General features: G+C 43.1%; 1 protein-coding gene, 1 non-coding gene and 1 pseudogene across 2 annotated transcripts; 2 read left to right on the top strand and 1 right to left on the bottom strand.

The window, feature by feature from the left end:
- Positions 1–100,342: 100,342 nt before the first annotated feature.
- On the bottom strand, positions 100,343–281,720 carry LOC126204261 (cilia- and flagella-associated protein 251-like). The gene is made up of 8 exons (XM_049938651.1): positions 281,687–281,720; positions 248,895–249,186; positions 216,990–217,129; positions 201,568–201,662; positions 184,978–185,211; positions 145,563–145,649; positions 135,216–135,380; positions 100,343–100,720 (listed from the first exon to the last, which is right to left on the bottom strand). The coding sequence occupies exons 1-8, from the start codon at positions 281,718–281,720 to the stop codon at positions 100,343–100,345; spliced, it is 1,425 nt and encodes a 474-aa protein (XP_049794608.1).
- LOC126204526 (5S ribosomal RNA) lies at positions 124,776–124,893 on the top strand (annotated as a pseudogene).
- On the top strand, positions 252,305–252,377 carry Trnaa-cgc (transfer RNA alanine (anticodon CGC)). Its single transcript has one exon. It is a non-coding gene; the product is annotated as a tRNA-Ala (tRNA).
- Positions 281,721–288,358: the final 6,638 nt, after the last annotated feature.

The raw sequence follows: 288,358 nt of genomic DNA, 5'->3' as shown, positions 1-288,358 counted from the left end.
ACGAGTATATACAAAGAAGTGATGTCACAGCAGTAGGGAGCAAGAGGGGGTGAGCCGTGATTTACTGGCGTTACACATGTGCTTACTGGTTTGTCACTGCACTGCACGACAATCGCTTCGTCACTGCTAACTGTACACACGGGCAGTCTACTGTTAGACCGCCAAAGTTGGCAGCGGACTGACAGAAAAGACTGGTGAGCCGAAGTCGACCGACTTTCACACACTCCTGCCAACCTGCGAGGGCGGACTGAAACGTAATGCCACAGAACGAGATGCTGCAGTGATTAGCACACTGGACCCACATTCGGGAGGACAACGATTCAAACCGACCATCCTGATTTAGGTTTTCCGTGATTTCCTTAAATCGCTTCAGGCAAATACCGGGATGGTTTCTTTGAAAGATCCCTCCCTAATCCGACGAGATCGATGACCTCGCTTTCTGGTCCCCTCCCACAAATCAAGCAAACGTGAACCCCTCCAAATTTTTATGCGACAACTTTTAAAGCTTTTAAGGATCTTTATTGACATTTTAAATCTTTATTCTTCGCGTCTACACATTTATTTCTCAACATAGGCACCCTGGTGATGATGATGATAATTAGTGTTTTAGGGCGCACAACAACGAGGTTGTCAGCGCCCGTTCCCAAAAGAAATGTTGACGTGTGCAGCCAAATCTGTTAAACAACGATCAATTCAGAGCCGATCTTTGTGAGAATTGTAAATGTTCAAATTTCAAGATTGGACACAGCACATCAAAACAGGTAGATAAAACTAAAAATAAAATACTAGTACAAAACAGGTAAAAATAATTAACTGTGGCTGAGTGACCACTTACAAATAATGGGTGACCAAACCACTTTGCAGCACATTAAAATCTCAATCCCAATATTTTGGGAAGAAGTCCAGACATCACACAAAAACGTAAAACTCTAGCCACACTCGCCTCATTATTAGTTAAAATAGAGGGCAGGTCTGGTGGGAAACTTAAATCTTCTCTCAAACCCGCATATAAAACACACTCAGTTAAAATATGTCGTATCGACAGCTGTGTCCCACATGTCTGACACGTTGGTGGCTCCTCACGACGTAACAGAAAACTATGTGTCAATGGACAATGTCCTATTCTAAGCCGTGTGAGGGCTGCTTCCTCAGCTCGTCATTGTCGGAAGGAGGTGAGCCACGGTCGGACAGAATCCTTCACCGCTCGCAACTTATTATCCCCCACTTCCAGCCACTGACCCTCCCACCTACGATTCCAAACGACCATCCTGATTTAGGTTTTCCGTGATTTCCTTAAATCGCTTCAGGCAAATAACGGGATGGTTTCTTTGAAAGACCCCTCCCTAATCCGACGAGATCGATGATCTCGCTTTGTGGTCCCCTCCCACAAATCAACCAAACGTAAACCCCCCCCAAATTTTTATGTGACGACTCTTAAAGCTTTTAAGAATCCTTATTGACATTTTAAATCTTTATTCTTCGCGTCTACTCATTTATTTCTCAACATAGGCACGCTGACAACGAACACATCTCTCTCAACGAGAGACTATTTGGTACCGCCACTGTAGAATCTTTAACTTTGTTGACAGAGACACAACCTCAACTCTCCATGTCATCATAACCAAAATGAAGTCCTCGAAAGTGTTCTTTAAAATTTCGAAACACATGAAAATCGAACGGGATCAAGTGGGAAGGGAGGATGATGGACGTCAATGAAACCAAGGCCTCGGATTGTTGCGGGTGTCTCAGCGCTCGTGTGTCGTCCGGAACAGTCATGGTCAAGGGAAAGGTGCTCCTTGTGTAGATGAACTCTTCAGATGCGTGAATCTCGATTACAGCACGCTGTTTCTCACGCACCAGCATGGTAACGCTACACACCGCCATGTTACACGTGACAATTAGGAGCCCTCTAGCGGTAGAGGGTTCCAAATACGTAGATGTGAAGAATAAAGATGTAGGATGTTAAGAACGTTGGTTTATTTAAAAATCTTTGAGAGTTCGCACGTAAAATTTCGGAAGTGTTGCTTATCCTCGTGCTCTCGTAGAAACAGGAAGCCTTGGTTAGGGAACTCTGAACAAATGGTCAAATTACGTTCTACAAACGATGGTGTAACGTTTCCACTGCATTGTCAAAATACCTGAAAATGTTCAAAACCACGGTTTGTACTTCCATTTGCATTGTCAGTGCAAGAATATAAGGATGAGTCAGTAACTATTGCCACCTAGAATAACTCCGAAAGTATGATAGTAGCTGAAAGTTTATGGGACAAAGGTTGCATGGGACAACGGTGCCCTAATATGACGTTGGTGTTTTGTTGCTAGGTGGGGTCGCGTCAGAGATGTAAAGGTGAACATTGTTTTTTAAATGGGATGCTATTGTTTGGTACTTATTTTCTGATAGCGTCTATCGAGACGAATAATCCCATGACGTGTAACAGTAAGGTCTTTGAAGATCAACGAATGTCAAAGAGTTGGCATGAAGGTTCATTTACAGAAGGTGATCTAAGTGATGACCATTGGTATCAATGCAGTGCTGCAATCTTCCTATCATGGATTGAGTGGTATTACTTATCGCTTCGGCAGTTATCAAAGCACATGCTCTGACAATTCCCTCTCGTGTATCGTGCAAACAGTAAATATTCGCCGAATACGGCATATCCGTCTAACGTACCATTGACATGTAAACACCATTCGATGAAACTTCCTGGCAGATTAAAACTGTGTGCCGGACCGAGACTCGAACTCGGGACCTTTGCCTTTCGCGGGCAAGTGCTCTACCAAGGTAGGAGACGCGGTACTGGTAGAAGTAAAGCTGTGAGGACGGGTCGTGAGTCGTATTTGGGTAGCTCTGCTGGTAGAGCACTTGCCCGCGAAAGGCAAAGGTCCCGAGTTCGAGTCTCCGTCCGGCACACAGTTTTAATCTGCCAGGAAGTTTCATATCAGCGCACACTCCGCTGCAGAGTGAAAACCTCATTCTGGAAACATCCCCCAGGCTGTCGCTAAGCCATGTCTCCGCAATATCCTTTCTTTGCGGTGTGCTAGTTCTGCAAGGTTCGCAGGAGAGCTTCTGAAAAGTTTGGAAGGTAGGAGACGAGATACTGGCAGAAGTAAAGTTGTGAGGACGGGGCGTGAGTCGTACTTGGGTAGCTCTGTTGGTAGAGCACTTGCCCGCGAAAGGCAAAGGTCCCGAGTTCGAGTCTCGGTCGGGCACACAGTTTTAATCTGCCAGGAAGTTTCATATCAGCGCACACTCCGCTGCAGAGTGAAAACCTCATTCTGGAAACATACCCCAGGGTGTGGCTAAGCCATGTCTCCGCAATATCCTTTCTTTGCGGTGTGCTAGTTCTGCAAGGTTCGCAGGAGAGCTTCTGAAAAGTTTGGAAGGTAGGAGACGAGGTACTGGAAGAAGTAAAGTTGTGAGGACGGGGCGTGAGTCGTACTTGGGTAGCTCTGTTGGTAGAGCACTTGCCCGCGAAAGGCAAAGGTCCCGAGTTCGAGTCTCGGTCCGGCACACAGTTTTAATCTGCCAGGAAGAGTGAAAATCTCATTCTGGAACCATTCGATGGTTTCGCAATTCAACAATAACAGGAACAGTAAGACTAGTATCGTCGAATCAAGCGAATGTGGATTATGTATTCCTTAGAAGAACAAGTCGATATGCTTCTCTTATACTGAGAATGCTAACGAAATTCAGTGAGAGCTAGAGACTTATACACTCAAAGATATCCTCAATGTACTCACCCCAGACGTCATACATTTAAATATGTGTATGATAAATTGAGAACAACTGGATGTTTAACGCATCGGGAACATATCTGACAAAGTAAAGTTACTAATGAGGCAACGGAAATTGGTACCCTTGCCACAGTGTTTCTAGATCCTTGTGTTAGTTCGGGTCAAATAGCAAGGGAATCTGGCATGAGCCAGAGTAGTGTTTTTCGTGTTCTGCATCCCCATAAATATCGTCCTTACCGTATCAGTATCCAGCAAGAATTAACTGGTACGGATTGTATGCGTCGCATAGAATTCTGCCGATGGGCTCCAGATTCAGAGGGATGACATATTTATTAATTTGATGTTATTTACTGATGAGGCTACATTCACGAACCATGGAAATGTTAATTTGCATAAAATACTTTATTGGGCAAATGAAAATCCATATTGGCTGCGGCAAGTTGCACATGAAAAACTGTGTCGGTGAATGTATGGTGTGGGATACTGGAGGACAGAATAATAGGCCCCTATTTCATCGAAGGAAATTCCTACAAGAAACATTCGATCTGTTATTGGAAGAAATACCTTTAGGAACAAGGAACAGAATGTGGTATCAACACGATGGGTGTCCCGCACATTTTTCGAAAAAATGGTTCAAATGGCTCTGAGCACTATGGGACTCAACTGCTGAGGTCATTAGTCCCCTAGAACTTAGAACTACTTAAACCTAACTAACCTAAGGACATCACAAACATCCATGCCCGAGGCAGGATTCGAACCTGCGACCGCACATTTTTCGCTGATGGATAGAAATGAGTTGCAGAGATAATTCCCAAATCGTTGGATCGGACGCGCAGATGTGTCGTGGCGTGCTAGTTCGCCAGACTTGACGCCTCTGTATTTTTCTTGTTTATAAAGACGTTCCAACTAAACTGAAGATATGCGAAAGAGCATGTGCTTCGATAAGTGCCGATGTGATAAGGAATACGAATCAATCCACGATAAGAAGATTGCAGCACAGCATTGATGCCAATGGTTATCACTTCACACCTTCTGTAAATGGACGTTCATGTCACCTTTTTGACCTCCGTTGACCTTCAAAGACCTTACGGTTACACATCATTGGATTCGTCTCGATAGCCGCTATCAGAAAATAAATACCAAAATATAGCATCCCCTTTAAAAAAACAAAGTTGACATTCATATCTCTGACACGACCCCACCTAGTAACAAAAAACCAACGTCATATTATGGTCCCCATTGTCCCATACAACTTTTGTCCCACAAACTTCTCAACTCCTATCGTGGTTTCGGAGTTATTCTAGGTGGCAATAGTTAGTGACTCACTCTGTATTCGTTGACAACTCAAATTCACTTTTATATCGCAACTTTCAGCGTGAGAATTTAGACAGATAATGAACTCTCGCCGGTCTGAACGGGTTACTGCACTGTGAAACGACTTTTTGATAGTCGATTGTTACCATAAGAATGTAATAGTCAACTCAGTCAGTATTAAAATGTGCTATTAGAACCCTAGTTAAATAAAAATTAATTAAGTAACTCACGTAAGTGTTGCCGACTGATCATTTACGAAAACAAACAACACATTCAAACTTTCTCCCTAGTAGTTTAGGGAGCAAGTAAATCACTTCACAAAACCTCAAAAGTCATTCTACATTCGTCTCGTCGTGTACCAAAATAAGGGCAAATCAGTTGTTGAATTTACGTTTGTGCTCTTGTCCAGTTTTCAAAACAAATGAATTCTTTGCTTGATCCCCACTAAGCCTTTTATGATATGTATCACGTATATGAATAGGCGGCTCACCCAAGATCACCTTCCGCCCGCGGCGCTGGTTCCTCTCCCTTCTTGGTTGATGCTTCATCCTCAGGTTTGACGCTGCCCTCTCGAACTCTTGCTGTTAGTGTTTCTTCGAGGACCTGCTTGACCTCTGTTGAAACAGACAAGAACATGTTCTATGAACAAATTTCATGTGTAAAGAGAGTAGCACGCCCTGGAGTTATCTTACTGCTCTTATTCTCAATATTGTCATAGCCCCCGATAAATTTATTTATTTTTATAACAGCTTTTCAGTCAGCTGTATAGCATCACGGTAGGAAGTAGGCGATCTTATTCCGTTCATGCGTGATTTGACGTGAGTATCGTAAACATGTACGTATAGGGCGTCCCAGGAGAAATGGTCGTTATTCGGGGATATGATGGGAACGAGCATTTGAAGCAATAAACTTCATATGGACAAACGTATACACTACTCCTAATGGTTTCCGAAACAGAATACAGTTAATGTATATTGTTATTTATTTTCTGTATTGTTCAATACACTGCCATGTTTACACAATTCGTAAACAATGCAAAATATGTCTTACAAAAGTCGTTTTTTTTAGCATATTCACCTCTAAGCATTGTCGTACACGTCACACTACAGCAGTTGTACAATTCACAAGTGTTCGAATTTCCCACCGTCAGTTTCAGTGCATTTGTGCACTCCTGGAAGAACGTATCATGTTGCTTGTCTGAGTGCCTCTGATCCTTCCCTGATGCGAGCAGCAACGTCCATGATGCCACCAAGCAGCTTATTTCACGTATTCACCTTTCCGCCCCGGGGTCTCGGGCGCCTTGTCACGGCCCTCGTGGCTCCCCCTCCCCCCTCCCCCCTCCGTCGGAGATTCAAGTCTTCCCTCGGCCATGTGTGTGTGTGTGTGTGTGTGTGTGTGTGTGTGTGTGTACTCCTTTGTGTAAGATAGTTTAAATTAGATGAAGTAGTGCGTAAGCTTAGGGACCTATGACCTCAGCAGTTTGGTCACATAAGACCTCACCACAAATTTCCAATTTTTTCACCTTTCGTTTATACACCTCAGACTTCGTCCAACCCCATAAACAGAAATGTAACGGGGTAAGGGCTCGCGATCTTGATGGCCAGCTGGGTGGTCAATTCTTAACGCAACCGTCGCGGTTTTTTCTTTCCTTTTTTTTTTGCAATTTCCTCTCCGCTGAGAGGCCTTTGTTTGTGTAGATTATTGTTGTGCAGATAGCACGTGTCTGTTGGGCGACGGAATACGATGTGTTGACTGAAAGTGTTTCAGGTGAAATACAAGTATCACTGAGCGAAGTGACGCAGTGGTTAGCAAACTGGACTTGCTTTCAGGAGGACGACAGTTCAAACCCATGTTCGGCCATCCCGATTTAGGTTTTTCGTGATTTCTCTAAATCGCTTCAGGCAAATTCCGGGATGGTTTCTTTGATGGGGCACGGTCGACTTTCTTTCGCATCCTTCCCTAATCCGAAGGGACCGATGATCTCGCTCTTTGATCCTCTCCCCCGATCAACCAACCAACCAAGTACTGTATTCGCCAAGAGTATTCATGTATACAGAACTAACGCATGACCTGAGGAGAGTATTTCAAGAGGAATTTCCTGAAGTTCAGGTTCCCAGTCGAAAAACGATTCATCGATTCTTTGATAAATTTCGTGAAATGGGAAGTCTTCTTGACAGGAAAGGTAGACGACTGCATACAGTACTTGTTCCGGCGTTAAGTCAAGCGCCGGCAAGCCTTTTGGGAACGTGAGAGCTGAGAGGGCTGTGAAGAAGACATCAGTCAACTGCACGCGGCCCAAATCCGCTCTAGGACGACAACACAACGGCAGCGCCCTCGACAAGGAGAGGATATAAGCGCCACGCCGCCTGGCCGCGGCCCAGTTGAAGACTAGCACTTCTACAACTTCCACAGTGGCATCTAGAATAGGCACTCGTATAGCAGCGAGTTAGGAACTGTATTACTTCTCTCAAAGTTAAGTATTGTCATTTATTTTCTGTAAATAAAATTCATTAATACGATTTGCTTGAATTGTTGTCTAGCGATCTGAGAAAGCATGCTTCCTAGGCACCCCACATTTGATGAGTAGGCAGACTACAACAGTACTCGTAGAAGAAAGTACAGATAACAATGGGCAAGCTCTGGTAAGGTCTACTAGAAAATAAGTTCGACGTCTTTCTCAGCAAATGGAAATTACCTATGGCTCTCTTCAAGCGACTAAAAAGTTACTGAACTCCCAGTCATATAAAATAACTGCAATGCTAGAACTTAAACCGGATGACCCTGCAGAAAGGCTGGAGGTTGCCGTTTTGTGACTGGATTCTGAATAGGGGTGCATGACGGAGAAACTGACCCTCACCTAATTTTCCTTTTGGACAAATCATGGTTCCACCGAAGTGGATACGTTAATTCACAAAATAGCCGTCACGGGAGTTCTGAAAAGTCTAACGTAATACACGAGCCACCCTTGCATTATCAAAAAATAAGAGTGTGGTGCCCTCTTAGCGGTGACAGAATGATAGGCTCTGTTTTTTCCAAATAATAATTATCAGTGGGAGATATGTGGAAAAAATTTTACAGCCATTCTTTGGCCAATTAACTGAAAGAGAATGTGCTTTCGCAACCTCTCAGTAGGACTCTGCGATGGCACAGACATCGAGCATCTCATTACAGGAAATTCATGACTTGTTTCAAGACAGAGTTATTAGTAACAACACATGGCCTCCTTTTACCCCCGTTTTAACCCCAGCGATTTTAAAAGAGAATGTGTACAAATCAAATCCACACACTTTAGATGAACTTAAAACTGACATTCTTCAAGCAATTGCCGGCATTTCTCAGGGGGAACTGCAGTGTGTAATGAAGAATTTCCCAAGCAGGTGTCAGAAATCAGTTACTATTGGTTATCCGTGTTGAGCTTGCTGCAATTTAATTAAAGGGATGTACACCAGATGCGTTTCGCTTTTATTTATTAAGCATCTTCCGTGGTTATTCTGCGAACTAGATACATACGTTTGTAAATTTTTGCTTATTCTAGGTTAAAAACAAGGTTTTGTTTATAAAGTTGGTGTGCAAGCTGCTTACGATGTTTCTTTACATCTTCTGCTACTGCCCTCCTTGCTAGCAGCGATTGATGTCGAAATACTTCGTTTCACATATACAGTTTTTTTCCATTCTGCAGTATTTCTTGCTTTGCATTATCTTTAAACTGGTTGACCACTTAATAAAACATTAAATATACATTTACGTTTAGGACTACACTCCTCCCGGATTCTGCCCTTTAATCACCATTCAGGCCCATTCCTTCTCCCCCCCCCCCCTCTCACCCGAAAAAAGTTTGCAACCAAACCCTTCCCCCCCATCTCCTCTCACATCTCTACCTAACATACAACACAGTTTCACTAATTTACACTAACTGTCCCTCTGAAAGGTCGAGTGGCTAGGGCCTCCCGTCGGGTAGACCGTTCGCCTGGTGCAGGTCTTTCGAGTTGACGCCACTTAGGCGACCTGCGCGTCGATGGGGATCAAATGATGATGATTAGGACAACACAACACCCAGTCCCTGAGCGGAGAAAATCTCTGACTCAGCCGGGAATCGAACCCAGGACCTTAGGATTGACATTCCGTCACACTGACCACTCAGCTACCGGGGCCGGCAACTGTCCCTCTATCCCCCCCCCCCCCCTCTCTCTCTTGCTCTCTCTCTCTCTCTCTCTCTCTAGGGTTATTAAAAATGATTGAAGCGATTTCACAGCTCTACAATAATTTTATTATTTGAGATATTTTCACAATGCTTTGCATACACATAAAAAAAACTCAAAAAAATTTTTTAGGCATTCACAAATGTTCGATATGTGCCCCTTTAGTGATTCGGCAGACATCAAGCCGATAATCAAGTTCCTCCCACACTCAGCGCAGCATGTCCCCATCAATGAATTCGAAAGCATCGTTGATGCGAGCTCGCAGTTCTGGCACGTTTCTTGGTAGAGGAGGTTTAAACACTGAATCTTTCACATAACCCCACAGAAAGAAATCACATGGGGTTAAGTCGGGAGAGCGTGGAGGCCATGACATGAATTGCTGATCATGATCTCCACCATGACCGATCCATCGGTTTTCCAATCTCCTGTTTAAGAAATGCCTAACACCATGATGGAAGTGCGGTGGAGCACCATCCTGTTGAAAGATGAAGTCGGCGCTGTCGGTCTCCAGTTGTGGCATGAGCCAATTTTCCAGCATGTCCAGATACACGTGTCCTGTAACGTTTTTTTCGCAGAAGAAAAAGGGGCCGTAAACTTTAAACCGTGAGATTGCACAAAACACGTTAACTTTTGGTGAATTGCTAATTTGCTGCACGAATGCGTGAGGATTCTCTACCGCCCAGATTCGCACATTGTGTCTGTTCACTTCACCATTAAGAACGCACTGAACACATCCTCTTCCATGAGCTGTTGCAACCGCGCCGAAAATTCAAAGCGTTTGACTTTGTCATCGGGTGTCAGGGCTTGTAGCAATTGTAAACGGTAAGGCTTCTGCTTTAGCCTTTTCCGTAAGATTTTCCAAACCGTCGGCTGTGGTACGTTTAGCTCCCTGCTTGCTTTATTCGTCGACTTCCGCGGGCTACGCGTGAAACTTGCCCGCACGCGTTCAACCGTTTCTTCGCTCGCTGCAGGCCGACCCGTTGATTTCCCCTTACAGAGGCATCCAGAAGCTTTAAACTGCGCATACCATCGCCGAATGGAGTTAGCAGTTGGTGGATGTTTGTTGAACTTCGTCCTGAAGTGTCGTTGCACTGTTATGACTGACTGATGTGAGTGCATTTCAAGCACGACATACGCTTTCTCGGCTCCTGTCGCCATTTTGTCTCACTGTGCTCTCGAGCGCTCTGGCGGCAGAAACCTGAAGTGCGGCTTCAGCCGAACAAAACTTTATGAGTTTTTCTACGTATCTGTAGTGTGTCGTGACCATATGTCAATGAATGGAGCTACAGTGAATTTATGAAATCGCTTCAATCATTTGTAATAGCCCTATATATATATATGTGTGTGTGTGTGTTTATGTTATGCAGTTAGAAATAACTTACACGGCGAGCCTACTGTGCGTAACTGCGGACCTTATCATCCCCACCGAGCGCCAGTAGTTCTCGCCGGCGGGTTGCACATCACGAAAACTGTTGCGGTAACAATTGATCACCTTATGCTACCACGACAAATCCAGCGATTGGGGTGAATGCGGTTGAGATACCCTGTCAGACGACTGGTAAACATGTGTAGGGGATCCGTCATGTTGGAAGTACACTGAAATTTGTGTGGTCAAAAGAGCGTCCTCAGGCTGTTCAACAAACGAATTTTTCAATAATGCAAGTAATTATTTTCCACAATTCGGTCTTCTGGAATAGCTATCGATCATTCACCGCATTCGTGTTACTGGTCACGCCGCACCAAACACTGATAAAAAAAAATGTGTTGTCGCTTCCGTTCCCTGCAAACGTGGCTTCTTCATTGAGTAACATTAAGGGAAGCAAATGACGATTTGCATTTAAAATTCAAGTTGTAATGCTGCACTTTTTCAGCAATGTGTTACTGTTCATCCACAAGCTATTGAACTTTTATACACGTGGACTTGGAAGAAAACCTGTTTCACGCAGTGTACTGAAAACTCTGGCAAACAATTCAATTCACGATCAGGAATTCGACATGCCGGAAAGAGACAGAGGTATTCTTCGACAGCATCAGGTGCAGTCTCATCGCAGAAGCCATAGACATTTACAATATCCGTATATCCCTCATTAGTGTAGATGTTTGGCATTTTAGCCAGGGCATATATAAACGTATGCTTCACTCTGATGCAGTCTCAATCTCTCGCACTACGTCACACAATACACCATGGAAAACTGCATGTTCATGGGGCTAGTTGACAGCAACGGGGTAGGTAAGGGTAGAAGAAAATACCAAAGGGTAGAGTGGGTAAGAGACATACGTGCACGCAACTAGCCCAGAGACAGATATGCATTAAATGTGTTCTATCTCTGTAGCCATTCTGAATACGTTACATGCCAATATGATTTTTTGTCTTTAGGTGTTCGTTTCTGTCATATGCCGGAATATTGAGCATTCATCTACATCTACATATACATACACACTCCGCAATCCACCATACGGTACGTGGCGGAGGGTACCTTGTACCACAACTAGCATCTTCTCTCCCTGTTCCACTCCCAAACAGAACGAGGGAAAAATGACTGCCTAGATGCCTCTGTACGAGCCCTAATCTCTCTTATCTTTGTGCTCTTTCCGCGAATTGTAAGTTGGCGGCAGTAAAATTGTACTGCAGTCCGCCTCAAATGCTGGTTCTCTAAATTTCCTCAGTAGCGATTCACGAAAAGAATGCCTCCTTTCCTCTACAGACTCCTACCCGAGTTACTGAAGCATTTCCGTACCACTCGCGTGATGATCAAACCTACCAGTAACAAATCTAGCAGCCCGCCTCTGAATTGCTTCTATGTCCTCCCTCAATCCGACCTGATAGGGATCCCAAACGCTCGAGCAGTACTCAAGAATAGGTCGTATTAGTGTTTTATAAGCGGTCTCCTTCACAGATCAACCACATCTTCTCAAAATTCTACCAATGAACCGAAGACGACTATCCGCCTTCCCCACAACTGCCATTACATGCTTGTCCCACTTCTTTCGCTGAGCAGTGTTACACCCAAATATTTAATCGACGTGACTGTGTCAAGCGCTACACTACTAATGGAGTATTCAAACATTACAGGATTCTTTTTCCTATTCATCTGCATTAATTTACATTTATCTATATTTAGAGTTAGCTGCCATTCTTTACACCAATCAAAAATCCTGTCCAAGTCATCTTGTATCCTCCTACAGTCACTTCCCGTACACCAAAGCATCATCAGCAAACAGCCGCACATTGCTATCCACTCTATCCAAAATATCATTTATGTAGACAGAAAACAACAGTGGACATACCACACTTCCCTGGGGCACTCCAGATGATACCCTCACCTCCGATGAACACTCACCATCGAGGACAACGTACTGGGTTCCTCCTGGGACGTCCTGTATACTCACTGAGGCAGATAAGACAGGTCATTTCGAATATTTTATGTATGTAATTATTTAACCCGGCACGAACAGAGCCATCAGACCCTCCCTTATATGTAACTAGCATTCTACATATTTTGCTTTGCATTCATTATGATAAACATGTTATATGTTTTATCTAATATACAACAGTATAAAATATTTCGTAATTACTACAGTACAGAAAGAAGAAAAGGTAAACACAATTGACATTCGTTCATGAGTAGAATAGCGAAAATTTAAACAAATAGGGAGAGAAGCAGGAATGCAGTAAATACTACTGATGAATATAGTGGGAAATAAAGGGAATTACGACATGAAAAGAGCAAGAAGCGTAAACCAGAGAAGGTTAAATCATTTACTGTTTGATAGAGAGAAAAACAAGTCATTTACGTTAACGTATGGGGAAATGTTATGAGTGTGACAGAACGAGCAGTCTATGGATATGGAAGTTCAGTTTCCGCCGAGTTATAGTGGACATCGTGGAAAATTTTCTGAGGTATGCTAGTAATTTGTAACATTCATAGCTGCTGAATTATGACAGCAACTTTGTGTTTTTATGAACTATATTTTTCTTTCTTTGGCACTGGAAACGCCCTTCGAAGAGGTTTCAGCGAAATATAATGTCTGTTCAAAAAAATAACTGGCTAAATTGCATAAAAATACAAAACTTCGACAAAGTTTGTGATTCTTTGTTACTTTTTGGTTGTCGTAGAACTGATATCAGACGTGGTTGGCGTGCCTGCCTCGCTAATGGGATGCTGGGGATCAGTGAAACAAGATGGTCACATCCTTGTAGGTTCGCACCAATGTGGAGCAGTAGAATGTCATTAGATTACAGTTAGCCGAAGAGTTGAGACCAGTCGAAAATCACCACTGGATGGTAGTGAAATATTGTGACAGTAGTTTGGGTGGAACACCGGTAAACTGGTGTGGGGTGTACTACGTGTTCCAAGATTCGACACATCCAGGACGCTCTCACTGTGCAGTCACGGAGAACAACATTGTGAGAAGTGATACGGGGAAACAAGTGTATGATGGGAACGATGAACATTAGTGTCGGATCAGCCCCATCATACTTTTCACGACGTACTGATGTTCAAGATAGTATGTGCGAGGTGGGTTCCAAAACATTTGACATCAGAAAAGGAAGAAAGCCACATGGATGTGTGCAGGGAGATCTGAAGTTCATCGTCTTGGTCCATCCCCGGTATTCTCCGAATGTGGCACCTTCAGATCATCACTTCTTTAATCCCTGAAAGAAGCTCACTAATGGTGAGGAAGTCCAGGCAGCTGTGCATGGCTGGTAAGACACACGTCTCCAAGAATACCTTGCACGTGGAACTGAGAAGCTTGTCCAGCGCTAGCGTAAGGGCATAAAACCTGAGGAGTATTACATTGAAAAACATTCTCACAACTGATTCTCTAAAAAAATTCCAAATTTTTACTACTGACCTTTGTAACATGTACGGAACATGGTGAAATAGTACACAGATAACAACAACGCAAACCACAGAAGAAGTTCCACAAAGATTGGCCTAACGTAGCAATTGTAGACAAAGACGTGACTCTGGTACCGTCCTTATGATTATGAGTGTGCCTGAAATGTATCACTCTGCCCCCTGATGTAACGATAATGAACTAGTTCAGTGAAGGTATTCACTCTTTCACAATGTGCCTAACAGTTGGAAAAGTCAATGTGGGTTTTCATTTAGGGTGAAAATCGTCAGAACTCACACAGCAATGGTGTACTTGTATGCTGAAATGTATCCGGGCTCTGCCCAAACCTTCACGAGGTGCCGTTGCGAACATTATACAAAAACATTTCAAGATACTGGAAGTTTGGGAAAACAAACAAGCCAGTGACATAAAGTAACAGATGAGAGAAGAGGTACTACAGTTTTAGCAGTAGTAGTAGAAGAGCCAGCTTGGATGTCTGACCGGTCTGCGAATATTACATAACAACGCATTTAATCTTTTGCATGTTTCACGCCATCAGCTCCTTCTTGACAATGATTTTCAAAACGGGTATAGTTTTCCGAATAGTGTTTGCAAAACTGTAAAATGATGCTGCGTTTCTATGAAGATTTGTTTTTTACTTAAGGGCATTGTTTAGAAACCAGGACAAGTCAATTGTGGCAGTTTGCTCTATAGGTTAACCGAAAATCCACCCTGGTTAAGAAAAATATGTAAACAACGACTTTGGTATGTTTACGTGAGGTGCGGATTTTCCAAGAATCATTATAGGGTGTATAATAACTGCTATCAGTCATAGTAGTTGATTTTAAGCAACGACCCGTTTCAGGTAATTTACATTAAATTACATATTTCCATGTCAGATTAACAAATACAAATAATGTGATGACGATTAAATGATTAAACAGACATAACTGAAACAACTGGAAGTTGATAAGTGGTGCGTGTTATAAAATATTGAAGCACTTAACATACAGCTGAAGTATCCATGTCGCTACCACATTAGATTTACCACGTTATTCACAAAAATCTCTGTTTTCTTAGAGCAGCTATTAAGGATAACATTCATTTAATAGTGTCATTATTACCTTTATATTGTTGTGACCATATGCGTCCGCTGAGGTGCGTGCGGGAGGGAGGGGGGGCACGAGGATGCACATGCCCCCTCCTAGTATCTGGGTACAGTCTATTTATTCATTAGTGGATCCTCTCAAATTTCTAGCAGTCTGCGACTCTATTAAACTATGTATTTGTTAAATACCAACCGCTCCGTTATGTAGGCTGCTGCAGCTGTTGCCGTCGCTACACAAGCTGTAAACGATAATTGTTTACTACTTACCATAGTGGTGTAGGTGAAGCCGAGACGAAAAAATTCATACAGGACACTTGTTGTCCATCAAACCGGGAAAGAGTCCCACATTGGCTTTCTAAATCCACCTAACCTACACAGCAGGCGCACCGCGCAAGATTTTGGCTAAAGTAGTCGTAGTATCTTAAAAACCCGTTTCTCTTACCCCTACAAAATATTTTGTTGACGTATGTGTAAATTCTGCCTCAAAATATTGTGAATTTTAACAGCAAAAAATTAACGATTGAATCGTTTTGTTTCTCTTGCATTCTTATCTTTTTTCTTTCATTACGCTCCGCGGTAAAGTCAACTGCACTTTTTATAAGTACAAGAACAAGGGGTTTCTTAATATTCAAGGATGATTTTAGCCAAACTATCACGCGGCGCTCATTCGCTGTAGCTTGGGTAATTTTTGTAGGTTGATCTGAAGCTGTTGCCCGGCGTGTAGAACACAAGTGTCCTGTGTCAGTTTGCTGGTCTCGGCTTCCTCAACACCACTGTATTACGTTGTAAACACTTATCGTTTCCACCATGTATTTCTTGGGTTTTCTCAGGTGTCATTCTGGAAACAAAGCCGATTGCTTGATGCGGCTGCATATCAGCGTCGACGTGCATTCGAGACGAATACGAACCTTTACAGAACCCTGCCAAAATAGTCTCTTCAACACTTTCTCGATCAGCCCTTACAGAATTATAGACGGGAGCCGATCTAAAGACCTTGGTGCATGGATTCGGCCGCCGAATCACAACACATGAACAAGGCAGCGTTATACGTGCTACTCATCCATTCCCAATTCCCATAAGGACGTTCACTCCCTATAATGCGCACAATCACAACAATAGTTTACCATCTGTCTATGGGAAAAGAAAATCGATGGCGGCTTCCTAATACTGCAAGTTTTACACGACAGAGCTATTGTAATACACTGGGAAGAACAGAGCTGTGCGATATTGTAGAAGTGTGCGTCTATACTTACTCCCAAGCACATTACTCGAAAGAAGATAATACCATTTTCTCTGGTAGAGGAGAGAGACAAAAATGTGAAATTCCAAGGTCAAAAAAATGTGCTGTCCGTGATTGGGACCTTCTCAAAGTCTACGAGGGCAAAACAGTGCCACATACAATTAGAGAGGCACGAATTCTGTACGCATGCTGCACAACAATGTGACAAACTGGAGAGACGACGATTATCATGGTACAGTTACAGGCTACAAAGTTGATTCTACCGACCACTTCGAGATGGTTTTCGGAGGTTTCCCAAATTCATCTGTTCGTACATTAACTCTGGCCTACACTTTCCGAACCAACACAAACAGTAGCTTTCAAAATATATTTTGTTCACCTTCAGTTATGTCAGTCGACACTAAAAACAGAATTAATGGAAGCAATGAAATAAATGCTTTAACGTGAGCAGATGAGAAGTTTAATAAACAAACATAGTGTTATAGATGCCATCAAAGTTGAATAAATATCTTTTAAAGTTTATTTCCTATGTATTAATGTAATGTAGCATTTTTGTTGATATCCGGCAGGAGTTGTGGAATCATTCGCTTTCTTCGTCTTCTGATTTTTAATTTTCGGTTCCAATGTAATATTATGAGACTATGAATAAATTATTTTCGTGAATATTTTCTAGGTGCATTTCACAATTCGTTGGCTACCCTGTGTTTAATCATATGAGGATGTAGTGTCAGATAGTTAAATGCAAAACATGGTATTCATATTAACGTTAATAACATAAAAGGTGTGCTTTGCAATACTATTGAAATACGATTGACGTTTAGGCACCGAAGTTATCTACCTTAAAAATACCAAGTAGTTAACAATCACTATCTTGAGATACAATGCAAGTATGCTTCCACAGCTATTGGAAGAACTCCCCGCCCCCCCCCCCCCCTCCCCCCGTATAGCAGGGGCCACGTTGAGTGAAGTCCAGATGAAATTTAACGTGCGGTATTGTCTATGTCTCAATGCTCAAAGTCAACATTCTGAGCACTTCAGAGGATAATAATAGCCTAATATTAAGTACACAAATTGCTGAATAATGTCTGTTGATTTCAAAAAAGCCTTTGATTCCATTCACAGAGAAAATATAGATCTCCTAATCCGAGAATTTGCTGAAAAGAATACATTAGCAAATCTAATTCGTGAAACACAGACACTGTATCTAAAGTGAAATATATGGGAGAAATGTCTCAGCCCTTCGAAATAAACACTGATGTATGGCAAGGTGAAAGCCTCTCACCAATTCTTTTTAATTCTGTTCTAGAAAAAATCGTGAGAATTTGTAACGAAAAACTGTATGAATATAAGCTTTCACCAGTAAGTCTGGGAAGAGGAAACACAAATATTGTAATAAATTGTCTCGTACTTGCAGGTGACTTGCTATACTTCTTGAAAATGTAACATCTACTGCAACACAAATTAATCTTTTAGAAGAAACAGCAAGTAGCGTCGGTTTAACACTTTCTACAGAAAAAGTTTTTAAAAATATTGAAAATATACCACAATATCCGTAAACAGAAAATGACCAGATACAAAACGTTAAAAAATTGAAATATCTTGGGGAGGTAAGGCAAGAAGATGGTTTGCGGAAAGCTGCTATAGAGAAGAGGGTACATCATATGAAAAGGGCATATGTTATAACCAAATACTTCTACCATACAAAATACGTGTGTACAAGTGCAATAGTGGAGCCAGAATGTCTATATGCAAGTGTTAGCTAACATTAAACTGTACTTTAGATAAATTAGAAATCCTAGAAGGGCGAATCATTAGGAAGATATTAGCCTTACGCAAAACAATGGAATGTTGGAAATTAGGTAGTACCGGTAATGATGAAATGTATTCAAAGATAGAAAACATAACAGATGTAATGACAAAAAGAATAATACTATTTTTTGGACATTTAGGTATATCGAATGCAAGACAGATTACCCGAAGAGATTTCCTAGTATTTGTGGCATAAGACGTCAACAACAAGTTGGGTCTGTGCAGTAAACATGCCGTCAGAAAAAAATAATGTAAAAGTTGAAGAGAAGTGTTTGAGAAATAGTATTGGATTTAGAAGGGTTCCGAGGTAGAGGACTGAAAAATAATTGGTGTGAAGTGGATAGAAGACAGGAAGAAAAAACATAGTGAACAGATGAAAAGAATACTGGAACAAAAGAGGAGAACAACGAATTAGGAATTGAAATTGTTACTTGCTCCTTAGGTGGCCCATCTGAGAAGAGAAAAAAAAATACAGGAACCCTACCTCAGTACTTTCGACTGGTACAGAAGGGTAGACTTCCTTCGGACCTCTTCCCCTGACACCGGGATTGCGGTACAAATATTATTAAGTCAAGTAGCACACTTATTATGGCTTTGAACATCTCTTCCATTGGCTCTTCCAATGGCATAGAAAAGTTTATAGTATCATTTAAAAAAGGTAGGTATTATTATTATGCTGGTACAAGTGTTAAATTACCTTCGTACGTCAGTAATTCGTCATTTTATCCGCTATATCTCTGAGGAAATCTCACCTCGATATATTTTTCGTTCTGCATATATCTGGGGCTGACTGCCTTAACTTCCTCAACCTAATACCACACGACTGACATAGTAGTAAATTGTTGTCAAAAACCTCAGTATGTGGCTAAAATATGACGATAAGCTGATAGAAGAGGTTTACACTTAAATTCTTGGGTATAGCTTCATAACAAATTCAACTGGGAGAAGAATACCTCAGAACTGCTGAAGCACCTAAACAAATCATTCTTTGTAAGTTGCTTATTTCCAGATATAGGTGAAATAAAAATACAAGGTGGGCGTACTTCTCTTACTTCCATTTCATAATGTCATATGGAATCATTCTCCGGAGTAATTCATCAAGCCATGCTAAAGTTTTCCGAGTGAATTATTTGCCGCGTGATCTCCAGAACGTATTTGAGAGGCCACTTCAAGGCCCTGGAGACTCTGAATACTGTCCCCATTATACTTTTCCTTAATGAAATTTTTATTAAATATTATATCTCTTTTTCAGACCAACAAACAGTTCACGGAAAAATGGCTTGAAATAGGAACAATCTGCACCAATATTTAAAGTCTCTTCCGTTGGTCCAGAAAGGTGTCAATTATTCATGAACACACGTTTTCAATAACCTGCCAGCAATCATAAAAGGTTGAACTACTAAAATTTAGCTAAAGAGGAGGCTAAAAGCTTTATTGGTAGTAAACACATTGTATTCCATTGACGAATTTCTTGGAAGAACCTACTGATGCGTATTACCTACCACTATTAACAGTATCAAATAATGTAGGCCTATTACCAAAAATTTGACATCTGTATGTCTCCAGTGCAGAAAACCGACCAATGTAAATAACTGTTGAAAACTTATATTCTCTTTGATCATGCGTGGCTACAATAGCCTAACAACTATCGCATGTTCATTTACGTGTTTTGTGACTAGTTTGTCATTACTTCTTAAATGAAAACTGTGTAAGATATTTTTAATCATTCCACATCCAAGAGGACCATATCACTTAGCATTTTCGGCAGGTATACTGTAACATGTCTTTTTCTTTGTAATTACGTATTACGTAATCTTGCTTCTGACGTGTGCTACGTCCTTGCGGATCTCTTCGCCATGCACCTACGGAACAAAAATATATATCTGATCTATACAATTTTAAATGATTCTGTGAAAATTCTGTCTCCGAAGGCCGCGAATTTTAATTTAATGAGAATGCCATTACGAACTGTGAAACGGAGTGAGGCGCAGAGCAGTCATGCACTTCTGCGAAGACTTACAGATACCCAATCCTGAGACTGTATCTAGTTGATACCTTTGTTAGAGATCCAGTCTGTTGGAAATGTCTGCAGTGCTCGTGTCGACTTCTACAATAGTGTAGACGATAGTGGGAAAAAATCTACGCGTTGTAATTGGCCCTGTTAGTGGTAATACCGGCTTTTTTGTGAAGTGGAGCGGCATGCTGAATTGATGAGACGGATTTTAGTTGAGTATGAGATGACTCTGGATTAGCAATTCTGGTATTCTGTGGATGTAGAACGTACAAACTGTGGGTAATGATGAAATGGCATGATTCTGGACTGAAGAATCACGCACGCCCGTAAAACATAGCTTACCGGTTGCTGCTCCTTCAAGTGCTTCTTCTGCCATTCCGTCCAGTGCTCCTCACAAATTTTAAAACCCAAAGACCAAAAAGATGGCGTAAGAAGCTCCGCTCACAAAGAGAAAAAAAAATGAAAAGGAACACGTCTGATCTAGGGCTCTTTCATCTGCGCTAGAGAGCTATATCCTCTCTAGTCTGTAGTCTGCACTAGCTCCCTAAGCCCGCAAGACTAGTATCAATAACAATGATGTTGTTTTGTTTTCTGTTAATCACGTGACGGTTTGTAGAACTCTATTCTTTGGCGTCAAGCTACTGTTTACACTTTTTCATGCTTCAGTTCGAGCCTGATATACCCAAAAATTTATTTTTCGCTCTAATAATCTAACCAAAATTTGAATTCATTATACAATTTTGTTTCTTTTCGTTACCATCCATTCACACAAAATGAGATGCACCTTGTGTGTATTATATCTTTGGTACATTCCGTCGATTGCTTAAATCTTACCGGAAGTCATCAGGCAAGCGAATGTACCGGATTATTAGCACAACAGACAAATTCAAAGGCACCTCATATCTCACTACGACTTGAAAAAACGCATGCACTATATAAGTTGGAAAGAATATGATGGCTGAATTTCGTAGGAACTTACGGTCTCAGAATTTTACTACCGCAAGACACAGCTACCCTCCACGCCTCTTGTGAATCGTTTGCCAACGGAGATGGACAAGAATTTCTCTCCTGCTTTTGCGCTTACCTAACGGTCCCGTGACCAAACACGCTGCTCTTCTTTGGGCCGCATCAATTTCTCCTATCAGTCTTACGCGGTAAGGGCACACAGAGAAGCAATATTGAATGATCGGTCGAACGAATGTTTTGTAAGCTGTGTCCTACTACACTTCTTGAGAATTCTTTCAAAGAATTCAGTCTGGCATCTGCCTTTCCTGCGATTAGTTTAATATGGTTAATATCGAGATGCTGTATTCTGTTTCTTAGGATGTCTTCAGATCAATCACAGAGCTAGTCTGATTTTCCAGACGCACGACAGAGCGGACTTCCACGCTTGAAGGTATTTCCACAGCTTGTCTATTGTTGGGAACAAGCCCAGCAGATTGCTAAACTAATTTTCAAAACTTGTCGTAATAACAACCGGCTGATTCGCCTCTTAGAATTTAATGGAGTCGTCTGGATCATTTTACCTTCTTGTCGTCTGAGAGAACACTATGTTGCAATAGAATTGAAAATTAATCATAAAGAGAAGTCTGTATGCTTATGAGAACGTAAAAAAAAACCGATGGAATTCGTAATTATCTGCTAAATACTACGGTTGCTCTTTCTTTCTGCATTTCTTTGTCCATGTTACATCCCCCTCCCACCCCCCCACCCCCAACTTCTGTGTGACCCAAGTTCTGTCAAGTGCTTCTCCTCTTGGGAAGAAATTGGTGTCGCCTTTCCATGACACTGGTTAAGGCTATTCGGGTCTACAGGAATGTTCGATACTAGCTGTTGGCTTTGACCGGGTAGCATTCATCTCACGCTAGGTGAGGAGAACCCTACGTCATAGTGACGTAACGCTACGTCATCGTGACGTAAATAAACCTAAATAGACTTTATTTTCTTCTTCTTCATGCGTTACGGCCTCCGTAGGACCACGGGGTAGCCCCTTCATGGGCTGCATTTTCCTCTTCTTCTCCCAGAACCTCTTCATTCTTTCCCTTCTTCTCTCCCGCTCTTCTTCCGAGATCTTCAGTGTCCGTTTTTCCTGTCGGCTCCACTGGTGACACTCCATAATCTTTTCCTGTATTCTTCTCTGTCGTTGATCTCCGGCATTTTGGTCAGTGTATATTTGTTCCTCCAATTTCCTTTCCTTCGACCTTGATCCCCAATTCCAACCAGTCCTTCCGCAATTCAGCAACCCACTTGATTTCTCTTTTTCCCCTTTTCGACTTTATGAGTACGTATAGCGAGCTTTGCAGTTGTACCACAGAGGTTGCACGGTAACGTGAAAGCTAAATGTAAATACATGCGAAGAAACGAAGTTACAGCAGTTGTGTGGTATGTTCAGCCCAGTTGAATTAATTAAGCTGGAATCCTAACAATTTTGGATGTTATTATGTTATTGTGTGTTTCTTGAACATAATGATTGTCTGAACGAAGAAACGATAACCACGACGAAAGTAAAAAAAAAAGGGTAGTCATTTTTTCAAAAAAATCCGATTAATTGGTTCATAGAGAAAGTAATTTATTAATCTTTGCCCGGGATTTGAAACTGCTTTTCAAGTATTAGTGGTGTCGCGAAATATGGAGGCAAGTCCGGGGACAAGTTCTGCTCCAGATTTTGAAGACGTGGAAAATAGTTGAAATGAGGAAAAACGTATTCCTCATATTCTTTCCATTATTATGAAATTGGTTGACGAACTGAGGTAACCAATTAATTTCATCAGTTTTTCCAAACAGTACAATTTAATTTCTTGCTATTGCAAGTGTAGTGTATGTAGCAACGACATGTTATCGACCAAGGTTTCGAAGAAACGGACGAACTATTTGTTTATGTGGCGCTGTGCAAAAGATCTTGTGTGGTGGTATTTTCGTAGACTAACGCGGTTTTGGAAATAAAGGCTTCCTATCATAAGTATTTTATTGCTCTCTTACTTTTTTTTGTTTCAAATCTCCGTTTTGGCTTGTTGCTCACGACACAGAAACACATCGTAAAACTGCCAGTTCCAAAAAAAGAAAAAAAGGGTGAGAGAGGGCATGATGTTGTTGGACCAAGGGTGTGGGGGGGGGGGGGCAGTTGTTTCAGGGAATAACTCTTCTCGAGAGATGATTTTTAAAGTAATTAAAGATAGGACAGCTTGTACTATGTTTCAGTACGTAAAATGTTGTGTAGCAGATAGGTCGATCGTAATGTCAGACGGGTGGGCTAGTTGTAAGGGATTAGACGTAATTGGGTACATGCATTAGACTGTGAATCATTCCGCTGAATTTAGGAACAAAAAAAAAAGGCGCGTGTATAAACACAATTGAAGTGTATTGGGGAGCAATAAAACGTATAACTGGGTGAGGGGAAAGGAGAATTTCAGAATTACAGAGCCATTTACATGAGTATGTCTGGAGCCAGAGCCATTTAGATGAGGATGTCTGGAGCAAGAATGTTCTACAAAATTGCTGCTTGTTTGAGCGTTTCTTGGAAGGTGAGTGGAAGATATATGTGCCAAAAAAAGAGGGTTAAGTTTCTGTTTCGGAATGGTGGTGCATTTTCGTTTTTTTATTTTAATTTTTGCAGTTACCTTTGTTTCGTTAATTTTCTTTTATGTTTGGTGTTGAAGTGTTGGTACGTTTTCTTTAATAGTTCATACATAGCCTTGACTTCTTGGACGTCAATCAATACTAATCTGCTATCGGTAAGTAGTGGTGCGTGCCCTATTAGCGTAATTTTCATTTCTATACTAGTTTTATCTAACAGTGACTTGCTGTGTGGTGGTCCTTGCACTGTGCTGATGTTGGTAATTGTGTGACGTTGGCGTTATTGACTTCGTTGATAGCAATTGAATACACGTCGAGGTGGAGGTAGAGTGAATAGAGCGATGTACTTTTAGGAATTACTGAAGAAGTTCCGAATTTCCGAGAGAGTGGTTCCTCGTGAGTCAATAGGACAGCTTAAAGTCATTATAATGAGTTAGTTTAGCCAGAGGTCTAGTTAAGGATGGAATGTGACGATTCGGGCGCGAGTTGGCAAAGCCAACGAATCTTACAGTGGTAAAGGCGTCTGTAGTACACCCTGATCTGCAACGTGGCCTGCGGTCTAGGTTAGGTTTTGGTTTTGGTTTTGAGTCGGCGCAGCCAATGAATCTGATAGCGGAAAAGATTTCTGTGCTGACACATTGATCGGTGACAGACTGGTAGGTAGCTTAGCCCGACGTCTAGTTTAGGTTAGAATGCAAGAATTTGGTTGTGAGTTGGCGAAGCCAACGAACGTGACAGCGAAGAAGGTTCCTGTGGTGAAATGATAGTTTCCACATTTACCAGAATCATTTGTTTTCACTTCATATTTTACGTTCTGACGTCCTTTATAAGCGGTAGAATGTGTTTTTGCGACAGAGCATACTCAATTCCTTTTTCGTTCTAAAAACTATTTCATGCATTACGATATTCGTAATCCGAAGTGTTTGTTTTGCGAAGTTTTCAATATTTTTTTACTCACTGCTTCTGTCTATTACGTTGAAGAAATCCGCAATGATATGACGTGTCGCATGTTTTTCACATCACTCGCCAAAGCCAACGACTCGTATCGAAGACCCCTCTTTATCCGGATATTTAAAGCCAAGAACGTTATAGAACAAAGACATTTCGAGCTCCTAACAATCTAGGAAACGCCTCCTGATTCAATGGCAGCCTGGGATGCTTACAGGAATGGGAAATCCCGAGAAGATTTACGACAGCTGTTGTTGAGACCATGTGAGGTATGGGTGGCATGCGAAAGTAAGGTACGTAATGAATCAGATTACCAAAGATACAACATAGTGGCCGATTTTCTGGGAGTTATGACTTGAACCGCTCTTACGTGACACCGAAGCAAGTTGCTACGAGGGCGTACTGAAAAGTAATTCCTCCGAACTTTTTATGTGAAAATTCTAAACACTTTTTAAATAAAACAAACGTTATTAACATTTGTGTCCTTATTTTTCAGGATTTCATATTCGCGGTCCTCTGCCGCTAGAGGGCTCCGACCTGTAGCGTGTAACATGGCGGTGTATAACTTAACTATGACAGCGCGTCAGAAACCGCGTACTGTAATCGAGTTTCGAATTCGAAGAGTTCATCGACACATGAAGCACGCTCTCCTCCAGCATGACAATGACAGTCTCCACTCGAGCGCTGCGACATATGCAACAATTCGACCCTTGGGTTCGCTATCATCAACCATCCTTCATACGCTCCGGACTTCGCCCCATGCGATTTTCATCGGTTTCCAGAGAGTAAAGAACACCTTCGAGGACTTCACTTTGGTAGTGACGAAGCGGTGCAAGCAAAGGTGAGGTTGTGGCTCTGTCAACAATATCAAACATTCTACAGTGACGGTATCAACAAGCTGGCCCATCGTTGGGAGGAATGTCTTCGTCGCCTGGTTCAAATGGCTCTGAGCACTATGGGACTCAACTGCTGTGGTCATAAGTCCCCTAGAACTTAGAACTACTTAAACCTAACTAACCTAAGGACATCACACACATCCATGCCCGAGGCAGGATTCGAACCTGCGACCGTAGCGGTCGTGCGGTTCCAGACTGTAGCGCCTTTAACCGCTCGGCCACTCCGGCCGGCCTCGTCGCCTGGGTGACTATGCTGAGAAATAAATATGTAGACATGAACAATAAAGATATAGAATGTTAATAACGTTTGTTTTCTTTTGAAAGCTTTGGGAGTTTTCACATAATAAATTCTGTGGCAATACTTTTCAGCACCTACTCAAAATCAGACGCATCACTGCAATTGAAGATAATCTACTGGTAGTTTTAAGTGGATCCTTTATGTTCTGACTGGCGAACAAATCATTCATGAATTGATGGCGGTGGTCCAGAACACTTCCAACATAATCATGAAAGGCAATGTATTATTGATCTTGGCTGTTCTGAACCGCAGGAGACATCTAGATGTGAGATGGAGTTGACGTCAAACATATTTAAAAACATACTTCGTGTAAAAATTGTAGCCGACTTCTGGTGCCGACCGGGTCTGGGCGCTTCAGTCCGGAACCGCGCGACTACTACGGTTGCAGGTTCGAATCCTGCCTCGGGCATGGATGTGTGTAGTCCTTACGTTAGTTAGGTTTACGTGGTTCTAAGTTCTAGGGTCTGATGACCTCATATGTTAAGTCCCATAGTGCTCAGAACCATTTGAATAAAATTGTACACATTGTCCTTGCTACATTCAGACTACCCTTGTACACATTTATGGGTACACCGTAGGTCCTTACTCAGTAGACTGTGCCCGAGTGCAGAGGGATGTGTGGTGAGGGTTCAAAGAAGCTTCAGATCCACGCTAGAGACGTCACTAAGGATATTCCTCGCAGATATTATATTAGGGCGCCATTCTAGAGATATTATATGTATTTAAATACGTTGTTTATGGTGGGGTGTGTTTCAAATACACAATGTTCAGCTATGACTCTGATGCAGGACAAGTAATATCGTTACACGCTGTCACTGCACCGAGCTACAATACACCAAATACAGCAATGCATAATACTGTTACTTGTGGTGTCTTTCTGCTCCATAAGAGCTGAACATAATTATTTTTTTGTAAAGCTGCTATCGGTGCCAGAGGAGGTAAGGGAGAACTGCGAGCAGAATCAAACTCTTGTCTTCGAGAGACTGGAGGTGAACGTCCCACACTGCACATCATGATGCGAATAATCGTCATTTTTTTGCAGTGTAATTTCTTTAGACTCACTACATAGTTTACACGTACGGAATTTCTTCACTCCTTTGATCGTCAGTTGCTTTCCTGACAAGACAACAATGGATCTAACGCTCCGCATTCACCGATAACACTTTGTACCACGAATCCGTTGCAAAAAGCTTCCTATTTGCCCCATATATTTCTATGAGACGATTCTTGAAAGATAAGCAATACGCAGATTAGGAAGTTTCTACTAGTCTTTTGATCATTCAGTCATTTACACATCATGTTCCATTTTTCTTCTTCTTCCGTGTCCGGATGCACCAATTATATCTTCCCTTCCCAGAAATTAGCAACGTAGATTGCTTTGTCATTGACTTTCAAAATATCATCTTTAGTGCATGTCATAGACATATCTGGGCAGATCAGTAGGTGGTCCAAGTCCTGTATTGCTCCGCATTCACACCTGTCGCCATCACTGTAACCCCATTTAAATAGGTTTGATTTGCACCCAGTTACTCCAGTGCGCAGCCGGTTTAATGACCTCCAAGTTGTAAAGGGTAGTTGAAATCCTGCAGATCCCTCCTCAAGTAGTTCCATTGTGGAGTGTGGCACCATTTCTTCCCAAAGAGATAGCCGCCTTGCGGCGGGCTTGGTGGCGAGGTCTTCAGTAGTTTCAATGAAACCCCTGCGGGATTTCAGCCGGACACGTTGTTTTCGGTGCATATGCATCGGGTGTCGAGGATCATTCTTTTGTTTTGATCTTTCGATCTCGGCGGCTACTTGTCTGCGGATAGTGGGTGGTGCTATGCCTATGATGGGGTAAATGATGTCTGTGGGAGTTGGTTTGAGGCATCCTGTGGCAATACGTACAGTTTCGTTTACGGCGACGTCAACTTGCTTAGTGTGAGCAGAGTTCCTCCAAACTGGCGCCGCATATTCCGCTGCTGAGATACTCAGCACCAGACCCGTGGTGCGCAAAACATGTGGTTGAGCTCCCCATGATGAACCTGTTAGCTTCCGCAGTATGTTGTTCCTGGCACAGACCTTTTTTTTAGTGTTGTGGCAGTGCTGCTTAAAAGTAAGTGCTCTGTCCAATGTTACTCCCAGGTATTTTGGGCTGTTTGTATGTTTCAGCTCTTCCCCTTGCCACATGACTCGGAGTTTCCGTTTGGCTTGTTTGTTCCTAAGATGGAAGGCGGATACTTGAGATTTACTAGGGTTTGGTTTGAGATTATCGCCGTCGTAATAGGTAGTAAGTTCTGTTAAGGCTCGTGTGAGATTCTCCTCTACTTGTTCAAAGGTTTTATCCTGAGTGGCCACTGCTGCATCATCAGCATATATGAACATTCGTGTATGGTGGCTGATGGGAAGATCATTGGTATAGATGTTAAATAATATTGGAGCCAAGACACTGCCCTGTGCAAGTCCATTTTTCTGTGTCCTCCATCGGCTGTTTTTAGATTGTAAGGTTACATAGTAGCGTCTGTTCTGTAGCATACATTGCACGAACATAGAAAGGGTGTAGTCCTTAGTGACATTATCCACTTTCTGCGTAAGCAACTTATGGTTAACTGTGTCATATGCAGCACTGAGATCCAGGAATGTGACCCCAGTTACTTCTCCTCTCTGATAGCCGTCTTCGATGTACTGTGTGAGATTAAGAATTTGGCCACAGCATGATTTTCCTGGTCGGAATCCAGCTTGTTCGTTAATGAGGGCTTTGTCCACATAATCAGCTATGCGTTTGAGGACCATTCGCTCCAGCACTTTAAATAAATGACAAAGCAGTGATACAGGCCGGAAATTTTTAGCTTCAGCTGGGTCTTTCCCTGGTTTTAGTAACGCAATAACCCGAGCTTTCCTCCACAGTTTAGGAATTTGCATTGTTGTAATACAGTTATTCATTAGCTCTAGGATCCATGCTTGTACTCCCGGTCCAAAATGTTTAATTTGCTCAGATCTCAGATCGTCGAGGCCAGCGGCCTTATTGTTTTTCAAATCATTGATGGCATCTTGTAGCTCCTGAATGAAGAACGGGCGAGCTAGGAAGCTAATCTCCTCGTTCAATTTTCTTTTAATTTTGCCATTCCTGATCTTCCTTTTAGTTTTTCCGTTCATGAGTAGTTGGTGAGCTATCTGATCGGGTGTAACTTCACTGTAATTTGGTTGTGGTTCTGTTGGGTCGTTGTTGAGACTTTTGACCAGTTTCCATGCCTTCCTACTGCTGTGCTTCATGTCCGTCTCTTGAAGGAGGTTGCACCACTTTTCCTTTCTCGCTTCGGAGATACCAGACATCAGTGCCTCACCTGCCTGGATCGTTTCCTCTGAGAAGGGGTCCTTATTGTATAGTTCTTCATACTTTTTCAGAGCTTCCTTGCTGCTACCATTTAATCCAGCGATATACTGGGTGCGGCACCCTCTAGGTATGCGCCGTCGAGAGATTTTCTTGACGAGGTCTATAAAAGTTTCATATGATTGTATCTCTGGTTTAATTGCCAAGATCTCCTTATCAAGGTCCTCTGTAAAAAGTTCCCAATGAGCTTTTTTGAAATTGAAGCGTCTCTTAAAGGGCGTTACATCTGATTTGATTACTGCAGTAATGCAGCAAGTTATTGCTCTGTGTTGCGATCTTGGAATTGGGTCCTCGATTTGCTTTACAGTTTGCAGGGATACCTTTTCGGAGACAAAGATGTTATCTGGATTAAATCCTCGTTTCCATCTTCCGCTGTTAAATGATGCAGGTAACTTTGGGTCATGTATCAATTTCAGTTTAGCCTGGTCTGCCCAGGTCTCCAGCATTTCGCCATCGTCATTTGTCTCTTTATAACCCCATGCGAGACCGTGACAGTTAAAATCTCCTAGTACAACTTTAATGTTTTTTGAATGGAAATTTCTAGGCTCCGTAAATTTGAACCTCGCACTGGGTGGTTTGTACACGGATGTTACAGTACATGAATGTAGCTCAATAGTTAAAGTTTCTATATTTTTTTCGCAGGTCAGAGCACAGGAGCATACGTCTAATTTCGGTTTCACAAATATAGCACTTCCGTACCTTTCGTGTGGTCTCTCGAGGACTAATTTCATGCCCTGTATTTTTGGTCTATGGCTAGTTGGTGCTCTGTGTGTTTCTTGTAACACTAAAACATCACAGTTGTTTCGTTTGCACATGTCAGATAGTAAAATTTCTTTATTTACAGATAAGCCTTCAATATTGCAGGAAGTTGTCACTAGTGATGGTCTTGATAAAGGCCTTTTTTGAGTCTCTTCGGAGAGTTTTGTCATCTTTGGTTTTGGTGCTCCGGTGTTTGCAGGATTGGCCGACTAGGTCGTTTCCAGGGGACGCCCGATTGCTTGTTGTTCGAGTGGTGTTCCATAAATTCCATCGTAAAGGACACAATGTAACTAACTGTTTCACAAATTGAGTATCTAATCTACCCAAATTCAGATACGCTGGGCTTAATCGTGATAACTAGTATGGGCGGAGCACAGCATAAACTCTCGCATGAGTCACGGAAGTCTGTAGGTGATGGCCATAAACAGTTGCTTTTGAGCTATATGTTAACGGAAGTATAAACCAAATCATTTAATACTAGAATAACAATTTACTCAAATTATGAAACAAATAAACAAAAGAAAAGTGCAACAACTAAATAAAGTCCATTAGGATAGTAGCGTGAGTGACATGGATAAATTAAAGATCCAGCTAAGTGTTTATTTCAGTTATGATGATGGTGACCTTTCAATGACCAAATTTATAAATAATTTGAATAATGTGATTCTTGAGTTTCTCCCGGCGTATTTGATAATCAAAATATCCACGGGTGTGCTGCCGGTCTATAGTGTCCAACGGGCACAATATTTCGGCCATCATACATGTCGCCATCATCAGGTGAACTGACGGACGGAGCTCTTGTGAACGTGCCGGCACGGAGATCCGTACGCTATGGCTGCTCAGAGGGAACTTGGTTCGGTCGCGGCGGCGGCCGATTTAAATACCCTCCGCCCGCGGCGCGCTCCCTCCGCCGTCCGCGCCCCGCGCCACGGTCGCGCGGTGGAACAGATTGCGACGGCGTCTGAGATAACGCAAGGCTTGGGAACCAGCGATTGGGTTAATCAAGAGTAAATCGAGCAAACGTATAGTTGTGACGACCACGGCGGACAGAGCCATCACACCGACGTCATCTCAGACGCCGTCGCAATCTGTTCCACCGCGCGACCGTGGCGCGGGGCGAGGAACGGCGGAGGGAGCGCGCCGCGGGCGGAGGGTATTTAAATCGGCCGCCGCCGCGACCGAACCCAGTTCCCTCTGAGCAGCCATAGCGTATGGATCTCCGTGCCGGCACGTTCACAGGAGCTCAGTCCGTCAGTTCACCTGATGATGGCGACATGTATGATCGCCGAAATATTGTGCCCGTTGGACACTATAGACCGGCAGCACACCCGTGGATATTTTGATAATGTGAATAATATTCAAATCAGTAACATATGTCGTTACGTATGGCAGGCAGAGAATTTACAGGCAATAGCATATGTAGAACAAGAACATAGGACCGCGCATTAATTTACGTAGAATCAGTAGCAAAAATCAAAAGTTTGTTGACTCAACATACGCCATGTTATTTGACCTTCATAATCACCAAGACGTTCGCGATTAATGCACAACAAGTTCGTCACCCAATCTGAAATCATAAATTGTGGTAAGATTATTACAGATCACAGCTGCTTATAAACATTTACACAACAATAAAGTTTGCATGGAGACAAAAGTTAGTCACTCAAAGCAACTTGAAGCAAAGTCCACAGCTCACTCACAGCAAATTATTCAAAGATCCTTCATGAGTACTGACGAAAGGACTTCAAGTTCTGCTGTGTTTGCTGCTTTAAAGATTAGGTCGCATACCACTGCTCTATTCAAGATGAATTTAAAAAAAAATTATCTCCATTATCAACATTCATTCCATACAGATTAAATGTGCATGGTCCGTTTGTTAACTTGTAATAAAAGAATGGCACATTACTTTAATCACTACTAGTAAACACAATTGCCTCGCCACATCTGGCACTTCAACATGTTCCTAGTCAATTCACGAACTTTAAATAAAATAAACACCGAATTATATTCATCTCAACATAGGATTTGTTGCATCGTGCTGGTAGTATGAAGCGTTTGTGGTTTATGTGGTGGAATACGCAGTGACGGCAGCATAAGCGTATAACTAAGTAGAGTGTTTATAACATTTAAATTTTTTGCAGTAAAATAAACTTCTTGTAATTTCTGGTGTCATCAGCCTTAATTTGACGTATCTTAAGTGTTTACTACATGATGGGTTCAAATGTCATAACATCATAAATCATAATAATTATTAATGATAATCACTTATTAAATAACATGTTCACAGAGAATGTTTTATAAGCAGTTGGCTTATCTCATCGCTGACATTCATAATCCTGTATGTAGTTTTCTTGTAGATGAATACACTAAGCAGATTCAGAAGGATGTAGGCTGCAGTAGGTACTGGGAGATGAAGAAGCTTGCGCTGGATAGAGTAGCATGGAGAGCTGCATCAAACCAGTCTCAGGACTGAAGACCACAACAACAACAAGTTTTCTTGTAGCATATCTGTAAGGTATTTTATGTATTTTTTACCGGATATTACAATTTGTCTCCCTACTGCATGCACAGCCTTCATTTTTCCGTGTGGTCAGCAAGCACGCTGCACATTTCTCGCACGTCATTCTACCGCCTGGAAAATTCCCTGTCCGTCGCGCCTGCGCTCATTCAGTCGATCAGCCAGCCCTCCCCGTCGTGTTAGTCGCTACTATATTTTCTTACAGCCTGGCAGCCAGCCCATCAAATGTACTCAGCATTATTGTAACTTTTGACGAGGTATTCGCTCATATTGTCACAAACAACCATTTCATACTACACTTACCTCACGAATTGCAATATGAAGTAGCTCCAGATATCATTATCATAATAATAATTTTACAGACATGTTTATTTGTTCCAGAACTTTTCTAAAGGAACATATAGTAAGAATCCTATCAGAATACACATTTCCATAAAAACATAATCTAATCTAAATATTCTGTAAAGTAAAAGTTTTTTTTTCTGGGCTAGCAAAATAAAGTTTTAAAGTCGACAAATATACCTATGTCAGTTTTCATAATCGTAGCACATTAATTTACAGCACGTTAACCATTGCTGTACATAGTCCTTCTGAACGCTTTCGTAGTGCACGTGACTGTACCGCACGTCAGCAACAAATTTCTAGGATCCAGGCCTCATTAGTGCGACTGCAGTCCTTCTCCCTTTCGTCTGTGTGTACAGCAGATAATGCAGTGCAGCCTCTCGCCAGCCAAGCTAATTTTCTATTTTCCAATCCATTATATCACACAACATGAATAAGACATACTATTTACACACAGAAATATAATGAATGCCCTAAAATACTTATAACTAGACACAAATAAACAATATAAACTTCCTCAACAAAATTTTTACACTTGTTTTCACTCACTTTTCAATACATCACTCCAACTCAGTTACACTCCACAGACAACAAGGGTTCCTAGATACTGGGTACAGAAGTCTGTGGTCATTGGACCGTGCGCACTCATCTATCACAGATGGCCCATTATACATCCAGCGGAAAAATACTCCCACCAGATATGACAGAAAAGCTGTGTAGTTAAGCTTTCATACTTAACAGCACACTCTCACTGTAACTGTCTTTATATTTATCTCTCTCACGGTCTCCTTTTTCTCCCGTTGATTAACAGTATATCTTACTGTCACCGTCTCCTCTATCATTTACACTGTCTCCGTTTGTTTTTCCTTCCCGCTGCCACTGTTTCGACCATACTTCCGCAGCTCAAAAATTTTAGGGTCTCCAGCTTTTTAATTCGGTCAATTTTTATTTCGGACCAAAATGCACCCTCTGTTATACCTACGTATTAAAGTTTGCTGGTTTGGGAGAGTTTATATGCCGGAAGCCTATGCGTGGTCTCCATTCCCTGTGTTTTTTCATGTCCACTGTCTTCTCTCTCTTTTGCTCCCACTGTTTCTCTCTCCATCCACCTCTCTTTCTCTACTAGTCACTGCCTTTCGCTGATCGTCAGTATCTCCTCTCTCTTTGGTTCTCATTGCTATTGACCTGATACATCTCCCTTTCTCTTTCACTGCCACTTTCTCGCCTACCATAACTGTGCCCTCTCTCTTTCTCTCACACTGGCACTATCTCCTCGCTCTTCCACCGTCATATACCATATACTCAAACAGTAGTAAGGAAAAAGGGCTGTACCCACACAAAGATTTACTTGAATTTGTGTACTAAACAGAATCTCACACAGATCAGGCACGGCTTGGAGCTCAAACGGTTCAAATGGCTGTAAGCACTTTGGGACTTAACATCTGAGGTTATCAGTCCCCTAGACTTAGAACTACTTAAATCTAATCAACATAAGGACAACACACACATCCATACCCGAGGAAAGATTCGAACCTGCGACCGTAGCAGCAGCGCGATTCCGGAATGAAGCGCCTAGAACCGCTCGGCCACTCCGGCCGGCACGGCTTGGAGCAATGTATACAGGGTGTTTCAAAAATGACCGGTATATTTGAAACGGTAATAAAAACTAAACGAGCAGCGATAGAAATACACCGTTTGTTGCAATATGCTTGGGACAACAATACATTTTCAGGCAGACAAACTTTCGAAATTACAGTAGTTACAATTTTCAACAACAGATGGCGCTGCGGTCTGGGAAACTCTATAGTACGATATTTTCCACATATCCACCATGTGTAGCAATAATATGGCGTAGTCTCTGAATGAAATTACCCGAAACCTTTGACAACGTGTCTGGCGGAATGGCTTCACATGCAGATGAGATGTACTGCTTCAGCTGTTCAATTGTTTCTGGATTCTGGCGGTACACCTGGTATTTCAAGTGTCCCCACAGAAAGAAGTCACAGGGGTTCATGTCTGGCGAATAGGGAGGCCAATCCACGCCGCCTCCTGTATGTTTCGGATAGCCCAAAGCAATCACACGATCATCGAAATATTCATTCAGGAAATTAAAGACGTCGGCCGTGCGATGTGGCCGGGCACCATCTTGCATAAACCACGAGGTGTTCGCAGTGTCGTCTAAGGCAGTTTGTACCGCCACAAATTCACGAAGAATGTCCAGATAGCGTGATGCAGTAATCGCTTCGGATCTGAAAAATGGGCCAATGATTCCTTTGGAAGAAATGGCGGCCCAGACCAGTACTTTTTGAGGATGCAGGGACGATGGGACTGCAACATGGGGCTTTTCGGTTCCCCATATGCGCCAGTTCTGTTTATTGACGAAGCCGTCCAGGTAAAAATAAGCTTCGTCAGTAAACCAAATGCTGCCCACATGCATATCGCCGTCATCAATCCTGTGCACTATATCGTTAGCGAATGTCTCTCGTGCAGCAATGGTAGCGGCGCTGAGGGGTTGCCGCGTTTGAATTTTGTGTGGATAGAGGTGTAAACTCTGGCGCATGAGACGATACGTGGACGTTGGCGTCATTTGGACCGCAGCTGCAACACGGCGAACGGAAACCCGAGGCCGCTGTTGGATCACCTGCTGCACTAGCTGCGCGTTGCCCTCTGTGGTTGCCGTACGCGGTCGCCCTACCTTTCCTGCACGTTCATCCGTCACGTTCCCAGTCCGTTGAAATTTTTCAAACAGATCCTTTATTGTATCGCTTTTTGGTCCTTTGGTTACATTAAACCTCCGTTGAAAACTTCGTCTTGTTGCAACAACACTGTGTTCTAGGCGGTGGCATTCCAACACCAGAAAAATCCTCTGTTCTAAGGAATAAACCATGTTGTCTACAGCACACTTGCACGTTGTGAACAGCACACGCTTACAGCAGAAAGACGACGTACAGAATGGCGCACCCACAGACTGCGTTGTCTTCTATATCTTTCACATCACTTGCAGCGCCATCTGTTGTTGAAAATTGTAACTACTGTAATTTTGAAAGTTTGTCCGCCTGAAAATGTACTGTTGTCCCAAGCATATTGCAACAAACGGTGTATTTCTATCGCTGCTCGTTTAGTTTTTATTGCCGTTTCAAATATACCGGTCATTTTTGAAACACCCTGTATATAAGTGTGTATAAGAGATGACATACTGTCCACCTGAAATAATTATTACGATTCATGTTTAGTATTATGCCTGAGATTTCATTTTGCCTATTTCAAGTGTGTTCCCTTATTAGGATGTAAGTTTTAGTTAAGCCTACGTAAGATTTTCATTGTATGTTTACAATCCAGAGAAGCTCAGAAAACATTGCTCTCGCCGAGCGCGGGAAATTATTTGACACTGTACTTTTTAACACAGTAGGCGTGCGATTGAAACGCGGCACATGGAAGTTGCCAAGTGGAGTGAGGACAGAGCCGCGAACTCGCAGTAGGTAGCTTTAAGGTTGACAACTTGCGCACATGTGCATAGCACGGCGTAAGCCGACGGATAGCTGCCAGGCGACGATCGTAGCTTAGCAAAGAAACGCCAAGCAATTTACATTTAGAGAACATTTTATGAGTTGACTACTAACGAAAGAAAACGTTTGCGCTACAGACCTAAGATTAAGAAATTAGGAAGAACTAAGCTAAGAAATATACGTAGAGAGGACAAAGTAAACACAGTCTACAGAAAACTAGCTACACACTATGATACTACGTACAAGCTGCTTACATTTATACAAATTACCACATGAAAAGGGATATCTACATGAAGAATGAAGTAATATAAAATAAGTATTGAACATAGTGCGAGAGATAGAATTGTGCCCCGCCTACGACAACACTTTTCTTTCCATGCGCAAAAGGGAAGTCAAAACGAGAATCGCAGTACGAACATGTGCCCTACAACTCATAAAAAACTGATATAGAATGTAATGTGTAGTTATAGAAATTAAATATATGAATATTGAAAGTGTGATGCATTAGTAGCCAGCGAGCAATTATGCACTTAGTTTTAAGTTAGTATTTAAGTGTCCTTCCAGTGAAGGATGCAGATTCATGTCCTGGATAAAACAGGGAGCAAATAGATAGGTGTTTGGTGCCAAAGCATAAGGGCTGCACCGAAAGTAAATATGTATGAGCGTGATGGTGTGAATGTATGTATGAAAAAGCTACGGTACGCTAGATGTATAAAATGATTGAACTTAGATCTTGTGCTACCAAATGAAAAGGGGTCAGACCAAGCATTAAAAGTCCATGCAACTGAGAAGAGCCCCGAGCAAGAGTTATTAAATACATTTACAAAATATCACAGGTTGTCTTAACATTGTTTTATACCTGTTCATTGACACAATTTTCGTAGAGACGTATTCATGCACAACAGAATACTGAAGAATGATATCATGTATCAAAAAGAAGTATAAGTCCGCGACACTGAGTCGATGATGACACTAGTGTAACACAGTACTGAACTGTCAAAATCTATTAGTAGATAGTAAACACGAAGTAACTGGGATAACACGAGTTGATAGTCATGAAATCATGTACCATACTCAATAATTCTCTCGTGATGAAGGAAGGATTGCAGTAGTAGAGTAAAAATGAATGCTTCTTCCTGTACATAACATTTCCTGTAGATCAGAAGACACATCGTAGAAAACTTGTCAGTGTAGTAGTTAAACGTAGTTTTCAGGCTTATCACGATTTCATGTTATGTAGCTATTTTTCCACAACGTCTGGAACTATGGATACCTGCGTCAGGTACGATGCATGAAAACAAAACTCATGTACCTTATGTGATAATACTGTATGCAAATATTTTGTCAATACTAGAAAATGAAGCCGGTCGCAGGGTCGAATCCTGCCTCGGGCATGGATGTGTGTGATGTCCTTAGGTTTAAGTAGTTCTAAGTTCTAGGGGACTGATGACCTCAGAAGTTAAGTCCCATAGTGCTCAGAGCCATTTGAACTAGAAAATGAGACTGAAAAAACAACAACCTGTCTAATGTTAAAGCAAGATGAGACTATGAATAGAGACTGTTCACAAATGAACATTCAAAAGGGTAATGCCCGAGAGTGAATTGTGATAAAAATGATAATGTAAAAACCGAAAAATGTTAAGTGACGTAAAATCACAAGAAATGTACGTAATATCAACTGTCTTGTACGCATAATTTCTGTACAATGTTTATGTAAATTTTTGTACAATTTTATGTAAAGAAATGTAAATGGCATATGAAAATATATACGTACGGAGTAAGAAATACGAAAACCTGGCGTGTCAATATATTTTAAGATGTAACTTCTTAGGTTATCGTAACAATTAAGAAATGTGAAAACTATGAATATGGCCCACTGCATTTGTGGACTAACAACTGTAAATGTGCTACGAACATTTTGTGAAGCTTTGAAACCCGTAATTCCGTTTGTTTCCGTACCAGTTCTGGGTAGTAACAAACATTTATATCCTCTATGGATTCGGGTATCGACAAGATATTCTACCACAGAAAGGGCATGGAAACGAATAAAGGCATTGAAGACTTACCTTGCACTCATTCAAGTGTCTTCGGGATACTGATAGAGTGAGCCTGGTTCAATGACTGAAACATGTGGATTACAACAGGAACAAATGTATGGGTCATAAACGATGAGTCCCCTCGTCACAGTATCGATAGTTCCACTATGCACAAGCCTCAGCACACCACGTTGGAGCAATGAGATGAACACTTTTATTGAGTTTGGGTAAATAATTAAAATCGTAGCACACTCATGGACAGCTTAACTACAGCGTTAACAATCTCAAGTGCGCACACACCATACATCACGTGATGTGCGCGTGCTGGACAATGCTGCAGTAGCAGCGGTTTGATTCCAATAACCAAACTACAAATTCTGAATTCAAATGCGTCTGTTGACGCAACCCTTAAAAATTTTGTAAATAGAAGAATAGTAATAACTTATATAGTGTATGGTAAACAAAACGAGATAAATATGTTATGTAATAACACGTTCCGGGAGTAAACGAGATACACTTGGTCTGGAATAAAGTTCTCAGATCCTGACAGACCAAGGATTCAAAGTACAAAAAAAGTGCAAATGTAATGCACCACCACTGCATACGTCCACTGATATAGATCACGCCAGTAAACAGTGCGTGTGGGGAGGTGGTTGGGGGGGGGGGCTGTTGTGTATGGTCTTCAAATTACCTACACATATAAATAAATGTGAATATATATGATTCTTAGACGTGCCGTCCACGTTGGGCAAAGATATCGCAGGGAGGTGTGATAATATCTGAGTGAGCTGATAGAATATTGAAAGTTATAATATCAATTTTTTTAAACCTCAGTTGCTTTTCTCACTGATCTCGGTATCTGTCGATCCTTTGAGTTGGTGCGATAAAGACGTATGTACTTCCACTTTCCCAATATTGTGTCAATTAAAAGTTATAATACATGGAAATCGCAAGTTCCATTCGCCTACCTAGCTACGTCCTAATCTCCACATCATGATTCGTCGAGAACTTACATTTTCAAACGGACTTTTTCGGAGAAAAATTCAACACGAAGAGAGAATAGCCGACGAAGCCACATCGCCATTGTTGTACATCGCTGGGGAGACAAGGTAAATATCAAGCAGTACACCAAAACTCAAAGAAATTAATCTTCAATCAATGTTCTAGAACTGCCACCACGTTTCTTAACCCGCATGCATCCGTGCGTGCACTGTGTGCGTTTATGGACTTAACAATTCCTGGTGCGCCTAAGCGTGCTTTAGCATAACTGAGGCAGCTCTGTACAATTCACATTATCTCTCTCCCTAACCACTATACACTGTTAGATCAGTGGAAGTTCCCTGTCGGAAGGAACAGACACCACACGTTCGTACAATTGATTCCTCTCGACGGGCAATGAATTCACTACCTTTAGTGTGGATGCATAACTACACTTGACCTCCTGTGGGAATATCAATGGAGCGAGCATGGAGGGCATGGACGGGGACTATGGGTAGGAGGCGCTAGGTGAGAATGTGGGTCAGCCAGGAGGGGTGTCGAGATAGTGCACACAATCGTGATAAAGAAGCTGTATGGGTTTCACAGTGATTAACGCAACAGACTGGTAAGCAGGAGATCCCATGTTCGAATCCTCATGGGCACATATTTTCGCTTTTTGCCACTGATTCCGCATAAGTCCCAATGCAGCTAACATCAATAGCTCCCTTCCTTTCCTTTCCTCCACCCCCCCCTCCACTTCCAGTTTACAATGGAGCTGACGAAAGTGGATTCCCATCATTTTCTTTACATGGGTCACACATATAAGCTTTGTAATAGGTTCGTCACAGGATTTGCTTTTTAAAACAGTGTTGAAGGATTTATAGTCTCCATCCCCCAGAAATTTTCTGTTTCCCTCACATTGTGAGCGATGAAAAACAGCCATAGCTGCAGCCTCCATACTATCACTTGACTCCTCATAGTTCCTTGTTCACAAGGGCAATGGGCACTCTTTTTCTCTTCATTATCACCTACTACTAAGCTGCATCCTTGGCGATATTTAGTGAGAACTTCAAAGTGCTACACTTTATGTATCAACACTCGTTGCAGTGAGAAATACATTTGCAGAAGTGTGACCTGTTTTGTGTCATGACCCATCAAATGCCACACCAATATCTATCTGTTACACTGACTGCTTCTAATGTTGCAGTTTCCATGGATTGTTCCGCAACAGAGTCTACGCAGTTGCCAATAATTTCAGTACACCTCCCATATTGTGTGGGTGAGTTTGGTAGATTCTGGAGAACATGATGCAGTCTTCCACCACTACCACCTTTCCTAATACACCTAAGTCCATAAAATCACCTCACATTGGCTACATATAGTTCATTATTTGAGCATTTGGCAGAAGTTAGAAATCATCTGTCAGCACTACAATTTGTGTACGTAATTTTAAGTTTATGGACTTATCTATTTCTGGCAGTCACATCTTTGGAAAGTACTATGTCTCCACCACATAATTTGTATCTACAGTTTCTTTCAACACTGACGTTAAAACACTCAGATATATAATTGTATTTACTGTATTTCCTTCATGGGTAGGTAATGTCTCTCCTACACAGTGAGTTTGCAGTTTTTTTTTGTACACTGAGAGGAGTGTCACCAGTCTTCTCACAACTACAACTATTATTTTGCTTATTTTGCACTATTTCAATTCTATCCACAACTTGTGTAGTTCTATAGTACCTGTTTCCTTTGTTCTGGCGTCTCTTGAGGTTACCTCCTGGATTAGTAATTTTAAATAAGAGCAATAACACTCAAAACTCTTCTATATACACAGCTAGTGACCAAATATCGAAATATTTGTTTTGTTTTCAAATATTTACAAGCATATGAGCAAAGAATATTTAATAATCAGTGCAACCACTCTGCAGTAAACAAACCCAAAGAGAACTTAAGCCACAGCCTTCTGGAGCATGTAGTTTCTGAGATTTGCATACAGATTTGGAAGGATGTTAAGATCAATGTGGACAAAGTAACGTCTGAAGTAAGATTTTAAAAAAATACATATTTACAAGGATTTTTTACAAAAATTATGCACCAATTTTTTCAGGAAAGTCCAAACATGTATAAATTGGAAAGATACCGATGACATAATAAAGTCTGAACTAAAACAAAAACAAGATGAAACACAATGCACTCCTCCAATCTTGCTCTGTTACATGTTTTTCTTATTTTCATAATTCTTCAGTAAAAATGTCATCTTTTCTATATGTTTCGTCAGTGAATAATAACAGGAAAATGGTTTCTCAAAACATGTTTCAGGAAGAAGATGCCAAATTTTAAGACTTCAAAGCTGTATTAAAACTGACTGGTATTGTTCTAAAGTAAAAGAAATCACTATTTAGTGACTAATATATTGCAGGTTTTATTTGTTATCCAAGTAGAAATGAAACTACTGTGTATATGCAGTGTATGATGTTTTAATGTGTCAGCATTGGAATTCTTATTATCTGTGCTCACACTCTAACTTATCTCTTTGTGATAAGTGTAGTGTAGTGTAGTAATGTGAATTTGTTGTATTATATTTCTCCCAGAATGTGTGCCACCAACTGTCAGTTTCCATGTAGTTGGCCATAATTCGGATTATCATCCCTTCTCTATGTAAATTTCTTCCAACAATCAGCAAAGAAAAAGTTCAACTAAAAAAATCATCCTGTTTGTGTTCATAATTAATTGGTCGTGGACATATTTTATTAGATTTTGAATGTATACTAAGTGAAATAGTGGCAGTGCGTGAATCTGGTGTTCTGTCCTGGAGATCATGTTAAGTACAAAAGGCTTGGAGTAGAAATGTCAATTTTCTTCTGCAATCTTTTCTAGATGAAATATTTTAGAGTAAGTGTTCTGAGGTTAAACATGTGTTTATATTTCAGCAGTTAAAACAGAACCAGATATGGTTAACTCATAAGGTATTTTATATATATCCAAACCAGTTCATTTACGATGTAATGTAATATTATCTAAATAATGCACACTGTATTATACTTTGCAATTGAGATTGACACTTTAAGAAAGTTTTGTGTTTTCTTTACATCAAAACTTTACACTTTTATTGACAGAAAAACAGTTTAATTAATTCTGCAATAATTGTTTCTAATGCAACATAAGTTCCACTTAGTACATGGAAATCAAATCAGAAAACATGATGTTTGAATTACTTTACATCTAAAGGGCCCTTCTTCTCTTATATATCTTGGTTGATTGTGGAAGAAATTTGCTTTCATCATTCAGAGTTGCAGATCAATGGTTACAAAATTACTCTACAAGTAAGTTCTTGTTCTAAAGTTATTGTTACTCGAAATGTAAGTAGTATTCTTAAGTTACTTTTTTTAATAAATCAGAATTCCTTATAATCGGACAGGATGGGAGAAAGATGATCAGGAAAGATGTAGAAGAGATGGATTAAGTTTATTCATCTAGAAACCCTTAACATAATGCATGTTGCATTATAGGGTTACAAGTGCACATTAAATGTGTGCAGTTAACTAATGACACAACAATGGATATTTCCTAGAAGATGTAGATATAGAGTAGTACTATCCATCTACATAAGTGGAGATAAGTAAAATCTAATTATCACACTCATGCCATTTTTTCCTGTTTTTCAAGAATTTTGGGAAACTAACATTTGTCAGAAGATGGTCTGCAGATAATCTGTAAACCACCTCCTTAATTTGCAATTAAAAAATAGTTCTGACAAGTAACAAAAATTATCCTGTTACGGTTTTCTACGATCTGGTATTGTAGATAAAAAGATTACCTGGAAAACTACAATGGTAGTAACAGATCTCTTACATTACTATCCATTTGGCCAACCAGATTTATTTTTTCTGCGATTTCGCTAAATAATGGAATGCAAATACCGCAGTGGTTCCTTTGAAAGGGCACAGATACTTTCTTTCTTACTTCGTCCCTAATCTGAACTTGTGCTCCATCTCTAATGACCTTGCTGACGATGGAACATTAAACATTAATCTTCCTTCCTTCCTTCTTGCACTAATAGACGTCTAATCTCTAATCACACTAAGCATGTCTAAGAAAATATTGGAACTGGCACACTGGGAACAGCTCTGAACTTGAATCGACACAACTTATTCAAAAATAATGACTCAACATCAGGCATAAGAGAAATGATACATTCTTCCCTTCCTGCATATGTCCTGAATGTACATGAAGAGGCAAAATTCCTGATAGTTTGATTTTCAGTTCCAAAAGAACAGACAACTGATTGTTGGACACCCCATTTTATTGCTGAGACAGAGCAGCATCTGTAGTTTTTGTGGACACTGTTGAACGTAGTCCCTAATGGGGCAGATAAAATTTCGAATGTTTATCAATTTGTTTTCTTTTGGATGGTACAGCGAAAGTACTGTGACAGTTCATGCCTGGTTACATTTACTTTCAGTGCTACAAGTGTATGTAGACTAAATAATTACTTCATAATACCGGAGGATTGTGGTTTATGGTGTAGGCTCCTGTAGTCATGTCCCAGTTCATGAACCACGGGCAACTTATGAGTGGCCAAGTAAGTGGTCCCGACAGTCGGAATACCAGTTACTTTGGAATAAGGCTGAGCGTCTCAGACATATTCTGAGTCGTGGTCACCTTTGTGCTCATACGGCAAAGACTACCAAATCCACCGGTTAGTCCCTCAACCGGTAGGGGTAAAACTCAATGGGACTCGGGGCAAGTAAGGCTAGCAACATGCTTCCCTGGTACTTTAAATATGATGCTGACAACAATCAGAGCAAAATGCCTCGGACCTTTGGAGGTGACAGAGTCCACCTCTAAGTGACAAACCAGGGACTCCTAAGATACGACTTGTCAAACAAATGGTAATGAGATGGGGAGCTTTTAATATCAATGGGGGCTATTCTGGGAAGAAGGTAGAGCTGACACAGGCTGTAAGTAAGATGGGGCTGCACGTTTTAGCTATTAGCAACATTCGGGTAAGGGGTGAGAAAGAAGAGGAAGTGGGAGAATACAAGGTCTACCTGTCGGGAGTCAAAGCAGGAATAGCACAATGGGGTGTAGGGCATTACATCAGGAAAGAAATGGAACCCAGCGTAGTTGCAATAAGGTATGTAAACGAACGACTGATGTGGATAGATCTGACAGTGTCTAGCAAGAAAATTAGGATTGTGTCAGTATATTCGCATTGTGAAGGGACAGATCAAGATAAGATGGATAGTTTTTATGAGGCACTCAGTGATGTAGTTGTTAGAGTAAAGGACAAGGACAGTGTTCTGCTCATGGGTGATTTTAATGCCAGGATTGGAAATCGAACAGAAGGGTATGAAAAGGTTATGGGTAAATTTGGAGAGGATATGGAGGCCAACAGGAACGGGAAACAACTCTTGAATTTCTGTGCCAGTATGGGCTTAGTAATCACAAACTCCTTTTTTAAACATAAGAACATTCACCGATATACCTGGGAAGGCAGGGGAACCAGATCTGTCATTGACTATATATTAAAAGATCAGGAATTCAGGAAGGCTGTGAGGGACACACGTGTATTCAGGGGATTCTTTGATGACACTGATCATTATTTAATCTGCAGTGAAATTGGGATTGTGAGGCTGAAAGTGCAGGAGGTCAGGTCCATACGTAGGAGGATAAGAGTGGAGGAACTTCAGGATAATGAAATCAAACACAAGTACATGACAGTGATCTCAGAAAGGTACCAGTTAGTTGAATGTAGTCAATTACAGTCATTGGAAAAGGAATGGACAAGGTACAGGGACACAATACTAGAAGTGGCTAAAGAATGTCTTGGAACAGTAGCGTGTAAAAGTAGGATGAAGCAAACAGCTTGGTTGAATGACACAGTCATGGCAGCCTGTAAAAGGAAAAAGAAGGCGTATCAAAAATGGCTACATACTAGAACTCAGGTAGACAGAGAAAGTTATGTTGAAGAAAGAAACAAAGTCAAACAGATAATTGCAGCATCCAAGAAGAAATCTTGGGAAGACTTTGGAAACAGGTTGGAGACTATGGGTCAAGCTGCTGGAAAACCATTCTGGAGTGTAATTAGCAGTCTTCGAAAGGGAGGTAAGAAGGAAATGACAAGTATTTTGGACAGGTCAGGAAAACTGCTGGTGAATCCTGTGGATTCCTTGGGCAGATGGAGGGAATATTTTGAAGAGTTGCTCAATGTAGGTGAAAATACGATCAGTAATGTTTCAGATTTCGAGGTACAATGGGATAGGAATGATGATGGAAATAGGATCACATTTGAGGAAGTGGAGAAAATGGTCAATAGATTGCAGTGCAATAAAGCAGCTGGGGTGGATGAAATTAAGTCGGAGCTCGTCAAATACAGTGGAATGTCAGGTCTTAAATGGCTACACAGGATAATTGAAATGGCCTGGAAGTCGGGACAGGTTCCATCAGACTGGAAAAAAGCAGTAATCACACCAATCTTTAAACATGGAAACAGAAAAGATTGTAACAACTAGAGAGGTATCCCTTTAATCAACGTTGTGGGTAAAATATTCTCAGGTATTGTTGAAAGGAAAGTGCGAGTATTAGTTGAGGACCAATTGGATGAGAATCAGTGTGGGTTTAGGCCTCTTAGAGGTTGTCAGGACCAGATCTTTAGCTTACGGCAAATAATGGAGAAGTGTTATGAGTGGAACAGGGAATTGTATCTATGCTTTATAGATCTAGAAAAGGCATATGACCGGGTTCCTAGGAGGAAGTTATTGTCTGTTCTACGAGATTAGGGAATAGGAGGCAAACTTTTGCAAGCAGTTAAAGGTCTTTACATGGATAGTCAGGCAGCAGTTAGAGTTGACGGTAAATTGAGTTCATGTTTCAGAGTAGTTTCAGGGGTAAGACAAGGCTGCAACCTGTCTCCACCGTTGTTCATATTATTTATGGATCATATGTTGAAAACAATAGACTGGCTGGGTGAGATTAAGACATGTGAACACAAAATAAGCAGTCTTGCATATGCGTACGACTTAGTTGTGATGGCAGATTCGATTGAAAGTTTGCAAAGTAATATTTCAGAGCTAGATCAGAAATGTAAGGACTATGGTATGAAGATTAGCATCTCCAAAACGAAAGTAATGTCAGTGGGAAAGAAATATAAACGGATTGAGTGCCAAATAGGAGGAACAAAGTTAGAACAGGTGGACGGTTTCAAGTACTTAGGATGCCTATTCTCACAGGATGGCAACATAGTGAAAGAACTGGAAGCGAGGTGTAGCAAAACTAATGTAGTGAGCGTTCAGCTACGATCTACTCTCTTCTGCAAGAAGGAAGTCAGTACCAAGACTAAGTTATCTGTGCACCGTTCAATCTTTCGACCAACTTTGTTGTATGGGAGCGAAAGCTGGTTGGATTCAGGTTACCTTATCAACAAGGTTGAGGTTACGGATATGAAAGTAGCTAGGATGATTGCAGGTACTAGTAGATGGGAACAATGGCAGGAGGGTGTCCACAATGAGGAAATCAAAGAAAAACTGGGAATGAACTCTATAGATGTAGCAGTCAGGGCGAACAGGCTTAGATGGTGGGGTCATGTTACACATATGGGAGAAGCAAGGTTACCCAAGAGACTCATGGGTTCAGTAGTAGAGGGTAGGAGGAGTCAGGGCAGACCAAGGAGAAGGTACCTGGATTCGGTTAAGAATGATTTTGAAGTAATAGGTTTAACATCAGAAGAGGCACCAATTTTAGCACTGAATAGGGGATCATGGAGGAATTTTATAAGGGGCTATGCTCCAGACTGAACGCTGAAAGGCATAATCAGTCTTAAATGATGATGATGATGATACTGGAGGATTTTTTTAATACTATTGTTAGGTGTAAAATTCTATGCACATAAAAATAGCATCAGTTGGCAACCTTGTACAGGACTTTTTTTTAATATTTTCATCCAAGAGTCCATCTTCTGAGATGTGGTGAGGTGAGTGTTGAAGAGTATTGTAACCAATGGTATGGAGTAGGTTCGATCGTTTCTTACATCAGTCGCATTGAATCATTTCCCTGAATATAAATCTTCTTTATTTTGCAGCCATGAAGCCAAGTGTCTACAAATATTCCACTATATAATACACTTTTTAGTACACAGTACCAAGCCCTGTACAGCTGTTTATAGTGGGTTTATGTGATGTCTGCGATATATACAGACCAACTGTTGTAAAGGTGTTGCGTCACAATGTTCTCATTAGTTTAAATGTAGACGTTCATGATGATGACATAAGTGGCTGTCCATATACATCTACAGCTTCATTTACATCCATACTCTACAAATCATCGAAATTCCTTAGAGTTGGTACCTCCCACTGTACCTTGTAATGAATGAGACAGAAACCTAAAAAAACGATTGATGGAATCTTGTGCTTCATGGTATCTCAGCTATTAGATAACTTTTCACAGATTTCTTAGTGTGTTTTGCTTGAGATCATGGCTAAACAACTATAGTACCCTAATTTCTGTTCTCAGTAGGTTCAAAAACATCTCCAGCTCTATGGACTGTCTTCAATTGTTAGAGGGCAAATTCCTTATTGTGCACTGCAAACAGCTCAAAAAGCCTTCTGCTACATTTCTGAGGTTGATCACCAATCTACTAATCATAGCTGAATGATTTACTTGTTTTTGACAACTTTTTGTGGAGCCCGTGGAAGGTCCACGGAATTGGAATTTACAGTACCAAATGTAATGTCAGCACCTGGCAGACAAGTGATAATTTCAAGTGAATTGTGATATCGGTAGGCAAAATTTATCTATAAATAATTTTTGTCATACAGAGTGGCATTAGCCACTACATCTGAAAAATTCTGGATACCTGATTTCTACATTTACAGATCCATTTCAGTAATGTTGCAAGGTAGGAAGCAATGTTCATCAGAAAAGCTTCCTGCACAGGGCACATGGAGATACTGAAATGTTGTGTATTTTTCAGTAGCCCTGTTATGTTAATGTTGCAACAAACTTGTTTCTTTCTGGCATGGTCTAAAATTCCCTACGGCACATTAATTATGCAATTTTTACATAAATTTCATTAGCAGGTGGACAGATGTTCTTGTACTCAAGTTGCAGCAAGTTATACTGAGATTGGCAGAGTTATTTAAGGTAAGGGATTTAAGCAACTGGTGATCTTGCATTCTTACATACGTTCTGGTTCTGAATAATGTACAGCCTAGTTCAATGTAATGTATCACAGTTATCATGAGATAGCATAGTATTAGTAGAAGAGTATAAAGCTCATGAGTACATGTAGTAATCTCAGTTTTACATTCTGGTAACCCCAAACATAAACAGCAAAGCAAAAAACTGTGGAATACATCAAACTCAAGGAAATGACACAGAATTAAGATTTATATCTAAAAATTTGAGAGCTATGTCAAATATATTTGGAAATTTCGAGTAACAAACATTTATTGTTGTGCCTGTCTGAAGATTTTTGACATAAGCAAACCACAACTTTTACTATATTTTCTAACAATTACAGGCCATCACTGTTAAGACAGTATTTGACGTTAAGAATTTTCCGAAAACACTCATTTTTGTAGTAGAAGTAATGGACTTATTAAATTCAACATTACTCTAAAAACTTGTATATAAAATAATTGTGTCTCGTTTTGTCTCTGCAGCTAAAACGGACTATCTCCAAACCAGGTTAGTGCTCAGAAAGAAAAATATTCACCATAAAATGGCTGCAGGAAAAGCTGTTTCATGTAAACCCAATACTGATGTTAATGTTAGTGAGAAACAAATGATCTGGCAGCAGATAGTCAATGGAAAAAAACGCAAGCAATACACACTCTATAGTGAAGTGTTCTCAAATCATTAGTAACGGGCATGTTTCCGCATTCATCAATAATGGTGACACAATAAAGGATTTTTTTTTTTGCTATCTCCTCTTTATTTAACAGCTTTAATGCATCATGCACTATTACTTAGAGTTATGTCGCCAATAAATTGGAACTTCATATTAATACCATATCCCATTATAAATAGACAATTTCCACATACAACAAGTATGAACACACATTGGTTTATCAATAAAGATATTAGCAGATGTGTCAGTAAATGTTCTACTTATGTTGCAATAAAGTGATATGTACGATGAACACATTGGCGAGGCACTTTGGCGAATGGGTAACTCATGAATCTGTAATTACTTATATAACAATGTGGAACCAGGATAATATGAGTGAATGATAATGAGGTTAAAATAATTACAGTTATACAAAGTTATGTCACCAACAGTAGAGAAGCATACCAAGAAAAATCCTTTGTCTCATGGTTAGTTATGCTCCCAATCTACCGCACTTATTGTTCATTTGAGTACACTCCACTGATCATTCGCAGTGTGTATGTAATAGTTCGTTTTGATTGTTTAAGCTGCAGCAACTCTCTGCGTCTGCTGTGATAGCGCCAACCACTTCGGCGACTATGCGCACTTCTGGGAATTACACTTCTCACGGTGGATGAAATCATTCTGTTATCAGTCACTGATGTCAGTCTGTTTCAGTGTTATATATCACAGAGTCACGAATCACTCGCTCAGATGTCTCACTGACATGTTGACCATCCATATCACTGGTGGTTTACTTGGTTTAAACACGGCATCACCGAAAAATCTTCTGTTTACCTTCTGTTATATAATTGTTTGGAAAAATGTAGAAATGAAATGTAACTCATGAGAAAATATTCGTCTCTGCTACAAAGTGAACAAAGAAACTAATTTTTTTCCTTGTTCTTTTTACCCTTCACTTTCGACTATCAATGTTCCTAAATACTAATTTTAATGACATAACTGTTTTGTTGATTAGTACTACTTTTTTTAAATATGTTGGTTGTTGTTGTTGTTTTGGCTTTTGTCTGAGGACTGATTTAATGAAGCTCGCCACAATATTCGATTTTGTGCAAGGCTCTAATTCCTGCATAGTTACTGAAAACTACATCAATCTCAAACTGTTTAATGTAATCAAGCATTGACCTCCCTCTACAATTTTTGCCCCCAACACTTCTGCCAATTACCAAATCAATGATTCCTCAAAGTCTTGGACCATGTTCTGTCAACTGATCCCTTCTTTTTGTTTTTTTTCTTTAAGTCAATACAGTACCTCCTCCTTATGTACTCAATCTGGCCACGTATTTACAACATTCTACTGAAGAACCATCTTTCCAAAGGTTCTGTTTTCTTTTTGTCTGAACTGTTTATCATTGATGTTTCACTTCCATACAAGACAAATGCATTAAGAAAAGACTTCGAAACATTTAAATTCAGGTTGAGGATTTCTCTTCTTAGAAATAATTTTCTTGCCAGTGCAATGTGCATTGTGTATCATCTCCGTTTCGGCCATGGTCACTATTTTTGTTGCCTAAAAAAAATCTTTAACTTCATTTAGTGGCTCATTTCCAAATCTAAATCCTCAGCATCACTGAGTTAATTCGACTGAGTTCCATTACTCCAGTTTTGCTTTTGTCAATGTTCGTCTTGTATTCTCTTTACAAGACACTTTACATTCCATTCCGCTAAACATCCAAGTCATTTGCCTCCTCTGACAGAATCATGTTGTCATTTGAAAATACCAGTTTAATTTCTTCTCTTTAAACATTAATTCCTTTTTCATATGTCTCCTTGAGCTCCTTTACTACTTGTTTTATGTACAGCTTGAATGGCATGGGGTACTGGCTGCGATCCTGTCTCACTCGCTGTCTCCCTGTGACATTTCTTGACTATCAGAGCTGCAGTTTGGTTTCTGTACAAGTTGTAGCTCCCTCTCACTCCCTGTACTTTATTCCTGCTACCTTCTCAATTTCTGGTCATTTAATCAAATCAATATTTTCGAAAGTTTTCTTTAAATCTACAAAAGCTATAAACTGAAGTTTCCCTTTCTCTGCTCTATCTTCTAAGTAAATAATAAGTTCATTATCATCGGATGTGTTCCTCCATGTCTTTGGAACTCAAACCATCTTCCTCAAGATTGGTTTTGACGAGTCTGTCTATTTTTCATGTCAGCATTTTGCAATAATGTCTTATTAAAGTGGTAGTAGCACAATACACCTGTCAGCATCTGTCAACTTCGGTATCTGAATTATTACATTCTTTCTGAAGTGTGGGTTTTTTTTCCTGTCTCATATATCTTGCATGTCAAATACAATAGTTTTGTCCTGGCTGGCGCTCACAAATATCTGACTAATTCTGAAGGAATGTCGTAAGAGCGTCCATAGGAGCAGAAATAACCACAGATCACTATGTGCTAACAGCAAATTATGTGGCAGCAGCAAACATTAAAGTCATATTGGTGAAAATAAAGTAAGATAAAAGTAATCACAAAAGCACTATAAAACCTACCTGCTCAAAGAAACATCAGTCAGAAATTTATATAAGGATAGACTGAATAAATATAATTACGAAATAAAAGTGAGTGGAGACTTGCAACAAGAATAGGAGAACATCAAAACTGTAATAAGAAAAGCCACCCAAAAAGGTGTACTATACTGAAGGTAAATGGCTGCAAAACAACAGAAATTGAAGGTGAAGACATGAGACTTACAACAGAAATGTAGCAACTCTGTGGGAGAGCTGGGATAGATTCAGTTCAAAATCTGAAAACGATATTCATGGAAGACATGAATGTGGTACAAAATGTTGAAGCACTTGAATAAGATAATATCAACATCGAAGTGATAAGTAATATACAATAGTTGCATTACTATAAGAAAATTTGGGCTAAAGATTATGAATCAAATGGAAACTTACAATAACAAGTTGTAATACCCAAAAAGAAGGAAGAAATGTAGACAGAACTGAAATGTCAGAATTAGAGGATCTTCCACAAAATATTGAGAAGAGGGAAACAGATATTGTGAAATCTAGGTGCCTTCTATTCATTACCAAATGCTGGACAAGAAAAATTCAGAACATCAGGAAATTAGTCATAGCAACAGCTGTACTTACAAAAGGAGCTAGGAAAGATTGAGAATTATAGGCATAACACCATTTGCTAAGAGTACGGTAATCTAACAAATGTACCAACACTCCAGAGTTACCACTAATTCAAAGATGCAGTTTGTCTCCAGTACGTCTAGATATCTATGTTGATGATATGTTGAGACAATGGCTAAAAGAAATAGTTTTACACTCAGTATGTTAACCAACGAAATTATCCAGTGACAACAATCTTTACTGACAACTAATGTCTTATAGCTGAAGTGAGAAACACTGTTCATTTATAGATTAAGTATTACTGAAAAGAATTAGAACTTAACATTTTCGACCTAAAAACAAAAATTATAGCATTTATGATCAGTAACCAGTCCCAAGAAAAATTGTAATAAATGACCAGAAAACAGAGAGTGAATACGTGTAACTTGGTAAATATCATGTATGTCACAAGTAAACGACATATTAAAAAATATTTAAGGTTAAACTATACTGATGGGGCTATATACAGAACACAATAAAAATACGAAGAAAAATGCCGTAATGAAGTTCCACAACCCAACGGCAATGCCATCTACACTCTATGGCAATGACATCTGAGCAGTAAAATCTGGAAAGGATATGAGCCACGGAAATGATGTTGTTAAGAAGAGCAGCTGTTATGATAAGGAATATATCGACCAGACAAGAACTAGGACTTAAAAGCATGTATTGCAAGATCAAGGATTATACAAATAAATGGAGAGTGATCATGTCACAAGAATGGATGAAAATATAATGTCCTCTAAACATGCCTGTGTTTGATAATAAGTAAGTGTAATGTTTGCATTGTGTGCACTGTTCCACTTAGTGCGCATAGTGCAGTTTGAAACCGACCTGTAAGGAAACGTGCTATTACTCACCTTCAGAAGAACACCTGCCATCAATGTTCCTAAAATATTCCAATGAGGCAGGAAGGGGATCTCTATCTTAGAATAGACATGAACTATTCCCTCTAATTGTATTTATTGGAATCACTTTTGCACATGTTGGGTCATTACAATACACAAGAGCAACCTCACCTGTTCAAATAAAGGGAACCCGGTATTAAATTTCTCAAATAACATAGAATATAAAAGATCAATAATACCACAAAATTAAGGATAATTAATTATTTTATCTGAAAGAAAGACTCTCTGGTGGAAGACTATCCTAAGGCCGAGCTGAACAATGTTACTGGCTCTAACAAATTTTATTCTTTCCCCACAAATGTTATCGAAACGTGGCCATCGAGTGCACAAAGGAAATACGTTAATTTCTGGAAATACTACAAGGAGGACAGGTCTTCCTACTTTGAGCTTTGTATCACTGGCGTAAAAATGGCTTGTGACACGTCATTTACATTTAATGCCGTGCTGCATTCTTTACCTTATGTCGCACAGCGTCGTCAGCTTGGCTGCTGTCATGTGTTGTCAGATCTGTAAATCTATCAAAATCCTACACTGAGCCTGGCTGATTCTATATCAGAAAACTTGCCCTACGTTTCCGTGAAGCGAAAAACGTTAACTTCACCCTAATGTGCTTTTAATGGCTAAGCACACGCGCAAGGCTGGAGCGCCATGTGTTACTCTGCTGTCGCTGTTCTTCCAATAATTTAACTATATTGACACTTTTCGTTCTCCACTCAGGAGATTTGTGAAAAGAATTCAGCCAGCTCTTGACTGAATTTTGAAGCCGGATGGACAAAGTGTTCACACTAATATATGTCCTTTCCCTGTCGTCAAGTCTGAGAGGGATGCCCTCCGGCCACACTCGACAACGTCTCATGGGAATGTGTCTGTCGCGTTGGGCAGTTGCGCATCTCTTCAGCCCCTTCCCCCTACAGTGGGGTTAGACACTGGGTGGAACAGCCAATGGCGATCTTTTTTTCATTTCTAGTAGCCATGGCCGCCCAAACAGCAAATGGCTTAGTAAGTACAGTGTCGTATAATTGGCTGGCTTTCAAGTGAACAACCACGTCTGTTACCCTCCTTATTAACGCTCCATCATCCACAAGAATGGTAAGTTATGTCCTCACGCGCCGCTCACGTGATACACTGTTCTTCCCCCAGTTCTCTGCCGTGCCTGTCACTTGCACTTGACCTTGACTAGGCTGCAGCTCTGCAGGCCGTTGTGTCACAGCCTAGCTCACTAAAATTGTTTTCCCCTCCAGTGATGCTTCCACCCTGTTTCTGTCTAACTTAAACATGCAAATTTACGTAAGGAAGTTATTCTCGTCACTCTCGATGCCACGTGTATTAAATCTCAAACAAATGAAGTGTACACACAGAAATCCGTCCGATGTTGCAAAACCACTGTCTTGCAACACTATAAAGGACACGTAAAACTGAGGCACCCGACATGTAAGGTGTCCAAACTCCCGACACCTAACAGTCTAAAATAATAAAAAATTATCGGCCAATAGACCAATAGGGAAAACGTCAATAAGGTAGCAAGATATGGTCAGAGAGATCAAACAGAAACTAAAAACATACAATAGAGGCACTGAAAAACAGGGCTTAACACTTGATGAAAGAACAAGAAGAAGATCAAACTTAATTTCCAGTCACCGAAATTTACATAACCATCTCTATGTGGTGGAATTCCCAGACTGTTTGGTACATCTGTGAGTTTAAACCAACAGTCGCAAGTGACTCAGCACTTAGAGAAGCAAGAGCGTCTAGCAACAGAGAGTTCGTGAGTTCCCCACGACGTATAAAACGTTGATTTAACTTACGGAGAAGCAGCATGGAGATGCTTCGATCCGCCGATATTTTCAAGGTACAGATGCAACGAGAAAGCGCTGAACAAGGAAAACTAACACCCACACCCACACTGTAAACACTTGTGTCTCCGCACAACCAAAGCTTATTTTCATAAAACGCATCTCTGACTTCAGATCACTTTGAATTATCTTGTCAACAGCACATGTGGCTCTTCTGTGATCATCTTGGCGTTCTTTCATGAGGGCAGTACAATTTATCATTCAAACGATCAATTACCTATATTTTCTGGATAACGAGCTTTCAGCGATATTAGAAGAGGTTTCTTTGTCTACAAGGGTGGGTATGTTCTTCCACTACGATGGAGTCCATGAGCATTCCAGTCGTCAGGTGACAGATTACAGATCGCCATGACGAGCTCAGATGAGAATTCGGAAGTGCGTTGAAGTCGGAAGTGGAATTTACGATATTCAACTTGGAACTTAATGGTTTGCCTTTCCGTAACACCTTGTGTGAGTATTTGTTTCAGTTACATTCTAACAGCTATATCTCTGTTATAAATGAACACTAGACCTCCTAAAATACATTTCTCCTGAAACGCTCTTGTGGCCTCTAAGGTTATCATCAGGTCAATCGTAACTTACAGATGTAAAACATAAGACATTAATGAGGGCGTATGCACGTTTGAACACTGGGTCAGAGTATACGAACTTAGGATCCTGCACAAGGTTTACGAGCCAGTTCATAAAAATAATAATAATAATGGTATATGGAGGCTTGAACCGCTCTGAGACTGTAAGTTTTATAAAAAGCAGCAGGATAGACTGCGGTGGACGTATTCTTAGCTGGATGCGGGAAGAAAGACCAAAAAGGTTTTTGGACAGATACCGAATGGAAAACGAGACACGAAATCAATGAATGGAAAATATGGAGAAGAGTATAAGAAGTTTTATATGTAAGAGGATGGAAAAGAACAGCACCGGAGTGGCCAGAAAGCAGGACGCTTATTGAAGGGGCTGAAACCCGTACAGGATTTCATTGCCAAGAGGTCAATAAGGAGGAGGAGTACTTTTAGAAGAATGTGTGATATTTCTGCTGCCATTGTAATCACTCGTAAAATATGTGATCAGACATAAGAGAGAATACGGCGCATACAGAGACATAACTGATAGTCACTTTTTCTTCGCTGAATACTCGAATGGAATTAAACAAAACATTGCAAATACGGATACAACATACGCTCTGCCGTGGATTGTGCAATAGCTTGCGATGTAGACAAAAATAAAAGCAGCGCTAGCTTTATAGTTTGCTCTATAAATATATAAAATTTATTACCAATGACGACATGTCAGGTCGCGCAAGACAGCTAGGAATGTGAGAGTGGGACTTTGTACAATGGGGTGCCAGCTGTCGTTGCACGAACTTTACATTTTGCCCAATAAATATGTAAAATTTGTTACCGATGATGACACATCACGACGCGACAGTAAATAAGTTAGGGGAGTGGGCCTTTTTACAGACAGTGCCCTAACGTTCGCGTTTGGTGTCAAGGAGCGAGGGCCCGCACATCGCGTCCATGTGCAACAAAACGAAGGACTGACGTGGCGACAGGCCGTGCACGCCCTCGCGAAGGCTCTGCTCCCTCTGCTGCAACAGCCTGCGGGCCGCCGCTATGCGCTTCTCTTGGCTGACGTACGCTGTACGTAGCTTCTCCAGGTCCACCTGCGCCAACCGTAGTCGCCGACGCACCTCCTGTAAACAAGTACAGCAAAAAATGGTTCAATGGCTCTGAGTGCTATGGGACTTAACTTCTGAGGTCATCAGTCCCCTTGAACTTAGAACTGCTTAAACCTAACTAACCTAAGGACACCACACACATCCATGCCCGAGGCAGGATTCGAACCTGCGACCGTGGCGGTTGCGCGGTTCCAAACTGTAGCGCCTAGAACCATTCGGCCACCGAGGCCGGCACAAGTACAACAGCTATGTGACTTATCATTACCAGCCATGCCACAGTATCGTGCATCCAGAGTAGTAAGGGGCTTTTGTACAGTCTGTGTGAGTACTGCAGGCGCGTGGCTGTAGTGTGCCAGAGAGAGGGTGAATAAACTTTATGTAGATTGGAGGCAGCTGCCAAGGATGGCACATACCAAGTGGCCTAATACACAGCCTCATGTCCAGCATGTAGACTATCTCATGACAAGTATCTGGATGCTCTATGTAATCCAGAATTGGCCATTAGATATCACCAGACGCCGACTCGCAACTATAGAAGGATGGTGGGCGGGTGGGGGTCAGTAGAGAAACATAAGCAGGACCTTGAGGATCAAGTGATCAAGAAAAGCTTCGAAAGCGACTTCACAGTACAACTCAGAACAGAAAAAACGGGAAGCGAACCCTGAGGTTGTAAGTAGGCTGTTTAGGTTCTTATATTGGTAACGCCACCGCCACGTAGCGCTCTGTATGAAAATCACTAGCTGTGCTGTGTGCAGTCTGTGGCTGGTTTGCATTGTTGTTTGCTATTGTAGTGTTGGGCAACTGGATGTTAACAGCGCGTAGCGTTGCGCAGTTGGAGGTGAGCCGCCAGCAGTGGTGGATGTGGGGAGAGAGATGGCGGAGTTTTGAGAGCGGATGATCTGGACGTGTGTCCATCAGAGACAGTAAATTTCTAAGACTGGATGTCATGAACTGATATATATATATATATATATATATATATATATATATATATATATATATATATATATATATATATTTTATGACTTTTGAACACTATTAAGGTAAATACATTGTTTGTTCTCTATCAAAATCTTTCATTTGCTAACTATGCCTATCAGTAGTTAGTGCAAAATTGTTGAGGCTTTCGTGGCCACTTGTTGACAAACTGCCTATTGGCTTCTGTCTCGGGTTCTTCGGCCGACGTTCATCTACTGATTTTTCTGACGTTTCGCCAGCACGAGTGGCTGGCATTGTCAAAGCTTCACCCTCCATTGCCAGTTCACCACCGGCAATGGAGGGTGAAGCTTTGACAATGCCAGCCACTCGTGCTGGCGAAACGTCAGAAAAATCAGTAGATGAACGTCGGCCGAAGAACCCGAGACAGAAGCCAATAGGCAGTTTGTCAGTAGTTAGTGCCTTCAGTAGTTAGAGTCTTTTATCTAGCTGGCAGTATTGGCGCTCGCTGTATTGCAGTAGTTCGAGTAACGAAGATTTTTGTGAGGTAAGAATTCATGAAAGGTATAGGTTATTGTTAGTCAGGGCCATTTTTTTGTAGGGATTACTGAAAGTCAGATTGCGTGCGCTAAAATATTGTGTTTCACTTTAGTGAATGTCTGAGTACGTTCACTTTTGCTCAGCTGTTTGAAAAGCTAATAATGTAAGAGGTTTATCAGCACAGTCATTCATTAATTTTTGTAAGGGGACGTTACAAGGTTACAAAAGCATGGGACTACAGAAGAGAAATCCCTGATTGTCTAGTACTTGTCCATAACCCCTAATGAATATAAAAATAGGACGGCTTAGCCCCTATAAGAACTGACAGCCAGCCGGCCGTGGTGGCCAAGCGGTTAAAGGCGCTACAGTCTGGAACCGCGCGGCCGCTACGGTCGCAGGTTCGAATCCTGCCTCGGGCATGGATGTGTGTGATGTCCTTAGGTTAGTTAGGTTTAATTAGTTCTAAGTTCTAGGCGACTCATGACCGCAGAAGTTAAGTCGCATAGTGCTCAGAGCCATTTGAACCAGCCAACTGACAGCCTATTGCGTAGGTGGAAAAAAGGATGAAGATTTGAAGTCAGACGTACCGTGTCTCCAGGAACCGTATACTAAGAGGGAAATAGCTCCAGTGAGCCAATAACCACCCTAACAATCACCCGAGAGCGACGTCATAAGGCAGAAATGGTAGCATTCAACAAGGCCATTACACTGACGTTATCACACAAAATCTGTGAGGATATGTTAACCACAAAGGAGAGTTACATCCTGTGTTCCATGTTTTTACAAATTAATGATGAGATCGAGAATACCTACTAAGGCTAAAAGATATTAATCACCTTGGGTAACGTAAGCCTCTTGTGCACGCCTTCGATGGAGACGAGACGACAGTGGAAAGCGAGTAGAAGAAACCAGCATGAACCTCAACCTACAGGTATTGAATACATCTCACCATCCATGACACGGCGAAGGGAGAGTCGGGGAAACTTCAGACACAGACGTCACCTACCAAAGACAGCAGCGGCGCTCCGTGTGAAAGGCTGGAATGAGGTCGAGTGATCACAACATTACATGCTGTATCACCACCGGAAGGGAAACCCAAGACACGACAGGAAACGTGTGCATATGGGCAAACTACATCAAGAGAGCTAGCTTGGAGTAAATGAGAATGGAGTTTCAGCGACAGGATAGCCCATCGCTGCGTGATGATGTCGACTTTGAACTGCAAGAACTGACAGAGCCTATTACATAGAGTAGTGGAACCGTCGATGTCTCTTGTGAAAGATTCTAAATGAGGAGTACCTTGCGTGTAGACCGAGGTACAGTAGAAATTAAGATATGAAACAAGGAGCCAGAAAGCGCTACCAGAACAGCATTACCCGCGAAGAAAGAATACCATGGCTGCATGAAAAAGTTTTTAAGAAACAGTTATGCATAACAAAAATTGAGCTATGTAGATCATTCGTGGAAACTAACTTAGAAACTGTTTAATAATTTACACAAGAAAAAAAATTTCACAACTGAATACCAGAAAAACAATAACATTAACCTAGATTTGTGCATAGAAAATCACAAAAGCCAAAATTTCAAGATCTGTAGCCTGGAGATACTAATAGGTATCAGATAGATTATATAATGGTAAGAAAGAAATTTAGGAACCAGGTTTTAAATTGTAAGACATTTCCAGGGGCAGATGTGGATTCTGACCACAATCTATTGGTTATGAACTGCAGATTGAAACTGAAGAAACTGCAAAAAGGTGGGAATTTAAGGAGATGGGACCTGGATAAACTGAAAGAACCAGAGGTTGTAGAGAGTTTCAGGGAGAGCATAAGGGAACAATTGACAGGAATGGGGGAAAGAAATACAGTAGAAGAAGAATGGGTAGCTCTGAGGGATGAAGTAGTGAAGGCAGCAGAGGATCAAGTAGGTAAAAGGACGAGGGCTAATAGAAATCATTGGGTAACTGAAGAAATATTGAATTTAATTGATGAAAGGAGAAAATATAAAAATGCAGTAAATGAAGCAGGCAAAATGGAATACAAACGTCTCAAAAACGAGATCGACAGGAAGTGCAAAATGGCTAAGCAGGGATGGCTAGAGGACAACTGTAAGGATGCAGAGGCTTGTCTCACTAGGGGTAAGATAGATACTGCCTACAGGAAAATTAAAGAGACCTTTGGAGAGAAGAGAACCACTTGTATGAATATCAAGAGCTCAGATGGCAACCCAGTTCTGAGCAAAGAAGGGAAGGCAGAAAGGTGGAAGGAGTATATAGAGGGTTTATATAAGGGCGATGTACTTGAGGACAGTATTATGGAAATGGAAGAGGATGTAGATGAAGATGAAATGGGAGATAAGATACTGCGTGAAGAGTTTGACAGAGCACTGAAAGACCTGAGTCGAAACAAGGCCCCCGGAGTAGACAACATTCCATTAGAACTACTGTTGGCCTTGGGAGAGCCAGTCACGACAAAACTCTACCATCTGGTGAACAAGATGTATGAGACAGGCGAAATACCCACAGACTTCAAGAAGAATATAATAATTCCAATACCAAAGAAAGCAGGTGTTGACAGATGTGAAAATTACCGAACTATCAGTTTAATAAGTCACAGCTGCAAAATACTAACGCGAATTCTTTACAGACGAATGGAAAAACTGGTAGAAGCGGACCTCGGGGAAGATCAGTTTGGATTCCGTAGAAATGTTGGAACACGTGAGGCAATACTGACATTACGACTTATCTTAGAAGAAAGATTAAGAAAAGGCAAACCTACGTTTCTAGCATTTGTAGACTTAGAGAAAGCTTTTGACAACGTTAACTGGAATACTCTCTTTCAAATTCTGAAGGTGGCAGGGGTAAAATACAGGGAGCGAAAGGCTATTTACAATTTGTACAGAAACCATATGGCAGTTATAAGGGTCGAGGGACATGAAAGGGTAGCAGTGATTGGGAAGGGAGCAAGACAGGGTTGTAGCCTCTCCCCGATGTTATTCAATCTGTATATTGAGCAAGCAGTAAAGGAAACAAAAGAAAAATTCGGAGTAGGTATTAAAATTCATGGAGAAGAAGTAAAAACTTTGAGGTTCGCCGATGACATTGTAATTCTGTCAGAGACAGCAAAGGACTTGGAAGAGCAGTTGAACGGAATGGACAGCGTCTTGAAAGGAGGATATAAGATGAACATCAACAAAATCAAAACGAGGATAATGGAATGTAGTCAAATTAAATCGGGTGATGCTGAGGGGATTAGATTAGGAAATGAGACACTTAAAGTAGTAAAGGAGTTTTGCTATTTAGGGAGTAAAATAACTGATGATGGTCGAAGTAGAGAGGATATAAAATGTAGACTGGCAATGGCAAGGAAATCGTTTCTGAAGAAGAGAAATTTGTTAACATCGAGTATAGATTTAAGTGTCAGGATGTCGTTTCTGAAAGTATTTGTATGGAGTGTAGCCATGTATGGAAGTGAAACATGGACGATAACCAGTTTGGACAAGAAGAGAATAGAAGCTTTCGAAATGTGGTGCTACAGAAGAATGCTGAAGATAAGGTGGGTAGATCACGTAACTAATGAGGAGGTATTGAATAGGATTGGGGAGAAGAGAAGTTTGTGGCACAACTTGACTAGAAGAAGGGATCGGTTGGTAGGACATGTTTTGAGGCATCAAGGGATCACAAATTTAGCATTGGAGGGCAGCGTGGAGGGTAAAAATCGTAGAGGGAGACCAAGAGGTGAATACACTAAGCAGATTCAGAAGGATGTAGGTTGCAGTAGGTACTGGGAGATGAAGAAGCTTGCACAGGATAGAGTAGCATGGAGAGCTGCATCAAACCAGTCTCAGGACTGAAGACCACAACAACAACATAAAACGATGTTACACAGAGTAAACAAAATACGATGGAACAAATAGGGCATGATTACTCTGCAATTCACAATGTAATGCCAGGGTTCATCGAGCCACCTTCAAGCTGTTTTTCTACCGTTCCACTCACGTACAGCTCCTGGGTAAAACAAAACGTTAACTTTTTCTGTAAGAACTGTGATTTCTCTTATTTTACTGCCATGATCATTTCTCCCAAGGTAGGTTGGCGACAAAATACATTCGCACTCTGAGGTGAAAGTTTGTGATTGAAATGTTGTGACAATATCTCGTCGTAACGAAACACTGCTTTGTCTTAACCCACATATCATATTCGCGACACTCTCTCTGCTATTTCGCGAAAATGTAAAGCGAACTTCACATCTTTGGACTATTTCTATGTGCCGTGTTGTCTTGTCTGATGCGGATCCCACACTAGGCAGCAATACTCCAGAAGAGGACAGAGAAGCTAGCGAAGGCATCCCCTTTAGTAGACTCGTTGCAATTTCTAAGTGTTCTGCCAAAAAATCTCAGTCTTTAGTTCACTTTCCCCACAACATTATCTAAGTGATCGTTCCAGTATAAGTTATTTGCAATTGTAATTCCTCAGTATTTAGATGAATAGACACCAATAAGCAAACAATCGTGACTAATGACTTCCCTATCTCAGTGATAGGTAAAAATGCAAAAACAAATAGCCAAAAAAAGAAAAATTCTTGGCTCTTTAGAGGTAACAAATAATGCAATCGCATGTATGGCCAACACACCTTATGTAGGTAACATTTGATAAAAAAGAGAAAGCCCACTTAGGTCACATAAAGTAAAAGTACGAGGGACGTTCAATAAGTTATGCAACTTTTTTTGTCCAGCATTTTCGATTGAAACAATGCGGAATTTGTTGTCAGACATCGTGGAATGTAGTTTCACGAAGTTCTGGTAGGTGGCGACCCTATACGTAGCCTTCAAAATGGTATCTGTAAGGGAAGTGCGTTCCAAACTGAGAGCTGCCACAGATTTTCTTTTCATGGAAAACCAGAGCATCGCAGATATCCATAGTTGCTTGAAGAATGTCTATGGAGACCTGGGAGTGAACAAAAGCACAATGAGCCGTTGGGCAAGGCATCTGTCACCATTGCAACAAGGTCGCGCAAACTTGTCCAAGCTCCCGCCAACCTGCCGGCTGTCCAAATCTGCGATTCCTGCAATGTAGGAACGTGCAGACATTCTCATTCGCTTTGATCGACGGATCGCAGTCAAAAACATCGTTGACCTACTGAACGTTTCCACAAACAACAAACAACAACAGGAATTATGGTTCAAATGGCTCTGAGCACTATGGGACTCAACTGCTGAGGTCATTAGTCCCCTAGAACTTAGAACTAGTTAAACCTAACTAACCTAAGGACATCACAAATATCCATGCCCGAGGCAGGATTCGAACCTGCGACCGTAGCGGTCTTGCGGTTCCAGACTGCAGCGCCTTTAACCGCACGGCCACCAACAGGAATTAGTGCACACCTTAAACAATAAAAAAAGCTACATTGTCATAGTCAGGAACATACAAAATAGCACGTAAAATTTGCTGAAGCTAGTACATGGAGGGGATCCAGTGTTTGACTTCCCGTCGACAAAGAGGTCTTTAGAGGCAGAACACAAGCTCAGATTAGGGAAGGATGGAGAAGAAAATACGCCCTGTCCTTTCAAAGGACCCAACCTGGCATTTACCTGAAGCGATTTGGAGAAATCAGGAAAAACCAAATTCAGGTTGGTCGGACGCGGGTTTGAACTGACGTCCATTCTAATGCGAGTCCAGCGTGATAACCACTGCAGCACCTGGCTCGGTTGCAACCCAATTGTGTGGCATCACGCCACCTGTCCTCCGAAGATGAAGTTTAAAACCCGACTCTCACCGGTAAACTCATGGTGACAGTCTTCTGGGACCGTGAAGGGGTCATTCTGTTCGATGTTCTCCCTCATGGTGCAACGGTCAACTCTGGAGAGTATTGTGCTACCCTAAGGAAACTGAACAAACGGCTTCAGCGTGTTCGTCACCACAGAAATGTAAACGAAATACCCCCTCACCATGAGAATGCAAGACTCCACATAAGTCTGCGCAACCGAGAGGAGCTCACAAAACACCGTTGAACTGTTCTTGCTCATCCACCGAACAGGACAGGTCTCGCACCTCCGGTTAGCATCTGTTTGGCCCAATGAAGGATGCACTCCACGGGAAGCAGTACATAGATGATGGGGAGATGATGATGCAGCAACACTTTGCGTCGGACGTCGACCAGTACAGCTGTACCATGCGGACATACAGGCTCTCCCAGTAAGGTGGCGTAAGGCTGTCACACTGAACGGAGATTATGTTCAAAAATAGGGTTTTGTATCCCAAAGAGTGCAGAATAATATGGTGTACTGGAATCCTGAATAAGACCAAACTACTTTCAGAAAAATTATGTTCCTTTACTTATTGAAAACCTCTTGTAGCTTTCTCCACAAACAACAAACAACAACAGGAATTAGTGCACACCTTAAACAATAAAAAAGCTAAATTTTCATAGTCAGGAACATACAAAATTGCACGTAAAATTTGCTAAAGCTAGTACATAGGACAGACTGAGCACATGAACTGTTACACACATAACCTATTGATAAAATCAGCGGTAGCAACATAATCAAAAAGGGGGGACAGTCATTCAAAAACACGGAAGAACACTTTAAGAAACTCACCCCACTTCCAGAATCGCATACAATGGATTTAATGGAGGAGCTGGAGATTTTTGTACCTCACAAAAAATAGGGGAAAAAATTCTCACTGACAGAATAGCAATCGGCTGTCTTTTCTTTACCCCGGCGTTGAAAGCATCCGAAAATTGACGGAGAACGCTTGTGACACTCGTTGGCATTGTTCTTCGGTCCAGCCAAATCCTACTCGCATTTCCTTCTCTGCTTTGTCTGTAGTGGTAGCGGTGCATGACTTCCAGTCGATGGCGTTAACCCTTTCGAATAATTTTTTTCCGAAAAAAATCATGGCTTTGCTACCCAGCTCTTCGAATTAAATTATGATTCTTCAGATGTATAAAATATTGCGTGGTGCCTCCCAAGGGCGGATACAATGCGTCCCCAAATGAGGACATTGTGTTCAAGTGGGTGCAGTGTAAGTCTAAAAGTGAGAGTACTTTGATTTTATTTCCCCAAAGGCATAAATTACACAAAGCTTACTAAATGAATATGTACATAAACGATGGTTTTACACTTGTGAATAATGATAATCAAAGAAACAATTGTCTTCTATCGACACATAAGTGTGACTTTTACACAATAAAATTTGGTTTTGCCTTTGCAACCCGGTTTCTTCCACCTGTGAAACGATTTTTTGTCACTGATCACTGGAAGATGCCCAACGTTGGCCAAACGAACATCAGATTCTGGACGAACTTCCACATTGGCTCGTTTTGAAGTACTTGGAGTCGTCATTGGACTCACGCTAGTGGGACGCCCCCTTTTCCTGACAGCTGGCTTATCTATTTTTGTCAGTCCTTTGGTCACACTTGTCCTAAAGCTAAGCAAATCAAGGGTCTTATTTTTAGTAACCCGTAATTCTGACGCGTTTTTCTTGTACTCAACCCATGCATTTACACATGCAACATCAATTGCAAGAGCAAACATGCGAAGGGCCCACTTTAGCGATATGATGATGTGCTACAAATTGCGATCAGAAAATCCATCTTGTCAACCCCTCCAATATGTGTATGTAAACTTGAATAACTTCTACCGTTCGATTTCAACACATTTCTTTTCAGTTTTATCCCATCTTTTACACACATCTTTGTTTCCAATTCCCACAAAATTCGACGCCATTACCATTGGCTTATTGTCATACCATATTGTTACTATAACTTCTCCACCTTCACTTATCAGTTCCTCAGCAGAGCCTCTACCACTTTCCTTCATATCTTTGTAGCTCGAAAGTAGTTGGTTCTTGAAGCGATTTTGGCGCACCGTACATATTGCGTAGACATTCTTATTTCTCAGGTACTGCAGGAGACTATAATTTGAGAAATAATTATCGAAAATGAGAAGTACATTTGTTTCATTGTTTGTTTCTGCTAATTTCACCACTACTGATACACCAAGACCAAAACATTTTGACATTGCTGGATCAAGTTCTGTCACCGCAACTTGATATATTGTAAAATCAAACATTTGACCGCTTGTTACACAGAGTGCAAATATTTTTATTCCTCATGCTTTCGGTTTACCCTTCACATACTGTTTTACATTCAATGATCCCTTGAAAGGCACCATTTGCTCATCGATGCTCAGAAGTTCTTCTATTGGTAAACTCAGGAACCGTTCTCTTATGGAATTTTATATTGGTCTGACTTTCCAAAATCGATCATTTTTGTCAGGATCACACCTTATGTCAACACAGTGGAAGTTCTGGCTCAATTTTAGGAAACGGTTAACTGATATAGTATCTGCTACGTAGTGCGGCGCCCAGTAGCGTCTAATCCCGGGGTATTTCAGATTTCCCATCAGAATATAAATTCCTATAAGTGAAAGTTTTCCTTTATCTGTCGTGGGAAAAAAATTACCTATCTTTCTGTGAACTGCATAAATATTTGTGCATTCCACACATTTCTACACAAGAAAATCAGTGAAATATTTTTTTAAAAAATTGTTAGGGTCTCTCACGGTTATCCACTGGCTCAGAGTACGTTTTGTACCATTCCATAAAAGGGAGTCCTCTTTTCCTCCACCCTCCACCGTATATTTTTTTTGTCCCTATTATGATGCCACTCTAGATCAACAACGTCCATGACATCAGTTTCAGGCACAGTATCTATTTCAGGTTGGTCTTGTTCATTGTCATCATTATTTTGTGCTCCGATGATAAGAGGATCTCCAGAACCTATAATAAAAAATGCGATTACAAAAAGGAAAACTCATAAAAAACGTACATCTGAGTAGTCCAGATGAAAAAGCCGCTAAATTCATTTTATGTCGATTTTAAGGTGCGCAGACGGCCGTATAGATTTTTTCAGCGCCTAGAAGATGGAATATGTTTCAGGTTGCAAAACCATCGAAAATGGCTGTCAAAAATCGTGTTCCGTTTCAAAAGCAGCTAACTGCATGTTGTCTTCGGGTGCCAAGCCCGCCAAATGGCCAGTAGACGTGTCTATCTCCCTGCCATGTCCGGATGCAAAGCACGTGAACAGACTTACCAATGTGGACATTCAAAGCTACCTTTCAGTCTGTTACGATTAGAATGGATACTTTTCATATTCAGCTTTAGGTTGGCCCCATTCAAACGACAATGCATTGGGAGCGAGAATGAGAGTGAGGAGACTGTTAGACAGCAAGATAGTAAGGGAACGGAAGAGAGAAAATTTTTCTAGGTTCCTACAACTTGGCGCTGCTCAAGCACATGGAATTATCATTAACCAGCCACTAGATGAAAATATTTCGATGTCGTTAGTCGGTCGCCAAGAGTGCGACATCAACACTTCTGTGTGTGAGTGCAAACGACCTCAGAGGAAAAGAGTAAGACAAGTCCAGACCAACCTGCATTCATTATTCTCGTAACATTATGTAAGAAGCAATAGGTAGGACACAATAACACCTATCAGAGGTTTGACGAGGCAGGTATAATACTGAATCAAATTGACTAAGCTAATACAGCGAAACTGAAGATCGCTGACGAATCGTAAAAAGTGGGACCAATTCGTTCATTATAAATTACGTCATACAGCAACGTTTCCCCTCAGCAGCACAAATACTCTAGACCGACGGTCTTGAGTCAGTCGATCAGTAGGATCGATGGCATTCGTGTAGTTCACATTCCATTCTCTGCTTATTACAGTATAACATTTTTTGTGAGACTGTTGCAGAATTGGTCATACTCTTGCTGCCTGCTGTGATGACCATCGAACCTTAGCCATCGATAACTATTAACCAGCATCGAGTACTGAAGCCGCCACTGATGGGTAGTCCACGAGGCAGCTAACACCAACAACTGCCCCTGCTCTGAAATCAGCATCTTTTGGGTTAGACAACCTTCTGAACTGGTGGGCGAAGGTCAGCATTCAGCACAATATCACGGCTTCAGACATCACGTTTCACCTGAGTGGAGAGCGTGGGCAGTGACCTAAGGTGGACAGAGTACTCTCAGGACAGTGTATGAGCCAAAGACACACATGCCGCAGTCACGGCCTCATCCGTAGCAGACTAGCCGACAGAAAGTGCTTACGGAACCAATTGGTGGACAACTGCCAGACTCTGAGCCACCGGCCTGTGTTTGCGACTGATGCAGTGATCTTTGGTCGCCCTGAGTCTGCCTTTGCATTCAGCAGATTCTACTCTGGCTTACAAAGCCACCATCCAACGCGGAAGACATGGCGACAAGATTTATTCTGAAGAATAAAATAAGCAATATTTAATCTTGTTTTATTACCACACAGGTTCGTCAGCCTACAACCTTATGAAACTGTAGAGCTTTCCAGCCTGGGAGTGGGCGACCCATACAGAATTGTCACACAAAATGGCCGTTGTCGAGCTGTTTACTCTCTCAAGAGCTTCACGCGTTAGAAGGCAAATTTCTCCAGGCCCATGAACACGTAGAACATCAACAACATTATTTGCAACTTAATGTCCACCCACATCGGTAGTTTAATCTAATGAAACTCAGACCTTACGGCCAACAACGCTAATTCGTATTGTGTTGAGCACCCCTTTGTAGCACATGTGTAAATACACTCCTGGAAATTGAAAGAAGAACACCGTGAATTCATTGTCCCAGGAAGGGGAAACTTTATTGACACATTCCTGGGGTCAGATACATCACATGATCACACTGACAGGACCACAGGCACATAGACACAGGCAACAGAGCATGCACAATGTCGGCACTAGTACAGTGTATATCCACCTTTCGCAGCAATGCAGGCTGCTATTCTCCCATGGAGACGATCGTAGAGATGCAGGATGTAGTCATGTGGAACGGCTTGCCATGCCATTTCCACCTGGCGCCTCAGTTGGACCAGCGTTCGTGCTGGACGTGCAGACCGCGTGAGACGACGCTTCATCCAGTCCCAAACATGCTCAATGGGGGACAGATCCGGAGATCTTGCTGGCCAGGGTAGTTGACTTACACCTTCTAGAGCACGTTGGGTGCCACGGGATACATGCGGACGTGCATTGTCCTGTTGGAACAGCAAGTTCCCTTGCCGGTCTAGGAATGGTAGAACGATGGGTTCGATGACGGTTTGGATGTACCGTGCACAATACAGTGTCCCCTCGACGATCACCAGTGGTGTACGGCCAGTGTAGGAGATCGCTCCCCACACCATGATGCCGGGTGTTGGCCCTGTGTGCCTCGGTCGTATGCAGTCCTGATTGTGGCGCTCACCTGCACGGCGCCAAACACGCATACGACCATCATTGGCACCAAGGCAGAAGCGACTCTCATCGCTGAAGACGACACGTCTCCACTCGTCCCTCCATTCACGCCTGTCGCGACACCACTGGAGGCGGGCTGCACGATGTTGGGGCGTGAGCGGAAGACGGCCTAACGGTGTGCGGGACCGTAGCCCAGCTTCATGGAGACGGTTGCGAATGGTCCTCGCCGATACCCCAGGAGCAACAGTGTCCCTAATTTGCTGGGAAGTGGCGGTGCGGTCCCCTACGGCACTGCGTAGGATCCTACGGTCTTGGCGTGCATCCGTGAGTCGCTGCGGTCCGGTCCCAGGTCGACGGGCACGTGCACCTTCCGCCGACCACTGGCGACAACATCGATGTACTGTGGAGACCTCACGCCCCACGTGTTGAGCAATTCGGCGGTACGTCCACCCGGCCTCCCGCATGCCCACTATACGCCCTCGCTCAAAGTCCGTCAACTGCACATACGGTTCGCGTCCACGCTGTCGCGGCATGCTACCAGTGTTAAAGACTGCGATGGAGCTCCGTATGCTACGGCAAACTGTCTGACACTGACGGCGGCGGTGCACAAATGCTGCGCAGCTAGCGCCATTCGACGGCCAACACCGCGGTTCCCGGTGTGTCCGCTGTGCCGTGCGTGTGATCATTGGTTGTACAGCCCTCTCGCAGTGTCCGGAGCAAGTATGGTGGGTCTGACACACCGGTGTCAATGTGTTCTTTTTTCCATTTCCAGGAGTGTAGTTCTTTCTTTATGTAGGTTCATCTGGAACTGAATGAGTTGTGTGCTTGTCCAAAAACTGTCAGAGGTGTGGTTTCTTCAGCTTCTTCAATGGGATGTTGCAAGAAATCATCCTCTCAAACAAGTCCTTAAAAAGCTATCGCACATTTAAAGATGGACCAGTCTACTCAAATAGCAGCGTTTGTGTCCTCTCATTTTCAGCACTTGTCTCCACAAAGTGCTGTATTTGGCGGTATGGCACTGTTGTTGCACATTGAAATGCTAACTTCATATAGTTTACAAAAAGTAATATTATCAGCCCTGAAGAGCTTCTCTCCAAAACCACGAACAAAACCTCGCAACTTCACGTTGCTGCTGCACTTCACTCTCGGCATGTTGAACCAGACTGAGTTTGTGTTCAAAATGAATAGTGTGAACAGGTATGCGATATTTCTTACATTCGAAGGCACCTTTGTTGGCTTCATGAGTATTTTGTCGACCCGCACCACAATCTCTTACTTCGGCGAACTGACTAACGTGATATTCTCCGTGTCTATTAAATCTTTGTACAAATAGTTGCATATTTTGTAACAACATCACCTGAAACAGTTTTTATTTTTGTATCCTTAAATATGTGACAAATATAAGCATTTTGGAAAAAGTTGGTCGAAATATGATTTATTATGGCAAAATGTGACGAAATATGACCCATTACTAAGACGGTATAAATATGACTTTATATGAAAAGTTTTGTGAACGAAATGCCATTTGTCATATAACAATTGCTCTGTTTCACCCCCAGTCCTATGGAGAAGTAGAATGCCTCGTACCCACTTTCTAGCGACCTTTGCGGCCTCCTGCTGGTGCCACCAGCACATCCCAGGAGGAACGGATGGATGATGCACACTCGCTCCCGCCTTCCCTGGTCGCCGACCCAATGGACCTGGACCCGCCATCCCCATGGCCGTTGCTGTCGCCTTCATTGTCCCAGGACATGCCCTCAAGCCTGGACATGTGCCCTGGCAGCAGATTTCCCGAGGATGTTTCTATTGCCTCGTAAGCCAAATGGCGGGATATGGTCGGGAGTCATGGTCCTCAGTCATGGCTCGGCTCATCTCAATGTCAAGCGTCCTGCCTCTCTCCCCACTGTCATTCGCATATTCCTTATACGACAATGGTGCGGCATTTCAGGGGGAAGGAATGTGCTGGCACAAACTGTCGCCAGCACTCCGGTCGGGAAAGATGTAGCAAGAAGATCGATAGTAGGCTCTGGATCAAACGCGCCTTTCAGGAGAGAGGCCAAAGACATACTCGCAAGCAACACGCCGCCAACGCCCTCTCGACCACAAGTATTAAGATCGCCGCCGCTGACTGGAGTGCCTGTCTCAATCAGTTAGTCTCAGTGACTAGCTCAGTCTCAGCCTCAGACACAAGCTCAGTCACTATCCTAGTTACCGTCTGCCAGTTCACATCACTGGCTACAAGAATGTATAGCGACTGGAGTAGTGTTTATACAAGGGCTTGTCATCACCTCTGTCTCTATGCTGTTCATTTTTGGAACTCAACCTACGACCAGCTTAGATACAGAAGTGATGACACTTTCTGCAGGACCTTACCATTATTTTGCAGGACAATGCTCAAGCACGTACAGTGCAAGCTGTTACTGATTTGTTTGACTGATGGTGTTGCTAAGTGCTACACCACCTACTGCACTCCTGTGACTTAAGCCTTCCTGAGTTCAACTCGATTTCTAAACTGAAGGAAACACTTCATGGCATTCGCTTCAGAACTGCTACAAGTTCATCGGGCAATAGACCGCGCCGCTCGAACTGTCGACACAACTGGCACTGCTAAGAGTATCCTACGACCTCCACATCGCTGGCAACGGGTTATACACAATGCTGGTGACTACTTTGAAGGTCAGTAAACTTTTGAATCACGTATCTTTTTTGTACGAGCTGTAGATAAATAGTTGCCACTATTAATGTTCCAACCCTCGCAGTAACTGAGCTATCTGTAATGGAAATACTCGTAATAGGCACTCACTGTTAACGCCGATTCAAACACAACGATGAAAGCTGCAATTTTCCACACAGTTACAATAAATGCTAACAACTATCCAAACACAAATGTGGTGGCAGGTATCAACCGTGTAGAGGGCCAGCAGCTTGTGAGTTGTCTTTCTCTCACCTCGTGGTCATGGAGTAACTCCGGGTACGCCAGGAGTTCCAACTGCTGCGTGAGTTTGCTGTTCTCCTTGTACAAATCGTCACGCCGCTTCTTCGTATTCAGCACTTGCTGTCGAGCCTGTGGGCAGAGACATATTTCCATAATTACTATTTCTAACTTTTCCATTAATATTCGCAAGTCAGGAAATATGTAACCTGCCGATACCAACTGTCTGATTTCAGCGATGATGATCTCAAAATGGTGGACGTAAATCACCATTACAAAATTCAGGATGCTTAAAATACACGCCATAAAACAGTTGTAATTCTTCTGAGAACATCACACTCATTGACATTGCCAACTCAAAACCATACTACCAATTTTTAAAATTAACTTGTCTTGGTTCATCTTATGGTCCAGTATATAACCAGAACTGACATTTCGCATTCACATTCGTTGGCTTCACCAAGTCACTGTTGAAGTACACCCTTTCAACACAATTTAGACCTTGGATTATGTAAGGATTAGCCTCGCATACACAGTACACAACACACATTCCGAAAAATGAGACAGAAGCAAAATAAATGTGGTCAGTCATCTGAGCTCTCACCTCCCCCCCTCCTCCCCCCCCCCTTGCGCACGTATGTAGTCATACACAACTACTTTACGTCGAGTGTCAAAGCCAAGAAGGTGCTACACACTTGTAAATAAAGGGATCTTCATTGCGGACTATATAAACAATGCGTCGAGACAATACTGTGGGAACTACTACACTGAGACCTAACAGCACAGACATATGTGACATGCATGGTAAGTCACTACGACATTGTTCAGTGTGCACGTCGTGTGGACTCAGTTCTTGGGTATAGAGGTCTTAATAAGTACTGTGAGCATTTGACGTATTTCTAGTCTAGTCTAGTTCTAGGGAAGAAAAATGTTCAGAAGCCTCGACCAGATCACTAGAATATACAGGATATTTGAAAAAGAAACATTTGATTCACATGTATTCTACATGAACCTTTTCAAGTCTCAAATATCTACAACGTGAATGGAAATTTGGACTGAGTAGGGAGGGAGGCTAGACTAGTCTGAGCAGTTGTGCAATACCACTGTGAGAGGCTGGCGAAGTGATTAGTGCATCTGCCTGGTTAGCAGGAAACCCGTGCTCGAGTCCCAGCCTTGATACAAATTTACATTTTCAGTGTGCATATATACCTCATAGGGCCGGCCGAAGTGGCCGTGCGGTTAAAGGCGTTGCAGCCTGGAACCGCAAGACCGCTACGGTCGCAGGTTCGAATCCTGCCTCGGGCATGGATGTTTGTGATGTCCTTAGGTTAGTTAGGTTTAACTAGTTCTAAGTTCTAGGGGACTAATGACCTCAGCAGTTGAGTCCCATAGTGCTCAGAGCCATTTGAACCATTATACCTCATAGATGTTTGCTGCCGTGGCTCAAACATTCAGTCGAATTGGTCTTTTTAGTGTTTTTGATTTACTTTCAATACGAGCTTTCCTGACTTGTGTTTTGAATCATTGCGAGCATATTTACTAGTCGTGTGAGACAATATCTTTCATTATTTTCAGTTTAATACCGTTCTGCACTTGCGTTTCGACGAATATTCTTATTGACTCACTTAGCAACACAGTAGTGCTCCACAAGCTACTCACAGTGAGATCTGAGTCAATGCCCTAACTAAAAGATTTCCCCTCTACAGCAATTTATGTTGTATGGGGACAGATCTGGCGATCTCACCATCAAGCAGATTGTTCACAGATAGAAGTGCCACGTATGGACGAACACTGTCCAGCTGACAAATAGCTCCAACATACACTCACATGAGAGCTAATACATGAGGACGCAGGATGTCGGTGGTGTACCAATCAGAGTTCCCTCAGCCACTACGAGACGTGACCTGAAGTGATACCGATGGCTCCCTACACGATGACACCAACACTAACAGCCCGTGCCTCGCCGGGTCGCCACCGTACTCGCCGACAATGGTCATCTGAGTTGGTACCGAATGGAGACTCACCGCTGAATACAATGCAACGTCATTCATCATCAGTCCATGATTTCGGATTATGGTGGCACTTTATACGCAGCTGTCTGTGTTGTGGTGTTAATGGCAGCCTATGCATGGGACGGTAATTGTCTTGTCTCCTACCAATGGTGTACAATGACGCAAGATGTTCCAGCGGGTCCATTACTTGTTCTGGAACGATAGCCTCAGATGTGAAGGGCTTATGATTGGCTTGGTGAATAACAAGGTGCGATCCACATTTGTGGCGGTCAGGAGTGGTTGACCAGAATGTTGACGGGGAGTCTGCCGACATTCGTATTCAGTCCAACATAGGGGAAAATGTCACATCCAAATGGCCCACAAATCTGAATGGTGCGGAATTCTGGCAGTCGACCAAATGGACACCGAAAATGAAGCACCTTTGAAACCCTGTCAACTAACGATAACACTATCTCACTTGGGTACGTGGCATCTCTGTGTTCTTGACAGTGATCAACAAGCATCTAACGCCATTCACGCACCTTATACACTGAAGCGTCAAACAAACTGGTATAGGCGTGCGTATTCAAATACAGAGGAATGTTAACAGGCAGAATACGGCGCTGCGGTCGGCAACGCATGTATAAGACAACAAGTGTCTGGTGTAGCTCTTAGATCGGTTAAAAAATGGTTCAAATGGCTCTGAGCACTATGGGACTTGACAGCCATGGTCATCAGTCCCCTAGAACTTAGAACTACTTAAACCTAACTAACCTACGGACATCACACAACACCCAGTCATCACGAGGCAGAAAAAATCCCTGATCCTGCCGGGAATCGAACCCGGGAACCCGGGCGTGGGAAGCGAGAACGCTACCGCACGGCCACGAGCTGTGGACTTAAATCGGTTACTGCTGCTACAATGGCAGGTTACCAAAATTGGTGTTATAGTTGGCGCATGGGCGATGGGATTCAGCATCTCCGAGTTAGCGATGAAGCGGGGATTTTCCCGTACGACCATTTCACGATTGTTCCGTGAACATCAGGAATCTGGTAAAACATCAAATCTCCGACACTGCTGCGTCAGAAAAAAGATCCTGCAAGAACGGCAGGAACGACGACTGAAGAGAATCGTTCAACGTGACATAAGTGCAACCTTTTCAGAAATAGCTGCAGATTTCAATGCTGGGCCACCAACAACTGTCGGCGTGCGAACCATTGCACGAAACAACATCGATATTGGCTTTCGGAACCGAATGCTCACTCGTGTACCCTTGATGACTGCACGACACAAAGCTTTACGCCTCGACTGGGTCCGTCAAAACCGACTTTGGACTGTTGACGATTGGAAACATGTTGCCTGGTCGGACGAGTCTCGTTTCAAATAGTATCGAGCCGAAGGGCGTGTACGTGTATGGGGACAACCTCATGAAGCCATGGACCCTACATGTCAACAGGAGACTGTTCAAGCTGGTGAAAGCTTTGTAAAATTGTGGGGCATGTACAGTCGGAGTGATACGGGATCCCTGATACGTCTATATAAGACATGTACGTAAGCGTCCTATCTGATCACCTGTATCCATTCATGTCCATTGTGCATTCCAATGGACTTGGGAAATTCGAGCAGGACAATGAGACAACTCATACGTCCAGAGTTGCTACAGAGTGGCTGCAGGAACACTCTTCTGAGTTCAAACACGTCCAATGCCCACCGAACTGCACAGACACGAACATTATTAAGCATATCTGGGATGTGTTTGCAACATGCTGTTCAGAAGAGATCTTCGCCCCCTCGCAGTCTTACGATTCATTGACAGCCCTGCGGGATTCATGGTATCAGCTCCCTCCAACATTACTTCAGACATCAGTCGAGTCCATTCCATGCCGTGTTGTGGCACTTCTGTGTGCTCGCGGGGGCCCTACACGATATCAGGCAGGTGTGCCAGTTTCTTTCGCTCTTCAGTGTATATCCTACCAGGACTGGTACCAAAACTAATGCACATTGTTGACCATCCTGTCACAAAGAACTGCAGCACTAATTACTTGCGTAACAGATGATTGCGTGCGCGTGTATGAAGATACACTAACATCTGGTCACGTCCTCTGTGTGCTTCACATTTTCGGTAGGCTGTATAATTTCTGACCACTTTAGAGCTTCACAAATACTAACACATGAAAAGCAGTGGCCTGGAGTTCATTTGTGCCTGTACATAACAGAAAACCGCAAATTCGAAAATTAAGATGGCTGAAGGTGACCGGAGAGAGGGGAAAGTTAAGCATGCCACGCACCTAGTGCAAGAAACTGGGCTCTTGTAATCTAATGCATTACCACAAGCTATGCCAATTAATATGTATAACTACTCAGATTAAAGAAAATGAAATACTTCAGGCTAAAAAATAATTTAAAGATTTCAGTAATTACAGAATGTTCCAACTGACGTACCAGTTTCTTGTGTGATGTGATAACGGCACAAAGATGATAAATAGATAATGTGAAATTTGCACAGAGTTATTTTCCTCTGATTTTTGTTCAAAAGTGGTTCAGATGGCTCTGAGCACTATGGAACTTAACATCTGAGGTCATCAGTCCCCTAGAACATAGAACTATTTAAACCTAACTAACCTAAGGACATCACACACATCCATGCCCAAGGCAGGATTCGAACCTGCGACCGTAGCGGTCGCGCGGTTTCTCTGATTTTTGTGATTCGATACACAGTTGCATTGAAAATTACTAATAATTATAAATATGACGACTTTCGTTAAACCAAATCTTTGCGTGAATTTGAACGCTTTCACGTGCAGGGATGCATCTCCATGGTGAAGTTGACCATTGGACAGAATGACTACGAGTGTTCCTTCCAGAACTACTGCAAATGACACATTTAAATCGGGCATAAAATATAGTGTCACTATGGCCTGTCGGATGTTTTCTTTGGGAGCCGAGCCCTTAGGGAACCTTCAAAGTGAGCAGAGCCTATCACTTGCTTACATTTTGAACCTCTTTAGACTAGTCAACGCACGTTTCCGCCGTTAAGTACGGTCAGCCCCTACGTCACATGGACAAACAGTTTAGGTTCCGTCTGTAGCAGTGTTCCTGAGTATTGAAGATTCAGTCGTTAAGGGAAGCCTACTGGACTTCGACGAGCAAATCATTTATGCACCTTCTTCCCCGCTAGTCATGACAATTCGATTAATATATATTACGATAATAGTTCAAAAGTACATCTAAATGTGAACGACGAAGTCACACTGCTGCTCTAAATGTTTTGCTACCATCATAGGATTATTTGACGTAATCTCTCCATCTCTCTCTCTCTGTCTCTCTTTCTCTCTCTCTCTCGCTCACTCGCACACATTTATTTTCCTGTGTACTTCCACGAATCTTGTGTGTGGTTTGCTCTTCTTGACCGATAAGTGGCTGAGGGTCAAATAACCAGTGAAAGTGGAAGCATGCTTTGCCACACATTTCAGTACTGTCTCATTAACTGATTAAGTGAGTGGCTTGTATCTGTAACTGAGGCTTTTATGCAATATACACTAATAAGCCAAAACATTATGATCATTGGAAGTTGGCTATGTTGCCTGTGTGATCAACAGATCAATAACGAACATTAATTTTCTCAACTATCGGCCAACGAAGTACTCGATGAAACAGAGACAAGTGTTAGTATATATACTGCTGAAGCAGGAAACTCTTTGTACACTAGAAACACGATAATATATGTTAGTCTGGATAACGAAGACTTCCGATGGCAAGAAAAGGGGTGCACAACTTTAGTGTGAACACTTTCTTTTCGTGTGACCGTGATGCCTAAATTTTCTGATATCCAGTCCCAATGCCTCTCTGTAATTATAATCAGTGTAAGATTTCACAAAACTTTCATTTTGTTAACATGTGTTCACGATTTGTGTGATTTAATTTTCGCCCATGTGCATGCTTATCTAGTAGTTGGAAACCCGCTGTTTTTATGTTCCTCTCCATATAACCTAATTTGAAATTGTGTTTAATGATTATCCACAAACACTTCATAATTCTATAATACTCGGACTATGTTTTCCCACAGTTACGATTCCCATTTCGTAATACATTCAGCTGCTGATATGTACATTTGCACACACCGGGTACATCAACGTTCTTCCTTTCAGCATAATACGCAAGTTTGTCGCTACAAGAGTTTGCTAGATGCTAAACACGAGTTGATTCATTTCAGAGCTATGATGTTTTGTTAATGAATATAAGTTATGGGTCTCTATCAGTAGAGGACATAATGTCGCTTCCCAGTAAACGCGTGAAAGTACGAAAGTTTCATTTGGTGACCCTAACATGATTTGATTTTCTCTGCATGTTCTAATTAGTAGTGAGATTAAGTTAGTGAGACCAGTGAAACAGCTTAGGTAAATGCTCTGAGCCTGTTCTGCATATATTTCAATGTGTGCCTTCAGTGCATTGTTATTCATTTTTGTATCTTATGTTTATAAGCATTTGTTGGATGATCTAATGATTCAGGTGCAATTAAAATTTTGTCTTTTGGAAAAGGAACTAATATGCAGAGTTTCACATATTGTAACCGTGTAAGTGTTAAAATTGTTACTTATTTTCTCACAATGGTTTGTCTAATGCTTTTGTCTCTGAAGAAGGATCTGTGAATGATGATACTTCCCAGTTAGCAGATTGATCTTCCTGTAATAATTTACCATTCCATGTGTCTAGAAAATATTCACTGAACTTTCTATAGTAGAGTAAATGCATAATTCTTTTAATAAGTTTTTAGAGATTGCATAACTTTTTGTTCTTTGTACTTTGTCTTGCAATGTTTTTTTCCCAGTGAGCATAACAACCTCAGGATATTTCTTGTGCGTTTCGTGTTAATATGTAAGCTTCATTTACTAAAAATTACGATGTAATTTACTATGCTAATAAAAGTGATATTGTGTGATTTTTCGAGTGATTAGGTGGTACCCGGCTGAAGTATCATGCTGTACTAACTGATATTACTTTGGTTATTTTCAGTGCAATATTGGTATCCGCTCTTATGTTGATGTCTTTGCTGGAGTCCTTAATGTTGCTATTTGCTTGCAGCCACGAAAATGAGGAATTGGTGCTCAGGAAGTGAGTGCAGCTTTGGGAAATTCAGTTTAAGGAATGGATGTGTTCGTGTAACTTCTTCACTGAATTATTTTGTACGATTTATTGAAGAATTTGCACCATGTAAAATTTTGAGTGAATGTGTGGAAATATGATTCAGTTGTTGGAAATTTACAGTCAAACGCCCCTTTTTTATTTCTTTAACTTGTGCTAATTATCCAGTGAAGTTACGTTGTGGTGTTCTCTGACCTAAATGGTAATAATTCCACACAAGGTTGGTACCCTGTTGTGTAGCTGTGTAACCTGTGTGTAAACCGTTATTAAAACAAGAATATAATGCAAGGAAATGGCGCAAAGGCTTAAGCTAAGAATCAGTTGCGTTCGAGATGAACTCTCGATTAAAACCGAAAATATGCCCATGCAAATTAGACTAGAAGTATGTGAGTATTTCGATCCTGATGTAAGTAAAATAAAGGCCAGGCTTGAAAGTATAGAGGAAGAATAATTTAGGTAAAGTGCAGGAGCCATTGATGGAAATAGAAATATGGAAGAAACTTTCACGAAGATGAGAGATAAGTTGATATTAGCGAAAATATTGTGCTGGCAGTTCCTAACGTCATTCGCTTTAAATAACAAGGAGATAAATGTGATTCACTTGAATGTGAATTAGAATATCGAGGCTTGTTCTGAAAGTTCATTACTGAATAACAAAGAAAAATTAAGCAAGTTCGAAGACCTAGCAGCAACATTAATTCTGGAAGAAATCCTGACACCACGCTGCTGATTGATACTGAAAGTAGTTCAGTCGTTGCAACGGATTAAAGAAGGCCAACAAACTATGAATCGCCAACATAAACGAGCTGTCAACGAACTATATGAATACCTTTGCCGTGTGGAGAATAAATTAGAGCACTGAACAGCGTTAAATATCTTTGTGGTTCCATTAGTAGCAACCAATGACGAGCAGCTTGGTTTGGAGTGAAGATGAGCATGCTTGCGGGCACGATTTTCTTGCAGGTCACATGCGTTAATTCGACATGGAGGACAGAGGAAAATTTGTATTCACATGGAGTTAATTGTTTCGATTAGAAGAAATCTTTATTTCCTTTAGGAAATTTAATGTATTGCAAAAAGCCGGAAACGATATGCATCTTTTAGCTTAGATTGAACAGTTCGATAATTCACTACCACCAAAATGGATATTTTGCCACAAACTTGGGGGAAAATGAAAGTATCTTGAAGGGCATCCAGAATGTATCCTCTAACTCGTAAATTTCATACATACAGAGATTTTTGCGACATTTTCCTGTCTGCTTGTTGGTTACAAGTGTCGCAAAGTACAAAAGGCCATCTGAAGTACATCAGTATATTATGAAGCATTAAGCAATTTAACCTTCCGGAATCTGCACGTTATTTTGAGCACATGGTTCGAAAGAAACAATTTCTCTGTAATGCTAACAGCCCTGCAGAGCTCATTTGGAAACGTGTAACTCAATTATTAGTTAAACTGACACAGATTATGTTCAAAGGAATTAGAGACATTGGCTGCGAGTGTACATTGATTTAAATCAATGGGGAAAGTTGAAAATTTGTGCCAAACTGGGATTTGAACTCGCGCCTCCTGCTTACTAGGCAGATTCTGTGACCACTTAGTCACGTAGACACAGTGGCCTCCCACCAGGCCCAAATTCTCAACATATCCACATACTACTAATGTAGTGCCCCTTGCCCATTAGCCTCATTACACGTTGCATTTCACAAATTCGAGCCTAGTTCGCATCCTCATTGAAGATGTCATATACCACCTTCGACTTACTTATATACAACGTGAGTGTGTCTGTTCTTTCGAACCCATCTCGACACCGTGGTCATCGCACATGTACGGACCTAGTAAGCAGGAGACCGGGTTCGACTCCCGGGCAGACACAAATTTTCAACTTTCCCCACTGATTTAAATCAATGCCCACTCGCAGCCCATGTCTGTAAATCTTTTTTGTCTTAATTCATAGTGGCTGCTGGATCAAAATGGTGTCTGTTCTTTCTGACATTACGTTAGTGGGCTGTTGCAAGGATGACACTGAAGCATTGAAAAGTCGGCTTCTAGTTTTCAAATTTGACAGTAGAAGCCACCCTCCATAGAATAACAATAAGGAGAATAACAGACAAGAATTCCCACCTAAACGCTATCGGCCACGTCGCTGGCAGTCAAGGAGCTAATTTAACAACCAGGTCCAATGCAGGAACAAGAAACAAGAAGGTTGCCCTTCGGATTTGAGGAGACTCCACAGAAATAATAACTACCATAGTGGTTACAGGAATAGAATCGGGCCAAGCTGCTGTAATCAGGATAGTTTTGTCTCGCAGAGAGCAGTAAACATAGTCGTGGCCAGGTTGTTGACCCACAAAATAATCAGATAGTACGCAGTTCCCCGCAAAATGGCGTATAACAACTAACTGCTTTCTCTGCGCGATAGCAATGGAGATACTATCGAAGACAGTGCTGCCAAAGCAGAGTTACTAAACACAGCCTTCGAAATGCCTTCACAAAAGAGGACGAAGAAAATATTCCAGAATTCGAAGCGAGAACAGCTGCCAACATGAGTAACGTAGAAGTAAATATCCTCGGAGTAGTGAAGCAACTTAAATCAAGTCTTCTGGTCCAGACTGTATACCAATTAGGTTCCTTTCGGAGTATGCTGATGCATTAGCTCCATACTTAACAATCATGTACAAGCGTTCGCTCGACGAAAGATCCGTACCAAAAGACTGGAAAGTTGCACAGGTGACACCAATATTTAAGAAAGGTAGTAGGAGTAACCCATTAAATTACAGGCCCATATCATTAACGTCAATATGCAGCAGGATTTTGGAACATATATTGTGTTCAAACATTATGAATTACATGGAAGAAAACTGTCTATTGACACAGAGTCAGCATGGGCTTAGAAAACATCGTTCCTGTGAAACACAACTAGCTGTTTATCACATGAAGTGTTGAGTGCTGTTGACAAGGGATTTCAGATCGATTCCGTATTTCTTGTTTTCTGGAAGGGTTTTGACACTGTACCACACAAGTGGCTTGTAGTGAAATTGCGTGCTTATGGAATATCGTCTCAGTTATGTGACTGGATTTGTGATTTCCTCTCAGAGAGGTCACAGTTCGTAATAACTGACGGAAAGTCATCGAGTAAAACGGAAGTGATTTCTGGCGTTCCCCAAGGTAGTGTGATTGGCCCTTTGCTGTTCCTTATCTATATAAACGGTTTGGGAGACAATCTGAGCAGCCGTCTTCTGTTGTTTGCAGATGGCGCTGTCGTTTATCGACTAATGAAGTCATCACAAGATCAAAACAAACGGCAAAAGATTCAGAAAAGATATCTGAATGGTGCGAAAAGTGGCAGTTAATCCTAAATAACGAAAAGTGTAAGGTCATCCACATGAGTGCTGAAAGGGATTCGTTAAACTTCCGTTACACGATAAATCAGTCAAATCTAAAGGCCGTAAATTCAACTGTATACCTAGGGATTACGATTACAAACAACTTAAATTGAAAGGAACACATAGAAAATGTTGTGGGGTAGGCTAACCAAAGACTGCGTTTTATTGGCAGGACACTTAGAAAATGTAACAGATCTACTAAAGAGACTGCCTACACTACGGTTGTCCGTCCTCTTTTAGAATACTGCTGCGCGGTGTGGAATCCTTACCAAATAGGACTGACGGTGTACACTGAAAAAAGTGCAAAGAACGGCAGCACGTTTTGTATTATCGCGAAATATGGGAGAGAGTATCACAGAAATGATACAGGATTTGGGTTGGACATCATCACAACGTTTTTCGTTGTGACGGAATCTTCTCACGAAATTCCAATCACCAACTTTTTCCTCCGAATGCGAAAATATTTTATTGACACCGACTTACATAGGGAGGAACGATCACCAAGACAAAATAAGGGAAATCAGAGCTCGTACGGAAAGATATAGGTGTTCATACTTTCCGCGCGCTATACGAGATTGGAATAATAGAGAATTGTGAAGGTGGTGCGATGAACCCTCTGCCACGCACTTGAATGTGATTTGCAGAGTATCAATGTAGATGTAGAAAATTAAGCATTTGATAGTATGCAAGAGAGTGCAACTAACATTATTATTATGGTACAACTATAGGCTATAAAGGATTTACTATTTGACGAGAATGTGGCCTTCCAAAATTCTGTGGCTCAGTCTGTTGTTACTATTTCGATTGATAAAGTCAATCTGTCCAATGTTCTAGATTCCGGGAGGAGTTTCTCTATAGTCAATAAACAGCATTTGATTAGCGTGAGAAGATATCAATGTGGCTAGTCTTTCCCTACAGGGGACGAAAGTTATGGAAGCGATTCTGGAGAAAAGTGTGGGAGTTCTACAGAAAATTAGGGGGCACAAATTATCAGCAAAATTTTTGACAGTGCCGTTCCTTAAGACAGATGTAGTCCTTAGGGGTAAGTTTTCACATGAGCACCAGACAGTGTTGAATTTTGGTGATAAAATGATAGAATTAATCTCTTATCTGTCATAATGATCGAAGCAGACGATCCTTGTCGTAGATAATAAAAAGATACTTAAATGCCTCAGGGAAACATTTAATTATAAGATCTTATCTGTTAGGCTGAAGCTTGAGGATCGTATATTGAAGTGAGAGATTGAAATAAGTTGCCTAAAATTTCTCTCTCCATCCAGGCTGCGTACCAACCTGGAGCTTTTCGAAACCAGTATGAGATTCTTTGAAATGTTATACTGTGAGTACAACCAATATGCCGACGCACCGAAAACGGTACGTGGTAAGCTGAAGTTTGGTAAAGCAGGAGAGACTCCTAATGCAGACAGGCACAAACTGACGCGATCTCTGCAGCCTCGGTCTAAAATTTCTGCTGACATGCCAGGGACGAACAAATATTTCCAGCATGAGTTCAGAGTGAAAGAACACAGAAAATAATTGGTAAAACATTATTTTGTTTTGCTAGTACATAAAGAAAATGGAATTCTCTCAGTGACTGTGCCATGTCTCCGCAATATCCTTTTTTCCAGGAGCGCCAGTTCCACAAGTTTCGTGGGAGAACTTCTATTAAATTTCAAAGATAGAAGACGAGGTACTCCGGAAACAAACTGTGAGGAGGTGTTGTGAGACGTGATTGCGTAGCTCAGTACAGTCAGTCTTTAGCGGCGCAGCGGTAAAAAGAAAATGTCATGTGACTAGGGCCTCCCGCCGGGTAGACCATTCGCCGGTTGCAAGTCTTTGGATTTGACGCCACTTTGACGACTTGCGCGTCGATGGGAATCAAATTATGATGATTAGGACAACACAACACCCAGTCCCTGAGCGGAGAAAATCTCCAACCCAGGCGGGAATCGACCGCGTGCCCTTTGGACTGACATTCCGTCGCGCTGACCACTCAAACTACCGGACGGCGCAACGGTTCGGAAGGTATTTACGACCCTGACGCACGCGTGAGCGAGAGGTGTTTACGTTGTGTAGCGGTGTGCCGCGGTAATACATAGAACGAATCATGGCGTTGTCGTTCCGCATATCGACACTGAAATTTAGTTTTGTTAACGAATATGCTCGACCGAAGGCTTACGAGGTAGAACTTTATCTACGGGACGAGGTAAAAATCGAACTGACGTTATAGTTGGAATACACTTACATATAGTCAGCAGCGTCGTCTATGTCAAGCTCATGAAGCGGCATGTGACGAACTACTACTCCGGTACCGACAAACACTTCGTTTCTGTCATTCGGACGGGAATGTTGGAGTGGTTACAAATGAACAACGCCGGCATGGGACTACGAACGATCTGCGTCTTTGAGTTTCCATTCGAAGTGTCAGAAGAATTGGTGACAGACGCCCTGCGTTGTTACGGAACGGTCCTATCCCAGGTTGCTGAACAATGGACGAGTTTCAAAACGTATCCTGTCCTCAATGACGTCAGACAAATACGGATAGAATTCAGGACAACATGTTCGGTCATACTTGTACATCGCTGGTTGTACGGCGATTGTCATCTGCGACGGACAACCAAGGACGTGCTCTGGGTGCAGGAACGAGGGACACGTACGTTCTGAGTGTACTCAAGGAAGGTTGTTACAGCTGCCACGGGATGATCCACCACTCACACCGCATCCGACTGTGCTCCGCATGACCTATGTCGCCGCATTCCGCCATGACGTAGGCCGCGAGACAGAAACGTACGGGGACGTACAGGCAGAAGCATATCGTGGCGATGCACGGAAGGACGACGTTGCGCTGGACCGCCAAGAGCAATCACAGGACGCCCTGTCTTCGGTGTCGCTTGCGGCCCCTTCAGGTAAGACACTTACAGACGTCGATAATTCGACGGCGCACGATTTCGACGTCCCCCACGACCAGCCAGAGGCCATGCTGACCTCTGATTCCGAGTCTCAGCAACGAGAACAGCGATCACCAAAACGACGGAAGAAGCGCCGCCTCGTGGTGAAGAACGACCAATCTGATCCAGCAGGCAACTCTAAGGCGTTTTCGGGTACAGAGCAGACGACTATTGACACAGAAGAATTGCCTAGCGTGGATGCAAGGGTGGCCAGCGGGACGGCGACAGGACCTACCGCTGACGATGCTCCAGACACAGCGAAAGAGTTAGATCGACGGCAACAGGCTACTGAGGAGGCTACGGCACTTGCAACGCACGACAACGATGGGACCCCAGGGGACTGGTCAGAAGACCCATCCCCGTGGGGAACAGATGATGCTGGAGGAAATGCTCCCACACACTCTCCCGGTGTAAGACCGGAAGAGTGCACGGAATAACAGTTCAAATGGCTCGGAGCACTATGGGACTTAACTTCTAAGGTCATCAGTCCCCTAGAACTTACAACTACTTAAACCTAATTAACCTAAGGACATCACACACATCCATGACCGAGGCAGGATACGAACCTGCGACCGTAGCGGTCGCGCGGTTCCAGACTGCAGCGCCTAGAACCGCACGGCCACCCCGGCCGGCCTGCACGGAATAACGGCAGACCATATGAGGGGATGGCGGGAGACATTAGTACGAAAGCAGCCTGCGTACGGAAGAATTAGCGACCGTATGGTGCCCTGTCTACCTTGAAATGCATTCTATAACCTTATCGGGTATGGTCTGTTAACATCAATAGTATTGGGACACCGGTAAAAACAAAGATGCCCAGTAACATGATAAAGTCTACAGATTTAAACATAGCGCTATTACAGGAAGTTCGGGTGCTTCCCCCCTCGGACTTTTACGGTTACGATATTTACTGTTCCCAGTCTTATGAGAGAGGCGTTGGCACTGCGATACTATTGAAGGAAGTGATACGTGCAGACGAAGTAGAGTATTTGCCTTCTGACCGTGGTACGGCCGTGACCATAGGTGGAATACGTTTGATCAACATATACGCACCGGCATGCTCGGATAAGAGGAGGGACGGAGCTGATTTTTACGCCCATGAGGTTACACCGTTGTTCCGGGGACGATACGATGCTTGCATACTCGGCGGAGATTTTATTGTGTGCTCGACAGAAAGTACCAACATCCTAACCATACCCCTAGCCAAGAACTTAGGGAGCTGGTCAAAAAATGGTTCAAATGGCTCTGAGCACTATGGGACTTAACATCTATGGTCATCAGTCCCCTAGAACTTAGAACTACTTAAACCTAACTAACCTAAGGACAGCACACAACACCCAGCCATCACGAGGCAGAGAAAATCCCTGACCCCGCCGGGAGCTGGTCAACGGGATGGTTCAAATGGCTCTAAGCACTATGGGACTTAATATCTGAGGTCATTAGTCCCCTAGACTGAGAACTACGTTAACCTAACTAACCTAAGGACATCACACACATCCATGCCGGAGGCAGGATTCGAACCTGCGACAGCAGCAGCAGCGTGGTTCCGGACTGAAGCGCCTAGAAGCACTCGGCCACTCAACGGGATGGAATTGGTCGATACATGGGACGGAAGTATAGCAAACAACAAGGATATACATTTTTTACGAGCCATTTGGATCGGATCTACGTTTCTCAGGCGTTAGCGATGTCGACGGTGGACGCAGAAATCTGGCCGACCGCGTTTACAGACCATGAGTCATATATTTGTACGGTTAACCTTGATAGAGAGCAGGTATGGAGACGGGGGGATAATTGTAAGATGAACGTTTCCCACCTGCGTGATGCACAATGCTGACGCTTGGTGGAGAACGCGTGGCATGGTAGCCTCCGTCTACGAAATTCTTGCGGTTCTGTACTACAGTGGTGGATGGAGTGTGCGAAGCCAGCTTTACAGAGGACGTTAATAGGTTATGGGAAGGTGGCTTCTCAATGGCAGCACACGACCACTGACTTTTACTTTACAGCCCTCCGGGAACTGTTCGCTCAACCACCTACACCAGAACGCCAGACGGCCGTCCACCGAGACAAAGCGATGCTGGTACAACTTGCGACGCTAATGACGGCGGGAACGACGATACGCGCGAGCTCACAGGATTGCCTGCCCAACGAGGTTACCTCGATGCATTATGTGATAAAGGAAAGAAGAAGAAGACGAAGGACTTTAATTCATGTGATCGATCTCGGTGATGGCCGTCGCTTTCCAACACAAAGGGGAATAGCACCGGCGATCACGGATTATTTTAGCAGATTCTATGCGAACGACGGGGAGGGCCAGAGGGAGCTGGAGTACCTCCTGGAAGAAATCTCGGACGTGACGAGTGTGAACGGGAAAGCGGACGTGTTATCTGAAATTACGTCTGAGGAGCTGGAGGAAGCGATTTCACGAGGTGCCAGCAACAAGTCCCCAGGTCCACGCGGATTCCCTTTGGAATTTGACCGTGCCTTTGTGAGCATTATGACACTGATGTGGTTATGCATGTTTAATGAGCTTCTGCGGCAAGAAGTGCCGGTTCCCAATAAATACACGGAAGGGCTCATGAGCCCGATACCCAAGCCCCTTGGTGACAAACGGCCTTGTGATTATCGCCCCTTGACCCTTCCTCCTTAATAGTGACCACAAGATCTTTATGCGCTTACTGGGCAGCCGTATCAAAACGTCACTGCCGGATCAAATACATGTCGATCAGACTTGTCTTGGCGGCATCAGTAATCTCCGCACAGCCTTGGGAGACTACCGTGACGTCGTCGCCATCGCGGCTGCATGCCACCTCCGGAGGGCACTGGTTGCTGTAGATTGTTATCATGCTTTTGATCGAGTGGATCATGTGTACCTCGCGGCGATGATGAATAGGATGGGTGTCTCGCCATTATTGAGCACTGCAGTGATGCGGCTATTGCACGGCGCCAGATCAGCACCTGTGGTGCAAATTCTCCGATGTTTGGGTATCACCTTTCATAAGGAGATGGTGGAAACGGCTGCGGACAACTACCGACGGCTGTTGCTCAGAGTCCGCACGTCAGTCCGCAGCTCGTGGTCGTGCGGTAGCGTTCTCGCTTCCCGCTCCCGGGTTCCCGGGTTCGATTCCCGCCGGGGTCAGGGATTTTCTCTGCCTCGTGATGACTGGGTGTTGTGTGATGTCCTTAGGTTAGTTAGATTTAAGTAGTTCTAAGTTCTAGGGGACTGATGACCATAGATGTTAAGTCCCATAGTGCTCAGAGCCATTTGAACCAACCAGTCCGCACGTCAGCACGACTAAACGCCCTACAATCGATTGATATGCTGAGGGAGTGTCACTCGCCAACCTTTATCTCGCTCCCATGATGTGCCACCTGACACACCTTCTCCCCTTGACGCGCACGATGTCTGTGAGGATTCAGGCTGCTTCTGGATACTATGTAAGCCTGAGACAGCTCTTTAAGGTAGAGTACAAAACGCTTACTCTCCCAGCGCGAGAAGGGGGCTTGGTTTAGTGAACGTGCACGAGAAGGCGCGTGCCATGTATATTAATACTATGGCGCAACAGGAATCACTCGCTTACGGGGACGATCATCGAAGAACTAGTACCACGTCGCATCTTCGCCCCCGTTAACATACGTGCGCACGTTCATCGTTGAACTACGTGCGCACGTTCATCGCTGAACACGCCTTTACCGACGTCCCGACAGTCGACATCGAAGGACGTGCACCATCTGCTTCTTCAACAGATGCCCGGAACAGGGCAGAACGGAAACATCCAGCCGTTAATATACTAACATTCTTGCGGCGCACTATAAATATAGCAATATCTTTCGATGTAGTATTTTTTCCAGAGGAAATGTATTTTCCCCGTCAGAAGGAGAACGCAGTGGCTTGTATCACAGGTACGACGGTCCATTACAAATATAGAGACACACGTCTGAACGTACTGCATTACTGGCAATACTTGCAAGATGGATACACAAGTACAAGGACTGGTATGCCAATTTCCCAGGAACGATTTTTGCAGATCTGTCATATACTTGGGACGTACCGGGTACGCAAAGATGAGCGGTGGTGCTGTCATTGCGAAACCGACCACATTACGTGAATAGCTAAGGAAAACTAACGCGAGTATGCAACCCAGGAAGAACTAAAACTTGCACTGTTAGCAATGGGATGTTTTTTCGAACTTTGTTTTAATATCTATAAATACTTTTTTTAAAGAGTGCCGGAGGTGGTCCCACTTTGACTTTGTTATTATTTCATGCTGCATGGTAGGATGGCAGTGAGGTTCCTACCAGGAAAGTTATGATTTATAAGGACGTACTATGGTTTTGTGAACAATAAAGGTTTGTGATTCTCCTACCTTCCTTTAAAAAAAAAGTTGGTAGAGCAGTTGCTCATGAAAAGCAAAGCTCCTGCGTTCGAATGTCCATATGGCACACAGTTTTAATCTGGCAGTAACTTTCAGTTATCTCAGTATTGGACCAAGCAATAATTGAACCAGCAGAGAGTTCTTGTAACAGCCCATTGCTAGTAGTTCCAAAGAACAATGATTCAGTGAGGACGGTACTTGATTCAAGGCAGATCAAGATTATTATTATGCCAGTGATGGATAAACTTCAGAGCTTAGATGACTTATTACTAAAGTTTCATGGTGTGAAACTGTATTCCTCGGTAGATTTAGGAAATAGATACTGGCAAATGTAGCTCCACTTCCGTGTGTTGATTGTATATAATTCCCTTTGTGTTACCAGTGTTACCAGTTTTGCACTCTCACTTGCACGGAATATTTCCCCACCAACTATCAAGACTATTCTACCTAACAATTTGAAGAAAATAGCCTCACTCTTTGCTCATGATTTATTAATTGCTGAACAGAGGAGGAGGAGGAAATTAGTGTTTAACGTCCCGTCGACAACGAGGTCATTAGAGACGGAGCGCAAGCTCGGGTGAGGGAAGGATGGGGAAGGAAACCGGCCGTGCCCTTTCAAAGGAACCATCCCGGCATTTGCCTGAAGCGATTTAGGGAAATCACGGAAAATCTAAATCAGGATGGCCGGAGACGGGATTGAACCGTCGTCCTCCCGAATGCGAGTCCAGTGTGCTAACCACTGCGCCACCTCGCTCGGTAAATTGCTGAACAGTCATCGTCTACCCATAGTCGTATTGTGTGCACTCTGTTGCAGTAGTTTCCTGATTCTGGCTTTACTGCAAATTTAGAAAAATCAGAGTTTGGGAAATTAATTATCAAATTTCTTGGATATAGTATTTCTGCTAAAGGTATCCAGAAAAGCCAAAATCCATAGAAGAGTTTGTTATTGCCACACGCAAAAGCCAAGTGAGGGCATTCTTGAGCCTTGCTAATTTCTGCTAGCAATTTGTCAATCTTACTGTCATGTCTGCTCCTAGGCTATGTGAGCTGACAGGAGACAATATGATATGCAATTGGGATAACAAGACACAAGCCAAATATCAAAGTGTTAAGTATGCTCTTGTTGCTGCTCCACTGTTGTCAAATCTCAATTTCTCTAATGCTTTCAGTATCTATACTGTCAGTTGAAAAATTGCTTTGGGTAGCTATCTATTCCAATAAGTAGAAGAAAATATTGTAGTACGTCCGAAAATGATGGTGTTTGCCAGCAGAGTGTTGTCAAAGGGTGAACACATTATCCTGTCAAAGAGGCGTAGATTCTACCAAAAGTTCGTTCCTTCATGGAGCGAGTGCTCATCAGAGGCAAGGGTGTCGTCAGGATTGCCCCAGGGCAGTGGGCTAGTGACCTGTGTCGGGTCACTGGTCACCCTCATGCTGCATTTCGATGACGTTTGCATTTGGTACAGCTCCCACTCTGCAGCCTTGGCCGAAAGCCATTTCCTAAGTGCCATCTGAAGGACCTCTGTTTCGACTCTTCCCATGGTTTCCAGTCCTCTCCTGCAAACGCAGGGACGGCCGATATGGCCGAGCGGTTCTAGGTGCTTCAGTCCGGAACCGCACTGCAGTTACGGTCGCAGGTTCGAATCCTGCCTCGGGCATGGATGTGTGTGATGTCCTTAGGTTAGTTAGGTTTAAGTAGTTCTAAGTCTAGGTGACTGATGACCTCAGATGTTAAGTCCCACAGTGCTTAGAGCCATTTGAATCATTTTTTTGCAAACGCAGGTCATGCGTTTCTGGCGTCATACAATAGTCCATCCTGACCGAGAACTCTGCTTGTCTAACCAGCACTTAATGGTTGTTGCATCGTCCCAATTTAAGAGAATCTTCTTTGATAATTGGCTGACCCATACTCGTAAACTAAAGACTAGCCGCCTGCGGAAGCGTAACGCTCTCTGCTTCCTTAACCGCATTTCTTGAGGGGTGGATAACGCAACTGTTCTTCCCTGTCTGTCAAATCGTTTATGCCGAGCGGTTCTAGGCGCTACAGTCTGGAACCGCGCGACCGCTACGGTCGCAGGTTCGAATCCTACCTCGGGCATGGATGTGTGTGATGTCCTTAGGTTAGTTAGGTTTAAGTAGTTCTAAGTCTAGGGGACTGATGACCTCAGATGTTAAATCCCATAGTGCTCAGAGCCATTTGAACCATTTGGAACCATTTGAACCAAATCGTTTATGTGTATAGAGAATAATAGCGGTTCTATCACTGGCCCATCGCTGGCAGCCGTTCTCTTGGTCATGTGGACAGATGAGTGAAATACGAAATCTAAACTGGAATAAAAACTGACGAATAAAAATCGATAGGAAGGCTCTGAAGCCCCAGTCATGGAGCGTAACTAAAATGTGATGGAGCGAAACAGTGTTGTATGTCTTATCGAGGTAGAGAAAGACGGTAATGAGTTCCTGGTGGTTAGAAAAAGCCTGCCTGATTGCCGTTTTCAACCTTCCCAGCAGCGTCGGCTCATTCTTAACGGCCAGGCAGCCTGGTCGCACCTGAAATTTTGGGACATAACTTTATTCTGTGCATTTTTTCAGTATTATATCAAGTAGTTTGAGTATGACATGATCTCGTAAGTGACAGAGACCAGAGGTAATTAGGTCCAGTTTCCAATGATCCATTGCAAGAACCCATGACGTTACTACGAGCTGTTAGTAGTGGGTCGACATGGCCCAGTCGCCGTCACTCCTCTCTCATTCCCCCTCAGCGCTTCCATCCACAGTGGCGAACCTGTTTTCTTTCCCCTACCCACCTCGAGGGCCAGCGCCAGGTGGTCCGTACTCCCTCCACACCCCTGGCTCCAAAAACTGCAGTCGTTGTGACGTGACCAAGGTGCTCCCTTTTTCCACCTCACCCCTCGCTGCAGCATAGTTTGAGGCTATCTCGGGTGGACCTAGTGAATGGGCCAGTTCACGCAACCCCTCTTTCCCGGCACCGCAGATAAGCCTGCCGTCACTGTCACGTTACGACTCTCTCATCTGTCCGCCTGTCTACACAATGTTGGGTGCTAACTGACTTGCGCTTGTAGCCAGAATTTTCAGTCGCATCACTTAATGCACTCTCTTGTAGCCGTTGTAACGCGCCTTTCTGCATTCCTCCCCCCCCCCCCCCGCCACCCCCTCCCCTTGCACTATACTCCCACTGCTATTGCAAGCGGGCCAATCTCTCAGTAGTGTGTGGTATCCTGGAACTATGTGGTTTAAACTCCGGTATTCTTGCAGTGATTTTAAATTAATAGACTGTTTGCTAAAAACGTCCATTAATTTACTAATTATGGAAGAGAAGCCTAGAAATCAAGTGGATGGATACATATAAACCAAAAGATTTCTTAATGTCTCAACTCAGTGAAGAGAACAACAGAACTTTCAGTAATACATGGTTCTGCATATGTGGTTAACCATGAGCGAAGAGAAAGTTTGAGTTGGCTGTAAGGATCTAAAGCATGTAAGTGGTCGAATTAATACACATCACGAAAGTGGACTACATTTAGAAAATGCTCGTAAATACAAAATGTTTGGTACCATTAACACTGCTGTTCAGATTGATTCAGCTAATGAAATGTCAATTCAGGAAAGTTATGCATTCCTTATGAAGAATAGACATATATTAAACAAAATAGTGGAGTGCTGCAAAGTTTATGGAACTAATGAATTTGCACTAAGGGCCACCAATAAAAAGCAGGAGTCAGCTTACAATGGCAATTTCTTAGAAGGATGGAAAATTTGGGTTTAACATGCTGTCGACATGGAGCACAAGCTGGCATTGTTTCAAGGATGCGGAAGAAAATCGGCCTTGCTCTTTCAAAGCAATAATCTTGCCATTCGCTGAAGCGATTTAGGGAAAGCATAGGAAACCTAAATCTGAATAGTCAGTCGCGAATTTGAACCATAGTCTTCTCAAATGCGAGTTCAGTGTGGTAACCGTTGCACCATATAGCTCAGTGCAATTTCTTGGGTTTCTTGTCTCTTCTAGAAAAACTTGACAGTGTGTTACACGACTACTTAAACAGCTCTAGTATTTCCATCTGTAAATATACGTCACACTTCATACAAAATTAACTTTTAGGCTGTATGTATCAAGTTTACATTGGAGAACTGATAAATGATATTAGTGCTGCTATTTCTGATTCTGTGTTGATATATGAAACAACAGATATTACATACAAAAATCAGTCTGTCATTATTCTGCGATATATGACAGAATAGAAACCTATTCAAAGATTCCTTTCCTCTGACATAAATGACAAAAAATGAAGGTTACATAACAACGGTTCTGAACAATTCCACCTTGCAGTTCATTGAAATTTTATTTGAGCACCACCGACGAAAATGAACATGAGCTACAACTATTATCCATATGGCCGGTTGTGAATCATCCCTCATGTAAGCCACACTGGCAAGGATACAAAAAGCACCGGGAAATTAGAACCGAGCACAATAAGAGGGCTACCATTCTTCTAAGCAGTTTGCAGAGAATGTTGTTGACCCTAATAGGCCTGTAGCTGCTGGTGGATGTTGGGCAAGATTTATATTACCCCTGAGAAGGAAAGACACCTTCAAGTCAAATACAGGTTGAATATCCTGACTAGAGCTTTGAGTAACATTCAGATGTTGGATCATCTGATTATTATTTGAGTCGGGGCCTAGGGCCCTAGAGTGAGATGAGGCAACAACGTGAAGCAGTTGCCAGTCAGTGAGAGGCCCATTACACAATTCGACAAGGCTGCGGGTGAAGGAGAGGAAGAAGTCAACTTCTTATTTTTTGGAAGGCAGCAGGGTAAGAAATGACGCCGACGCTGTCGCAAAGTGCGTTGGAATCTAAGAGTCATTACAAAGACCAACCCAAAGGAAGAGATGCATACAGTTGTTGATTTTTCGGGGCCCAGAAAACTACAGAGCTTGGTCTACACCTGTGACAAAGAGGCATATGTTTGCAGCAAGGAGACATAGGACTCCCAGGTTTCCTTCTCACTGTGCTCCATTAGATGGTGAGCCTTATAGCGAGGAGAGTGATCTGTGAACGATTTCGTTAGAGTCTCTTCAATGATCTTTGATGATCCTTAATGGCTGCTGCATTCTCTTTTGTCCACCATGACACCAGCTGATGGCGAAAGAAGTGATTGGAAAGATATATAGTGATTCCAATGGTGTGGATAATCATATTGGAGACATATTCGACAACCTTGCTTATGCAATCTGATGAAGAGGGTGCAAAGCTGACAGGAAATGAATAAAACTTCTAGTTGGCTCCTCAAAGCGGCCAACATGGTCATTGGCCCAACAGGTGGTACCAAGGAAGCGACAGGATCATCAGACAATGGTCTTTGTCAAAATGCTAGCTAACATCTACATGTACATCTACATCTACATGGTTACTCTGCAATTCACACATGTGCCTGGCAGAGGGTTCATCGAACCATTTTCATATTACTTCTCTACCATTCCACTCTCGAATGGCGCGTGGGAAAAAGGAACACCTAAATCTTTCCGTTCGTGCTCTGATTTCTATTATTTTATTTTGATTATCATTTCTCAATACATAGGTGGGTGTCAACAAAATACTTACGCATTCAGAAGAGAAAGTTGGTGATTGAAATTTCGTAAATGTATCTCGCCACAAAGAAAACTTCCTGTGTTTCAGTGACTGCCACCCCAACTCGCGTATCATACCAGTGACACTCTCACCGCTATTGCGCGATACCACGAAACGAGCTGCCCTTCTTTGCACTTTTTCGATGTCCTCCGTCAATCCTACCTGGTAAGGATCCCATATCGCGCAGCAATATTCCAGCAGCGGTCGTCTCTCTTTATTGGGTTTGTCGCATCTTCTAAGTGTTCTGACAAGAAAGCGCAGTCATTGTAGGAGGCCCATGAGACTGGGTGAAGAGATTGTAAGGTCGATGGCTGAAAGATGTTATGGACAGCAATGAAGTTTATATAGTGCCGTCATAGAGGGAAAACAGGTCAAGATCAGAAAGAAGCTGGACTCCTATCAGAAGAAGTCACACTCCCCCACACGGACTCGCATGCATTGAAATCATCAAGTGGGAGAAAAGTCGAGGAAAGTAGTAGGATTAAGGTGTTCATCTCAAAGCAAACAAGTGGTCTGTCTGTAGATAAATAAACGTTACAAATGATAATCCATGGGGTCATTTGCACTCTCACCGCTACTGCTTCCAATGACATACAAAGGGGAATCCACTCGCTGATGATATCTGTGTGAACGAATCTGCAGATACCTCCAGACGCCTTCTTGGCATCTGTATCGCTCCGACAGAATACATGGCAACCTTGGAGCTTTGGCGGATGGTCATCAGTGAAGCACGTCTCTTGGAGAGCAATACAGAGCACAGAAGAAGAGGAAATAAGTCATCGTAGTTCTGGCACATAACAGAAATATCCACTGCATCACCTAGTAGCCACTGTCCTGGTTAGCTGTGAACAGAATAAGACAACCGGTCATGTTCTAGGGTCACTTCTACTAGCCAGTGGGTTTACCTCACAAATTAAAACTGCTTCAGAATCTGATGGCGTGCAGGTATCTGGCACCTCTGGGGCACCAGAGTGACCTTCTCCCAAAATTTCTTTTTCTTCTCTTTGACTTTTGGCAGTCGGTATTCTTGGGAAGGCTTGTGCTTTGTTGCTGTAGGAACAAACGAAGAGTGGGCAGCCCTCAGATCCACAGGCTGTGATTCCTTCAGCCACTGGTTGGTATCATACTTCTTATCAATAGGTTTCAGCAAAGAGAGTCGTAAGAGGGAGCTCTCTCAGTGGAAAATGGTAGATGAGGGAGCTGCTTCTCCATGTGGGTATGGGGTTCCAAAAAATGGTGCTGCAGGTATCACAAGAGGGAAAGGGCTGTGGTATATTTAGTTTTGAAAAAATCAAGGTAGAAGGGGTAACAGCTGTGAATTTTGCATAATTTGTCAACATGTAAACTGGATGCATGCTTTCATATTTTTTCCTTGCTTCAGAATATGACAGGTGGTCAACTGATTTATATTCCTGCAGTTTTTTTTTTTTTTTTTTTTTTTTTTGAGCACTGAGCAATCAGGTCAAAGTGGAGGATGGCGATCCATACAGTCTACACAAAAAGGAGGTTGTTTCCAAGGATGACCTTCATGAAGGAATGTCCTTGTATCTGCATTTTAGGTCTATTGCGCAGTAGGATGACATGATGTACCTGTAAAAGCATGAGCACCAGAAATAGCTCATGGACAGTGGGATGAAAGGTTTCACATCACATCTCTATGTCATAGCTTTAACATTCTCTGGGATGGAGGAGGGAGGGCTGAGCAGATATTTCCTTTAATAATTAAGATAAAAACACCTGTACCCATTTGGATATCTTTTGGAGATTTTTGTATTTGATAAGCAAAATGTGTACCTTTCTGTTCTAGATTAGCTTTTAGTCTGCTGGTTTGAAAGGTCTCTGTGAAAGGTAACTCCCTGTACCACAATCAAAGTTTTATGTGGAGTAATAATCACAAGTAACTAATGAGTCCACTTCAAATTTGTCTTCTATTTGTACCATCATAAATAATGGTTTCTTCACTGTAAAATTAAATTCTTCTGTTCTATTACACACCAAGTATAGATTTAAGTGTTTCATTACCATTCTTATGGTTTGTTTCTCTTGCCAAGGGGTAGATGGTGTAGGGTTGGTTGGTTAGTTTGGAGATTAAAGGCACTAAACCGCAAGGTTATCAGCCTCACCAGTGTAGGAAAATCAGCTGCATTAAGTGCCCACATTGAAATGTCAATACCTGTCTGTTTAGACAGGTGGATCAGTAAGGCCATTACGACAATATAATCTCATGCGTTTCATGTGCGAAACATCCTCTCTGATGCCACACACTCCAATCCAGGGCAATCTCCACAGGCACCACCCAGCTGCAGCAACTGTCATTTGGCATGACAGCCATTGTCAGGAGTAGTGAAGCTCCAACAGAATGGGCATCTACTCCTTGACAGTGCAGGAAGTTAGTAGCTCAAGTACCAGTAGTATGATCCCTGTGTTGCGACTCTTTTGGAAGGGAACCTGACGACCCTACCATGTCAGATTATGTACAACATGGGTTTTGAAGCACGTAAAGAAGCCTAAATTGTTATTGTGTACACCGGAACTTTAATTCTGTAGGCAGGTGGCACTATTGAAGGTGTTCATCCCGAGTCAGATCATACTATAGAAAAAAAGATGTAAATGGATGTTAAACTCCAAAGGGGGTTTAACCAGAAAGCTGATGTAAAAAATGGATGAAGAGGAAAACAAACCACAACATACGAGAGACATAGCCAGATCAATATCATGTCACCATGAGGAGGATAGAAAAAGTAGTAAGGATAGTCAGAGATGAGGGATTATAGCACAAGAAAGGAGGTAGGTGCTGCAACAGCATGGGGACCTCTGCTTGACATGCACCTCGTGACAAAAGAGTCATGATCTCCTTCATGGGAACATCAAAGCTAACCAACTCATGCTGCATTCACTCTTGTATTAATTTATTCATGTCTTCTCAATTATTATTTTATTGTTTACTTTGTTTGCATGATGCACTGTGTAGGTTGTGTGATGGTTTGATATTTCCCTGCCGGCCAGAGTGGCCGTGCGGTTCTAGGCGCTAAAGTCTGGAGCCGAGCGACCGCTATGGTCGCAGGTTCGAATCCTGCCTCGGGCATGGATGTGTGTGATGTCCTTAGATTAGTTAGGTTTAATTAGTTCTAAGTTCTAGGCGACTGATGACCTCAGAAGTTAAGTCGCATAGTGCTCAGAGCCATTTTGATATTTTCCATGCAAGTGTTCTGGCACAAGAGACCCCAAATTTCTGGAAGTAATGTAACTGTCAATAGTTTACAAACCTCGACATAGAAAAAACCTACACAGTGTGCAGATATGAATGTAAACAAATAAAAGTATTTTATGAAAGCTGTTTCAACAATCCAAAAGGCAGTTCTGCTGAAAAATAGTTTCAGATATCATTTTGGACTTAGAAAGAAAACAAGTCACGAAGTATGAACTAAAAATGAGCCTTGTACTGCTTTCTAAATATTGTTTCAAGTGGTTTTTTTTAGTTTCTTGTTTCCAGGTAAATAAGTGATGATCTTTTATAATTGTTGGACGATAGTTTCCCAATCTTTCAGTTTACATCAGTGTGGAAGATTTACCACACCCATTTAAGAATATTTATTGCAAATTTAGCTTTGATTACAAATAAACTATGCAATTTTGTTAATTGCTTAATGATGTTAATGATTTTTTTATAATTTTTGGATGACATTTTTCAAAACTTTTCAGTTTTACAGTGTGGAAGAATTACTGTACACCTTTGTCATGAACATGCATTATGAATTTGGCTTTGATTATAAATAAATTTTGCTACTGAAGTTATTACAGAAATAAGGGTGGCATGGCATAAGCCCACATTCACAGCAATCAGTGTTCATAATACATGTAACTTTGGGGTCAACAACTAAAGAAAATTGACAATTTGTGGTAAGAGTGTCTCAGTACATGTATAATACCAAGGGAACTTCAGTACTCACTTGCCATTTGTACTCGATTGAAATGAGAGAGTCACTCACGTAACATGGACTTGAGTATGTACTACAGTCGTGCGAACAATGAGCAGTATCAGTTATTGGTTGGGTGTATGCTTCCCTTGTAAACTGTATTGGCATGGAGAGATGGGCATAAATGTAGCACCACCTGCTCTGCTACTGATAAGGCATAAGTAAACTCCATGAAGTGCTGGGCACAGCTGTAGATCGAGTTGCTGTACTACTGGTGTGGTATACGGAAGCTCTTGGCTGACACTTAAGCTGGTATAGTAGTGCAAGCTGCTATGCTACTGATATGTGTGTACGCACCATCTGCAGGAATATGGAGGCGCGCAAATCGCTGCGGCGCGTGTCAGCAACGCCCTGGTGAGCACCCTGGAGTGACTCACGCAGGTGCGCCGCCTGCTGCAGGTCCCGCTCGGCATCGCTGCGCAGTGCAGCGAGCTGTTCCGTGCGCTCCTGTACACGTTCCGCCAGCTTCACGCCATCGGCAGACAGCTGTTCGTACGCCGCTACTGTGCGATTCCGCCCAAACACCTCCAGTTCGCCCACCTGCTTTCTGGCACTTTCCAGCTCATGTGTGGCGCGCGTGTGCAATATCCGCTCCTTGCGCAGTCGCAGCAGCTGTGGCCATACGCGCTTCAGCATCTGCTCCGCTTCCTACGACATAATGTGTTGGGAAAGTTCACAGCCTGCTACTAGCAGTGAGTGAGTGTTAATTACACTTAACTCATTCACTTACTTTTTTACTCTGTTGGTCATAATATTGAAACACCAGAAGATTAAAAACAACGATATTTTACTTATTTTGCATCTAACAAGAACGTATGATTACATTTGGAGGTAATTTCAAGGTGCAATAGAACTGCTACTTATTGGCAGCAACAATGATTCCAACATGGCTCAGCATCGAGTCAAACTGATCTTGGCTGACAGATACGTGTATATTGTTACATGCTGCTTTATGTTGGAGCTTGTGTGTGTTTGCAGTTTACAGGCACTCAACAGCTCATTTATCAGCACCCACGCGAAAATTAGTAGCAATAAATTTGGTTAAAATGGCTAAAAATGTCAGAGGAAGAGGCGTAAGCCTATAGAATTACGCTCACTCACTCCCAACATCACTAGCGGTCATCCCCCGCAATTACACTTTCTCACATCCCTTACAGTAACATAAAATCACTAAAATGTTCTAAAACTTTAATAAAAACGCCAGTAATACAAGAGAAGAGCTCAGATAACTACCAAGGGAGATGTGACTGGCTGATCACTTACATGAAACATGGGTTAGCCAGCGACCCAGATAATTTCTGCCCAAAATTTTAGGCAAAAAGTAGGACAATTCACAAACATAAAAAATCATACCACCTACGTTTAATTGTCAAGTAACTAGAGCCTAAATCTGTCTGGTTCAGATGGTTCAAATGGCTCTGAGCACTATGGGACTTAACTGCTAAGGTCATGAGTCCCCTAGAACTTAGAACTACTTAAACCTAACTAACCTAAGGACATCACACACATCCATGCCCGAGGCAGGATTCGAACCTGCGACCGAAGCGGTCGCGCGGTTCCACACTGAAGCGCCTAGAACCGCTCGGCCACTCTGGCCGGCAAATCTGTCTGCAAACATCTGTTGCCCTCTGGTCTGAAAATAAAACAGTCTAATAAAACGTGGCGCACTGTGATTTGTATGCCATAAGTACCACACAGTGGAGGGTCCTCTAGCTGGGGCAAGACGCCATGCGACATAGCACTGTGTTCTATGTGAAGACGGGTAAGGAGGACCACATCCTCCCTTTGTGGATGGAAGATTGTATGCCCTAGCCACGAGGATTTTACCAGATACAGCTTAATGACATCTACACCGCATCAATCATAGTTGCTATCCATGGCTGCAGTGCCTCTTTCTCGGCAACCCATGAACAGATCATTTCTGAGGCTGAGTAATCTGGAGAACGTGTTGCCCAGTGCAACAGGCGAATATCCTCTCTGTCAAGATGGGTCAGTACAACACAGACATCAGTCTTGGGTTATGTTGTTGAAAGATAGCGTCGTGGATACCTTGAAGATATGGCACAACCACTAGCTTCAAAACATCACAAATATTGGCTACATCTACATAAGTATTATGCAAGTCAGCACACGATGCATGGCGTGTACCTTGTAGTACTGCTAATGTTTGCCTTTCTTGTTCCACTCGCAACTGTAGCAAGCGAAAAGTCACTGTCTATATACGTACATATGAGACCTAATTCCTCCTATCTTGTCTTCAGGAACCTTGCGCAAAAAGTACGTTGGTGGTAACAGAACTGCTCTTCAGTCAGCAGCAACTGCCAGTTCTCTAAATTCTCTCAATAATGTTTCAAAAAAAGATCGTTGTCTTCACTCCATGTATTCCCATTTGAGTTCAGGAAGCATCTCTGTGAGTTTCGCGTGTTGTTGGAAGACATTGGTAACAAATCTAGCAGCATGCCTCTCCATTGCTTCGATGTCTTTCTTTAATGTGACCAGTGGTGATCCCAAACACTCGAGAAGTACTCAAGAATGGGTAGCAATAGTATTTTCCCTTATAGACGAGCCACAAGTTCTTAGAATTCTCAAAATGACTCAAAGTCGACCATTCAGCTATGTTACAGCGGTAGCCTGTGCTACCACGGCAGATGCTGAGCCCTAATGAGGATGACAATGAAATCTGGAAATGTCCATTCTCGTGGACCCTCCACTCATAGATATGTCCATTACACTGCTGCACAAGGAACTGGGAGACAGTTGGAAAGAGCATGTGGTGCCATTTCTGTGTCCAGTGTTGCTGTCAGGTGGAAATTGGGCACACACCACTGTCTGTGTTACATTCTGAGTATAGAGCAATTAGTGAAAGAAAATGAGGAGAAATTTAGAAAAACTATTAAAGATAAGGGAGAAAACTAAAAATTTTAAATTCTTCTGATGACGTAATTCTGTCGAGGATAAAAAAAATCGAATGGATAAGCTCTTAAAAACAGGTCATTCTGAGAGAATTAGATTAGAAAATGAGACGCTGAAAGTAGCAGGAGGCTTTTACTATTTAGCGACCACTGATGCTGGCAGAAGAAAAAATATATTACCAGATAGAATTCACGGAAGACTTCAAAAAAGTTCAAAGTAGGTCAGCTCGTTTTGTATTATCCCGTAAAACGGGAGTGAGTATCACGGAAGACGTTTTTCGTTGCAGTTAAGTCTTGCCACGAAATTTCAATCGCCAATTTCGCCTTCTGAAGGGAAGATATTTTGTTGATTCGCGCCTATATAAGGAAGGATGACTGTAGTGATAAAATGAGAGAAATGAGAGCTCACACGAAAGATTTAGGTATTACTTTTAGCCACGTGCTATTCGAGAGCTGAACGAACGACAAAAACATGACAGGTATTCGCAGTTGCGAATACGGATAATCATCAGGTATATATGACAGAATGACGACAATGAAAATTTATGATGGACCAGGACTCGAACGTGATTTCCTGCTTATAGCTAGCGGTCGCCTTATCATTTGGCTGCCCCAGCACGCCTCACGGCCAGATCTAAGCATCAAAATGTCGGCAATCATGTGTCTACAACCTGCAGTAGTACATCTCTCATGTAATTCACATACAGCACAGATATTTTAATTGAAAGTCACTTGCTCGTTATCTGGGGATAAACACGATACTGCAGTGCATGAGTCGTTCAGAAGTATGATGCAGCATTCCTTCGGACAGACATGAATGTCCGAAGTAACAAATACCGCAGCGACAACAGCCCTTATGAAATACATTACATATCTTTGCAGTTGCGAATATGGGCAACAATTGGCTGTATAATGCAATGACGACATTGAAAATTTTTGCCGAACAGGGCCTCGAATCCGGAATTTTCGATTATCGCTAGCAGTTGTCTGACCATTTTTTTAGATGCTACCCATTTTTGAACGTTAACCACCTTTTTTAAAAAATTTCTGCATTTTTACAACCATTGTACAAAAACAAAATAGTTTAAACAATCAATATACATTCTGTGTATTTCTTCTAAATGAAGAATAAAAAATTATAAATAACCTATAAAAAATAATGTAATAATAAATCCCTTAAAATAAATGTCAGTCTCATATGAAAAACATAGAATTAAGAAAATAATCAATATATCACATTAACCTGTAGAGACAGTAACGTAGCCTTTTTTCTTTTTTTTTTTTTTTTACACAAATGGATAAAGGCCTCTCCGGCGACATAACCAGAATAATAAAAGTAGTCCCGTTACGGCTTAAGGATGCTCCATGCTATAGCCCGCTGCGGATTTTTCGATGACTGTCGTCTCGTCGTTGTGTTGTCTCCGTTGTTTGTTCAGTCTCCTTAAAAAACGAAAACTGGAAAGAGGTTCGAAGGTTATCTTCTCATGTCATGGATAATCCAGCTGCGAGGCGGGTTATGGAATTAGCTCCAAAGAAAATTAGAAAAATATTGTCTGTATTTAGGGTTCTTGGCGATCGCATAATGTCGTTCGTTGAGATAATACCAAAAATCGAGTACTGTCTTGTCGCCACAGGTAGCGAACAGCGTGGCCGCTAATACACGTCACAGAGTTCGTTTTTGCTCTTGGGAATTACACCCCATCTGGGAAAAGAAGTGAGCATGTAGTTATCCTGTCGGCAGTCGTGCGTGTGAGAAAAGCCAATATCTGACACACCAAATACCAAATGTCCTTTGCCGACCCGCATTCGAAACGATGTTCATCCGTGTCAGTCACTTGGCATGTGGCACACAAGGGTGAGTCGGCGAGGTGCATGTGATGTAGGCAGGACTGGCACAACTGTTTCCCATTAACAGTTATGTACCATGCAGATTGCACGTCAGTAGCAACGGTGGTGGCATAAATTGCCTGCCACACAGCACGCTACTTTGTAGTGGCGTGCTTGCTTTCAATCATATTCGGCGTCCTGTTCAGTTGCATGGCAGTGTACATCGCCCTCGCCGATATCAAGCATGTGGGTAGTAGTGCGGTGTTGATGTAGCTTAATTCAAGGAAGAATTGGCTAATGTAGAAGAAAGGTGCTGGGATGTCTGATATCATCACAGGGGGTGTGAGTGAGGTTGGTCTAAGGTCTCCAGTAATAGACTTGAGAGACACGTCGGGCTTCGTCGCCACATGTTCAGGTGACAGCTGACGAACAGGCCCTTCGCTCTATTTTGAACATGAGCTAATGTAGAAGAAAGGTGCTGGGATGTCTGATATCATCACAGGGGGTGTGAGTGAGGTTGGTCTAAGGTCTCCAGTAATAGACTTGAGAGACACGTCGGGCTTCGTCGCCACATGTTCAGGTGACAGCTGACGAACAGGCCCTTCGCTCTATTTTGAACATGACAAAGGCCTCTAATGCCACTTCTCCGGACGAAAAATGAAAAAAGAAAAAGTAGAAACCAATACCCCAAAAATTTCCCTAAAACAAGTTCCAAATTCCATGAAAAGTGAACAAGTAACCAAAGTTCCATTTAATACTATTATTTGGATAATAACCAGTAATTGAAACAAGAACCTTATACTTAGTAATTTATCAACTTACAAAAGAAAGACAGAATCTCAGTAAACTCAAACTCAGAATCATAGTAAATCGCAAAATCATTATACTTAAAATTAACAAAGTAGAACCAACGATATCAAAGAATACTTCGTGTGAGTAATCTTTGAGAATCGTGAGTAATGGCTAAAGAAAATTTGATCCATTGTCATTACGTTACGAGAGTTGGCCGAAGCTGGTCAGACTTGTTTGAATACTCGGATATGTAGGTGCGGGTAGATTGTTTTTCGAGGATTGATAATTGCGATCTACTTTGACGCAGTGAAACAAAGCGTTGACTTCAACTACAACATCGTTTAGAATTCAGATAGAGGACATCATTATATTACATTGAAGTGAACGTTTTGTGATGTCACCGCCAGACACCACACTTGCTAGGTGGTAGCCTTTAAATCGGCCGCGGTCCGTTAGTATACGTCGGACCCGCGTGTCGCCAATATAAGTGATTGCAGACCGAGCGCCGCCACACGGCAGGTCTAGAGACTTCCTAGCACTCGCCCCAGTTGTACAGCCGACTTTGCTAGCGATGGTTCACTGACAAATTACGCTCTCATTTGCCGAGACGATAGTTAGCATAGCCTTCAGCTACGTCATTTGCTACGACCTAGCAAGGCGCCATTACCAGTTACTATTGATGCTGTAAAACATGTACCGTCAAGAGCGATGTTCACCAATTATGGATTAATGTTAATTATTCCTGCAGCTACGTACGTTCTTTGTTACTATAACTTCCTTGTCCTGTTCCAGACCTCACGCCAGCCTGCGTGAGCTTAAACGCGTGCCTTTCGGCTTCTTCGTAGTGGCTTGGCTGTCTTGCCAAGCCTCAACAGTTTGGCGACGAGCCCAAATCTCGTTCGTAACTATACTGCCCTGATTTACTTGTGTAATGGCTTTGCCACAATCTCCAGATGTACTGTCCGAATTTTATCGCTTACAGAACCAGCAGACGCAGGCCTTACTGGATGCCCTTGGACAGCTCGTCCAGGGTCAACGTGCAATGCAACACGATGCGGCAGCCGCCGCTCCATCGCTACCGCAGCCACAACAAGCAGTTGCACCACCTTTTCGTCCTTTCGATGCTGCACTGGAAAGCTGGATGGAGTGCTCACGCCAATTTGGATTCCATCTCGCCGCCTACAGAATTCAAGGTAACGAGCGGCAGCCTTTCTTATTATCGTGCGTCGGAGTGTCCACATACCATGTGATAGTCAAATTGTTTCCCCGACGCGACGTAGCAACTCTGTCCTACGACGAAGTTTTGTCTGCATTAGATGCATATTTCAAAGAATCAGTTAATGTAGTTGCGAAACGGTATACCTTCTTTCGTACAAAACATACGGCCGGTCAGACTAATAGGGAGTGGGTTGCAACCTTGCAAGGCCTTACTAGGGATTGTGCTTTTGAGTGTGAATGTGGACTCCCTTATTCAGATACTATGGTACGTGATGCAATTGTATAGAACGTTTCTGATGTTCATATACGGGAACAGATTTTAAAACTAATCAATCCCTCCCTTCAACAAGTGATGGACATATTGGATCGGCAGGACACACTTGACTTTGCTCAGGCATCATTTGAAACTTTGCCACCCGTGTGTCAGGTTAACTGGCCCGCTGGGCGAGCTGCACGGAACAGTAAACAGTCCTCACGCCCGGCCGCGCCAAAGCCGCCTGGCTCTCAGCCACGTGTACCGCGGCAGCAAGCAAATTCAGTGAAATCATGCCCGCGGTGTGCTACTAGACATTCACATGAGAATTGCCCGTCACGCCAAGCTATTTGCTTTTTCTGTAATAAAAAAGGGCATGTTCAAAGTGTTTGCCAGAACAAGCTCCGATCGAACGCTCAAAACCATTCCAGGCCCTTTGCTTCGCGCCGGAATCGAAATCGAACCAAGGATACTCAGGCTCGCGACACTTCGCCTATGGAAATTCATGTAGTTCATTCCACTCCGCCCAGTGCCACTCTCTCTAACAGTGACTGTGTTCGTCCCACCAACAGTGTGAGTCGACGTCGCCGGAAATCACGTCAAGTCGCAAGTGATTCTGTACCAGTGTCAGTTCCTGTTGCACGAGACAGTCGCTCTTGTCGTCAGCAGGACAATAAACTTTTTGTAGATTTGGACATAAACGGCAAAGTGATAGCATTCCAGCTCGATACTGGAGCTGCAGTTTCACTGATCAATCAAGACACGTACAAACAGCTGGGCACACCTCCGTTGCGTGCCACAAATGTTAAGCTAACTACATATTCAGGTCACGGGCTCCCTGTGGTAGGACAGTGCAGCCTTCTTGCAACATACAAGGGACAAACAAACAAAGATGGTTCGCACGATCGCCCTATTGCCTTTGCATCCAAATTGCTCTCGTCTGCACAAAGAAATTATTCACAGATCGAGAAAGAAGCATTGGCTTTCGTATTTGGTGTTACTAAGTTTCATGATTTCTTGTATGGTCGTCACTTTACCATCATCACAGACCACAAACCTTTGACATTGCTTTTTCATCCGAACAAGCCTGTACCTCCACGTATGGCACAGAAATTCATTCGCAGGTCTATTTTCCTCTCGCAGTACCGCTACGATATCTTGTATCGGTCCACTGCTAAGCACGGAAACGCCGATGCGTTGTCTGGTTTGCCTGTTGCTGAGGATAGAGCATTCGATTCCTCCGAACTTGCTTGCATGTTCATTGATTCGGAAACCGATGACGTGGTCGACTCGTTTCCGATTGATTTTCGTCGTGTAGCTACAGCGACAGCTGCCGACCCTGTCCTTGCTACCGTTCTGCGTTTTGTTGCTACGCAGTGGCCCTTGTCAAAGTCACGGATCGAGGATCCGTTGGTTCGCCGATTTTTTGCTCACAAGGAGAGACTTTTTGTACGACGTGGTGTTTTGCTGTTGCGTTCTGAAATTGATCAGTCCAGGGTCGTGGTCCCACGTTAGTTACAGTCCTCTGTCTTACAGCTTCTCCACCAAGGACATTGGGGTATAGTGAGAACGAAACAACTTGCTCGTCAGCACTGTACTTGGTTCGGAATCGATGCCGCGATTACGTATATGTGCTCTTCTTGTATGGCGTGTCCCGAACACTGATCCGCACCACCGCGGAAATTCTTTGCATGGGCAAAAGCCACTTCCCCTTGGCAACGCTTACACATCGATTTTGCTGGTCCATTCTGGAATGCTCGATGGTTAGTTGTGGTAGATTCATTCAGTAATTTTCCATTTGTTGTCCGGATGTCTTCCATGACGTCTTCTGCCACCATCCAAGCGTTATCGGCTATCTTTTGCATTGAAGGTCTTCCACAGACTATTGTTTCCGACAATGGCCCACAATTCATGTCCGCAGAATTTCAGTCATTCTGCAAGGCCAATGGTATTCAACATCTAACGTCCGCGCCGTTTTCGCCACAGTCAAACGGTGCCGCTAAACGATTGGTCCGGACTTTCAAGTCACAGATGTTGAAGTTGAAAGAGTCGCATTCTCGGGAGGACGCGTTATTGCTCTTTTTGTCCTCGTATCGCTCTCAGCCTCGAGATGGTCGCTCGCCAGCTGAGTTGCTTCACGGTCGCCCTCATCGAACCTTGATGTCTTTGCTACATCCGCCGCATCAGGTTCCTGTGCAGCGGCAGACACCTGCTTTTGCCCCAGGCGACGTTGTATACTATCGCAACTATCGACGTTCACGGCGTTGGCTCGCAGGGCGCATTCTTCGCTGCCTCGGCCGCGCTATGTATCTGGTTTTGGGGGCCTCTGGTGAGGTGCGTCGGCGTCTCAATCAGCTGCGCCTCTGTCGTCGCCCGGGATCTGCCGCTCCCCGTCTGCTTTCAGCGACGGTGCCGTCCGGTCAGCGCTCTGGGGACCCATCTACTGGCTCGCCTCAGCCCTAGGTGTTACCGACGCTGCCTTCCGTTTTGCCCCTTGGCGATGCGCCGCCGCCGCCGCCGCCGCCGCCTGTTCTCCCGCCGGCGACGCCCGCAGTGGACGCGTCGCTGTATATGGCGGGCGCCTCCATTGGTCACGCGCCGCCGATCGCTTCCCGTGACCAGTTGTCCTCCGCCATGGAACTCTTGCCCGCTCCGGACCATATGTGGTCTTCGCCCGTCGGGTGCCCCGGCTCGATGGAGGTCGACCCTTCCGCCCCTCCTGTCTCTCTGCGGGCGCATACACCGCATGTTGGCGTGCACCCTGGACTAGGTTTTCAGGCGTTTCCTACCTCCACTCGAACCGAATGGCAGGGTGCGGGTGGCACAGCCTCGCCTGTTGTTAGGCTCCCCACCTCGTCGCATACGTCAACATGGGGTCCTCTCCACGGCGGGCGGAAGCCTTACGCCACAACCGTCCGCCGATTTGCGTGGGAGGAATGTGGTGTCACCGCCAGACACCACACTTGCTAGGTGGTAGCCTTTAAATCGGCCGCGGTCCGTTAGTATACGTCGGACCCGCGTGTCGCCAATATAAGTGATTGCAGACCGAGCGCCGCCACACGGCAGGTCTAGAGACTTCCTAGCACTCGCCCCAGTTGTACAGCCGACTTTGCTAGCGATGGTTCACTGACAAATTACGCTCTCATTTGCCGAGACGATAGTTAGCATAGCCTTCAGCTACGTCATTTGCTACGACCTAGCAAGGCGCCATTACCAGTTACTATTGATGCTGTAAAACATGTACCGTCAAGAGCGATGTTCACCAATTAAAGTTAAGTATTCCTGCAGCTACGTACGTTCTTTGATACTATAACTTCCTTGTCCTGTTCCAGACCTCACGCCAGCCTGCGTGAGCTTAAACGCGTGCCTTTCGGCTTCCTCATAGTGGCTTGGCTGTCTTGCCAAGCCACAACACTTTTTAATTAGATAACTCGGACTCAACTCTAATTAGGCACTGAACAGTGATAGACAGTTCACTTCATTCGTAATTGCAAATGGACTCTGGAATTTGGCAATAGTTTTAAAGCACATAATTTATAAAATCCCCCCCCCCCCCCGCACCACCTGGGAAAGCTTCTTCCTCACGGCCTTGTTAAGAAGTGATTCTTATTGTGAAATAAACCACCCTTTCCTGCCAATTTACGCATTTGCGATTACAAATTACAAAATTGTTTGGACATGACTATGACCTGTTGCGTGCAGCGATAATATTGACTGAAGCGCTCGGCGCATATATAGAAGCTCTTTGACGTTGGGAAGCAATCGCAATGTTACGACTTATTAGAGATTTGAAATTACAACCAAACTATGGGGAGGTTGGTGTCGGTGGAACTAAATTGAACTTATCATTAATATTTTTATAGCAACTGTTAGACCATCTTATATAAACGAGTTAATTACGACGAGTAGCGTAATATTGGTCACAATCGGTGAAGTAAATATCACGTACACGTCGAGAGTTGAGTTCAGCACTGTTTTTTGTAACGTCGGCTTTACCTAATAACAGTATCATCGCTCTACCGACTTTGCCGAGTTTTAGCCAGAGCCGATCAATACTAATCTATCAACTGCCAACTAGAAACACCGGTGACGTTACAGGCCTAAACCCCTCTGCTCCTCGGGAGGGTTAGGGACTCGTAAAGAATCTTATTTAACATGCCTGTACTAACAAAGAATCCCAAAACCGCCAACATGCGGTGGGCCAGAGTAGGTGGTATCGGGAGTATCTGGGCAAAATGGGGGATGCGTGACACCAAATAGACGTTAGCATATCGCGTCCGTTGCAGGAGGTCTAAATTTCTAAGATGGTGGTCACTCATTCCTGCTTTCATCTGATTTAATAACTGACTGTAGTTAAGGGCTGTCGAGCGCTTCATGTCAGATGTGAAATCAATGCCAAGACAGCGGATTGTGTCACTGATTCGAAGCGGTGCGACGCTTTCGTCGGATAGACCACGGCCTGTAGACAGGGCGTGCGGTTTGTGGACATCGAGACAGCTCCCCGATGCCGTGCCGTAGGTCGCCACCCACGCCAGTGTTGCACGAACATCGTCTTTGCTGTGAAGAAGGAGTACCAGATCATCAGCATAGGCAGTGCAGAAAAAAGTGTGTCCACCAAGGGACTTCCCAGTCAGACGTTGCCGGAGTGTGTGTGGTGTGTGTGTGTGTGTGTGTCCAGAAGGCAAATCGGTGGGGGAGATATTTTTTCTTCTTTTTGTGTGAGAGTGACGATTTTTATCTTATCATCTCTTTTATTAAGTGTAGCAGGGAGCCAGTGCTGATGTGTGTTTCTTCATTTATCACATATTTGTTTTCAGCGATGGCTGTCTGAATGTGGAAGTTTCCTTGCATTTGTATAAGATGTTTGTCATGGTTACTTATTCTCAATTCCGTAGAAACACTGGAACACGTGAGGCAATACTGACCTTACGACCTATCTTAGAAGAAAGATTAAGGAAAGGCAAACCTACGTTTCTAGCATTTGTAGACTTAGAGAAGGCTTTTGGCAATGTTGACTGGAATACTCTCTTTCAAATTCTAAAGGTGGCAGGGGCAAAATACAGGGAACGAAAGGCTATTTACAATTTGTACAGAAACCAGGTGGCAGTTATAAGAGTCGAGGGACATGAAAGGGAAGCAGTGGTTGGGAAGGGAGTAAGACAGGGTTGTAGCCTCTCCCCGATGTTGTTCAATCTGTATATTGAGCAAGCAGTAAAGGAAACAAAAGAAAAATTCGGAGTAGGTATTAAAATTCATGGAGAAGAAATAAAAACTTTGAGGTTCGCCGATGACATTGTAATTCTGTCAGAGACAGCAAAGGACTTGGAAGAGCAGTTGAACGGAATAGACAGTGTCTTGAAAGGAGGATATAAGATGAACATCAACAAAAGCAAAACGAGGATAATGGAATGTAGTCTAATTAAGTCGGGTGATGCTGAAGGAATTAGATTAGGAAATGAGACACTTAAAGTAGTAAAGGAGTTTTGCTATTTGGGGAGCAAAATAACTGATGATGGTCGAAGTAGAGAGGATATAAAAAGTAGACTGGCAATGCCAAGGAAAGCGTTTCTGAAGAAGAGAAATTTGTTAACATCGAGTATAGATTTAAGTGTCAGGAAGTCATTTCTGAAAGTATTTGTATGGAGTGTAGCCATGTATGGAAGTGAAACATGGACGATAAATAGTTTGGACAAGAAGAGAGAAGAATCTTTCGAAATGTGGTGCTACAGAAGAATGCCGAAGATTAGATGGGTAGATCACATACCTAATGAGGAAGTATTGAATAGGATTGGGGAGAAGAGAAGTTTGTGGCACAACTTGACCAGAAGAAGGGATCGGTTGGTAGGACATGTTCTGAGGCATCAAGGGATCACCAATTTAGTATTGGAGGGCAGCGTGGAGGGTAAAAATCGTAGAGGGAGACCAAGAGATGAATACACTAAGCAGATCCAGAAGGATGTAGGTTGCAGTAGGTACTGGGAGATGAAAAACCTTGCACAGGATAGAGTAGCATGGAGAGCTGCATCAAACCAGTCTCAGGACTGAAGACCACAACAACAACAACAACAACTTATTCTCATTATTTTCATTTCTTGTTCCATGTTTGTAGGATGGTGGTTATGGTGTTTTAAATGTTCTGCAGATATGAATGGTTTATTAATAACATGAGCAGTCAAGGGAAATGTAACAGTACTCATGGACAAAGGGCAATACATCACAAAAACCAAGGAGTACATAAACACCAACGTCATACAAAAACTGAAGTCAGATCCAACTACACGATTCCAGGCAAACTCGAAACTGACATTGAAAAACATTGAACACACACTACACTCACAAACAGAAATACTACATAAGACAGAAAAAAACCCACAAGCACCAACACTCTGCAGCCAACCAAAGGTGTATAAAGTTGTAATGGAGAGCCATTATTGACTTGAAGAACCATTTCACATTTGCAGAACATTTAAAATACCATAACCACCATCCTACAAACATGAAACAAGAAATGAAAATAATGAGAATAAGCAACTATGACAAACATCTTATACAAATGCAAGAAAACTTCCACATTCAGAAAGTCATTACTGAAAACGAACGTGATAAATGAACAAACACACATCAGTACAGGTTCCCTACTACACTAAATAAAAGAAATGGTAAGATAAAAATCGATCGATCCTCTCAAACAAACAGAAAAAAAGAAATAATCTCCCCCCCCCCTTTGTCTTCTTGTCTTCTGGACACACACACACACACACACACACACACACACACACACACACACACACACAAAGCCTCAAAAAAGATTAAAAAAATAAATAACATAAAGTAAAAACATATTATAACACACCAAAACACACACACACAAACACACACACACACACTCACGCACGCACGCACACACAAATGCATGCACAAACAGATCACAGATACTTCAAAAATTACACTCGGAAGTTGGCAATAGCACTCGATCTTGGGCAATAACATCCGACAGTCGGCAACACAAACAAAAACATTGCATGAAATCAAGTGTTCAGTTTCTAGTGCTGTGAAATGTGGGGAAAACACCGCAAGAGGAACGACAGCAAAAATGGAACAGCAGCGTAATATGTAGAAAATTGTCCACGCAACCTGTAAGTACAGTTCAAAATATTACTACATAATAGCAAATACCAACCACCAGATTGTTTATAACGTGTAGGTACATTGCCCAAAATATAAACTAAATAGTAAAAATATGTACATATTCCAGGCCACTGAAGATGCCTTGCAGAGAATAAAGGCGAAACTCACATGGCACGAAAAGCATATTTCATTCAGATGCAGTCAGACGATCCAGGTAGGTGGTTAGTGTTTAACGTCCCGTCGACAACGACGGAGCGCAAGCTCGGGTTAGGGAAGGATTGGGAAGGAAATCGGCCGGCATTTGCCTGAAACGATTTAGGGAAATCACGGAAAACCTAAATCAGGATGGTTGGAGACGGGATTGAACCGTCGTCTTCCCGAATGCGAGTCCAGTGTGCCAGACGATCCAGAAAGTAAAAATTATCAATATACCGTAATATTACACGCAACCGAAGAAAACAGGACTAAAAAAGTTTAAGATATCCATTGATACGACTAGCTTGAATTTTTGTCTAGTGGTCCGAGAAAACAGCTGCTTAGGCACCCTATATTAGACGAGTGAGCAGGATACTACAGAGGATATGCCACAAGGCGTTAAAATATAGTCAATTTGATAATGAAGTGAATTATGTGTGTATGTGGGGCGTGAGGGGGTTACAGCAAGAACTGTATAGGAACACCAAAGCCTAAATTTAGAAAAAAGGATCGTGTGGATGTTGGGTGTAGTAGTTAGACTATTATAGAAGTAACTTAAAGTGGAGGCTTGAGTCAAAATAGTTGTCAGACTGGTGACTAAAACAAAAGAAAAATCCTTATTCGTTTGTTCACTGTCCTTCCGTTTTTTCCAATTTGTGGCAGTTCACGTCAACTCCAAAAATGGTTCAAATGGCTCTAAGCACTATGGGACTTAACATCTGAGGTCATCAGTCCCCTACACGTAGAGCTACTTAAACCTAACTAACCTAAGGACAGCACGCACATCCATGCCCGAGACAGGATTCGAACCTCTGACCGTAGCAGCAGCGCGGCTCCGGACTGAAGCGCCTAGAACCGCTCGGGCACAGCGGCCGGCCATGTCAACTCCCTTTTTGACAGTCTCATGCATTCAACACTGTCATCGATGTTATCACTTAGTTCGTGCCGGCCGGCCGGAGTGGTCGAGCGGTTCTAGGCACTACAGTCTGGAACTGCGCGACCTCTACGGTCGCAGGTTCGAATCCTGTTTAGGGCAAGGATGTGTGTGATGTCCTTAGGTTAGTTAGGTTTAATTAGTTCTAAGTTCTAGGGGACTGATGACCTCAGAAGTTAGGTCCCATAGTGCTCAGAGGCATTTGAACCATTTTGAACTTAGTTCGTAGTCTTTCTCATCTCCTGTTGTCATCCACCGCTCCTGCGAATGTCTCTAAGAATATTTTGCCTTCTTACATCCTCACTGCATGTCTTAACCAATAGTCTTCTTTGTTTAATTTTACTGATGTATTGATATGGAACAATCAGGTCTCGGTTTTATAATATACTCTTATGTTTTCACGTTTCTCAGATGGCCAAAAGAATTTTCTTGTAGGTTTTCATTAAAAACATATCCATTGCTGTTCATGCAACGTCCTGTCCCTCACTAACTATTGACTTTCCGAAGTGGGATGGCTGGAATGGCTCAACAAGGTAGATAGTTGTACCATAGGTGCAACCAAAACAGAGGGATATCTTTTGAGGTTACAGACAAACGCGTCGTTCCTAAAGAGGGGACGGAGCCTTTCCAACAGTTGTGGGGCAAAAGTCTGGATGACTGGTCGATCTGGCCTCGTAACGTTAGGCAAAATGGCGTTGCTGTGCTGGTACTGCGAACAGAGCATGTAGCTCTTCTGTACAGTTAAATGATCATGGCATCCTCTTGAGCAAAATATTCCAGAAGTGAAACAGTTTCCCATTCGGAGCTCTGGGGAAGGACTACACAGGAGGATATCATCATCAGGAGAATCAAAACTGGAACTCTTATGGATGGAGTGTGGACCGTTATGCTGCGTACAGGCATGGATTTGGGGAATTCTCGTAAATTTCGTGCAGCAATGGCTGGAAGGCAGTAGTGAAGGAGCCAACTGTCACATCGGATGGCAGGTGCGGGCGAGGTTGATATTTTACAAACGATTCTGCAAGGCAGGTTTACGATACCGCTCGGAGGCGCTGTACACAATGTGAAGTAATCAGGGCAGCACAGGGCACCGATGTGCTGAGAAGAACTCATACGTTGCACTTACAAAAGCGCCTAGTGACCTGTGTGTAGGGACCGAAGCGGCTGAGGAAAGCTGACGTTGTGATTATCAAAGAGCACTCCACTTTTCCACTGCAGAGCAACTACGTCAGAGGCGTAGGGAAAATACGTATAAATAAGCGAACATGGAGGCTCAAAGCAGGTAGTCAAGTCGCCCTTTTGTCTGTGTCTAGAACCGGAGAGAATAAAGGTTGTTCAAGATGCAGGCCATCCAGTGATGGATACCGGCAGCCAACTGGACCGCTGAAGCTACCTCCAACCTCCGTTGCGCGGACGCGTCATCGTTGTGGCGGGCCTCGTCGCACCTTAGGCAAGGCGCAAATTGAGACGCGTATAGCGCGTGTGACGCGACGCAGCGCAGCGCGTGTTTTTGTAACATCACAGGTTCAAATGGGACCGCGCAAATTGCGACGCGACGCGACTGGGACGCGACACGCGCCTGCGCCAGGTCGCGCGGCGTTGTGGTTGAGGCACAGTTTGTCGCGCGTCGCGCTTGCCTTGCTAGCACCGTGGGAAATTTGAGGCGGGAAGCGGAAAAGTAGCCCTGCCATATGCTCACATCGGAACGGCGCATATCAGCGGTGGTAGTATTGCCAATACGATAAATTTTGCCTTACTGTGTACTGAATTTTATTGCCTTTGGGTAGTGTTTCGTTTTTCGCCCTTTAAACGCTCTAGCTTTCTTCGTTAGCACGTTATACTTTTCTGTTATTTATATCTGCGTAGTTTTGTTTTGTTTTTCTTCTGTCAAGAAAAATGTATACTTCAGTAACTGATGAGCCATTGGCCGCTGGAATTGCACCATATGCCTCCGCGATTTTTTCATATCGCAAGAAGGGACAGAGGGTAGTGAATAAGGAAGCAAGGAATATTATAAAATCATGTGATTAAGAATCAAGGCAGGCAAGTAAGGCAAGGTTATATTCTCGCTGCCTAGTAAGCTAGCGTATCTGTACGATCTGTTACAAAAATTTAGAAAGGGATAATCTCCACAGGTGTGATCCCTTTATGCTTGTGGTAAAAAGCGTCCAAGATCTGAAGTATAGAAGTTTCACTGTGATTACTCTGATATGGATGTAATAATGTAATACGACACACTGTACTACATGCATGTGAGCAACATATTTCCAATGCAAGCTAGAAACAGTCGCAAAGCAGTCACAAATAACAATGTTTTAATTGCTTCGTCTTGATGAGAAAGAGCATTTCAATTGTTGCATGGACATTACCAGCATTAATAAACTAATTATACAACAACAGGCTACATAAATGAAGAAAATGGTCGGTATTATTACGAAAGTAGGAATATCCTAAAAGAGTGTTATGATTAGATATATTTAATTTGTTGAAATGTGCTGCTGACAAAGGCAGATCTACTTTCATGACAATGTTTTTCGAACTCCATCTCACAAGGCACACATGGCTAGCTTGTGCATTCCTGTCGCGCACATTATCCTTCGCTGCTGACAATACACTGACCATTGTGTTGTGCGACAGACCAATTGTTTATTTTTCTCAATAACAACTATTTTATTCGCGATCACGCGTCAGTTTGGCAAGCCCTAGGTGAGTAAACAGTATCTGGCATGTGCCTATCATTCCGCCTGAAGGAATGCTCGTCATTATTTTAATACTGCTCAGATCAAGAGAAGAAATAAAATCCTTTGGTAAATTTCAATTCCAGTCGCTCAGTGTTAAAAATACGATGGGTTACGGGGATTCCACCAAAATTCCAACAGAACTGCCAATCTGTTTTTGTGTGAGTTGTTAACCTTTCCTCATTCGAAGAAGCATCACCATTTATGAGTAAAGGCCACATTTCTGTTGGTGACTGGTTTAATTGTACTTCCTTTGTCACAATGTAATTTGCCCAACTCATCTCACAGCAGCTATTGAGACAGAATTCCGAAACGGAGGGCCTCATTAAACAAGTAATTGGCAATCACAGAGTTCAATAGCCTACGAAAAACTTCATAGTATCGGTTTGCAGTAACATAAAAGAAGAAATTTCATGTTTATTTTCATACTAGTAAACACTTGTTTCGCTAGCTGTCGATAACTCTTAAAAAATTACAGTCACTGGAGTGAAATAAATAAAAAAAGAAGTATAAGTAGTGATATATCGCCATAGACAAGAAAGTTCCGTGTGTTTAATAATTGGCAAAACACTCTCCTCCTTGTGTGCTATCATTCACCAAACTTTCGTTTCGATGTCTCGAGCGGTTTACGAGATACGAGAGATGTTGCGAGTATTTTATTCTCGCGGACGTGAGATCGGAAGTGAGCGCGCTATATGGGATCCATTTTCAAATGGTTCAAATGGCTCTGAGCACTATGGGACTCAACTTCTGAGGTCATTAGTCCCCTAGAACTTAGAACTAGTTAAACCTAACTAACCTAAGGACATCACAAACATCCATGCCCGAGGCAGGATTCGAACCTGCGACCGTAGCGGTCTTGCGGTTCCAGACTGCAGCGCCTTTAACCGCACGGCCACTTCGGCCGGCTGGGATCCATTTTCTCGAGAATGGAGGCAGATAGAGATCTCCTCCCAAATCTAAACAAAAATTCAGCATGTTAGCTAAATTTCATACGCAGCAACATATAGTGTAATACGCAACAAACGCAAAATCATAGCGACCCCTAATTTTCGTTGCAACCTTTTTGAGTTTTGCGTAGTGTCTTACTAAAATGTGTACATCACAATAAGAATGGTCATTAGTGAGGTGATCAGCACTTCGTCACGAAGCTGACATATAACGCTACAAGTAAGCCAAAAATCATATATTTTCAGAGAATATTTTCTGTAAAATCGTTTGAGAAAGATAAGAGGTTGCGCGCGCTTCGGTTCAGCCAGCGCAGAGCGTCGCCAGTCGGCGCGTGCGAAGTATGGTGTACGCGTGGCAATATGCGCTGGACCCGCGCGACCCGTGCGGCACGTGCGTGTCGCGCTGTAGTGTCGTGTCACGTCACACGTGCTATACGCTTCTCAATTTGCGCCTAGCCGAGTTACACCGGCGTGAGGAGCGAGAGGGCTGCTAGCCTCCGCTCTCTGGGTGACATCGTCAGGTGGACTGCAAGCTGCCGTCCGCAGGGGCAGGGCCGCGGCGCCAATCCGCAGAGCTGCCTGTCGGCACTGAATGAGCTGCCCCTGGATGACGGCTGGAGCTGCTATGGCTACCTACAACTACGTTGGTCAGCCGCTTTCCTTCGGCGCTCTACATGTGGTGCACGAGTCGCACTTGTCGGAGAAATGGTTCACATGGCTCTGAGCACTATGCGACTTAACTTCTGAGGTCCTCAGTCGCCTAGAACTTAGAACCAATTAAACGTAACTAACTTAAGGACGTCACACACATTCATGCCCGAGGCAGGATTCGAACCTGCGGCTTGACGGAGAAGTCAGCCGTGTTCCGGGCCATAGGCATAGTTACCGTACGCATCAGCCACTTAGCCATGGCGCGAGTAGCATTGCTACTTATGCAAGGCCGGGCAACTGGACGCCGACATTGCAAATTCTGGCGTTCGCATTGGCGCTGACTCACGCTCGCTGTGCGGTGCCATCACTGAATTCATCGCAGGTCCGGCTGTATACCTTCGATGAAATACACTGAATTCATCGCAGGTCCGGCTGTGTACCTACGATGAAATAAAGTCACTGACACACTTGTGTTTCTCTGTGTTGTGTTGGCAGAAGAGCCAACACCGTGTTACTAGTGGAGGCCGAAAAGCACGCGTTTTAGCTCAAGCAGGCTGGCGTGAGGAGGGAAAGACTACTGACGTTAGGTCTGGAATATGACAAGGAATTAGAATTCAGAAAACGGACGTAATTAGTTTGATACTTAACTTTAATCCATTAATGATGAACGTCGCTCTTGACGGTACATGATTCACAATATTATCTGTTCCGAATAGTAACTGAATATAGCGCCTTGCTAGGTCGTAGCAAATGACGTAGCTGAAGGCTATGCTAAACTGTCGTCTTGGCAAATGAAAGCGTATGTAGACAGTGAACCATCTCTAGCAACGTCGGCTGTACAACTGGGGCGAGTGCTAGGGAGTCTCTCTAGACTAGACCTGCCGTGTGGCGGCGCTCGGTCTGAAATCACTGATAGTGGCGACACGCGGGTCCGACGTATACTAACGGACCGCGGCCGATTTAAAGGCTACCACCTAGCAAGTGTGGTGTCTGGCGGTGACACCACACTCTGCACGCTTTGGAGTGAATCATCCCCCTCACCTAAACCATATCTCTTGATCGTTCTGCCATACTACAGTCCCTGAGCTCGGGTGTTGTAATAGTTAGATCCCTTATCAGTTAGGGAGATTAGAGAATTTAAGAAGAGAAATGGATAATTTGGAGTTAGATATAGTGAGAATTAGGGAAGTGTGGTGGTAAAAAGAATAGGATTTCTGCCTGGGTGAGAACATGGTTTTAAATACAAAATCAAATAATGAAAACGCAGGAATAGGTCTAATAGTGAATAAGAATACAGGACTAATCGTAAGCTATTATGAATGCGTTATCATAGACAAGATAGACACAAAACCAACATTAACCACAGGAATACTAATGTATATCCCAACTAGCTCCGCAGATGATGAAGAGACTGAAGCAGTGTATGATGAGATAAAAGGAATTGTTCAGTTAGTTATGGGAGAGAAAATTTAATTGTGATGGGGAACTGGAATTCGATGTAGGAAAAGGGAGAGAAGGAAAAATATGTAGTGTAGCACACCCCACCTGCCCAGAACACTATCACAACTGTTCAGTCAATAGCCAACAATATTACTGCAACCTGGGACATTTTGCGCTGTTGTGCTTAGCGGGGCGCGCTCTAGTGGGAAAGTTGTGTACGCGCTGACTACGCGGAACTATGTACACAACAGAAGGAAACGGAACAGGCAAAAAGGAATAGTCGTCTAAAAGAAGGCACTGAAAGAAAGAACTAAATGACTCAGCAGGTATGCTATAGGCCAATGCATTGCTGTATAAATGTGCAGAACTACCCGAAAAGTGAATACTGCCTGTAGGAAGATTAAAGAGACCTTTGGAGAAAGGGTAAGCAACTAGAGACCTCAGATGGCTAGGCTATACTAAGCAAAGAACGGAAAGCTGAAAGGTGAAAGAAATACACTAAGATGACGAAAGTCATAGGATACCCCCTTTTGTCCAGCATAGTGCAGCAGGTCGAAGTGACAAAGACTCAACAAGTCTTTGGAACTCCTCTGCAGAAATATTGAGTCATGCTACGTCCATAGCCGTCCACACTGCGAAAGTGTCACCGGTGCAGGATTTTGTGTGCGAACTGGCCTTTTGATTATATCCCAAAAATGTTCAATGGGACTCGAGTCGGGAGATCCAGGTGGCCAAATAATTCGCTCGAATTGTCCAGAATGTTTTTCAAACCAGTCACGAACAACTATGGTCTGGTGACATGGCGCATAGTCGTCTTTAAAAATTCCAGCGATGTCTGAGAGCCGGCCGCGGTGGTCTAGCGGTTCTAGGCGCTCAGTCGGGAACCGCGCGACTGCTACGGTCGCAGGTTCGAATCCTGCCTCTGGAATGGATGTGTATGATGTCCTTAGGTTAGTTAGGTTTAAGTAGTTCTAAGTTCTAGGGGACTGATGACCACCGAAGTTAAGTCCCATAGTGCTCAGAGCCATTTGAACCATTTTTTTGATGTCTGAGAATGTCGCTGAAAATGGTCTACAGGTAGCAGAACATAAACATTTCCAGTAAGTGATAGTCTCAGTTCTACCAGAGGTCCAGTCCATATCATGTAAACACAGCTCACACCATTATGGAGCCACCACAAGCTTGCACAGTGCCTTGTTGACAACTTGGGTCCATGGTTTCATGGGGTCTGCCCCACGCTCTAACACTACCATCACCTCATACCAACTGAAACAGAGACTTATCTGACTAGGTCACGGTTTCCCAGTCGTCTAGGGTCCAAAGCATGCGGTCACGAGCCCAGGAGAAGCGCTGCAGACGATGACGTACTGTTAGCAAAGGCACTTGCGTCAGTTTTCTACTGCCAAAGCCCATTAACCTCATATTTCGTCGTGCTGACCTAACAGATACGTTCGTCTTATTTCCCACATTAATTTCTGCGGTTATTTCACGCTGTGTTGGGTTGTATGTTACTACGGACAACTCTACGCAAACGCTCTGCTCTGAGTCGTTACGTGAAGGCCGTCGGCTACTGCGTTCTCTGTTGTGGGAGGTAATGCCTGAAATGTGGTATTCTCTGCACTCTTTTGACACTGTGGGTCTGGGAATACTGAATTTCGTAACGACTTTCCCACGCGTCTAGCTCCAATTACCAATCGATGCTCAAAGTGTTACTTCCCGCCGTGCAGTCATAATCACGTCAGAAAGCTTTTCATATGAATCATCTGAGTATAACTGACTTTTTGACAATACACTGCCCTTTTATACCTCGTGTACCCGGTATTACCGGCAGCTGTATACGTACGCTTTACATCCCCGTGACTTTTGTCACTCCAGAGTATATAGCCTTTCTTTAGAATATTCAGAGAGCGCACATTACAAAACGAGTGAAGAATTGTACTGCCTCCTGTAACGAACACGTCCCATAATGACCAAGATGGTACAGTTAGATATACACTCCTGGAAATTGAAATAAGAACACCGTGAATTCATTGTCCCAGGAAGGGGAAACTTTATTGACACATTCCTGGGGTCAGATACATCACATGATCACACTGACAGAACCACAGGCACATAGACACAGGCAACAGAGCATGCACAATGTCGGCACTAGTACAGTGTATATCCACCTTTCGCAGCAATGCAGGCTGCTATTCTCCCATGGAGACGATCGTAGAGATGCTGGATGTAGTCCTGTGGAACGGCTTGCCATGCCATTTCCACCTGGCGCCTCAGTTGGACCAGCGTTCGTGCTGGACGTGCAGACCGCGTGAGACGACGCTTCATCCAGTCCCAAACATGCTCAATGGGGGACAGATCCGGAGATCTTGCTGGCCAGGGTAGTTGACTTACACCTTCTAGAGCACGTTGGGTGGCACGGGATACATGCGGACGTGCATTGTCCTGTTGGAACAGCAAGTTCCCTTGCCGGTCTAGGAATGGTAGAACGATGGGTTCGATGACGGTTTGGATGTACCGTGCACTATTCAGTGTCCCCTCGACGATCACCAGTGGTGTACGGCCAGTGTAGGAGTTCGCTCCCCACACCATGATGCCGGGTGTTGGCCCTGTGTGCCTCGGTCGTATGCAGTCCTGATTGTGGCGCTCACCTGCACGGCGCCAAACACGCATACGACCATCATTGGCACCAAGGCAGAAGCGACTCTCATCGCTGAAGACGACACGTCTCCATTCGTCCCTCCATTCACGCCTGTCGCGACACCACTGGAGGCGGGCTGCACGATGTTGGGGCGTGAGCGGAAGACGGCCTAACGGTGTGCGGGACCGTAGCCCAGCTTCATGGAGACGGTTGCGAATGGTCCTCGCCGATACCCCAGGAGCAACAGTGTCCCTAATTTGCTGGGAAGTGGCGGTGCGGTCCCCTACGGCACTGCGTAGGATCCTACGGTCTTGGCGTGCATCCGTGCGTCGCTGCGGTCCGGTCCCAGGTCGACGGGCACGTGCACCTTCCGCCGACCACTGGCGACAACATCGATGTACTGTGGAGACCTCACGCCCCACGTGTTGAGCAATTCGGCGGTACGTCCACCCGGCCTCCCGCATGCCCACTATACGCCCTCGCTCAAAGTCCGTCAACTGCACATACGGTTCACGTCCACGCTGTCGCGGCATGCTACCAGCGTTAAAGACTGCGATGGAGCTCCGTATGCCACGGCAAACTGGCTGACACTGACGGCGGCGGTGCACAAATGCTGCGCAGCTAGCGCCATTCGACGGCCAACACCGCGGTTCCTGGTGTGTCCGCTGTGCCGTGCGTGTGATCATTGCTTGTACAGCCCTCTCGCAGTGTCCGGAGCAAGTATGGTGGGTCTGACACACCGGTGTCAATGTGTTCTTTTTTCCATTTCCAGGAGTGTATTTGGCCCTTTAGACCGGGTTCGAAGTGATGAGGTGTTTTTAAAAGCCGCGTAGCTGTATGAAGATGCTTTATTTGCAACTACTAGTTTCACGTGATTATAGACTATCTTCAGGCTTGTGTTCCAAGATGTTAGTTACTATTTCTGGTAGTTACTAGGATGTTTTTAGATTAATTTAGCAACTGTATAATTCTCGAATACTACTCCTTTGATAATTTTATAATAATGACGTACCAATGCAATGTAGACGCCAACGGCCTTGCCGCAGTGGTAACACCGGTTCCCGTCAGATCACCGAAGTTAAGCACTGTCGGGCTGGGCTAACACTTGGATGGGTGACCATCCGGTCTGCCGAGCGATGTTGGCAAACGGGGTGCACTCAACCCTTGTGAGGCAAACTGAGGAACTACTTGATTGAGAAGTAGCGGTTCTGGTCTCGGAAACTGACATACGGCCGGAGAGAGCGGTGTGCTGACCACAAGCCCTCCATATCCGCATCCACTGACGCCTGTGGGCTGAGGATGACACGGCGGCCGGTCGGTACCTCTGGGCCTTCATGGCCTGTTAGGGAGTGGTTTAGTTTAGTTTAGTTCTTAATGCAATTCCGACTATGTTTTACCTTTTTTTATATCTACAATAAACTACGGATTGTTGAGAGCTGTGTAATGCGGTTACCAGCCTAAGGTAGTTTTCCTCGTTATGATTTCCTCCTTGCAGCTGTTCATGTGTCTAATTTGTTTTACTCTTCGGCACCGTGGCATTCCGCTTTCCAGTGTATTGCTAGCCCCCAGGGGTTGCTAGCAATACGTTGGACGTATGCACATCATTCAGGATCTTAAGTTTCACATACATCAGTTTTATATGGCTAATGAACACAGAACCCAGTAATATACCCTACAGGGTGTTATCCGATAAGTTGTCTTTCATATTTCTTCCATTCTCAACAATTTGGTTCCATACCATAGTACTGGTTTTTAAATTACATCTTCCCATGTACATATAGCACTTTCCATGGACTTTAGGTAATGTTTAGACATTTTATCCCCGTTCACGTTGCTCTCCCCTTCATTATTTGTTCTTCTTCGCTTTTTTCTAGGCCTGGCTCATTAACAGTCATAATTTGTATACTTTTGGGGAAAAATCTTCTGGGTGTACTTAATTTTAATTATGACAACCCAACAACGTGGTCTGACTCTTAACGTGGAAAACTTCACTAATGCTGACCTCCGTAATTGACCATCTACACAACGGAAATATAATCATAGTGAGTACTTGTCACTGTTTTTGCTCCAACACTATCTATGTTACTGTATTTCACACATTTCATATTTTATAAACTTCACACAGTGATTTGTATCATCGGCAGATAAATTTGAATATGAGTCTATACTTCACCTTCATACAGCTATTCGGCTTTTGGAAACACTTCATCATTCTTGCCTTTTTTTAATTGAGACAATTTTATGATAATGGTTATTGAGTGTTGGTGGTTTTTTTTTCACAGCGTCTCTGAGCTGCAGTCACCTCCCTCCCCTCCCTCCCGAAAATTGTTTGTAGAATAAACAAGAACTTGAAGCTTTGTCGATTACGTAATTCTAGCAGAGACAGCAAAAGACTTGGAATTGCATTTGGACGGAATGAGCAGTGTTTTTAAAAGAGGATGTAAATTGAACATCAACAAAAGCAAAACACGGGCAATGAAATTTAATCGAATTAATACAATTAATGCTGAAGAGATTAGATATAGAAATGAGTTGCAGAAAGTAGTAGGCAAGTTTAGCTAGTTGGACAACAAACTTATTGGTGGTGGCCGAAGTACAGATGATGTATAACGAACACCAGCTATAGCAAGGAAGGTATTTCTGAAAAACAGGAATTTTTCAACACTAAATACATATTTAAGTCACAGGAAGTCTATTCTGAATGTATTTGTCTAGAGTGTAGCCTTATTTGCAAACGAAATGCGAATGATAAGCAGCCCAGACAAGAAGGGAGTAGAATCTTTTGAAACGTAATGCTTCAAATGAATGCTGAATATTAAATAGGAAGATCGTGTGACTAATGAGGAGATACTGAAACAATTGGGAACAAAGAAATTTACGACAGTTATGATTAATAGGAGGGACCGATTGATAAGACACAAGCTGTGGCATCAAGGAATTGTCAATTCAGTAAGGAATGTGTGAGGGGGGGGGGGGGGGGGGACTAAGATGGAGACTAAGGCCTGAACGCATAAAATGGGTTGAGGGATATAGGGTGATAGACTAGTGTGGAAAAGTCGAGCAAACCAGTTTTCAGACAGAAGACCACACACAACAAGACCACCATCAAGATTACTGGTTGAGAAGAGAACTGGTACAGTTTTGATCGCTCGGGCTAATGATTTGTCTGTTAGAATATGTGATACACTAAAATATGCTCAATTGGTTGCTGACTTTGATACTTTACTTTCAGTCCCACGTCTGTGACAGTTATTGAAAATGCATCCCTCATAATTAAAGCTGTCTGTCCTTCTGAATGAGGCAGAACGTCATCCGTCTCCATGACTAATTTACAGTCCTTCGTTTAGTGTCATGTAGCTGTATGTACCGCCATGTAAGTGAGATTTGCTTTGCTTTTAATATTTATGACCATGTCATCTGTAACTTACACAATCCAGAAACTTTTATTTTTTTTCCATATCCTTCGTGGAAACAACTAATGGTTGTTAGGACGTATGTTTAACTCTAGTTTGTGAGATATTTCTATTTTTCAAAATGTTTCTTAAAGAAAATGGGTACATTTATTTCACTGTACTCTCATAGAGGAAAATAACTAAACTTTCATGAGTCACAAGAGCTATTGATTCTCTGCTGAATTCCTAGCAGTAATTGCCCAACATTGATACACTCCACAGACAGTAGTATTTTGTCACAGCACTGTAGACGGGACTGCTAAATAACGTTATTCTCTGTGTCGCAGCTAAGTGGAGGAACAGCGGTTCATTGTTCACTTAAAGAAAAAGCTCGTATGGTTTCCATCTACGGCAAGTTACGTGGGAACGTTCGTATTCACCGAGCTACTTACGCTGATAGCACTTCCAATACATAAAAACTGAACATCCCTTTGGTCGTTTCAGAGAGGTAACCAACCTGGGCGGGAGCGGGATGTTCGTACACTAGTTCCGGACCGACAGGGAACGACGGGTACGATAATCAAGAGGTAACAGTACGAATGGAAGAGCAAGAACGAAGTAGTCGGATTAAGAAAGGCGTAAAAGGCTGTACACGCCAGTGGCCATCTGTCGGATAGAGCATAAAACGTGATTCATCGGAAAAGATGTTCTGTCGCCACTGTTCAGTTGCTCAATAGTCGCATGTCTATTCGCCTGTACACAAGTCCACAGTAGTTTTTCACCCCTGTCATCTACGGATCATGGTACGCCACAGTTACTTCGGTGCCGGTTTTGGATAGCGCCAGTTTGCCACACATGGTTTATGTTACAACGACGACACGGTAACAGTTTACAAACTTAGTCGTTTCGGAAATGCTACCATACCTGGCCCGATAGACAATAATTATGCCCTTTTGGACGTCAGAAAAATCGCTCCGTTTCCGCAGTACAACAACGACTCCACTGTCTTCCGTATCCCCTGACATGCTTTGAACATCGGTCGTGGTCACATTAAGGGGAGTATCAATGCCCTATCCAGATAACGTGAAATTTAACATATTTATATGCCGTTTTCTCAGGAACTATCCAAAGTAATAAAACAATACTTTGCCAAGATATGAATTTTTTAACGAAGGCGTTCTAAAATTATTTAAGTTTTTAATAAATATTTGTAAGCTCAAACTATGACTGCTATCTTTACCACTGCAAATTCACAAAAGCGTGATAATATTGTCAATAAGAGATAAAAATTCAGAGCTATAGCTTAACTAGTTTCTGAGGTAATGGAAAACATTTGCAAAGAAAGTAGTTTTTCAGAAATCGCACATGACAGTTGAAGTAAAGGAAAATACACTACTGAATGAAGATACAGACTTAAACTCTCCGACTTTATAATCTTTATCTTCTTGAGAATCAACCAGATGCAGTCTCTTTCTCCGTCTGAGCGACCTTGCAGCTTCTGATGTATTTCTGACCATAATTTATGTCTTTGAGACTTGCTGTCTATTCAGTTCTTGTACGATTGCTTCTGTACTTTGGCTAGAAATAATTCTAAGTTGCTTCAGAACATTTATTCTTCCTGCACTTCCATCGCTGAAGGTGACCACAGTATCGTTGAGCCCAGTGTTTTCAAGCCCACAAATACGTTTTTGGGCAACCTGGTCCATACAACATTCTTGAAAGACTCATTTATATTTTTAGCTTTCCTGTGAGGTATTTTACAGGAGATATGGATGTGTTAGATATCTATATACTGGCTTATTATTGTTCCACGAGTTTTAGGTATGGAGTTTTATGGGTATATTCGGTTCCTGCTGCTCAGCTTGCCGTGTTTACGCCAATCAATTGGACTTGAAGTTTTGTAGAAAAACATTGCCAATCCTGCTCTCCTGATTCCTTCCAGGTTGTTTGTTTCCTTTCTAAGGGCTTGGTCATAGTATTCATTTAGCTGCTTGATGGTTTTGTAAGTCATAAGTCCTGTAATAGTCTCGCCGTCTTCAGGCTTTTGACTAGAAAAATTCTGCCTGATTTCCGCAGTCGGGTACCAATTCGTTTCTGCACATGACAGACACATTCTAACTTTTGTAGTGTTAGGTCATCATAGGGCATGCTATCAACTTTTGATTTTAATGGACTGGAATCACCGTCACCCAGCTGAGGAGTTGCGGCACTTACTATTCCTCAACTAAATCCCTCATATTTTTTATGACAGTTGTGTTCATTCATTTGTTTCTTTTCACTGTTGATACTCACTTTGGAGCATCAGTTGCAATGTTTTGGCAACGATTCAGTATCAAGCATCTACCCAGTATCAATACTTATTGCAGCTGTACAAGAAGTTTTATATTGATGGCCGCTTTTCTGCTATGATCCGCCAAATGCAATAGAAGTGTCGTAACTACCGTTACTTTCTTCAACTGCTTGAGCTGTTGCAAATGTCATTGATTCTTCTGAAGTTACTTTTACTGTTTCCCACAAAGCATCAGTATATTTCGAAACATTAGTAGGGGAGAATGACAGATTCATAACAGCACACAAACTTTTTCCAGGCCTGGGGCCTTTACCGATGTATCTCAGCCCATATAAATAAGTGAAGTTCGTCTCAAAATATAGTACTGTTTCTTGATTTTTCAGATATTCAAAATTCTTCCTTACTCTTACAACTCGAACAAGAGACTTCCAAACTAAGAACTAAATAGTTTCTCTTGAAGACTTCCTCAGAAATTCTTATCTCTTCAAGCACACAAATTACAGCATGCAGTATGCTCAAACATTGCATTTAGTACACTTAAACCTAATATGAAAATAGCACTGGCACGGGTTTCACTGTAACTTCATTACTGTTCAAAAGCTTCTTCCTGGAAGCACTTAATGGTGAAGTACTCTGTTCAGAGTTGCTCGTCCTAACCTCATTCTCTGGCTGAAAACTTCTAACAAGACATGTTCTCTACAATCTATTTCCCTTCCTTCTTTTCTTCTTAATATTCACTTGATGGAGTCAGGAGTCATATTAAAAAGAGAAACACAACTCTATGAGCAGCAAGTCCAAATATACACAACGAAAGGTGTAAAGCGCGTTACAAAAGTGTGGATGATACCATGCATTATACTACAAACAGGAAGTGATATCACAGCAACGAGTGAAGCCAGCCTATACAGTAGGATGTTTACTATAAATCAACATACATAACCGCCTTCTACAGTAAACAGTCCCTCAGTTCCTGAGATATCTTGTAACTGAACCAGTGCTCATTGAACCTGTAGAAATCACTTGTACAATAAATTATTTCAAAATATTTAGTTATCCAAAATCAACGAATCATACATCAAATTAGAGAGAAAAACCCAAACACAGTTTGCCATTAGAAAAAGAAATAAAAATTCATATTTTATACCCACAGCACTTTTTGTGCTCCCATTAGTGTGACAGGACCATGTATAACATAGTTAAACTGGTAATGCTCACTCTTATGATTAAGTTTGTTAAAGAATGACACCAGATATATTAAATTACATGTTAAAAGTAGTGAATGACTATTAATAGTGACAGAATGTACTGCATTTTTTTGTGTTTAGACTGTTACTATACATTAGAAAGTCTGGCGATTACAATTTTACATTAACGTACATTTACTGAGTCCATGTCAACTGTTCTAAGCATTCTTTAACGTATGAAAGAATATATGTATCTAATATCTCGTACAACACATTTTAGCCTATATAAATAAGGCTTAAAAAAAGAAAATTCAATGTTTAAAATATCTTATTTGTGGGAAACAAACACTGAAATTCAGAGAAAAGTTCCAATGTTTTTAATACTGCTGACACTTTATTCTGCAGTTTCATATTAGGCATTGTCTTATAAAATTATAAATGCAATTATTCTGGCTATCTAAAAAGTTTCTAGCACTTTTCTGACATTGGTTGTTTTTGTACTGAAATAGTTTCAGTGACTTTTATCATATTGGGTGTTGTCTTTATGAGATTTATTAAGTATGAAATATGCCTATTTTTGCTGTTTTAGACATCACAACAAAATCAGATACTTCTATAATTGCAACTTGTGAATGTTCTACATTTCACTCTTTCCGCCATATGTTAATATGAAGAGAGACAATGTTAGATAATACTATTTTTTACATTATATGAAACCATTCCCATATAAAATCGTGACTATATTTATTAGTCCATATTAGAGGAAGACGAAATAACTCTTTAACACTCAAATAAAAAGTTTTTTCTCACTCTGTAACTTTCTGCATCATCACTTTCATGTAATAAGTACTTGGTTTTTTTTTGGGGGGGGGGGGAAGGAGACCAGACAGCGAGGTCATCGGTCTCATCGGATTAGGGAAGGAAGTCGGCCGTGCCCTTTCAAAGGAACTATCCTGGTATTGGCCTGGAGCGATTTAGGGAAATCACAGAAAATCTAAATCAGGATGGCCGGACGCGGGATTGAACCGTAGTTCTCCCGAATGCGAGTCCAGTGTCTAACCACTGCGCCACCTCGCTCGGTGTAATAAGTACTCTACCCAGTCTAATGAATGGCCTGGTAACAGATTATGATAAAATACTCTACTCGATGGATGTATAAAATGCATTAACAACTGTTGGTATTTGACCTTTCTTGAAGATAATAAAATATGTCTTCTAAAAATGGGTTGCAAGTCATGATTCACCATACGTTTACCTCTTATTGTTAGACTTAATATCCTGAACACCTTGTGGACTGAAGGAAAATTTATAGTACACATTCCCTGTCATTTACAGCTGTATCACAAGTATTTTATCTTTAATGAAGGAACTGACTCTCCCAAATTGTTTTGTTGTCTATGAACATAACATCGACAAAGATCACTGAAATTAAGAAAATCGTTCTGCTAAAGTTCGACTACATTTATCGTTGGTTTTATAAGAACTAATCTGATCGAATTAGCCCATTCCCTAGATGTAAAAATTTTGCAGATGTATTCCTTTTTTTTTCAGCTGCATGGATGGAGTCAGCTGACATGTAGTCATGACCAAGTTCAAGGAATTTATGTGTGTAATAACCTAATGCCTCCTATTATACCTTTTTCCCTCATGAAATATATTCATGGGAATGAGTGAAGCTAATATTCCCATTTCATCAACATGTGGACCTCAACGACTTTGTCTATTCTATATGTGAAAAACATGGAAGATCTTTCACCAATGTCTACACTGATTATTTTTACATGAAGATCTCATGTGTTTATGATACAACATAAGTTTTCCAGAAGACATGTCCTGTAGTCCCAGTTACTGTTAAACTTTAATTATATGTTTTCTTATTTATTTATTTATCTGTTGCTCCAGTTACAGTTACACTTGGTTATGTATTTATTTATCATGTAGCAATGACAGCAAATATTAAGAAATTAATATACTTAGCAATTATACATTTAAGGATTTAGATGCAAAGCCTATAGATTAGAATTTTGAAATTTATAATCTAATAACTATATCAAGGAGAACATTTAAACAACAAAATTAAGATTGTTAATTAATATAGATACATTTAATGAGAGTTCATTACCTAGTGAATGCCAGTTGATAGCAGAGGGAGCAACATTAATAAAGCCACTGAATCACTGAATGGTCCTGGACTTTTCTCACAGGGTAGTCTCTGATAATATGTTATACATTTTGTTCTTGTGGCCGACAGTCGCAAGCTGAAAAGCTTCGGAGTTCACAATTGTGCACTGTGCAGCTGCGCACCTGGTGTGACCAGTTCTTATCCTGCTCAGTCTTGTCCACTCACTTCTGTTTAAATCACACACTGCTAGACTGGCAGATGGAGCTTTAAAACCTTGATGTTTTGTTGTTGCAGCATTCCATCTCCTGCATCACTCTTCTTTAATGTCAAACTACTTCTTGTTTCTTCCATTACACCACAATAGAAAGCGTGATCTTTAATGGTGTGGAGGAGGGTAATTTAAGGCTGTATGAAATGGAACATCTTTGGTATAGTCAGGGTGAAACAGCTTCCTCTGTTCTTAACTGGTTGCTTCTTGGCGTTGCATTTCAGGTGGTGGAATGTTACCAATTCTGTGCAGCCATGGTATCTGTGTGGATTTTAGTGCACCCTTAATAATTCTCATTGATTGATTCAAACGGATGCCTAACTTCATTGTATAAGCACTGTCTTGCCATACCCGGGCACAGTATTCAGCTACTGGTTATACTAGTGTCAAAGGTGCAGCGCCTGGAGTGGATGCATGAACAGTTGTCTCGTTATGATGTTATTTCGGATCTTTAGCTTTCAGCTACTTTTTTCCAAGTGTATGTTATACATTAAAGACAGATCCAGTGGGGCATGAAGGTATTTAGGATTGAAATTGTGTCTAATCCTTTGTTGACAAAAGTTTGCATAGTGCAAATGGTTTGCAGTTCTGTTGTTTAGGTCGAATGTGCAGATTTCTGTCTTGGGTGCATTTGGCTGGAGTTTCCATGATTTTTAATATGTGTTGAGAGTTTCTCAACTCTCTAGACAATACATTTTCTATTTCCTGTTGTGCACTGGCTTGTATTGCTATGGCTAGGTCATCGGCAAGCGTTTAGTGTGTCATTGGTGTACAGGTTGAAGAGTGAGGGTGCTAGAACTGATCCTTGGGGAAGCCCATTTTTACAGTAAATGGCTTACTTGGGTTTTTTCCAAAGCCAACATTGAAGTGACGATTGGTTAACGTATTTCCCACAAATATCATCAGTTTCTTACTCGAGACATGCTTTTGTAGGTTCAGCAGTAGGCCACATAGCCATATCATTAGACTTTCGTTATGTTATACATAAAACTACTAAACCTACGTAGCTGATTGCGCAGTGTACCTAAAATTCCATGAAAAATTTACACAGAAGGTTATTGCATTAAGCCACAGATAGAATAGTACTGAATATGAAACAATTCTTCCTCAGTAATTGGTTATTGATCTTACAGTGTTTCATAAGTAGTTGCTAGATGAGAAGTATCTTTATCAACTGCTTCTCATCGAATGTTCCACAAATAAATAGTTTTGGAAAGGAGCCAACACGAAACAATTTATGATGATGGCTGTATCTTACAACTACAGTTTACAATACTAACATGTGTTAGCAATCCCAGCTACATAACAGCATGATTTGCTTTGAGGAATCTTTAGCATTGTGTTGACTTACAGACAGGATTGCTATTGTTTCAATATTTTCACTCAATACTGACCTACGGCATAAACGTTCTGGGCAGGGCAACTAAGGTCAAAATTATCTATTCTATAGCGCTGCACAGTAACAATACTGTGTACAGTTGTTAACCAAATATCTTGCAGTAGCCTTTTGGAGACTAAAGAATCTTATATGTACGTGGCAATGCATATAGTCCATAATAATATAAGTTGTTAATAAGAAGAGTGAATTTTTGGATGAATTGTGCAATTCTTAACCACAATATTTCGAGCTAAAATAAATTATATACTTACTGTACATCTTATCTAGGGTTTGGTATGCAATTTTTTAATCTGGTGAAAAAGTCTATAAGAGATTGCTGATAGACATCTGACAGGAAACTGGAAGCCCTCGGACAAAGTATAACAGCACCTTATTTGCCACTCCTTTTATAGCTTATCAGAGTATTGAGAACCAGTGATTTACATTCCATTTAACTCTAATGGTCACATTAAAAAGGTTTCAAATTTTGCCACAACACTGACTGCTGAAAGTGTTAAGTTACGACATTTTTTTATGTTTTAGATGTAAGCAGTAGTCTATGAGTAGTTACCATAATTGTCAGTATGACTAGCACTAATCATAATTTGTTGTTAGTGTTCTTTGCAAAGTAGATTGTAGTGATTGTGTCTGTAATTTCAGGAATAACTTATTCCTTTAACAAACCTGAAGGTTCTGTTTCATAACAAGTCTTAAACACTAGTGAATGAATGAATGAGTGAATTCAGATGTTAATCACAGTGTTTGCCTCTTCAGGTTGGTAATATCGTTGCGAGAGTCAACAACTTTTTTATTGTGTGGTCTGGTAGACCTACCTGCCGGCGCACAAGCGGTGCACGCAGCTTGGACATGGCCTTTTCCTGCAGCTGGTGCAGCTGTGCCTCCTTCTCTGACACCAGTCGGCGCGCAGTGCTCAGGCGCAGCCGCAGCTCCTCCTCCACTTCAGTACAGTGGAGCTCAGCCTCCAGCTGACACCGCACCTGTGCCCACAGCTTAGTCAGTCTACAGTTGACATAAAAAGCCATAGATAGCGTATTTTCAAGACCTCTGACTGAGGTAGTAGCCAGTCGTCTGGCGTGTTGTAATTGTACCGGCTCCAGTCAGGTTCTGTCACTAATGTGGCTGGATTCTAAGGAATGCTCACCTATGAAAATAATGCGTGGCTCTCCGACGTCCCCAAATTTTTTCAACAGTTTAAAATCCTTGAACTTCATGCAGTCTGCCTTGCATTCCGTATACCTTGTCCACACCTATCGGTATCCTGCACCAGCTGGTTAAGTTCCGACTCTTCCTCCAACACCTCCAATATCTTCATCATTCCCATCTCTCATACAACATCAATCCCCAACACACCACTGTATCCCTTAGCCTTAAGAATCCAAATGACTGTAAGCACTATGGGACTTGACATCTGAGGTCATCAGTCCCCTAGACTTAGAACTACTTAAAGCTAACTAGCCTAAGGACATCACACACTTCCATGCCTGAGGCAGGATTCGAACCTGTGACCGTAGCAGCAGCGCGGTTCTGGACTGAAGCGCCTAGAACCGCTCGGCCACAGCGGCCGGCCCTTAAGAATCCAAGCACCCCATATCCTTTCCCATACTAACTTCCATCACAACCTCCCCTTCTCCGCCCCAGATCATGAAGTCATTGTTAACATCTACCCAACATAGCAGTCATAACCTATACTATATATTCTACTCGAAATGACGGCTCTACCCTAATCTTTCCCTCCATAACTGCAATTCCACCCACCTTCTATCACCTACATCCCGTCTCATAACCCTTTACAATACTTAGGATTCTTTCGTAAATCACTTCATCTCCAGAGCCATCCGCATCGAAATCACTCACATAAGAGATGTTACTATTGGCCGAACGATTATCAGCCTTACAGGGTTTGAAGATATTTGTACATTTTATTTAAATCAAAGACCGAATTTCGGTAACAAGATCGCTGTCATTCCCACCTCCTTTCCAAATCCCTGCAGAGGACAAAGCAACAAATGCACTTAAAACTACAGCTCATATCACATACGGATGACGGTTGGGTCAATCACTGACATTCTGTGCACTAAATGGAATAGCCAACTTGTGCAGAAAGCTGTAAACCTATCATCAGTCAATCACGCTGAGAAAATTTTAGAAATTCTTTTTCAGGAATGATATTACAATATGACGTCAGATCGTAACACAACAGGTGCTGAAATCACCACAGAGTGTAAGACGTCATTGTTGGAAATTTTATCACATTGAAGAATAAAGGATAACTACAGCTGCCAGGACATTCCACAATGCCTAGCTGAAACGTAGGCAGCGGACAGTTTAATATCCAGTCTCTAATGGCGTCATTTGAGATACAACATTAGTTCAGAGTGTACTAGGATAAGGGAAGGGAATCGTAGCATGTTGGCATAAATGCTATGACACATGACTTAAGCCATATTCCACAAAAAAAATTAAATCATAAAGACAGATCTGAACCCCAGTGCTTCCAAACATGGTCCCACTGTCTTAAGTACGGTCCTGCACAAACAAACAAGCACATACAGTCGCACGCGCGCGCGCGCGCGCGCGCGCGTATTCTTACTACTTCTGTTGGCGTGAGCTACTTACTTGCTTGCTGGGTTGCTGTATTTTATGAGGATTGTTCAATAACTAAAACTAAAGCCGAAAATTGTAGTCTCGTACATACATATGAAAAGTCTTTTAGGTGCTTTGATGTTCCTTCAGCACGTGTGTCCAGTTTCGAACAATTCCGACAGAGGACAGAACTGTAGTGAATCATCAAAATGGCGTGTATGCAAGGCACTCTCCGTAACTGAATTCCTGGTTGTGGAAAAAAACCCTGGCGAACATTCATAAACGTATGTGCAGACAATATGGTAATGATGCCGTTGAAAGGAGTAACGTTGGATGATGGTAAACAGATCCAAAACATCAGGAAATGCTCCATGATCCGTCACATACGAGACGTTTTGTCAGAGCCACTGCTCGCGACATGGTGAATCCATCTGTCGGATTCTACTAACAGGGATTACATGCTCTTACACAACACTGGCGATAGGCCTTAGAACACGATGGAAGTTATGTAAATAAGTAGAACATGTAAATGAAATGTTGGCTGATATTGTTACCAAATTCTAACCCTAAAATAAAGGTTCTCAAAAAAATTATAGGCATTGTTTATTGAACGAACCTTGTAATTTTCATCTAATGCACAGAATGTAGATGCAACTCCTTTTCTTCTACTTATCTAACCTAATCTACTTATTTACAAATGGCTAGTCTCAGTTAAACACTTTGCCCAAGCTTCTGCTACTTTCCTGGCTGAAACGCTTTTACACCAAATTATATTCCGAGTGAAACACAGAGAAGGCTAATCTTATGAAAAACTGATGCACTACTATCATAGAGAAGATTGGAAAGCACACTGTGAAATACACAGTCCCATTTATTACACGCTTCTGGAAAAAAATAGTATACCTGGAGAGACGACGTCGATTTCGGCCCGATAATGGCACATGCCACTTACGGACGACGGTTATCACTGGAACAAACGGTTTTCGGTTATAGTTCAACGCCCATTTTACCTGGCTGTTACAACTTCTCAAAGTATTCGCTTTCTGAAATAGCCGATTTTTGGTTAGTTTATTCCTATTATTTCCTGTAATAAACGTAAAAATCGAACAAAGACCGAAACTTTTTGGCTCTCTCAGTTTCATGATGCATAGAATCAAAATATTAAATTAAATAGTTAATTGGAAGAAACCATAGTCCGTCCACCGTTCGCTGCTATTCTCGAAAAGTGATAAGTGGTTGAATACTACAGAAAAATCACCAGTATTCTCATATTGATTCTAATTTTTTGAAACTACTCTAAAATCATGTAGTAATCGGGAAACATACCACTGTTTGGGCATTACAAATTGTCAGTACTAAAGTGTGAAAACTGAGGTTGTAGAACTCTTGCTTTTCGTGTTACTTTGCGCATTTCACGGCTACAAGCAGATAAGGTGATATTATGTACACACAGGCAACAGGTCAGGTACTTTTTATTTTTATTGTGTGCTATGAACGAATTTTTGTCAAGATTTTAATTTACTACTGTTACCAAAATTTCCTTTCTCTTTTGTTATTTCATAGAAATGGCAGACAAATCTTTAATCTCTTAAATCAAATGAAGAATTGTACTTCATTGCTGCGTTACTTCATACAAATATTTCCAGACTGGGGTTGATGCCATTCTGCAATACAACACATATCCGGCGCCGACAATCAGAAATTATCATACAGACCTGTTGGGGCAAGTCCTGCAGAGTGCACATACAGGTGTACCTTAATCCACGATAAACGTCACATGAACATTATTGTCTCAGCAATGCTGTACCAATTCTTATGCCATGTGTTTATTGCTCGTTTCTGTCGGCATTGTTGTTAAAAAGGCACTGATCAATTTTCCTATTTCCTATAATACAATATTTCAAACCAATGTAAATTTTAGGAATAAAAATTTCTCCTTTTTAAAAATAGCTTCATTTAAAAACAAAAAGAAATTTAGCATTGCTGCTGTGTCTAATACACACCAAAAAATGTTTTGCATTACCTCAGAAATGAGAGTTCCGGAACCCATACAGAAAATTGGAATAAACATCAACATAAACATCATTTCCACTCTTTTTATTGCTCATGAAAACCACACATTGCATGTTGTACCACCATACAGCGAAACCTTCAGAGATGGTGGTCCAGATTGCTGTTGACACCGGTACGTCTAATGCCCAGTAGCACATCCTCTTGCATAGATGCGTGCCTGTATTCGACGCAGCATACTATCCACAAGATCATCAAGGCACTGTTGGTCCTGATTGTCCAACTCCTCAACTGCGATTTGACGTAGATCCCTCAGAGTTGCTGGTGGGTCACGTCGTCCATGAACGGCCCTTTTCAATCTATCCGAGGCATTATGGATAGGATTCATGTCTGGAGAACATGCTGGCCATTCTAGTCGAGCGATGTCGTTATCCTGAAGGAAGTCATTCACAAGACGTTCACGATGGGGGCGCGAATTGTCGTCTATGAAGACGAATACCTCGCCAATATGCTGCCGATATGGTTGCACTATCGGTCGGAGGATGGCATTCACGTATCGTACAGTCTTTACGGCGCCTTCCATGACCACCAGCGGTGTACGTCGGTCCCACATAATGCCACCCCAAAAACAGCAGGGAACCTCCACCTTGTTGCACTCGCTGGACAGTGTGCCTAAGGCGTTCAGCCTGACCGGGTTGCCTCCAAACACGTCTGCGACGATTGTCTGGCTGAAGGATTATGCGACACTCATCGGTGAAGAGAACGTGATGCCAATCCTGAGCAGTCCATTCGGCATGTTGTTGGGCTCATCTGTACCGCGCTGTATGGTGTCGTGGTTGCAAAGATGGACCTCGCCATCGACGTCGGGAGTGAAGTTGCGCATCATGGAGCCTATTGCGCACAGTTTGAGTCTTAACAAGACGTTCTATGGCTGCACGAAAAGCATTATTCAACATGGTGGCGTTGTTGCAGGGTTCCTCCGAGCCACAATCCGTAGGTAGCGGCCATCCACTGCAGTAGTATCCCTTGGGCGGCCTGAGCGAGGTATGTCATCGACAGTTCCTGTCACTCTGTATCTCCTCCATGTCCGAACAACATCGCTTTGGTTCACTCCGAGACGCCTGGGCACTTCCGTTGTTGAGAGCCCTTCCTGGCACAAAGTAACAATGCGGAAACCGAGCGAGGTGGCGCAGTGGTTAGACACTGGACTCGCATTCGGGAGGACGACGGTTCAATCCCGCGTCCGGCCATCCTGATTTAGGTTTTCCGTGATTTCCCTAAATCGCTCCAGGCAAATGCCGGGATGGTTCCTTTCAAAGGGCACGGCCGACTTCCTTCCCTGTCCTTCCCTAATCCGATGAGACCGATGACCTCGCTGTCTGGTCTCCTTCCCCAACACAACCAACCAACCAACAATGCGGAAGCGATCGAACCGCGGTATTGACGGTGAACTAAAGACAACACGAGCCGTGTACGTCCTTCCTGGTGGACTGACTGGAACTGATCGGCCGATGAAAGCAGATTCTACCTGCAAGCAAGTGATGGTCATCTGCACTTATGACGTAGACTTGGTGAGCACTGTATTGTAGAGTGCATTCGTCAAAGACACACTGAACCGACCTCAGACCTAAGCCGCGCCATGCTTCTACACAGAAAAGTGCATTTTATCTAAATCTTCGTTACTTTGCACTAGTTCTAGAACAACAGCACTTATTGTAGCAAATTGCTATCTACAGAACTCCAGGCCAACTTTCCTGTACCTCGTCATACATTAGCATGAGAACCAATACTCAGCATACATGTTTTCATTCACTTGGCGACACCTTCATGATTGGTGTACCTTGCAACATTGCTTCAGTTGCAGCTGCTGTCCCTAGCGGAAATAAAGTTCCGTGAGTTCAGTCGTATCCACAAGGAACTCTAGTCCGATAACCTTTACCAAGATGTGGCAGCACTTCCATGTACTCACGAAAACTCTTAGCTCCAGTACTGAAGTCGAGCAGTGTTGTCCCCAGTGATTACACGGCATTTGCACCGTCCCACGTAACCTGTACCGTCAAGACATAAATCTCTTCCTGCCTAAGAGGTTCACACTAACGACTCACATGTGTGCATCTTTGCATACTAAAAGCTTGCTCTGTATGACGCCTGACAAACAGCATTCTGTCTCTTCATATGCATGTGTTGTATTTCGCTCTACACAGAATGATTTCCGACAAGCGATGCCTTCCCCTTTGCGTTTGACGGACGCTTTTTATGGTGCTGCTTCCTTTGCTGCTGATTTATGTACTCTCATGCCTTATGACTGACTCGACCACACTCGGAACTCTCTGGTTGGTTACAGTACTTTTGCAGATGACCCTTACATCCACATCTGCAACGTCCTTCCGTAGCAATATCGATTTCTTCCAACTTTGTGGCGACGCTAAGATCGGCGGCCAGGTTGTGGTATCGATAGCAACGATGCCACGGCGTAGGTGCAAGTTCATAAGTTGGCACTACGAGACACCGACGATAGCGCCCTCTAGCCGGCGCTGTGGAGCTCTACGAGCGTCGCTCCGGATTCAGCCCAATTTGATTCCGAGGAGACGACCTAGCAACATTGTTTCCATTTCACAGCGGGAGAACCACTACTTGTACGCAAAGTTAAATAAAGGTGATTTTAGTTCACAATGCAGTGCCGAGAGTTTTACATCACCTGCTCATACTCGCTTCCTTCATTCGGCCAACCTTTCAGTTTTCAGAAGCAGACCCACGTGCCGCCTCAAGGTGGGATACAAAACAGGACACTTGGATTCCCCACCTGACTCGGTATGACCTGTTGGCGGGGGTGGCCTAGAGGGAGACACTGAGAGCCCTATTATCAGCTTCACGCAAGGTAACTGCATCAGCTTCAGCACTTTGCTTCAGTTAATACGTTTATGCATTAACCAACCATATTCCATTTAAGGAGGATTCAGTTGACTCAATGTATTTCCGCGTCAAACTATTTTGTTTTTCTCTTATAAATCCTGCGATATTCTGTTTGTAATAGCGCTGGCGCAGGCCATCAGCTAGTTCCTGGAATATTTCTGCCTTACTAAATGCTTTGTGAAACATTACTGTTCACATTTTTAAGTTCGCCCACTAACCGTAAGTTACTCATACGTAAGCATGGTTCATTCATCCAATTGCACCTTTAATGAACACAGTTACATCCTCCATTTTCTTCCTGGAAACAGGTGTTATCAAGTTCACTACTGATGGGTCGAGAGGAGGAGAGGGTACACTCAACACTGTCTTAACTTTAACTGATCTCGACTGCAACTGCTGTACCAAAACTTGAAAAGTTTTAATCTGCCTATCTCTGTTTTCATTTTCTTGCTCTTTCGTTTGTACTCGCTCTGTTAAAGAAGTTAACAGTTTCACTCGTCGTTGAAACACATGGTTCTAACATTCTGCATATTCTGCAACTTCCGCTTCAGTAACGGAGATACAGGAATAAAATACACTTGTCTTACACACAACATTGAAATCAATTAATTTCTACGCTGGACCATGGCCTAACATTATTGAGAACAGTCCTGTGCCAAATGACCAGACTGTCTACAAATGTCACACATAACTGGTACTGTCTTAGTGCATGGCGACTGTGATGTCCTTAGGTTAGTTAGGTTTAAGTAGTTCTAAGTTCTAGGGAACTGATGACCATAGCTGTTAAGTCCCATAGTGCTCAGAGCCGGCCGCTGGTGGCCGAGCGGTTCTGGCGCTACAGTCTGGAACCGCGCGACTGCTACGGTCGCAGGTTCGAATCCTGCCTCGGGCATGGATGTGTGTGTTGTCCTTAGGTTAGTTAGGTTTAAGTAGTTCTAAGTTCTAGGGGACTTATGACCTCAGCAGTTGAGTCCCATAGTGCTCAGAGCCATTTTGCTCAGAGCCATTTGAACCATTTTTTGCATGGCGACTCATGCCTTGATAAATTACAAAATTTGAGCCTCACTGGCTTTAAACACACTTCCCAGGTATTTCCCCTAAGCAATGACAAGTATGAAGACTTACATTTATTCGATTTCAGTGTTACAGTTGAATTGACTTCTCCAAGGCCATGACAAGGGCAGTTGAAGCACCATCCAGCTTTTTAATGTACTGAGTTGAGCACCACAGCAGATTCTCTAGACTGTTTCTGTCACACCAGCTAACTTAATACCATGGCTCCATGCAAGGCAGTGCGTGACAGCGTAGTTCACACACTGGCGTCGACCACCATAAATCGCCGACTGTTTTGTAATAGGGTATTCTCATAGACATCGAGACGGTGCGCCATGGTAAACTCCAGCAGCTCTGCATGGGATGTAGAAGAGAGTGCAGAGTTGCAGCATGGCCTCTTCACCAGTGGCAGGCCATGGACGCCGATGTCGGCGGCAGCAGCCTTTAGTGCACCTCCATGGTACCCCAAGGTTGATGGTGTGCCGAACACCATCAGTTCAGCTCTCACAAGAGGAGGCCGCCAATTGTGAAATTCAGATTCGATTCATACTGGGCATAATAAAAGCTCATGGCCAGAGGTGTAATGTGGCAAAGCACCAAGATGCACTTCTCAGTCGTTGTCAAGAAAATCGACAGTTGAAAAGTTAAAAGAAACCGTTGCGGTGAAATACTCTCTACGATTAAAAGTTTTTCTACAGCGTCGTGGCGCAGCGGTAAGCGCTCGGGTTCGTAATCTGAAGGTCGCCGGATCGAATCTCGCGCCATGCAACTTTTTTTTTTAGTATTTGTTTTTTGTAATTCAAATATATATAATTCCCGGCAATCAGTTGCAACAATTATGCATATAATAAGTTTTTGAAAGTCGTTTGTCGTGGAAAAACTGGCGACTTCGAACATCATTATGTTTTCCGCAAACAAAGTTGTATTTCACAAATGTTATTAATTATCTTCATAATGTTATCCACGTATAGATAACGGAAGACGTAGAAACGATATTCCGAAACGAATACGTATAGCGTAAGTCAAACGTTCGAATTAGAATAGAGACACCACGAACACAAATTTGCTGTGGCAGGTATGAAATATAAACTCCGTTACAGATGTTGAATGGGCCGAAACGAGCCGCCGCATAACAGCGTAGTTGCGTGCTAACTTCGAAAGAAGGTAGATGCGGTCCCTAGCGCAACTTACACCATCGTCGAAAATCAGTGCGGACGGGAGAGCTTTGGTACACCCTGTTAAAAAAAAAGGGAAAAATGGAGGCGGTACAATTGGAGAGCGATCCGCCTTCACCAACATGCATAAGCAATTCATTAATAGTATATATATATATATATATATATATATATATATATATATATATATATATATATATATGAATTACAAAAAACTAATAATAAAAAAAAAGTTGCATGGCGCGAGATTCGATCCGGCGACCTTCGGATTACGAACCCGAGCGCTTACCGCTGCGCCCCGGCGCTGTAGAAAACTATTAATCGTAGAGAGTATTTCACCGCAACGGTTTCTTTTAGCTGTCGATTTTCTCGACAACGGCTGAGAAGTGCATCTTGGTGCTTTGTCACATTACACCTTTGGCCATGAGCTTTTATTATGCGCAGTATGAATCGAATCTGAATTTCACAATTGGCGGCCTCTCCTTGTCAGAATGCTAGAGATCGTAGTCCTCAAGACTTCGACATCAGCAGATGAGATATTAATAGCTCACAATGACCAGGTTCAGCAGACCAAGCGTGCAGCAATCTACGAAGCATAAGTTATCTGGCTAATGGCAGGCAGCATGTCACAGGGTTTGCAACACAGCTGGCTCACTGCAGTTGAATAGCATATGGGCTTGGAAGCATCAGTATTGACTGCTGTCCATTGGAGGCAATGGCATTATGTCTTGTTAAAGATGATTGCATGTGTCCACACTTTGTGGCTCATAAACATTGTTCACAGCACCTCAGTGTCACAACAGTGGCTTTTAATGCTTCGGATTGGTGTTTTCTCTCCATGTCAGTGGCCTCATAGGTGTTCTTGTGGAAAGATATACCCATTCTTGTGGCATAGTGCTTTGCTGTATCAATGACACTATGATCCCTCCTTAGGGAAATCATGTTGCTCAGTTAATGACTCAGACTTCTCGCTCAGGCATAGCGAAGCAATCAGTTCTGGGGTAAGTCAAATTATTTGTAATATCAGCTCAATGCCTGTTTGTCATTCTGATTGCTACATGGCACGCTGGCGTCCTTTGACTTGAATTAGCTCTGAGTGGAGAAAACTATAAGAAAATTTTGATTTGCTCATGGTGCGCTTCTGCAAGGCAACAGTAACGTCAGCAGCTTGTGTCCTATGGATGGTCACTGCATCTTATTACCACTATTAAGGACAATACTTATGGCCAAGAGTTCTGGATTTTTTCCGTCCCCATACATTCATTATTTCTTTAGACAAAGTTGACTGGAATACACTCTATGAAATTCTAAAAGTAGCAGGCATAAAATACAGAAACCAAATTATTGCTCAGTTTGTACAGTAACCAGACACAATTGGCAATCAAAGTAATTTTACTGATATGGCTTACACCTGCCAATTCTTACCTCTCCGGCCTCCAGGAGTTCCTTCTCGAGGGATTCAGCCATCGCAGCTGTGTCTGCTACAGCCGGAGGTGATGTACGTGACACTGTCTGCACAAGACACGTTCATGTAATACACTAATATGCAAAAAGTAAGCATAATCAAGAAATAAAAGCAATTTTTACATTTGAGCATGTAGGGGATTACAGAACCTGGTTGAAAAGGAACAGGTGGCAAAAACGTGTTAGCAGCGTTTATGAACCTATAGTGAGGCTCAGCTATTGTGGGAACCCATCTGTACTTGGTGAGATATGTCACGGTAAGATCACGAGTAACAAAGAGCACATAGAGAGTTTCGAAATATTGAGACTTTACAGTATTTATAGGTAGTGTGAGTGAGCGTAAATTTATCTGATTATCATAATTTTTATCTTATTTATTTACTTAAACTGATCTGATTTGGACCTTCAGGCATTTTCTTAGATCTGACAAGGCGTTTATGTGTACAGTATTTTTAAATAATATACACAAAGTAATAATGATGATTGGAATTTGATAAATAGTAACGAAATGGTAGTAATAAAACCAAATATGTTTTGAGACACGATTTAAATGAACGAATAACAGTACTGATTAAGAACTAATAGCGTTAATACCAACACCGAGCGAGGTGGCGCAGTGGTTAGCACACTGGACTCGCATTCGGGAGGACGACGGTTCAATCCCGTCTCCGGCCATCCTGATTTAGGTTTTCCGTGATTTCCCTAAATCGTTTCAGGCAAATGCCGGGATGGTTCCTTTGAAAGGGCACGGCCGATTTCCTTCCCAATCCTTCCCTAACCTGAGCTTTCGCTCCGTCTCTAATGACCTCGTTGTCGACGGGACGTTAAACACTAACCACCACCACCACGTTAATACCAACACTATTACTACTACTACTACTGTTACCGCTGCTAATAGCAATAATAATAATAAACAGTAGCATACACAAAATATATTTATTGGTGCAGAAAAGTGATGTAGCGAGTTCTGAGGAAGAGAAATTTAGATACACCGCACCAGACAGGAGCACTGGGAAATGACGAAGGTCTCGTTGGAAAGGTTATTTAGCTATAGTGTCGTACGCAGTGTGTGCAGGGCAAACGCAGAGGTTGTTGTTGGCTTCGTAGGTCTGTCATTAACTGTCTTTTGAACCAGTAGATGTCATTCAGGTCACTGACGGTGTCGGAGATAGTTCCAAATCCGGCTTGCCGCTACTGTAAAGAATTGATTGTTGAAGTGGGACAGAAAAAAACTTATTCCGATAAGAACTTGCGTGATGCATTTCAGCGTAAACACAGTAAAGACATGAGGGTTGTACTCGTTGATAAGATGGCAGAGGAGACGGAGAGTTCGGAAATATTTGCATTCTGCATAAGATGGTGACATATATCAAAAAGCCTAACATGACAAATATGCGATAAACAGGCGTTCATCACCATTTCCATCTGCCGTGAGCTCTCCTGAGGATGACCTTTAAGGATAACACTGCTCTAATCAACAAATAGAAGTTCAAGCATTTGTACAACAGCGTTTTTGAGGCCAAAAAGGAAGTTCTTCTTATATTTTTGTAGGGCATGATGAGCTGCTGATACCTTCTTGCTATGTTCTCAACCCTACCCATTATTATTTTTATACTTTTCTTCTGGGAGAGGTAAAGTTATATTGGCCCCTTTTAGAATTAAAGATGTTACGGCTTCTCAATGTTTCAGGCTATCGAACCTGGAATTTCCAACTAGAACCGCTTAGGTTTTGGGTGGATTGACCTTTAATCCAACACCCTATGCACATTTTGATAAAACACAGGTCGGGCCCACCATTCTTGAGTACTGTTGTGAAGACGATTTTCATTTGGATAGAACTGGAAGTCGTCAATGTAGAACATCATATTTATCAAATCTGAGAATAATACGTTCGGTAGTTTTCCTGTTATTTAATTTAGATCGAAACATTCAATATTCATAAAATTTTGAAGTAGAAAATCAAAAGTGGCTGTAACATGTAAGTGCGAGAAATTCACACTATTTTTGTAAAAATAAAGTTTTCATCCTGCATGTATGAAAGTTTTACAGTGTATAGATTCATCCTTACCGCTTGTTTTCAAAATTATTTCAACCTGTTCCCGTGAGTGGCGCTGTCACAGCATGTCTTCAAGATGGCTGCTACACTTGGCGTACGTCAGAAGCAACGTGCTGTCATAGAATTCCTGTGCTGTGAAAACGAGACAGTGGGAAACATCCACAAGAGGTTGAAAAAGGTGTATGGAGATGCTGCTGTTGATCGCAATACAGTTAGTCGGTGGGCAAGCAGGTTACGTGATGAAGAAGAGAAATTTGTTAACATCGAGTATAGATTTAAGTGTCAGGAAGTCGTTTCTGAAAGTATTTTTATGGAGTGTAGCCATGTATGGAAGTGAAACATGGACGATAAATAGTTTGGACAAGAAGAGAATAGAAGCTTTCGAAATGTGGTGCTACAGAAGAATGCTGAAGATTAGATGGGTAGATCATATAACTAATGCGGAGGTATTGAATAGAATTGGGCAGAAGAGGAGTTTATGGCACAACTTGACAAGAAGAAGGGACCGGTTGGTAGGACATGTTCTGAGGCATCAAGGGATCACAAATTTAGCATTGGAGGGCAGCATGAAGGGTAAAAATCGTAGAGGGAGACCAAGAGATGAATACACAAAGCAGATTCAGAAGGATGTAGGCTGCAGTAAATACTGGGAGATGAAGAAGCTTGCACAGGATAGAGTAGCATGGAGAGCTGCATCAAACCAGCCTCAGGACTGAAGACCACAACAACAACAAGAACACGAGAATGGTGGAGATGAATTTCTTGGAAGAATTGTGACAGGTGATGAAACATGGCTCCATCATTTTTCACCAGAGACGAAGAGGCAACCATGCAATTTCACCCAAGAAAAAAATTCAAAACCACGCTTTCTGCTGGAAAAGTTGTGGCATAGGACTCTTGCTTGTGGACATCATGCCATGTGGAAGCACCATAAAGTCTTACGCATATGTGACGACACTGAAGAAACTTCAAGCTCGACTGAGTTGTGTTCGACCACATCGGCAAAAGTAGGATGTTTTGCTGTTGCTTGACAATGCGCGGCCACATGTCAGTCAAAAACCCGTGGAAGCGATCACAAAACTCGGGTGGACAACACTGAAACACCCGCCTTACAGTCCTGACCTGGCTCCATGTAACTATCATCCCTTTGGGAAACTGAAAGACTCTTCGTGGAACAAGGTTTGAAGATGATGACTCCCTTGTGCACGCTGCCAAACAGTGGCTCCAACAGATTGGTCCAGAATTTTACCGTGCGGGTATACAGGCGCTGGTTCCAAGATAGCGTAAGGCAGTTGAGAGGGCTGAAAATTATGTGGAGAAATGAAAATATTGTTCCTAAAGGATGTATCTACACACTGTAAAATTTTCAAACGTGTAGAATAAAAGATGGATTTTATAAAAATACTGTGCATTTCTTTCGTAGTAACCCTCGTACATGTACTGCCAATGACTAAAGCTACTGGGTTTTTACTAAATGTCATGAAAATCGATCTGCATTTGAGTAACTCTACAGGTATAAAGGGTGAGTCGCGTAACATTCCTTTTATTTCATGACGAGTTGAAGATATGGGGGTCTGCCTCTAAAACTTAGTGGTCCATGTGAAGACCGATCTCAGATTCCTGGTACGGCCAAGGACATTTTCTTGGTTGGAGGACTGGTATGGGACGCACTCACTCTCGTGATGCCAACTGAAGGGCTACTTGACTGAGAAGTAGCGGTTGCAAGCGCAGAAAGTCATTAAAACGGCCGGGAGACCGATGTGCTAACCACATACCATTCCATACAGCTTCGAATGACACCATTGGCAAACGATGACGCAGTGGTCAGTGAGCATTCCTTAGGCCTTCAGGGCCTGGTCGAGGAGCTCATTTTTTAGGATATAGAAGCGTGGTGTATGGGAAATGATATAAAGCAGAGGGGCACATAATTTTGTGTTTGTTTAATCTTACTAAGTCGTGTATCAAGATATTTAAACAAATACTACGTCTTAAATTGAACGATACAATTTTTCTACAGGGCTTGCAACGCAGATTAAAAGTCTAATTTAGTCACAGAACGGTCGTTAATTTTGACGTTGAAAGTAAACTTTTCGCACAAGTATCCGAGAAACTTGTTAAAATTGGGAGTTAAAGCGTCTAGAGTTGGCTGTTGTGGTGTAAACGTCGCCAGTGCGGATGTTACAGCAAAGAATAGCAAGAGCTATAAATTTGAAAAAAATTATTAAAATCATTCACATTGCCACAAGCACAAGCAAACTCGAGTCATGCAAGATACAGAGGCCGACGCAGGAAGCTAGCCAGTACGTCTCTCGAGTGAGGATCGCATTCAGCGGAAAGGACACTGCGACAGAAAACCAAAGGAAGCGAGACAAGCATATTCGTTAGCTCATAAGAACATTGCTAGAAACTCTATCTCTTTCATAAGCGGGCATAGTGAAGAACCGACAAAGCCGTTAACAGCCTGTTAGGTGAATATATCAAAATAAGGAGGACACATGCCGTCATATTTGAACCGAGCCTTACGTCATAGCCTCATGCTAGCTCCCTTCAAGTACCTCAGTTCTTCAGCTGGTATTCATAGTAAAAGCACTCGATTCCATGCTTATGATGCTGTAGCAAATCTTTGTCCTAGATGCTCCAGTACTGTCTCTTAACTAGCCGAAGATGTACTCAAGACGATGGCCTTCAGCTGATGCTGCTCGCCACCTACCATCTACTGACGGAGAAACTTTCTTCCAACCCCAGAGTGCTGTCAGCTTAGAACTTCAGTGTGGAAGCCAGAAACAGAGTCTTTTGGGGTCCATTTTCGTGTTCAACATTCAGGAGCCTCTGGGTGTTGAAACCTACTAGGAGTAGACAGGAGATCAGTCGAGCATCGATTACTGACATCAAGTACACCTACTGACGGAGAAACTGTCTTCCCACAACACCACATCGCAGACTGCTGCCAAAATGGAACTTCAGTGTGGAAGCCAGAAACAGGGTCTCTTGAGGTCCATGTTCCTGTTCAACATTCAGGCGCCTCTGGGTGTTGAAACCTACCAGGAGTAGATAGGAGATCAGTCGAAATCGACTACTGACACCAAGTACATCATGGATGGGTCATCAAGGGTCATCATAGAATTTGGAGTGAGACCGAGGACACTCCAGCAGCTAGCGCGAGGCTACTACGCGCTGGGAAACATCTATGCCTTGTCGCTGCAATCAGCCATGGCGTCAGTGTCGCTGACATATTCTCCTGGGCGTGCAGTTGCTGAGCTGGCTGGACAAACGTCAACTAGAATCCAACATGAAGCTGTAGCTTATCTACAGCCGTAGCTGGTGAGGAAGAACGATGATCTGTAAACATTGTGAATAAATGACTGAACTCGAATAACACTTTACTAGCGTCGAAGATGCTACACAGGTTCCCAACAACTATCCTGACTTAACGTAGAGGTGTCTCCTCTCGGCACTCTGCAGAGTTCTCAACCAAAGCTCCATCATTATTGAATGGCTATGCTCATACATACATATCAAGGCACCCCATATCAAGACACTCCATATCACGACACCTGTAGGACAAACAGAAAATTTTAAGGTGTTCACTGGACTGAGACAAGAAGCCGCCATTTCACCTATTTTATTTAACCTCGTCTTAGAGAAGATCGATAGAGAATTTAGTAAAACTAATCCACAAGGCATCCAAATGCAGGAGATGAACATTATTAGACTTGCGTAAGCAGCTGATGTAGCATTAATAAGTAGTTCCAAAACAGAATTAAGCAAGATGATACAAAATTATTACAAAATTGCTGAGAAAGCAGGATTACATGTTAATGAAGAAAAGACGGAATATCTGGTCCTAAGTAAGAAAAACCAGAGCTGTGCACCTTTAGCTGCAGATGGATTCACTTTCAAAACAATTGACATCTTAAAGTACTTAGGGAGTCTGTTTAGTAACAATAATGGAATGGGTATAGAAGTAGATGCCTGACTAGCAACAGTGAACAAAACACTCTTTAGTTTTATGAAAATCTTGCAGAAAAGCTCACTTAGCACTAACTTAAAAATCCGCTTGTGTCAGTCGGCCATTATACCAGTAACATTACACGGATGTGAAGCACTAATGCCGGACGGAGTGGCCGAGCGGTTCTAGGCGCTTCAGTCTGGAAACGCGCGACCGTTACGGTCGCAGGTTCGAATCCTGCCTCGGGCATGGAAGTGTGTGCTGTCCTTAGGTTAGTTAGGTTTAAGCAGTTCTAAGTTCTAGGGGACTGATGACCTCAGATGTTAAGTCCCATAGTGCTCACAGCCATTTGAACCATTTTTGAAGCAGTAATATTTAGAAAGAAAGATGAAGAAAAACTGTTGATATTTGAAAGAAAAACACTAAGAAAAATTTTTGGTGCAGTATATGACGAAGGTAACATGGACTGGAACATCGTAGATGTACTAAAGAAGAGAAGACTGAACTGGCAGGCCATATAGCAAGAATGAAAGAAAACAGACTACCTAAAATAGCATTCGGAAGGACAATAGAGGGAACGAGAGGAAGAGGAAGATCCGGAAGTAGGTGGAGAGATGACATCCGTAAGAACACAACTAGGACAAACAGTAAACTCAACGGCACGGAATGGAAGAGGCTTGTAGAGCAGGCGTATAGTCGATAAGGCCCTTGCCCCTTGTAAATATAAATATTCAGTAATACATGGTTACGCTACTAATATAATCTGTATGTCCTCATGGCCCTTCTTTATGTGACACAGGTATGTTGTAGCAACGGTTGATGTAAACGGAACTGCACGCTAACTTGGGCTTAGGCAAACAATTTTAAATTTGTGTATGTATTTATGTTTAAGTGAAGAGCTTTTGTGCAACAAAGTAAAGAACAGAAAGTCTTCAAACATGTATTTCACTTCTAGTTCATTTCCCAACAACTTTTGTGACAAATTTCAACGCTAGCTTTAAGAAGCGTTATAACATTGCACTCGTCTCTTCAAGATAACTAGAATACCGTTTGAAAAGAACAGTGCCTGACAAAAAGAATGAAACACCCACAGGGGGAAAAGGAAACGATAGGAAACTTAATGGATTGGGAGGTTATGTAATATTATCTAAGTGATTAGAAAATCGAGCGCAATTTGCAGAGAACACGGCACCATGAAAACACTTCTCACTACGACGTAGCACTCCCTCTTTTCTGGATATTTGCACCAATTCAGTTGGGAAGAGTGTCAAAAAGCTGTTGTATCGTCTCCTGAGGCACGCTGGCTCACAACTATTGTAACTATCCTTCATATTCCGGAAACTGGCACTGAGATGGAATTGGCGTCCTAGCTGGTCCCACACGTGATACATGGACGACGGATCTGGCCATTTTGCCTAAACATCACGTAAGTAGTTTATAGAGACACATGCTGTGTGTGAATGAGTATAGTCCTGTTGGAAAATGGCATCACGATATTGTAACATGAGAGGGACACAAGATGTTCGCGATATACAACTGTGCCGTCAGAGTTCCCTCAGTCACTGCCAGCCACGGCCTGAAGTCATACCCTATGGCTCTCCAGACTATGAACCCAGGAGTAACACCGCTGTGCGTCTCCAAAACACTGGAAGAATGGGATCTTTCCCCACGTCGCCGCCAACGTCACCGACGATGGTAACCTGGGTAGTTCATCGCTGAACGCAGTGCGATGCTATACATCAGCAGTCCATGTTTCTCGGCCACGGCCCCCATCAAACTCAGCCGTTTTTGTCGTAGTGTTAACGTCAGCCTACACCTAGAACAGTATTTTCTTAGTCCGACTTCTTCTAGCATCTGACCAGTGGTGAGGGATGACACAGAATCTCCGTTACATGTTCTCCGTTGAGGTGGAGATGCAATGAGGCTACAGTGTGCTTGGTACATAATAGGACAATTCATCCACAGATGTTGAGGTATTTTATAGTGTTGGGTCAACAGAAACTTTGCACCTCATGAACAACCTTTCATCCAGACGTATGTATGCCCACTCTACCTCGTAAATAAATTCCGATCGCCGTTTTTGTAGTTTATCACTTTCGTTATCCTACCACGCCGTTTCACAGAGCCGTGTTTTTGGACTTCTTCAAATTATTGCTGTGCGTGGGTGCTGACCAAGGTACAAAATGACGTAAACAATTTAGCGTCAACTCTTCCGTACTTTATGCACAATATTATTCTTGTACGGTTTCGATTAAAATAACAGTTAAACATATCTATCTTCGTAGCTCAATGACAAATTACAACATACACAGGCTCTCTAAAGCCTTTTGCGTCAAACTGAAACAGGTGATAATGGGTCAACTACATATTATATTGAGACAGGAAAGCAATGGTCGGAAATGCATATTCATTGTGCTGTGGACATGCATAACAACAGCGTAGCTCACAATAACTGTTCAGAGTAACGACCGTCAGACTCAAAGCATGCAACGGCGCATGAAGTCCTACCGCACTCTTTCAAAGATCCCTGGAGTCTGTCGTACCAGGAGACAGGCACCTTGGACCCTAGCAAGCAGTTCATCCTTTTCTATGGAGATTTCGTACAACAACGTCTTGACGTATCACCAGAGGAAGAAATCCAGATGTGTGAGATCCGGCGATCGCGGTGACCATGGGATAGGACATCTGCTTCCAATCCAGCGATTAAAGTTCTGGTGCTCGTAACATTAACATCGAATCGGGTAGAAGCCATTCCGTTTCGCGGACAAAAAGGGGCACAGTCTCCACGAACTGTGGCACCACATCTCGCAGGAAAACCAGGTAACGTGGACCAGTCAAATGGGAAGGCAGCAAATGAGGTTCTACTAGGTCATCTTGGTTAATTCTGTTTCAGTGTACGGCAGACACCCGACATCTTTGCGAGAGTGCGCCAGAACTGTACGTTCTGGAAACATCCCCCAGGCTGTGGCTAAGCCATGTCCCCGCAATATCCTTTCTTTCAGGAGTTCTAGTTCTGCAAGGTTCGCAGGAGAGCTTCTGTAAAGTTTGGAAGGTAGGAGACGAGGTACTGGCAGAAGTAAGGCTGTGAGTACCGGGCGTGAGTCGTGCTTCGGTAGCTCAGTTGGTAGAGCGCTTGCCCGCGAAAGGCAAAGGTCCCGAGTTCGAGTCTCGGTCGGGCACACAGTTTTCATCTGCCAGGAAGTTTCATATCAGCGCACACTCCGCTGCAGAGTGAAAATCTCATTCTGGAAACATCCCCCAGGCTGTGGCTAAGCCATGTCTCCGCAATATCCTTTCTTTCAGGAGTGCTAGTTCTGCAAGGTTCGCAGGAGAGCTTCTGTAAAGTTTGGAAGGTAAGAGACGAGGTACTGGCAGAAATAAGGCTGTGAGTACCGGGCGTGAGTCGTGCTTCGGTAGCTCAGTTGGTAGAGCACTTGCCCGCGAAAGGCAAAGGTCCCGAGTTCGAGTCTCGGTCGGGCACACAGTTTTAACCTGCCAGGAAGTTTCATATCAGCGCACACTCCGCTGCAGAGTGAAAATCTCATTCTGGAAAAGTGTAACATGTTATCCCATAGAACCACATATTGCCCTACAGTGTTCGGATGACATCCACCGGAACACTAACGAGGACTATGCCTGCTGTCACGTTCTCATGCAGTCCAGCATCGGATTACGTACGTATGAATGCCCCAAAAATCTGGATACTGCATTCGACCAGTCGACCAAATGGAGGCCCTCAATGAGGCCCCTTTCAAATTCTGATAATGCTGACAACCACCAGTATGCGGCTCCTCCGTGTCCTTCACAGCGATCACACAACATCTCACACAGTTCTCCTTCCTTAATAAACTCCACCAGGCCTAGAAACTGCACTAAATACAAACAGGAATAATGGGTCTCTGCTAGCGGTTCTACCTGGCATATACATCAATAGCTCTAATAATTTACTTACCCGCCGATGGCGTGTACATGCACCAACTTACACTGGCATCCGACCATGTCTTCTGGATGCTTCACTTTTACTGTCAGGAAAAGTATTTCGTTTTATTTTCAAAAACCATTCTTGCTTCATCATCTCGGCCACTACAAGAAGTAACAGGACTAAACATTCAACAAAATTACGTGCCCTCCGACATGATATAATTTCCAGAAAAACTCGTTTGGTATATTACACAGTTCACGTAGCAATGGGCGTTTTACGTCCTACGCGACTCTACTTGTTGTATACGCTATGCTGGAAAACGTGTTATAAAATTACAGATATTTAATAAACAATACCGTAGCGGTAGGAAATTTTGATGTAAGTAGAGTGTATCAATGGAGTTCTGTATGTAAACCGTTAAGTTTAGTTTTGTGTGATTTTATAGTGGGAAACCTAGGATTTGCACAGTACACTGAGGTGACAAATGTCGTGGGATAGCGATAGGCACTTATATAAGGTGTACAACTTTGCTTCCGCCGTTTGCCGATAGGTGGCGACAACGGTAAGTAGCAGTCGAAAGCAACATATCGCAAAAGTCAGGCAGTTAGCTTGGACCTCGGTCCATATAACCTCGTTCAAACATTAGTCGATTTGTGCCTGCATCATAAAGTTGTTCTTGGTTGAAAATGTCAGTTTACGAGCCTAAATCTCGTCATTTGCGGGGGGTGTTACTGTTTTGTTTCAATATGAAGAAAACAGCGGCTGAGTCTCAATGAATGCTCCAAAGTACGTATGGTAAGGACGCTATTAGTGAAAGAACGTGTCGTGAGTGGTTTCAACGCCTCGAGAACGGCGATTTTAACGTCGTGGAACAGTATAGTGGTGAAAGACAGACTGTTTTTGAAGATACATTGCTGAGTGAAGACTCACGTCAAACTCAAGAAGAATTGACACGATTAGTGGTAGTGACACAGCAAGTCATTTCAAAACGTCTCAAGGCTATGGGCATGATTCAGAAAGAAGGAACTTGGATTCCGTGTGAGCTGAAACCAAGAGGCGTTGAACTGCGTTTGTGTGTTTGTGAATAGTTAAAAAAAAATGTTCAAATGTCTCTGAGCACTATGGGACTTAACTGCTGTGGTCATCAGTCCCCTAGAACTTAGAACTACTTAAACCTAACTAACCTAAGGACATCACACACATCCATGCCCAAGACAGGATTCAAACTTGCGACCGTAGCGGCCGCGCGGTTCCGGACTGTAGCGCCTAGAACCGCTCGGCCACTCCAGCCGGCTGTGAACAGTTGCTGCAGAGGCAAAAACGGAAGGGATTTCTGCATCGTGTTGTGGCCGGGGACGATAAATTGGTTCATTACGATAAACCTAAACGCAAAAAATCATGGGGATATCCCGGCCATGCTTCCACGTTGACGGCCAAACCGAATACCCACGGCTCCAAGATCATGCTCTGCATTTGGTGGGACCAGCTCGGCGTCGTGTACTATGAGGTGTTCAAACCAAGTGAAACAATCACAGGTGCTCGTTATCGAACGCAATTACTGCGTTTGAGCAGAGCATTAAAAGACAAACGGCCGCAATACAGCGAGAGGCACGATAAAGTGATTTTGCAGCACGACAACGCTCGACCCCACGTCGCAAAAAAGCTCAAAACGTACTTGGAAACGTTAAAATGGGAAGTCCTACCCCACCCGCCATTTTCTACAGATATTGCTCCCTCTGACAATCACCTATTTAGATCAATGGAGCATGGCCTGGCTGTCCAACACTTCCGATATCATGAAGAAGTCACAAATTGGATCGATTCGTGGATCGCTTCAAAAGATGAACAATGTTTTTGACGCGGGATTCGTACTCTGCCCGAAAGATGGGAGAAAGCAGTGGCCAGCCATGGAAAATACTTTGATTGATAAGTGTGCAATAAATCTGTTTCATTAAAGCCTCAAATGTTGTGGAGAAAACGGCGTAAGCAAAGTTGTGCACCTTGTACATATAACGGTAGTGTCACATACGCAAGGTATACAAGGGCAGTGCATTGGCGAAGCTGTCATTTATACTCGGGTGAGTCATGAGAAAGGGTTGCGACGTGATAATGGACGCACGATGGGAATTAACAGACTTTGAATGCGGAATGACAGGTGGAGCTAGACGCATGGAATATTCCATTACGGAATATTCTGGGATTCACAGCATAAAGAATGTGTCGAAAATACCAAATGTCAGGCATTATATCTCACCACAGGCTACAAAGTTGCCAACGGCCTTCACTTAACGACCAAGAGCAGTGGCGACTGAGTAGAGCTGTCAGTGATTATAGACAAGCAACGCTGCGTGAAATAACTGCAGTAAAGAATGTGGGATGTACGACGAACGTATAGGTTAAGACAGTGAGGCGAAATCTGGCGATAACGGAGTATGGCAGCAGACGGCAACTTGAGTGTCTCGGCCAACAGCACGACATCAGCAGCAGCGCCTCACCTGGCCACGTGACCTTATCGATTGGACCCCAGACGACTGTAAAACCATGGCCTGGTCAGATGAGTCCCAGTTCCAGTTGGTAAGAGCTGATGGCAGGGTTCGAGTGTGGCGCAGATCCCCCGAAGCCGTGCATACAAGTTGTCAAAAATTTATCGTGGAAGTTCGTAGTGGCTCCATAATGGTGTGGCCTGTGTTAATATGGGATGGACTGGGTCTTCTGGTCCAAGTGAACCGATGACTGACAAAAAATGGTTATGTTCGGCTAGTTGGAGACCATTTGCAGCCACTCATCGACTCCATGTTCCCAAACAACGATGGGATTTTTATGGGATACCATGCGCCATATCACAGGTCCACAATTGTTCGTGATTGGTTTGAAGAACATTGTGAACAATTCTAGAGAATGATTTGGCCACCCAGATCGCCCAACACGAATTCCATCGAGCATTTATGGTACATAATCGAGAGGTCAGTTCGGGCACAAAATCCTGCACCGGCAACACTTTCGCAATTATGCACGGGACTCCCAAAGAATTGTTGAGTCCATGTCACACCGAGTTGTTGCACTACGCCAGATAAAAGGATGTCCGTCAAGATATTAGGAGGTACCCCTTGGCTTTTGTCACCTCAGTGTCTAATACTGGGGATATATGTGCTTATTAGGAAAGTTGTAACATGATTAATGACTGTTACTAAAGAAACTACGACGATAGAAGTTTTTTCATACAGGCAGAGAGTTTTTTTTTTAAAATATAGTCTTCTACTTTTTTTTTGGCGACTTATGATAGGGCAGTACATAGATACCGTTAAGTGTTACTAGAATCAACTGAATGTCCTTTGGTAAAATAAGAACACCTGTATAAGGAGCTGACAAATGGTGTAGGAAACCTAAAAAACTTGGCCTTGCACTGGCTGGGTTAACCAACCTATACAGATCTCAACACAGCCGTGAAGTGTTCTCTTAGACGTACATCCACAGCGGGATGCGGCTGAGTTCTTTAGAGAAAGTTTGTGAGTAGAATACAATGAAAAGTTTTTCCCGCATGAGATGTGTTATACCACATGTGGTAGACAGCGCGCCCAACCTCAGATGACTGACTTTTCGTTAGCCAGTGCTTCATCTTCGAGAATGCGTAGACAAGCACTTTTAGTATAGAAATGTGTGGCTGAATTTTTAGACACTGCATACTATACTTTGCGATTGTGTGAAATTGACATATCAGTAGAGAGTCTAAGTTGCAACCTTGACTTTAAACATAATGAGCTCAAGCGCCCGTGATTTGGTTTCGCTTTATTTCGGTTTACTTTCAAAATTACAGTAATTCATGGCATGAGGGTTCCTTTTGTGCTTGTTCAACAACACGTCTTCTCTGCCAGTTGAAGTATAACCTACCAACCCAAATAACATAAGCGGACAACTGAAGATACAATTAAAGGTCAGTTTGACTGGATATAAACAACAGTCGCTCAAGAATGCTAATTAAAAGCTAAATTATTGTCTAAGCATGAAAGTGTTATTGAAGGGAATGAAATATTTCCATGCTTTTAATGCTAATTAAAAACTAAATTATTTTCTCTGCATGAAAATGTTCTAGTAGGATATGAAATATTTTCATGCTTTTTATACAAAGTCCAATACTAATATTATAACTTCTTTTACAGTTACAGGTATTTGTGATGGTACTGAACTGTATTGTTTGTGCTTTCCATCTGTTTATGTATGTTGGACCACATTTCAAATACCAATTATGTTTGCATTGACATAGTACAGTTACTAACTATTGAGAGGTACACTCTTTGACATAAAACTTGACCGGCGGCCGGCCGCTTCAGAGGCTAAGTCCGCGCCGATCGCGACATGGGACAAAAAAACTGGCCAACTCGCTAATTCTCTAAGTCCGGTTATCTGCACAATCTGGCAACACTGTAGACTGCGGCACTTCCTGGAGGAAAACTTGTCCCATGATAGAGAAACTCTATGCCGATTACGCCTGTGGTCTAGCGGTAGCGTGCGTTGTTTCTGTTCATAATGTCAGTGGATCGAGAGCAGCTGGCATAAAATATTTTTATAGCCTCTTCTGTCTGAATGCTGAAGACGTGAATGTAATGGTAGCGCAGATTCAATCTATTTCGCTTTGTGACACACCGATATCAAAATTTTTTCCAGTAACGATTTTGCGGCAGATTTCCTGCAGACTGTCCTCCTCTGGACGCCGTATGCGGCAAAGCTCCGGGATCCATTTGCTGGCTACTGGCAGCGGCCGTGGCGACAGCAGCGGCGCTGCACTCCCCCGTTCTTTATCGAAAGCGCCTGCTACCGCTCATCGCTTTTGATGATTTAAAACGCTTTATTATTAAACGTTGCTCCACAGAAAATTTCTACAATTTCCATTCACGCTCAAAAGCAACGGAGACAGACGCCCTGATTAGTAGGCGGGTATTATATTACATTAATCGGCAAGAGCTGAGTATGGCCCGAAATTAATTTTATAGACTGGGACGAAATTAAACCACCTCACTACATTCGATGAATCTATAAATGCTTCATACCTCGTTTCTTTTCCTTTCAAACTCAATTATTTGTGCAACTTTTGGTCAATGTTTGGATGTTTTCGTCAAGCCAGAGTGAGCGTCTGTGGTGTAAAGTGTATTACAGTTCTTGTTTCATTCCTTATGGTAAGTCTATGCGATAAACTGTGTGAATACCTTGCAATGCATGCTCTGTAGCAGTGCAGGAACACTGCACATTTGGAGTTCCATGTATGGGTTCATGAAGTATTTATTGTTGATCGGAAGTGATAGTTAAGGTCATCAGATTTAAACCAGAAAAATTTGTCGTTTTGAAGGTTTCAGAGAACGGAAAGGAATTGCTAACGCCGGTGTTAGAAAACGTCTACAGTTAAATGCTATTGCAAAAATTTAGAAGAAGGGAACTACATTAATGAACATGTGCACTTCATAAACAACCTTCTGACATGTTAGACCTATATGACGAACAAAGCTCAAATTTATATCGTTGACAGTCGGTTTGAATCTTTTCAGGGTCTATTTTACAGTGAAGCACCTTGGAATTTGCAAAGCAGAAATCCATGATATTAACTTAATTTACTAAGTCGAAATCGGACGAAGATTGATGTTTAAAGGCATTCTTCAGATTTCGCATAAGAAATTTTTACTAGCAGTTTGCAACTCCATTAATTAAAATGGAAAATAAAAGGTTGTAGTCAGCGGCTTCTACCGTGATTCGAACTGCTATGTCTTATAGTACAAGCACTGCAACGCACAAGGGAACCTCTGAGCTAACGACACACTGGCGGCCAGAGGCGGAATATAGTCACTGCGATGTTGCCTGAGCCTCAAAACGCAACCTTAAACACACGAACAGAGGAGGTGGAGATTACTGTTTTAACGTCCCGTCGACAACGATGTCATTAGAGACGGAGCACAAGCTCGGATTAGGGAAGGATGGGGAAGGAAATCGGCCGTGCCCTTCCTAAGGAACCATCCCGGCATTTGCCTGAAGCGATTTAGGGAAATCATTGAAAACCTAAATCAGGATGGCCGGGCGCGGGATTGCACCGTCGTCCTCCCGAATGCACACACAAACAGGTGTTACTTATGTGAAGAACGCCGTTCTTGGAGTCCAGAAATTAAATATACTTTCTAATTGTGTCATCTTGCAGTGGATTATATCGTACGAGTCTTCGATGTGGAAAACGAATGTCAAGTGAATTTAGCGAGGTAACGCCGACCTACACCCGGAAGTAAATGCACTATCAGAGTGTTGACAAATACTTGCTACGACGCTGCCATTTCTAGGCTCTCTGACGAGGCAGCTCTTCAGCGAAATGCTTGCTGTGATTCTCCGATACGGTTCTTCAGAGTGGAGACGCGCGCGCACGTTTGGTTTTTATGCGGCGTTCTCCCCTGATGGTTTCTGACGTCGCCTTGTGGGCTATGTATACATATGAGACATTCAATTATCATTAATCCAGAATGATACAAGTTTCAGCTTCCGGCGTGGAAGAAGGCTGTTGACGCCGACATTATATCATTTCAACGTAGGGAAAGCAAAACGGATCATTCAATGTTTCTCATTCAACATAAAGCATGTGAGATAATTTTCCGTAATTTTCATAATCATCTAAAAATACAAACGAAGTAAAAATACACCGGAAGCTTATTCGAATTGAATATAACGCTTTGCACCTCGATGTCGAATTTGTCCACTTGCAATCTTTTGCAGCATACACATAGAATGTCATGATTACCACGAGAATGAAGAAATATGTTGGTAAGGATGGAAGCAAGAAGAGACGCAGTCAACAAATATTCTATTCCTCATGGCATTCATTTCATTTGACATGTAAGAAGAGGTAAAGCGGGAATTTACTTTCGTTAACACGAAAGATATGCCGCACATATTGATAACGAGGAAGTCTGCGTCTTCATACGTTTCCTCCTTGAAATCTGTATGCTCTATTATATACTAAGTAGCCCGATCATTGTTTCAGTAATGTTACCCTCTTGTTTGACCCCGTAACGATGAACAGATTCCAAATGCATGTCTCCCTTCCTGGGTTGTTTTTTGTGTTTTATTGCTTGGAATTCCTGAAGCAGACCACTGTGCCTTCCCCCCTCGTGGGTTAGGTCTCAAAGCTAAACCGCTTTGTATCCAATGGCATAATTTATTCAGACAGCATCAGCATAAGACTATCAAACAAAGCCTTCCATTTACAGTTGCAGCACTCTAACCAGCACTGACCAAAGTGTAATCCACGGTCATGGTCCTAAATTACCAGCTGTCTGCTACTGTGGCAAAGTCCGTACTACACTGTCGATTCCGCAGCACCATTTTATCTGGTAACACTGTGTAGTTGCACAGTTGTGCTACCAGGTCTGTCCTCACACTGTCAACTTTATGTATCTCACTTCTCCTGTAGCGTAGATCACGAGGAGCCGAAGTAAATGAGTGTATTCTGCATGACGTAACATTCGGTATTCCCTTCTTTCATAGCCACTCTTCATGTGCATCGATACCAAATAGGAATGTGAAAACTCTTGCGAGTGAGAGAATGACAATAACAATCGTAACAAGAACAAGCAAATAATGAATGATGTTTATTCCAACGCAGAACGAGAATGGCTTTAAATATAAAAATCTGTATCTATATCTATATCCATATCTATTGATCTTTGAGTTGGCACAATGCAAATATATTCTTAGCATTTAGTTACTGAATTTAGTTCTGGATGTTTGCAGAGAAAAGAAAAAGTCGGCACTTCTCGCTAGTGTAATATAATGTGAACCAGCAACTACCCTGTCCTTAGAACACGACTCAAGCAGGTCCTCAAGTAGGTAGCAAGGCACTGCTGCATTCTGTTCCCTGACATTGCTCTGATGACGGTTAATGCAGATAGTTCCGATTATGAAATACAAAACGTATTGCAGGTTAGTTCCTAGGATAGTAACATAAAATTTGCGTTGTAGACGGCACATGAACGTGACGACTATCCATATTACTCATCAATACAAAAAGACAATATTTTGGGAATTTAGCAGGATTACTCAAAATGAATTCTGAAATTGGGTGACTGACTGCACAGGTGCTAAACGTCGTCAAGAGTATACGATGTCCTAATCGCATTAGGAATATGAAGAACGTCTTCGACAGCTCGCAACTTTCACATTGCTATCTCCACCCTACTCCAGACAGCCCTCGGTGGAGTTGCACTACGTTGCCGATGTTATGGAAGGCCTTCAAACCGACAACAGACCACATATTGAAAAATACAAGCGAATTCTCTTGCAGCGTAAGCTTATTGTAACTAATCTAAAAATTATTGGAGAGGAACATTGTCCTATTCAAAAAAAGTAAAATGTTACACACTGTTGACGTCAAACGGACATTATCTATGTCCTGTCTTGTGTCCTACTCATCTATAATATCAAGTGTACTATGAAAATGATTATATATAATGGATGATAGGGTAATGAATTGATACCAGATGGTGGGGGCCGGCCGGTGTGGCCGTGCGGTTCTAGGCACTTCAGTCTGGAACCGCGTGACCGCTACGGTCGCAGGTTCGAATCCTGCCTCGGGCATGGATGTGAGTGATGTCCTTAGGTTAGTTAGATTTAAGTAGTTCTAAGTTCTAGGGGACTGATGACCTTAGAAGTTAAGTCCCATAGTGCTCAGAGCCATTTGAACCATTTGAACTATTTAACACAAAATGACATTAAAAATTAAAGTTATTCACGAGCAGCTAGTTGAGAATATGTATGAACATTAAATGACACGACGAACTGAAATAATATGACGAAGAGTTCAGCGCTCACTGGGAATAGAGCCCCACCCATATCGTTGTTGACTACACACAAAGAGACGTCAGCTACCGAATTTTTCTCCACCAGCTGCTCAGAATAGCATCTTGAACTTACAGTCATCTCGCAAATAGTTCTGTGTCTCACTGGGAGTTAAAAACGTCAGATATCGTTTGTGTTGACAACGAATGAAAATACATTAAAAATCAAAATTATTATCCACCAGCAGATAGGTGTTCTCATGATAGAGCTTGATAATACATAATTAAATCTTTAGTGCCGGGCCAGGATTCGATCCCATTCTCGCGTAATATGTGAAGGTGTTGAGGAATCTGCAGTTTTGAACAAACAACAAATTGTAGCCGAGCTGTATTGCCACGAAGGGATCAAATTCCGCGTTAAGGGCGGTCTGAGTTGCATTCCCAGTTTATAACCAATTTTATCGACATACAGAAGCTCAAATAAAAGATGGAATAAGTGTCCTGTGACCATACATAGCGTTTGTGTCGTCACTTGAAATAAATAACTACACTCCTGGAAATGGAAAAAAGAACACATTGACACCGGTGTGTCAGACCCACCATACTTGCTGCGGACACTGCGAGAGGGCTGTACAAGCAATGATCACACGCACGGCACAGCGGACACACCAGGAACCGCGGTGTTGGCCGTCGAAAGGCGCTAGCTGCGCAGCATTTGTGCACCGCCGCCGTCAGTGTCAGCCAGTTTGCCGTGGCATACGGAGCTCCATCGCAGTCTTTAACACTGGTAGCATGCCGCGACAGCGTGGACGTGAACCGTATGTGCAGTTGACGGACTTTGAGCGAGGGCGTATAGTGGGCATGCGGGAGGCCGGGTGGACGTACCGCCGAATTGCTCAACACGTGGGGCGTGAGGTCTCCACAGTACATCGATGTTGTCGCCAGTGGTCGGCGGAAGGTGCACGTGCCCGTCGACCTGGGACCGGACCGCAGCGACGCACGGATGCACGCCAAGACCGTAGGATCCTACGCAGTGCCGTAGGGGACCGCACCGCCACTTCCCAGCAAATTAGGGACACTGTTGCTCCTGGGGTATCGGCGATGACCATTCGCAACCGTCTCCATGAAGCTGGGCTACGGTCCCGCACACCGTTAGGCCGTCTTCCGCTCACGCCCCAACATCGTGCAGCCCGCCTCCAGTGGTGTCGCGACAGGCGTGAATGGAGGGACGAATGGAGACGTGTCGTCTTCAGCGATGAGAGTCGCTTCTGCCTTGGTGCCAATGATGGTCGTATGCGTGTTTGGCGCCGTGCAGGTGAGCGCCACAATCAGGACTGCATACGACCGAGGCACACAGGGCCAACACCCGGCATCATGGTGTGGGGAGCGATCTCCTACACTGGCCGTACACCACTGGTGATCGTCGAGGGGACACTGAATAGTGCACGGTACATCCAAACCGTCATCGAACCCATCGTTCTACCATTCCTAGACCGGCAAGGGAACTTGCTGTTCCAACAGGACAATGCACGTCCGCATGTATCCCGTGCCACCCAATGTGCTCTAGAAGGTGTAAGTCAACTACCCTGGCCAGCAAGATCTCCGGATCTGTCCCCCATTGAGCATGTTGGGACTGGATGAAGCGTCGTCTCACGCGGTCTGCACGTCCAGCACGAACGCTGGTCCAACTGAGGCGCCAGGTGGAAATGGCATGGCAAGCCGTTCCACAGGACTACATCCAGCATCTCTACGATCGTCTCCATGGGAGAATAGCAGCCTGCATTGCTGCGAAAGGTGGATATACACTGTACTAGTGCCGACATTGTGCATGCTCTGTTGCCTGTGTCTATGTGCCTGTGGTTCTGTCAGTGTGATCATGTGATGTATCTGACCCCAGGAATGTGTCAATAAAGTTTCCCCTTCCTGGGACAATGAATTGACGGTGTTCTTATTTCAATTTCCAGGAGTGTAGTATAAGAAAGGTTACTGGTGATAGAGTTTCTACATGTCGCCACTCCAGACTTTATTGTGGTTCAACCTACCGTCTACTTGGTAAAGAAGGAATATCATCTTTAATGTGAATTTCCAGACCACGCAGCCATTATATCTCCTTCACTTGGTGTAGCCAGGAGAGAATGGAATCTGTCTCTCCCTATCTAAAATCATTGGCGGAAGTGGTAATCGAACCCAGACCATAGGTATAACAACCTACCATCCGTCGAACAGACCACGAAATCCTCTTCTCTGCGAGTCATTTTTCTATCGTAACGCAGTTGCGCCACACTGGATGAGAATTCTGACACACAGGCTCCCTGTAGTAATTTGCAGCATGTTCAGTAAATTCATTTACTTGGTTGACCGAATCACCATGAACTAGCTGCCTCGGCTACCCAGTGCATACATTCGACTATTTTGTAATCACAGAAATAAAATCACGTAACTGCCACCTACACACAACTGCCAACAGTGTAGGATGCAGAAGTTTAAATAGGAAGTGTTCCTTTCCACTTGAGCTATTCTATTGCGCTATCTGTTACTAGAAAACGTCGTTCAGTCCAAAAGAAAAGCTGTAACTGTTTGCCTCTCAGAAGTCAAGACCTGGCCATATGCATAATCTCACAGTGCTGTGGAATCCAAAAGTTCTGGAGGAATAGTTGCCGAGCTCTGGAGCTGCTGTAGCTACGTGTCAGCTTGTAGCATAGATAAGATGTCGCGAGTTCGAATACATTCAGTGCTACATTTTTTAAAACGTAATTCTGCTCTCTGCTGAAGGTATCAATCTAATGGAACTTTGAACATAATTCCCTTCACTTCTCAACCCAGAGTAGTCGCATGTGGAAAAAGGGCTAACTACTGTGACATTTTGTTCTATTCAGGTTTAATAGACAGCAGGCAGCAGATGCATCTCGAAGATGTGCAGGGAGAGCGCATCGTGCCATAATATGTCAGAAAAGTATTTTCTACATTAGCCGTCGTGTGGTAGTGATATTTTATTCTTCTTCAAACTTTGTTTGACAGCTTTAACTCAGAACAAGTTTTCTACATGCATGTAATCAATAAACTGCATGTGCATTGTCAGACTGTCATAGGTAACATCTGAGAATTCGCATATATCGTTGATGATTAATTTCTCTCTCATGTTTACTATTGTTTTAACAACACTAAAGGAAACCTTACGAAAATTGTGCACTGTATTATAAGAAATGAAATAAAACTAACCATGATAACCTTACGACGAAAGTATCTGTACACAAGCATGCCTCTATCGACACGAATTAGTAAAATACTACTCACTTAGATTTTGATTGGGTCTGTGTTTAATTGGTATGCTGTGTCATACTCAAGAGGTATGCAAATGTGGCATTTCATAAATATAGTTACGTATTCCTAGAAACCCAAAATTCGCTTGTCAGCAGCGGAAAGAGGCCTTACCTGTTGTGCAGCATTGTAAGTTTTTCAACATTGCACTATGAGCTGAAAGCATTTTCTTGCGATTTCCTTATTGATGTTTGATCTGACTGCTTGTAGCTCTTTCACAGAAGGGATAAAAACGTTACAGTCAGTGAGACTGGAACTGCGAACCGTAACAGACGCTTTTTCACAGGTCAGCACGTTACCACAGAGCTGGCGAGGAGGTATGGGTCTTAGCTTCCTATTACGAGGGCAATAGTAACTAGAACTCGTAAACCGCTATTTGAAGGTCGAGATTAGTTGCGGTTTCCACCTGCAACGACTTTCCTGGGCTGAAAACCGTAAATTTTCAATCTTTTGATACCCTTCAAGCGATAATAACTCAGATTATTCAATGGAAATGACAGGTAAAATCAAGTGAACTTTGAGGCTTAATTCCGTGCACACCAGGAAGTAACTCGTCGATCACAGAGTTGCCAAACATACGTTGCCTTGTTGCCAAATCTCAGTTACAGTACCAGCAGGAAGAAGACGAACCGATGTGATCCTACAGCGGTCTGGGAAGTGACCATAGCTGGTGTCTCCAAGTCACGGCTGCTACGGCCTGGAATACGTAATGCGTCTGATTCGCTTTCTGTAACTAGGTTTAGGGACTGGAGCGTAGTTACTAATAATACTCAGAACTGACTGCAAACTGAGCATCATAAATCAGTAACTCTCATTGTTGTTTTTATATTTCTTTCATAAGTGTACTCAAAACTAAGAAAGTCATTCACAGGCGTTTTCGTGCCTCGCCGATAGTCGAGCACAACATACAAATAAAAATAAAAAAGAATGTGTGTGTGTGTGTTTGTGAGAGAGAGAGATAAATAAAAAGCAATGAGAGAGAGTGTAAAAAATTGTTGTAAAGAAATTGAATCATGGTATTTAAAGAAATCTTTCATTAAAATGACACGTTCCACATCATTACGAAGTGTCGTATTCATGATCTATGGAACAAGAGATAATCTAATGTAATCTAATCTAATCTAATCACATCATATTGATGATTAGCCATGAAGAGTCATGAATTACCGAAATTTTGGCCAATACCAGTAACCAAATCTAAACTTGAAAATAAAAGACAATTTTTGTAATAAACCGTGACTCCTATCAAGACCCTTTCGTCCCTGTTATCTAACCACGAAAGATGTCTCATATACCTCCATTCTGAAGTAACAAAGTGTGCATGCATTTAAAGATGAAGTGCATGATGTGAAGTTCTGTGACGGAGATACGAACCCAACACGTAATCCGATTGTTAACTAAGAAAAATCAAATGTTACGTATCGGTTTTTCTTACGAGCCGCTAGGTGTCTGAATCTAAAATAAGGATACAAACTTTTGTGCCTAAGCGACAATCGAACTGCACACCTACCGTGCATCCACGAATATAGCTTAAGTATCAGTTGCTTACTCATGAACAGTAAGATGTGTGCGTGTTTGACCAGAAATAACGACACCTGTTGCGATTGTTGGAAACACATGAACAGACATTGAAATTGCGCGTTAATTTTCACTAGCGGGTGGGTGTGCACTTGATAAAGTTAGAAATGAAATTATGAATATTTTTGTACTGGATCAGGTTTCAGACCCACATACTTACCTTTGGAGGAGACCTAGAGAAGACTGCAGTCTTGGGAAAAGGAACAAAATGACTGAACTATACTGTTCCGAGAGATTCAGATCCTCGAAAGAGGAGATACGAATTCGAATCACAGTCCAGCACCAAATTTTTAAACGTCTCTAGTTCAATCAAGTACAAGTAAAATAAGAGCCCTGTCCCTTTAAATGGCTATCGGTTCATCAAATAAAATAAAATTTTCTAATGTAAGTAAGCTTACTGGCGACTGTATTTCTGTTTACCATGACTTCCGCTGTGTCATTTCCCAACGTAAACCGGCTCTGCCCAGTTGGTAATGAAGGAACGTGATGTTTAATGCGGATTCTGGATTATAACGTCTTTCTCTTGAGGTTACCAGAGGTAAAATAAATCTGTTTGTGCCTCTTAAAAGTAAATGCCTGAACCCACGCATTGCACCTGTGATAGCTCGTTCCACCATACCATTGTGGCCACATTACCCAGCCCCAAGAGTGTGCTGTAACGGATGATGTGCTTAGCTTACAAAATTAGTCACGGTGGAAAAAATGCGAGTCTATTAAATGGTCAAGTAGAAGCAAGCTTCTGACGTAGAGATTATGCTATTCTCATGTCAGCAGGATGTAAAGACTCTTCTAGGCATCATAGGCTGGATGTGAAGCCATTTTGAATTTTTCACTAATTCAGCAAATTTCTTAGTACGAGAAAATATACTGTGAAGTGTGAAGTTGTCGATAATTCGATTATTACCGTATTATTACTATCATTTTCTTTATACCGCTGCTGGAGCACATGTGCCTGAACATCATTTAAGAATAGGTTCTTTCCCTGTCTACGGAATCCTTTTCATGTTAATATCAAACACCAGCAATTACTCGTAGATTACTTTAAAACTAAAGTAACTGACGAAGACGTTACTTGGTAACAAAAACGCACTGCCTTTCTTCGTTTACTTTCGCCTAGAAATGGCTATCGAGTACTGACAAACCAAAAGGCAAGAGATCTTACTGCCTTCCGATATACGTTGCTGTTAGTTATTCCACATGATTTGGTCGACATGACCTGTTTCAAGTTGTGTATGACAGAGAATGGTTTAGAAAATCAATTGTTTTCCTTTGAAATAGACGGAAAGATTTTCATTCTAAGGTATCCAAGTCAAAAAATTTTCGCAATATTAGTTCAAATTTAATATTCGCTTCTGTAATGTAGGGAGTATTTCACAGTTGCAAAACCCGCATCCGACCCATTGACCTTACATTTAGTCGCTGACCATAAATTCTAGCACAGAGCCGGCCGGAGTGGCCATGTGGTTCTAGGCGCTTCAGTCTGGAACCAAGCGACCGCTACGGTCGCAGGTTCGAATCCTGCCTCGGGCATGGATGTGTGTGATGTCCTTAGGTTAGTTAGGTTTAATTAGTTCTAAGTTCTAGGCGACTGATGACCTCAGAAGTTAAGTCGCATAGTGCTCAGTGCCATTTGAACCATTTTTTTCTAGCAAAGAGTGACACCAGTTTAAGTAACCTAATGTAGCGAAGACTGTTTGTAAGTGCTCTTTCTCACCGGAAAATACGCAATTAACCCATTGGGCTCCATAAGTACACTGTTTATGCCAACTTGAAGGCACTACATTCAATTCAGTTCTCTTTACTTTGGTGCAGGGACGCGCAAGTGCCAACGCAGGCACAAACAAGAGATCCTTAATTTTAATGCCAAGCAGAAGCCACAGTGATTGCTACAGGGCGGCAAAGTGATAAATAGCAAGACTACGAGTACATAAGGTCTCGGCTTCGATCCCTGGTCAGTCCCACGAATTTTATCTCCCATTTTACACTTATTTCCCCTCGGGCAGTGTTGTTGATGTGAAAAATTCCGAGTTGCACTGTGGTCCGAAAGCCACGTTAAACTGTAGGTACCCCTATTAAGTGTCTAGGCAAGTCAACTCAAAGGTCGGAGGAAAGCAATGGCATACCACCTTCCACAGGACCGTGCCTATTAAAGCCCTGTGGTGTTTAAACCAATCTTCTAACTGATGGCTGATTTACATTACTATGGGTTCCAAAGTTAATGATCTTCAGGTCAGCTGTCCAAGTACAAAATTTTCGCAACATTAGTTCAAATTTAATATTCGCTTCTATAATGTAGGAAAGTATTTCACAGTCGCTGCTTAGAATGAAAATACTTCTGTTTATTTCAAAGCGAAACAATAGATTTTCTAAAACACTGTCTGTCATACACAACTTGAAACAGGTCATGTCGACCAAATCATGTGGAATAACTAACAGCAACGTATATCGGAAGGCAGTAAGATCTCTTGCCTTTTGGTTTGTCAGTACTCGATAGCCATTTCTAGGCGAAAGTAAACGAAGAAAGGCAGTGCGTTTTTGTTACCAAGTAACGTCTTCGTCAATTACTTTAGTTTTAAAGTAATCTACGAGTAATTGCTGGTGTTTGATATTAACATGAAAAGGATTCCGTAGACAGGGAAAGAACCTGTTCTTGGGAAACTACATCTATAGTGACCAAAAGGCATTAAATGATGTTCAAGGACTTGTGTTACAGCAGCGGTATGAATACAATGATATTAATAATAACAGTAATAATCGAATTATCCGGCAACTTCACACTTCACAGTGGATTTTCTCGAACTAAGAAATTTGCTGAATTAGTGAAAAATCAAAATGGCTTCACATCCAGCCTATGATGCCTAGAAGAGTCTTTACATCCTGCTGACATGAGAATAGCATAATCTCTACGTCAGAAGCTTGCTTCTACTTGACCATTTAATAGACTCGCATTTTTTCCACCGTGACTAATTTTGTAAGCTAAGCACATCATCCGTTACAGCACACTCTTGGGGCTGGGTAATGTGGCCACAATGGTATGGTGGAACGAGCTATCACAGGTGCAATGCGTGGGTTCAGGCATTTACTTTTAAGAGGCACAAACAGATTTATTTTACCTCTGGTAACCTCAAGAGAAAGACGTTATAATCCAGAATCCGCATTAAACATCACGTTCCTTCATTACCAACTGGGCAGAGCCGGTTTACGTTGGGAAATGACACAGCGGAAGTCATGGTAAACAGAAATACAGTCGCCAGTAAGCTTACTTACATTAGAAAATTTTATTTTATTTGATGAACCGATAGCCATTTAAAGGGACAGGGCTCTTATTTTACTTGTACTTGATTGAACTAGAGACGTTTAAAAATTTGGTGCTGGACTGTGATTCGAATTCGTATCTCCTCTTTCGAGGATCTGAATCTCTCGGAACAGTATAGTTCAGTCATTTTGTTCCTTTTCCCAAGACTGCAGTCTTCTCTAGGTCTCCTCCAAAGGTAAGTATGTGGGTCTGAAACCTGATCCAGTACAAAAATATTCATAATTTCATTTCTAACTTTATCAAGTGCACACCCACCCGCTAGTGAAAATTAACGCGCAATTTCAATGTCTGTTCATGTGTTTCCAACAATCGCAACAGGTGTCGTTATTTCTGGTCAAACACGCACACATCTTACTGTTCATGAGTAAGCAACTGATACTTAAGCTATATTCGTGGATGCACGGTAGGTGTGCAGTTCGATTGTCGCTTAGGCACAAAAGTTTGTATCCTTATTTTAGATTCAGACACCTAGCGGCTCGTAAGAAAAACCGATACGTAACATTTGATTTTTCTTAGTTAACAATCGGATTACGTGTTGGGTTCGTATCTCCGTCACAGAACTTCACATCATGCACTTCATCTTTAAATGCATGCACACTTTGTTACTTCAGAATGGAGGTATATGAGACATCTTTCGTGGTTAGATAACAGGGACGAAAGGGTCTTGATAGGAGTCACGGTTTATTACAAAAATTGTCTTTTATTTTCAAGTTTAGATTTGGTTACTGGTATTGGCCAAAATTTCGGTAATTCATGACTCTTCATGGCTAATCATCAATATGATGTGATTAGATTAGATTAGATTACATTAGATTATCTCTTGTTCCATAGATCATGAATACGACATTTCGTAATGATGTGGAACGTGTCATTTTAATGAAAGATTTCTTTAAATACCATGATTCAATTTCTTTACAACAATTTTTTACACTCTCTCTCATTGCTTTTTATTTATCTCTCTCTCTCACAAACACACACACACACATTCTTTTTTATTTTTATTTGTATGTTGTGCTCGACTATCGGCGAGGCACGAAAACGCCTGTGAATGACTTTCTTAGTTTTGAGTACACTTATGAAAGAAATATAAAAACAACAATGAGAGTTACTGATTTATGATGCTCAGTTTGCAGTCGGTTCTGGGTATTATTAGTAACTACGCTCCAGTCCCTAAACCTAGTTACAGAAAGCGAATCAGACGCATTACGTATTCCAGGCCGTAGCAGCCGTGACTTGGAGACACCAGCTATGGTCACTTCCCAGACCGCTGTAGGATCACATCGGTTCGTCTTCTTCCTGCTGGTACTGTAACTGAGATTTGGCAACAAGGCAACGTATGTTTGGCAACTCTGTGATCGACGAGTTACTTCCTGGTGTGCACGGAATTAAGCCTCAAAGTTCACTTGATTTTACCTGTCATTTCCATTGAATAATCTAGTTATTATCGCTTGAAGGGATTGAAAATTTACGGTTTTCAGCCCAGGAAAGTCGTTGCAGGTGGAAACCGCAACTAATCTCGACCTTCAAATAGCGGTTTACGAGTTCTAGTTACTATTGCCCTCGTAATAGGAAGCTAAGACCCATACCTCCTCGCCAGCTCTGTGGTAACGTGCTGACCTGTGAAAAAGCGTCTGTTACGGTTCGCAGTTCCAGTCTCACTGACTGTAACGTTTTTATCCCTTCTGTGAAAGAGCTACAAGCAGTCAGATCAAACATCAATAAGGAAATCGCAAGAAAATGCTTTCAGCTCATAGTGCAATGTTGAAAAACTTACAATGCTGCACAACAGGTAAGGCCTCTTTCCGCTGCTGACAAGCGAATTTTGGGTTTCTAGGAATACGTAACTATATTTATGAAATGCCACATTTGCATACCTCTTGAGTATGACACAGCATACCAATTAAACACAGACCCAATCAAAATCTAAGTGAGTAGTATTTTACTAATTCGTGTCGATAGAGGCATGCTTGTGTACAGATACTTTCGTCGTAAGGTTATCATGGTTAGTTTTATTTCATTTCTTATAATACAGTGCACAATTTTCGTAAGGTTTCCTTTAGTGTTGTTAAAACAATAGTAAACATGAGAGAGAAATTAATCATCAACGATATATGCGAATTCTCAGATGTTACCTATGACAGTCTGACAATGGCCGCCGAAGTGGCCGTGCAGTTAAAGGCGCTGCAGTCTGGAACCGCAAGACCGCTACGGTCGCAGGTTCGAATCCTGCCTCGGGCATGGATGTTTGTGATGTCCTTAGGTTAGTTAGGTTTAACTAGTTCTAAGTTCTAGGGGACTACTGACCTCAGCAGTTGAGTCCCATAGTGCTCAGAGCCATTTGAACCAAGTCTGACAATGCACATGCAGTTTATTGATTACATGCATGTAGAAAACTTGTTCTGAGTTAAAGCTGTCAAACAAAGTTTGAAGAAGAATAAAATATCACTACCACACGACGGCTAATGTAGAAAATACTTTTCTGACATATTATGGCACGATGCGCTCTCCCTGCACATCTTCGAGATGCATCTGCTGCCTGCTGTCTATTAAACCTGAATAGAACAAAATGTCACAGTAGTTAGCCCTTTTTCCACATGCGACTACTCTGGGTTGAGAAGTGAAGGGAATTATGTTCAAAGTTCCATTAGATTGATACCTTCAGCAGAGAGCAGAATTACGTTTTAAAAAATGTAGCACTGAATGTATTCGAACTCGCGACATCTTATCTATGCTACAAGCTGACACGTAGCTACAGCAGCTCCAGAGCTCGGCAACTATTCCTCCAGAACTTTTGGATTCCACAGCACTGTGAGATTATGCATATGGCCAGGTCTTGACTTCTGAGAGACAAACAGTTACAGCTTTTCTTTTGGACTGAACGACGTTTTCTAGTAACAGATAGCGCAATAGAATAGCTCAAGTGGAAAGGAACACTTCCTATTTAAACTTCTGCATCCTACACTGTTGGCAGTTGTGTGTAGGTGGCAGTTACGTGATTTTATTTCTGTGATTACAAAATAGTCGAATGTATGCACTGGGTAGCCGAGGCAGCTAGTTCATGGTGATTCGGTCAACCAAGTAAATGAATTTACTGAACATGCTGCAAATTACTACAGGGAGCCTGTGTGTCAGAATTCTCATCCAGTGTGGCGCAGCTGCGTTACGATAGAAAAATGACTCGCAGAGAAGAGGATTTCGTGGTCTGTTCGACGGATGGTAGGTTGTTATACCTATGGTCTGGGTTCAATTCCCACTTCCGCCAATGATTTTAGATAGGGAGAGACAGATTCCATTCTCTCCTGGCTACACCAAGTGAAGGAGATATAATGGCTGCGTGGTCTGGAAATTCACATTAAAGATGATATTCCTTCTTTACCAAGTAGACGGTAGGTTGAACCACAATAAAGTCTGGAGTGGCGACATGTAGAAACTCTATCACCAGTAACCTTTCTTATACTACACTCCTGGAAATTGAAATAAGAACACCGTCAATTCATTGTCCCAGGAAGGGGAAACTTTATTGACACATTCCTGGGGTCAGATACATCACATGATCACACTGACAGAACCACAGGCACATAGACACAGGCAACAGAGCATGCACAATGTCGGCACTAGTACAGTGTATATCCACCTTTCGCAGCAATGCAGGCTGCTATTCTCCCATGGAGACGATCGTAGAGATGCTGGATGTAGTCCTGTGGAACGGCTTGCCATGCCATTTCCACCTGGCGCCTCAGTTGGACCAGCGTTCGTGCTGGACGTGCAGACCGCGTGAGACGACGCTTCATCCAGTCCCAACATGCTCAATGGGGGACAGATCCGGAGATCTTGCTGGCCAGGGTAGTTGACTTACACCTTCTAGAGCACGTTGGGTGGCACGGGATACCTGCGGACGTGCATTGTCCTGTTGGAACAGCAAGTTCCCTTGCCGGTCTAGGAATGGTAGAACGATGGGTTCGATGACGGTTTGGATGTACCGTGCACTATTCAGTGTCCCCTCGACGATCACCAGTGGTGTACGGCCAGTGTAGGAGATCGCTCCCCACACCATGATGCCGGGTGTTGGCCCTGTGTGCCTCGGTCGTATGCAGTCCTGATTGTGGCGCTCACCTGCACGGCGCCAAACACGCATACGACCATCATTGGCACCAAGGCAGAAGCGACTCTCATCGCTGAAGACGACACGTCTCCATTCGTCCCTCCATTCACGCCTGTCGCGACACCACTGGAGGCGGGCTGCACGATGTTGGGGCGTGAGCGGAAGACGGCCTAACGGTGTGCGGGACCGTAGCCCAGCTTCATGGAGACGGTTGCGAATGGTCATCGCCGATACCCCAGGAGCAACAGTGTCCCTAATTTGCTGGGAAGTGGCGGTGCGGTCCCCTACGGCACTGCGTAGGATCCTACGGTCTTGGCGTGCATCCGTGCGTCGCTGCGGTCCGGTCCCAGGTCGACGGGCACGTGCACCTTCCGCCGACCACTGGCGACAACATCGATGTACTGTGGAGACCTCACGCCCCACGTGTTGAGCCAATTCGGCGGTACGTCCACCCGGCCTCCCGCATGCCCACTATACGCCCTCGCTCAAAGTCCGTCAACTGCACATACGGTTCACGTCCACGCTGTCGCGGCATGCTACCAGTGTTAAAGACTGCGATGGAGCTCCGTATGCCACGGCAAACTGGCTGACACTGACGGCGGCGGTGCACAAATGCTGCGCAGCTAGCGCCTTTCGACGGCCAACACCGCGGTTCCTGGTGTGTCCGCTGTGCCGTGCGTGTGATCATTGCTTGTACAGCCCTCTCGCAGTGTCCGCAGCAAGTATGGTGGGTCTGACACACCGGTGTCAATGTGTTCTTTTTTCCATTTCCAGGAGTGTAGTTATTTATTTCAAGTGACGACACAAACGCTATGTATGGTCACAGGACACTTATTCCATCTTTTATTTGAGCTTCTGTATGTCGATAAAATTGGTTATAAACTGGGAATGCAACTCAGACCGCTCTTAACGCGGAATTTGATCCCTTCGTGGCAATACAGCTCGGCTACAATTTGTTGTTTGTTCAAAACTGCAGATTCCTCAACACCTTCACATATTACGCGAGAATGGGATCGAATCCTGGCCCGGCACTAAAGATTTAATTATGTATTATCAAGCTCTATCATGAGAACACCTATCTGCTGGTGGATAATAATTTTGATTTTTAATGTATTTTCATTCGTTGTCAACACAAACGATATCTGACGTTTTTAACTCCCAGTGAGACACAGAACTATTTGCGAGATGACTGTAGGTTCAAGATGCTATTCTGAGCAGCTGGTGGAGAAAAATTCGGTAGCTGACGTCTCTTTGTGTGTAGTCAACAACGATATGGGTGGGGCTCTATTCCCAGTGAGCGCTGAACTCTTCGTCATATTATTTCAGTTCGTCGTGTCATTTAATGTTCATACATATTCTCAACTAGCTGCTCGTGAATAACTTTAATTTTTAATGTCATTTTGTGTTAAATAGTTCAAATGGTTCAAATGGCTCTGAGCACTATGGGACTTAACTTCTAAGGTCATCAGTCCCCTAGAACTTAGAACTACTTAAATCTAACTAACCTAAGGACATCACTCACATCCATGCCCGAGGCAGGATTCGAACCTGCGACCGTAGCGGTCACGCGGTTCCAGACTGAAGTGCCTAGAACCGCACGGCCACACCGGCCGGCCCCCACCATCTGGTATCAATTCATTACCCTATCATCCATTATATATAATCATTTTCATAGTACACTTGATATTATAGATGAGTAGGACACAAGACAGGACATAGATAATGTCCGTTTGACGTCAACAGTGTGTAACATTTTACTTTTTTTGAATAGGACAATGTTCCTCTCCAATAATTTTTAGATTAGTTACAATAAGCTTACGCTGCAAGAGAATTCGCTTGTATTTTTCAATATGTGGTCTGTTGTCGGTTTGAAGGCCTTCCATAACATCGGCAACGTAGTGCAACTCCACCGAGGGCTGTCTGGAGTAGGGTGGAGATAGCAATGTGAAAGTTGCGAGCTGTCGAAGACGTTCTTCATATTCCTAATGCGATTAGGACATCGTATACTCTTGACGACGTTTAGCACCTGTGCAGTCAGTCACCCAATTTCAGAATTCATTTTGAGTAATCCTGCTAAATTCCCAAAATATTGTCTTTTTGTATTGATGAGTAATATGGATAGTCGTCACGTTCATGTGCCGTCTACAACGCAAATTTTATGTTACTATCCTAGGAACTAACCTGCAATACGTTTTGTATTTCATAATCGGAACTATCTGCATTAACCGTCATCAGAGCAATGTCAGGGAACAGAATGCAGCAGTGCCTTGCTACCTACTTGAGGACCTGCTTGAGTCGTGTTCTAAGGACAGGGTAGTTGCTGGTTCACATTATATTACACTAGCGAGAAGTGCCGACTTTTTCTTTTCTCTGCAAACATCCAGAACTAAATTCAGTAACTAAATGCTAAGAATATATTTGCATTGTGCCAACTCAAAGATCAATAGATATGGATATAGATATAGATACAGATTTTTATATTTAAAGCCATTCTCGTTCTGCGTTGGAATAAACATCATTCATTATTTGCTTGTTCTTGTTACGATTGTTATTGTCATTCTCTCACTCGCAAGAGTTTTCACATTCCTATTTGGTATCGATGCACATGAAGAGTGGCTATGAAAGAAGGGAATACCGAATGTTACGTCATGCAGAATACACTCATTTACTTCGGCTCCTCGTGATCTACGCTACAGGAGAAGTGAGATACATAAAGTTGACAGTGTGAGGACAGACCTGGTAGCACAACTGTGCAACTACACAGTGTTACCAGATAAAATGGTGCTGCGGAATCGACAGTGTAGTACGGACTTTGCCACAGTAGCAGACAGCTGGTAATTTAGGACCATGACCGTGGATTACACTTTGGTCAGTGCTGGTTAGAGTGCTGCAACTGTAAATGGAAGGCTTTGTTTGATAGTCTTATGCTGATGCTGTCTGAATAAATTATGCCATTGGATACAAAGCGGTTTAGCTTTGAGACCTAACCCACGAGGGGGGAAGGCACAGTGGTCTGCTTCAGGAATTCCAAGCAATAAAACACAAAAAACAACCCAGGAAGGGAGACATGCATTTGGAATCTGTTCATCGTTACGGGGTCAAACAAGAGGGTAACATTACTGAAACAATGATCGGGCTACTTAGTATATAATAGAGCATACAGATTTCAAGGAGGAAACGTATGAAGACGCAGACTTCCTCGTTATCAATATGTGCGGCATATCTTTCGTGTTAACGAAAGTAAATTCCCGCTTTACCTCTTCTTACATGTCAAATGAAATGAATGCCATGAGGAATAGAATATTTGTTGACTGCGTCTCTTCTTGCTTCCATCCTTACCAACATATTTCTTCATTCTCGTGGTAATCATGACATTCTATGTGTATGCTGCAAAAGATTGCAAGTGGACAAATTCGACATCGAGGTGCAAAGCGTTATATTCAATTCGAATAAGCTTCCGGTGTATTTTTACTTCGTTTGTATTTTTAGATGATTATGAAAATTACGGAAAATTATCTCACATGCTTTATGTTGAATGAGAAACATTGAATGATCCGTTTTGCTTTCCCTACGTTGAAATGATATAATGTCGGCGTCAACAGCCTTCTTCCACGCCGGAAGCTGAAACTTGTATCATTCTGGATTAATGATAATTGAATGTCTCATATGTATACATAGCCCACAAGGCGACGTCAGAAACCATCAGGGGAGAACGCCGCATAAAAACCAAACGTGCGCGCGCGTCTCCACTCTGAAGAACCGTATCGGAGAATCACAGCAAGCATTTCGCTGAAGAGCTGCCTCGTCAGAGAGCCTAGAAATGGCAGCGTCGTAGCAAGTATTTGTCAACACTCTGATAGTGCATTTACTTCCGGGTGTAGGTCGGCGTTACCTCGCTAAATTCACTTGACATTCGTTTTCCACATCGAAGACTCGTACGATATAATCCACTGCAAGATGACACAATTAGAAAGTATATTTAATTTCTGGACTCCAAGAACGGCGTTCTTCACATAAGTAACACCTGTTTGTGTGTGCATTCGGGAGGACGACGGTGCAATCCCGCGCCCGGCCATCCTGATTTAGGTTTTCAATGATTTCCCTAAATCGCTTCAGGCAAATGCCGGGATGGTTCCTTAGGAAGGGCACGGCCGATTTCCTTCCCCATCCTTCCCTAATCCGAGCTTGTGCTCCGTCTCTAATGACATCGTTGTCGACGGGACGTTAAAACAGTAATCTCCACCTCCTCGCCGGCCGAAGTGGCCGTGCGGTTAAAGGCGCTGCAGCCTGGAACCGCGAGACCGCTACGGTCGCAGGTTCGAATCCTGCCTCGGGCATGGATGTTTGTGATGTCTTTAGGTTAGTTAGGTTTAACTAGTTCTAAGTTCTAGGGGACTAATGACCTCAGCAGTTGAGTCCCATAGTGCTCAGAACCATTTCCACCTCCTCTGTTCGTGTGTTTAAGGTTGCGTTTTGAGGCTCAGGCAACATCGCAGTGACTATATTCCGCCTCTGGCCGCCAGTGTGTCGTTAGCTCAGAGGTTCCCTTGTGCGTTGCAGTGCTTGTACTATAAGACATAGCAGTTCGAATCACGGTAGAAGCCGCTGACTACAACCTTTTATTTTCCATTTTAATTAATGGAGTTGCAAACTGCTAGTAAAAATTTCTTATGCGAAATCTGAAGAATGCCTTTAAACATCAATCTTCGTCCGATTTCGACTTAGTAAATTAAGTTAATATCATGGATTTCTGCTTTGCAAATTCCAAGGTGCTTCACTGTAAAATAGACCCTGAAAAGATTCAAACCGACTGTCAACGATATAAATTTGAGCTTTGTTCGTCATATAGGTCTAACATGTCAGAAGGTTGTTTATGAAGTGCACATGTTCATTAATGTAGTTCCCTTCTTCTAAATTTTTGCAATAGCATTTAACTGTAGACGTTTTCTAACACCGGCGTTAGCAATTCCTTTCCGTTCTCTGAAACCTTCAAAACGACAAATTTTTCTGGTTTAAATCTGATGACCTTAACTATCACTTCCGATCAACAATAAATACTTCATGAACCCATACATGGAACTCCAAATGTGCAGTGTTCCTGCACTGCTACAGAGCATGCATTGCAAGGTATTCACACAGTTTATCGCATAGACTTACCATAAGGAATGAAACAAGAACTGTAATACACTTTACACCACAGACGCTCACTCTGGCTTGACGAAAACATCCAAACATTGACCAAAAGTTGCACAAATAATTGAGTTTGAAAGGAAAAGAAACGAGGTATGAAGCATTTATAGATTCATCGAATGTAGTGAGGTGGTTTAATTTCGTCCCAGTCTATAAAATTAATTTCGGGCCATACTCAGCTCTTGCCGATTAATGTAATATAATACCCGCCTACTAATCAGGGCGTCTGTCTCCGTTGCTTTTGAGCGTGAATGGAAATTGTAGAAATTTTCTGTGGAGCAACGTTTAATAATAAAGCGTTTTAAATCATCAAAAGCGATGAGCGGTAGCAGGCGCTTTCGATAAAGAACGGGGGAGTGCAGCGCCGCTGCTGTCGCCACGGCCGCTGCCAGTAGCCAGCAAATGGATCCCGGAGCTTTGCCGCATACGGCGTCCAGAGGAGGACAGTCTGCAGGAAATCTGCCGCAAAATCGTTACTGGAAAAAATTTTGATATCGGTGTGTCACAAAGCGAAATAGATTGAATCTGCGCTACCATTACATTCACGTCTTCAGCATTCAGACAGAAGAGGCTATAAAAATATTTTATGCCAGCTGCTCTCGATCCACTGACATTATGAACAGAAACAACGCACGCTACCGCTAGACCACAGGCGTAATCGGCATAGAGTTTCTCTATCATGGGACAAGTTTTCCTCCAGGAAGTGCCGCAGTCTACAGTGTTGCCAGATTGTGCAGATAACCGGACTTAGAGAATTAGCGAGTTGGCCAGTTTTTTTGTCCCATGTCGCGATCGGCGCGGACTGAGCCTCTGAAGCGGCCGGCCGCCGGTCAAGTTTTATGTCAAAGAGTGTACGTACCAACATATATATACCTGACCAATAATATATAACATGGGAACCTATATTCTATGAAGAGTTCTGTAACTTAAAAATTTGTTGATCCGCCACTTTTCATTCCAATTTCATGGGATAGTAAAGGAATGGGCGGCGTCACAAGCCCAATTGCTAACAATGATTATCAGACTAATGAAGGTGGTGTAGATGAAACTGTTGCGCAGTAGAATGCAGTGTCTAGGAGGGAAGAGACGGTCTATCATAAGTATTGGTTGTGGATCTGTAGTTTGATTGAGTGGAGTGTCAAGCAGTGAGGGATCAGACTACCATAGGTACTGGACATGGATCTGCAACGTAGTATAATGTACACTACTGGCTATTAAAATTGCTACACCAAGAAGAAATGCAGATGATAAACGGGTATTCATTGGACAAATATATTATACTAGAACTGACATTTGATAATATTTTCTCGCAATTTGGGTTCATAGATCCTGAGAAATCAGTATCCACAACAACCACCTCTGGCCGTAATAACGGCCTTGATACGCCTGGGCATTGAGTCAAACTGAGCTTGGATGGCGTGTGCCTGTACAGCTGCCCATGCAACTTCAACACGATACCACAGTTCATCAAGAGTAGTGACTGGCGTATTGTGAGGAGCCAGTTGCTCGGCCACTATTGACCAGACGTTTTCAATTGGTGAGACATGTAGAGAATGTGCTAGCCAGGGCACCAGTTGAACACTTTCTGTACCCAGAAAGGCCCGTACAGGACCTGCAACATGCTGTCGTGCATTATCCTGCTGAAATGCAGGGTTTCGCAGGGATCGAATGAAGGGTAGATCCACGGGTCGTAACACATCTGAAATGTAATGTCCACTGTTCAAAGGGCCGTCAATGCAAGAGGGGACCGAGACGTGTTACCAATGGCAGCCCATACCATCACGCCGGATGATACGCCAGTATGGCGATGACGAATACACGCTTCCAACGTGCGTTCACCGCGATGTCGCCAAACACGGATGCGACCATCATGATGCTGTAAATAGAACCTGGATTCATCCGAAAAAATTACGTTTTGCCATTCGTGCACCCAGGTTCGTCGTTGATTACACCATCGAAGGCGCTCCTGTCTGTGATGCAGCGTCAAGGGTAACCGCAGCCATGGTCTCCGAGCTGATAGTCCATGCTGCTGCAAACGTCGTCGAACTGTTCGTGCAGATGGTTTTTGTCTTGCAAACGTCCCCCCCCCCCCCCCCATCTGTTGACTCAGGGATCGAGACGTGGCTGCACGATCCGTTACAGCCATGTGGATAAGATGCCTGTCATCTCGACTGCTAGTGATACGAGGCCGTTGGGATCCAGCACGGCGTTCCGTATTACCCTCTTGAACCCACCGATTCCATGTTCAGCTAACAGTCATTGGATCTCGACCAACGCGAGCAGCAATGTCGCGATACGATAAACCGCAATCGCGATAGGCTACAATCCGTCCTTTATCAAAATCGGAAATGTGATGGTACGCATTTCTCCTCCTTAAACGAGACATCACAACAACGTTTCACCAGGCAACGCCGGTGAACTGCTGTTTGTGTATGAGAAATCGGTTGGAAACATGTCAACACGTTGTAGGTGTCGCCACCGGCGCCAACCTTGTGTAAATGCTCTGAAAAGCTAATCATTTGCATATCACAGCATCTACTCGCTGTCGGTTAAATTTCGCGTCTGTAGCCCGCCATCTTCGTGGTGTAGCAATTTTAATGGCCAGTAGTGTAGTATGTAGCAGAGAGGGTCTAGACTTCAAAAGGTTCTGGATGTGAACCTGCTGTGCACAGGTGTGTAGTGGCTAACAATGAGTGGTCGGACGTTGAACAGCAATGGATGTTAACGTGCTATGCAGGAGACTTTGATAGCTAACAGGGAGAGGTGTAGTTCTCAAGAGGCCAGGAATGTGAACATGCTGTTATGTTCAGTGTAGTAGCTGGGAGCGAGCAGTCAGATGTGAATGTGGTACATGAAGAGAATGAAACAGGTACCAGTGAGGGTCAGATGTAACAGAGTAGGTTGTCGTCCTGCCATGCAGTGGAGTGTAGTGCGTAGCAGTGAGTTGTCAGGCATACGGTGGTAGTGCACATAGTCCTGCCATGCAGTGGTATGTGGAGATTAACAGCGAGAGAGTAACAGATGTGAACTAGTTGTATAGGGCAGTCTAGTGGCTACCAGTGAGCTGTCACGTTTTTAGAGGCACTACCTGTCGGCCCGCTGTGCAGAAGAATGTAGTGAGAGAAGGCGAGGAGCTGGACTTACGGAGACCGAGGATGAGTGCGTTTTGGCCTTCGGGCGGCGCTGCATGCACCGCAGCACCTTGGAATGCAGCAGCATGTTCATGATGCGTAGCCGCTGCCCCTCGTCATACAACGCGTCGAACTCCTCCAGCAGCAGCTGCCGCTTCTCCCACGCCTCCTGCACACTCTTTGACTCCGCCTCCTCCTCTTCTAGCACCTTTTCCTCCAAACTCCCCTCAGGAGACACGATCTCTTCCTGAGAACACAGTACATCACTATTAAATTACTACTGAATCATAAAGAGGGTGTCTTTAAACTTAAGCAAAAGTTACATATATGGATGAGGATCATAAACCGAATATTTTCGGATGTTCTTTTCTTTTTTTTAGCTTCAGCCCAAAGACTGCTTTGGTGCGCTTACAGTACTCTTCTCTTGGTATCTCTTTGCAATTTTTATCTTCCCTCCACCCCCCACCCCCCTACATACCCTTAACCGGCCGAAGTGGCCGTGCGGTTAAAGGCGCTGCAGTCTGGAACCACAAGACCGCTACGGTCGCAGGTTCGAATCCTGCCTCGGGCATGGATGTTTGTGATGTCCTTAGGTTAGTTAGGTTTAACTAGTTCTAAGTTCTAGGTGACTAATGACCTCAGCAGTTGAGTCCCATAGTGCTCAGAGCCATTTGAACCTACATATCCTTCCCGTACTATACTACTGGCTATTGCTACACCACGAAGATGATGTGCTACAGACGCGAATTTTAACCGACAGGAAGAATATGCTGTGATATGCCAATGATTAGCTTTTCAGAGCGCTGGTGGCGACACCTACAACGTGCTGACATGAGGAAAGTTTCCAACCGATTTCTCATACACAAACAGCAGTTGACCGGCGTTGCCTGGTGAAACGTTGTTGTGATGCCTCGTGTAAGGAGGCGAAATGTGTACCATCACGTTTCCGACTTTGATAAAGGTCGGATTGTAACCTATCGTGATTGCGGTTCATCGTATCGCGACATTGCTGCTCGCGTTGGTCGAGATCCAATGACTGTTAGCATAACATGGAATCGGTGGGTTCAGGAGAGTAATACGGAACGCCGTGCTGGATCCCAACGGCCTCGTATCACTAGCAGTCGAGATGACAGGCATCTTATTCGCATGGCTGTAACGGATCGTGCAGCCAAGTCTCGAGCCCTGAGTCAACAGATGGGGGGGGGGGGGGGGGACGTTTGCAAGACAACAACCATCCGCACGAACAGTTCGACGACGTTTGCAGCAGCATGGACTGTCAGCTCGGAGACCATGGCTGTGGTTACCCTTGACGCTGTATCACAGACAGGAGCGCCTGCGATGGTGTACTCAACGACGAACCTGGGTGCACTAACGGCAAAACGTCAATTTTTCGGATGAATCCAGGTTCTATTTATAGCATCATGATGGTCGCATCCGTGTTTGGCGACATCGCGGTGAACGCACATTGGAAGCGTGTATCATCGCCATACTGGCGTATCACCCGGCGTGATGGTATGGGGTGCCATTGGTTACACGTCTCTGTCACCTCTTGTTCGCATTGACGGCACTTTGAGCAGTGGACGTTACATTTCAGATGTGTTACGACCCGTGGCTCTACCCTTCATTCGATTCCTGCGAAACCCTACATTTCTGCAGGGTAATGCACGACCGCATGTTGCGGGTCCTGTACGGGCCTTTCTGGATACAGAAAATGTTCGACTGCTGCCCTGGCGAGTACATTCTCTAGATCTCTCACCAACTGTAAATGTCTGGTCAATTGTGGCCGAGCATCTGGCTCGTCACAATACGCCAGTCACTACTCTTGATGAACTGTGGTATCGTGTTTTAGCTGAATGGGCAGCTGTACAGGCACACGCCATCCAAGCTCAGTTTGACTCAATGCCCGTTATTACGGCCATAGGTGATTGTTCTTGGTACTGATTTTTCAGGATGTATGCACCTAAATTGCGTGAAAATGTAATCACGTGTCCGTTCTAGTATAATATATTTGTCCAATGAATACCCGTTTATCATCTGCATTTCTTCTTAGTGTAGCAATTTTAATGGCCAGTAGTGTAATTTGACGATTCCTTCGTTTCCCAAAAGGTGTCATATAAAACGGTCTACTCTTGTATCAAGTTGTTACCATTTTTATTCAATTTGTTATCGTAATTTGTTACTGTTTTGATGCAATTTGTTATAATTTTTGGGCAATTTGTTACAGTTTTGGAGCAGTTTGTCACAATGTAGTGCACCTGGTTACAGTTTCTGGGGGCAGTTTGTTACAATTTTGCTTTACATATAAATCTATGAGGTTAAATGTCATGTAGTCTCCGCTGTGTCGTGCATGAATTGTTCCATTTCCTCATCATATTCGTCATTAATGTAAATTACTTAAAGTCTAAACTCATTCAAAATATTTCAGAGTAGCCTTCATAAAATCAGACTCCCCACAAACTTGAATAAATCTATGTACAACAATTGTCAGAAATATTTCAGTTTTACTACAGTTGACCTTGTTTCTATGTCCTACAAACTTGCAGGTTTGAAGAATATCCCCCAAGCATACATGTACAATTGTTCCACGTCACATCTGCTGACACTTTATATTGTGATCAATAGAACAGCTCGTGCACAAGCAACATTTTAACTGTCTGTGGTATATGATTAAAATTCTTTTGCAGTGCTTCGAGAGGCACTAAAGTTGATGTAGTTAACAATTCGTGTGATATGAATGCATATGGAGTGTTATTGGACATTAGCTCTTCACCCGCAATTCAAGGGAATTGTATAAACATATAATGATACCTCTGAAAACCTGAAAAGACTCATCATTTGGAATTTAGTGAAAATCATAACAGAAAACCCTTGAATTGTGTGAACATATGATGTCACATACCTCTAAAAACTTGGAAAGACTCGTCATTGGGAGTTCAGTGTAAGTCATAACAGCAGACCCTTGATATCGGCACCATTCAGAACCTTTGTCGGCAAAAGGCTTACTGCACAAACAGTCTCATTGAAGGAATCACGGCTGCATTCGTTGGAAATTATTTAGAAATCCCATGTAAACGTCGTACAGTGCTACTGGAGTTATAGGTATTTCTACTGCAGACCAAAGCAGCTAAGATTGGTGTTTGTTAGAAGTGTCTGTGGAATTCTTAGTTTCCTAGTTGTGGTCCTCTATCTTATCTGATATACTTGCAAGTATCTTGTGTATAAACCAAGTCGTTCAGTTTTATACCTGTAGCTACACTGAATTAATGACATGAACTGGTGAGAGTCTGTCAGTGCTACATGCATATTCCTCTTCCAACTTGCTTGGCAGTTATTTTGTGTGTGTGTGCGTGTGTGTGTGAGAGAGAGAGAGACAGAGAGAGAGAGAGAGAGAGAAAGGTTATCTATTGCTCTCCTCTTGTTTGCAAAGATAGTGTAACATCAGGAGCATACAGTTAGGTTTGTACCACAAACGCTGATGCCTTGCATTTTTCTATTTCCATCAAACAATTTGCTTTCACAACATTTGTCAGACAGATTTGTACTGATGACAGTCATTGTCTAGTAAGCATAAACAATGGAAAACTGTGAAAAGCTAGCGTCTTGCCACAAGCACTGGTTAAAACCAAAAGATTGTTTGAAATATGTATACACTGCGTACAGTATCATACATGAGATGCAGCGCTTATGGGTAGAAGACTTTAATGTTTTTTCCGTCAAGTTACAGACTGTGATCTTAGAAATACTAAATGACAGAAATTATGAACAGCACATCTCCAGCCGCCGGCCGGGGTGGTCTAGCGGTTCTAGGCGCTCAGTCCGGGACCGCGCGACTGCTGCGGTCGCAGGTTCGAATCCTGCCTCGGGCATGGATGTGTGTGATGTCCTTAGGTTAGTTAGGTTTAAGTAGTTCTAAGTTCTAGGGGACTAATGACCACAGATGTTAAGTCCCATGTGCTCAGAGCCATTTTTTTAGCACATCTCCATCCCAATGTTTCCACTGTCCTAAGAAAGGCAATACCACAGATATGCTCTCATGACGTCTTTCTGTAAAGTATCTAAGTTCATCTTAGTTATGATGACATTGAGATCCATGACACACACACATCCATCTGATGTTCAACCTCGAAATCAGTAACATTAAAATTCCACTGGAGATGTTAGGACATCCTATGTACAATGTAAAACACACTTTATCTGAGGAATTGCTTAAAAAATACTATGCCAGCTTGAATACTAGATCGCTTTCTGTTTATAGGAACATTGACTCAGGCCTAACCTACCACTGAAACCAATGAATAAGTGAAATTATCGTATTATTCCAAGATCCTCTAATGTGTGATTCACTTGAACACTGATGGTTCTCTTCAGTTGTAGCACTGAGGTTTCACCCATCACCATTAAAATATGTGGAACTCTACATAGAAAAAAACATTAATAGGTTTTAAGTATGCCAGGTGCCGGAAATCGATTTCCTACATTAGAATATTATTAGTGTCGTATTTCTGATGGTTATGAGACAGGAAACAGCTCCCACAAACCTTATAGAGGTGTAACTTTAGTACATTTCTGTTCCCACATTCCTCACAACTGAAAATGTGAATCATTATGCTACCTGTGACAACTGTGTGTTCTGTAATCTTTCACATTAATGTTTTACGAAAAGAGTGTTGACAAGCCCAGGCACGCTGTAGCCCTCTTCCTATCAGTGTGTGGTCATAATGGATTTGTTAGTTCATGCATCACAATATCACACTGCTCAGTTCTAAAATTGATATGTATATCGTCATAAGAAACTGTCTGTGTAAGAGCCCGTTGGACTGCACTGCATGTCTAAACACCTCAATGAAGATATCTCACTATTACTGTGCTGGGTGAATGCTGGAGGAGACAGGGATGAGATGCATGGGCTGCAGTCGCTGCAGCTGAGGAAATCCAGCTCACAGCAAAATACGATACTGTACAGTTCTAAAATACTAAATCATTTAACTGGCTATGCCCATATGGAACAATACGAGACTGATAATAGTTGAGGATGTGGCATCAGTCTTTCCAAACCCATATAGTGTAGGTAAAAGCTGGACTACTTCACAGGGCCATATGGAACAATACGAGACTGATAATAGTTGAGGATGTGGCATCAGTCTTTCCAAACCCATATAGTGTAGGTAAAAGCTGGACTACTTCACAGGGCCATCTTGGAGGGTGTAGGCAGCAGGAGTGTTCAGTGGTCAATTCTGAGTACAGCTCTACTGCGGTAGTACATTGGTTTCATACTAGAATCTGCTTGAGCACTCTAATGGGTCACTGTACATGGATGTTGCTATCCTGCTGACATCTCTCGACACAGTGTGGTATAGCGCCTGTTTTCCATCAGACCCAGCCATCCAGAGGTGCCCAGTGCACACTGTCACCTCAAAGGTGACTGTGGCATTGAGGGCAGTAGAGGCATATGTGGATTCCCAAAGGATACTTCCAGTGTGGTATTTGTTTAACTAATAAAGATGTAAGTGCACACCTCTCGCAGTCCTGTGCTATATCTTACAATAGTGAACATTCATGAGGTATACAATTTTAAAGAAAAGTCAGCTCTTTCATTCCAAACGCAGGGTGACCATTATGTAAACTCTGATGTCAGAGGGGTAAGGGGTAATTTTTTAAACATAGCACAAGTAGACTTAAACGCAGGGCTAGTTAACTGTAACATAATAATAAAACCAATGACTGTTCAATTTTCCTGCAATTTAAATTTAGGATGGTCCAATATACACAGGCTGCCAATTTAAATCGCCATCCTGAATTCTGATGTCATAAAGGCTTGCCCAGCAAGCCAAGTTCACCATCTTGAATCTCCATTTTGGACTGTGATGTCATATAGGTTGACCCAATATCCTAGGTCAGCCATACATAGCCATCTTGGATTCTGACATCATACAAACTTTTCCTGAATTTTACACTGAAAGAATAATGAACGATTTTGGATTTCCCACCAGTTTATACTCCACTTCCACTGTGATGTCAAAGGGGTGGGGGAAAATCCCTTTAGCGTAACTGGATTATCTTGAATTTACTACCATTTTTTGAGTATCCTGGCATTTTTTGAATTTACTGAAATTTTATCCCTAGAGCTATTGCCGTATGTCAGAGAGGTGGAGTTCAAATGGTTCAAATGGCTCTGAGCACTATGGGACTCAACTGCTGAGGTCATTAGTCCCCTAGAACTTAGAACTAGTTAAACCTAACTAACCTAAGGACATCACACACATCCATGCCCGAGGCAGGATTCGAACCTGCGACCGTAGCGGTCTCGCGGTTCCAGACCGCAGCGCCAGAACCACGCGGCCACTTCGGCCGGCCAGAGAGGTGGAGTAAATTTGGCTCTGTAGCATACTGGCAACGATAATATCATATGGGGAGGGGGAACCTGGCAACAATGGAGGATGGTCCAGAACTGTTGCAGCCACACTACTCTCAGTGTCTGTTGAAACAGAAGGTAGGTCATCTTCTGAACTAGCCTTTGTTATCGTGTATGCACTGCTTGTTGGACAGTTCTCTCACCTGAGCAAAAAGATGTGTGTCGTCTGACTGTGCCTCACAGATAGTCTAGTGTTATATGAAGATGGTATCTGTTCTTTCGGACGTGTCTGAAGGAACAGATACCATTGGAGATCATGCAGCTCTCTTAGAATGAAATGATAATTACATCAAGGCACTAAGCTGTCGATAGGCGTTGATATACATCAACGGGGACAGTTGAAAATGTGTGTCACGACTGGGTGTCGAACCCGGGATCTCCTGCTTACATAGCAGACACTGTATCTATCTGAGCCACTGAGGGCACAGATGATAGTGCGACTGCAGGGATTTATTCCTTGCGCGTTCCCCGTGAGACCCATATTCTCAACTTAATGTCCACTAACTACATTTGTAGTGCCCCTACCAACTACACTCATTCCTCGCGGCAGGCAACCTTACCGAATCCCGTAAGAGTTCGGGCACTGTGTGTGCATCCAGCACAGAAGAAGAAGGTCATTGGCCGGTTAGCCTTAACTATATAAAGATGGTATCTGTTCTTTCAGACATGTCTCAAAGAACAGATAACGTGGGTGAGTATGCAGCGCTCTAGAATGAAATCTTAATTCAATCAAGACCCTACGCTATCAACAGGCGTTAATATACGTCAACGGGGACAGTTGGAAATGTGTGCCCCGATCGGGACTCGAACACGGGATCTCCTGCTTACTTGGCAAACGCTCTATCCATCTGAGCCACCGAGGGCACAGAGGATAGTGCGACTGCAGGGATTTATCCCTTGCACGCTCCCCGTGAGATTCACATTCCCAACGTAAATGTCCACACACTATATTCGCAGTGCCCCTGCCCACTACACTCATTACTCACGACAGATAATCTTACCGCGTCCCGTAAGAGTTCAGGCAATGCGTGTGCATCCAGCACAGAAGAAGAAGGTCAATGGCCGGTTAGCCTGAACTATATGCAGATGGCATCTGTTGTTTCGGACATGTTAAGGCTAACCGGCTATTGACCTTCTTCTTCTGGGCGGGATGCACGTGCATTGCCCGAAGTCTTGCAGGACTCGGTAAGATTGTCTGTCGCGAGTAATGAGTGTAGTGGGTAGGGGCACTACAAATGGGGGCACTACAAATGTAGTGTGTGGACAATAAGCTGGGAATGTGGGTTTGACGGGGAGCGTGCAAGGGATAAATTCCTGTAGTCGCCCTATCATCTGTGCCCTCGTTGGCTCAGAAGGATAGAGCGTCTGCCATGTAAGCAGGAGATCCTGGGTTCGAGTCCCGGTCCGGGCACACATTTTCAACTGTCCCCGTTGATGTATATCAACGCCTGTCGACAGCTTAGGGCCTTTATTTAATTATCATTTCAGTCTAGTGTTAAGTTGACCTAGACTTACTGACACAAAGGATGTACAGAGTGGATGTATTAAACAACCACAGTTCCAGGCAATTTTCTTCCCAGCGATAAATGACCCTACACTGACAGAAAGACAGAAGACAGGAAGACAGAAAATTAAACTATGGTGGTTCTTTGGCTATCATTTCCACTAATTAATTTGCCTAAATTCCCATGTGCCCTGGTACTCTGTAGAAAGATCCTTCTTTACATTTACGTGTTCTAGATTTCTCCTTCATCACGAGCAGACGTAACGCTAGGAAGAACTTAGAGATGCAGCGTGAGCGGTCGTTTGACGCCGCTGAGGTAGGAGGACAAAAGAAGGAAGAAGAGTATCGTTGACCTGTAAGTACAATGCACTGAAAATACCTACAGATGTATGATGATGCACTTGAGATATGATTGACAGAATTTCTGATGTTGAGCGGTGCTTGGTGGAAAAAATTCTATGAGGGTAAATGAGGTTTTAGGTTCTCAGTACAATGTCTTGTCTAATGTGATGTACGTCAGGGTGTTACAAGGGAAATTCGTCAATGTGTCATTAGTGAATTCAATGGGACAGCTGATTACAAAAACACAATGGGGGATCACCAAAGTCACAGTCACCAACGCAGAATTGGGAATGCGTAATGTATGTGTTTAACAACTTCGCTTTCAAGGCCAGAAATGAGGACATACGTACGATTTTAGCAGCTTACAGAGTAATGTGCGAAATCACCAACAAGAAATGGCAAAAGAAAAATATTTCAATGTGGTTAATGGATGCGAGTCGTGCTGATGTTATTATTAGTTGCACACATACCCGATATGCGAGTGGTGAACAAGTCAATTTGGCTCAAAATCGGTTACAAAGCACGTCAGATGCACAGACTGTAGCAGGTAAAGCTACTCCAATATCACAGACCTCAAGTCACGTAAATGATGGCCACTCTCGTTTTAAGCAGGAACATAGGATAAACACAAATTTATTCGAGACGTATAGGCATGTGGACGTAAGTCCACTTATGCCTTCAAGTACAGACAAAGATTCATCGGGTTTATCAACTTGTACTACCTATTACTTACATAAAGTTCAAAATCGTACAACAGCTGATGGCCAATATACATCTCGCAATTATACTGAAACTCCCGCGGCAACCAATGATTGAAAAATACTCAAATAAGAATTGGCACAAAAAATTTGTGCCACATGATCAGCATCTGTTTTTGCAACAATATCGTCATCTGGAAATGTGTTTTAAAAAAAAACACTGAGTGGATCAGAGGAAACACATGTTTTATTCAGAAACAAGTGTTTTTCACTACTGATTAACTTCTGATGATTTATTTATAAACAAAATTTTGCATTAATAATGATGTATTTTTATTGCACTTCTGAAATCGAAATACATTAATTACTTTCCCAAAATAATATCATTAAATTGACATCCTTCTTATTGGACTCAAGTTCGCAGCCTCTTCTCATAGCTTTGCACGGCCTTCTCTACCTTTTCATTCGACACTGATTCAATTTCTTGAGGAATGATAATTTTGAGGTTATCTATTGAGTGGGGCTTTTTCACACGTACAATTGATTTCTTCAGACTGATCCACAGAAAGAAGTCAGAAACCGATACATTGGGACAGCATCCAGGTCAAGAAACATCGCCGAAACACGAAATGACATTTCCAGTAAACAGTTCTCGAAACGATTCCATGGATACTCTCGCCGTGTGAGCTGTGTCAGTATCCTATTAGAACCACATATCTGTCACGTTCATGTGACTTTCCAATTGACGACGCAAGGAACTCTTTACCTTTTACACGTAGCGCACTAGCCCCATATCGAGTAACTAAAGTTTCTCGCCTTCAAAAAAGTGAAGACCAATGATCCCTATCTTGGAGACACTGCACATCACTGTTACTTTCGAGCTGTGGAGAGGTTTCTGGTAATGTTCACATTAGTTCTGATGCCCTGTGACAACAGTTGTATACATTAACGTGTCCATCAAATTGGAAATGGGTTTTGTCTCTCATCATTATTAGAGTGTCTGCGTCTCCTGTAAAAGTGCTGTCCATTATGCCGTAAATTTTTTTGGGTGGAACTAAATTCCTTTGATTTATCTACTGGATGATTCTTATTTTCCATGGCTGAAATGGCAGGGGTAAAATACAGGGAGCGAAAGGCTATTTACAGTTTGTACAGAAACCAGATGGCAGTTATAAGAGTCGAGGGCCATGAAAGGGAAGCAGTGGTTGGGAAGGGAGTAAGACAGGGTTGTAGCCTCTCCCCAATGTTATTCAATCTGTATATTGAGCAAGCAGTAAAGAAAACAAAAGAAAATTTCGGAGTAGGTATTAAAATCCATGGAGAAGAAATAAAAACTTTGAGGTTCGCCGATGACATTGTAATTCTGTCAGAGACAGCAAAGGACTTGGAAGAGCAGTTGAACGGAATGGATGGTGTCTTGAAGGGAGGATATAAGATTAACACCAACAAAAGCAAAACGAGGATAATGGAATGTAGTCGAATTAAGTCGGGTGATGTTGAGGGAATTAGATTAGGAAATGAGACACTTAAAGTAGTAAAGGAGTTTTGCTATTTGGGGAGCAAAATAACTGATGATGGTCGAAGTAGAGAGGATATAAAATGTAGACTGGCAATGGCAACGAAAGCGTTCCTGAAGAAGAGAAATTTGTTAACATCGAGTATAGATTTAAGTCTCAGGAAGTCATTTCTGAAAGTATTTGTATGGAGTGTAGCCATGTATGGAAGTGAAACATGGACGGTAAATAGTTTGGACAAGAAGAGAATAGAAGCTTTCGAAATGTGGTGCTACAGAAGAATGCTGAAGATTAGATGGGTAGATCACATAACTAATGAGGAAGTATTGAATAGGATTGGGGAGAAGTTTGTGGCACAACTTGACCAGAAGAAGGGATCGGTTGGTAGGACATGTTCTGAGGCATCAAGGGATCACCAATTTAGTATTGGAGGGTAGCGTGGAGGGTAAAAATCGTAGGGGGAGACCAAGAGATGAATACACTAAGCAGATTCAGAAAGATGTAGGTTGCAGTAGGTACTGGGAGATGAAGCTTGCACAGGATAGAGTAGCATGGAGAGCTGCATCAAACCAGTCTCAGGACTGAAGACCACAACAACAACAATGGCTGAGATTTGAGATCGTTATGTAACATGCGTGAGGAGAATGGAAGCGTTACAGCCTGTCGCCCAGAAGATTGTTTCGGATTAGCAAGAACCACCCCTCTCACTCAGTTCATGTTTTCCGGCGTTACAGCTGAATGGGGAACACCAGGTCTTTCCATTTTTTTCTTTTTTCCATCACAGATACAGTACTTCCAAATGCCTCAAACTAACAGTACGCTGTTTCAATCTCGGACTGCACATCAACGTTCGACATTAAAATTCCCACGTGAAAGCCATTGAGCTGTGAATCTCTATCTATAAAAAATTACATCTGTAAAAGAAACTGCTCGACAACGAACACGCGATGCTCTACGTTTCAACGCTTCGTACTGACTGAATCTGCGTTGTCGAGGCCGTCCCCCATACGTCGCCCAAGGTCAGTACCCCCCATACTCCACTGAATACTAGCAGCTTAAAGAACATACGTTTCCTTCGTTCCATCTTACATAATGCCTCTCATACAATAGATGTCACAAGTATTTTGCAACCAGACTTCAAATTATTTCCTCTCCAAAGCATGAGGCTTACACTCCCATAGTGCTCAGAGCCATGAGGCTTACATGTACTTGGATAGCGGGGCACCAAACCCATTACATCACCAAACATGAGAATTCAGATGCACGGGATTTCTTCAAATACTTACGAGACTAATACAGGGTGTCCGAAAAGACTTTCCCCGATTACATAAATTGATAACTCAGGCTAGAAGTAAGATACAAATATGAAACTTGTGTCGAATTGTTTACAACTATCTAAGTTGTTTTTCTATTTTAGGTTCGCAGTACGTAAGTAGTGGATGAGGTGCAGTGCCCAAGAAGCCATGTTAACCAATCAGGAGAAGGCACAGTGTGTCCTGTAGTACCATGAGACACGATCACTAACCACAGTGCAGACACACTTCCATACAACATTTGGAAGGAATCCACCTGATGTCAAGAGCATTAAAGCCTGGTATGAGAAGTTCAAGAACAGAGGATCGGTTGCTGACCTTCAGAGGTCTGGTCGACCAAGAACCTCAGCAACAGGTTGGAAGCTGTAAGGCAGTCTTTTCTGCGAAGTCCGAAGAATTCGGTGCGCAGGGCCTCACGTGAATTACAGATGCCAAAAAGCTCTCTCCATGACATTTTACACAAACGTTTCTTCTTTCGTGCATACAAAGTGCAAATCGTTCAGGCCTTGTTGCCCAATGACAGTACACGTCAAATATGACTCTGCGGTCGAAATGCTGTCACGTATTGAGGACGATGATGGTTATCTCAGACGAATTGCCTTTTCTGACGAAGCAACCTTTTTTGTCAGTGGAGTAGTGAATCGTCATAATGTGCGCATTTGGGGTTCACAACCCCCTGGCTAGGTCATGGAGTGCACCAGAGGCAGTCCAAAGGTGAATGTTTGGTGCGCGCTATGGTACGATCGAATTATCGGACCATTCTTCTTCGCTGAGGCTACCATCACATCTGCAGTGTATCTGGACATGTTGCAACTGTATGCTGTTTCTCAGCTGCTTCAGTGTCACCCCGATGTCTTATTTCAGCAAGACGGTGCACCGCCTCATTGGGGTTTGGACGTCCGTGTCTATCTCGATATGACCTTTCCTGGGCGATGGACTGGTCGTGATGGGCCAAAGGTTTGGCCACCACGCTCTCCTGACATAACCCCATTAGACTTCTTTTTATGGGGTTATGTCAAGGACGAGGTCCATCGAACACGTGTTCCAGATCTTGAAACCCTGAGGCAACGGGTAACCACAGTCGTTGAATCGATCCCTCCAGTGATGTTGGCTAATGTGTGGACGGAAATTGAATATCGCCTAGATGTGCTACGTGCTACCAAGGGTGCTCATGTGGAAGTTTACTGATCTGTGAAAAATACTTTGATAGTTTGTAAACAATTAGACACCAGTTTCATATTTGTATCTTATTTCTAGCCTGAGTTATCAATTTATGTAATCAGGGAAAGACTTTTCGAACACCCTGTATTGGTGACTTCACAAGCTTCAATAAATTACAAATTTCGTCATTTCTTTAACTACTATTTAAATGTCGTATTGTAAAGGTAGACACTAATGATGCATAAGTATTACACACAAGCCGTATTAGATGTAGGGATGGCGGATATCGCTGAAACAATCGGTTTTCGGATATATAGTATTTTTACGCCAGTTTAACCTGGTTGTTAAAACTGCTCAAAATAACTAGTTTCTGTAATTACCGATTTTCAGTATTCTGTTCCTATTATTTCCTGTAATAAACGGAGAAATCGAACAAAGAAAAATAGTAAGTGGTTGAAGACTAGAAAGAATTTACCAGTACCCTCGTATTGATTATAATTACTTGAAACTCGGCTCCAAAATCAAGCTGTAATCAGGGATCATATCGGTATTTGGGCATTACGAATAGTCGGTGCTAAGGCGTGAAAACTGAGGTTGAAGGAGTCTATTGTTCCTGTTAATTTGTCCGTTTTCAAGGGTTACAAGCAGATAAAGGCATATTATGTAGACAAAGGCATCAGATCAGCTTCTTTTTTTTCATTATGAATGAATAGTTAAGTTTTAAATTTATTATTGTCATCATAATTCCCTTCCTCTTTCATTGTTTCACAGAAGTGGTAGACAAATATTTATTCTTTTACAGCAAATGATGCGCGGTAATTCACTGTTACGTCACTTCGTTGAAATATTCCCAGACTAGGATTGGTGCCATTCTGCAGCACAACGATGTCCGCCCACGACAGCGAGAAACTACCATATAGACCAGGTGGGGGCAACTACAGAAAATATTTCAAAATAACTCTATTTTTTAGTATAAAAATTACTTCTCTTTTAATAAAAATTTATTTAAAAACGAAAAATTTTAGCACCGTTGCTATGGCCAATTAACATTTCGTTTTTTTACCCGGATATTTAGTAAACAATAAAAAAACCATGCTGTAACCGAGACGAAACAAATACCGAAAAACCGGTTACTCAGGACCAAAATACCAGTAACAGTTTTATCGGTGGATTTTCCTCATACCTAATTAAGAGGTCGACACAGCAACACAACTTCAGATAAAGGACTACGAGGTTCAAGACTAAGCAAGGTCTAATTACAATAAAGGTTAATATCACACATCATATACCTTATAAGTAAGCATCGCCTTTAAATAGCACGAGCCGAAAAATTTAAACAAAATAGCTTACTTACAAAACAAGTTCTAGCTGCAATCTACATCTGGTTAAGAAAGAATTGATTTTATTTCATGGTCTTTATTTTAACGTTCTTCTTTTCTTTATTATTTCGAACAGTGGCTAGCATTATTTTGACCGAAATGCATAGAAAGTGTCTGAATAGTACAGTGTCAGCAGGTGGATATAAAGGTCAATCCTTGGTCAGTCCCAAAACTTTTATCCACCTCTGGCAACATTTGTCAAGATGAAAAAAGGCGAGTGCATTCTGATTTGGTGTTCATTATGACCTCTACGTCTCCCTATAACTGACAGGGTAATCCCGCTTAAAGATCAAAAGAAGGCAACGGCATACCAAATCCTACAGGATCCTGCCTCGTAATGCACTGAGGTATGCAAACAAACTTTGGCGTCAATGACAGCTTTATTGTATATACTCCACTGTAGAGATGTCGGTCCTGGACATACTGGACATACGAGGGTAATCCCAAAAGTAAGGTCTCCTATTTTTCTTTAAGTATATAGACCTGTTTATTTCTACAATGGTTTACATCAGTTTGCAGTTTGAACATTTAGCTATTTTTTGACATAATCCTCATTTTGGTCGATAAATTTTTGTAGACGCTGTGGCAGTTTTTGTAGGTCCATGTCATACCAGCCCGCCGCCATGCTGTTCAGAAAGTTATGAACCTCTTCTTTCACCTCGTCGTCGGAGCTGAATCGCTTTCCGGCCAAATGTTCTTTTAACTTAGGGAACAGGCGACAGTCACTAGGCGCCAAGTCAGGACTATAGGGTGGGTGGTGATTACGTTCCACTGAAACTGTTGCAGGAGAGCAATGGTTTGCCGAGCGATGTGTGGGCGAGCGTTGTCATGGAGAATGTTTACGCCCTTGCTCAACATTCGTCTTCTCCAGTTCTGAATTGCCCGTTTGCGTTTTTTCAGAGTCTCACAGTACCTGTCAGCGGTAACTGTGGTCCCAGTGGGCACGAAGTTGACCAACAATACCCCTTTCCGATCCCAAAAAACGGTTGTCATGACTTTACCGGCAACCTGTGTTTATTTCAATTTCCGCAGCTTTGGCGAAGAAGGATGCCGCCACTGGCGTAATTGTTGCTTGTTCTCAGGTGTAAAGTGGTATGCCCAGGTTTCGTCATCCATGACAATTCAGTCCACAAAGTTGCCCTGTTCGGCTGCAAGGCGATGAAGAAATGCGCGGGAAGCACCAACTCGTTGCCGCATGTGGTTCTCAGTCAGCATGCGTGGCACCCATCTTGTGCACACCTTCCGGTAATTCAATGTTTCTGTTAAAATTTTGTGACCGGTGCTTCGGGAAACCTCAGGAACCAACGTGCAGAGATCATCCAGGGACAAAGCGCCTCAGCGTGGCGTGCACATGTTTACACACAGCGCGTGAAGCACTCTTCATAACAGTGTGACCAACTGCCACACTAACAGAGTTCTATACTTATAAAAAAAAATAGGAGACCTTACTTTTTGGATTACCCTCGTATTTGTCTGCTGGCTACACACATTCAATAGATTTAACGGCATACACCATTCCTAGCAGGCTGGATATTCGCAACAGAGCATATATATGCATATACAGGGTGATCAAAAAGTCAGTATAAATTTGAAAAGTGAATAAATCACTGAATAATGTAGATAGAAAGGTACAAATTGACACACATGCTTGGAATGACATAGGGTTTTATTAGAACCAAAAAAATACAAAAATTCAAAAATGTCCGACAGATGGCGCTTCTCTGATAGAATAGCAATAATTAGCATAACAAAGTAAGACAAAGCAAAGATGATGTTATTTACAGGAAATAATCAATATGTCCACCATCATTCCTCAACAATAGCTGTAGTCGAGGAATAATGTTGTGAACAGCCCTATAAAGCATGTCCGGAGTTGTGGTGAGGCATTGGCGTCGGATGTTGTCTTTCAGCATCCCTAGAGATGTCGGTCGATTACGATACATTTGCGACTTCAGGTAACCCCAAAGCCAATAATCGCACGGACTGAGGTCTGGGGACCTGGGAGGCCAAGCATGACGAAAGTGGCGGCTGAGCACACGATCATCACCAAACGATGCGCGCAAGAGATCTTTCACGCGTCTAGCAATATGAGGTGGTTCTAATAAAACCCCATGTCATTCCAAGCACGTGTGACAATTTTTACCTCTCTATCTACATTATTCCGTGGTTTACTTAGTTTTCAAATTTATACTGACTTTTTGATCACCCAGCACATATGTGTCGCTGGATAATTACAACACGAACCCATTTCTCAGTCCCAACCGTTCGTGTACCACTAACCTCAGTTTCTTCCTCTTCTGATTCCTCCACTGGTCGAGGTGCCAAAAGATCTTCTGTGGAATCCACCTTCTTCTTCATTTCAAATTCGATTTTCCCTGCCAACAAAGACCATAAGTTTTAGTTCGTTATTGTACGTCATCCACAATGTGCAAAAGAACAAGAAACGAAAATCACAGTATGAAAAAAAAGTAAAAAATTCTGCAGTTATTGGCTTGATCGTATTGATTATTACTGAAAAGCGATGTGTAAAGGAAAACTGTCTAAAACTTTTGGCGAATGCGTACTAAAATAGCTTAAATTGGAGATTACACATTACAGATTATCTTATACGTTTAATTTCAGAAACATTTTCTCTCTGAGTAATTGACTCTAATACTTTCCACTCATTGTTTATTAATCCCATTCCGTATGTTACGACAAGCTTTGGAAATTCTACTTTTACAACAGCTTTTCTCACTGCAAAGTAACTAACTATGCTATGGCGACTATACAGGCTGTCCCAAAGTCCAGGGTAAAATTTATAGACACAGTATAGCATCCTACACAGTGGAATTTTGAGACAAGGAGCCAATGATTAAAACGGTATACTTGAAGCGGTATGAAGTGTTCAATGGATAATTCGTGTGACGCACTTTGTCGAAGGGTGCTTAACTCACAAAAAAAGAAACAACTGCCACAGTGATGTTGGGACGGTGCCTTGAAAAACAAGAGACAACAGTCTGTGATGTATCTACGGTGGGACCATCATATGTAACAATAACTTGCAGAAACGCTTTTTAATATTTGGCGTAGTAGGATGTAATTCCCGCAAGTTGTGGTCCACTGCTCGTGGTCTAGTGGCTGGTTACTGTTGCTGCCTCTACAGCGTAAAGTCCTGGAACCGATTTCCGTCCCGGTCAGGATTTTCTTCACTCAGGAGCTGGGTGTTTCTGTTGTCCTAATTATTACATCTAATCTTCACCGGTGAGAAATTCGCTGAAGTGGTGTCGAATAGAAAGACTTGCACCGGGCAGCCATCCCAGAGGTGTCGCCTGGCCAATAATGTCACGCGATCATTTTATTTCCAGAAAGTCGTACAAATGCACACAGAAGATTTTCACAACCGGCGTCATCGTTTTTGGAACATGTTATCCTGAAAATAATTTCCAAGCTTTAGTTTGCCAAAGTTCTTGACAAAGAATTATTCACAGAGTAGACACTGAGGAAATGGTGTTGGAACACTTGGGAGAAGATGTATCAAAAGCACCCATCAACTTAACTGTGAAGTTCACACATCGAAGAATACAGTGTAGAGAGTGCTGTTGGACCAGCACGTACACCATTACCATAAACAACGTGTGTAAGGAATAGGACCAGATGACATCAGACCAAAGAACACTGCTATCAATGGATTATGTTGTAATACATGCACTGTCACTGGTACTTGTCACTTGGACTTGTTGCTGATAGCTCAAGGTGTTTGCTACAAAGTGTAACTTGCTTATATCAATAAAAATTAAATCTCCGACTATTAATTCCTTATCTCACAGCAATCAGTTTAGGATTGTCTACTGTAGTCACTATTTTGTGACATCCAATATACGGAGTACATTTGAGGGCGACGGGTAAAAGTGAATTTTTAATTTGTACGCCGTCTTTCTCACGCGAGCATGGCAACTAATTTTGTGGTCAGCCAGAAAGCGAAGGGAGACACCTCTGGCCGTAATAACGGCCTTGATACGCCTTGGCATTGAGTCAAACAGACCTTGGATGGCGTGTACATGCAGCTTCAACACGATACCACAGTTCATCAAGAGTAGTGACTGGCGTATTGTGACTAGCCAGTTGCTCGGCCACCATTCACCAAACGTTTTCAATTGGTGAGAGATCTGGAGAATGTGCTGGCCAGGGCAGCAGTCGAACATTTTATGTATCCAGAAAGGCCCGTACAGGACCTGCAACATGCGATCGTGCATTATCCTGCTGAAATGTAGGGTTTCGCAGGGATCGAATGAAGGGTAGAGCCACGGGTCGTAACACATCTGAAATGTAACGTCCACTGCTCAAAGTGCCGTCAATGCGAACAAGAGGTGACGGAGACGTGTAACCAATGGCACCCCATACCATCACGCGGGGTGATACGCCAGTATGGCGATGACGAATACACGCTTCCAATGCGCCCTCACCGCGATGTCGCCAAACACGGATACGACCATCATGATGCTGTAAACAGAACCTGGATTCATCCGAAAAAATTACGTTTTGCCGTTCGTGCACCCAGGTTCGTGGTTGAGTACACCATCGCAGGCGCTCCTGTCTGTGATGCAGCGTCGAGGGTAACCGCAGCCATGGTCTCCGACTTGATTGACCATGCTGCTGCAAACGACGTCGAACTGTTCGTGCAGATGCTTTTTGCCTTGCAAACGCCCTCATCTGTTGACTCAGGGATCGAGGCGTGACTGCACGATCCGTTACAGCCATGCAGATAAGATGCCTGTCATCTCGACTGCTAGTGATACGAGGCCGTTGGGATCCAGCACGGCGTTCCGTACTACCCTCTTGAACCCACCGATTCCATGTTCTGCTAACAGTCATTGGATCTCGACCAACGCGAGCAGCAATGTCGCGATACGATAAACCGCAATCACGATAGGCTACAATCCGACCTTTATCAAAGTCGGAAACGTGATCGTACGCATTTCTCCTCCTTACACAAGGCATCGCAACAACGTTTCACCAAACAACGTCGGTCAACTGCTGTTTGTGTATGAGAAATCGGTTGGATACTTTCCTCATGTCAGCACGTTGTAGGTGTCGCCACCGGCGCCAACCTTGTGTGAATGCTGTGAAAAGCTAATCATTTGTATGTCACAGCATCTTCTTCCTGTCGGTTAAATTTCGCGTCTGTAGCACGTCATCTTCGTGGTGTAACAATTTTAATGGCCAGTAGTGTATAAAGTTCCAATCAAAATTGTATTGCGTAAAGTTTCTAACATACAATACTTGGAAATTCACTATTGGCAATTGAAAGCAAATCTTTCTATTCTAACAGCACATTTAGCAGTTCAGAGGCGACCTCTAAGGTACGTTCCTACCAGATTGTCTTTCTCCCCGACTAAAATTACTGAAATGAAAGTTTTCAGTAAATGTCAAAATTAATACTCGCCATGAACGTGGAAATAAAGTCACCACTTGCCATGTCGAATTGTAATTCACACGGACGGCACATTATCAGTTACTTTGGCGAATTCTAAGCGATCCAGGACGCTGTACAATCCTCGCGAGTTCACTATCCGTTTTTACCGCAAAATACGCACTTTGTCATCCGAGGCGGAGCGCGTCCCGACGTTTGACAGACGTGGATCTTACCGCAGCTGAGTGGAGGTGAACCTTATTACTGCTTGCTTGCTTTGTGTCATCTCCTAGCTGCAGCTTCGTTAGGTTGAAGGGTTAGCAGGTCTACTTGCTTTTCCTCCTCCTCCCTCTGGTTGATTTCCAGTTCATCGCGTCTTGGTTTGTTTCTTCTGGTTTGACAATTTTCCTTTTCCTCCCTCTTGCTGCCTGAGCAGCGTTGCTACTGAAAGTCTGTCCACCTCGTTGTCTCTCGCCAGTGTATCTGGTTTCCCAGATTCCTGATGAGAGGATTCGTAGATCTTCTCGTGTCGGCATAGAAAAGTCTCGCCGACTACTTGAAGCAGTCCTTCAGCATCGGCATGCCCGTTAGCCGATGTAGTTCGGCCGTGCTGAAGCATTCACCCACACCACGGCAGCGTATTCCAGCACGGGCCTAATAAGTGCCGCCGGCCGGAGTGACCGTGCGGTTCTGGGCGCTACGGTCTGGAGCCGAGCGACCGCTACGGTCGCAGGTTCGAATCCTGCCTCGGGCGTGGATGTGTGTGATGTCCTTAGGTTAGTTAGGTTTAATTAGTTCTGAGTTCTAGGCGACTGATGACCTCAGAAGTTAAATCGCATAGTGCTCACAAGGGAACCTCCCCATCGCACCCCCCTCAGATTTAGTTATAAGTTGGCACAGTGGATAGGCCTTGAAAAACTGAACACAGATCAATCGAGAAAACAGGAAGAAGTTGTGTGGAACTATGAAAAACATTAGTAAAATATACAAACTGAGTAGTCCATTCTCAAGATAGGCAACATCAAGGACAATGGGAGTCAAGGAGCGCCGTGGTCCCGTGGTTAGCGAGAGCAGCTACAGAACGAGAGATCCCAGGTTCAAGTCTTCCCTCGAGTGAAAAGTTTAATTTTTTATTTTCAGTTTATGTGACAAACTCTTATGTTTTCATCACTCTTTTGGGAGTGATTATCACATCCACAAGAAAACCTAAATTGGGCAAGGTAGAAGAATCTTTTTACCCATTCGCCAAGTGTACAAGTTAGGTGGGTCGTCAACATATTCCTGTCATGTGACGCACATGCCGTCACCAGTGTCGTATAGAATGTATCAGAGGTGCTTTCCTGTGGAGGAATCGGTTGACCTATGACCTTGCGATCAAATGTTTTCCTGTGGAGGAATCGGTTGATCTATGACCTTGCGATCAAATGTTTTCGGTTCCCATTGGAGAGGCACGTCCTATTGTCTACTAATGGCACGGTTTTGCGGTGCGGTCGCAAAACACAGACAGTAAACTTATTAGAGTGAACAGAGACGTCAATGAACGAACAGACAGATCATAACTTTGCGAAAATAAAGAAAGTAAAATTTTCAGTCGAGGGAAGACTTGAACAAAGGACCTCTCATTCCGCAGCTACTCACGTTAACCACAGGACCACGGTGCTCTTGATCTCACATTCTCCTTGATGTTGCCTATCTTACGCATGGAGTACCCAGTTTGTATATTTTGCTTATTTTTTTCATAGTTCCACACAACTTCTTCCTGTTTTCTCGATTGATTTGTGTTCAGGTTTTCAAGACCTATCCAGTGTGCCAACTTATAACTAAATCTGAGGGGGGTGCGATGGGGAGGTTCCCTTGTCAGAGCCATTTTTTTTAATAAGTGCCAGATGTAGCGTCTTTCCACTGTGTGGAGACAGTGTGGTCGTGGGATTGAGGAAGCGGTAGAGAAGGCGCTTTCTGCCAAACGCCTTACCTCGTATTTCGGTGATGTGCATCTTCCACGTAAGGAGCCGATCCAGTGTTACACCCAGGTAGCGGCCGGTGTTCGACCATTGAAGAGGGCCTCTCGTGGCTCTTACCGTGGCTGAGTGGAAGTGAACCTTTCTACTGCCTCTCAGTCTTCATTTACGAGGGTCACTCCAAAAGAAATGCACACTAGTTTTGTAAAAATACAGTTTTCATTCTGCATGCGTGAAAGTTTTACAGTGTGTAGATAGATCCTTCCCGCTTCTTTTCAAACTTAGTTCAACCTGTTCCCCTGAGTGGCGCCGTCTCAGCATGTCTTCAAGATGGCTGCTACACTTGACGTTCGTCAGAAGCAACGTGCTGTCGTAGAATTCCTGTGCTGTGAAAACGAGACAATGGGAAACATCCACAAGAGGTTGAAAAAGGTGTACGGAGATGCTGCTGTCGATCGCTGTACAGTTAGTCGGTGGGCAAGCAGGTTGCGTGATGAAAGCGGGCACGGCAATATTGAGGACTGTCCTCTCAGCGGCAGGCTCGTAGTACACACACTCCAGACAATGTGCAGAGAGTTAACGAATTGGTTACTGCTGACAGACGCATCACAATGAACGAATTGTCACGCTACGTTGGGATAGGGGAAGGCAGTATTTGCAGAATACTGAAAGTGTTGGCGTTAAAAAGCGTTGTGCCAGGTGGGTTCCCAGGATGTTGACAATGGCTCACAAAGAAACAGGAAAAACGGTATGCAGAGAACTTTTGGAACAGTACGAGAATGGTGGAGCTGAATTTCTTGGAAGAATTGTGACAGGTGATGAAACATGGCTCCATCATTTTTCACCAGAGACGAAAAGGCATTCAATGGAGCGGCATCATGCAAATTCACCCAAGAAAAAAAAAAATTCAAAACCACACCTTCTGCTGGAAAAGTTGCGGCTACGGTGCTTTTCGATTCCGAAGGACTCTTGCTTGTGGACATCATGCCAAGTGGAACCACAATAAATTCTGATGCATATGTGACGACACTGAAGAAACTTCAGGCTCGACTGAGTCGTGTTCGTCTACATCGGCAAAAGCAGGATGGTTTGCTGTTGCACTTCGATGCACGGCCACACGTCAGTCAAAAAACTATGAAAGCGGTCACAAAACTCGAATGGACAAGGCTGAAACACCCGCCTTACAGTCTTGACATGGCTCCATGTGACCGAGGGCTGTTTTTCTTTCAATTGTGACTATCATCTCTTTGGGAAACTCAAAGACTCTCTTCGTGGAACAAGGTTTGAAGATGATGGCTCCCTTGTGCACGCTGCCAAACAGTGGCTTCAACAGGTTGGTCCAGAATTGTACCGTGCGTGTATACAGGCGCTGGTTCCAAGATGGCGTAAGGCAGTTGAGAGGGATGGAAATTATGGGGAGAAATGAAAATATTGTTCCTATAGAATGTATCTACACACTGTAAAACATTCAAACATGTAGAATAAACGATTGATTAAAAAAAAAAAGAAAAACAGTGTGCATTTCTTTTGGAGGGACCCTCATATATACGTGTCGGAGCGGACGGCTGAGGGACCCTCATATATACGTGTCGGAGCGGACGGCTGAGGGACCATGTGTTGTCTACGGCTATCTGCATACTGCAGCAGCCTCCGAACGACCGCTTTCTCGGGCACATAACCTTTAATAACATAATTGGAAATTACTCCAGAGACCTCTTAATTTTTGTTTGTATTCAGTTGTTTGAAATCACCGAAAAAGTTTCAGCTCGCTAGAATGAAAACTTCGTCTTTTAGAATTTTTATAGTGGAACTAACGGTAGATCGTTACCTCTCAACCACACCTTTACTAACACTATACCAGCTGTTACTAATACTAGAACTCTCAAATTTGGTATAGCTTTATCATTTGGTATGTTTTATCATTCACTTTAACCAAAATTGTCTATCATTAGTATTACAAAAAAATGGCTCTGAGCACTATGGGACTTAACTGCTGATCATCAGTCTCCTAGAACTTAGAACTATTTAAACCTAACTAACCTAAGGACATCACACACATCCATGCCCAAGGCAGGATTCGAACCTGCGACCGTAGCGGACGCGCGGTTCCAGACTGTAGCGCCTAGAACTGCTCGGCCACCCCGGCCGGCATTAGTATTACAGGTACTTAATGTACAACAATTGGGTACATTTTAGTTACAAAATTTGTTTTCACTTAATTACTCAAAAACTACAAGAGATAGCTTAACGTGGTCTTTCATTTATTATTTTTGGGGTGAACTGAAGCATAAAACAAATTTTCCTGCTTTTAAATCCATTATTTAGCTCTTCTGATTTTTCCTAAAAACGTGGATTCCGGCGTTAATTTTTGTTATATGGTTTTGGGAACCTGCACCACTTATTTATGAGCTCTAACTGCACCTTCTGACCAAATTCTGGCTTTCTAGCTTCATTATTTAGCGCCAGTTATTTTGCTATTAAAACAGCATTTGTACGTAAACTGTCAAGTCTAGAACATAAAGACTTGGTGTTTGGAACATTATAACACTAAACTATATTTTAACAAAGTTTTAAACGTAAATTTTGATTTTAAATTTCATACTTGGCGCGCTACGTGCAGGCGCGTTAAGGTGACGTGGCGCTACTAGCAGTGAACTGGGATAAGTCCTGGCACACTCGCTCGCATCTGTATCTCACACACGATATAGCGCTTCGCTTGCTTCACATTCTTCAGCTTCCTGTGGACAGTTGTTTAAAACATCTTTCCTTCTTTATGAAGTCTGTCGTTATGAGTCTCACAGAATTTGGAAACAACACAGTGTTAATACATGTCAAATTATGATTTAAAGTGCCTCCACTATTTGGTACTTATGAAGACTGGTATAGAAAGAGCAAATTAAGTAGTGTTGTGGTTACACAAGAAGCTGATAGTCATAACAGAAAAGTGAGGAATGATGATGTGAGTTTGAAGTTATCTGAACCTGTAGATAGTGTGATAATGAATACCACTATTGGATATTGTACTAAAATGTTACTATTAATTCATTCCAAACTCTCACGATAGCAGAAAGCGTTTTCGACTTCAGTTCTGGTTAAGGGGGCACTATGACCGCTGGATATATCAAGTTATAAACTTTCTTCACAAGACGCCAGTAGAATAGAAACGAGGCAACACAAAAAAAAATCAGTAACATTTATTGGTAACGATAATACACAATTGTTCTTAACTTCGGTAACAGTTTGATACGTTTCATTTGAAGTGTATACCTAATTCAAAGATATCTAAATAACTTTGCTGCCTCTTGGCAGTTCATAATTTAGTCATGATGACTGTAAGTACACTCCTGGAAATGGAAAAAAAAACACATTGACACCGGTGTGTCAGACCCACCATACTTGCTCCGGACACTGCGAGAGGGCTGTACAAGCAATGATCACACGCACGGCACAGCGGACACACCAGGAGCCGCGGTGTTGGCCGTCGAATGGCGCTAGCTGCGCAGCATTTGTGCACCGCCGCCGTCAGTGTCAGCCAGTTTGCCGTGGCATACGGAGCTCCATCGCAGTCTTTAACACTGGTAGCATGCCGCGACAGCGTGGACGTGAACCGTATGTGCAGTTGACGGACTTTGAGCGAGGGCGTATAGTGGGCATGCGGGAGGCCGGGTGGACGTACCGCCGAATTGCTCAACACGTGGGGCGTGAGGTCTCCACAGTACATCGATGTTGTCGCCAGTGGTCGGCGGAAGGTGCACGTGCCCGTCGACCTGGGACCGGACCGCAGCGGCGCACGGATGCACGCCAAGACCGTAGGATCCTACGCAGTGCCGTAGGGGACCGCACCGCCACTTCCCAGCAAATTAGGGACACTGTTGCTCCTGGGGTATCGGCGAGGACCATTCGCAACCGTCTCCATGAAGCTGGGCTACGGTCCCGCACACCGTTAGGCCGTCTTCCGCTCACGCCCCAACATCGTGCAGCCCGCCTCCAGTGGTGTCGCGACAGGCGTGAATGGAGGGACGAATGGAGACGTGTCGTCTTCAGCGATGAGAGTCGCTTCTGCCTTGCTGCCAATGATGGTCGTATGCGTGTTTGGCGCCGTGCAGGTGAGCGCCACACTCAGGACTGCATACGACCGAGGCACACAGGGCCAACACCCGGCATCATGGTGTGGGGAGCGATCTCCTACACTGGGCGTACACCACTGGTGATCGTCGAGGGGACACTGAATAGTGCACGGTACATCCAAACCGTCATCGAACCCATCGTTCTACCATTCCTAGACCGGCAAGGGAACTTGCTGTTCCAACAGGACAATGCACGTCCGCATGTATCCCGTGCCACCCAACGTGCTCTAGAAGGTGTAAGTCAAATACCCTGGCCAGCAAGATCTCCGGATCTGTCCCCCATTGAGCATGTTTGGGACTGGATGAAGCGTCGTCTCACGCGGTCTGCACGTCCAGCACGAACGCTGGTCCAACTGAGGCGCCAGGTGGAAATGGCATGGCAAGCCGTTCCACAGGACTACATCCAGCATCTCTACGATCGTCTCCATGGGAGAATAGCAGCCTGTATTGCTGCGAAAGGTGGATATACACTGTACTAGTGCCGACATTGTGCATGCTCTGTTGCTTGTGTCTATGTGCCTGTGGTTCTGTCAGTGTGATCATGTGATGTATCTGACCCCAGGAATGTGTCAATAAAGTTTCCCCTTCCTGGGACAATGAATTCACGGTGTTCTTATTTCAATTTCCAGGAGTGTATTATGCAGACACTTCTAGTTAACTGTTCATATTGCTCCGTAAATAACAAATGTTAGGTTAGAACTGTGATCTTCTGAACGAAACTGCCAGAACTATGTGAAACTCGCCTAACTATGAAAGTGCTACAATCCGAGGGAATCGCAGGAACTGACTGTCAGCGGAACGTCGCCTTTTGTGCCTGTTGCGGGAGGATATCCATCCGCTCAGCAATTCACCGCTGACGAGACTCTCTCTGGTGGCCTGCAACGCAAACTCAAACGTGGAGCAGAAGGAGAAAACAGGTCTAACTGGTGAAACCGCCTGGAAGCTGCTGTTTACAATTAGGATGGCGTCTGGTTAGAGATGTCCTTGTGTGATGATGGCCTGTCGTGATATTGGTATTCCTCATGGGCTACGTACACAGCAGCAACAATAAGCAGTTCATTATGTTCATAGTAAGCCAAACCACTGCTGCATTCAAAGATTTTTATTACGCTGTTATTTTCTGTTATAAGTTACAAATAGACATAGCTACATGCGGTAAAAACTCAGTATGTTTTCAGATAGCTTGATAATGGCCTTGGAGCAGAAATAAGCTTATGGCATCAGAATATAATATCGTAATTGTAAGTTTTCGGGTATAGCACATAATGTGCTTACAAGATGTCTATAATGCTGCAGGCCCAGAAGAATTCAAAATAGGCAGTTCAGTTGAAGCGTAATGGACATCTCTAAAAAGGATAATCGCGTAAGTTTTACAGACCAGTATGGGTATAAGGTATGAAGCTGCTAAGAAACCTTGAATGACAGAAGAAATACCGTAAGTAATCAATGAAATAACGAAATATGAATATAAAAATATTTAGAAAAAGATAGCAAGAGCAGGGAAGCCTAATAAAACGGCTGCAGGAAAATTATGAATAAATCAAGAAGGTCATCTACAGGATACATTCAGCGCACAAAGAACAAAAAATAGCTTATTGTGAAATTAAAAGCGAAGGCGTCAACATTAAGAGTGCAAAAGGAAAACAACCGTTAAACGCAGAGGAGACAGTAGATAGGTGGAAAGAGTACACTGATAGTCTCTACGAGGGTGTAGGAACTGTCTGTTGACGTATGGAGCTTTAAAAAAGGTAATAAAGTCGTATGACATGAATGGCTGGTAGTCCCGGAACAGCAGGTTCAGCCGCCGAAATGTAAAGGTTTTCCACATGCTTTGCGCACGCAGGCACCTTTCCTTCGCGAAGTATGAGACCTGTATGAGTAAGTGTAGATACTGTAATGGGTGTGTATATACTGTAGTTTCATGTTCGTATTATAGACGATGAGAGAAGGGAGAGGTGAAACCCAGAGCCGGCACATGGCGTACTCCTGCCGAGGAGCATCGAAGGGACCGCCAAGCTTTAACTCGCCATCTAACGGATGGATCACCATCACCATCAACAGTGTCACGTGCCCTCACTTAATGAGACACTGCGGAGAGGTTTTGTATTTATACCAGAAGCCTGGCGCAAAGTCTGGTGATCATCAGAAATTTCACGCCACCACCTCTCCACCCCTCCCCCCCCCCCCCCACCTTTTCCTGCCAGCAAAATACCAGCAGTGAAAATGTTCACCACCAGGATTCGAACCGGCTTACCTCCAGATAGATGATTATGAAAACACATGGGATCAGGTGTAGGAGTCAGGCCGCCCATATGTTGCCAAGGTTGTTTCGATTACGCTGCAGAAGTTCCGCTGGGAAGCTCTTACACATCCTCCACACAGTCCTGATGTCTATAAACATACATCACATCTACCAACTTCAGTTCCATTGGGATAATTCCTCAGTAATTTGTCTTAGAGTGTATTTCTAAAGCTGGTGAACTAAATCTCTGTCCGGCATTCTTGAACTGAAAAGTGAATCTCACCACGAATTATGTTAATCAACCACTTAAAAGTGCTCTCTAGTCGCATTGGAAAGCTGTGGATGCTGTAGAACTGATACCAATCGTTCATGGGACCCTCCACCAATGACATATACTAAGGTGACCAAAGTCATGGGATAACTCCTAACATCGCGTCGGATCTCCTTTTCACCAGTGTAGTGCAGCCACTCGACGTGGCACAGGCTCCACAAGTAGCTGGAGGTCCCCTGCAGAAATATTGACCCTTGCAACTTCAGTAATCTCCAACAACTGCGAAGGTGTTGCTAGTGTACGATTTTATGCACGAACTGACCTCTCGATTATGTCCCATAAATGTTTGATGGGATTCACCTCGGGCGATCCGGGCGGCCAGATCATTCAGTAGAATTGTCCAGAATGTTCTTCAAACCAATCTTGAGCAATTTTGGCTCAGTGACATGGCGCATTGTCATCCACATAAATTGCATCGTTGTTTGGGAACATGAGGTCAATGAATGGTCTCCATGTAGCCGAACATAACCATTTCCAGTCAATGATCGGTTCAGTCACACCAGAGGACCTAGTCCATTCCACGAAAACAAACACACACCAACACACACCATTAAGGAACCACCAGCAGCTTCCACAGTGACTTGTTGACGACTTTGATCCATGGCTTCGTGTGGTCTGTGACACATTAGAACCCTGCCATCAGCCCTTACCAACTGAAGTCGGGACTTTTCTGATCAGGTAACTGTTTTCCAGTCGTCTAGAATCCAATTGACGTGGTCGTGACCCCCGAGAGGCGTTGCAGGCGATGTTATGCTGCTAGAAAGGCACTCATATCGATCATCCGCTGCCATAGCCCATCAATTTCGCCGAACTGTCCGAACTGATACGTTCGTCGTACGTCCCACACTGATTTCTGCTGTTATTTCACGCAGTGTTGCTTGTCTGTTAGCACTGACAACTCCATGCAAACGTCGCTGTTCTCGGTCGTTAAGTGAAGGCCATTATACGTGGTGAGAGATAATGCCTGAAATTTGGTGTTCTCGGCACACTCTTTACACTTTGGATCTCGGAATACTAGATCCCCTGGAATACTAGATCCCCTAGCAATTTCCGAAATCGAATGTCCCATGCGTCTAGCTCCAACTATCATTCTGCGTTAAAAGTCTGTTAATTCCCATCATGCGCCCATAATCACGCTGGACACCTTTTCACATGGATCACCTGATTAGAAATGGCAGTTCCACCAGTGCACTGCCCTTTTATATCTTGTGTACGCGATACTGCCGCCATCTGTAAGTGTGGATTTCGCTGTCCCGTGACTTTTGTTACCTCAGTGTAAGTCGTGACAGTGAAATGGTGTGTACGTACTACATGATTTATATAATCATCACACTAGTATGGGTCCAGGATCACATTGTGAAAGATGTTGTCCAATTTATTGGTGTATCAAAGTGAATTATCCAACGAGTCTACAAGTAATTGTGTACCACTAGCAGATAGGAAACACGATAAAAGAACAGTGGTCATTTAGTTTCAAGTCCACCAGGAATTGCTACTGCTTTAAGGCTGACGTTAAAATAAACGGTTTTTGTGCTTTTATAATTCAGTATTGTCAGACTGCGACTTGAAGCAATGCAATATGTGACTTCTATTTATTGCTGAACCGAATATTAACTGCCAATTTTGCGACACCCTGTGGTGTGAGTAATTGAAGGCATTGGTACAGTAACCTGGTAAGCCACGTTTCCACAATTTCGAATAAAACATAAAATACTGTGCATAAACTGGAAACAAATTTTAATCGGTCTTGACTTTTCTCAAAATTTATATACAGTGGTCGGAAACAGTCTGAGGAGCTTGTAAGAGTGTTGCAGGATAGACTGTGCTGAGAAATAATTGTTAAGAAAAAATTCGATACGTTGCGCCGTTTCCGAGTTAATTGGCATTGAAGTTAGCCGATCAGGACGTTGCGCGCGTAAATTCAAGCGGTCCGCCAGATATAATTAGTGTCAGCTGTTCTCATGGCGTAGATGATAGTGTGATAGACTGCTCAGCTTTTGGCTGGCGTTCGATCCTTATTACCGACCCATGCCCAAATTTTTGAATCACACCCTTGTTCGGTTTTAGGAAACCAAACTAAGTACACGTTTGGCGACACAGCCTCCGGAGGGCCGCTTGAACTGGCGCGCGCAACGGCGTAATTGGCTAACTTCAGTGCTAATTAACTCGGAAACGGCGCAACGTATCGAATTTTGTTCGTAACAAGTAATTCTCGGCACAACCTTTCCCGCAATATCCTTGCAAGCTTTTCGGCTTGTTTTTGACCATCCTGTATATGCCATCAGTACACTGTAGTGGCTTATTACTGAACCAAACAAAGATTTATTGAGACATTTATTAAATTTAAAAAGGAGATGGACTTGTCACCTTCTTGCACTAAACAACTTTGTTTTATGAATATGATGTCAAACGAATAAGCTTCCAGCCTAGACCTTCACATCAGCACAGGCAGTGGTAAGGCACTTTCCTTGGTGCGGCGTAAAACAAACACAAGAGATATTACGTCAGAAGGCGAGAGTTACAGTTTTCTGAGAAAATAAATTTATAGAGAGAAGAGAGTGCGTCAGAAGCAGAATCAAGAGCACAACCCAACGTTCCAATTACGATCACCTGAGGAGAGAACAGCAAGACCAAGTGGGGTGGTGCATTGTGGGACGGGGACGGAGCCGCCATCTCTGTCTGTGCAGAATTCATCACGCAAACGCCATTTTACTTGAACTTTTCTGGCAGATTAAAACTGTGTGCTGGACCGAGACTCGAACTCGGGACCTTTGCCTTTCGCGGGCAAGTGCTCTACCACTTGAGCTACCCAAGCACGACTCACGCCCCGTCCTCACAGCTTTACTTCTGCCAGTACCTCGCCTCCTACCTTCCAAACTTTACAAGCTCACCTGCGAACCTAGCAGAACTAGCACTCCTGAAAGAAAGGATATTGCGGAGACATGGCTTAGACACAGCCTGGGGGATGTTTCCAGAATGAGATTTTCACTCTGTAGCAGAGTGTGCGCTGATATGAAACTTCCTGGCAGATTAAAACTGTGTGCTGGACCGAGACTCCAGAATGGAAACATCCCCTAGGCTGTGGGTAAGCCATGTCACCGCAATATCCTTTCTCTCAGGAGTGCTAGTTCTGCAAGGTTCGCAGGAGAGCTTCTGCAAAGTTTGGAAGGTAGGAGACGAGGTACTGGCAGAAGTAAAGCTGTGAGGACGTGGCGTGGGTCGTGCTTGGGTAGCTCAGTTGGTAGACCTCTTGCCTGCGAAAGGCAAAGGTCCCAAGTTCGAGTCTCGGTCTAGCACACAGTTTTAATCTGCCAGGAAGTTTCATATCAGCGCACACTCCGCTGCAAAGTGAAAATCTCATTCTGGGTCATTTTACTTGCATACCATTCTACGCATCGCTTACAAATAAACTTGAATTCTGGAACAGCAGGCTTCAGCTCACCATCCGATAAAATTGATTCGGGTTACCTGAGCTCTCATAAATCATTTCACGCCTTCAGGAATGCGCCAACCGATTCCTTCCTTCATATTCGTCCAGATGGAACTAGCGTTAACCGTCTAATGCTCTCAGCGTCGTTCAGATGCTACACTTCTTTCGTGTCTTTGGATGCACCCTGAATGTGGTTGAATTCGTGGAGCCCTGGAGACTCACCTTCTCTCTCTGGCAGTTTGCCCTCAGCTGCCAAGTTCAGAAGAGAATCCAGGACCTTCCCCATGGCGACGATATTTTCTTCATGCTCCTCGGCGGAAATATCCTTTGGTTCCGCTTCTCCTTCGTCCTCAGTTTCCTCCCTGAAACAATGGTTATTAAGCAGCTTTACAGTGGCATGCTACGAAGAACTACTTGCAGAACTCAAACTAGCAACTACAAAGGTGTCCAAAAACTAAGCAGGACCTGAAAAAAGAAGAAGAGAAGATTTGCTGCGAATGACTCTAAGTCCTTCCCTTCAAACGGCAACTGTGCTATCGATATAATGAAGTAGAAGTACTCCCTGCTTCGAATAAGCACATGCTTTGTAGATAACGGAAAGCAGTGCATGAGATCCATTATGTCTGACAAAGAGTTGTGTTCACAATTCCCATGTACATTGCGTCTCACGTCAATGCCACTCCGAAGGTAAAGCTGCACACATTCGAAGATCATATGTAAAGTTATTAGAGGTATTTAAATTCCGTCTGTGCAACTTCTTAAGATGAAATCCTTGCGAGCGGTCTCAGGCGCTGCAATCATGGACTGTGTGGCTGGTCCCGGCGGAGGTTCGAGTCCTCCCTCGGGCATGGGTGTGTGTGTTGGTCCTTAGAATAATTTAGGTTAAGTAGTGTATAAGCTTAGGGCTGATGACCTTAGCAGTTAAGTCCCATAAGATTTCACACACATTTGAACATTTTTGAAAAACTCGAAAGCTGCACATGGAGGGCCATATGTAAAATACGACTAAGGCACAAGAGGTAAACTGTGGACCTCAACATGTACCACAAAAATACTCAAAACAGCAACCACAGGCCGAACGGGTGCGAACCTTACTAACATACCACTAACAAGTGAACATTCCCAAGTGTAAATAAACGATCTTATGTAACTTCGTGGATGCATGTAGAGAGGACAACATAATGCAATACGTATTTTTTTTTTTGTGCCCAGTTTTACTTTCCGGGATCAAAACATATCCAAAAATGTAATTTCGCATGTTAGGCTGAAAGGGCATATCTTTGAAACGATGATATATTAAAAATGTGTTTCGTATAAAAGTTGGTACGTAATGAACGTTTTTGAAAACTATCTGGTCTAATTTTATAATAATTTGATACTCTGCAAAATCGTCATCACCACTACCTAATTTTGGAAAATGAAAACTTGTTACAACACAAATTAAAGAAGCTTCCAAGTCATATACAATTACGTGTAATAAAGCTGGTTTCTGAAATTCCGTTTTTGGAAAATAAGCTGTCCACAATGTGCTGTCAGAGTATCTACAACATACGCAATTAAAATACCTAAACGTTCATTGATATTCTAATTATTTATTTTACTTATATTTTTTGTTTTAAATTGTTATTTTATGTTTTACATTCATGTTTTTTCGTATGTTTTTTAGTTTACCGTTTCACGTACATGGAGCTCGTTAAACGAAAATACAGGGTGAGGCTGAAGTCTGGATACATCCCCATAAAAGTCAAACGGTATGAGGAATCGTATTAGCGTCTGGTATCGGGGCGCAACTTATAGAAACCATGGCGACAGCGGCGGTCATCTTTAAATATGCCATTTTGCATTTGGGTTACCTGTTTCAAATGGAAGGGAATCGGGTGGCACATCATTTTGAATTGTCTCTTTCTCAGGAATACATATGAGAAATCTGTTTTAGATTATCTTTATTTGCTTAGGAGTTACGATGTGTGAAAGTTTAAAATTTCAAGGAGGTTATCAATTAAGTTTAGGGTTGCAGGTGAAGTGAAAAGTGTGGCTAGGGCCCCCCGTCGGGTAGACCTGTCGCCTGGTGCAAGTCTTTCGAGTTGACGCCACTTCGGCGACTTGCGTGTCGAAGTGTTGCAAGGTGATACAATGGCACTTACACAGCAGGAACGTGTTGAACTTGTGTTAATGAGTGATGAAAGAAGTACCAGAGTGACTGCTACCTGGTATCCTGAGAGAAATGACATTTCGCATATGACAATATCCAAGTTACTGGACAAATCTCGTACAAAAGGTTTAACGAGGAGACTTCGACAGCAATTATAGCAATGTTCCTGAACGTCCACACGCGCCGGTTATCAGCAGTATAAGGTTCAGCGTTCAATCCTGCGTGTGTTGCATACACATTAACGACACCTGAACAAGTCATAGTTGCAACACCATCTCTCAGAGAATGACCCTGATCGGCCGGTACAGTTCGCAGAATGATCTATGGATCAGTGTAAAAGGAATCCAAACTTCCTATGACAGGTGTTGTTCAGCGACGAAGCTAATTTTTATGTGCAAGGAGAAGTAAACCAACAGAATCATCGTCACTGGTCACATGCAAATCCCTCGTGAGTGGATTCCTCTGAAGGTGCTGGTGGTGAAAAATTGATCGTTTGGTGTGGGATTTGGGACAGAATAATCCTGGGTCCGGTGTTTACTGATGGAATCTTGAATGGGGTGATGTATCTTAACACTATGCCGTCCGGCGACACCACAGTGGTGTCTGCATAGTATCGCTCAGTGGCCAGCGACACCAGAGTGGTGTCGTGAGCATAGTATCGCGCAGTGACCGGCGACAGCACGTTAGTATCTTTTGCATTCTGTTGGTGTTTTGTTTAGGTAACAATAAGTTACACACGTCAACAAGTGTTCTGTTTTTATATGTACTTGTGCTCTTTCATCATGGCGGAAGAAAGAGACAATAGGATTATTTACGATGAATGCGCGGACGTCTTGACTGACGTGCTGGACGACTTGGCCGATTGGGAAGAAGACATTGGATATCAAAAAAATGAAAGCGTAGCAAAATTGTAGGGAGATAGTGAAATACGTCCAAGAAGAATTCGGCGAACACTACGGTTGCCAACTGATTCGGCCGAATCAGACGAAGAAGACAGTCCACCGTGATCAGACTTTGATTTACCGAGGACCAATAATAAATTTGAAGGTTCCCCGGGTCCAAACATATTTCCCAAAGATACACAGAGCATCCAGGATATCGTACAATTATATATTGGGAACGATCTATTTGAATATATTAGCAACGAAACCAAAAAGCACTACAGTCAAAATTGCAATAGAAGGAAACTGGATTTAAAAAATGACAAGTTTGTCTACGTTACGGGACCCGAAATTGGAAAATGGTTTGGGCTTGCTATCCTTATGGGAACTGTAAGAAAAGCAAGGATCAATGATTAGTGATCAACGAATCCGTTGATAGACACGCCGATATTTCGCAAAACGATGTCCCGCAACTGATTGAGACAAATATTATCATTTTTACAATTTTCCGACAGCAACAATAAACTGGATAATGCCTCCAAAAAGTTTAAATAAACGTTTAATGGCTCTGAGCACTATGGGACTCAACTGCTGAGGTCATTAGTCCCCTAGAACTTAGAACTAGTTAAACCTAACTAACCTAAGGACATCACAAACATCCATGCCCGAGGCAGGATTCGAACCTGCGACCGTAGCGACCTTGCGGTTCCAAACTGCAGCACCTTTAACCGCACGGCCACTTCGGCCGGCTCAAATAAACGTTTAATCTAAGTCAAAACATCTCAACTGATGAAGGAATGATACTGTGGCGTGGATGGTTAAATTTTAAAGTTTACAACCCGTCGAAAATTACGAAATACAGGATATTCATTCGGATGCTGTGTGATTCGAGTACGGGATACATTTCCTCATTCAAGATATATTCCGGCGCTGGACAGCCTTTAGCAAAAATAGTGATGGAACTATTGACACCTTCTGATGCAAAGTAGCATCACCTCGGCATGGATAACTATTATATAACAGTGTAGAACTTGCGGAGAAGTTACTTGAAAAGAAAATTCGAGTTTGTGGAACGATAGGGCAAAATAGAGGATTTCCGGAAAATTAAAGCGAGCAAAAGTCAATGTGTTCGGACCTTGTCATCAACGGAAAGGTGACAAGCGGCCGGCGACAAGCCAAGTAATCCGACTTAGCGCTGCCGGCGCCAAGCGAATAAATTTGTACGACACGTGCGGACGGCAAAGTGTTCATATGCTCCGTGATTATGTGCTTCCAACGCTACTGAATCCGCAGGATGATTTCCCAACCTTCTTCCAACAAGGCGGTGCACCTTCCAAGTCTGCTGCTGAAGACATTTTCTGGATAAACAGTTTGGAGATCAGTGGATAGGTAGGAAGGGTCCTATCCAATAACCAATAGGGTCGCCTCTTGCCCTTCATCTGTAAGGACATTTGAAATCAATTGTGTATGAGGTGAAACAACATCTTTGCTGGCATATTGAGGAGGCGTGTGCCTCTGTTGACCGACATGCAGCAGGACTGGCAAAAAAGACTCCGATTGTGTCCAGCGCAATGGAGGTCATGTATGCTGTAATGCCGACTCTGACAAGTGTCCTAAATTTTAAAGGGTTATAATTCAGCCAGAAATAACGATAACATAAAATAGACTTCACATATGTATTCTTGAGAAAGAGGCAGGTCAAAATGAAGTGCCATATGAGCCCCTTTCCATTTGAAACACGTACCGGTAACCCAAATCCAAGATGGCGTATTTCAAGATGGCCGCCGCTATCGCCCTAGTTCCCATAAACTGCCCCCCACCTACAGACACGCCATACCAGACGCCATTATAATTCCTCACACCGTTTAACTTTTATAGTGACGTAGCCAGACTTTTGCCTCACCCTGTAATAAGTAACTGATTATTGTGATACATAATTATTACCATAATGCCAACATGTAAATAAATGCTTAAAACATAACGTTTCTTTACACCATACACATAAAATGAATGGAGTTTCTTCACATAATACACACGAGAGAGAACACAATATAAAACAAAATTCAGCAGGATTTCGAATTGTCACGGGTGATCCTCTAAATATCCTGATTTGTACCAGGCATATTTCAGTACATAGGTAAGCCATGGCGAAGAGAATCGATTATGTACTAGTGACTGCAGCTTCAGCTTCATTACATTGCTTCTCAAATGGGGACTGACATCGTAATCATTCAGCAGAACTATATCTGAAAATTTTCTCACAAAGATCGTCCAACATCGAAAGCCATAGACATCCAATGACTGTATCTGCCCTATCGAGCTTTTTTGGGATCACCAGATGGACAAGATTATTGTCCTCAGGTACGATGGTCTAAACGGTTCTTTCACAATGACCGCCTGAAGAATCTGACAATAATATAGATTTTTCTCTCTAACTAGGAAATAAAACCACTGTAAAACATCTGCTAACCTGGTCAGACGTTGTTTACCAGATTTCGGTGGTGTCATAAAGGAACTTGGGGCTTCAAAACGAGATTCTCGAATGCTCCACCCAAACTTACTGTTACTTTCCTTTAAACCTACGAAAAGGCGGTAAAAACGTTTTGGCATTATACCTGAGGACAAGGAGTTTGTTCATCTGATGATCCCAAAGTGCTCGCCGTCACATGTAAAATCAAGAGAAGTATATGGCTTTTGACATCGGACTAACTTTGTGAGATTTTCAGATGTACTTCTGTTGAATGATTATGATGTCAATCTACACTTGAGAAGCAATATATTCAAGCTGCAATTACTAGTACAAAAAGATTCTCTTCGCCAAGGCTTCCCAGTTTACTGGAATATGCCTGACACAAATCAGCATATTTAGACGATCACTTGTGACAGTTTGAAATCCTGACGAAGTTTGGTTCAAATGGCTCTGAGCACTATGGGACTTAAACATCTGTGGTCATCAGTCCCCTAGAACTTAGAACTACTTAAACCTAACTAACCTAAGGACATCACACACATCCATGCCCGAGGCAGGATTCGAACCTGCGACCGTAGCAGTCGCGCGGTTCCGGACTGAGCGCCTAGAACCGCTAGACCACCGCGGCCGGCATGACGAAGTTTGTTTTATATTGTGTTCTGCGTCGTATATATTACGAAATGTATTTTATATGCATGGTGTAAAAATCGTTATGTTTTAAGCATTTCTTTACAGATTATCATTACTGTACTGATTTTGTATCATAATGAGGTTCTTACTTTTCAATTACCAAAATACAATTGGTGAGGCTTAAGCTAAAAAATAAAAAAAACATGAATGTAAAATAACAATTTAAGACACAAAACAAATATAAGTAAAATAAGTAACTAGAGTAATAAAGAATGTTTGCTTATTTTATTTTAATTAGGTGCATCAATAAAACTCCGACATCAAATTGTGTATAGCTTATTTTCCAAGAATAGTATTCCATAAACCAGCTTTATTACACATGTATGAATGTGGCTTGGAGTCTTTTTTAATTTATGTTCGAACAAATGTTTTCGTTTTCCAAAATTAATTAGTGGTAGTGTGTATTTTGCAAAATTTCCAATTGTTAAAACGTTCATTGCACAGTTTTCAAGAATGCTAACTACATATCAACTTTTATGCGAAGAACATTTTTATATACCGTCGTTTCGAAGATATTCCCTCCAAACCTAATACGCCAAATTAGCACTTAAAAGTGTTTTACCCCTTAAAACTGAAATCGGACACAAACAGAAAAGCATGTATTGCATTACTTTTCCCTCTCTACACTATCGCAAAGTTCCATCAGCAGCGTTTATTTACACTTGACAATATTCTCTTGCAAGTGATAATGAATAACACCTCTCAGTACAAGGTTTAAAACACAGTGATGAGCCGCCAGCAAAAGAACACCGTATAAAAGATCTCTTTTCAGGATCTGAACATATTCTCACCACAGAAGAAAGGAACGACCATACTGTAATGTAAAAACAGAACTAACAAGAGTATAAAAGAAGAAATTAAAAACGTAGCAACACAGATTAAAACAGAAAACAATAATGCAATGGTAACTGTGATGAATGAATCAAAACTAGAATTCTCGTTGCCACTGCAGACCCAGAGGTGTGCAGTTGTAAGCTGGCACTGTAAGTTACTTTATTTTCAAAGTAGGCCTACTGTTGGAAATAAAGAGAGAGTCGGAGGTCACTATCGACTGGTAGACAACGGGATGTTGATTCAGTCGCATAATTGACAAGGTCTTTTTTGTTCTCTATGCACAATGGCTCCTTCCCATGTGTGGCGTGATAGATGGTTCTCAGGCAGGAAGCCTACCAATGTAGCGTGCCAAGTGACATGATGCATGCCGTGGCAGAAATGTGTCAGTGGCATGTACCTCAACGACAACAGAAGTAATGCAGTATCATCCAGGCCTGCAGGTGACACTGAATGACACAGACAGAAATCCTAGAGTGGGGTGTAGGACGCCAAGACCTTCAAAACCTAGACCGAAAATGGGGAAGTTTGCGTCATAGAGGAAAAGATCTGAAACCTTCATAGCGAAGAAGAAACTCGCGAAGTCAGATCTGGCAATATGCGAGGATCTCAGTTCCGAAAGATTAAGGATATTTAACACTGTGATCTCGAGAGCGGGGCTACAAAACATGTGGACAAATGACGGCAGGATAGTGGTGAAGACCGAAAATGGAAAAAGATCAGTCTGCAGTGCAGATGAATTCGAATGCCCATGCCGTAGGATTTGCTGCCTCTAGTGTGTGTTTATTTTTGTATCTTTATTTTGCAAAGAAAAATTTATTTTTTGTCATGCTTTCCTTAAAATTGTTTCATATTAATATCATTTCTTTGTTCAGGTTTACTTTTAGTATTAATTATAAATTCTCTGATGAATTTCCTTTGGGGTGACACCTTCTGCTGTCAAGAATTCAATGACTGCACGTTGCGAAAATCGCATTGGCCGACCGTCTGCGCAGGGCTCCATACTTTACACTGTAACAACACAACCGTTCAATGCTGAGGCTTCCCGCCAACTAGAGCTGTAGAGAAGAGGCTACGGAACAAGCCAGTACCTGCCGCATAGCAATGATGCCAACTGTTGAAGGGTTGCGAAGGTGGACGCATTACTTTTCAGTCAACCCTCGTACTTATTTGGTACTTCGAAATTAAGTGGGTTCCTGCAGATACATCGAAAAGTTTATATAGAAAAATACAGTCACTGGTCAGCTTACGTTAAGTGCATTTAAGTCATACATTATTGTGTACAAAATGTACGTAACACATCGAAACTATTTTAATACTGGATAGAGAGGTATACAGGTTGCCAGTCTTGAGTAAATAGGTGGCATTTTTGGCAGTTGATTATGACAGGCTACAACTTGTCACCCTCAGCACTATGACCCTGTGCTATGTGGAGTGGTAGCTTGTGTTACACCCTTTCATAAGTGGTTTATGAAGTCAGTTACAGTCACACTCTAAAAAGTTAAGATAACAAGAGAATATACAATCTCAAATCCAGTGGCAGACTTAGTTTTATGTACTATGAATCAATTTTTCTTTTCTGCACTTACACTTTCATTTACGAAATGTTCAGTAACAGTTATCGTTCACATATTGTCGAACAAATGACACGCTTCCCAGTGACCAGTGAACATGAAATTGGATTTTGCTATTCATATAACTAAAATACACTCCTGGAAATTGAAATGAGAACACCGTGAATTCATTGTCCCAGGAAGGGGAAACTTTATTGACACATTCCTGGGGTCAGATACATCACATGATCACACTGACAGAACCACAGGCACATAGACACAGGCAACAGAGCATGCACAATGTCGGCTCTAGTACAGTGTATATCCACCTTTCGCAGCAATGCAGGCTGCTATTCTCCCATGGAGACGATCGTAGAGATGCTGGATGTAGTCCTGTGGAACTGCTTGCCATGCCATTTCCATCTGGCGCCTCAGTTGGACCAGCGTTCGTACTGGACGTGCACACCGCGTGAGACGACGCTTCATCCAGTCCCAAACATGCTCATTGGGGGACAGATCCGGAGATCTTGCTGGCCAGGGTAGTTGACTTACACCTTCTAGAGCACGTTGGGTGGCACGGGATACATGCGGACGTGCATTGTCCTGTTGGAACAGCAAGTTCCCTTGCCGGTCTAGGAATGGTAGAACGATGGGTTCGATGACGGTTTGGATGTACCGTGCACTATTCAGTGTCCCCTCGACGATCACCAGTGGTGTACGGCCAGTGTAGGAGATCGCTCCCCACACCATGATGCCGGGTGTTGGCCCTGTGTGCCTCGGTCGTATGCAGTCCTGATTGTGGCGCTCACCTGCACGGCGCCAAACACGCATACGACCATCATTGGCACCAAGGCAGAAGCGACTCTCATCGCTGAAGACGACACGTCTCCATTCGTCCCTCCATTCACGCCTGTCGCGACACCACTGGAGGCGGGCTGCACGATGTTGGGGCGTGAGCGGAAGACGGCCTAACGGTGTGCGGGACCGTAGCCCAGCTTCATGGAGACGGTTGCGAATGGTCCTCGCCGATACCCCAGGAGCAACAGTGTCCCTAATTTGCTGGGAAGTGGCGGTGCGGTCCCCTACGGCACTGCGTAGGATCCTACGGTCTTGGCGTGCATCCGTGCGTCGCTGCGGTCCGGTCCCAGGTCGACGGGCACGTGCACCTTCCGCCGACCACTGGTGACAACATCGATGTACTGTGGAGACCTCACGCCCCACGTGTTGAGCAATTCGGCGGTACGTCCACCCGGCCTCCCGCATGCCCACTATACGCCCTCGCTCAAAGTCCGTCAACTGCACATACGGTTCACGTCCACGCTGTCGCGGCATGCTACCAGTGTTAAAGACTGCGATGGAGCTCCGTATGCCACGGCTAACTGGCTGACACTGACGGCGGCGGTGCACAAATGCTGCGCAGCTAGCGCCATTCGACGGCCAACACCGCGGTTCCTGGTGTGTCCGCTGTGCCGTGCGTGTGATCATTGCTTGTACAGCCCTCTCGCAGTGTCCGGAGCAAGTATGGTGGGTCTGACACACCGGTGTCAATGTGTTCTTTTTTCCATTTCCAGGAGTGTATATTGTGTTCTGGATTATTATGCACACGAGAGAGATGTTCTTCAAATTGAACATACTTTTACTGTGGCTAGAGTCTGCCACAAACTTAGATAAAAGAAGAAGAAATGTGTCAGCTACGTCGAAGGTGTTACATAAAGCAGAATATGAGTTGCCAGTCATAAATTTATCAGTTTGACCTGAAACTGTATCAACTGTCCCAAAAGATTTATCAGCATGCCACAAAAATGTATCAACTTGTCCCAAAAATGTATCAACTTGCCTTAAAAATGTATCAGATTGCTCTGAAATGTATCAGCTTACCCCAAAAATTAAATACAAATTGTATTACATCCTTGTGGTGCCAATCGAAATTCATTACAGAACATATACGATTTCTAGCAATAAGTAGCTTTTGCAATCTACCTTGCGTGATGTATAGCCTCCGGAGCACAAAAGTCTGCTTCCACAAGAGAGACCTAACTTAATTCTGAAAATTCAGTAGAACTCTCTCTGAACCGCTGTTCTCTCGATGTATGTGTAGTAAAATCGAGGTATAAAGACTCATCAAGTTGCTCTATGTGTTCCTTGACCGAAATTCTGATTATAATTTGCTCCCTTACCAAGCATTTTGAAGCTTTCTTAATTTTCATGGGGTCGTACCTTTGTTTCTACAGTTCATCTTTTCATTAAAAAGGCTTCTGGGTTTGATTTCATATATCTAAAGTCTGTAAGATAAGTACAAGAGAACATTTTCCACAACGTTTCCAGTCTAAACATGCATCTTTAATAGTGTCTGCAATTAATGCTGGTGCTTCAAAAATTAATGCATCAACACATGTCTCAAAACTCCACTCATCGAGAATTTTGTAGTTAACTTTTGCTATTTATTTTCCATAATAAGTTCAACATCAAAAATATGCGTAAAATTACGAGTATTGAATGAATATTAAGAGACGAGTTTTTGACGAGGGAATAAATTGTTTACTTTGGTAATTCTCACTGATGAGGTCACTTTAAGCTGTGGATCAAAAGTTGTGTGCATGTTTGTTTTCCAACGAATCATGTGCGTCATATTACGCCATGCTATGAGAGTCAGATGCAGTAAGGTCAGGAGGACAAAGACTTCGCGGAACAACCAAAATGTTCAGTCAGTGAGTTCCGTTTTGTGACACTTGACAAGCATTATAGAACAATTTAGATGCGGATAATAATTAATTTATGATCCGTTGTGTACTCTCTAAAGTGGTTTGAAACAGTACACGTTACATCCGTATTAAAATTTTTCAGAGAAATACTTTTGATTATAGCAAAAAAATATCATTTGGATGCTTTTAATCGCCCTGTAAAGTACTTTCAGAAGAGGAAACGCAGCATTGTAGAGCGATTCACTAGAACTCTTAAGGGTAAACATCTTTAAACATTTCACTGCACGAAGTTCTTTAGAATGGATTGGCATAATGCAAGATTGTCAGAAAGCATGAGTACCGTATAAAACTCATATAGTTGGTGTAATGGTCGTAACTTTAATATAATCAGCATGTGCACGACATACAGAAGCAAAAGTAATAGGAATCACATTTAGGTAGTGATCACGTCAAGCAGCTCACGTAAAATCAGTATTCATCTTTTTTTCTATGATGAAAGCCTCAATTGTGGAGCGATTCAACAGAACTCTTTACGGTAGACATTTTTAAATATTTCACTACACAGAGTTTTTTGAATGGATTGACAGGATACAAGATCTGCTAAGTCATAAAGTAAGAATATGATCTTCATAATACTGAGGACAAGGGTTGCTTCTTGGTTCCTGTGTTTCGACTGAAAACATGTGTTACAAAGGCATTAAACACAGGCTCTACTGAGGGTGCGTATGTTATCTATAAATGTTTTGGAAAAAGATCTCTTGTAATTACCTCGCAAGACTCTGTAGTCAACTTCTGCCTGTATTTTTCCATAGTAAGTTCAACGTACAAAATGTGCATAAAATTACGAGTAATGCATAAGTTGTCAGATACAGGTCTTTGACCTGGGTAAAACATTGTTTATTTCGGTAGCTCGTGTTGACAAGTGCACTTTAAGCTCTACGTTAGATTGGCAGTAATGTCCATGTGTGTTTTCTAGTGCAGCATGTGAGCCATGTTACTTCAAGTCGAGTCCAATGCAATGGTTGTCAGCAAGACAAGATTTGTCAGAGCGAGCAACACGACCAGTGAGCAAATTCAATGTTTTTTATGTCTGCCAACCTTCTTGGTAAATAAATGCCGTGTAGCTAGGGCCTCCCGTCGGGTAGACCGTTCGCCTGGTGCAAGTCTTTCGAGTTGACGCCACTTCGGCGAGTTGCGTGTCGTTGGGGATGAAATGAGGATGATAAGGACAACACAACACCCAGTCCCTGAGCGGAGAAAACCTACGACCCAGCAGGGAACCGAACCCGGGCTGTTAGGTATGGCATTCCGTCGCGCTGACCACTCAGCTACCAGGGGCGGACACCTTCCTGGTGACACAGAACAATTTGGATGAGAGAGATAATTAGTTTGACGCTACGTTGTGTCTTACACCATTTTTGGCAACGAAATCTAACTTTGCGTGTACACAATTACTGCTTTTCATAGTGTTTGGGTAAATACTTTTGAAGATGGTGTAAAATTTCAGAGCATTAAGGATACTTTTGGGCTCCTGGTAAAATAAATTGAAACACTTTAAGTTGCCCCCTTTGCACAGTTTCTGGATAAATACTTTCAATTATGTTGCAAAAATTTTAGAGCATTCCAATACTTTTGTGCACAAGTGTACCCGTAAAGTGGTCTGTATGGGGGTTGGAGCAAGACTTGGGATATGGAGTAGGAGATCCCGGGTTCGAATTCCTGTCGGGGCACACATTTTCAACATGTCCCCAATGATGTATATAACCGCCTGTTTGCTGCTAGGGTGTCGAGTTAATTATCATTTCATTCTAGAGAAGCTGCACGGTCATCCATGGTATCTGTTCTTTCGGGAACAGATACTGCCTTCATATATATAGTTAAAATATGGCTACCCGGCCATTGGCCTTCTTGTGCGAAAGCACACGCTATGATCCAACTTGTACGGGACTTGGTAGATTAATCTTCCACGAGTAATAAGAGTGTGATGGGAAAACATCTATTAGGCGCACTACGAATGTAGTGGTATGGACATGTTGGGAATGTGGGTCTCACGGGGAGCGTGCAAGGGATAAGTCCCTGTAGGCGCGCTATCCTCTGTGTCCTCGGTGGCTCAGATGAGTGAGCGTTTGCCATGTAAGCAGGAGATCCTGGGTTGGAGTCCCGGTCGGAGCACACATTTTCAACATGTCCCCAGTGATGTATATCAACGCCTGTTTGCAGCTCGGGTGTCGAGTTAATTATCATTTCACTGACTTATAAGTAGCCATAAAAAAGTTGCAGTTCTGATCCTATTAAAAACCGGCGTAATACTGGCTTTTAAATCATTTTCTTGAAAGAAAAACACCTGACAACATTGTAATTTTTCCTTTTCCGGAGAGGTATGGGTGCCGCGGTCCTCCTTGCCATGATAATGGCTCAGAAAACACAATTCAGAGAGTTTGGATACTTTTGAGCACCCTGTAGAGTACTTTGAAATACAGCAAGTTACTCCCATCACTTAATATTTAGGATAAGTGCTTTCAAAAATGGTGCAAAAGGAAGTCTGAGCGTTCAGATACTTTTGAGTAGCCTGTAAAGTACTTTCTAATACTGCAACATATAGATTTTACGTAATTTCTGGATACATACTTTTGAATATGGCGCCTATTCAAGCAAAAAAGTATGTTTTGTGTGTGTGTGTGTGTGTGTGTACTTACGAAATTTTAGTGATACGGAATCAGATACTTTTACACACAGTGTCCAATTCAAGTGCAGAAGAAGTGAAAATATGTTGTATAACTGGGCACTTCTGAATACTATACAAAAAGAAGAAAATTTGTATGTCTGTGTGCACACGCAATTTTTGATAAAAGACGCTGTGGGAAACACTATGGATACTTTTGAACACGGTGGCTTTGGCAAAAAATATATACTGCACTGTGAGTGTTTTTAAAATTTTTCTTGTCAGTGCCATCTTGCAGGGGGATTGTTTGAAAATATCGCCCCCGCCCCCAATCTGCCATCTTCATTTTTTTCTAATTTACCACTATCTACCATCTTCAATTTTTTTACATTTCCAACCATCTGCCACCTTGTCTTTTGAAATTCCTTGCCATCGTTGATAAAGGGTCGCGGCTTGTAACGGGATGATGATCGCTTTAGTAAGGGGGGTTGCCTTGTGACATCACAAACGTAAACAAATTAAAACAGTTCGACTACATGTGCAGCCTATAGCCTTCCTACTTTACGCTTTCAGCGTTTTCTTAAGCGCCATAATGGCATACGGAAAGAGAAAGTATTTATAGTAGGGGTGGCTGTGATTCCGGCTCTCAAGCCGTTCCCGGGCACCGGAGCAGAGCCAAAGCGCTCTGCCTCGCTTCAAATTCCCCCCAACCGCCACACAACGCTGTCTGAGCTCGAGGAGGGGAAGGAGAGGGAAGAGGGGAAAACTGCGAACGTGTTGCATTTAAATATGGCAGTGCAGCCGCACTGCGTACGACCCGGTTTTACATTTCACACTTCTCAACAAGATAGGTCACAAACAAAACAAATATTCAGTATTATTTAATTGTTTTTGACGCACTAAAGACATAATACAATTCTTATCTTGTAGAAACTGACGGCATTCGGACAGACTCAGAAAATTTCACAGAGTTTTGCACTCAAGTTGCCATTTAATTGTGATCTAGTTTCGTTGTCGAAAAAGGATCTTTGACACAAATATGTCGATCGAAATATTGTAGCATTTTTTCAACCACATTATGGAGACTTTGAAACTCTACCCAAGCAAAGTAATGTAGACGTCCTGGACAGTTTTAATGTATAAGGATTTGTCATTAAAATGGGAATCACCCGGTTGGTCAGTTAGTCACATCTGCACATTCACAGGGCGCTTTCACTGAAACGGCAAATGGTCTCGCAAACAGCTTCGAAGCAGGTGTGCGATTGACAATGTCGTCAAAAGTTTGACGAAACTATCCTTGTAATTCTTTCAAGGCCACAACGAATTCCTGAAACTCTGCGTTTTCTTTAATGGCAGTGAGGTTAGGGAACTGCACTGTCTTTATCAGAAAGTGTTCCTTCTACACTGTGATTTTCTTGTTAAATGCATCATCATCAAATCAGAAAGACTTTGTTTCTCACCTTGCAGTGTCTTACCTTGGGCAGTCTGCAGTCAAGTCCACTTAAAATGCAGATTCAAAAATGGTTCAAATGGCTGTGAGCACTATAGGACTTAACTTCTGAGGTCATCAGTCATCTAGAACTTAGAACTACTTAAACCTAACTAACCTAAGAAAAATCACACACATCCACGCCCGGGGCAGGATTCGAACCTGCGTCCGTAGCGGTTCCAGACTGCAGCGCCTACAACCGCTCGCCCATTCCGGCCGGCAAATGCAGATTCTGCCCTCCATTTCCGACGTTCTAATTTTCGTTCCTGCACTCCTTTTTCCTTAATAAACTCGCTAGTAGCGAGTGTTAAAATGAAAAATCGTTCTAGGCATGCCCCTTGACTTAATCTTCGTACTTCGCAGTAACATATGGAGTTTCCATAGTCTTCCTTCGTGCCACGAACAAACAGCGAAGGTTAAACAGTGCTGAGAACACGATTCTGCAGAACTCAGAGAGTTGCGCCGACCGAAAAATACCGCACCGCAATGCTAAATGAAATGCAGCACTGTTCCGCTACTTCCGAGAAGGGCCGAGCAAAGCCGAATAACCGGCTTACACATCCTACACCCCATGGCCGACGCTGAATTTTATACACTTTGACTGAAACAGTATTGTGGAGTCTACGGTACTACCTGTCCAGGTTGACATGTGACGTAATGCACTACGCGACTATGCGCCAGACTAGTAATCAACATACCTACTGCAGCCTCATATCTTTGGCAATGTTTTTCATTATATATGAAAAAGCAGTTACCGTTACTCGATTTTTGTACATCAGAAGAAAATAACTCGAGTTACAACTATGATAGTGTATCGTAAAATGAGTTTTGAGGCTGCAGTAGAGTCCACGATACACACTTTGAAATAAAAAAAACTATCTGTCGTAAAATAGTAGAAGCTTATATCTTACAATAAACCTCATCTATACTATCTTATCTAAAGTATCCGGACACCCCCAAAAACATACGTTTTTCATATTAGGTGCATTGGCTGCCACCTACTGCCAGGTACCACATATCAGCGACCTCAGTAGTCATTAGACATCGTGAGAGAGCTGAATGGGGCCCTCCGCGGAACTCACGGACTTCGAACGTCGTCAGGTGATTGGGTGTCACTTGTGGCATACGTCTGTACACGAGATTTCCATACTCCTAAACATCCCTATGTCAATTGTTTCCGATGTGATAATGAAGTGGAAACGCGAAGGGACACATACAGCACAAAATCGTACAGGCCGACCTCGTCTGTTGACTGACAGAGACCGCCGACAGTTGAAGACAATCGTAATGTGTAATAAGCAGACATCTATCCGCACCATCACACAGGAATTCCAAACTGCATCAGGACCCACTGCAAGTACTTTGACACTTAGGCGGGAGGCGAGAAAACTTGATTTCATGGTCGAGCGGCTGCTCACAAGCCTCACATCAGGCCGGTAAATGCCAAACGACGCCTCGCTTGGTGTAAGGAGAGTAAACATTGGACGATTGAACAGTGTAAAAACGTTGTGTGGAGTGACGACTCACGGTACACAATGTGGCGATCCGAGGGCAGGGTGAGAGCCCGGTGAACGTCATCTGCCAGCGTGTGCAGTGCCGAAAGTAAAATTCGGAGGTGGTATTGTTATGGTGTGTTTTTCATGGAGGGGGCTTGCACCCCTTGTTGTTTTGCGTAGCACTATCACAGCACAGGCCTACAATGATGTTTTAAGCACCTTCCTGCTTCCCACTGTTGAAGAGCAAATCGGGGATGGCGATTGCATCTTTCAACATGATCGAGCACCTGTCCATAATGCACGGCCTGTGGCGGGGTGGTTACACGACATTAACATCCCTGTAATGGACTGGCCTGCAGAGTCCTGACCTGAATCCTACAGAACACCTTTGGGACGTTTTGGAACGCCGACTTTGTGCCAAGTCTCACCGACCGACATCGATACCTCTGCTCAGTGCAGCACTCCGTCAAGAATGGGCTGCCATTCCCCAAGAAACCTTCCAGCACCTGACTGAACGTACGCCTGCGAGAGTGGAAGCCGTCATCAAGGCTAAGGGTGGGACAGCACCATATTCCGGCATTACCGATGGAGGGCGCCACGAACTTCAGCCAGGTGTCCGGATACTTTTGATCACATAGTGTATGTGAACAGTTGTGCAGATAAGCGCCAAATAGAACTGTTGGTTTACTGTCTGGTTTTCAGGGACAAATTCAGAATGTACGATCCACTTGATGTCAAAAACACAGATCAACATCGTTTTCACATTCGATTTCACTTGTCGAACTTTTTTGGTCGAGGTGAGCCAGGTGACTTCCATTGTGATGACTGTTGTTTACTTTCTGGATCGTACCCATAGCACCATGACTCATCACCTGCAATGATTTTCTTGAAAAAATGTGTATCATCTTTGAACGCGTCCTTCATTTCGAGACGGGCTTGAACGCAATTATGCCTTTGATCTCCAGTAAGAAGCTTCGGCACGAATTTTGCTGCCATTCGTCGCATCCCCAAATCGATGGTCAAGATGTGCTGAATTGAGCTCCAGGACAACCTGGACATGTTCTATAGTTGGTCGATTGTCCTGCGTCGATCTTCACTCATGAAATCACGGATTTTGTCGATGTGGTCTTCGCTTCGAGCAGTTGAAGGTCGACCGGAACGGGGCTGATCTTCAACCACCATTTCTCCCTTTTTTAAACCGAGAAAACCATTCGTACACTTGCGTTTTACTAAGAGCATGGTCTTTGTAGGCTGTCTGAATCATCGCAACAGTTTCTGCTGCGTTCTTGCCGAGCAAGAAACAAAGCTTGACTGCCGCAAGTTGTTCGTAAGAACTAGCCATTTCCTCGTGTCATGTCTGCACTGTACGCACACTCAAAGAACTGCCAAAGAAACCATACTTCTCACTGTTGGGTGACGCCGCGTGGCAGAATGGCTCAGCAGAGCTCCTACTACAACCCTCTGGCGGCGCAACCTGCTACTACAAGTACACGATGTGCAGCATTACGATTCCGGTTACGTTTGGGTCCCCCTCGTACATCTCAATAGGACAATACGCTACACAGTTAATAAATATACACTATCTGATAGAAAGTACACGCGGACTGTGCCTGTCCGTCAGTACATGAGATCTACCCGGTCTTGGTTCAGCTGTGGTTGTTCCTTCGCATTTTCGCTTCACAGTAACATCACCAACAGTCGACTTCGGAAGAATTAGAAGGACTGAAATGTCCATGATGCATTTGTTACTCAGGTGGCATGTTCGTTGATGTTCGAAGTCACTGAGCACTAGGGACTGACCCACTCTGCTGTTACAGCTTCTCTAATGACAACACAACACTCTCTTAACATTTAGTGGTCAGGGCGTCCGGACACTTTTCATCAGATAGTACAGGTTTAACAAAACCGAAGCATTACTGACGAATATTACTTCAGTGAACTTCAATGGACTTTTGATGAAAAATATTTTAAATCATCATCATCATTTAAGACTGATTATGCCTTTCAGCGTTCAGTCTGGAGCATAGTCCCCCTTATAAAATTCCTCCATGATCCCCTATTCAGTGCTAACATTGGCGCCTCTTCTGATGTTAAGCCTATTACTTCAAAATTATTCTTAACCGAATCCAGGTACCTTCTCCTTGGTCTACCCCGACTCCTCCTACCCTTCTCCCATGCGTGTAACATGACACCACCATCTAAGCCTGTTCGCCCTGACTGCTACATCTATAGAGTTCATTCCCAGTTTTTCTTTCATTTCCTCATTGTGGACACCCTCCTGCCATTGTTCCCATCTATTAGTACCTGCAATCATCCTAGCTACTTTCATATCCGTAACCTCAACCTTATTGATAAGGTAACCTGAATCCACCCAGCTTTCGCTCCCGTACAACAAAGTTGGTCGAAAGATTGAACGGTGCACAGATAACTTAGTCTTGGTACTGACTTCCTTCTTGCAGAAGAGAGTAGATCGTAGTTGAGCGCTCACTGCATTAGCTTTGCTACACCTCGCTTCCAGTTCTTTCACTATGCTGCCATCCTGTGAGAATATGCATCCTAAGTACTTGAAAGCGTCCACCGGTTCTAACTTTGTTCCTCCTATTTGGCACTCAATCCGTTTATATCTCTTTCCCATTGACATTACTTTCGTTTTGGAGGTGCTAATCTTCATACCATAGTCCTTACATTTCTGATCTAGCTCTGAAATATTACTTTGCAAACTTTCAATCGAATCTGCCATCACAACTAAGCCATCCGCATATGCGAGACTGCTTATTTTGTGTTCACATATCTCGATCTCACCCAGCCAGTCTATTGTTATCAACATATGACCCATAAATAATATGAACTGATGTGGATAGATTAGACAGTGCCGGTCGAAGTGGCCGTGCGGTTAAAGGCGCTGCAGTCTGGAACCGCAAGACCGCTACGGTCGCAGGTTCGAATCCTGCCTTGGGCATGGATGTTTGTGATGTCCTTAGGTTAGTTAGGTTTAACTAGTTCTAAGTTCTAGGGGACTAATGACCTCAGCAGTTGAGTCCCATAGTGCTCAGAGCCATTTTTTTTTTTTTAGACAGTGTCTAGCAAGAAAATTAGAATTGTGTCAGTATATTCGCATTGTGAAGGGACAGATCAAAATAAGATGGATAGTTTTTATGACGCACTCAGTGATGTAGTTGTTAGAGTAAAGGACAAGGACAGTGTTCTGCTCATGGGTGATTTTAATCGTTATAGGTACGGAAAGCTGGCTGAAGCCAGAGATAAATTCTGCCGAAATTTTTACAATGGCACAGACGGTGTTTAGAAAGGATAGATTGCATGCTACCGGAGGTGGCGTGTTTGTCGCTGTTAGTAGTAGTTTATCCTGAAGTGAAGTAGAAGTGGATAGTTCCTGTGAATTATTATAGGTGGAGGTTACACTCAACAACCGAGCTAGGTTAATAATTGGCTCCTTTTACCGACCTCCCGACTCAGCAGCATTAGTGGCAGAATAACTGAGAGAAAATCTGGAATACATTTCACATAAATTTCCTCAGCATGTTATAGTCTTACGTGGAGATTTCAATTTACCAGATATAGAATGGGACACTCAGATGTTTAGGACGGGTGGTAGGGACAGAGCATCGAGTGACATTATAGTGAGTGCACTATCCGAAAATTACCTCGAGCAATTAAACAGAGAACCGACTCGTGGAGATAACATCTTGGACCTACTGATAACAAACAGACCCGAACTTTTCGACTCTGTAAGCGCAGAACAGGGAATCAGTGATCATAAGGCCGTTGCAGCATCCTTGAATATGGAAGTAAATAGGAATGTAAAAAAAGGGAGGAAGGTTTATCTGTTTAGCAAGAGTAATAAAAGGCAGATTTCAGACTACCTAACAGATCAAAACGAAAATTTCTGTTCCGACACTGGCAATGTTGAGTGTTTATGGAAAAAGTTCAAGGCAATCGAAAAATGCGTTTTAGACAGGTAAGTGCCGAGTAAAACTGTGAGGGAGAGAGGGAGAGAGGCGCTCTGCATCGCGGTGTAGCTTGCTGTCCAGGTTTCGAGAGGGTGCGTTTCTGTATGAGGTATCGAATATATTGCTTCCCCCTACTTATATCTCCAGAGGAGATCACGAATGTAAAATTAGAGAGATTCGAGCGCGCACGGAGGCTTTCCGGCAGTCGTTCTTCCCGCGAACCATACGCGACTGGAACAGGAAAGGGAGGTAATGACAGAGGCACGTAAAGTGCCCTCCGCCACACACCATTGGTTGGCTTGCGGAGTATAAATGTAGATGTAGATAGGAAATCGAACAGAAGGGTATGAAAAGGTTATGGGTAAATTTGGAGAGGATATGGAGGCCAACAGGAACGGAAAAAAACTCTTGGATTTCTGTGCCAGTATGGGCTTAGTAATCACAAACTCTTTTTTTAAACATAAGAACATTCACCGGTATACTTGGGAAGGCAGGGGAACCATATCTGTCATTGACTATATAATAACAGATCAGGAATTCAGGAAGGCTGTTGAGGGACACACGTGTATTCAGGGGATTCTTTGATGACACTGATCATTATTTAATCTGCAGTGAAATTGGGATTGTGAGGCCGAAAGTGCAGGAGGTCAGGTCCATATGTAGGAGGATAAGAGTGGAGAAACTTCAGGATAAGGAAATCAGGCACAAGTACATAACAGCGATCTCAGAAAGGTACCAGTTAGTTGAATGTAGTCAATTACAGTCATTGGAAAAGGAATGGACAAGGTACAGGGACACAGTATTAGAAGTGGCTAAAGAATGTCTTGGAACAGTAGTGTGTAAAGGTAGGATATTTTAAAAGAGAAATTAAATGTATCATGTAGTTATTGTAGATAATAAATTACAAATCCTGTAGACGTTCTAAAAATACCCAAAATAAAACATAATCAATATCTTATTGTATACGGCAGCTATTTTGTATTAATTGAGGCGCTGAGAAGCATAAGGGCCCAAAGCGCAGACACAAAGCTTTGAGGTAAATAGATGTTTGTGAAAACCGATTTTGTAGTCAAACCAAACGCATCATAGGACTGAATTGTTTTTAACCTAGTCTCAACATCCTGTATTTCCTACGAAAAAAATAGTGTAACCGCTGCATATTACGAAATATTAGTCATAAGGATTATATTTATTGTTGATCTTAATTCCAAAATTTTCATACATAAGCTATTACCAACAGTGTCTTTTGTAAAATCTGTAATTAATGTGAAAACAGAACGTAAAGGACAATTACTAAATGCACCACATACACAATTATGACCTATTCCAAACTTCATGCTCTTTGTCAATGTCATATTCATTATTTATATTCAAAATGGCTCTGAGCACTATGGGACTTAACTGCTGAGGTCATCAGTCCCTTCTCTGCCTCGTGATGACTGGGTGTTGTGTGATGTCCTTAGAATGGTTAGGTTTAAGTAGTTCTAAGTTCTAGGGGACTGATGACCATAGATGTTAAGTCCCATAGTACTCAGAGCCATTTTTTTTATCAGTCCCCTAGAACTTAGAACTACTTAAACCTAACTAACCTAAGAACATCACACACATCCATGACCGAGGCAGGATTCGAACCTGCGACTGTAGCGGTCGCGCGGTTCCAGACTGTAGCACCTAGAACCGCTTGGCCATTCCAGCCGGCTCATTATTTATATTCTGCGACTTGAGTATCACATGTAACTGCCGATATACCTCCGATTACGAAGTACTAGCATTACGTTCATGGTGTAGACACTAAATTACTTTGGCAACCCCAGGTAACCGTTGAGCAGCGCAGACCAAAATGGGAGGTTCAAAATTATTATGCTTTGTGCCTTGGGCCCATTTTTTTTTTTTTTCCATTAGTCTACTGACTGGTTTGATGCGGCCCGCCACGAATTCCTTTCCTGTGCTAACCTCTTCATCTCAGAGTAGCACTTGCAACCTACGTATTCCAATCTCTGTCTTCCTCTACAGTTTTTGCCCTCTACAGCTCCCTCTAGTACCATGGAAGTCATTCTCTCATGTCTCAGCAGATGTTCTATCATCCTGTCCCTTCTCCTTATCAGTGTTTTCCACATATTCCTTTCCTCTCCGATTCTACATAGAACCTCCTCATTCCTTACCTTATCAGTCCACCTAATTTTCAACATTCGTCTATAGCGCCACATCTCAAATGCTTCGATTCTCTTCTGTTCCGGTTTTCCCACAGTCCATGTTTCACTACCATACAATGCTGTACTCCAGACGTACATCCTCAGAAATTTCTTCCTCAAATTAAGGCCGGTATTTGATATTAGTAGACTTCTATTGGCTAGAAATGCCTTTTTTGCCATAGCGAGTCTGCTTTTGATGTCGTCCTTGCTCCGTCCGTCATTGGTTATTTTACTACCTAGGTAGCAGAATTCCTTAACTTCATTGACTTCGTGACCATCAATCCTCATGTTAAGTTTCTCGCTGTTCTCATTTCTACTACTTCTCAATACCTTCGTCTTTCTCCGATTTACTCTCAAACCATACTGTGTACTCATTAGACTGTTCATTCCATTCAGCAGATCTGGGGGCTCTGAGCACTATGGGACTCAACTTCTGAGGTCATTAGTCCCCTAGAACTTAGAACTACTTAAACATAACTAATCTAAGGACATCACACACATCCATGCCCGAGGCAGGATTCGAACCTGCGACCGTAGCGGTCTCGCGGTTCCAGACTGCAGCGCCTAGAGCCGCACGGCCACTGCGGCCGGCTTCAGCAGATCATTTAATTCTTCTTCACTTTCACTCAGGATAGCAATGTCACCAGCGAATCGTATCATAGATATCCTTTCACCTTGTATTTTAATTCCACTCCTGAACCTTTCTTTTATTACTTCCTCGATGTACAGATTGAAGAGTAGGGGCGAAAGGCTAAAGCCTTGTCTTACACCCTTCTTAATACGAGCTCTTCGTTCTTGATCGTCCACTCTTATTATTCCCTCTTGGTTGTTGTACATATTATATATGACCCGTCTCTCCCTATAGCTTACCCCTACTTTTTTCAGAATCTCGAACAGCTTGCACCATTTTAAATTCTCGAACGCTTTTTCCAGGTCGACAAATCCTATGAAAGTGTCTTCATTTTTCTTTAGCCTTGCTTCCATTATTAGCCGTAACGTCAGAATTGCCTCTCTCGTCCCTCTACTTTTCCTAAAGCCAAACTGATCGTCACCTAGCGCATTCTCAATTTTCTTTTCCATTCTTCTGTATATTATTCTTGTAAGCAGCTTCGATGCGTGAGCTGTTAAGCTGATTGTGCGATAATTCTCGCACTTGTCAGCTCTTGCCGTCTTCGGAATTGTGTGGGTGAGGCTTTTCCGAAAGTCAGATGGTATGTCGCCAGACTCATATATTCTACACACCAACGTGAATAGTCTTTTTGTTGCCACTTCCCCAATGATTTTAGAAGTTCTGATGGAATGTTATTTATCCCTTCTGCCTTATTTGACCGTAAGTCCTGCAAAGCTCTTTTAAATTCCGATTCTAATACTGGATCCCCTATCTCTTCTAAATCGACTCCTGTTTCTTCTTCTATCACATCAGACAAATCTTCACCCTCATAGAGGCTTTCAATGTATTCTTTCCACCTATCTGCTCTCTCCTCTGCATTTAACAGTGGAATTCCCGTTGCACTCTTAATGTTACCACCGTTGCTTTTAATGTCACCAAAGGTTGTTTTGACTTTCCTGTATACTGAGTCTGTCCTTCCGACAATCATATCTTTTTCGATGTCTTCACATTTTTCCTGCAGCCACTTCGTCTTAGCTTCCCTGCACTTCCTATTTATTTCATTCCTCAGCGACTTGTATTTCTGTATTCCTGATTTTCCCGGAACATGTTTGTACTTCCTCCTTTCATCAATCAACTGAAGTATTTCTTCTGTTACCCATGGTTTCTTCGCAGTTACCTTCTTTGTACCTATGTTTTCCTTCCCAACTTCTGTGATGGCCCTTTTTAGAGATGTCCATTCCTCTTCAACTGTACTGCCTACTGCGCTATTCCTTATTGCTGTATCTTCAGCGTTAGAGAACTTCAAACGTATCTCGTCATTCCTTAGTACTTCCGTATCCCACTTCTTTGCGTATTAATTCTTCCTGACTAATGTCTTGAACTTCAGCCTACTCTTCATCACTATTATATTGTGATCTGAGTCTACATCTGCTCCTGGGTACGCCTTACAATCCAGAATTGAAATCTTCCCGTATCTCCCGGCCTTTTCCCAGTATATCTCCTCCTCTTGTGATTTTTGAACAGGGTATCCTCTATTACTAGCTGAAACCTGTTACAGAACTCAATTAGTCTTTCTCCTCTTTCATTCCTTGTCCCAAGCCCATATTCTCCTGTAACCTTTTCTTCTACTCCTTCCCCTACAACTGCATTCCAGTCGCCCATGACTATTAGATTTTCGTCCCCCTTTACATACTGCATTACCCTTTCAATATCCTCATACACTTTCTCTGTCTGTTCATCTTCAGCTTGCGACGTCGGCATGTATACCTGAACTATCGTTGTCGGTGTTGGTCTGCTGTCGATTCTGATTAGAACAACCCGGTCACTGAACTGTTCACAGTAACACACCCTCTGCCCTACCTTCCTATTCATAGCGAATCCTACATCTGTTATACCCTTTTCTGTTGCTGTTGATATTACCCGATACTCATCTGACCAGAAATCCTTGTCTTCCTTCCACTTCACTTCACTGACCCCTACTATATCTAGATTGAGCCTTTGCATTTCCCTTTTCAGATTTTCTAGTTTCCCTACCACGTTGAAGCTTCTGACATTCGTTGATTATTCAATCTTTTTCTCATGGGGGACTATTCCGGAATCTTTTGCCAATGGAGAGATCATCATGACACTTCTTCAATTACAGGCCACATGTCCTGTGGATACACGTTACGTGTCTTTAATGCAGTGGTTTCCATTGCCTTCTGCATCCTCATGTCGTTGATCATTGCTGATTCTTCCGCCTTTAGGGGCAATTTCCCACCCCTAGGACAAGAGTGTGCCCTGAACCTCTATCGGCTCCTCCGCCCTCTTTGACAAGGCCGTTGGCAGAATGAGACTGACTTCTTATGCCGGAAGTCTTCGGCCGCCAATGCTGATTATTTATCAAAATTTAGGCAGTGGCGGGGATCGAACGCGGGACCGAAGACGTTTAAATTATGAATCAAAGATGCTACCCCTTTTTTTTAAATCTCATTTTGTTCGGTTTTTGTTCGTTGGATTTGCTCGGGGCGGACGTCGTAAGACATCCGATTAAGTTCGTTGTTGATCGATTAACTCAGTTTTTTTATTACAGAGGGCAGCTAACCCTCTGACCGAACACGCTGAGCAACCGTGCCGGCTATCCCTAGACCACAGGTCCATATGGAATTGAAAAGCCGAGAAATCGGTGAAACAGCTTTTCGTGAATTTTCATATAAATAATGTGGACCTACAGATATAGATAAAATTGGTTCACCATAATATCAACAATTGCCAAGAGCATGCTTACGCGCTACACGCTCAAAGTCGTTGGCGCTGTGCTTTAGATCCTTGCACAGTGCAAGTAACTGTCCAGCGAGATTTAATACATCCAATATATTAGACGTTTACCGCTGTGGTTAGCAAGTAATTTACGACTTTAGATGCTTTAGTATATGTGAGAGTTTCATTCGTGCTAAAATAACAAGGCACCTAAATTTCCATTTCGATAAAAGAATCGTTCAAATGGTCTGTGTAACATGTAACTAACTATCTAACTACCTACCTTAAGTCAGACTTACTTCCAGTTTTCTTACAAACCCAAATGCTTGAGCAAAGCAGTCGGTGAGCACTGTCAGAAATACGTTTACGTACATGAGGATTCAGCTTGCAAGAACAGATTATAGCTGTCCAAAGGCACAACTTTTAAATGTTCCCATATTATTATTTTAATCAGGCACAGAAAGCTTAATCTTGACTTCCTTTTTATGCAAACAGCTGACCGTGACACCTGAGAGATGGTAGCAGCAAAAGTATTGGCTAGAGGGCAAGTAAATTACATATCCCCTCCACCTTCCTTTTGTTTGCTTCCTCCACCTCGCTCCAGTCCTTACTTGGCACAAATCTGAAGCCTTCTATCAAGTTAATAGCATTTTTGTTCTCGCCGGCCTTGGAGATCCTACAATACCGGAGCGAAGTAACAACAAGAACTTCATTGTTGAACGTACGCGAGCTGTGAAAACACAGCTGCAACAACTTCCATGTTACCGATAGACATCTGCTCGGTAGTAACATATTATGATGCTATCGAGACGAAATGACACTAGAAACGACTGTGACAAAAGCGGACCATAGCCGCTTCTCGTAGACAGAAGGTAGGACCATGAAGCATGGATGAGCTCACTGCCTGGAAATGGAAATTTGTGGTAAGGTCTTGTGGGACCAAACTGCTGAGGTCATCGGTCCCTAAGCATACACACTACTTAATCTAACTTAAACTAACTTACGCTATGGACAACACACACACCCATGCCCGAGGGAGGACTCGAACCTCCGACAGGGGAGCCGCAATGACCGTGCAAGGCGCCATAGACCGCGCAGCTACCCCGCGAGGCGAACTTACTGCCTGTCCAAGTTAATATATAAATCGTACTTCCTAGTTTTTCTTTAGGCCCATTTTCGCGCCCATATATATATATATATATATATATATATATATATATATATATATATATATATATATGTGTGTGTGTGTGTGTGTGTGTGTGTGTGTGTGTGTGTGTGTGTGTGTGTGTATGTGTGAGTGTGTGTGTATGTGTATGTTTGTTTGCATGTGTGTGTGTGTTATTTGTGTTCAGGATGTTCAACAGCGAGCTAATTAGCACCCTTACTAAAACAGTCCGAGACAAATAAGGTGTAAACAGTTAAATTAAAAATTCGTGAAATATAATTTCACTTACAATTTGAAATACTCTTCCTCATTTTCACGCACATTCACCTAACTGGTCACATGTAAAATCTTCAAAAATTTAAAATTTTCAGCTTTCCCTTTACCAGTTTTAAAATGTTCTATTAACCCCTAAACCTAGCAATACAAAGGCATTTTCCGTAACGCACTTTACCAAGCGACTGAGGACGTGGCTACTTCATGCCCAAACGAAAAAATTAAACAAAAATAAAATTCGTTAATTGTTGTTGGATTATTTTAGCAAAATACTTTTTAAAGAGGTACTGACGTTTAAGTAGGCTACAGAACCTAAAAATACCCTTCAGCACACTCTTAGCAGTATCACTTTACTTTCAATCACTTGATGAGCAACGCAAAAAATTATTTAGAAAAGCAATTTTTTTTCATTGTTCTTGGCTTTCACTATCAACGTACTTTTTAAAGAGATACTGATGCGTAAGTAAGGCCCTGAACCTGGAAATACTGAATACGATATACATTGGGCTCTAAACACTATGGGACTTAACATCCGAGGTTATCAGTCCTCTAGACTTAGAACTACTTAAACCTAACCAACCTAAGGACATCACACACATCCATGCCCGAGGCAGGATTCGAACCTGCGACCGTAGCAGCGATATACATTGGGGAAAGTGACATGTGCCACTGAGACTTAAATTCTTCAGTTAACTCAAAAATTTTAAATATATATGGAATCTAGAGGAAGAACTCATGAAAACAATAACTTCTTTTCTCGAAAATTTTAAAAATATTGAGTAACTGACTAGATTCAAAATCTTCAAAAGGTGGTTGGAAACTACCGCCTCTCCCCTTGCTACTTCGAGGGTTAACTCACAAGGTTTGGTCAGATCACGCGAAAATTTCCGAGCTCGGTCTCCAATGTCAGTTGTTGCGGAATGCTTCTATGTTGTTCCCCACCCCCGCCACCCTCCTTTCCTCCTTAAATCGACAAGCCTACAATTCACTTGCATTGTTGCTATCTTTGGTTGTTTTTGACACGTGTCGGGATCTCCTAAGGCGTTTTGTGAACTACATGCCTGTTTTCTTCAATATAGCACAAAATTTGTTGGCGGAAATTTGTCAGTTTTAACGATCCTAAGTTTGATGTCAGTGGAAGGAAGAATATAAAAATAGACGAAAGAGACGAATAGCCAGTGACAACGGTTCTTCTGGCGAACAAGAGGGGGATGAGGAAGAACTTCAAGACAACTGGGATGCAGATGTTTGGTTTGTGATGGCCGGCCGAAGTGACCGTGCGGTTAAAGGCGCTGCAGTCTGGAACCGCAAGACCGCTACGGTCGCAGGTTCGAATCCTGCCTCGGGCATGGATGTTTGTGATGTCCTTAGGTTAGTTAGGTTTAACTAGTTCTAAGTTCTAGGGGACTAATGACCTCAGCAGTTGAGTCCCATAGTGCTCAGAGCCATTTGAACCATTTTTTTGGTTTGTGATGTTTGGTTTGTGGGGCGCTCAACAGCGCGGTCATCAGCGCCACTACGAAGTCCCAGTTTTTACACAGTCAAATTTTTACGCAGTCCCATCTTGCCACTGTCACGAATGATGATGATGATCATGATGATGATGATGATGATGATGATGATGATGAAATGAAGAGGACAGAGAAATGATGAGGGTAGAGGAAATCTCCAACCCGGCCGCTAGTCGAACCTGGGACCCAGTGATCCAGAGGCAGCAACACTAGCCACAAGACCACGATCTGTGATGGAGACCTTTCTGTTTCTCCGACGAAATACTTTTTAGTTTCAATGAAATGTCTTCTGAGTTTTAATGGTGAAAAATGCAAGTACCAGCTCTGAATGTCAACTGAGCACACTTTCTCTTTGTACCTAGCGAGTGCAATTACTACGAGCGAGTTTAGACCCTGGAATTTGTGTTTGAAAATTTACCTGCTACAATGATACTATAATTTCTCAGTTAGTTTATGTGTACTATTTAAAAAAACGCACTAACGTATGTTATTTTGTGTGATAAAGTAAAATACTTCAGGCTTTATTTAGTGAAATAAAAGCAACAAGCAGTATTTAAACGACACTTATATAATTGTAAAAATAAATGTTATATAACTTATATTAAAAACTTCATATGATTTGCGCCTTAAATATCAATTTAAGCGTAGGGGTACCAGAGACCCCACCTCGTAGTATGCGTTACAGTAAAGTCACCTCATGAGTTAAGGGTTAAAATCTAAGCTGATCTGCGGAGTACAGATTAATAAAATAACTCAGGTGTGTGTGGCTGGCTGATCATTTATCATAACTCATTAAAACTATCTCCCTAATACTGTAAGGAACAAGTCAGACGTCTCATAAAATCTTAAAAAGTCATGCCACATTCGTCTCATTGTCTGCTAAAATAGAGGACGAATCAGTTGTTAAACCACGGATGGCCATCCTTTTAGCTTACCTGGGCCGAACTGTATGAAGACGAGTATTTTTGAGCCATGCATGATATACACTCCTGGAAATTGAAATAAGAACACCGTGAATTCATTGTCCCAGGAAGGGGAAACTTTATTGACACATTCCTGGGGTCAGATACATCACATGATCACACTGACAGAACCACAGGCACATAGACACAGGCAACAGAGCATGCACAATGTCGGCACTAGTACAGTGTATATCCACCTTTCGCAGCAATGCAGGCTGCTATTCTCCCATGGAGACGATCGTAGAGATGCTGGATGTAGTCCTGTGGAACGGCTTGCCATGCCATTTCCACCTGGCGCCTCAGTTGGACCAGCGTTCGTGCTGGACGTGCAGACCGCGTGAGACGACGCTTCATCCAGTCCCAAACATGCTCAATGGGGGACACATCCGGAGATCTTGCTGGCCAGGGTAGTTGACTTACACCTTCTAGAGCACGTTGGGTGGCACGGGATACATGCGGACGTGCATTGTCCTGTTGGAACAGCAAGTTCCCTTGCCGGTCTAGGAATGGTAGAACGATGGGTTCGATGACGGTTTGGATGTACCGTGCACTATTCAGTGTCCCCTCGACGATCACCAGTGGTGTACGGCCAGTGTAGGAGATCGCTCCCCACACCATGATGCCGGGTGTTGGCCCTGTGTGCCTCGGTCGTATGCAGTCCTGATTGTGGCGCTCACCTGCACGGCACCAAACACGCATACGACCATCATTGGCACCAAGGCAGAAGCGACTCTCATCGCTGAAGACGACACGTCTCCATTCGTCCCTCCATTCACGCCTGTCGCGACACCACTGGAGGCGGGCTGCACGATGTTGGGGCGTGAGCGGAAGACGGCCTAACGGTGTGCGGGACCGTAGCCCAGCTTCATGGAGACGGTTGCGAATGGTCCTCGCCGATACCCCAGGAGCAACAGTGTCCCTAATTTGCTGGGAAGTGGCGGTGCAGTCCCCTACGGCACTGCGTAGGATCCTACGGTCTTGGCGTGCATCCGTGCGTCGCTGCGGTCCGGTCCCAGGTCGACGGGCACGTGCACCTTCCGCCGACCACTGGCGACAACATCGATGTACTGTGGAGACCTCACGCCCCACGTGTTGAGCAATTCGGCGGTACGTCCACCCGGCCTCCCGCATGCCCACTATACGCCCTCGCTCAAAGTCCGTCAACTGCACATACGGGTCACGTCCACGCTGTCGCGGCATGCTACCAGTGTTAAAGACTGCGATGGAGCTCCGTATGCCACGGCAAACTGGCTGACACTGACAGCGGCGGTGCACAAATGCTGCGCAGCTAGCGCCATTCGACGGCCAACACCGCGGTTCCTGGTGTGTCCGCTGTGCCGTGCGTGTGATCATTGCTTGTACAGCCCTCTCGCAGTGTCCGGAGCAAGTATGGTGGGTCTGACACACCGGTGTCAATGTGTTCTTTTTTCCATTTCCAGGAGTGTACTTAGCACTACTAACAATAAATGCTGTGAAGAGAAAAAAAAGCAATGGGATAGACCAATGAGAGAATAGCATCGTGTGCCTGGAGGTTCAGATTGAAAATATTCAATTTATCATAACTTCACACTTTTGTTTTTAGTCGTGCGATAGATGCTAAAATCTTGGGCTGCCCTGATTAATGCTTTGGGCCAAACGCAGGCCGCTGGTTGGACGCTCCCATGTTAAACTTATCTCTGCTCTCTTGTCCACTTTTTCCAAACAAGTTATTTCGCTACTTACCTCACCCTAACCTTTTCTGGCAGGTATCATCTATATGGAATGACATGGTGACTCACCGCAAACCACCCTCCGCTGTTGATGATGGCTCAATAATTTGCGGTGGTGATTCCTCTGCCTGCGATGCTGGTTTCTCCTCTCCTTCCTCTGCACCTTCAGCTTGCTCGGCAGGCGCTTCATCCTCAAGCGCAGGTGCTACATCCTCGAGCCCAGACGCTTCTTCCTGACGCGCAGGTGCTACATCCTCAGGCCCAGGCGCTTCCTTCTCAATCACAGGCGCTTCGTCTTCAAGATTGGGGCTTTCATCTTGAATGGTATCTAGTGGTGTCTCTTTGACGACCTCCTCAAACTCTGTGGAACACAGAAGCACTTGATTCACGACGAGTATTTAGATGTAAATAGGATACCACAACATTATGGAAATCTATTTTTACTCTTATCCTCAGTATTGCCGTAGTCTTCGATACATTTATTTATTGGTACGAGACCGTACTGAAAAGTACCACCTCCGACTTTTCGTGTAAAAACTCTTACAGCTTTTTAAATAAAGCAAATGTTACTAACAGTCAGCATCTTTACAGCATCTACATATTTGCAGCCCTCTTGCACTAGGAGAGCTCCGAATTTAAGCGCTTAACATGGTGATATATAACGTAACTACACTACTGGCCATTAAAATTGCTACACCACGAAGATGACGTGCTACAGACGAGAAATTTAACCGACAGGAAGAAGAAGCTGTGATATGCAAATGATTAGCTTTTCAGAGCATTCACACAAGGTTGGCGCCGGTGGCGACACCTACAACGTGCTGACATGAGGAAAGTTTCCAACCGATTTCTCATACACAAACAGCAGTTGACCGGCGTTGCCTGGTGAAACGTTGTAGTGATGCCTCGTGTAAGGAGGAGAAATGCGTACCATCGCGTTTCCGACTTTGATAAAGGTCTGATTGTAGCCTATCGCGATTGCGGTTTATCGTATCGCGACATTGCTGCTCGCGTTGGTCGAGATCCAATGACTGTTAGCAGAATATGGAATCGGTGGATTCAGGAGGGTAATACGGAACGCCGTGCTGGATCCCAACGGCCTCGTATCACTAGCAGTCGAGATGACAGGCATCTTATCCGCATGACTGTAACGGACCGTGCAGCCACGTCTCTATCCCTGAGTCAACAGGTGGGGACGTTTTCAAGACAACAACCATCTGCACGAACAGTTCGACGACGTTTGCAGCAGCATGGACTATCAGCTCGGACACCATGGCTGCAGTTACCCTTGACGCTGCACCACAGACAGGAACGCCTGCGATAGTGTACTCAACGACGAACCTGGGTGCACGAATGGCAAAATGTCATTTTTTCGGATGAATCCAGGTTCTGTTTACATCATCATGATGTTCGCATCTGTGTTTGGCGACATCGCGGTGAACGCACATTGGAAGCGTGTATTCGTCATCGCCATACTGGCGTATCACACGGCGTGGTGGTATGGGGTGCCATTGGTTACACGTCTCGGTCACCTCTTGTTCGCATTGACGGCACTTTGAATAATGGACGTTACATTTCAGATGTGTTAAGACCCGTGGCTCTACCCTTCATTCGATCCCTGCGAAATCCTACGTTGCAGCAGGATAATGCACGACCGCATGTTGCAGGTCCTGTACGGGCCTTTCTGGATACAGAAAATGTTCGACTGCTGCCCTGGCCAGTACATTCTCTAGATCTCTCACCAACTGTAAATGTCTGGTCAATGGTGGCCGAGCATCTGGCTCGTCACAATACGCCAGTCACTACTCTTGATGAACTGTGGTATCGTGTTGAAGCTGAATGGGCAGCTGTACAGGCACACGCCATGCAAGCTCAGTTTGAATCAATGCCCAGGCGTATCAAGGCTGTTATTACGGCCAGAGGTGATCGTTCTGGGTACTGATTTCTCTGGATCTATGCACCCACATTGCGTGAAAATGTAATCATATGTCAATTCTAGTATAATATATTTGTCCAATGAATACCCGTTTATCATCTGCATTTTTTCTTGATGTAGCAATTTTAATGGCCAGTAGTGTATAAAGTAACTATGTCTGTGCGTGACAAACCGTGTTCTGTAATAGTGTTTCGAATTTGAAAAGTTTGTCCGCACATGGAGCACCATCTCCTTCAGCACGACAGTACCAGACCACACACGATCGCTGCGATATCCGACGCCTTGGGTTCATCCTTACAGATCATCCTCGACACACTTCCGATTTCGCCGCACCCGGTTTTCATCTGTTTGCAGAAATGAAAAAGCACCTTCGAGGATTTCACTTTGACATTGGTGAAGCTGTGCAAGCACAGGTGGTGTTGTTGGTCCGTCAACAAAGTCAATCATTTTACACTGACTGTATCAACTAAATGGTCTCTCATTGGGAGAAAGTGTGTTCGTCTCCAGGGTGACTGTGTTGAGAAATAAATATGGAGACATGAAGAATAAAGTTGTAGAATGTTAGTAATACTTTTTTTTAGAAATCTTTGAGTCTTTTAACACAAAAATATCGGAGGGATTACTTTTCAACACGCAGTCGTTTAACAGCTTTCTCGTCGGTTCTCTAGCATCACGGAGTAGGAAGTAGGTGATCTTAGCAGTTTCAGGCCCGACATGAGTTACATATACCGGGTGATCAAAAAGTCAGTATAAATTTGAAAACTTAATAAACCACGGAATAATGTAGATAGAGAGGTAAAAATTGACACACATGCTTGGAATGACATGGGATTTTATTAGAACCGCCGGCCGAAGTGGCCGTGCGGTTAAAGGCGCTGCAGTCTGGAACCGCAAGACCGCTACGGTCGCAGGTTCGAATCCTGCCTAGGGCATGGATGTTTGTGATGTCCTTAGGTTAGTTAGGTTTAACTAGTTCTAAGTTCTAGGGGACTAATGACCTCAGCAGTTGAGTCCCATAGTGCTCAGAGCCATTTGAACCATTTTATTAGAACCAAAAAAAACCAAAGTTCACGAAACGTCCGACAGATGGTGCTGGACAGCAAAACGTCGGTGACTGCTACCGTGACGGGTGAGAGGTACGCCAATATGTTACAGAATCGCATCATCCCCAGCCTGGCTGATAAACACCTGCTGGAACTTACGATGCTTATGCAGGGTGGCGCTCTACCCCATATTGCTAGACGCGTGAAAGATCTCTTGCGCGCCTCGTTTGGTGATGATCGGGTCCTCAGCCGCCACTTTCGTCATGCTTGGCCTCCCAGGTCCCCAGACCTCAGTCCGTGCAATTATTGGAAAATTATTCCTCGACTACAGCTATTGTTTAGGAATAATAGTGAACATATTGAGCATTTCCTGTAAAGAACATCATCTTTGCTTTGTCTTACTTTGTTATGCTAATTATTCCTATTCTAATCACATGAAGCGCCATCTGTCGTTTTTTTTTCTTTTTTTTCTTTTTTTTTTTTTTTTTTTTTTTTTACCGGGCGAGGTGGCGCAGTGGTTAGCACACTGGACTCGCATTCGGGAGGACGACGGTTCAATCCCGTCTCCGGCCATCCTGATTTAGGTTTTCCGTGATTTCCCTAAATCGTTTCAGGCAAATGCCGGGATGGTTCCTTTGAAAGGGCACGGCCGATTTCCTTCCCAATCCTTCCCTAACCCGAGCTTGCGCTCCGTCTCTAATGACCTCGTTGTCGACGGGACGTTAAACACCAACCACCACCACCATCGGACATTTTTTGAACTTTTGTATTTTTTTTGTTTTTGTTTTAATAAAATTCCATGTCATTCCACGCATGTATGTCAATTTGTACCTCTCTATCTACATTATTCCGTGATTTATTCAGTTTTCAAATTTATACTGACTTTTTGATCACCCAGTATATACTCAGGGTAACAGAGTAAGACATTCCGAATATTTTATGTATTTATTTACTTACCTGGCTAGACTAAGGCCGGTGTTCGAAGTATTATGTATTACATTCTTCGTGAGTAGCGCGTTGTAAGATTTATCTAACACACAACATTATAAAACGTCTAGCAGTTACTAAAGTACAGAAAGAAAGAAAAAGTTCACACAGTTTACAGTCCTTCACGAATACAGCAATAGAAACAACTTACTTGAAGACAGATTTAAGGTACGAGAGTCAGCAGCAATGGTCGTCGAGGAAGGGTGGGGGGGAAGGGAGGGGGGAGGGTGGGGGGAAAGAGGAGCACAGTTAAAGAGAAGAAATGTCAAACGATCGAAGTGCCATTTTTCCAAAAAATGTGATATGCGAGCGAGGTGTTGCAGTGGTTAGCACACTCGACTCGCATTCGATAGGGCGACGGTTCAAATACGCGTCCGACCATCCATATTTAGGTTTTCCGTGATTTTCCTAAATCGCTCCATGCAAATGCCGGGATAGGTCCTTTGAAAGCGCACGGCCGATTTCCTTACCCATCCTTGACACAATCCGAGATTGTGCTCCGTCTCTAATAACATCGATGTCGACGAGACGTTCAAGCCAGCCTTCCTTTCTTCCTCTTCCTTCGTTTATCTGTTGCAAATCCCAGACTTGTTAAAAGTGCCAAATCGTGGAGAAAACGTTTAAAATATACATTAATAGATGGCGCATGGTCTTTATGCGAAGCAGTGCTTCCGTCCAAATTCCAAGTGCCATGCGTTAAGGGTGTCCTTCATTTAGTTGATGTACAGTTTGTGTTGTATACCGAATCAATGTAATCCTGTCTCTGTATCAGTAAAACATATGATCCCAAGAATGGAGTTTTGTGAGAAACAGAAGTCGGTATTGTAAGATTTCCTTGAACTTAATTTTGTTAATCTCCCAGAGAAAAATTTAAAAGACGTGATGGTTTTTGTTGACTCCAGTTACTACTGTATTTCTGTACTGGCGTTATCACGAATAAAACGCAGTATCTCAGTATTAATGGCACTTGACAAAAAAAACTTCCTTTTTCTCACTTAGAACCAACCAGTTCCCTGTTATGCCACCCAGAACATTCTACAGATTACTTGCTTTCTAGTCTGTCTCAGTTTTTGCAGTTGATGGGGAGCAGCCTAATTCTGTGGTATCAAAAAACCGTCACAGGTTTTTTGGATAGAAATATCTTATGTACCCAAGTCGAAACATTGAGTTTTTATTCGGCTGACAAATCCGAGATTTGGACTTCTCTCTTAAGTGAACGGAGATGGGGTGAAAGAGGGTGATGCGACTAACAGAGAAATGAAAAGAACGAGGAGCATAAATAGGAGAAGATGGAACAAGTTGGTTTATTGTTTGATGAAAGGAAAACTAGCCGTATTGGTTAATGTTTGGGGAAACTTTTTAAGTGTGACAGAAAGCTTTGAACTAACAAGGAGACCGCGCCTTCATCATCGGTTTCGTCATAGTTTGTGATACAAGCAGTTCTTGAACAAAACAAGTGACAGAAGTGGGAGTTCCAGATGACCAAGCGTTTAGAAAAATTATTGTGTTTTGAGCGGGGGTGGCCGGCCGAAGTGGCCGTGCGGTTAAAGGCGCTGCAGTCTGGAACCGCAAGACCGCTACGGTCGCAGGTTCGAATCCTGCCTCGGGCATGGATGTTTGTGATGTCCTTAGGTTAGTTAGGTTTAACAAGTTCTAAGTTCTAGGGGACTAATGACCTCAGCAGTTGAGTCCCATAGTGCTCAGAGCCATTTGAACCATTTTTTTCGAGCGGGGCAGGCGATGTGTGAGCCATTTATGCGAGCGTAGTTTACCAGGAGCAGTTGGTGCAGCGGAAAACAGTACAGAACGGTAATCCGAAGGTTGTGGGGTCGCTTTTCTGAGTGGAATGCTTTTTTTTTTTTTCAGTGGCTCTGAGCACTATGGGACTTAACTGCTGAGGTCATCAGTCCCCTAGAACTTAGAACCACTTAAACCTAACTAACCTAAGGACATCACACACATCCATGCCCGAGGCAGGATTCGAACCTGCAACCGTAGCTGTCGCGCGGCTCAGGACTGTAGCGCCTAGAACCGCTCGGCCACCCCGGCCGGCTTTTATTTTCAGTTTTTGCGTTACTTACCCTGTAAATAAATTGAAATATAATGTATTTTCAAGATGGAGGAGGTCGTTATGCAGTATTAAAGTAATGCCAACCAACTGCACTCCGCAAGTCTAAACCATGCGATCTCTATTTTTATCGCCAAGTAAAGAATTTGAACATAAAACTTCAGAACTAATCTTAACTCATCGAGAGACAGAAAAAGAAATGAGAAGATTGCATCAAAATACCGGGTGATCAAAAAGTCAGTATAAATTTGAAAACTGAATAAATCACGGAATAATGTAGATAGAGAGGTACAAATCGACACACATGCTTCGAATGACATGGGGTTTTATTAGAACCAAAAAAATACAAAAGTTCAAAAAATGTCCGACAGCACTGTAAAGCATGTCCGGAGTTATGGTGAGGCATTGGCGTCGGACGTTGTCTTTCAGCGTCCCTAGAGATGTCGGTCGATCACGATACACTTGCGACTTCAGGTAACCCCAAAGCCAATAATCGCACAGACTGGGGACCTGGGAGGCCAAGCATGACGAAAGTGGCGGCTGAGCACACGATCATCACCAAGCGACGCGCGCAAGTGACCTTTCACGCGTCTAGCAATATGGGGTGGAGCGCCATCCTGCATAAACATCATACGTTCTGTGGTGTCACCGCCAGACACCACACTTGCTAGGTAGTAGCTTAAATCGGCCGCGGTCCATTAGTATATGTCGGACCCGCGTGTCGCCACTGTCAGGATCGCAGACCGAGCGCCACCACACGGCAGGTCTCGAGAGACTTACTAGCACTCGCCCCAGTTGTACGACGACTTTGCTAGCGACTACACTGACGAAGCCTTCCTCTCATTTTCCGAGAGGCAGTTAGAATAGCTTTCAGCTAAGTCCATGTCTACGACCTAGCAAGGCGCCATTAGCCTTAGATAGCTTGTATCTAAAGAGTCTCACTTGTATCGCCACAATCTCCAGATGTCTCATCAAGAACGATGTATACAAGGATGTATTAAAAGTTAAGTATTCAAGGAGCTACGTACTTTTCTTTATAACATTCATTACGTGTCCTGTTTCAGACCTTACTCCATCCTTCGTGAGTTAGCGCGTGCATCTTGGCCGCCTCTTTCAATTAGTGTGCGTAGTGTTGGCAAGTCTGTCGACACTACAATTTTGGCGACGAGGATGGGATCAGGATTTTGTTCTTTCTACTTGCTTACATTTCCTTGTGTCATGGCTTCTCCAGATGTACTGTCCGAATTTTATCGCTTGCAGACTCAGCAGACGCAGGTGTTATTGGATGCCCTTGGACAGCTCGTCCAGGGTCAACGTGCGCTGCAAACCGATGCGGCCGCCGCCGCTTCATCACTACCGCAGCCACAACACGCAGTTGCACCACCGTTTCGTCCGTATAAAGCGGACGAGGAGTCTTGGACGGAATGGTCACGCCAATTTGGATTTCATATCGCCGCCTACAGAATTCAAGGTAATGAGCGGCAGCCGTTTTTGCTTCCGTGTGTAGGTGTGTCCACCTACCGTGTGATAGTGAAATTGTTTCCCCGGTGCGACGTAGCAACTCTGTCATACGAAGACATTTTGTCTGCTTTAATTGCCTATTTCCAAGAAACAGTAAATGTCGTTGCAAAACAGTATACGTTCTTTCGTACGAAACGTACGGCCGGTCAGACTAATAGGGAGTGGGTTGCAACTTTGCAAGGACTTACAAGGGATTGTGCGTTTGAGTGTGAATGTGGACTCCCTTATTCAGATACAATGGTACGTGATGCAATTGCACAGAACGTTTCTGATGTTCGTATAAGGGAACAGATTTTGAAACTAGTAAATCCCTCCCTTCAGCAAGTGATAGACATATTAGATAGGCAAGACACACTTGACTTTGCTCAGGAATCGTTTGAAACTTCGCCAGCCGTGTGTCACATTAACCGGCCCACCGGGCGCGCTGCACGGGCCGCTAAACAGCCCTCGCGCACGTCCGCACAGCTGCGGCCTAGCTCTCAAACACGTGTGCCGCGTAGGCAAGCAAATGCAGTGAAATCATGCCCGCGGTGTGTAACTCGACATTCGCGTGACAATTGCCCGTCACGCCAAGCTATTTGCTTTTACTGTCATACGAAAGGACATGTTCAAAGTGTTTGCCAGAAAAAGCTCAGATCAGACAATCACAACCATTCCCGGCCCTTTGCTTCGCGCCGGAATCGAACCAAGGACAATCAGGCTCATGAACCTTCGCCCATGGACATTCATGTAGTTAATTCCACCCCGTCCAGTGCCACTATCTCCAACAGTGACAGTGTTCGTCCCACAAAAAGTGTGCGTCGAAGTCGCCGGAAATCCCGTAACGTCGCAAGTGCTTCTGTACCTGTCTCAGTTCAAATTGCACGGGAAAGTCGCTCTTGTCGTCGGCAGGACAATAAACTTTTTGTCGACTTGGACTTTGACGGCAAAGTGATACCATTCCAGCTCGATACCGGAGCTGCAGTTTCATTGCTCAATCACGACATGTACAAACAACTGGGCAAACCTCCGTTGCGTGCCGCAAATGTTAAGTTAAATAGTTATTCCGGACAAGCTATCCCTGTATTAGGACAGAGCACTCTCCTTGCCACATACAAGGGACAAACAAAACTTGTGTCTTTTTACGTCCTTCGTTCTTCTTCTGCAGTGAACTTGTTTGGTTTCGATTTATTTCAGTTGTTTAACTTGTCTATAGTACATCAGGTCCTATCAGTGAATGAGACTGTGCCTTCAGACAGTGTTTCTCGTCTGCGTGACGAATTTGCAGACTTTTTGCACCGGGCCTTGGTTGCGCTAAGAACTATGAAGCACATTTGGAACTGAAAGTCAACGCGCAACCGCAATTTTTCAGAGCGCGCAATGTTCCCCACGCATTGCGTGATGAGGTCGCAAGAACATTAAACGACTTAGAATCACAAGGTGTCATTGAACGTGTGCAAGCTTCTCTCTGGGCATCACCCTTAATAATGTTGCCAAAACCTTCCGGAAAACTGAGACTTTGTGTGGACTTCGAAGCTACAGTGAATCCACAACTGGTGATAGCCACTTATCCTTTACCCCGCCCGGAAGATCTTTTTGATAAACTGTGCCCGGGTAAATACTTTTCGAAGTTGGACCTACCAGATGCGTACTTGAAAATACCGGTGGACGAAGAATCCCAGCGCGTATTGGTGGTTAACACGCATCTTGGATTGTACCGATTCAAAAGACTGCCATTCGGGTGTGCCTCCGCCCCTGCATTGTTTCAGCAATATTTACAAACTGTTTGTGCGTCGGTCCCTACTGCTGCGAACTATCTGGACGATATTGTGATCTCCGGACGGACAGCAGACAAACATTTAGAAAATCTACGAACATTATTTCAGGTCTTGCGACAAAATGGTCTTCGCTTGCGGAAGGACAAATGTGTGTTTTTTGCTCGTGACTTACCGTATCTGGGACATGTCCTCAATGCCCAAGGCATACACCCCAGTCCAGAGCACCTCCGTGCCATACAGGACTTACCTTCGCCGCAGACTTTGAAGCAGCTACAGAGTGTGCTGAGAAAAATCAACTATTATCATCGCTTTCTGCGCAATGCCTCTTCCATTTCAGCTCCGCTTCATCGCTTACGCCGTAAAGGTGTTCCGTTCGTCTGGACGACGGAATGCGAACGCGCCTTTCGCCAGTTTAAATCGGCGTTGCTTTCAAATACTTGCCTTACGCCATTCGATCCCCAGAAACCCCTTTTGTTGATGGTAGATGCGTCGGATTTCGGGATCGGTGCTGTGCTTGCGCACAAAGATGGATCGCACGATCGCCCTATCGCCTTTGCGTCCAAATTGCTCTCACCTGCGCAAAGAAATTATTCACAGATAGAGAAAGAAGCTTTGGCTCTCGTGTTTGGTGTTACAAATTTCCATGATTTCTTGTATGGTCGTCACTTTACCATCATCACCGACCACAAACCTTTGACATCGCTTTTTCATCCGAACAAGCCTGTACCTCCACGTACAGCACAGAAATTCATTCGCTGGTCTCTTTTTCTCTCGCAGTACCGCTACGATATCTTGTATCGGTCCACTGCTAAGCACGGCAACGCTGATGCGTTGTCCCGTTTGCCTGTTGCTGAGGATAAAGCATTTGATTCTTCCGAACTTGCTTGCATGTTCATTGATGCGGAAACAGATGACGTGGTCGAATCGTTTCCGATTTATTTTCGTCGTGTCGCTACAGCCACAGCTGCTGACCCTGTCCTTGCTACTGTTTTGCGTTTTGTTGCTACGCAATGGCCCTTGTCAAAGTCGCGGATCGCGGATCCGCTAGTTCGCCGATTTTTTGCCCACAAGGAGAGACTTTTTGTACGACGTGGTGTTTTGTTGTTGCGTTCTGATAATGACCAGTCCAGAGTCGTGGTCCCACGTTCGTTACAGTCCTCTGTCTTACAGCTTCTTCACCAAGGACATTGGGGTATAGTGCGCACGAAACAACTTGCTCGTCAGCACTGTACTTGGTTCGGAATCGATGCTGCAATTACGAATATGTGCTCTTCTTGCATGGCGTGTGCCGAACAACAATCCGCCCCGCCGCGGAAATTCTTTGCATGGCCGAAAGCCACTTCCCCTTGGCAACGCTTGCACATCGATTTTGCTGGTCCATTCTGGAATGCACAATGGTTGGTTGTGGTCGATTCTTTCAGTAATTTTCCTTTTGTTGTCCGGATGTCTTCCACGACGTCAGCTGCCACCATCCAAGCGTTATCTGCTATTTTTTGCATTGAAGGTCTTCCACAGACTATCGTTTCCGACAATGGCCCACAATTCATGTCCGCAGAATTTCAGTCATTCTGCAAGGCCAATGGTATTCACCATCTGACATCCGCGCCGTTTTCGCCTCAGTCGAACGGTGCCGCTGAACGATTGGTCCGGACTTTCAAGTCACAGATGTTGAAGTTGAAAGAGTCGCATTCTCAGGAGGACGCATTGTTGCTCTTTTTGTCCTCGTATCGCTCTCAGCCCCGCGATGGTCGCTCGCCAGCTGAGTTGCTCCACGGTCGTCCTCATCGAACCTTGATGTCTTTGCTGCATCCGCCGCATCAGGTTCCTGTGCCGCGGCAGACTCCTGCTTTTGCTCCTGGCGACGTTGTATTTTATCGCAACTATCGAGGTTCACGGCGTTGGCTCGCAGGGCGCATTCTTCGCTGCCTCGGCCGCGCGATGTATTTGGTTTTGGGGGCCTCTGGTGAAGTGCGTCGGCATCTCAATCAGCTCCGCCTCTGTCGTCGCCCGGGTTCTGCCGCTCCCCGTCTGCTTTCAGCGACGGTGCCGTCCGGTCAGCGCCCTGGGGACCCATCTACTGGCTCGCCTCATCCCCAGGTGTTACCGACGATGCCTTCCATTTTGCCTCATGGCGATGCGCCGCCGCCGGTTCTCCCGCCGGCGCCGCCCGCAGTGGACGCTTCGCTGCAGCCGGCCGGCGCCTCCCTGGGTCACGCGCCGCCGATCGCTTCCCGTGACCAGCTGTCCTCCGCCATGGAACTCTTGCCCGCTCCGGACCAGATGTCGTCATCGCGCATCGGATCCCCCGACGCAATGGAGGTCGACCCTTCGGCCCCTCCTGTCTCATTACGGGCGCATACACCGCATGTTGACGTGCACCCTGGACTAGGTTTTCAGGCGTTTCCTAGCTCCCCTCGGACCGAATGGCCGGGTGCGGGTGGCACAGCCTCGCCTGTTGTTAGGCTCCCCACCTCATCGCATACGTCAACATAGGGTCCTCCCCACGGCGGGCGGAAGCCTTATCACACGACCGTTCGCCGATTTGCGGGGGAGGAATGTGGTGTCACCGCCAGACACCACACTTGCTAGGTGGTAGCTTAAATCGGCCGCGGTCCATTAGTACATGTCGAACCCGCGTGTCGCCACTGTGAGGATCGCAGACCGAGCGCCACCACACGGCAGGTCTCGAGAGACTTACTAGCACTCGCCCCAGTTGTACGACGACTTTGCTAGCGACTACACTGACGAAGCCTTCCTCTCATTTTCCGAGAGGCAGTTAGAATAGCTTTCAGCTAAGTCCATGTCTACGACCTAGCAAGGCGCCATTAGCCTTAGATAGCTTGTATCTAAAGAGTCTCACTTGTATCGCCACAATCTCCATATGTCTCATCAAGAACGATGTATACAAGGATGTATTAAAAGTTAAGTATTCAAGGAGCTACGTACTTTTCTTTATAACATTCATTACGTATCCTGTTTCAGACCTTACTCCATCCTTCGTGAGTTAGCGCGTGCATCTTGGCCGCCTCTTTCAATTAGTGTGCGTAGTGTTGGCAAGTCTGCCGACGCTACACGTTCCAGCAGGTGTTTATCAGCCAGGCTGGGGATGATGCGATTCTGTAAGATATCGGCGTACCTCTCACCCGTCACGGTAGCAGTTACAAAACCAGAATCACGCATTTCCTCGAAGAAAAAAGGCCCGATAACGGTAGATGCGGTTTTTTTTTTTTTTTTTTGTTCTAATAAAATCCCATGTCATTCCAAGCATGTGTGTCAATTTTTACCTCTCTATCTACATTATTCCGTGGTTTATTAAGTTTTCAAATTTATACGCACTTTTTGATCACCCAGTTCATACCATTGTACATCACCAGCTATCCTCGACAATATTTGGCGAAATGGCGCGTTACACGTGGTTTGCTGCCAAACTGAGATGAGAGAGAACACTTTATGGGAGTACACCAAATTTGTTTTTCTACAGAAAGATTAAAACAACTATGTAATTACAAAAAGAAAGTTTATAACGTGTGAGAGATGGCGAGAATATTACAGCTTTTCCTGCTTTTACGATGAATATCATCCCAGCATGCGTAAATCATCGACTGTATATAATTTGACACACGAAGTCCTCGTGTATTCCTTACAGTCCTATCCTGTAAATTTATTTGCAATTCCAAATTTTTCCTTTACCTCTTTTCTTCACGCCTTCTATGAAAATATTAATAAATCCAATGTACTGAGCATTGTTTCTACTTATCTTTGCAGTGTGGCGTGAAAGCTGATAATAATAATAATAATAACAATAAAAGATTCCGCTTCGGAACGCAACCTCATGATGTAAGACGTGTATATTTCTATTGTCTATTGTCAAACCACGATTTATGAAAGATGTTTATACTTTATTAATAGGATTAAGTAGGAATAATTAATATTTGCCATGTTGGAAATAATTGTGGTAGCAGGGAATGTCTGCACCAAAGTATTGTTGATATAATTTTAAAAAGGGCGGGAGAAACCGCGTACGGATACATTTTAAGAAAAGAGCGGGAAAGACCGCGCATTGATACATTTTGTAATGGTAGCAGGGATTGTCTCCACCAGAAAGCATTGTTGGCAGGAGAGACAGCACTCTAGCGTTTGTAGGATGTCAGTAGTAAGTAGTGATGGGCTAAACTGCGATTTTCCGGTATCAGTGATTTCTGTGAATGCTACTTTTCAGTATCTGTTATTCTTAACTGTGATTTGTCGCAGTTAAGAGTCGCAGTTAAGGAACATAGGTCGTGTATCCCTCCGCCACTGCTATTTCTGCGATTTCTGCTACTTCCGCGATTTCTGCTACTTCTGCGATTTCTGTGACTTCTGCTACTTCTGCGATTTCTGTGATTCCTGCGATTTCTGCGACGTACCACCGTATGAAAAAGTTACATCTGTCAACACAGAAAATTGCATCTCAACAAAACTGTCATTGGCAAGTATGTTTTACGTTTTTTCTTCCATTGGCTTTAATTTTGTATTAAAGAAACAACTGTGAAAATATTAATAGTGTAATTAATATGTAAGTAGCCGTACAGTACCGTAATAGTTCGTATTTAGAAAATGAATTCTAACATATTGTTATGTTCACAGGTACCTGAACTACATTTCAGTCACTCAGTAAAGTGATAACTCAAAATATCATTGTCAACAGATCTGAAGAAATTGCCACTGCGTCTTTAGACCGTTTTCGTCAGACGAGAGGTTAGTTTCTAAGCGTTTCGATGGACTTAATTACTTCAGTGAGATCGTTCTTGCAAATGTGATATTCATTATAGCAAATATTAGCAATCTACTCTGTCAATTATATTGCTAGTAATTAATGACAGCAACAATTGTTTAATAATCCTTGTGTTTTTGCAGACACAGTTGTGACTCTGATTACTGGTTGCTGTACGTATCTATCCACATCAAGGCTGTTGAGAGAGACTCGTGAAGATTCAAGACAGCTCTAAGAGGATTTGCAGTTTAAAAGTGAAATAATTGTGAAATAAGTGTGTGAATGATTAAACTGTGTTTTATTGAAGTTGTTGTGCGATTTTAAAGGAATAATAAATGTCAAATACAGTGAGTCAATAATAAAAATCTCATTTTCCACATGTTTAAGCCGTCCTATACCCATAATTTTCCGCCACTTACTTATTGGTAAACACTTGTTGGAGAGTGACATGCCGCCCCCCCCCCCTTTCTCCACAATCTTGGTGTGCTTGTGTACTTGACCTGTAACATATCCCGAAGTCTACAATATGTATTTTGAGGCTGTTGATATGAAAGTGGGAAGTACAAATCTTCCAGTTAAATCAGGAATAGCTTAAGTGCATTACTTGAAAGTAACACAGGAAAAGCTTACTTATGTAGGTGGTAGTAGTGTCGGCAAAAAGTTCTTGTGTGTGAAGTTGCCATGTAGAACACCAGGTGTAAAACTTTTCTCCCGAGTCTTGAACTGTGTCGGAACAAAAGTGAGGCATTCATATGACTGTTTTCATTTCTCTACACTTATACAGATGTCTGAGTTCTGCTGTGTTAACATTGCAAAGTCCTGTAGGCATGTGGAGTATTAACCAAAACTGTCATATTGGAAGCAGAATCAAACACATTTGTTACGTTACTTGATATTTTCAGAAGAAAAAGGCAATGTTGCTTCTTATTAATATAATACATTCAGAGTCACAGCAGTATTTGACCAACCATAACTGATGCTGAATGTGCATGTCGTCATATAATATGAAGGGCTTATTTCAATAGTGGTACAAGTCCATTACCTCCACTTTTCTGTCTATAATGCTTCTGAAATTAATGATCCAAACAAACATAAATAAAGGTTCATCTCTAGCAAGAAGCCATATGCTTGAATATTTCTGGTATCTCAACTGCAGATTTTTCAGCGCTCATTTAACTTCAGGACTCTGTATCTCAAAATGAACAAAAATGGACTTGTACCACTATTGAAATAAGCCCTTCATATGCACACACAGCACATCGATCTCGTGAGGCACAAGGCTCGGTCAACAGATGACACTAGGAAAAGTATGTTAACTGCGCTTTTTAGTTGCTACTTGCGACTCTTAGTTACGACTTGTCACTGAAATCGCAGAAAGCAGTGCTAAATTCGACCAATAGATGGCTCACGTCTTTGAATGTGAAATACTACTTGCGACTGCTAACTGTGACTGAAATCGCAGTTAGATTCTGTAAAGTTGCTACTGTGATATCTGTGACTTCTCAGTCACTGTGATTTCCTGCCCACCCCTAGTAGTAAGCGAGAAGTGAAGCGAGTCGGTAGTAGCTCTGAAGCGAGAGGTTGAAAGGAGCGGTGTGCCTGCCAGCCACTAGCTATGATTTACAAGAGATTATAAACGGATATACAGAGACATCAGCTAACTCATACAATAAGAGGAACTAATATTATTGAATTAATTTTTTGAGAAACTCAAGACTACTGAAGGTATGTTTGCGCATTGCTAGTTGTAAGATTATTGTAAAAAGTAAGTCCCATTTGAACGTTTGTAAAATCATTTCATTCAGAATATAATTAACTTTTGCCAGCAGTATTGCATTTCTAATTATAATCCATCCCAAAAACCATCAACGTAAAACTTTGCAAAATTTTATTGTTGTCAAGAAAAAGTTTATCTATGAATTACGTAATTTCAGTCAAATTAATTATAGAATAACGTCAGCTTTGATATTAGAGAATAACGTCAGCTTTGGTAATAAAACAGAGTAAATATATTCATGTCGCAGTTCGATGTAGCATTCAGATGGCAATCCAGTAACAGGAAAAAAGGTAAAGAACAGTTTTGGGTTATTGCAGATAACGACTGAGGGCCACGATGACGACACATTCTGTGTTTCGTCGAAATAATCAGAAAATCACTTTTAATAAGCAGCAATTAAATTTGTATGCGAAGATAGAGAAAGAGAATAAATTTCAAAGGGAAGATTTCATTTGTTATTATTAAGCAAGAGATAGAAATCCCAAGAAAAGGTTACATAGTTTGTTGGAAAATGAAAGGTTATCAATAACACAAGAGGTATAGAGGAGACGGAAGGGTTTCAATGACCGTCGGCTTACCGTTCTATCCTCCTTCCGCTGCCTGGAAACAACGCTAACGTAAATGACTGATGCCTCGACTATTTCGTGACAAAAATGCTACTTTTTTTCCAAACGTTTAGACGTTTGAAGCTCCCGCTGTCGTTACTTTCATTTCTGGAGAAGCCCTGTGTATAACATGAATTGCCGGCCGAAGTGGCCGTGCGGTTAAAGGCGCTGCAGTCTGGAACCGCAAGACCGCTACGGTCGCAGGTTCGAATCCTGCCTCGGGCATGGATGTTTGTGATGTCCTTAGGTTAGTTAGGTTTAACTAGTTCTAAGTTCTAGGGGGACTAATAACCTCAGCAGTTGAGTCCCATAGTGCTCAGAGCCATTTTTTTATAACATGAATTGCGACGCAATAGGTGATCACGTGAAGGCGCAGCCCCTTGTAAGCACATTGATGTATGCACGCAATTTTTAACATTCGTAGCTGCTGAATAACGAAGGCGACTTTGTTATTTTATTGGAAGTATATTTCTTACTGTGGCACTGTAAGGAGCCTTTGAAGCGGATTTCAAAGACGTAACACGTACGGGACATGCCGAAACAGTAAGAAGATACGAACACCATAACCAACTGTCCCACCGTCAGGACAAAAGGTCCGACCCACAAACTACTGCCCTGATGTACCAAATGTAAGCAAAAATCTAACTCTGCTACGGCTGAAGCCCATCAGTCTTTTCTCTGTTGTTGCAATGATCAGATAACTCTCTCGCGAAGCTATTGATCCCTTCACAATGTGTTCCACAATCAGGGTCGTTCTGAGAAGATTTTCCCACGTAAGCGACTTATCTACAGGGTGGCGCACGATAAGTCAACTGATTTGTTTCATGAATAACACATTTGTTGTTGACAATATTTATAATTTATTGATGTAAAAGTAAATAATACAGCTTGGAAATACAACCTAACGAATCGCATGTTGAATATGACGGCCGTTTTGGTTTACAACTTCAAGTCGGGCAAGTGCATTTATTACGACTCTCCGACGCAAATTTCTGGAATGGAGCGGCGTAACTCCACAATGATGGCCCTAAGCTGCACTGCATTTTCTGGTTTTCTGTGGCATACCTTCTCTTTAAGGAACCGCCAAAGGAGGAAGTCACATATGTTGATGTACGGGCTGTGGGGCGGCCACATTTCTCCTCCAGATAACGTTCTGGAAATCTGTTTGACAATCCCTTAAGGCCAAGTCTTTCGTGTAGGGGGCGTGCTCCATCCTGCGTGAACCATTGTGTCTGCAATGGAGGGCACGAGGCCATGAGTTGAGGAAAGAACTGGTTCGCAGCATGTGTAAATAGAGTTCACCGATTACTTAGCATCGAAGATGATGATGTTTTGGTTTGTGGGGCGCTCAACTGCGCTGTTACCAGCGCCTGTACAAATTCCCAACCTTTGCTCAGGCCCAAATCGCCCTTTTCTGAATGATGATGAAATGATGAGAACAACACAAACAACCACTCATCTCGAGCCAGGTGAAAATCCCTGACCCCGCCGGGAATCGAACCCGGGACCCCGTGCTCGGGAAGCGTGAACGCGACCGCGAGACCACGAGCTGCGGACAGCCTCGAAGAAGAATGGACCGTTCATTCCATGGCTTAACATAGCGAGCCACACGCACACTTTCTCCTGTAGGTGTCTTTCATGTGAATTATTCGAGGAGGTTCACGTGCCCAGAATCTAAAGTTATTTTTTTTTCGCGGCACCGTTCAGGTATAAATAAGCTTCGTCAGAAAACTGTGTGTTGTGTAGCACTACCTCTTGGTCTTGCTCGATTGCCCACCTTGCAGTCTCCGCTCCTTATCTCTCGCAGTAAGCTTATGCGCCACAGTCATCGTGTGTGTATACGAGCGAAGGTCTGACTGAATAACTGTTTGTACAGATCGGCGTGAAATTCCCAACTCGCACTGGCTCTTCTTGATGATTTGCTCGGGCTACGAGTCAAACACACTTCAACTGCTTCAATGTTTTGCGGCGAAGGCACGGTACGTGGCTGTATCCGCCGCTGACACTCCAAAGCAGATCCAGTACCTTCAAATTTTTGTTGTAATCCGCATATTGTCTGTGGGATGGAAGCCCGCCGTGTGCCGAAATGAGCACTGAACCCTCTCTGTATCAGTGTAATGCTGTTCGTCGCCGCGAACAGTAACACAATCTTCGTCTTTCGTGCAGCACTCAACCGTCACTTGTCTGCCATCGCGGCAAACTGAAATGGCAGACTCACAACGGAAGCGATGAACTCGCAATGACATCTGGCGTAATTTCTATGAACTGCACGAAATTGAGCGCACAATTTGAAAGCTATTGCCCCAATAGTACACTTGTAGGATCAAAATTCAATCGGGTGATTTATGGTGCGCCACCCTGTATTAGCGACATCCCCCTCCACGCTCACTCTTTTTTTCTCCGTACATTTTCACCCGTTGTGGTATGCACTGTATACAAACCTCACACTAGGGCGCCCCTCTCAACTTGGTGCCCCAAATTGCCGCTACTAATTGTGATCTGTCGTATTCAGAAATCGAACAGCTGTAACGCCCCTCTCAGCTTGGCGTCCCAAGCGATGGCTTGTGTCGATTAGGACTTAAAGCAGCCCTAACAATAGTCGAAAAAGTGGGTATGGTTGTCGTTTATGGTTGGGTCAAATGGCTCTGAGCACTGTGGGACTTAACTTCTCAGTTCATTAGTGTACCCTAGAACGTAGAACTACTTAAACCGAACTAACCTACGGACATCACACACATCCATGCCCGAGGCAGGATTCGAACCTGCGACCGTAGTGGTCGCGCGGTTCAAGACTGTAGCGCCTAGAACCGCTCGGTCACAACGGCCGGCTTCTCGTTTATGGCGAAAGTTGTTGACGTCTTAGAGCCGTACTTCACATGTATGCTGCGGCTGGTCCCGGTGGAGGTTCGAGTCCTCCCTCGGGCATGGGTGTGTGTGTTTGTCGTTAGGATAATTTAGGTTAAGTAGTGTATAAGCTTAGGGACTGATGACCTTAGCAGCTAAGTCCCATCAGATTTCACACACATTTGAACATTTTTTTCACATGTATGCTGAAAAGTATCCTCATAGTGCCAAGCAGTCACGATCTGTCTTTGCAAATATTATAAAAAAGATTTCAAGGAACTGGAAGTGTCGATTGGTTGGCTCATTCGTGGGAGGGGACCAAACAGCAAGGTCATCCGTCCTATCGGATTAGGAAACGATGGGTTAGGAAGTCGGCAGTGCCCTTTCACAGGAACCATTCCGTCATTCATCTGAAGCAATTTAGGGGAATCACGGAAAACCTAAATCAGAATGGCCGGACGCGGGTCTGCCCGAATGCGAGTCCAGTGTGCTAAACACTGTGCCACCTCGCTCGGTAACTGAAAGTGTGAAGAATAAAATAAGCCAACCAAAAGCAGCAAAAGTCGAGAGAGATGGTACTAACATTTTAACAGGAGTAATAGGCGAGGCAGCTTGACCGTGTTAGTAGTGTCAACCAAAAAATGTAATGCAAGTATTACATTCCCGCGCCTTTCATCCTTTCCACATTTACCTATATCAACACCCTCATGGCTATGACTTTTAAGATCGGCTATAATTCTCGGAATTGTGTCTACCAGAACTGCTAAGTGCAACGGTTTTTCTAGGTAATATTTTGTTTACGGATGGACAGATCATTCTCAGTCATTTGCACCACTGATCACATGAAAATGCAATCTGAAGGAAGTCTATAAACTACGACGTTGGTCATACAGTATGTGGTGTGGGATTTCCAAAATGGGTCTCATTGTTCCCTGTTTTATTGATTGCACTCTATATAGCCACAAGTACCTACAGTTTCATACAAATATGCTGCCACAGTTATTGGAAGACATCCTACTAGACGTAAGGCGGTCTATGCGATAGTAGCTTGTATGACAGATGTCCGCCCATTCCGCGCAGATAACGACAGACTGTAACAGAGCATTTGGAGGTGACAGGATTGGTCGTTGGGGAACCACACTACACTCTCACCAGACGTAAGACTTCTTGACTTGTACCTACAGGAAGAACTGAAACAAGAGATCGACAAGAAAACAGCGAAGATCCTTGAAGGCATGAAATGCCATATAACATGGGCCTGTGCTGCAAAATGTGCAGACCAAATCGTCTGTTGAGAATCGTTTTATAGCACGTACCGATCAAACAATATGAGCACTATATAAAGTCAAACAATAAAAATACGGACCGTACCAAAGGCACATGTTTACTTTCATCTAGTTAAATAGCACAGACTTTTTTGGCATCTCTTCTCCTGACTATGGAACAAAGCTACAAATATTATCAGATCAAGTTGCACACATATTATGACCTTTAAGTCCTCTGTGAAAGCTCTTTCCAAAGCAACAGAAAAAACTTTATATTTCCATTAAAATGATGGACAAGAGCGAGTAGGTTGCGCGCCGTGGGAGTTCCATACAAACTTAATTATGTTTACTGATGAGAAAAAAAAGTATTGACGTTCAATGGGCTGGTACACGTCTTTCTACTGGACGTCACTTCGGCGACCTGCGTGTCTCTAACCTATCAAAGTTGTCCAATCGGAGAAAAGGGACCTACAATTTAACGTGGAGACTCTTCCCCTTGTTGAGAGGTGGAAAGTAAGATTGAGAAGTAAAGATTCGATCCCGGGATCTCTCGACAGGTTCCGATGTGTGATATTTGTTTTGTAAATAAAAGCCGACTTTTCTTGCTGCACTGTATTTTGTTTCTCCCAGACGAGGTTCGCCATTTTTACTCCAAGGCTTTTTGTGTGAGATATAGAATGATATAGTTTTATTTTTATGTGTGTTATTTGTAGATTATAAAACAGTTCACGATTCGTTTCAATGTAAAATGTGATTACTTACAGTACTTCGCGTTTTTGGTTGGCGTATGCGTTCCCTCCATCTGGCCACATGCTGAAGATCGCACTACCTCTTCATTTACGAAACATTATCACGTTTCCATGTTTCGAACTTGTTCTCAATTTTCATATTGTTTGCTTTGTTGTTGTGGAGCATTATTAGTCTTCTGTCACTAGTTATACATATTTGATCGAAAACTTTGATCAAAAGCTGTAACTACTGTGAGTTCACTATATGTCTCAACGTATTTGATTTGTTTATACACTCCTGGAAATTGAAATAAGAACACCGTGAATTCATTGTCCCAGGAAGGGGAAACTTTATTGACACATTCCTGGGGTCAGATACAGCACATGATCACACTGACAGAATCACAGGCACATAGACACAGGCAACAGAGCATGAACAATGTCGGCACTAGTACAGTGTATATCCACCTTTCGCAGCAATGCAGGCTGCTATTCTCCCATGGAGACGATCGTAGAGATGCTGGATGTAGTCCTGTGGAACGGCTTGCCATGCCATTTCCACGTGGCGCCTCAGTTGGACCAGCGTTCGTGCTGGACGTGCAGACCGCGTGAGACGACGCTTCATCCAGTCCCAAACATGCTCAATGGGGGACAGATCCGGAGATCTTGCTGGCCAGGGTAGTTGACTTACACCTTCTAGAGCACGTTGGGTGGCACGGGATACATGCGGACGTGCATTGTCCTGTTGGAACAGCAAGTTCCCTTGCCGGTCTAGGAATGGTAGAACGATGGGTTCGATGACGGTTTGGATGTACCGTACACTATTCAGTGTCCCCTCGACGATCACCAGTGGTGTACGGCCAGTGTAGGAGATCGCTCCCCACACCATGATGCCGGGTGTTGGCCCTGTGTGCCTCGGTCGTATGCAGTCCTGATTGTGGCGCTAACCTGCACGGCGCCAAACACGCATACGACCATCATTGGCACCAAGGCAGAAGCGACTCTCATCGCTGAAGACGACACGTCTCCATTCGTCCCTCCATTCACGCCTGTCGCGACACCACTGGAGGCGGGCTGCACGATGTTGGGGCGTGGGCGGAAGACGGCCTAACGGTGTGCGGGACCGTAGCCCAGCTTCATGGAGACGGTTGCGAATGGTCCTCGCCGATACCCCAGGAGCAACAGTGTCCCTAATTTGCTGGGAAGTGGCGGTGCGGTCCCCTACGGCACTGCGTAGGATCCTACGGTCTTGGCGTGCATCCGTGCGTCGCTGCGGTCCGGTCCCAGGTCGACGGACACGTGCACCTTCCGCCGACCACTGGCGACGACATCGATGTACTGTGGAGACCTCACGCCCCACGTGTTGAGCAATTCGGCGGTAGGTCCACCCGGCCTCCCGCATGCCCACTATACGCCCTCGCTCAAAGTCCGTCAACTGCACATACGGTTCACGTCCACGCTGTCGCGGCATGCTACCAGTGTTAAAGACTGCGATGGAGCTCCGTATGCCACGGCAAACTGGCTGACACTGACGGCGGCGGTGCACAAATGCTGCGCAGCTAGCGCCATTCGACGGCCAACACCGCGGTTCCTGGTGTGTCCGCTGTGCCGTGCGTGTGATCATTGCTTGTACAGCCCTCTCGCAGTGTCCGGAGCAAGTATGGTGGGTCTGACACACCGGTGTCAATGTGTTCTTTTTTCCATTTCCAGGAGTGTATTTGCTAACCTAACGAAGTACATGCTGAACACTAACGTCCATTAATTTCTGTTATCTCTCTCTCTCTCTCTCTCTCTCTCTCTCTCTCTCTATATATATATATATATATATATATATATATATATATATATATATATATATATATATGGGGTGTTACAAAAAGGTGTGTGTATGTGTGCATGGTGAAACAGTGTGTTATGGAGTAGTATTTTGTGTGTTTTGGGGGGAGGGGAGGGGGGGGGGTCTTTTGATGGTTATTCAGTGCGAGTTGTAGAATGTTGAATATGAATGTAATGGCTGCCTGAGAGTGGTTGAAAGTTCTGGTGTCCAGCTGCCTTTAGTTTTGGTTTAAATTTTTTGTGAAGGACTTTATGAACAAGTGAGTGGAAAAGGGTTGGATGGTATTATCATTATTACTATGAGTGTTACTCTCTCATTTTATCTATTAGTGTAAAGAATGAGCTGTCTGACATGTGTACTTATTCATTCAGTGGGGTTTTCCTTTCTGCTTTGGTTTTCTGTATGTGGTAATTTTCTTGCAAGATTAGGATGTGTTTTTTTATTGTTGATTCTAATTATTTTCATGTTTTCTTCTCTAGTAGTCGGTTTGTGATTGTGTTCTCTTAAGTGTTCTGCAAATGTGGTTTGTCCTATATTTCCAAACTCTCATTTATGTATATGTATCCACCACCACAAGTGTTACACTGCAACTGATATATACCTGCTTTTGGTATATATCTCTGTTCTTTGTCAGTTTTGGGGTGTATTTTTGGATCGAATTGTCCGTTGTGTATCTATGTTTATGTCCTGTCTTTTAAAAATGAAGGTGATTTTATGTGTGAGTTAGTATTTGCATATCATTGTGTACTATCTTGTGCTTTCTCTTCTACTGTATTTTCCTGATTATCCTGTGTAGTTCTTATGGTACTGAGAGTACATGATTGTGTTTTTTTTTGTTGTGTTATTGTTGTCGTTTTGTGTCTTCTGCTTTTATTTTACTTTTAATTTTGTTGTTTAGCTTTGTGGCTATTTTACTATTGTAACCTTTGTTTTTGGCTATCTGCATTATTATGTCAAATCCTGTTTGGTAGTTTTCTTTGTTGAGTGGTGCTGTGTTGAGTCTATGGACCATTTGTCGAAGAGCTGCAAGATTTTGTGAGTATGGGAGGTTCGAGGATTGGGGAATGATAATGTCAGTTGCTGTGGGTTTACAGTAAATTTCAAACATATGCTTATTGTTTAGATTTTTAATTGTTATATACAAAAAGTTAATTTGGTTTGTCTGTTCCCTTTCAATTGTAAATTTTATATTTTTATGTATCTTAACGATGTCAGCATGAAATTTTTGAGTTTTTGGTTGTGGTTCGTCTATTAAGCAGAGAATATCATCCATATACCTGAACCAATATAGTATGTTATACCCTTTTGCTACTATTTTGTACAAATGATCTGTTCAGTGTGGCTTACAAAAGTATTCTCTAAGGTTCCTGAAGCTAGGGACCCAATTGCTAATCTAGCTTCTTATGAAAAAATTCATTATTATATTGGAACTAATTTTGTTCTGTTATGAGCTTTTTTAATGTATTTCGTTAATCTGTTCATCAGGGTGCTGACTATGTGCTTTAAGGTTTTTATCTATGATTTCTACTGTTTCTGGTACTGGTATGTTGGAATACATGCTTTCCGTATCAAATGAGAGGACTGTTGCCATGTCTGTGATTTTTAAATCTTTTATTTAGTGTATTAGCTGTCTAGTGTTTTAATGGTTCTGTCCTCCTCTAAATTGACATTTTCAGACAATATCTGTAACACGAATCGTGCAAGCTTGTACGTGGGGGTTTTCTGAAATCCAATATTGGCCTCACAGGAAGATTCAGTTTATCCTTGGATGGCTTCCGAGGATAGCTGCAGTGGGATCATGTGTGTCAGCTTTCTTTTATCCGTGTTATCGAGTATGATGTCTATATTTTTCAGAGTGTTTTTTTCTGGAATCTGATTGTTACGTTTGATTTTAATTTTGTAATGTTATTTTATGAGATGAATTCTTGTGCGTTTTTCAATGTGTTGTTTTTTGTCTATAAGTACTACTGCGTTTCCCTTCTTTGCTTTTGAAATGATGATATTTTCATTTTGAAGTTTTGCCTTAGTTATCTGAGCGATACAGATTCTGTGTAAAGGCAAAACGTGTTTGAGAGAAACAAAATACAGGGCAGCAAGAAATGGCGGTTTTTATTTACAAAACAAATATTTCGTGCTTACTACGGAAGCTGTCCACTCAAACAAAATTGTCGGATGAGTGAGTTTGCAAATATCAAAATATGTGACATATAGACGTATCTTTTGATTGTATTGACCTAGAAACTTTTAATTATTTACACGGCCAACGGGCCGTATACTTAATACTCTGTTCATCATAAGAATGAACCTGATGTAAACATTACGCCGTGTACTCTTCCGCGTTTGCCTGAATCTCAATAGATTTCCTTTCACGTGGAGCGGAAGCCAGACTCGGACCAATACAGTCTAGTGCCATCTTAAGGATATATTTTATGCCTTGTTACACGCACATAGATTGAGCCATAATGCGGGACAGCAACTTTACAGGCGCATTAAACTTGGACAGCACTGGCCAGCCAGGTGGTCCAACAAGCCTACAACGATGTGAGCGGGTGCAGTTCAGATGTAAATACGAGGCGAGTAAAGAAACAATATGAGCTCAAACGTCGCTTAATTTTTGAAGAGAATGAAATAATATTCGGCAATATCGAGCGCTTCTTAGGTGACCACACGGAAAACATAAAATGCTCTCGTTATCACCTGACACAGGATTCTGATTAGAAACAAGATTGATGAAAATTCCTAACTTAAACACAGGGTAATTTTTCTGAACGAGCTACGCAGGAATTTCATCGTACTGTTGAATACTGAAACCAGTGAAGGTATTAACTAATCAGTCGTGTGGTACTGTCTTAGCTCCTTCCCTATCCGGATGCCAGAAATACATTTCACTTCTGGAACTCATCTGCTACGTTGATAACGAGTCGATCAACAACCGAATCCACGGAGCCAACCAGGCGCCGCCATTTTCTCCTCCTGATTTATGACGTGCCGTTGTATAACCCGCCAGCGTTTGGCAGTGATATGTGAAATAGCTGCGTGCGTTAGTTACAGTACGTCCGGCAGCTTAACAATCCTGATATTTGTCGGACCAAATCCCTTAACTTGGCTCCTCATCAGTTCTGTAGGGTTCATATTCCAATGCTACAGAAGCAAATGTAAAAATACAGCATTTGGAAGGTGTGCTCGATGCTGTGAATACGATTGCTCATCATGTTTCTACGTCACTTATCTACAACTGTGGTATAAAACAGTGGACATAGTGCAAATAAAGAGTATCTGGTTTTTCACTTTTGCCTTAAAAATTAAATTATGTTTTCTTCTCTACTACACTACCGGTTCCGCTATTCGTCCTGTTTGTACTCTGTCTCAGCTGTATCTAATACAGTCCCTCAGAAAACTTTAATGTCGATTATCTCTGTAGTGGACTGACAAGGCAGCCAGTCCACAGAGACGGGTAGCCGAAAGGGCACACGTACACACACGCCGATTGGCGCGAAGTCTGGAACAGGATACGTGATGAATGTGATAAAGAAAAGAACGTAGCTACTAGAACACTTAACTTTTATATCGTCGAATCCTGCCTCGGGCATGGATGTGTGTGATGTCCTTAGGTTAGTTAGGTTTAATTAGTTCTAAGTTCTAGGCGACTGATGACCTCAGAAGTTAAGTCGCATAGTGCTCAGAGCCATTTGAACCATTTTTTTTTTATATCGTCCTTTGGTATACAGCATTCTTGATGATACAAGTGAGACTATCTTGAGATACATGCAATGGTACAAATGGCGCCTTGCTAGGTCGTAGCCATTAACTTAGCTGAAGGCTATTCTAACTGTCTCTCGGCAATTGAGAGAAAGGCTTCGTCAGTGTAGTCGCTAGCAACGTCGTCGTACAACTGGGGCGAGTGCCAGTAAGTCTCTCGAGACCTGCCGTGTGGTGGCGCTCGGTCTGCGATCACTCAGTGGCGACACGCGGGTCCGACATGTACTAATGGACCGCGGCCGATTTAAGCTACCACCTAGCAAGTGTGGTGTCTGGCGGTGACACCACAATCTCTGTAAATTTACGAAAAAATTTAAGGTCCAAGAATGATTGCCTCTTGAAGCCGCCAGGTCGAAACGATGCATATCGAACGTGCGTTCCTAAATCGATCACGCGACTCTGGTGGCGGGCGTTATGAGTATGTTTACAGTGGTCACTAAAGCAACACCAAAAGAAGAGCGTTACAAAAATACTTGTAATTACAAAGGAGACGACTTACCTTACTCGTTGTTGGTGTTGTCGTCATGTGAAAGTCCATGTGATATGTACGCTACAGGAACAATTCCCTTGTGTCATTAATCCTCGGAAGTGTGTAACGTAGAGCAACTAAGACAACGACGGAAAACAGATAAAAATGACGATCGCAAATAATTTATCATAACGCCCGCCAACAGAATCGATTTAGGATCGTACTTTCGATATGTATCGTTTGGACGCCGCGACTTAAAGTGGCAATCATTCTTGGAAATTAACAAATTTAAGAACAACCTATTTCTCGGCACTTTTTTACCGTTTTCCATACGCGTGTTTCAGTAAAGAACAGGAAGCAGCGTCAGCCGTTTTCATATTGCGTATTAACAATCAGAGCAAAACAGTGCAGACGCTGTGACTGAACACGATTTTTGAAATAAAAACTACGCAGCTAAAGCGCGGTTAAGGAAAACGTTGATGGCTGTTAATACTTTTGAATATCATAAAGTTTCATTTAACGTAACTTAGTAATAATGTATCTAATACGTCAGTAGGACCTACTTCCAAGAGCGTAACAAATTGAGTGTACGTGTGCTACTTCTTCTACCAAACATCGCGTTTGTGTTTGTTTAAAAAATTCAAATGGTTCAAATGGCTCTGAGCACTATGGGACTTCATATCTGTGGTCATCAGTCCCCTAGATCTTAGAACTACTTAAACCTAACTAATCTAAGGACATCACACACATCCATGCCCGAGGCAGGATTCGAACCTGCGACCGTAGCGGTCACGCGATTTCAGACTGAAGCGCCTAGAATCGCACGGCCACATCGGCCGGCTGTGCTTGCTTACATCAGGTTTATTCTTATGATGACCGGAGTATAGTACTTAATAAAATTTCATCTCGATACCTCTACACGTGCCAGTGAAAAAGGGGTCTTAACAATCAGACAGACAACGAAGAGATCCTATAAGGGTCCTGTTTTTACAGATTGCGGTACGGAACTCTAAGAACAAAGTCAGTTATCTTTCGGCTGCTACAAGCGTTAAAAAGTACTTGCTATGTCAGAAAATTAGCCACATTATCCGCTGTAACTCTGTGAGGATCGCATCTTGACATATTTATTTATCCTAGGGCGAATGGCGAATAGTCGACTTTGCTTTATTGGGAAAAATTTAGGAATGTGGGGTCTAGTAAAGCAGGGGATACAACCCGTCGGCGTTGACCAAAGACGTCAGAATTGCCCAAAGAGCATTTATTACACAGACGAAAGAGCTGACAAGAATGTTCAGAAACAAAAGAATACGAGAGACGAAAAATATAGTTGACATATATAACGGACAGTAGTATCTTCACGTTAAGGATATCGCGTTTTTAATATATATATATATATATATATATATATATATATATATATATATATATATATATATATATATATAAGTTGTATCTCGAACCTCATTCGAAGTGTATTGCTTAAGTGCAGTACGTGATACAAGTTTGGCGTACGTCGATTTCTTCGTTTTCACTAGCATTAGACTTAGAGAGAGCTTTTGACAATGTTAACTGGAATACTCTCTTTCAAATTCCGAAGGTGGCAGGGGTAAAATACAGGGAGCGAAAGGCTATTTACAAATTGTACAGAAAGCAGATGGCAGTTGTAAGAGTCGAGGGGCATGAAATGGAAGCAGTGGTTGGGAAAGGAGTGAGACAGGGTTGTAGCCTCTTCCCGATGTTATTCCATCTGTATATTGAGCAAGCAGTAAAGGAAACAAAAGAAAAATTCGGAGTAGGCATTAAAATTCATGGAGAAAAAGTAAAAACATCGAGGTTCGCCGATGACATTGTAATTCTGTCAGAGACAGCAAAGGACTTGGAAGAGCAGTTGAACGGAATGGACAGTGTCTTGAAAGGAGGATATAAGATGAACATCAACAAAAGCAAAACGAGGATAATGGAATGTAGTCAAATTAAATCGGGTGATGCTGAGGGAATTAGATTAGGAAATGAGACACTTAAAGTAGTAAAGGAGTTTTGCTATTTAGGGAGTAAAATAACTGATGATGGCCGAAGTAGAGAGGATATAAAATGTAGACTGGCAATGGCAATGAAATCGTTTCTGAAGAAGAGAAATTTGTTAACATCGAGTATAGATTTAAGTGTCAGGAAGTCGTTTCTGAAAGTATTTGTATGGAGTGTAGCCATGTATGGAAGTGAAACATGGACGATAACTAGTGTGGACAAGAAGAGAATAGAAGCTTTCGAAATGTGGTGCTACAGAAGAATGCTGAAGATAAGGTGGGTAGATCACGTATCTAATGAGGAGATATTGAATAGGATTGGGGAGAAGAGAAGTTTGTGGCACAACTTGACTAGAAGAAGGGATCGGTTGGTAGGACATGTTTTGAGGCATCAAGGGATCACAAATTTAGCATTGGAGGGCAGCGTGGAGGGTAAAAATCGTAGAGGGAGACCAAGAGATGAATACACTAAGCAGATTCAGAGGGATGTAGGTTGCAGTAGGTACTGGGGGATGAAGAAGCTTGCACAGGATAGAGTAGCATGGAGAGCTGCATCAAACCAGTCTCAGGACTGAAGACCACAACAACAACAACATGTATCCCCTGCTTCACTAAACCCTCTAAATGAAGCACGGGATACAAATTTTGCATGTGTTGTTTATTTCGCCTCCGCTGTCACTAGCAGTCTGTTCTTACGTAGATATTAGTAGTACCGATGGCAGAACGAGCTACGTACATAATATTTGTATCCCACACTTCCGCTGACCTCGATATTTGTACACTGCTAACGAAAACGTGGAAATGGACGTACGTTACATTTGCAACCGGTACCTCAGTTTAACTACGCGAAGAGGCAATAAGACGACACATATACAATTTGTATCCCGTACTTCACTATGGGGAACAGTTTTTTTTTTTTCGCCTTCGATGCTAATGTTATCCCATTCTGTACTTGAGCTATATAGCTATACACAACATTTGTATCCTGCTCTCCAGTTGACATATATTGGTAAATCTCTTCAATGTTCGGATACGTAGTGTCAGTGTAAAGGTCAACTGAAGGACGGGATACAACACAGAACTGTTTTATTGTCTATGGCTCGAAGTGAAGACATTACTATTTATGAGTAATGTACGACGTCATTGGTCAAAGCCGACGGGTTGTATCCGCTGCATCACTAGACCCGGAATGTGTGTTTCATCTGTAAAGGAGAGCGCATACAAGACGGGACACTAGTTTGTTCCGTTGTTGAGTACTGCTCGAGTGTTCGGGATCATCATCAGTTGGGATCAGAGAAAGATGTCGATGCAATTCAGGCACGGGCTGCTAGATTTGTTACCGGTAGGTCAGAAACACCCAAGTATTGCTGATATGCTTCGGGGACTCGAATGGGAACCACTGGAGGGAAGCTGACGTTCTTCTTGACGAATACTATTGGGAAAATTTAGAGAGCCGCCATTTGAGGCTGGCTGCAGAACTATTCTACTGTCGCCATCGTTCGTTTCGCGTAAGGACCATGAAGATAATATCAGAGAGATTTAGGATCGTACAGAGACATTCAGACAGTCGTTTTTCCCTCGCTCTATTTGCGAGTAGAATGGGAAGGAAGAAGGAAAGGGCTAGTAGTCGTACAAGTTACCCCCCGCCCCCGTCACGCATCATATACCGGGTGATCAAAAAGTCAGTATAAATTTGAAAACTGAATAAATCACGGAATAATGTAGATAGAGAGGTACAAATTGCCACACATGCTTGGAATGACATGGGGTTTTATTAGAACCAAAGAAACACAAAAGTTCAAAAAATGTCCGACAGTTGGCGCTTCATCTGAGCAGAATAGCAATAATTAGCATAACAAAGTAAGACAAAGCAAAGATGATGTTGTTTACAGGGAATGATCAATATGTCCACCATCATTCCTCAACAATAGCTGTAGTCGAGGAATAATGTTATGAACAGCACTGTAAAGCATGTCCGGAGTTATGGTGAGGCATTGGCGTCGGACGTTGTCTTTCAGCATCCCTAGAGATGTCGGTCGATCACGATACACTTGCGACTTCAGGTAACCCCAAAGCCAATAATCGCACGGACTGAGGTCTGGGGACCTGGGAGGCCAAGCATGACGAAAGTGGAGGCTGAGCACACGATCATCACCAAACGATGCGGGCAAGAGATCTTGGGTCAACAGAAAGGTCCGATCTTACTCGTCGGCTTTGACCCGTGACGTAAGCGTGTTGTGGTGTGTGACGTCATTACGGCGCGGAAAACCTAATACATGGTTTGATGTACTCTTGTTTAAAGAACATGTATACGTAATAGGAAGCAATTTGATGAACATATTGATCTGTAGCGTAGCCCACTTGAGGTTAGGTTGGGAGTTTTTTTTTTTTTTGGAATGCGGCCGCGGCAGCGGCCGCCTATGATTCGAAAATATTGATTTGACACTAATGAAGCCTGTGGGGGGATGGGGGGGCACTGCAGACTCCCCCCACCGCATAACGACATATTTAGTTTCTCCCCACCCAAAAACCCCCAATTTCCCACGCTTGTCCCGTTACAGTCATTAGGCTTTTTGTGAAACTTGTGTATTTCAGTGTTTACAATACGTATTCGATGTTTTTATATCCGCCATATTGGAATTGTTGTTTATGGTCGTTTCCGCGGTATTTGTGACGTCATGGGTCAAAGCCGACGGGTAAGATCGGACGCTTCTGTATTTCCGAGATCTTTCACGCATCTAGCAATGCTTTTTTTTTTTGTTCTAATAAAACCCCAAGTCATTCCAAGCATGTGTGTCAATTTTTACCTCTCTATCTACAGTATTCCGTGGTTTATTACGTTTTCAAATTTATACTGACTTTTTGATCACCCGGTATATGGTGGCTTGCGGAGTGTCTATGTAGATGTAGTTGTAGACCTGCCTTAGCTGCCCCATTGTTACTTCATGGCTGACCTGGCAGTAAAGTCTTCTACGTAGCATTTTTGGCAAAATCCATTACAAAACTTTTGAATCTATTTTAACTAAAGAAGCTGAAGTAGTCCTGTAAAGTAAGTATACGAAAATAAAAATTCTTGTACGCAATTTAATGAAAATGACGTTGTGATCTGTGAAATATTTGTCTCGATAATCCACGCATTACAGGAAATATTCGCAGTTTGCACCTAAGACAGATATTGCTGTCTTTAATTAAAACCGATCAAACGAAATTTCTATAGCGCTCTTGCTGAATTCTACATCTGTTCAGAGGATAATGGGAAAATATTTACGTGTTTTAGTTGGTCCTGTAACTTGTTAATAGTAATGTAAGTTTCAAAATTATTTTGTGAAATGGGGCAGCCTGCTGAACTGATTGGATGGATGTTAGCTCACTATACGGGACTCTTAGCTAGCATATTCCATTATTCTGTGCATATAGAAATCGCAGTTAATGACGGAAAGCATGATTCTCGAGTGAAGAATCACGTGTTCTCATGAGACGTAGCTTACCGGCATGTGCTCCTTCAGGTGCTTCTTCTGCCATTCCGGTCAGTATTTTTCACAAATTTTGAAATATAATGACGCAAAAATATGTGCGTAAGAAACTCCGTTTCGCGAAGAGAAAAAAATATAACGTAAAAAATAATACGTATGCACTAGCTCCCTAACACCGGAAAGCCTAGTTTCAATAACAATGACGTTGTTTTGTTTTCTGTCAATCACGTGACAACTTCTTAAACAGTATTCTTTGGTGTCAAACTATTGTTCATTCTTTTCCATGCTGCACTGCCATTCTCGAAATACATTTTTCGCTTTAATAATCTACTCAGTATTTGAATTCGTTACACAGTTTCGGTTCTTTTCCATTATCATCCATTCAGACAAAATAAAATTCACCTCGCATGTGTGATGTCTCTGTTGCATTCCGTCTATTGCTGAAATCTTACAATATGTCACGCATCAAGCGAATATACCGGATTATTAGCAAAAGAGACAAATACAATGGCACCTCATTCTTCATAGCGATTTCATGCACGTATACTAGTTGAGTTGTGTTGTAATATACGAGGGTTGGAACTTAAATAGTGACAACTATTTCTTCACAACCGATACAAAAGTGTTACATGTTTGCCCTGTTACTGTCCTTCAAAGTAGTCACCAGCGTTGTGTAGAACCCATTGCCACCGATGTGGAAGGCATGGTATACCGTCAGCAGAGCCTGTGCTGTTGATGGTGTGAATGGAGCGGTCTACTGTCTGTCGAATCTCTGGAACAGTTCTGAAGCGAATGCCACGAAGTGGTTCCTTCATCTTTGGAATCAAATCAAAGTCACAAGGTCTTAAATCCGGGGAGTATGGTGGATGGTACAGTACTTCTCAGTCCCATCGACCGAACACAGCAGCCACAGCTTGCGCTGTATGCGCCCGTGCATTGTCGTGCAAAATGATGGGTGGGTTCCGCAGAAAGTGTCGTCCTTTCTTTCGCAAAGCTGGTCGCAGCTGATTCTCCAAAAACGAGCAGTAATACTCTGCATTGACGGTCTGCCGTCGAGGCACGTGATGCTTTAGGATAACACCATCACAGTCATACAAGAGAATCACCATAACTTTCACCATACTGGGCTCTGACGCACTTTCAACTTTCGCGGCGGCCCATAATGACGCCATTCGCTGGATTGGCATTCCAGTTTTGGCTCTTACGATGTGGTCCACGTCTCATCCAGTGTTACGATACGGCGTAAGAAAGCCTCTCCTTCGCGCTCATAGCGCTTCAAGTGCGTCTGAGCAACATCGTAAGGCATCCAATTCTGCATTTCCGTCCAGTCATGCGGAAAAAATAGTGATGCAGTTTTTCGCATGCCCAGGCATTCCTTCAGGATGCGAAGCACAGTCGTATGCGCTAATCCCGTTTCTTGGGCCAGCTCACGAATCGTATGGCGTCGATCACTGTCCACGAACGCGGCAACAGCATGCACTTCTTCTTCAGAGGCGCTAGGACGACCTGCCCGATACATGTCTGCCACAGCTTGCCGACCTTCGTTGAAGGCTTTTACCCAAAGTGCCACTGTTTTGTACGGCAATGCCGATTCCCCGCACGCCTCTTGAAGACTTTGATGACACTGTCGTGCTGTACGACCTCTGGTACATTCAATCTTGATCCAACTCCAGTGTTTTGTGCTGTTTCGAAAACATAGTGACACTGTTTAAGTGACTTGTGTTTCCCTCGATTGTGCGCGCGCCGGTGACGAGGGACGGGCGAGTCCATATGCTCGGAGGTAAGATAGGTATGTTAACAACGTGTGGTATCAGCGACAATAGTAGATTCCATTGCATAGTGTCTCCACAGCAATGTTGCATTATTTAAATTCCAACCTACGTACTTGATACTTTCGTTCTTATGTCTTTCATTAATGACGTTGTTCTTGTGGTTTTGAGTCTACACACGTGATTTTTGCAATATGTCTTAAATCTGCTTTCGTGTTATAACAGGGGCTGGCTGACAAGAAGATTATTAAAGATGCAATTCGAAAGCATTCGAAAAGGCGTGGAAGGAAATCTGCCGTGTTCTTATTAACAGGATCCACCTCTGAATTTACGGAAATCACTAAAACCTAAATCTGGATTACCCGTCCAATGCAAGTCCAGTGGCTACACATCTACATGACCAGACTGCCCGATTTGGCCGACACAGTTCCAATTTTCTGAACCCGATTCTCTTGGTCTCATCAGGTTCTGCAGCGACGCCTGAATGTTCTGGTTTTTAGACGTGAAATCAAATTCTGGGTCTTGTGAGGTTTCATCATATAACTTCTTATTTTTCTAGCATTGTAATAGTAACTAAATTTCAATATAGTATCCCTAATTAACATGCCGTGTTACGTTTTTGTTACTTTTTAGATAATCAGCCCTCATCTCTTCATGCAGCAGTTTGTTGAAGTTGTAGAGACTAGAGAAGCACGTCATGATTTAAGAACGAATATGACAGAAAAAAGAAAAACCGGATTAATGCTACACGTTATAACAAGAGTTTTAAGCAAATTTGAATGTAAGGGGGATATAAACGTTAATAAGTTCACTGAACCCATGTATGAATACTAGACTCCTGGAAATGGAAAAAAGAACACATTGACACCGGTGTGTCAGACCCACCATACTTGCTCCGGACACTGCGAGGGGGCTGTACAAGCAATGATCACACGCACGGCACAGCGGACACACCAGGAACCGCGGTGTTGGCCGTCGAATGGCGCTAGCTGCGCAGCATTTGTGCACCGCCGCCGTCAGTGTCAGCCGGTTTGCCGTGGCATACGGAGCTCCATCGCAGTCTTTAACACTGGTAGCATGCCGCGACAGCGTGGACGTGAACCGTATGTGCAGTTGACGGACTTTGAGCGAGGGCGTATAGTGGGCATGCGGGAGGCCGGGTGGACGTACCGCCGAATTGCTCAACACGTGGGGCGTGAGGTCTCCACAGTACATCGATGTTGTCGCCAGTGGTCGGCGGAGGTGCACGTGCCCGTCGACCTGGGACCGGACCGCAGCGACGCACGGATGCACGCCAAGACCGTAGGATCCTACGCAGTGCCGTAGGGGACCGCACCGCCACTTCCCAGCAAATTAGGGACACTGTTGCTCCTGGGGTATCGGCGAGGACCATTCGCAACCGTCTCCATGAAGCTGGGCTACGGTCCCGCACACCGTTAGGCCGTCTTCCGCTCACGCCCCAACATCGTGCAGCCCGCCTCCAGTGGTGTCGCGACAGGCGTGAATGGAGGGACGAATGGAGACGTGTCGTCTTCAGCGATGAGAGTCGCTTCTGCCTTGGTGCCAATGATGGTCGTATGCGTGTTTGGCGCCGTGCAGGTGAGCGCCACAATCAGGACTGCATACGACCGAGGCACACAGGGCCAACACCCGGCATCATGGTGTGGGGAGCGATCTCCTACACTGGCCGTACACCACTGGTGATCGTCGAGGGGACACTGAATAGTGCACGGTACATCCAAACCGTCATCGAACCCATCGTTCTACCATTCCTAGACCGGCAAGGGAACTTGCTGTTCCAACAGGACAATGCACGTCCGCATGTATCCCGTGCCACCCAACGTGCTCTAGAAGGTGTAAGTCAACTACCCTGGCCAGCAAGATCTCCGGATCTGTCCCCCATTGAGCATGTTTGGGACTGGATGAAGCGTCGTCTCACGCGGTCTGCACGTCCAGCACGAACGCTGGTCCAACTGAGGCGCCAGGTGGAAATGGCATGGCAAGCCGTTCCACAGGACTACATCCAGCATCTCTACGATCGTCTCCATGGGAGAATAGCAGCCTGCATTGCTGCGAAAGGTGGATATACACTGTACTAGTGCCGACATTGTGCATGCTCTGTTGCCTGTGTCTATGTGCCTGTGGTTCTGTCAATGTGATCATGTGATGTATCTGACCCCAGGAATGTGTCAATAAAGTTTTCCCTTCCTGGGACAATGAATTCACGGTGTTCTTATTTCAATTTCCAGGAGTGTATGATGGTAGTGCACAGTACATTGTGCAGTGGATAGATCATTTTAATGCCTTTTCAGACTACAAACAAACACTTTGGAACTTATGTAGCCACATGGGATTAGTTACAAAAATGCTACGAGTCTCTTACAAATGTGTTACCAAACTGCAAAATTAGTGGTAGTGACACGTTCCAATAGTGTGTTAATATGCATCAGTTTGTCACGCAACAACAAACAGAGACATGGAGCGAAGAAAAAAGTGTCACTGACATTTGTTGGATATAAATGTTACAGAACTTCACATCCAGACATAACATCTTCCGAAAAAATTTCTCAGATTGTGAAACTTACTTAAGATTTCCCACTACAAATTCAACAGTTGGGCGTGTCTTTTCTTCGATAAATAAGAGATGGATGTCTGAGAAAACTCAAAAGAAAGTAGAGACTTTGAAAGCAATATTGATGATGAAAGTTAATGTGAAACAGAGTTGTTCAGAATTCCATGATTTATTAATCTTAAAGGGAAGGAAACATCTGCTCAATCAAACTCATTCATCACAGAAGTATAGGACATGAACAACTGAACGTTAAAAGCTGTGCGTAGTTACCTATGCAAGTGTTGTGTCCTGTTTACTAACTTTGCCTGCGTTTTAAATGGTTCAAATGGCTCTGAGAACTATGTGACTGAACTTCTGAGGTCATCAGTCGCCTAGAACTTAGAACTAATTAAACCTAACTAACCTAAGGACATCACACACATCCATGCCTGAGGCAGGATTCGAACCTGCGACCGTAGCGGTCGCTCGGCTCCAGACTGTAGCGCCCAAAACCGCACGGCCACTCCGGCCTGCCTGCGTTTTAGATTGTTTGTTATATTATCTTTCGGTGCCTACTATTCATTTTGTTGTAAGCTTTAATAATGTACTACAATTACAGAGCATATTTGCATTAGTTATAAAATTGGTGCCACTTCGATTCACGAAATATGGTCACCCTATCTGTATTCCAGATGTGGAGGGTACTTAGTGTTTCACTGCAACTGCCCCGTTCCATTTTGTAGTCACGACTGTAGGCGTGAAAAGAGACTGCTGGTAAATCTTCGTGTGAACTCTAATCTCTCATATTTAACATTCATAGTCTTTTCGGGAGATATATCTGGGAGGAATACATAAGATGTTCTATGTATCTACGGTCTCTGAATTTTAACACTAAACCACACCACCGTAATCCTGGCCTACTGTAACATATACAGTAAACGCACTCCGGCTAATTTTTGCTATACACTGCGTCTGCAGCGCTCCTAGCGGAGAGTAAACTACATTTTTGCACATGATATTGGGTGAATGAGTGCAGCATCGTGTGTATTGTTTCGTAACATACTTTTCACGAGAGTCAGCGTTTGCAGTGCAATGAAAATTAGCAATAACTAAAAAATTACACTCCGTTTGTCTTTCTTTGACTTCCTAAGGACGCTGTAAAGTTTGAAATGGTACATTACAGGGCAGTTTATTTGCAGTTCTCTTGTGACATTCAAGAATGTCGTTTTCCTGTAAAACAAAAAGGGCTAGTAAACAGCAGATGAGCTGACCTCCTGCAGAAAGACATCGTGTATTTACCCAACAATGCGAACTTTAATTCGCTACACTTCCAACCAAATAACTGTATGCGGAACGTAGGAAACGTGTTTGGAGTGCTGTACTTACATTAACGCACCAAATAGGCCACCTAACTTTAGGTGAAGTGAAAACCACACAGACGTGATAATAAAACTTCAAAAGCAATAAAATTGCTTCCCAACACAGGAGAAATCAATTCTGCAATTGTTGCTGCCTTTTGAGCCACAAACGACAAGAATCTTCAACATAGCCGTCTTTTGAAGAAAAGGTAATTAAATTTACCAAAATATTGGTATATTAGAAAGTAGAGTAACAGTATAGAAAGTGAGAATCATTAAACTATAAATATTGTTACCTATTAAGGAAAGTGACTACCATAATAAGAACAGAGAGCAGCAGAAAAGTATATTTCTCAGTGATAAAATACTGTGTTTATATATTGCTTTCAACGGAGTAAACAGCAGTTACACATGCGTTAGAAAATATTTCTTCACGAATAAGTTGTAGTTTATGACACTGAACCATTGAGATTCGGCTTTTCGTACGTTTATTTCACGTACAGTCATGCCTCTTGCTCGGAAAGCAAAAAGGTAATAACTATTTTGTAATTAAGTAGAAATATAATTACAAATAAATGTTAATCTTACGGCTAGCTTTATCGTAGCTAAGGTCGCTAGCGTCGTTCCGACTTATGTTTATATCGCCTACCGGTGGAACTGGGCAAGAATCTCTGTGGAGCTTCTTCGCTTACCTAATGAATCTGTGACTAAAAGCGGTGCTCTTCTTTGAGGCTTCTCAATCAATCCTTCCTGGTAAGGGTCTCAGATTGAGAAGCAGTATTCAAGTATCTCTCGAACAAGTACTTTGTGAGCTTTCTTTCGCGGTTGGACTACACTTGGAAAGGATTCATCCCATGAATTTCAGTCTGACATCTGCCTATCCTACTATCAGATTTATGTACTAAACATCGAGATGCTGTATTCTATTTTTCAGTATACCTTCCACGTAATCACATTCTGGCTTGATATTCCAGACCCTCGTACTCTGTTTATTAGGCGACAGAGCAGA

The sequence above is a fragment of the Schistocerca nitens genome, chromosome 9, assembly GCF_023898315.1.
Source record: "Schistocerca nitens isolate TAMUIC-IGC-003100 chromosome 9, iqSchNite1.1, whole genome shotgun sequence".
NCBI lineage: Eukaryota > Metazoa > Arthropoda > Insecta > Orthoptera > Acrididae > Schistocerca > Schistocerca nitens.
This window is presented reverse-complemented; position numbering and strand designations above follow the sequence as displayed.

Coding starts and splice junctions, on each gene's coding strand:
- LOC126204261 (XM_049938651.1), bottom strand. CDS start 281,720: ATGGCAGAAGAAGCACCTGAAGGAGCACATGCCG. Junction 249,187..281,686: donor ACCTGAAGGAGCACATGCCG/GTAAGCTACGTC, acceptor TGTGTTCCACAG/AGTTTGAGGAGGTCGTCAAA. Junction 145,650..184,977: donor CGCACTCATCCTCGGTCTCC/GTAAGTCCAGCT, acceptor TGTCTTGTGCAG/ACAGTGTCACGTACATCACC.